The 243793-nt window shown below is 42.6% G+C and overlaps 1 protein-coding gene and 1 long non-coding RNA gene across 4 annotated transcripts; both read left to right on the top strand.

Annotated features, from left to right (window-relative positions):
- Positions 1-16997: 16997 nt before the first annotated feature.
- On the top strand, positions 16998-28643 carry LOC132250019 (uncharacterized). The gene is made up of 2 exons (XR_009461597.1): positions 16998-17333; positions 27840-28643. It is a non-coding gene; the product is annotated as an uncharacterized LOC132250019 (long non-coding RNA).
- A 3615-nt stretch (positions 28644-32258) lies between these two features.
- PLEKHG1 (pleckstrin homology and RhoGEF domain containing G1) lies at positions 32259-235331 on the top strand. 3 transcript variants are annotated; one of them, XM_014605490.3, is made up of 19 exons: positions 32259-32413; positions 82540-82610; positions 149446-149981; positions 187221-187321; positions 195584-195653; positions 205234-205280; positions 205731-205881; positions 206894-207025; positions 212675-212857; positions 212953-213048; positions 213247-213333; positions 216166-216199; positions 217265-217360; positions 221033-221071; positions 222288-222310; positions 223625-223843; positions 224221-224337; positions 226342-227998; positions 229366-235331. In XM_014605490.3, the coding sequence occupies exons 2-19, from the start codon at positions 82565-82567 to the stop codon at positions 230469-230471; spliced, it is 4740 nt and encodes a 1579-aa protein (XP_014460976.1). In that variant the 5' UTR covers positions 32259-32413; positions 82540-82564; the 3' UTR covers positions 230472-235331. The 3 variants fall into 3 exon arrangements, with proteins under 3 accessions (XP_014460976.1, XP_019343869.1, XP_019343871.1); XM_019488324.2 differs by lacking the exons at positions 32259-32413; positions 82540-82610 and adding an exon at positions 132128-132497; XM_019488326.2 differs by lacking the exons at positions 32259-32413; positions 82540-82610 and adding an exon at positions 143386-143671.
- Positions 235332-243793: the final 8462 nt, after the last annotated feature.

The raw sequence follows: 243793 nt of genomic DNA on the forward strand, positions 1-243793 counted from the left end.
GGGACCGCACCAAGGCCCCACCCCCGCCACAACTGAGCAACAGGTATGCACCTCTTGCTGCCCCAGCAGAGCCTGCTGAGTTGCCGGCCCCCACAGGCAACATGGGCCCAACTGCAACTCCCGGCCCTGCTCTCCCCAAGACAAAACGTAAGGTGTTTGTTGTGGGAGACTCCCTCCTGAGGGGGACGGAGGGGCCAATCTGCCACCCTGACCCCTTAGCCTGGCAAGTCTGCTGCTTCCCAGGGGCCCGCATCCGGGACATTGCAGAGAGGATCCCCAAGCTTCTCAAACCCACAGACCGCTATCCCATGCTCCTTATTCATGAGGGCACCAATGACACGGCTCGGAGCACTCCCAGCCAGGTCATGAGGCGCTACAGGGATTTGGGAGCGGGGCTTAAGGGTCTGGGGGCACAGGTGGTGTTCTCGTCGATCCTCCCAGTCTCAGGCTATGGGCTGAGAAGGGACAGGAGGATCTATGTGGTCAACCAAAGACTGTGGCGCTGGTGTCATCAGGAAGGCTTTGGCTTTCATGACCACAGCCCGCTCTTTGGTGAGAGAGGCAGCGAGCTGCTGGGAAGAGATGGTCTCCACCTCTCTCCCCTAGGGAGGAGGCTCTTCTCAGCCAGACTGGCTGACCTGCTCCACCGGGCTTTAAACTAAGCCCTCTGGAGGACGGGGGGACGACCGCCACTGCTGGCCCGCTGAACAATCCTTGCAAAGCCAGCGGATCATGGCACTCAAGGGAGCCCGCCCCAGCCCCAGCCCTGGTAAAATCTGTGGGCAAGGAAGGAGCCCCCCAGGGGGCGCTTGCCTGCCTGTACACAAATGCCAGGAGCTTGGGGAATAAGCAGGAGGAGCTCATCCTCCTGCTCAGTGCAAACAATTACGATGTCATAGGGATCATGGAGACCTGGTGGGACTCCACCCATGACTGGACCACGGGGATAGATGGCTATATCCTGTACAGGAGGGATCGTGTAGAGAAAAGGGGCGGGGGTGTAGCTCTCTATGTTAAGGAAACCTACGTGTCCCTGCAAGCCGATATTGGCAACCAGGGTGGACGGCCGGAGACCCTCTGGGTTAAAATCCGTGGGGAACACGGCACAGGGGACACAATGGTGGGAGTCTATTACAGACCTCCCACCCAAAGTCCTGAGCTAGACCAGGAGTTTGCCCAGGAACTGGCTGAGGCAGCTTGCTCCAGGACCACGGTTGTCATGGGTGACTTCAATTACCCAGACATCTCGTGGGAGGATCGCTCAGCAAAATCTGAGCGGTCGCAGAGCTTCCTCTCGTGCGTGGATGACCTCTACCTGACTCAAGAAGTCTATGGGCCAACGAGAGGCAAAGCGCTGCTCGACCTGGTGCTGGCTACTGGGGAGGACCTAGTCGGTGACCTAGTGATCGATGGGAAGCTGGGTGACAGCGACCATGAGCTGATCACCTTCACCATCCGCCGAAAAGCTGGCAAGTCGGTCAGCAACACGCAAGTCCTTGACTTCAGGAAAGCCGACTTTGACAAGCTCAGGAGGCTTGTCAGTGAGGCCCTAAGGGACTGTGACCGCAGGGAGAGGGGAGTTCAAGAAGAGTGGTTGCTCCTCAAGGGAGCGATCCTCAATGCACAAACTAAGTCTATTCCATCTTGGAGGAAAGGCAGCAAGAGGGGACAGCAGCCCCCCTGGCTCTCCAGGGACCTAGCAGACCTCCTGAGGCTAAAAAGAAAGGCCTACAAAGGATGGAGGATGGGAGTCACCTCCAAGGAGGATTATTCTGCACTGGTCCGGTCCTGTAGGGAACAGACCAGGAAAGCCAAGGCTGCAACTGAACTCCAGCTAGCTTTGAGCATCAAGGACAATAAAAAGTCCTTTTTCAGATATGTGGGGAGCTGGAGGAAAAGCAGGGGCAACGTTGGACCCCTGCTGAACCAGATGGGGCAACTGACAACTGACGCCCAGGAAAAAGCCAACCTATTAAATAGGTACTTTGCGTCGGTCTTTCATCAGCCCCATGGGACGCCTGTGCCTGCTACAGGGCCAGGAAGTCCAGGTGAGGGTGATCCCCTGCCCTCCATTAATGCTGACTTTGTGAAGGAACATCTTGAGAAGCTGGATACCTTCAAGTCAGCTGGCCCTGACAATCTTCACCCCAGGGTACTCAAGGAGCTGGCAAGCATCATAGCCCAGCCTCTAGCGCGGATCTTTGAAAACTCTTAGCGCTCTGGTGTAGTGCCCGAAGACTGGAAGAAGGCCAACATGGTGCCTATCTTCAAGAAAGGGAGGAAAGTGGATCTGGCTAACTATAGGCCCATCAGCCTGACTTCTATCCCGGGGAAGATCTTAGAAAAGTTTATTAAGGAGGCCATCCTTAATGGACTGGCCAACGCCAACATCTTAAGGGATAGCCAGCACGGGTTTGTTGCGGGTAGGTCTTGCTTGACCAATCTCATTTCCTTCTACGACCAGGTGACCTATCACCTGGACAAGGGAGATGAGATTGATGTCATATATCTTGACTTCAAAAAAGCCTTCGATCTGGTGTCCCATGATCGTCTCTTGGAGAAACTGGCCAATTGTCGCCTTGGGTCCCCCACGATCCACTGGCTGGAAAATTGGCTCCGGGGTCGGACCCAGAGGGTAGTAATTGATGGAAGTCACTCATCGTGGTGTCCTGTGACCAGTGGGGTCCCCCAGGGCTCTGTCCTTGGACCCATACTGTTCAACATCTTCATTAACGATGTGGACACTGGAGTCAGAAGCGGACTGGCCAAGTTCGCCGATGACACCAAACTTTGGGGCAAAGCATCCACGCCAGTAGACAGGCGGGTGATCCAGGCTGACCTAGACAGGCTCAGCAAGTGGGCGGATGAGAATCTGATGGTGTTCAACGCCGATAAATGCAAGGTTCTCCACCTTGGGAAGAAAAACCCGCAGCATCCTTATAGGCTCGGCAGTGCTATGTTGGTTAGCACTATGGAAGAAAGAGACTTGGGGGTCATCATTGACCACAAGATGAACATGAGCCTGCAATGCGATGCTGCGGCTAGTAAAGCGACCAAAACGCTGGCTTGCATCCATAGATGCTTCTCAAGCAAATCCCGGGACGTCATTCTCCCCCTGTACTCGGCCTTAGTGAGGCCGCAGCTGGAGTACTGCGTCCAGTTTTGGGCTCCACAATTCAAAAAGGATGTGGAGAAGCTTGAGAGAGTCCAGAGAAGAGCCACGCACATGATCAGGGGTCAGGGAAGCAGACCCTACGATGACAGGCTGAGAGCCCTGGGGCTCTTTAGCCTGGAAAAGCGCAGGCTCAGGGGTGATCTGATGGCCACCTACAAGTTTATCAGAGGTGATCACCAGTATCTAGGGGAACGTTTGTTCACCAGAGCGCCCCAAGGGATGACGAGGACGAATGGTCACAAACTACTACAAGATCGTTTCAGGCTGGACATAAGGAAGAATTTCTTTACTGTCCGAGCCCCCAAGGTCTGGAACAGCCTGCCGCCGGAGGTTGTTCAAGCGCCTTCATTGAACACCTTCAAGATGAAACTGGATGCTTATCTTGCTGGGATCCTATGACCCCAGCTGACGTCCTGCCCTTTGGGCGGGGGGCTGGACTCGATGATCTTCCGAGGTCCCTTCCAGCCCTAATGTCTATGAAATCTATGAAATCCCTGTCACCTGGCCACCCTACAGAGACCCTATTAGAGCCACAAGGGATTTCACTTCATGGTCTTGCAGGCCATTGTGGACCCCCATTGGGCCTTCACCCACGTGAGTGTCAGCTGGGCGGGCAGCACCCACAACACCCACATATTTCACAACTCCAGCCTGGCAGGACTCATACAGAGTAGGCACTTTGTGCCTGGGGTTCTGGACCTGCAGCTGGGCACCATTGTGGACCTGCAATTGGGCACCATTGGGGGTCCCAATCCTGCCCCAGCTGATCTGACCCTATACCAGCTACCTGGACCTGTTTCAGGCCCACTTTAACTGGTGTCTGGGCCAGACCCACACCCTGGTAGAGTGTGCTTTCAGATGCCTCAAGGGATGCTGACATGCCCTCACCACCCACCTCAAGATCATTGAGGACAAACTCCCCCAGTCATTGTTGCAGCCTGAGTGCTGCATAACAACTGTGAGGCTCAGGGAGAGTTGTTCCATGAGGCCCGGGTGGAGCAGATGTGGCATGCAGAGGATCCCTGGTGGTGGGAGCACCACCTGTGGTGGCAATGGCAGCAGTGGGCCCCCCCAGGAAAGCCCCAGGAAAGCCCTGCACCCACCAGCAGGGGCCACCCACCACCTTCTCTACCCTGCCTGTCCTGCCACCCATGGACCCCTCAGCCCCACTGCCCACCCCCAGCACTACACTCACTCCACACGTCAGAAGAATAGTCTTTATTTCCCTCACATCACACAGACCTCTCTCCCCACTCCCTCCCCAACAAACAGAGCCCCTCTACCACCCACCCCACCTACCAACAATAAAAAATCCTCTTCCCTGTGCAAACTATTTACAAAGTGATTTTTGTGGTGTCTCAGAGTGGGGGGCTTTAGGGTGGGGGTGCCTAGGGAGCAGAACCCAGAGCCAGGTGGCCGGCACCCCAGCTTCTGACCTTCCCCCATAGGTCCAGACATTACAACAAGTGCAGCAGGAGTGGGGCTCGCCCAGGGGCAATGGCAGCTAGTGCTCCTCTGGCATGGGTGGCTCCCCCTCCAGCAGGTGAAGTCCAGGCCCAGCAGGGCTGGCATGGAGTCCTGGCACCACTCCAGACAGCTCTGGCTCTGTGATCACATGGAACTGGGGCAAGCAGTGGGGCTGGCTCCAGGCACAGGGAGTGGGGGGAGGGGTTGTGGCAAGGCACCTGGAGCAGCTGCTAGTCTAGGGGCACCTGGTGGCTGGAGCTGGTGGAGGATCTCCTCCCTGACCCAGGTGGGGGCTTGCTGTGGGGTGGCAGGCAGCTGCCAGGGGGCAAGCAGGGCTAGGGACAGGGCCCAGGCAGCGGCAGGCACAAATGAGACCACCAGACCCAGAACAGTGTTCAACACACGACAATCATTATGTGTGGCCTGTATTGCCCAGCCCAGGATGACATTTTGCTCCTGCAGCACCTGGAGCCACTCACACTCCAGGGTCAGGAGCTTGACCCAGAACTCCTGGCTGGCCCAGTCCCCCATCTCCTCATGGGCAACATCCTCTGTCTGCCCCGTGTCCTGGTGGACCATGTCACCTGCCCACCCAGCCCATGCATTCTCCTTCTACTCCTCTGCAGCTGCCACCAGCTGCCACCAGCTGCTGGAAGAGGAGGATGCCATCCATGGTGTGCCTCTGGAGGAGCCGATGTATCTACAGGGCCTGGCGGTGGGCAGCAGTGACCCTGAGCTGGCATCTCCCCTGCCAACTGTGGCCTCTGCCCCGCATCCAGCTGCAGGACCTGCAAAGCCAGAAGCTTTTTGTGAGAGTTTGCAACATTTCTCAGATAAGATGCTCTGTACCAGGGGCATGTACTGCCCAGCCTCAGTTTGGGGGTTGGGCATGGATGGGTGCCCAGGGGCCATGGCAAGTCGGCTGGGCAGGCCAAGGCCCAGGCAGCCACCTGCCAAGACCCCATCACTATGCTGTCCCCTGGGGCTGGTGAGCCTCTGAGTGCTGGCCGCAGGCAGTCTGCCTCCCCAGCCCATTCCCAGGGCAGGATAGGCCAGATTCCTGGCAGCACCTGCTGCTGTGGCTTGAGACCTTGCTACCCACTCTCTCCTCCTGCAGGACACCACTCTGTTGCACTGCCACCCAGACCATGGCACCTATGCTTGGGAGGCATAGGGTCCCAGACAACTGGGACAAAGAGCTGCCCACACCCCAACCCTCCCTGCAGGGTGCCTCTCCAGGGTGGTGCCCCAGGGCCAGACCCCCACTGTGTCACTTCTGGGCCTTGTGTGTGCCCCTGCTGCATGTGCCCCAGGTGGTTCATGATGAGCTGCTTGCGTGAATTGAGGGGTGCCTGATCCACTATGCCCTGCTGATGATGATTCTTATGGTGCCCTGGGTGCACCTGCACTCCTGGTATGGGACCCTGAAATATGATGGCATGGGGACAGGCTCGGGGTGCCCCAAAACCTCTGCCACCACCTGGAGCTCTACCTGTGGCTGTGCTATACATCCTTGCTGACCACTGCTGTGGAGGACACCACCGCCAGCATCGATACATAACTTGACATGTGAGAGGCCAATGCCCATTTAGCTGTGGGGACATGGGTTGTTCAATAAAGTTTTGCACTGTCTCCCACCACCCAGGATCAGGGGAGCTCAGGCAGACCAGGTGGGGAAGTGGGACAGGGGCAAGGTTAAGGGCTTACCACAAGGCTGGGGCTGGCATGGCTGGCAGCTCAGTGTGGTCCTCCCAGTTGGTGATGGTGTGCAGCTGTGCCTGGTGTTCTCAGCCTGCAGGGCACACCTTTCAGGCCCCCAGCTGGGGGATCCCACCCCCAGGGAGGAGCTGATGCTGATGGGGGCTAGCAGTGTCATGGCTAGCCATGCCTCATGTCTGGCCATGGGGCTGTGCAGCTGGCGAGGCAGGTGCTGGCCAGGGGTCCCTGAGCTGCTGGTGGAAACTGCAGCCGGGGAGCTGGGTGGGATGGGGTACTGTATGCCCAAGGGTCCCTCCTCCGGTGATACATTACTGGAGGTTCCAGGCTGGGGCTGGGGCTGGGGCTGGGGCTGGGGCTGGCGCTGGGGCGGGGGCTCAGGCAGGCTGTCCATGCTGGTATTAACTGCATGGCTATGGCCTGGGTCCCAGGGCACCAGAATGCTGGTCAGTTGCTGCATATAGGTGCATGGCCAGACCAACTATTGTGGTCAATTACAGAGACCCACTGTGCCCACGAGGTCATGACCTTTATGCAGCACTGCTGTACCAACTAGTCATGCCCTCACTCCTGCATCTGGCCTGACAGGGCCTCATAAATGGAATGCCTGTCCTGCTCAAACTGGTGCAGCTTCTGTGCCTCACTCTACAGTACCACAAGGTCACCAGTCTCCTCCTGGCTCCAGTTGGGACACTGAGGCCCTGGGCATGCAGACATATGTGGTCCCAAGCCTGGGTGGGAAGGATGATGCCATGCTGGGTCCCACGCCATTTCTCTGGGCCCCCTGCATGGGTGTTCCGGTGTTCCCAGCCCTGAGAAGTTGCCAGCAGCACCCAGTGCAGGAGCACAGCAGGGGTCTGGCAGCTGCATGGAAGAGGCAATGCCCCACAGCATCTGCAGGTGCAGGGCAGGTTGCTAGGGGTGTGCTGCAGGGAGAAGGCACTGGCCCTGCTGCCCAGAATCTGCCTGCAGGCAGCCCTGGGAGGCTGACAGACCTGGTCAGGGGCTGCAGCAGCCTGAAGCCTGCTTCAGCTCTCTGCTGACCCCAATAGCACTGCTCTGGCAGCCACACACCAGTTCATTGCCAGGCAGCAATATTGGGGTGCTAGCAGGCAGGTACAGGTAGCCAGTGGCCTGCCCAGGGGAACACACGGGGCCTGCAGTGCCCTCAGGCTGCCTGGTGAGTGTACCCCAGGGCTCAAAATGCCTTCTGGCTTTTATAGCCTGCAGACAGAGGCTGCCATAGAGGCAGCCCAGCCCTGGAGCAGGAGAGGCTTCTAGTCTACGGCCCTGAGGCCAGCCTCTAGTGGCTAGGCAGACCCAGGAGCAAACTTGCTCCCAGGTCACATCTACACATGAACTACTGCATATTAACTAATCTCACTTAAATTTGCTACTTTCATTTGCCCAGGGATTAAGGGTTTTTACCATGCAATAAGTGTACACACATATACACACACATACTTACTGCACAGTAAACTGCACTGATGCACAGAAATATGTCTCGTATAGATGTCCCCAGTATAACAGAAAGCAGACACCAGTCTTATAGCTAGAAACCTTTTGTAGTGTGAGCGCATCTACATGAGAGTTTTATTACAGAGCTGACTAATTCATCGTTTCATAGTTGGTAGGGTCAGAAGTGACTTTACGATCTTTATGAGCACTTGTGGTGCTCTGGCCAGGTGCAGGACGACTGGAAGAGGGCCATTGTGTTCCCCATCTTTAAAAAAGGGAAGAGGGAGGACCCGGGCAACTATAGGCCCATTAGTCTTACTTCAATCCTGGGGAAGCTCTTTGAGAAGATTATGAAGGAGCACATCTGTGATAGACCAGCAGCGGGGATGATGCTCAAGGGCAACCAGCATGGTTTCATTAGGGGCAGGTCCTGTCAGACCAACCTGATTGCCTTCTACGATCAGGTCACAAAATCACTGGATACAGGTGTCGCGGTGGATGTGGTTTTTCTGGACTTCAGGAAGGTCTTTGACACTGTCTCCCACCCCATTCTCATTAAAAAGCTAGGTGACTGTGGCATCAATGCCTACACAGTCAGATGGACTGCAAATTGGCTGAGGGGTTGTACTCAGAGAGTGGTGGTGGATGGGTCATTTTTGACCTGGAGGGAAGTGGGCAGTGGGGTCCCCCAGGGCTCAGTCCTTGGGCCTGCACTGTTCAATTTCTTTATTAGCGACTTGGATGACGGGGTGAAGAGAAGCCTGTTTATATTAGCAGATGACACCAAGATTTGGGGTGAGGTGGGCATGCTAGAAAGGAAGGACAGATTACAGCAGGACCTGGACAGGTTACAGGGGTGGGCAAGTGAAAATAGGATGGGATTCAATACTGACAAGTGCAGGGTACTTGGGCAGTAGGAACCAGCAGCACACCTATAGGCCGGGGAACTCCCTTCTTGAAAGCACAGTAGCAGAAAGAGATCTTGGAATCATTATTGACTCCAAGATGAATATGGGCTGACAATGCGAGAACCCAGTCAGTAGGGCTAACCGTACCTTGCCCTGCATCCACAGATGCACCACAAGCAGGGCCAAGGAGGTGATCCTCCCCCTCTATGCAACACTGGTCAGGCCGCAGCTGGAGTATCGCATCCAGTTCTGGGCGCCGCACTTCAGGAGGGATGTGGACAGCATTGAAAGGGTCCAAAGGAGGGCCACATGCACAATCCGGGGACAGTAGGGCAGACCCTATGAGGAGAGGCTACGGGACCTGAACCTGTTCAGTCTTCCCAAGAGAAGGCTGAGGGGGGACCTGGTGGCCGTCTATAAATTTACTAGGGGGGACCAGCGGGGTTTGGGAGAGACCTTGTTCCCCCGAGCACCTCCCAGAGTAACAAGGAATAATGGCCATAAGTTGTTAGACAGTAGGTTCAGACTAGACATTAGAAGGCAATAATTCACCGTCAGGGTGGGTAGGATCTGGAACCAACTTCCAAGGGAAGTGATGCTGGCTCCTACCTTGGGAATCTTTAAGAGGAGGCTTGACGATTACCTGGCTGAGGTAATTTGAGCCCAGTTTTTCTCTCCTGTGCACAGCAGGGGGTCGGACTAGAAGATCTACAAGGTCTCTTCTGACCCTACATCTATGAATCTATGACCTGAACAGATCATCAAGTCCGACCCCCTGTCATGGGCAGGAAAGAATGCTGGGGTCAAATGACCCCGGCTAGGTGATTATCTAGCCTCCTTAGCCAAATTAGCTGTGCAGTAAATGTTGTATGTCTACATCTGCACCCCTATTAGGCTGCACTAAACTAATTTGCTCTGCAGCAGGATAGTACTTGTAAATATAAGTACTGTCCTGCTGTGAAGTAAAAAACTCTGCAGCAGCACATGTGTAGATGCTGCCCCAGCTGGTGGGAGCATGAGATTGTGCAGAAATTCCCCTTTTTCTGACTCTCACTTGAGTCATTACAGGTGAACCTCTCTCTCTCTCTCTCTCTCCCTCTCTCACTTTTTTTTTTGGCTCAGGCTGGTCAACTAGGTGACCTAGCCAAATAAATTCCTGAGGAGAGGGAGAAATGCTCTCTTCTTCCAGTGGGCATTTTGAAACGTCACAAGCAAAGTACCTCCAGGCAGCTGCCTGAAAGATTCTCTGTAAGTAAAGACTTAGAAATTAGCCAGGAGTTAGGATTTATGTCTAGGCCAGATGCATTCAAAAGGATGATTATGTCCAAGACTTTTTAAGACTCTGATTGATTGTTTGCTCAAAGTGTATTCTGACTTCCTTGTTCTACCTATGCCCCCTCCCCCTGATTGATAAAGGTATTGGGTTACAGGTGCCTTGCTGTTTTACTGTGGAGCGGGTAGAGGCAAGCCTTTTCGCTCTCAGCTTGGCCAGCGAAGCTTGTCACTTTATGTTCCCTCAGTAATACCTGAGGTTATCTTGGGATGCTCTGGACTGTAAGAGACACGCAGAAATATTAATGTGAGCAAAGCACCCCCAAGGGTCTCAGAGTTTATGTATCCTGGGCTGCACAGAGCCCTAACATAGACTGGTGCCCGGGTGGTGGCAGCATTACAGCAGGCTTGCGTCCAGGAAGCAGGACAGCCAGCTGTAGGCACCCCGTGGGAGACACAAGAAGTGAGGTTTTTGGGCCTGGCACAGTGAGGCAGGTGGCTCTGCATACTAGCAACCCCTACTGTGCCACCACACTCCAGTCTCTCTGGGGGCATGGCTTTGAATCCCACCATTGCCACCATGTGTGGTGGCACAGGAACCAGCACCACCTCACATCAGTGGCTGCCCTGCTAAACCTTTCCTTGGGTGGAAACACAACTGTCAGCAGTGATCATTGATTCCACTGATCTTGTGGAACCAGTGCACTGCCAATTCACTGTTTTTAAAAAAATATGTAAAATGAATCCTTCAGCATCAACACGTTAAACCGTGCGTCAAGTCAGCTTCACCTATGGTACTCCATCCTGACATCAGACGACCTATGTCTAGACACTGTGAGACCTGTGTTCAAGTCTCAGCTGTCACTGAAAATACTCCTTTTGCATTAGGAAAGCTGGATCATGAATGGTGCGCTTCCACCATTCATGGAGCACAGCCTGCATGAATGGTGGAAGCTGTTACACTAGATATGGCCCAAACAATAGTACTGCAGTCATTTACCTTTTGTGGAATAAAGTTAGACAAACATTCAGGACCTGTCCACAGTGCTGTCTACCAGTAGGTCTGCAACTGAGGCTTTAATTTGCCAGTTCAGGCTGCATTCATCCTGAAGAAGGGTACCATTACAGATCACCATTACCAGTTGTATTGGATCTGTGCTTGCTGAAGTCACACAGAAAATTCTGAGTAGGCATCATGATTTGGTTTCACAGAATCACAGAATCATAGAGACATAGGGCTGGACCTCCAGAGGTCATCTAGTCCAACCCCCTACCTGAAGCAGGATCATTCTTACCCAAACCATCCCAAACAAACAATAATCTAAACTCTTCATAAAGCTACTGTCAACCATGACACAACACTAGACATAACACCCCAACCTGCCACAGGTAAAGCAGAAGAACCACAGCAGCCAATGTCCTGCTTCTTTACAAGGTTGTTAATATATGCTCAAGAGATCCCAGATAGATTCCCCCCCCCCAATCCATATCAATCTGAGTATGAAATAAAATTCCTTCCTGACCCCAAATATGGAAATCTGTCTGGCCCTGAATAGAGGGGCATGGCCCTCTAGCCAGAAACCTCTGGCTTTAGTCCCAGCAGGAGTTTGTCACCTTTTTTGTGTTCAGATACCATGCACAAGAATTCCCACATTTTCAGGCTGTTATGTCCAGCATGGTTTCTTGCCTCAAGTACATAACATCTATGGTATGCACCTATTCACATTTTTATTTCGTTCCAGTGGATGATTTGAATAGCTCTGTCCTGCATAAGGAGCCATCTGTGACTATGCACTGCTATGCTTGCATTCTTGGACATACAATGGCAGAAAGTCACTGGACCAACTCTGGGAGTAGAAGACAAGAATTCATCCTAGTACTCCTCTCTTGTGTTTTACTCTAGGATTAAAAGACTGGCCTGGTCCATACCTGGACTTCCCTTCACACTGCCCAGCCAGAAGTACTCTCCTTCAGGATAACTAACCCTACAGGCTAGACTGCCTACACCCTGGTGTATAACAGGCAATGTCTTGCGACAGAGACACATCCTGAGTTAACTCAAATGAGAAATCAATTAACTATAGTTCCAATAGGGCTAAAACTAAGCTAAGCCAGGACCTTGAGAAGTTAGGCCACTGACAAACATGGGGGGAGCAGTGCTTTACTGGACAAGAAACATGTCAGTTTGACCTGGCTCCCCAGCATCTGTATAGATTCGGCACTTCAGTGGGGCTTTTTGGCACTTTTATTTAAAGCTGATTCAATCAGCTATTAGAAAAAAGCACCAAAAAGCTCTGCTGAAGTGCACAATTTATACAGACATTGGGTGAGCTGGGTCAAACTAACATGATGCCTCTTCTGCGTATAAACTGTGCTACGTGGGGGTGCACGGAGTTGAAAGTAAAGCACTGAGTTTGTTTGGGTTTTTTGTCCACGTCTATAAGCAGCCTTAGTGGCTTTCAGATCAGTAACTACAGGTAAGGGTTGAGAACCTGGACCACTCACCTAGATAGTGCCAGAACAATAAATCTAGAATCAGGTTTGTGCCAACCTCTCAAAATTGGTACGTACCCTGCACATAATGACTTTAGGCCTAGGGACAGACATTACACATAAACGGGCTTAAGTAATCAGAAACGGCTTTAAACCTGTAACAGAACAGAAGTTCAGTGCACATAAACCAGTTTCAAAATGGCTGAAACTGGTTTAAGATAAACCTGGTTGAATGTAGTTATCAAACTTAACTGATTTAGGTCAAACCAGCTTATGAGACTTCTGTCTGAGGCCCTGTCCTTGTTCAAGTTAAATCACAGTCCCTCAGCATCTCAGCATGCTTTCCATCCCTGGGCTGGGCTGAGCTGTGTGGTCTGCTCCAGCAGAGAAGGGTTGCAGGGCAGGGTAGGCAGGAACTGCCCCCCACCTCAGGCAAACCCTGGCTGGGGCCTGGGGCCAGGGAAGGGGGTTAAACTTCCCTTCCCCTGAGTACAGAGCTTTCCTGCCCTGCTAAAAACTTACTGATGACTGTAACTGTGGTCTACAAATCCCAGAGGCACTTGGAAGGAGGAAGAAGAAGGGATAAGCAACCCTGCAGAGTCCTTCTGTTGTGATTCTGGACTACAAATCCCAGAGACCTCAGGGACATCAGGAAGAGGAAGTGAACACACAGCTTATGCTGGCTACATGCCAGAGGGCAGTGCAGTAGCACCCTGGCTTCTGGCCTGAGCCACTGCAGGTAGGTGGCTGTATTTCCTGAATCAAAAGTGAATGTCCAGTTGTTTCTCAGTTTAATATCTGAAGCTTAAACTAACAAGCAAAGACTAAGTTAATTTAGCCTCAAGCTTTTTGACTCCCTGTACTCAAGTTCCCACCATTCTGTGTGAAAAATTTTGGGAAGGGACCTATGGTTCTATCAGAGTGCTGTGATGGCATTTTTATTACTAATCTCAAGGTATTTGTTGGGGTCTTTTTGCAAAGCCCCAGGTGTTAGACATATCAGACTGCTTTCAGCCAAAGGTTTTTAGCTGTCATAATTTTAGACAACATTTTTAGAAGTTTGTAGCAAGTGCATCATAAAAGGTCAAAATAGAACACAAAATGAATTAGTTGAAGACAAAATGTTATGGTTTTAAGTTAACCCCATGACTTGTGAGGAGAAGAGTGATTCATGACTTTCGAGGGTTTTCAGTGCGTGAGGTGTGTGCGGAAATTGTAAGGTGTAGCAACCAGTCCAGCCACATTCCCTGTGCATAAAGTGTGAGGGCCCATAAATAGTAAAGTGTCATCCACCCTAGCCTTGCTTAAGAGCCTCTATTATTCTAAAAACAAAACAAACTATTGCCCAGGCTTCAGCTAAAAGCTTAAATAACCCTCATAAATCAATTTTTACTGCATCTATGAAAGGAACGCCTCCTCTCTAAAGGATATCTCCATGCCAAACTTTAAACTTCTCCTATCCCTTGCATTGGAATTGACCATGGGCATTTTTTTAAAAATGGGAATAAGTATATTTTCTCCCTAGTCTACTCATATGTAATATGTTCTAATTTAGCATTGGTCTTTAATGGCAGACTCAAGCCATGTACAGGTGTTATGTTTCTATCAGGAGAATGCCACTTCTGGTAGAAACTAGGAGTAAACAAGCATTCATTCAATTTATCCTGGAAGAAACATGTCTCCTCTGGTGGCAAGATCTTCTAGGTCTGGAAGACCTGCCCTGGAAGAGTTTCTGCCACAAGAATGACCATCTATATGGTGTTCAACTCTCCTCTCAGCCACCTACTACTCCTCACCCTTTCTCCAGACTGGGCAGTGCCTGTCTGGGGAATAGGTGGGAGAGATTCCTCTGCTGATCATCTCCTCATATGGTCTGGTCTGGAGGGGAGTGGAGCCTCAAGGCAATGTTCCACACACTTTCCCAGGCTGGAGGCTTCCCAGGAGCAGGGAAGAGGGGGCAGCTTTAGGCTGAACATCAGTACTGTGCCCCCTCATAAAAATCATAGAAAATTAGCGTTGGATGGGACCTTAGGAGGTCATCTAGTTCAAACCTCTGCTCAAAGCAGGACCTTCCCCAACTAGATCATTCCAGCAAGGGCTTTGTCAAGCTGGGCCTTAAAAACCTCCAAGGATGGAGAGTCCACCACCTCTCTAGATAACCTATTCCACTGCTTCACTACCCTCCTAGTAAGAACGTTTTTCCTAATAACCAAACTAAACCTCCCTTGCTACAACTTGAAACCATTGCTCCTTGTTCTGTCATCTGTCACCACTGAGCATTCCAGCTCCCTTTTCTTTGGAACCCCCCTTCAAGTAGTTAAAGGCTGACCTCAAATCCCCTCTGTCTTCTCTTCTCCAAACTAAATAAACTCAGTTCTCTCAGCTTCTCCTCACAAACATAGGTAGAGGGAGAAAAAATTATTTGGAAGGGCTGAGCATGTGTGCTCATGGGCACATGCATGCATGCTGGCCCCCTTTCCTTCCCCACCCAGCAGATAAGTCTGTGGGAGAAGGGGCAGGTGAGGGGGAAGGGCCGTGGGCGGGGGCAGATCAAGGCCCCAGCAGTGAGGAAGGGAGTGGGGTAGAGGCAGGGGCAGGGGTTAGGGTGAATGGGGCCCTGGCAGGGCTGGGAGGGAGACAATTGGAGACTGGGAAGCTTGTACAGGGGTGTGTGGGGGGCAGGGCTCCCACCATTGTGTGACTGCCGCTGTGCACTGGACTCTGTGCCCTGCTGCCATTGCCTCTGGAGCCACATGACACCATGTGCATCCCACTGCTGGGCAGGCAGGGGGCACAGTGCAGCCCAGCAATGGCAGGTACATGGAATTGTGCTACTCCTGGGGCGGTGGCAGTTGGGTGCAGAGATCAGCACGCAGTGGCAGCCACCTCCACCCCGCACACAGATTGGGGGAGCGCACTCTGCCTGGGTGCATGCAGCAGCAGAGCCTCCCTGCACCTCTGGATGACCCTCCCAGGCTCTGATTGTCCCACAGCCCAGCCTGGCCAGGACCCATTCACCCCAGCCCCTGTCCCTGCCTCTGCCCCACTCCTTCCCTCACCATGGGAGCTTCAATGTGTACCCCCACAGCCCCTTCCCCTTCACAGAATTGACTGATACTTGCCTGCCACGCTGGGCAGCCAGAGATCCATACACCAGGCTGTGATCCTGCCTGCATGTGTGCCCCTCCCAACCCCTGCTGCAGTTGCCCAAAGCCTGCGGCTGGGCTGCCCAGTGGCCCAACCCGCTGCCCTGCATTTGCAAGGGCTGAGCCCTATTAGCACAGACCTTCCCCTGCCTATGCTCACAAGTCATGTGACCCAAACCCCTAAGCATTTTCATTGCTCTCTGCTGGACTCTCTTCAACTTGTCCACATCCTTTCTATAGTGGGAGGAAGGGGCCCAAAACTGGACACAGTACTCAAGAAGTGGCCTCATGAGTGCTGAATAGAGTGGAGTAATTACTTCCCTTGATCTACTGGCAACGCTTCTACTAATGCAGCCTAGAATGAGGTTAGCCTTCTTGGCAACAAGGGCAAACTGCTGACTCATATCCATCTTATTGTCCACTGTAACTCCCAGGTCCTTTTCTGCAGCGCTGCTGCTTAGCAAGTCAGTCCCCAGATTATAGCAGTGCATGTGATTTTTCCATCCTAAGTGCAGGACTTTGTGCTTGTCCTTGTTGAACCTGTGAGATTTCTTTGGACCCAGTTCTGCAGTTTGTCTAGGTCACTCTGAATCCTAGACCTACCCTCCAATGTATCTACAACATATCTCCTGGAAAGATTTCTAGCAGTGAAAATTTCATACCCTTAGAAAGCGTAGCTGTAATAGGGTTATAACCCCTTTAAGCTTAGTGTTGCTTAAAGTTAGAGCACAGAAAGAACCTGCATCATGTTGCTGATTGATGAGTGCTATATTAAAGAATGGTTTGGGCTCTTTTTAGGAACAAGAGGGTTGAGGCATCCTTTTAAAATAACGGTAGAAACTGCCTCAACTTGTAAAGAGCGATATCACTGCACTTTGTTGACAAGGACAGAATTCCTGTGATTGTGTAGTGATCAATTCAGCCTCACTGTAAAAGCTTACAAAATGGGGGAAAAGAGAAAATTAAGGAAAGGTTGGAAACTTGGCAGTGGAAGACAGTCGCTTTTCTTTGCAGGTTGTCTACTTAAGTTTACACCCAGATAGCTGACTATTAATTTGTAGGGGTCTACCCAACTCAGTGGAGCAAGTGGCTGATTTCACAGGTAGATCACAGGGCCAGACACCATTTTTGCAGGCTTATTGTGACAGGGAGCCCCGCAACACCTCTGATTGGCTGGGGGGCACCAGTGGCTCTATGCCCCTGCCACTGATTGGTTAAAAGATCTGTCCATCATGTGGCCCTGCCCCTCACTGCTTACTGGTGGAGAAGGATGAGGCCACAGGCAGCCCTCTCAGCCAATCAGCAGTGAGGGGAGGAGGCAGCAGCCATTTTGCTTGCCCCCCTTCATGCTGGCAGCCCTTCTTCCCACTTCCTCAAGAGTCACAGCAGCTATTAGGACTGTTAGCTCCTACTACAGAGCCAACATTTTATTTTAGTTTTTTTTTTCCCCTGCCAACTTTGCAGACATCACTTAATTTTGCAATTTCCGCAATTTTTGCAATTTCCCTATTAATTTGTTTTGTGGAAGCATCTACTGGGCCTATCGTATGGAGAAAAAAACAAACCACTGTTGTGGGTAAAGAGAAACTTCATACGAAGAAAGTGACTGGGAAATATTAGAAAGGAATGGATTTAAACAAAGGAGACTATAACTGTTAGGAAACGGAACTCCTGGCTTCACACTAGGGGCCCTGAAAGGTAAATGCCCCACTGGAGAGTGGGTGAAAAAAAGTCTTTATTTTTATTTTTTTAATTTCTTTTATCGTCCTTGCACAGAGGTGAATATTAGTATTTTCATTTTCAGGCACTACCTAGTTGTACTCTTTGCTTCATGGAAGCAACTGTAATAGTTTTAGTCTGTTAAAAGAACACAAAAAATTATTAATTGCATAAAGCTGGTCTTTATTCCATGGGTAAAACTTGTTTTAAATTTGTTCCAGATCCGATTTAACAGGGAAGAAGGCCAAGTGAGTCTAAGAAAACTTACTCCCTGGCTGTTCCTAAACTCTCAGACCTAGCTGTCCAAGGCCATCTTCAGCTTTCTATTAAATGAATTTTTGTCTGAAAGATGCCTGGACCAGAGAAAATCCACTGCCTCCTTTAATTTCCTGTTATCATCACATATAGTTGGAGGATTTTCCTCAGGAATGGGAAACTAGGCATTTAGAAATGCTGGTGGCATTTAGAAAGCTGGTGGTTATCTACTCCTTTTTTTGGCTAAAGCACACCTTACTGCCATGCCTGCAATCAGCTAGGAACAGGTTGCATACAGTTCATTATGGTGTTCTATATATTAAATAAGTTAGTGATGTCTGGGTCTGCATAACTGTTTGCACATTTTGTTGATAATCTCATAAAGACCATAGATTAAATTATGTGTACAGACTCAACCATTTTATCATCTCTATTAAGTGAAAAAACCTAAGTAACGTAATAAGGATTAAAGCAAAAAGTTTATTTGGAAACATTATGAAGCTTAATAGGAACTGAAGAGCTAAATAATTTAATAGAAGATGTTCTTAAGGTGTTTTTGAACCATTCTATTGAATTCTGTTGCATGGACATAATTCCATGAGATTGTTTAAAATTAAATCTAGAGAAGGGGGTTATGTTAAACTCAATAGATTTTGTTCCCTTAACAGTCCAGGACACACTGAATCACATTTATTTAGCGTGTAAGTCTTTTCCGACAGAGGCCGTCTTTCATTTTGTCTGTGTACAATCTCTGGTACAGGGGCAAGCAATTATTTTGCCTGGAGGGCCACTTTAGGAATTTTGATGAGCTGTTACAGGCTGGGAGGGGGGGCGATGTCTTGGCCCAGCCTGGTGAAGGTTGTGGGAGGCAATTGATTCTATCCAGCCCAGGCCAATCCACCTCACACACCACTGGGGGCACTGGATGGAGCCTGGGCCTCTGTAGAGACCAGCTGGGACCCCTGCGGGCAGGGTGGGATGGGACCTCAGGCAGGTGGGGAGCAGCGTCAGGGAGTGGGCAAGGACTGGAGTCAGGATCCCAGCGTAGTGACAGAGCGGGGTTGGGGCATGGGGCCTGGGGCAGAGCTGTGATCTGCTCCTCTCATGTGCCTGTCACGTGGGGAGTTTATCACAGCTCTGCCCCGGGTCCTGGCCCCATGAGGTCACTGCCCTGTGATCCTTGGCCCCAGCCCCTGCCCCCACCCACATCCACCTGTCCTGCTCCCAGATGCTGCTCCTCACCCACCCATGGCTCCATCCCATCTGCCTGGCCAAGTGTGCCCTGCCCATGGGGGTCCCAGGCCACTCTCTGTGGAGACTGCCTGCCTGCCCATCCACTCCATCCAGTGACCCTGGTGATGGGTGCCGGTCTGATGGGTCAGGGTGCCTCGGCAGTAGGGCTGGATCTGGTAGCAACAGAGATGGTGGTGTTGGAAGCAGCAAGGAGCTGCTGCTGTGGGGGCTGCCAGGAAGCAGAGTCTGGCCACTGCACCATGCTGCTCCTGCCCTGCCATGCACCCAGAGGTGGTGGGACCAGCCACATGCGTCACAGCCCCAGTTACCTCCTACACCTAGGATTGGTGGGATCAAGTGACCCACGGTGGGCCGAATAGAATTCCTTGGCAGGCCAGATCCAGCTTGCGGGCCAAATTGGGGTCCTGGTCTCTGAGGGATTTTTCTTATCCTGACTGGTAAAGTAAATGGGTTTCTCAGGTCCTTTAAAATTATTGCTTTGTGGGTAAAATCCTGAAGGATGAACAATGGTAGAACAAGCCAAGTTGGTGCCCAGAGCAAAAACAGTGGGAGAGTAGCAGTGAGAGCAGGGGGGCAGAGACACAGGTTCCGAGGGCCGGGGGATGTGGAGTGGGGAGCACAGGTTTCAAAAGCTGGGGTGAGAGGGTGGGGGAGCAGGGAGGATGGGCAATAGCCTTACTGAGGCTGGGGACTTTTAAGCAGTCCAGCTGAGCTGCTGCTTTTGCATGCTCTACCCACCCTGGCTGAGTTGCTTCTAAACCAGCAGCAGCTGGAAACTATTTTGGATTTCCCAGCATGACAATGCTGCAAGGGTGGACTCTGAAGGAGGGTGGGGGGCATTCCTGCACCCCTCCTAACTTGGTACCTAGGATGGGTGCCCCTTTTGCTCACCTCTTATTATACTACTGACTCTTCCTTGGGCTTCCTAGGCTAAAGACCTAGGAAACAAAATCTATGGAAATTTTTGGTAGCAATTATCCAGAGTTCCTGTACTTCACACTGAAGACATTCATTGGGGCTGAGTCAATAGCTAAATGTTATGCCTTCCCCATACCTGAAGTACTCTGTATGGCTGCACCCCAAATTGTATGGCTTGATCTGAGAAGAGATGAAGGGTTTCACAGACTGTGTGCTAATTCAGCTGAGTACAAATACAATTGTCTATTCAATTAGCAGGTCTTGAAATGACTCATAGTGCAGCTGTTAGATTTACGTGTGGTTAATGGATTTAAGTGTATGTTTGGCTTCTTTGTCAGGTCATATTAAATAAGTGGAACTGGCTTGACTGTATGACAACTTTGAAAGAACAAGTGAAGGATAGGAATGGAGGGATTGAGCCTCAATGCTAAGGAAATAAAGCAGACCTACTCTCTTCCTTATGTCTACCACAGTGTGAAGGCCTAGTATAAAAGAGTTCAAGAAACATTTAACCTGCAATTTCATAGCACAGTCAGTTCTCTCAATAAGCCAATACTAGTGTTAAGTAAAAAATGGGTGTCCTTGCTGCCAGCATATAATATCTCTTTGGAAACAGCAGACTAAGACTCCTGGGCCTTAATTCTTGGAAAACATTTTATTCTGAGTGTTTTGCTTATACAGCATACAATGTCAGCAACTAGTGGAATTCTTACTGCAAAATATTTTACGCATAGATAGAGAGAGAGAGAGAGAGAGAGAGAGAGAGCAGGCCGGGAACGGTCCGAGGCCCTTTTTCTGCATGGCAGGCTGTGGCCAGCAGCCCGGACACGCCGGGTCGGGGAAGGCAGGTGGCACGCTAGAATTAGGCACGGACGCTTAATGGTTGATTTAAGATTGTTTACTTACACCGTAGATGGTCGCGGTGTAGGCTGGAAAGACTTCCAGGAAAACTTCGCTTAAGTCCCAGTTTAAGGACTCAGACAGAGCTCTGGATTCACTCACACGAAGTTTGCTAGGCTCCGTGGAACTTTGCGTGCAGGGAAGAGGGATACGTCGAAGGATTGCGCTCGGCGACGGGGAGAGGCGAGAGGCTGATCAGACCCCTGTAGCCTTCTTGATATTCACGCTGGGTCCAATAGGCTCCGCAGCACTTAGAGATCTTCACAAGATGTGAAGTCTCCTCCTCCTGATGTTCGTGGAGTCCTCCAACTTGGGCAGAAACCGCTCAAGCCTCTTATACGGCTAGCAAGCCAATCGCTAGCCGCCACGTAGGAATAATTTAGAACTGACCAATAGTGGGGCACGAATCTGAATACAAATGGCAGGAACTCCTTGCAATGTGCATTTCTGTGTCGCAATGAAGAAATGCACCCTGCAAAGAAAGCTACAAGTGGCGGGAAATAATTCAGCAGTGCCGAAGCACACACAAAAAAAAAATCACACCCTTGGGTTGTGATAGATAGATAGATAGATAGATATGCGTTCCAATATACTTCAAAGGCTGGAAACTATGATCAGATAACCAGCATGCCCCAGCCCCAGGAGGGCACCAGCTACATGTTCAGTTCAAGATGCAAAGTAAACCAGCCCCAAAGTTATCACATGCATTTTGTGTAATAATTTTGTGGCTTATTCCCTGTTTTATCATACCATTAATTGCATGAACTGTAGCTGGATTCCTATTTAAGACATAATTAACTGGTTAATCATGTCTTAAGTGTAACATCTGCCCCCGGGGCCAGTGGGTCCACACAGAACAGTGCAGTACCATGTAGCAATACCTGGGCTGGCTCTGTATGGCATAACTGCATTGGCACAGGCATGCAGCTGGAGCTAAAATAACTTGCTTCTTGCAGAGCTATTTGTATGTCTGCAGTTTGTAGACATACCCTTGATGCAATCTGGAGCAGTTAGAGGACTACCCTAAATTATTCTAGCAGTCAGTGACCTGATGGGACATTAAAGCAATTGGGATTTACCAGGGCACAGGAAGGCCTGAAAGGGGGTGATAGGAAAATTCTGCTGCCTGTCACTGAATAGAAAATCACGCTCTGATGAGTGATGAGCAATCCTTCCATTCCATTATCTGTCACCTTGCAGCCTGAATACAGGAAAACATCCATGTGTATTCACAGAAAATAGACTGGAATTACACCGGGAATTAATTTGGCTCTGGGAATACATTAGAGTAAGACCTGGGTTGAATTTAATTTATTACTTTTTACCATGGTTGTTACTAATTACTCGGATGGTAGTTAAAAACAATTAGTCTAATTATATAGGCACATTGCAATTTAAAAGGCTCAGCTTAAAGTGCAGAACCACAAGCTTTTCATTTAAATGGTAAAAGTTTTTTTAATAGCTTAGAAGAACCAGGAGAAACCTGCGGTTATATATTTTAAGATGTTCCCTTTAAGTTACTATGGACCCCTATCATCAGACTTAATTGTTTAAACTACCATGTGAGCGATCTGTATTGGCACTGTTTGAAAAGTAACTCTAAATTCCATTTAAAGATACACTGTTTTTTATCATGTTCCTCAGGTTTACTTCTGCATCTTTTATTTGCGTGGGTTTTCCTACAAAGTCAATGGGACCATGGAATGGGCAACAGTGGCATGAGTGAGAAAGGTTATTAACTGTATTAGTGTGAAAAAAGGCAAAAGTTGGCTAGGTTTGCACTTTATAAATTAACTAAATCAGAGATTCATAAGCTTTCATAAGCAATAAAGGAAGCCAAATCTACCCTGCCTTATCCATGAGTGAGACCTGCCATAGGGCACAATTTTGCAACCTTTTAAAGAACAACATGAATAACAACTCTAGCATAAGGAGAGGTGGTAGAAGGGACACAGTTGTATGCCCAATACCCCATCTGAGTAGGGGAAAGTGGGCCTTGGTTCTGCTTTTCCCTACATACTGGAAAGTCTAGCTGGCCAGGCATGAAAGGGGAAGTGAACTGCATCCTGAAAAGGGGGGAAATAATTTAAACTTAGACCCTGACCCCAAGGTAGAAGATACAGGAGGAACAATGATTCATCTAGGGCAGTGCAGCTAAACACTTTCCTTTTCCTTTCAGTTAAGACTAAATGCTCAGTTTAGCCATATGACCCATTCTATGAATATTCTGTTGGAAAATACCTAAACACTTGTAGAGCTTTAAGATGCTTGGTGGATTTTTAGTATTTTTGGTTGTGGTTTGGTTGTTTTTAATAGCTTAGATGAGCCATATTTTGTTGTTGATTTGTTTTTTTGTGGTGTGTGTGAGAAAACATTTTCTGAAATAAGATATCTGACAATATTGTTTTCCTCTGTAGAAAATAAGGAAATTCTCAGAGTCCATTATTTATGGAGGTGTTGAGCATGACAACAATAATAAAATGGAGGCTGTACTTCAAGATCATGGCTCCTGGAGAATGATAGACTTCAGCAAATGGAAATTAGTGCCTGACTTTGATCTTACCCTGGATTATTTAAACCTCGGGCAGAAGTTCATTTTATGAAAACTGTAATAGGCCTGTTTTGTCAGGAAACACAAATGGTCTTTTTAGGGTTTCAAACAACATTATATATCGAAAAGCACAAGACAGTAAAAAAGATTTAAGTCTGTGAGGAAATATACTCTAGCAAAACAGGGTAAGGTCTTGATTCTGCGAAGACATAAGCACATTTGTAATTTCACTGGCATGAGTATCTCAGTTGCTTCCATGTGCTTAAGCCCTTGTGGGATTTGGGCACATACCAGTAATGATTGAATTTTCTAGTCAGGCTTAAATTGGTTCTAAAATCACTCTAATTACATTAAGTGGTCAGTGGAATAAATGAAGTGTTGACAAATGGTTTTGGTGGCTATCTTGCTACTTACCCTATTTCAGATCTCAAATGACTCATATATCTAACCAGAAGTTGCAAACAAACCTATTGAAACAACCAACAGAAAATGTTCAGAGGAAGCTGCCTATAGACAGCTTTACATTTTTAAACTAATGTCCCTTGGAAAGCTGGGATCACATTTTCTGCTACAGGTTAAAGAGACTTGGAGGAAAAGATTCATGGGTTTTGAATGTCCTTGTGCTAGACGAGGGGCAACTGCAGCCCCTGAAATGCAGTTTTATGACCACGTATACAAATGCAACCTACCAATCAACAACTACTTTTATAAGAATTTGCTATTCATTATTTCCCCATCTCCCTTGCCTACCATTGAACTGGGGATATTTAATCAACCTAAGAGAAACAGTAGCTGACATTTTACTTCACTGCTGACATTAGTTTGTAAATTCTAGAACTAAGAATGCCAAATATAAGCAGAATGATTAAATAGATACAGAAAAAGGTTCTGTTGTAGGATTGGTGTAGGATAGTTAATGTCTTATGCTGTGCAACAGTGTAGAAAACAACATCTATCTGGGACTTGATACAATGTTAAGGAGAACATGAATTCATTTTATTTTAAAACGTAAAGTCAAATTTCAATATGGATAATATGGTACTTTATCAATCCATTTATTTATTAGAAATGTTAAATCTTTAAGGACAGATTTTTTTTTTTTTCAAACAAGCTCACTTTTTGTGCAACATTTGACTAGATTAATCACAGGTGCAAATAATACCATTCTAACAGTCAGAGTCTGACTGTCCCCAACTATTTTATTCATAATATTTATGGCCACAAATAACTTCAGGCATGAACATATGAGTACAGTTTAGTCACAGGTACAAAATTATACCTTCAAAAAACCTCCTTCTGTTTACATTTTTCAGTTCAGTCTTAATCTGAAGGCACTTCAAGCTTCTGATTCTGACCCCATACTGTGCTTCATTTCTCTTACTTTTCTAGTTTTACTAGACTCAGAACTAAACCTGCGTGCAAATCTTTACAAGATTGAGGCCCTAATTATCTTTAAAAGGACATGAAATAAATTAATCTCTTTATTTTCAGAATCAGTAGTTTAAAACATGGTAGTAACTACAAAGCAATGATGGCAATGTCTACACAAGGTTTTCAACAGAGTTCAATTGCTTACATGAACAGGGTTTAAAATTTAGCCATGGCTGAAAATGACCTTACCTTGCTTTGACTGAGTGTGGACTGGTCCAATTTTTTTATAACCAATATCAAAACCAAAAAGGCTGGACAGCCAAAACCTGTTGGGACTTGTTTCAACTACAGCCATATTTTAAAATATACTACTCAAATTCCTTTCACAGTTCTTCACAGAGGAACAGCTTTCGTGTAGTCTTCTTACCAAGGCTAGCTTATTTATTTGTCCCCATGCAACAATAAAGAATAGAAACAGACCACGGGTAAAGGATAAGGAGGGGAAAAAGGGCGGTGGGAAGAAGTAGATTATGACACTACTTTTTTGTAATAAGGCTTCATTTTAGTATATCCACTCATCAAGCACTAGCTTGTATTCATTTCATTAACAGGGAAACAACTTTATGTAAGTATAGGCATGTAACATAAAAGTGTATTTTGTGCTTTCTGGCATTAGAATAAAACTGTGTGGGTAGACAATGACGTGGAGGTGTGGCTTCAAAAATCTGTTTATCCATTTGCTTCAGAAAGCAAACGTGTATCCATGTCCACCAATGAGTCTGTTATAAAATAAATGGAATACTTTATATTGATGCTACACAGAGAGCATGTTGCAGGATTTATCAATATAAGCAGGTTAATAACAGTGACCATAGATACAACAGATCTGTTTTCCTATGCCACACCTGACAAAATACGTGCAGCTGTTTGTTTCTAGTTCTTTTTTCTTTTGCTTTTTCGTGAAAAGTGATTTTATGCCATCATGAGATGGACTGTTTCTAGTTTTTGTGTGCCTAACATTATATTCATGTTGATGCCCTTAGAGAATTTTTCTAGCAGAACCCAATTCAGCAAAACACTTACACATGCCCTTAAAGGTAAAGTAGTTTTGCAGTGATGTTGTAGCCATGATGGTCTAGGAATTACCATTATGTGAGAGGCATAATTTTTGTGCGTAATATAATGGACCAACTGCATGGTTGGGATAAAGTTAGGAAAGCTTTGGGATAAAGTTCAGACAAGCTAGGTAAGCACACATTTAAGTTCATTACTGTTCAGCAAGGGTGAAATAGAATGGATTTCTATAAAGGTTAGCAGAGCATACTTGGATGCTTTGCTGAATCAGAGTCACATAGAGGAAGTAGCTACCATAATGGTCAGCAAAATGCAATAATGTTACTGTATGGAAATAATGGACATAAGAGCTCTAGTGAAGCTGAAATTATAGCGCAATATACTTTTGTAATGGTGCAGTTGACATGATGAAGAAAGAAAGCAAAAGCTTAATGAAATAAATAAAATACACCCACAAAATGCAGAGGGCTCCCTGCCCAGAAATCTTCCCTATCCCTACTCCTATTATTTGAAAGTTTTAATAACAGTGGTTTGGATTACAGTACAATTATACGGAAAGAGGGGTCAGGGGACTTGAAAAATTTTTCTGTACATCCAGCTTTTTCAAAATCCTGATAGATGCACTTAGTAAAATTTTCTATCATTTGTTTGCAACAATGATCATAATCAATCAATCGATCACTCGCTCATCACAAATGCTAGGTATTTTTGGCAAAAGCTAATGGAAAAATGAAGTAGACAAATGGGTAGTCAAAGTTCTGAATCTGAAGAAAACTCCACATGAAACAGATCACATAATATAAGCCTTTAATATGAATTTTTACAGAAATGATACAGTGTCCTATAGTTTAAAAAAACCCCAAGCATATAGGATGCTGTACTGTTTTTGTCTGTATATAGCCAGTATTTGAACATGTGTGGATTCTCACATTTATTTTAATTTGACCTAACTCATAAATTGCACATCAAATTAAAGTGTACCAAGTAGAGATCTGGTGCAAGGAACATAACTTCTGAAAAGAAGATAATTTTTGATAGCAGGAAAACACTACCTAATTCCACCTCTAATACAAGGATGGGTTTCTGATGGTAGGTGTTGAGATTTATTTTGTTTTTAGTGATTTCCCCCAGTCATTCAGTGATTTAAGGGGAAGATTCTGGTTTCCCCACAAAAAGCCGGAGTAAATAAACTTTGTGCGCAGGACTAAGGCAAGGATTATAAATATCTTTCTCTCAGTCTAAATACAGGACCAGAGCAGCCACACAGGGCAAGGATGTTTTGCCCAATGGGTCAGTGTTATCTGCAGACTCAAGAGTTACTTCCTGGCTTATCCCTGTACACTTCCAATGACTGCAGCAGAGAGAACCTGTATACAGCATTATTCTACAGCACTAAGTGCAGAAGCCAGCATCTCTTTGATATAACAGAGACAGAGCACTAGGAAGTGGGGGTGGACCGGAACTTACTCCTAAATGATAACTAATTGTAATACTGTTGTATAAATAAATGTTATTTATGGGAGTGATTATCGATCCTGGAAGAATGGGGGGGGGAGTTAGTTGAAAATTCAATGAGTCTTCATTTTGCGTCAAGTGGAAAACTTTGTTTTGAAACCAAACCTAAGTTGATCTATAGGAATCTACTGAGTCTTTTAACATAAAATTCAAAGCTGCCTGAGACAATATATGCCATATGTACTGGAATGTCTGGAGGGATATTTACACTTGAAAAATAAGAGCGAGTAAACAGATCTTGACAGATCTTTTTGTTATTTTAGGGATATAATAAGAACAATAAAGATGAGAATGAACACTAAAACTGAATGTCTTGTCAATTAACTGTTCTGTGTATATTTTAAGTCTTTAAATATTTAAAATAATTCATATTCCATATATCATATGTTTAGTCATGAGTGCAAGGAGAAACTATAGATTCCACTATCAGAATCTGGAGTGATGCATTGTATGAAAAAGGGATGTTAAGGGGTGACCATGAAAGTGTTGACAGCAGGAGAAGAAAAACTATTAAGAAGCATATCTTAATTGGTTAACTTTTAGTTTAATCAGAAATAAGTTTAATAATAGGCATTTGTATAGTATTTGTGCTTCCCACTGTATTTGCACTATTGAATTATTATTCTTTTTGTTTCCTTTTTTGATAGGAAGCAAGCAACCTATTTTGTACAGACCTGGGTGTAAGGAACAACCTGACTGTCTAATTCAAGAAGCATCCCTTTTCAGGTTGTGCTTAAGCACAAAGTTAATCATGTGTGTAAGTGATTTCTGACCTTAGACCAGAGAGATGGACCTAATGAAGCCTAGATCTGCAAACACTTGTGATTTCACAAAGTTACTCGCATGCCAAAAATTAAACATGTACAATTGTTGGACCAAAGAAGGCACAAAAAGATGCTTGTTAAAAGAAACTGGTATATCATTCTTTGATCAAGTTTATATTCTGTAAAAAGAAAGGATTACAAAACTTAAAATTAATAGGAATACTTACATGGATAAACAAACATTCCTATGCAGTATTTGTGGGATCCTTCAACATTTGGCTATTAACTCTGAGTTACCAACTCTTACAATTTTATAGCAAATATTTTAGCAAATTTAAATTTTGAAATAAATTCCAAAGTTTGTTTTTTCTTTTAAAAAAACAACCCTCACATTTTCAGAGGGTCTCACGAATTTTGCACCCTGGATGTTGGCAAGGAGGAGAAACTGAGAAAAAGGACAGTTGACAGGAGGTGTTAGAAAAAGTGAAAAAGACTAGGGTTATATTGTAAAGCACCAGGACAAAAATGGGAGACTGACTAATAGCTGTGCCAAAAGAAATACAAAAAGTAAGCAAATAATGTAAGATACAAAGGAGATAGTTTGTCCTGAAAACTATTTCTCTATTGGTATAATACCTAAGCTTCATATAACTAAAATATACTAAAATAAAGCGTTTTTTTACTTTGTGTATAGTCAGTTTTAATATTTCTTTCACAGTTAGGCCCTGGTTCAGTCAAGAGCTATTCTTGCACGCACAATCCTCTGTGACTATTGGCTTCTATGAAACTCTGCATCAGTCTATCATCTAACCCAGAAAGAGGACTGCTGCTGTTATTAGATACTTTCTTCTGTTTGCATTCACACAGCAACAGAAAAACTTTAAAAGCATGAAAATACCATTGTAAAGTAAAAAATCAGGGAGTTGTATAATACACAAAACAGCTTTGAACTAACTTTAAAAAAAATGCAGTACATTTCAAGTTGACCTGTCCCCTTTCCTTTTACAAAGCTAAGCTATGTCCAGAAGTGCCAGCTATTTAAGAACTATATGTCTGACTTTATACAGCTCAGTTTGTCCTGGCTGCTATATTGATAACTGTATTGACTGACTGCATTGATGAGTTGGTAACCTTTTATATCTGGAAGCTACTGAGATCATTGGTAGGTTCATTACACATTACACATGTAGAGGTAATGAAAGTTAGTAGAGAGACCAGTGCTGATTGCTTAAGTAGTGAAGACTTAATTTTGAGGTCTCAGCAGTATTGGGTTGGACATAGTATGACTGGATGGTATGTGAATGCCTAAGTAGCTACTGCAAAGAAAATTAGAGAGTGACAAGAGGAACAATGATTGGCCCAGGAACAGTTTCATGAATACTCTGAAGTGGTACCTGGTCCAATGCAATCTGTACCAGTTTACCTCTGAGAATCTCTGATTGCTGATGGTCATCAGTGGTGCATGTCAAACTGACAGCAAAGGGAGTGGAGCATGTTGAACTGACACCATGTCAAGGAGATAAAAATCTACAAGACAAAAGCAAGCACAGCAGCAGCAGAGCACACAGAAATGGGAGATTTGTGGAAAAGGCTTCTTGGTTGATACTGGTTTCCTCAGTCACCTGTGCACCCATCACACCTGACTTACACTCCTTAGGTCCTTACAGTCAGAGTCATAGAATCATAGAAAATTACAGTTGAAAGGGACCTCAGGAGGTCATCTAGTCCAACCCATGCTCAAAGCAGGAGCTTCTCCAACCAGATCACTTCAGCCAGGGCTTTGTCAAGCTGGACCTTAAAAACCTCCAAGGATGGAGATTCCACCACCCTCTAGGTACTTGTTCCAGTGCTTTACTACCCTCCTAGTGAAAGAGTTTTTCCTAATATCTAACCTAAACTTCCCTTGCTGCAACTTGAGACTATTGCTCCTTGTTCTGTCATCTGTAATCACTGTGAATAGTCTAACTTCATACTTTTTGGAACCCCCCTTCAGGTAGTTGAAGGCTGCTATTAAATCTCCTCTCAGTCTTTTCTTCTCCAAACTAAATAAGCTCAGTTCCCTCAGTCTTTCCTTAGCAGTCATGTCTCCCAGCCCCCTAAACATTTTTGTTGCTCTCTGCTGGACTATCTCCAGTTTGTTAACAAACTGTTGTCCTTTCTATAGCGTGGGGCCAAAAACTGGACACAGTACTCCAGATGTGGCCTCATCAGTGCAGAATAGAGGGGAATAATCATTTCCCTTGATCTGCTGGCAACGCTCCTAATAATGCAGCCCCGTATGCTGTTAGCCTTCTTGGCAACAAGGGCACACTGCTGACTCATATCCATTTTATTGTAATCCCCAGGTCCTTTTCTGCAGAGCTGCTGTTTAGCGAGTCAGTCCCCAGGTGGTAGCGGTGCTTGGGATTCTTCTGTCCTAAGTGCATGACTTTATACTGGTCCTTGAGTCATAGAGAAGTAGGGCCAGAGGTCATCTAGTCCAAGGCCCTGCCTGAGGCAGGATCATCCCTATCCAAACTATCCCATACAACCATAATCTAAACCGTATGTAAGACTACCCCCAACCCTGGCACAACACAAGACATAAAAGCCTAACTTGCCCTAAGTAAAGCAAGTGAAACCACAGCAGTCACTGTCCTGCTTCTATAAAATGTTATCAATATATGCAGCTCAAGAGGTCCCAGCTAGAGGGTGCTATTATAGGGGAAGAAAACCCTCAGTCTATACCAGCCTGACCCCAGATGAGGTAACATTCCTTCCTGACCCCAAATATGGTGATCGGTCTGACCCCGAGCAGAGGGGCAAGACCCTCTAGCCAGGAACCCCCTTGACTAAGAAAAAAAGATGCTCTAACTGCAGCATTGGAAAAGAAGGGATTTAAAAGGGCAGGTTGATCACTCTGTGCCATTAAGAAGCAATGGATAAGCCGGCTGGATCTTCTGTGCCAGACCCAGAAGCTGTTTCTCTGACAATTGGAATCAAAACTCCTAGAAGAGGTGATCTCTTCTATTAGACCAACTAGATATTTGCAAACAAATTATTGTATGTATTTGCAAGCTTTCAGGCACACTCGCCCTTCATCAGGCATAGGAGAAAGCAGAGGTTGCAAAAGTCCTCCTAGGTAGAAATGAAAATTCATATTTCACAGGAGAGCTGAAGGTGTGTGGTTAATTCTCCTGTTTGGAATAGCCAAACTCTACAACTCTTGGTTCAGAGATGATACCTTTCATTAGACCAACTAAGAAATTGCAACAACAACAAAAACCCCCAACCCCCACCAAAACCTTTTCTGCAAGCTTTTGGGCATACACACCGAAAGCATGCCAAAAAAAGTTTGCTGAAAAAGACAGGCATGAAAAAGATTTTTATTTTATTTATTTATTTTGCGATTTCTCAGTTGATCTAATAAAAGCTATCACCTCTGAACCAAGAGTTGTAGGGTTCTGCATTTCTTTTTGTCTCAGACCAACCTGGTTACTGACTGCATCCCTGTTTGTAATAGTTCATTTTGCCCAGGTTAGGTGCAGAGATTTTTTTTTTTTAATTTAATTTGTATCCAAGGCCAAATTGGACAAAACTAATTCCAAATCCAGCAGTCCAGAACCGTACGTGGCCCTACTACTGTCAAACATCCTCCACCTGCACCTGGGGCTTCAGATGTTTCCAAAACCTTTGGCGGGCATCCTACTTGGAGGCATCCTACTTTGGCAGGCATCCTACGTGGCTTGGGGTTCGGATGCCCCCTGAGTTTTGCTTGCCCTCAGCCATAAGGCCCTCAGAGCCAGCTAGGGAGGAGCCTCCCATTTCCCTAAAGTGGGCTTTAAGCCCCAACACCTTGGCAGGTACTAAATCATGCCAGAAGAACAGTTATCCCCAGGAGCGCTTAAGGAAACCTGCCCTCATGGACCCAGATACCTGGCAGGGGAAACACCACGTAAATGGCCGAGAAGCAAGAAAATTGCAGTTGAGATCCTAGATAACACGTTTGAGAGGCAGCAGCTCCTTTTTGGGCTAAGGCTGGGGTCCGCGGGGAGCGAAGAGAAGGCGGCAAAGGCGAGGCAGCCAGGGTTTCTAGGCTAGCAAGGAAGCCCCCAGACAGCGGAGGGCTTGCCGGGTGTGTGAAACCAGTAGCTGCCTCTCTAGCACCCCCCCGCCCTTCGCCGGGGGCTGTAATTTGACTGCTCTCTTTGGCTGGGCTCCAGAGCCAAGCCCGAGTGGTTAATCTGTCTCTCCTCCTTTCCCACCCCAGGGGGAGACCAGGAGGAGGAGGGACGTCAGCTGCAGCCTGAGGCCAAGCCAGGCCTCCCAGGGGAGGGGCCGAGCCGGAGCCGGAGCCGGAGCCGGGGCCGGGGAGGGAGCTGCGAGCCGCGCTGCCCGGGTGGGCCGGCGGAGGAAGGCAGCAGAGCGGCTGCGGCGCGGAGGAGGCGGAGGCTGCTGAGGAGCAGCGGCGGAGCCCGGTAAGCGCGCGGTTGCACTGCTGCCGCCCTTTCCCCCCGGGGCAGCCTGCAGGCATCAGGCTGCACCCCCTGCAGCCGAGGGGCCCCCATCCTGCAGCCCCGGGGCGGGGGACACGGACCTGCATCGCCCCTTCCCCTTCCCGGGAGGTCCCCCTTGCAAGGGGCACCCGGGAGAAGCGGCTCCCGCTCCTCGTCCTCCCCCTGGCCCGGGCTCCTGCAGCGCGTCCTCCTCTCCCCTCCCCCCAGCCCGCACGTCGGGGGGAAACCCGTGTCCCCGGGGCACCTGCCCTCTGTGGCTCCGCTGCTCCCAGGGTCTCCCGCCTGCGGCACTGTCTTCAGTCCTACCAAGTGCTTGGTTACTCCAGTTTAAGACCCGTCCTGTAATGTTTCTGCCTCAGGCAGTTGGAGCTGCCCCCTGGGATTTGGAGAGCTGTTTCAAGCCTCCTGCCCCCCCTTACATGCGTCCCGCTGTTCCCGGTGAACGGCGCTGGCACTGTACCTAGACTTATGGGAGCCCCGGTGAACTTTTGGTATTGGGCCCCACTTGGCCAGAGATAATGTTGAGAATCAAAAAATGACCATTTTGGGTCCCTGCCCCAGCCCTGGGTAGCCTCCCAGTTTGCCCGTGCCTAGTCCTGAATGGTGCCATAAATGGAGACTGGGCAAAGTAACGGGGATGCAGGTCACTGGTGAATGGCGTGATCGGCCGCACGTGCGGAGCAGCGATTTATGGTGCGATCCACTTGCGAACTGCACAAAGTGAGACCAGTCACGTGTGCAAAGCAACTTCCGCCATAAAAAGGACGGGCCAGCTAGAAAAAGAGCCAGTTGGCTGCCAAGTTAGTGCTCGGAAGTGTGTAACGGCGGTATAACTGGTTTCTGTCCAGCCTTCATTTGAATTTCTGGCAGGGCTCGTGTATCAAACTTAAGGCCTCTGCTATACATGAATGTGTGTTGCATCCTTCACTGGTGAATTGCATGATAAATTTAGACCAGCCACAGATGCAAAGTAACTATCGTGTCATTATAAAGAGTGGTCCAGCTAGAAAAAGAGCCAACCAGCTGCAAAGTTAGTGCTTGGAAAAGTGCAGCAACCCTACAGCTGGTTTCTATCTAGATTTAATTTAACCATGTGGCGGGGCTCGTGTATGAAATTTAAGGCCCCTGCTACAAGTTACCTACATTATGCAGTTAACTGGTTAATAGTGCAATAAATTTAGACCAGCCACCCGTGCAAAGAAAGACTTGGCACAAGTGCAAAGTAGTTATCTTACAATGAACTCATCAATCATAGAATAAATTTAGGCCAGCCACACCTGCACAGTAATTATTTCATGATAAAAATGACTCTGTGTGTGTGTGTGTGTGTGTGTGTGTGTGTGTGTGTATATATATATATATATATAAGGGCTTAGTCCATCTGTCTGTCTGTCCGTAACACTCTTGGGGTTGTGGCGCCCGGCGGGGTGTGGCTCCAGCCAGTGCTGCACATGGGGTGAATTGCCCGTCAAGAATGATGGTGGGGATGGAGCGCCTCCATGACGGTGGGGACTTAGCACGGGGAGGGATGGAGCGGGGCTGGACATAGAGCAGGACAGGATGGTGGGGATGGAGCGGGGGGGGCAAGGCCAGCAGTGCTGGCCTGACCCTCCCCCCCAGCCCTTCTCCTTGGAAGCGGTGGTAGCGCGGGGTGGTGGCAGTGCAGCACTGGCCTCGCCCCCCCCCTCCATCCCCGCCGTCATGGCGGCGCTCCATCCCTGCCATCCTTCTTGACAGGCAATTTGCTAGTCCAGCTATAAAGTTAGTGCTTGAAAAGGTGTAACAGCTCTATAGTTGGTTTCTATCCACCTTTAACTTGAATGTGTAGCAGGGCCCTTAGCAGTGGTCCATATGTTAAAATACAGATTGTTAGTGTTCTGCTGATTGTGACATAAGGGGTTTTAAAACTGTTACCCAATATCATTGATCAGTGGGGGATACAGAAGTTCTGGAGGGAGGGATCCTGTCTTCCTTCTGGAGATCTTGAAGACCTCCCTCCTTCTTTTTCTTGCTTTCTGTCCCTGACCCTGTAAGTCTTTTGTCACAGCCATTGTCCTTCCAGCTGAGTCAAGCTGAATGGGATGCCCTTCAGAACGCAGACTTGAGTCAGTCACAGAGTCATTGCTGAATAACATGAGGCACTTCATTTCCCCTTCTTCTCAGAAGGCCACATGGAAAACAAGGGACCTAGAACAAAACTTAGTTTCACCTTGTCCTGGCTGCTGGAATTTTTTTTCCTTAACTGTTAAACGGGAGACAGACAGACTTATGATTTCATTTATTTTTGCTCCTCCAGCTTTCATGTGATTTGCTCATCCTTTTGCTATCAATAATATCATAAAGAGAATCTGATGACTTCTCTCAATGATTAGGTATTTGTAATAAAAGCACATGAGTAGTAGTTCGCTTTGGCTTCTTTCCCTTGTTCTTGGAGGGAACTGTCTTTACTGCCTGGGACTTGTGGGTCAAATTTCCACAAGTGCTTCTTGCCCAAGCCCCTAGCTAAATTTAAAAAGGAATCCTGTTAGCTTGTACAAGGCTAAATCTGGCAGTAGTGACTTCTGGAGGTATAATTCATCGTGGTTAGAAAGGCACAGTGTAGGATGGCTTTATACTTTATTTTTATAACTTCTGATTTTTTTTTATTCATTTTTTGTAGAACAAAGTTACCTTAAATCCGAGAATTTTTTTGCCAATACATGTGGATGCTTTGGCTGACCATAAGACCTGCAATATTTATTAATATAGTTGTATATTTGGAGTTAAGGATGTTTTTCTTTTAGAAGATTAGGGGAATATGAAAATCTGCCTCTAAAGGAAACAAGTATTAAGTGACTCTCTAGTACATCCACATTTTCACTTTATTTTTTGATACTACCCCTGTAATCCCCGCTTCCCAAATTGGCAAGCTTGAAACTAGAAAACGTTCAGAGAAATATATCAATAACTTCAGTTTTGAATGATTATATCACAGTGGCATACTATTAGATACTTCTGAAGATCTTGGTAACCAATGTTGACTGGGGTGTGGAGGGTGTCTGTGTGTGTCTGTATGTCATGATACTTGTATAACTAGTGTCACTAACACAATGATGTTCTTACTTATAATTCATCATTGTCCCTTTGTCTTCTAATTCTACCACAATTTTCCTTTTTAAAGCATAGTGTACACTTTTAAAATCTGAGTTTTATGTCATGAGTTTCTCACTGCCTTTGAAAGGTTTCTCAGAATTGTTCTTATGTTAATAGATGATACATCCTAGTGTCTTTTTACAAGGAGGCCTTTGAGTAGTAAGAAAAGTTAGAAATGTAGTTTCTAAATGGTTTATTTAGAATGCTTTGATTTATAATGTTAGCCTTTGTGAAAGAGAGACTATTTGATTTGTTTTATTACATTCACCTTTGAAGTGAAGCCTAGGTTTAAGGTGATTCAGTGTCTGGTTTTTGAGTGATTTTTTCAGTAGGGGACTTCTGCTTCCATTAGAGCTTTTTGCTACAACTCTTTTACTATTTGTTGTTTTCCTTTGCATAGGATGCAAGAATTTGGAATTAACTGCTCAAATGTCTGCTTTAGGGCTATGTACTGATGGCTGGAAAGTCCTGATTACAACTGTATTGACTGAAGAAAATATGTGAGGAAACAAGTTGAACTTTTGGCTGCTAAAACTTTATCAAGGTTGGACTTTTGGGAAATCTACAGACTTCTCAACTCTTGAGGCTTTTTCATGTGCTTCTGCCCAGAGCAGGGGGGCTGGACCCAATATTCTCATGAGTTCTCTTCCAGCCCTAAACTTCTGTGAATCTCCTGATATCTCTTGCTTTAAAGCTCAGTTGCTCTTGTCCTGTAGCTATGTGAGAGTGTCATATTTTCACCTTTAAAATTGAGTTTCTAACCATTATGGTTGTGGAGAAAATCTTGAAAATGTGACCTTGCAACCTAAAGGCTAAGAACAGGAGGCAAGTATCAATTCCTCCACATTTATTTTTCTTAAAATTGTATGTTTAACCCAATCATGATTGTGGGAGTATGACTTTTGACTTCTAAGCCCTTGGGATTGGTAGTGCTAGATCGTCCTAGAGTTTGGAATTTCTTAATTGCCACATTCCCACTTTGGAGTTCATGATCCATCTTCTGGTCATGTGATCCTGTCTCCCATCTGATGCCTTCTGGGGCAATAGAATGTTTGTGAAACCTGCTCGCCCATGTACAGTCACAATTCCTAGTCTAGGAATTAATTGCTGTAAACCCTCCAATTCTAGCAGTGTTTCTTTTGTATAGTTGTATAGCACTCAGCCCACTGGGGACCTGATTCTGATTGTGGTCTTTGGCACACTATCATAAAATCAATAGGTTACAATAAATTAAGTAGAGTCAGTGAACAAAATGTTAAAAATTTGGTACCCTATCCGTAGTAGCACAGCCACTGTTAATATCTTAGTCAAGTCTGTGCCAATAGTATTAACACATCCTCTGTCTACATTTCGGAAGTGTACCCTGTATACTTTTGTTGTTTAGCCAAACAAATCCTACCTTAAAAAATACAATTCAGTTTGAAAGGATGTGGTTGTGAATTAGTCTTAGCACTCCAAAGTTAAAAGTGAAATAATTTTAAACAATATTTTCTCAGATACAGTGGGCCCTGGTATAAAATATGCACCTTGTCTTTTTTCCCAGAAGTTGTTTTGCTTTTTTGGGTAAAAAGGTGGGTTGTATGTGAGAGAATACAGTCAATTTCTCTTCATTTCTGCTGTTTATAGCTATTCCTGAAGACCTAAGAGTGCAGCACTGTATCTTGGGTCTTTGAAAAAAAATCCAAACCTCAGAATTAGTATTATAAAATGTATACTATACTCAAGTTGAGCACAGTTGAAGAAAGCAGAGGTAGGAATGTGGATTTCATTTAGAAATAAAGGTATTTTGTATCAAGAAAACATTTGCAGGGCTCCCATTAGAAGGATACAAGAACCAATCTTTAGATCCATGTTTACATGGATTTCATTTTCTGCACAGAAAGCACAATACTATATACAAGGAAATCTACATAAGAACAATTACTGCCACCTAATGTATAGTACTAATAGTACTGTACTAATGTATAGTACATGAATACATTTCATCTGCACATAGTTAAAACAATTAATCTATTGCTGTCATAGAAATGACATTGCCTTCCGGTTCCTGAAAACAAATATATGACATAAATGCCTTAATAAAAGAAATACATTAAAAGCATATAAAGTAGCAGCAATCACTAATGTATGGTACACATAGGATATGCTTTAAATATTAAAAGTAGTAATAAAGTATGGCAGTTTTCTTTTTCAATAGATTTGCTTTGTGTGATTCCAGAGTTGTCAGAGTTGCTGATTAGTAATTAAGGGCTGCCAATACATGTACTTGGGGGGAGGAGGGGCATTTTAATTAGAGTGGTTTCTGGAGAGCTGCTGTAATTAAAACACCACAGCGTCACATGTATTAAGCCCCCGCACATTTAAAAATGACCATGGGACACTTCAACAAGCTTTAAAGTGCCTCAGTGGCCATTTTTAAACCTGAGAGGGCTTATACATGTGATGCTAAAGCATTCTGATTAGAACACACAGCAGCCTCGATTTCCCGAGTTCTGATTCGAACATGTCGGAGCATGTGTATAGGCATCCATGATGTCCGACTGCACTTTTAGTTTCAGTTTTGTAATGTTAAGAGCAGATGAATTCCACCCCTCCACTAAAAAAAAGAAAGGGATTGTCTAGTTTTTCCTGGAGAACCTCTTGCTACTGGTGGTGATATACAAAAAACCCAAGGACACTAGGCTGAGTTTTGCAGGGCTGGGAATCAGAAAATCTTTATTTGAAAATGGATAATACAGAGAAGGCAAACATGGAAACTAATAATATTATTTATATAGTTTTAATTTTTAAAATGGCTTTCAGAGTACAACACACTCCTGTGGATCCAGTAAAATAGTCTAACTCTTTTGAGAAATCGCAATAGTTTTACTAACTTTCTACATTCAAATAATGCAACTCAGAGTCCCAAAACTTTGATTGGTCTAAGGAATTTTAATCTTGTGAGATTTTATTTTTAATTTCCTTTTGGTTTTCAACCCTTTGGGGGTCAGTTCTTCTCATTTTTTCCAGCCTCCGTGGTTACTTTTCTCAGAAACCACAGTGACTAGAAACTAAGATGCTCATGTGATACCATGACTCCAGGAGTTTGGCTGTCAAGAAGAGCATCAAATATCATGAGAACTGGCAGAGACGCAAAACTGTTGGGAATAAGGGAAGTGCAAGGCAATAAAATAACTAGGTTGAAAGGGTAGCTTTAGTAGTAGTTAGAATGAAATACTGGTAATTTGAACTAAAAAGTGCATTTGAACCTTGGCCATCTGAAGTGTGAAACGTGAAGCTAAATAACTTAAGCCATACCTAAACTGGACTTGTAAATTGTTATTTAAACCATGGTAATTCAACTTCAGCATTTGTCTAAATTTTGTTTTTTCAGAATGTTGAAACCATATACTTGATAAGGTCCTAGATCCTTTTTCAGATACAATTCTATAAAGATAGACCTTCACAGGTGGGCTTGCCAAGCAAAATTGAGAGCATTATTCTCAGTTACTTTGAAATCCTAACTTTTACATGAGTTCTCTTAAGCATGGTTAAAAATCTGGAGAGGGCTTGGTGGGGAGGGGAAAGAAACAGTTTATGGGGCAAAATAATACAACAATAAGGCTAACAGAAAACTCTAATACCAATTTATTTAAAGTCATGACAATTTCAGATATCGGTAACTCAGGCCTGAGTTGCCCACCTACATGCAATTGTCGTGGCACTTGTTATTTGGGAGAGTGAGAAATAGGAGGTGACAACATGTTTGGGATTGGTTTTTAATGATAGTCCAACCTTTAGATGTGTTAGTATCTCTTTGTGCTGGCAGTGAAGGCCAACCTTTTCAGCTGGTGTACCCTGAAGTAAGTCCTGCCTACTCTGAGTGCCTGTCTGAAACCCTTCCTCTGCCTGATCCATTGCTCTACTGTCTCTTTCCTGCCTTATCTGTGCTGTTCTCTCTGGGTCTGCTGTGTGCCAAAAGTGGCTGTGCATGCCACTGATTGGCACCCCAGCTGTATTGTTTTGCAGAAGACAATAAATATATGCTAGACTCTAGGTTATATGCTAGGAGCAAATGTTTTCTTGATACAAAATACCTTTATTTCTAAATGAAATCCGCGTTCCTAGCTCTGCTTTGTGTGAATTCTGATTTAAGGTTACATTTTTGTTCGTTATCTACCTGGCAAATCCTCTTGTTTTCAATATTGGGTTTCTTAAAATATTAATATGTACAACTTGTCTTAGGATGCATATTTGGTATTTTGTTTCATTATTTCTTTAAAAACATTGTAGTGGAGGTGTGATGTGGTGTGTTAAATATGGCGTTTTCTGGATGTGAGAGAAATATTTGAGGTTAGGGACCAGATGGGAATAACAGTTAATAGGCTGACTTAATGCACTGGTGTCCCAGTTGTAGGAGTGGTTTGGAACCTGATTAAATTGACATACACTTATATTGGACCAAAAGGGAGACAGTTGGGTGGTCTGGGCTTGGTTTCTCTTGTTAACCACAGCAGACATCCTCTAATTTGAAATCTCTGCTTTCTTAAAAGCGTATTTATTGTGTTAGGGTGGCTTTCCCTCAGAGTACATGTCTTCTGAGAACAGCCAGCGTTCTAGTCAGCACTGCATTCCAGCCCAGTAGTGCATGCTACCAATGGGTCAAGCACTACAGCAAAAAGTTGATTTGGCCAAATAATCACCCTTTCACCATTTCTTTGACTTCTGTGAGAATAATTCACAGCGCTTGCCATCTTATTAATAGGAATAATTTTGGCTGCCTCCCATACAGAGTATATTTTGAAAAGAAAGCGTTGGATTGACATATTTTAGAGGCGGAAATTAAAAGCTGAGTTTTGTTTTCTGTTTTATTGCACAGCGATGCCAAATTCTCAGGTGCCAAATGTTTTATATAGATTTTGATGACTGAATACTCTTAAGTTAAACATACCACTCCTCTGCCCGCCCCCCTCGCCTGTGTCTTAATTTAGTTTTTTGTAGGGGTTTTGTTTAACTTGGTCCTGTGTAAGTCTGCCTTTAGGTTTTTAATACTATAATTAGACTTTGGCTCGAAAGAACACTTGCACACATTCTGGAGATATCTGTTGCTAATGTGTTTAATACCTTTTAATCCTATTTATTTTTTAAGAGAGCAAGTTGAGAGTGCAGAGTCTTTTATTAATCATAGTTATTTTAGAAGTGAACTAACTATTTATAAAAGCACATAACAGTTTCTTTTACAAAAACATAAGTTACAGTACCAAGTTATACTGTGCAATAAATATGCTCCACAATAATGAACACAGGCTTTTATATTAGTGTGTATGAGAACAAAATTTTATATGGGAGCTGGGTGGAAACAGTTTTCCCATTTTGTGACACTTTCTGAGACTTCAGAAATGTTCCTTATCGCAATGAAATTGAGATTGTTGATGCTTTTCTTGGAGGGAGAAAAACAGATTGAGAGAGACCTACTCCAAATAGTCTGCAGCCTAGTGGAGGGTTCACTTGTAATATGGGTAGGGACCTACCAAACTCATGGTGGAAGTAGAGTGCGTGGTGGCTCCTTTAATCTTGTATGTTCCCCCGCACATACCTCGCCCCTTGTACCCCACCCCCACCAATGCTGATTAGCAGAGGGCCCCACCACTCCCTCCTGATTAGCAGGGAAGCTAAAACCACAGTTTTAAACATGGCACCGTTTTTGCCTCCCTGCCAGTCAGCAGCAAACACCAGGGCTGTTGGGGCCCCTGAGCCAATCAGTGGCATGAGAGAAAAATTGCACTGTATGTAAAACCACATTTTTCATCTCCCCACTGATCAGGTGCAAGCCATAAGTGGGTCCCCTGCACCAATCAGCAGGGGGGGAGCGCGTGCGGAGGGCAGCACAGAGGAATCTGCAAGATTAAAGGATCCACAGAGCACCCACTTCTGTCATGAATTTGGTAGTTCCCTAGATATGGGAGACCAGTGGTCTGAGCTGGGCAAAGGAAGGACTTGAACCTAGAGCTCCCAAATCCCAGCTGAGTGCCATGACCAGCAGGTTCTAGGCTCTTCTGGGGAGGCATGTCCCTTGTTTAGCCTGATATCCTCTTCTGAATCTGAGAAAAATTTGTTGATTAAGACTTTCATAGAAAAAGCTAAGGTTCCAACAAATTAACATTTTCTGATGGAAAAAAGAAAATAATAAGAAAGTTATTGAACGGTTCTATTTTATCCCCATTGGCAATCATTTTACCTCTAGGTTTTTTTGGTTGGTTGGTTTTTTAGAAGAAATTGATTCCTTTAACATTTAAATAGAGTCCTTTGCCTTTTGGAAGTCTTGGGAACAAGGAATATGATGGAGTAAATGGCACAATTAAATACAAAGCATACAAAACATTTAATATCATGGTTTGCTTTCATCACAGCCTAAAATATGTTATATACTTGAGGAACTGCACTGTTAAACTATAATCAAAGAAAACCTGCTAAAGTAGCTTTTAGATTTTTGCTTTCAAATTTAAAGAGAGGAACTTTACTGGTTAATTATTCATTATAAATATGAAGTTGGAAAATACACAAAGTCCATTTGAAGTCCACTCTTAGTTTCTTTAGGTAATTTTCATTGAGAAAACTATTGGAAGGAATGGTTGCTTCATACAGGGCACATCTACATGAGACAGTTACTGCGCAGTTGACTAATTAACTGTGCAGTAAATGTCTTGGTGTCTACATGTACATCCCTGTTAGGGTACAGAGAACTAATAAACTCCATGTGAAGTTTCTTTGGGTGCAGCAGCACACATGTAGACACTTCCCTGGCTGACTGGGGCACAGGGTTCTTCATTGTGGGGCTAATCAGCAGGCATCCCCCAAGCTAAAGCATCCTTGTGCTTCAGCCAGCCGCTCTGCAGCATGTGGAGCCTGGTTGGAACAGCCCCCAGGTCCCCAGCCAGCCTGCACTGCTGTGACTGGGCTCCACGTGCTGTGCATGAATAAACTCTGGAGCAATATGCTTTGGAGTTTTCTTGCTCCTGGGTTCATGTTCAAACGGCATGCCCTAGAGCAAGAAACTCCAAAGCAAGCCCCAGAATTTATTCATATGCATTAATTGGCCCTGGAAAAGGGCCAGTGTGGTTCCCATTTACAAAAAAAGGGAGGAAGGAGGACCCAGGAAACTTTTGGCTAGGTAGTCTTACCTCAATCCTGGGTAAGCTTTTTGAGAGAATTATCCTGGCGCATGTCCACGAGGGGCCAGCAGGGGAGGTTATGCTTAGGGGCAACCAACTTAGGTTCATTAGAGGCAGGTCCTGTCAGACCAACCTGGTGGCCTTCTATGACCAGGTCACAAAATCCTTAGACGCAGGGTTAGCAATGGACGTAGTCTTTCTGGACTTCAGGAAGGCCTTCAACACTGTCTCTCACCCCATTCTCATTTAAAAACTAGGGGACTGTGGTGTCGACACCTACACAGTCAAATGGGTTGCTAACTGGCTGGACGGCCGCACCCAGAAAGTGGTGGCGGATGGGTCATTTTCGACCTGGAGGGATGTGGGCAATGGGGTCCCCCAGGGGTCAGTCCTCGGACCCATGCTGTTCAATATCTTCATCGGTGACTTGGACGAGGGGGTAAAAAGCACCCTGTTCAAATTTGCTGACGACGCTAAGATGTGGGGGGATGTGGGCATGCTAGAAGGGAGGAATAGGCTGCAATTGGACCTAGATAGGTTACAGGGGTGGGCGGATGAGAACAGGATGAATTTCAACACCGACAGTGCAAGGTACTGCACCTGGGGAAGAAGAACCAGCAGCATACCTGCAGGCTGGGGAGCTCCCTTCTCGTCAGTGCAGAGGCAGAAAGGGATCTTGGAGTCATTATTGTCGGCCCATGTTTATTTTGGCATCAGTGTGGGGACGCGGTCAGGAAGGCCAACCACACCTTGTCATGCATCCACAGATGCATCTCGAGCAGGTCTAAGGAGGTGATCCTCCCCCTCTATGCGACACTGGTCAGGCCGCAGTTGAAATACTGCAGCCAGTTCTGGGCGCTGCACTTCAGGAGGGATGTGGACAACATGGAGAGGGTCCAGAGGAGGGCCACTCGCATGATCAGGGGGCAGCAGGGCAGGCCCTGTGAGGAGAGGCTAAGGGACCTGAACCTGTTCAGCCTTCACAAGAGAAGGTTGAGGGGGGATCTAGTGGCCATTTACAAACTAGTCAGAGGGGACCAGCAGGCACTGGGGGAGTCCCTGTTCCCCCGAGCACTACCAGGAGTGACTAGAAATAACAGTCACAAGCTGGCAGAGGGTAGATTCAGACTAGATATCAGGAGGCGCTACTTCACAGTCAGAGCAGCTGGGACCTGGAACCAACTTGCAAGTGAAGTGGTGCTGGCTTCTACCCTAGGGGTCTTTAAGAGGAGGTTAGACAAACACCTCTCTGGGGTCATTTGACCCCAGTGCTTTTTCCTGCCATGGCAGGGGGTTGGACTTGATGATCTGCTCAGGTCCCTTCCGACCTTGCCAACTATGAAACTGAAACTATGAATTGCGTATGTAGATGTACCCTGAGTGAGTTTTAAAATATTAAGTTATTTCTGAAAATCCTATAAATCAATGCTGAAAACTACTCCTTTAAACTTATTAAGTTGATTGTAGTTATTATATTAGCTCTTCATAACAACATCTCTTAAAGGCTGATGCATTGTGTTCGTACTTAAATCCACAAATGGACATCAGAGTTGCTTGGTAAGTGGGTACAGAAGGCAGTACTGTACATTGTTGTTTATGTCAAGAGGAGGGTAATATTTTTTGAAGATATACAACTTTGCCTGTTTATGGTTTGGTTTCTCCTAAACCAAGGCAGATTGGAAGCTCAGCAGGGTTTCTATTTGTTCTGGCCTAGGAACAAGCATCAGGCAAAGCTTCCTGGTCTCAAGAACTGGTAATGGCATAAGGCTTCCGTAATGTTCCTAGCCAGCTGAATGCCTGAGGTATTTTGCCGCACAGGAAATCAGTTGCAGCTAAATGTATACAGTTTCCAGTCCAAGTACATAAACATCTCTCTCGCATTTAAATCTCATTTATTCAAACCTTTCTCTCTCCCCTTAATCCAGAATCTTATTTTTAATAATTACTTCAAAGTTCCAAGCCAGACCACTTGATATTTTGTTTCTATGAAGCCTATACTCACAAGAGGATAGATGTTTTCTAGTGCCTTTGAGAGAGATCATCATGGCATAGAAGTAGGAAAGATGAATCCAGAAAGATGCAGTCAGTTGTAAAGGAGAAATGATATCTACAGCCCTGAAGTGCTGCAAAGTATGTAAATTTAAATCAGCAGTTCACCAAGACGAGGGACAGAAATTAAATGTAAACCTATATAAGGGTTCTGAAACTGGTTCAAATCTGTAACACAACAGAAGTTCGATGAACATAAACCACTTTCAAAATAACCAAAACCCGTTAAGATAAACCTGGATAGATGTAGTATCAGATTTAACTGATTTAGGTTAAATAGGTTTAATGAACTTCTGTCCCAGATCCCCTCCAGATTCAAATTAACTGATGGTCCCCCAGTATCTCATGATGCTTTGTACCTCCCCCAACTGCCACCACTCCCGAACTTGCAGGGTGGGCAGGCTAGCCTTGGTCTAAGCTGTCTGCCCTAGCTGAGCAGGGAAGTGTGCTCTAGCACCCCCCAGCTTCTGGCCTGATCTACTGCAGGCCTATGCCTGCATTTCAGGACTTGAAAGTGAATGTCTGTTCACTTGCTTATTGGTTCAGTCTACGCATTTTAGACTAATTTGTGAAGGTTAAATTCATTCAGCCTTCGGCTTATTGACTGTCTGTACTTAACCCAAAATTGCATTAATAAAACCTATTCTGTTCAGTCCCTGATTGTATGACTGTCTAGAATGTCATGCTCTAAAGATGAGCAAAGATCAAATGACTGGTGAATATGGATATACTTGGAGAACTGCTATTACTAGAAAATATATCTTCTTCTTAGGGATGTCAGCAAATCCATGATTTTTGGACTGCAGGGGGACATTAAGCAAAATTTGTTAGAATAAGTAGAAGCATCTCTCAATCCAAATAAACATCATACCTAGCTTCTTTACAGAAAGCAGGGGTGTTCTTGCTGTCCATATGTACTGAATGCTATCGGCAGTCTTAAACATAAAATATGGATAACCACTTGGAGCTGGTGTTGCCTTAGCAGGTTTGGGGCCCTGAACAAGTGTATTTCTATTTTATGCGGAATGCTTTCGATAGACTTTGTTCTGTACGTAATGGAAATGTCTAGCAGAAGAATGGTCCAGCAATTAAAATGATACTTTGGAGCTTGGGAAACCTGACTTGGTTTTCTGCCTCATCACTGACATTCTGTGGTAGGTTGTCATTATCGCCAAGCCCTCGCAGTTGAGGATGATTGTCTTCCATGATTGCCTATCTGTGAGTCTGAAGATGGTTGATAAGGCCAATCCAGGATCAACAGGTTCTCTGCTGGGTAGGGGTGTATTCAAAGATGGTGCCGTCTATCACACATTCAGAGCAGCCTGGTATAAGTATCCATTGCCTGGCGTACTCCATTTGTGTTGAGGACATGCCCCGTGTGACCCTTCATAAGTCACTTAGGGACAGATTTTTAAATGCCTATATAGGTGGCTGAATGTTTAGTGAGATTTGTAGATGCATACTGACACTTATTGGAAATCCCTGAAAACCTTGGAATGTTATCATGATCAATTTCTTCAGAAAATCTTCCATATCAATTGGAAGGACAGAAGAAGTACGTGCCAACACTTTGGCTCAAGGAAATACCACCAATATCAAAGATACATTTATATGGCACCAGCTCCATTGGACAGGACATGTCATAAGGGTGCCTGACAATTAACTCTCAAAACAGGTCCTATACTCATAACGCTAGAGGTGGCAAAAGAAGAAATTCAAGGACACATTGAAGGACAGCCTGAAGAAATGCCATATTAACATCAAGACGTGGGAGACTCAAGCACTGAATTGTCCCCAATGGTGTTGTGAAGTATGACAAGACATTGAAAATTTTGAGCAAAATTGCCTTATAATGGAAGCAGATAGGTGAGAGAGACAAAGGAAAGACACGTGACCTAACGTCACCAGGATCCACTCTTTCCTCCTGGAGCTTTTGCCATGTCTGCAGTCAACCATGCAAATTTCAGATTGGCCTCTTCAGTCACCTCTGCATTCACTGCTGACTTCCCTATGTACTGGAAGACAGTTATCATTGTATTGAGGGACTGTCGATGACAGTTCCTAACCCCCATTCAAACTCTGCCTCTCAGTCTCTCCACAAATGGACATGGGGTAGTGATGTTCACTATCCCCAAAATGAACTCACATCAAAGTTCCAGGAGAGCATCCACATCTCCTGTCAGAGCCCTGAGCAGGAGTGAGGTTTCACTGGGTTTTCAATTGCATAATTGTTAATTTAATAAGCAACTACTGTGATTTATAGCTGAGAAGAATTCTAGAGGTGTTGGGGTGTTTCTGGAGGATTTTTGGATGTTTTGATTCTTTGTCAATGTTTTGTTAATATATAACAATATTTAAATCATGCTGCATATTTGGATATAATTGGGGAAAAAACTTGGTCTGGTTCAGATTGAATACATTTGTTCCCTATAGCATTTGCCAAAAGTCAGATGCAAGCAGTTTAGTTGGCCAGGAATATTAAATGTACATAAACATATAAAATGGTCAGAGCAAAGCAATTTGTGTTTATTCTGAAGGTTACTTCAAATGCAAAAATCCACATTAAAGCCCAGATTAAATGATATTGTAAAACTAGTGACTTGAGTAAATTGTTCCATGACTAACTGTATTCATTTCAACTCAAAACATATACTTTGTTCCAAATTTAATGAATTTAACGTTTTCAACTGATGAGCGAAGAATACAGTTGGTTAGTGCATTTGAGTTTTAAAAATGCTTAAAAGTAAAGCATTTTCTAGAATTATTTGGGAATATGGCAGACAAACTTTGAAGTACAACAGCAAATCTACAGTTTAGAAATATATATGAAGAGACTAGGCAGATCATTAAAGCAGAGGTAGTAGGAAAATACTAAGAAAATACAGTAGGTAGTGTAAAGATCTAAAAAAAAAAAAAGAGTTAGTTGAGTGAATGGAAACAGAAAGCTGAGATAAGGTGCATGACCCTGCTTTTTCTGTAAAATGCCCAGCTTAGTGGTTAGATTTACCAAATAACCAAGAGCTATTTTAAAAAATTTCTGCTTGAGAATTTGTAAGTGAAATAATTGTATTTCTAATGATACTTCCACTAAAATATATTGAGGGATTAAAAAAATGAATATTGAATTTTTAGTGGATAAATATGAACTTCACACAGCTATTACATCAGCATTGTGATTTTTTTTTTCAAATTGGCTCCTAAGCTTGCTCCCTTCAAAAATAATGTTGACACTGCAAGCCTGAATTACTTGGAGCTACTGGTGCTCAGCATCTCAGGAAAATCATGTGGCCTCTGTAATGAAGAAGGAAATGTCAATCTGTGCAGTTGGTCCAGGAATTTAAAGCATGTATTTCATATGCAGCATCTTTATTCTTAAAAAGCCAATACACAATTTAAAAAAAGACTTTGTACATGTGTGCATTACTGTATGCTATATTTAGGCCAGCTCTATACTTTAGGGGTTTTTAGTTCACTTGACTTCAAATGTAAAAGACCTGGGATATTTGCATGATGTATACAAGTTTTGTTCTTTCAAGATCTGCACTGTTACTGGTTTGTGAGGGAGGGCGCAGACGGAGAAAGGGGGGTTTCAGTTGTAATATTGTGGTGGCCCCCCAGGGAGTCTTTGCCCCAGAGGAAGCAGCCATATGCTGTGGCATTAGCAGCTGGGCGTAGAACTCCAGAGCAGCAGCAGCTGGGGTCTTTGAGCCCCCAGGGCAGATAACATGCAAACAATGTTCTGTGAAGTCTATTACAAAATCTTTTCTTTTAAGGTACATCTACATTTATCATAAAGCTCTCTCTGCATCTTGTCAATTTAAATGAAATCTTTTATTTTTTTATTGTAAATAAGCTAAGTTCTGGAATTTACTGAACTCCACTGTATCTTCTTCTCTCCCAGAGGCCTGAGGATGGTTACTGTGATACCCAAAGGTTTGCCTTTGTCTATCCCAACCACCCACTAAAAGATCTCACCCACAGGATTTCTGGCCTCTTGCATAAATTCTGCAGTACATTAGTCTGGATGTGATCCTAACTTCCCTTAAGCCAGTGGGAGTAGGATTGGAGCCTTGAATAGTATATGGACAAAAGATATTTTACCAAGAAAATTCTTGCACTTCAGAATGTGAAATTAAAACTTTTTCTTTAATTAGGAAAAAACATGCCAGGGCACACACAGAACACGCTACTGGCTTTAATGTATGTGGGAAAATGGGACAGCACTTTCCCTCTGACATTTTCTATTGTTATGGTCAAATGATCAGGGAGAAGTATACACTTCCTTTTGTGTCCAGTAGATAGGAATTCTTAATTGGTGACAATTACTTTCTTTTTGACATAAAGGAAATGAATGGGCAGCAGTGATTATTGCACATCTGTTGTTTTGTGTCAAGCATCCTGTACAGCAGTGAAATTGTCTTGAAGATATTTTTCTGCTCAGAATTAGTGAGCACGCGGGAGGGGTATGGTTATATCTGACTGCATTGTTTCCTACACACAGGTGTAGGCAGAACACAAGAAAACAAATGATGAGCTAGAGTAGGGTGACGTGTTTATATTTTTCCAAATAACAATACTTAAAAAAACCCAAAACCCTCAAGGAGGTATTGAGTTAAGGCTGTGTGGTTATACATGGTAAGTCATGTTCCTTATGGCTAGGGACAGAAGTTGCACATAAACTGGTTTAAGTGATCAGAAACTGGTTTAAACCTGTAACAGAACAGAAGTTCAGTGCACTTAAACTGATTTTGGCCATTTTGTAAGTGGTTTAAGATAAACCTGCTTGAATGTAATATCAGACTTAACTGATTTAGGTCAAATGGTTTTATGGAACTTCTGTCCCAGACCCCCTCCTGGTTCAAGTTAACTGACAGTCCCCCCACATCCCAGGATGCTTTGCAGCCCTGGGCTGTGCTGGCTGCTCCAGAAGAGCAGGGTTGGCCCCACCCCTCTGCTCCCTACCCATAGCACTATCACTGTTCTGGCTGGCTGAAAAGTGGGTAGGGGTGGGAAACCTAGCTCCAAACCTCAGCTGCGGTCTGCCGGGGGGGGGGGGTGCACAGAGCAGCCCCTCAGTTGTTTCCCCTGCTCCATGTTCGAGTGGAGGGGTGGGGCATGACCAGACACTGGCCAGGCTGGCAGGCTGAGGCAGAGGGGAGGGATAGGGGTTTAAACCCCCTTCCCTACCCTCAAGGGACCCCAGCAGGGGTCTGCCTGGAAGGGGCGAGGCAGTCTCTGCCTGGATTTTCTCCTGCTCGAGCAGAGGGGCAGGGGGGTGCCCAGATGCTGTCCAGGCTGGCAAGTTGAAGCAGAGGCAGGGGAGAGGGTTTTAAACCCCCCTCACACCCTCCGCCTCAGCCTGCGGGCCTGGCCAGCAGCTGGCCATACCCCTTGAACCACTGCTCGAGCATGGAGCAGGGGAAAAGCCAGGCAGGGGCTGCTTTGCCCCTGCCAGACAGACCCCTGCTAGGGTCCCTTGGGAGTGGGGAGGGTTTAAACCCCTCTCTTTCTCTGCCTCAACCCGCTGGCCTGGCCGGCATCTGGCCAGGCCCCCCACTTCTCTGCTCATGTGGGGAGCAGAGGAAAAGCCAGGGAGGGGCTGTGAGCCCCCAGCTTGGGCGTAGCCATGTTCCCCCCATTCTCCACTGGAGGCAGGGGCTGCCCTGCTCCTCCCAAGGCAGACCCAGACTGTGGTCCCATGCAGCCAGGGAGAGCCTCCCCACCTCTGACTGTGAGACCCTGGCCAGGGTGTGGCCACCTCCACCCCCCCTTGCAACTTCTGCCCTGAGCCACTGCACGCATGTGACTACTTTTCCAGAATCAGAAGTGAATGTCTGCTCACTTGCTTCTCGGCTCAGTCTACAACGTTTAGATTAGCCTGCAAAGATTGAATCAATTCAGCCTATGACTTTTTGACTGTAAATACTTAGCCAATAGATGTGGTTCAAAAAAACCCCAAACCAGTGCTTTACTTTTAATTCTGCATGCTCCTGCACTGAGCCCAGCGCATGCCCTGAAGAGGAATTGCATTAGTTGGACCTGGCTCACCCAGTGTCCGTACGATCAGGTGCTTTAGTGGGGCTTTTTTGTCACTTTTATCTAATAACTGATTGAATCAGCTATTAGATAAAAGCACAAAAAACCCTGAGGAAGCACCCAATCTATACAGACGCTGCAGAGCCAGGTTGAAGTAATGTGCTGCTGCTTCTGGTAAAACACTTTTTTTTTTTTTTTTAACATCTGCAAGTAGCCTTTATTGTGGTAAAGGGAAGACCCAAGTTGCTATATTTCTGTTTAGTGTGTTAATACTGACTAAAGTTTCTCTGAAATCATTTTCAGACCCTGCTTGTAATGTGGAGCTTGTCTTTTGCTTGACATTTTTCAAATATGGTAACTTTTAAGGTTAGCAGCCAAATACTCCTGTGACTTGCTCACTTGAGTAGCCACTAATGAAACAAGTATCAAATTGTTCAGGACAGAACTTAAATAGAGTTAACTAGAACGGGCTTGATGATGATCCTGTCCTGTAAACAGTGCCAATAACAGTGTGGAACTGTGGTAGTGGCTTCCAATATACATAGAAAAATAGGTTTATAAAATTGTCATATACCAGTTTTCATACAGTTGACAGAATTGTCTTTACTGTGCCATAAAAACAGGGGTCAAATGTAATGTCAGGTAGGAAGACTAACGGCACCCCAAGAAGTTAGGAGCAGGCTGTACAGTCAGAGCTGAGAGAGGTTTAGTTCAGTGCAGGACAGACACTCCCTGTGCAATGTGCTTTTAAAGCACTTTGCTTCTTTAAAAGTCATGTAAAAATTTCAGCTTTTGAAAGAGAACACGATAATGGCATTGTGGATTTCTGTGTTCAAATGCTCATCCTTGGTCCTTGAATAAACATAAGTATTTGTGCTACGTGCTCTTAATGGTAAAGATTAACTTTACTTATTTCTGTTACAGATTTGTCCTCATATCTTGAGGGGCAGAGTAGTTGTGCATGTGAATGCACAAGTCTTTGCTCTGTCTGTAAATTTATGACCAAGTGTACTGATTCCATCAGCACTGCTCAAAACAATGGATTGATGCTAAGCAACCCTTTACCAGTGATGCTAGATAGTGGTGGTCTCTTTTCCTGTGTATTTGTGGCGAAAGTAACAAAAAAGGGGCAAGGAGGAGTTTATCCATCACTCCTAAACCTAGACCGATTTCTGTTCTTCAGTATTACCATTGATACTAAGTCATTAGCCTCAATTTACCATATTTATGAATACAAGACAAGTTTTTTTCCCCCCTAATACACATGGAAGAAATAGAAGTCTTATCCTAGGACCTTGTTACACATTAATTTTAGATGGCTTCTGGAGCTCTTAACCCCTGGATTGTCCACACATTAACACTTGAAACTAGTTTTAAGCATACTTTCTGTGGCTTAAAGTTATACCACTCCAGGTTAAGTTTATTTTTGATCCGTATCATTCAGCTCATGTTCCATTACTGTGTGGCCACCCCCCACAGATGGGCTGCCCAAGTTACAGTCCTCCAGCATCCTGGGATGCAATGTCCCCTTCCCCACCATCCTGTTCCATGTCTACAAACTTTCCACCCCCTGACCTCGACTGCCAGGGGTGGGAGGGGAGGGGGAGTTCTGGTGCCAAGGCAGAACCAAGGGAGTTCTGGTACCAAGCCCCTCTTGCCCCCCAGGAGTGCAATTCCATGCAAACAGCCTGTAGAGCACATGCCAGCTAGCCGTGTTGCAGGGCATGGATGAGTCTGGGAGTGGCGTCTAGGTGGTGTGGGAGGGAACAAAGTAGGGGGCCAGATCGGGGCTTCATTCTGGGGTAGTAACTCCCCAAAAAGCACCTTCCCTCACTGTTCCCCCCTCCCATCCTAGGAAACATGACCTGTACCCCTCATCTCAGTGCCAATTTATTGAAACACAAGACCTTCTTTAATTTACTTCCTCTTTATTTCTTTTTAAATTCTTTTTTTTAACTTTGTATCCTTCAGTGGCTGACTTCCTTCATTTCACCCCTCTTCTTCCACCTCCATTTTATTTCCACCTCCCATTTCATTACCTACCCCCATCCCATTACTTTTCCACTCTATCTTCATGTTCCTGCCGCCCCAACCCATCTCTCGCGCTCCCCCCACCCCCAGCAGGGATCGAAGCCTGTCCTGCCTCAGTAGCTTTGTAGTGGCAACTCACAGCTGTAGCTCCTAGTCAGAACCCTGCTCACAGCTCTCTAATGGCAAATCATAGCTGTGCAGGTGGGGGACAGTCAGACAAGGTTTTTAGCCTCAAGGTAAAACTCAAGCTGATCCACATCTGAGCAGCTCAAAGTGCAATGTGTAACAAGGCCTTTAGTTTTGAATATCAGCCCTGGGTTAAAGTCAGAGCTGAGCTGTCACGTGCCCTGGGCTAGGGAGGCTTGTGTGGAGTGAGAGGGGGCTTGTAGTGGGGCAAAGTGGAGACAGTGTAGTGGGTGGAGGCATGCAGGGGAGGTCTATGGTGTGCAGCTTTGGGGAGTGTGGGGAGCCCAAGCATCCTGTCCTACCTACCCCTTTCCCCTTGCACCTCCCCTCGCCCCTGATTCAGATGAACCCAGAGTAGCTACTACTGCTTCTACCTGGCTAGGCTAGGGCCAGGGGCACCACTGCCTGCCCTGGAGCTGGAGGTGGAACTGGAGCTGAAAGCTGAGCTGACCAGAAGGTAAGTGATACAGGGTGCTGGGGCCAGGCACAGACACAGGTACAGGGGCAGGGCAAGGGATGAGGTGGCAAGGGGCAAAGGCAGCAGGAGGGCAGGCACAGGCATGGTTGGAGGGTGGGGGGGTCAAGATGCAGGGGAACAAGCAAGGGGTGGGAGTCTGGCCTCTGGCCCCTCATCCCTTGCCACTGCTTTCCCTGCTACATCTGTGTGGGAAATGAAGGGGGCTGGAACACGAATTTAAGATGACCCTCCAATAATTAGATTCAATTCATGGAAAATTATAATAAATTTATAATTTTTCATGTATAGAATCCAATTACTGGGGATTTTCTTGGATCTGGGTAAAATGCATTGGTGTAAATGAGGCCAAATCATTGCCTTGACTACTGACATCTACTATTACTATTTCAGAAAGCATTGCTGTAGCATTTCCAGCTAAACATAAAGTTTGACGAAACATGTACATATAAGATCAAATTTCATAGAGTGGGGAAGTCCTCATATTTCTAGGGGAACAAAAGCAGCAAAGAAGTTTTTTTTTCTCATTTTAGTGATAAAGTTAGCTTCATTTTTTTTCTCTAAATGTGTCTAAGGGTAATTTTAAGCTATTAAATAAGCCCTTTTCTTTCTGAACGTGATATATAGACTGCCTATTCATGCTGCACAACTGTGTCAAGCCTTTTAAATATTTAGGATATCCCCATAGGATTTCAGACTTATCTTGCATCTGTTGGCAAGCATTATGCTGTAGCTAAATATTAGTCATGGCACCAACCCAGTAATACAGGATAAACCCACAGAATTAATTCAAATCTATTTGTACAAGTGTTTGTAAATTCCATTTTACAGGTCTTTTAAAGAGAGACAGTTATACAGTACCTTATATACGTTTATATGGCATCTTAAAACATACTGGAGATTTAAGACAAACTTCAGTGCTGCATCTGTGCATTTGTAGCTCAAATTTTAGATTGCTTAGTACTATATAACTTATACGTGTATGTGAATAATGGAATTAATAAGACTTTTTACTTTACATAGTCAAACTTTTGTACAGTTATTAGCTAAAATGTCTTTCTTTACTATTATGGTATCCTGACTTTGGAAACAAATGTGAACCGTGAATGCATTTATTGAATACATGAACAAAATAAAATACATCTTGCCCCCCAAAAATAGTATAGAAAGTATAAGCAGGCAATACAGTTAAATGGAAATGGATCTATAAGATAAAAGAAAGTGTAGAGAATATTTGAACTGCTTAAAAACAATAATTAATCTCTTTATCAGCAGGGCAATCATTTTGTGGGGAAAAAATTAAGCATCTGGTTACATTATTGGAAAACTGCATGTTGTTCCCTTAACCTTTAGTAAAAGTGAATAATCGTTACTGAACATAAGTTGCAGGAATTTACGGAAGTATTTAATACATGTGGGGGGAAAAAGAAGCCTCTCTCCATAACCGTCTGTACAGTCTCATAATTGCCATACATCAAGACCATATAAATATATAGTAAGAAGAATCCTGTATTTCATGGTCCATGGGTCCATTTCTGGGTCTCTGTTCAAATTTACTTTCTGTGCAGACAGAGTTTAACAATTGAAAGTTTTCCAAGTATGCGTCATGCTACAGTAGAGGCTTGTCATGAAAATTCTCTGTACTAAGGAAAGCAATTTTTAACATGCAAGCCACATCTGCAGTTGGCGTACCATGTTGGGCAATGCTGCCCTCAGACTTGTTGCAGTTCTCTGTGCAGCTGCCTCCTGAACTAGTAGTATAACAGCCGTCATGTGGGGTTGGTGATGGGTAGTTAGTACTGAGTCGCCAGTTTTAATTAGCCTAGGCACACTGTCACCTGAATGTAGATACACTACTCTCTCTTAGGAAGTTAGCCAGCATGAGTTTGTATGGTATGTTGAAAGGTGCCACTGCCTGGCACAGCAAATCTGTGGTGTAGTCATGTCTTAAGACTGCATTAGGGTTTGCGTGTGCATGTGCATGCGTGAGTACACACGTGCATTTGTAAAAAAACAAAAGCAAACAAACCCCAAAATATATTTAAATAATGAAATATGTTGGCTTTTGTGAAACGTTACCTCTGAGGAATGACAAGAACAGTAAAACTAGTGAAAAATGTTCTGATAAGAGTTTTGGTTTCTTTGTTTTTTCTGGACAATGCTGATTTATTGAAACAAACTCCATTCACAGTAATATATTACTTTTTGTTTATTCTTTTGTTGAAAATGTTCTCTGAGGTGTGGGCTGTAGTATCTGGTCAAATCTAGAGTGGGAGAGAGAGAGAGACAGATGGAGAGACATGGGTGGAGACCCCCAACACAAGTTAGATTCATGTCCTTCATTTGAATGAGGCAGAAGAAGGGTGTGACCATCAGTCTTTGCATCTCCGAGCCATTGGGACTTGTTACATGAAACGTTTTGACAGGTCTCTCTACTCTGACCTGGTATGGAGCATGAATATTTTTACGATTGCAACATTTTTCATAGGATAGTAAAACAATGTCATACTTTCCTCCCTCTACTAAACAATATCTATGGACAAAAATCAATGCAAAGAATTTTTTTTCTTGAGTTGTTTTATTGTAAATTATTCCAGTTCCCTCTTGCACTCTAATCACCTATTCTCTTTTCACTGACTTTTTCTTTTCTGTGCATAAGAGCTACCAGTGATGATTCATCTAGAAATAAAGGACCCTGGTCCTTTCCATTAAAGTTGATTTCGGCCCCAAAAGGTTTCTTTAAAAATTGTTGCATGGTCTAAATTGCATTGCCTACTAATGAGCACCATGTGTTCCTTAGGAGACAGATTGCCCCTCTTGCTTTCTGGCCAGTGCAGGCACCAGTGTTTAACAATTCATGGAAATCAATGTTCTGATACCTTTCAAATGAATATACCTTCGTTTGTGCTTTAGTAGGGTGAGAGTGGTGGTGTAGCTGTGGTGGTCCAGGGAATATGCAAGAATCAGGGTTTTGGGGTAATACCTTGTATTGGATGACCTGTATAAGTGGTAGAGATGCTAGACAAGCTTTTGGGCACAAAGGGCACTGCAAAAAAAACAACTCACAGCACTTCATTTCTAGCTCAGTGCGCCCCTATGCCAAGCACAGCTCAGGCCCAGAAGAGGCATCACATTAGTTTGACCTGGCTTGCCCAGTGTCTATATAGATTGGGCGCTTCAGCAGGGCTTTTTGGCACTTCTATCTAATAGCTGATTCAATCAGCTATTACATAAAAGTGCCAAAAACCCTTGCTGAAATGCCTGATCTAGACAGATGTTGCAGAGTGGACTCAAACTGATGTGCTTCCTCTTCCAGTAAGTGCTGGTTTTTGTTTTGTTGGCTTTTTTTCATGTCTGTCAGCAGCCAAAGTGTCCTTCCTCAGGTGTGGGAAAGAAGTAGGAACAGCTTAAGGTAAACACCAGATATTTAACTGATCTTGCTTTGTATGGTCGGGTAGTTGTTTTGGTTGAAGGATCAATGAAGAAATTATGCTAAGTCTGTTTAAAATGTGTAGCAAAAACCTGTTTAAATAAACTTTAATAATTTGTGTTGGAAACAGGTTTACATTTTTAAGGCTTGGTTTGTATAGCAGTAGTTACAGATAGCTGCATAGTGACTTTTACAAAAACGTGTTGTAATTTTAAATTCTAATGCATCTTTCAGGCACATCTGTTAACCCAGGATCTAAGGCTCTTCAAATAGGACAAAGCCTTCTTTATAAATTGAGTAGGATCGGTCCTTTAAAATTAGTGTGCTACTGAATTAATGATGAATAAGGGTAGGTTTTTTTGTAGTAATGGCCATCTGTTATGCCCACAAATGTCCAGCAGACTTCAAGAAATCCTATGATGACATTAATAACAAGTCTTAATGGAACATAATATGCATATTGTCACTGTGCATAGATCAGGAAATAAAAACTGAATGAATGCTGTTGAGATAATGAAAGTAATTGCCTTATGAAGTCATTATCTCCTCTAGTCCTTACTATTTTTTTCCTGAACCAGCAATTATTTTAGTTATTGAGACATACTTCTGAAGTTAAAAGTCCTGCTGCAGGGGGTAATTTCCTCCATTCCCAGTGGAGTGAAGCAGAAGGCGAGGGCATTCAGTCATTGTTTTGTGAAAGGAGATCAGAATATGACAGGATCAGGCCCATTATTCACATCATGTTTTTAAGCAAGCATTATTTTTCTATTACAAATCTTTTCTATAATTTTTACTGTGTTTTTCATACACTGCAGAACAGTGGAAGACTGACTTGTATAACCTCCGCTACCTCTTATCTTTTGTAAAAGAACTCTACTATGTTCCAGCTGCTGGTACAATAGGGAACTCGTAGTGACCAGGTGTGCCCTTCTATTCTTTCTTTCCATCACTGTCTACTCACAGGCTCTGGCCTGGTTGAAGCTGGTAGAGACTATCTAAGGTAGTGCACTGCTTCTTGCATTAAGGATTAGAGAAAGGTAGTTAGCAGTGTTTGTCTGAAGTCAGGCAGAAGGCAGGACAGGGTGGAACCTTAGGGCCCCTATACACAAGCATAGAGGCTGCTCTGATGCGCTTAAATTCCAACACGTCAGAGCAAACTCGATTAATGGAGTCTGCCAAAGCATGGCAATTTGTGCTCCAGCAGCTACCTGTGTCTCATGTATCAGCGTCCCTGCACTTAAAAATGGCGGTGGGGGTGCTTGAACTAAAGCTTTAGTTTAGTTTAAGCCCTCCCACTGCTATTTTTAAGTGTAAGGACACTAATACACGAGATACTGTGGTGCTTTAATTGGAGTGGCTCTCAGAGCCACCCCCCCCTTAGAGCATATGTAAAAGTGCCCTCTGAGACTAACTCATTCAGAAGGAAATAGGAGGTGAAGAGAAATAGGAGGTGAAGAGAAACAGGTATGACTGGTTAATGGTGCTTTTGGATTTGGGAAGAGTCGATTATTCATTTTCATTGGTCTTTAGTTCCTCTAGTCTTGCAGCTTTCTAGAACACTTCTAAGACATCTGATGTGTACAAATGGCTTGCTCATTTTCTTTATAAGTCTTTGCAGTATTGAATTCACTAGGCCAGGGGTTGTCAACATACAGCCTGCAGACTGGATCCGGCCTGCGGACCCACTAGATCTGACCCACGGAGCCAGAAAGCTCCGCCTGGGCCTGGGCCTGTGGTGGGACTGGGAACCTCAAATCCCGGTCCCAGGCTGCATGACTCTGAGACAGCATGTGTTGCAGATTCGCAGCATCATGCAGGGATCTGTGGGGAAAAGGCAGGTTTCCCCTTGCAGGCTAGCAGCGTTCCAATCTGCAAGGGGTTGCTTGGGGCTGCCAGGAGCAGGGCACAGGGGGTGCCATGTGCATGTGCACCCCCACACAACACTTGTGCACGTGACCAGGAATACAACCAGGAAACCTAGAGAGCAGTTCCCTGCAGGTAAGTCTATGTGGGGAGGGGCCTGGTGGGGGCAGATCAAAACCCCCATGGTGAGGGAAGGAGTGAGGCAGGGGCTGGGGACACTGCCCAGCCAGGGAGGTGCATGGGGCTTGGGCATAGAGTGGGATGGAGCCATGGACACCTCATCCAAGGGGTGGGGGGGATGGGGAACATGTGCCCCCCCAGCTTTGTGCGCAGGTGGGGGTGGATGTGGGCTCCTCACTAGTCTTGGGGCTCCCCATCCTGCTGCCCTTGCCCCAGGAGCCCTATGCTAACCGTGCCACCTTGGTGAGGCGCCCCCTTCCCACCCAGCAGCAAGGGGGTGGCAGGGCCAGTGGTGGCAGTGTGGACTTGTGCCCTCTGTTGCTGCTGGGTGGGCATGGGGCATGCGGCTGGTGTGGGGTTCCTGGAGGAAGAGCAGCAGGGCAGGAAGTCCTGAGCCCACAGTAGGCAGCCCACAGCCAACCTGTCTGCCTTGGCCAGGATGCTGGTGGAAGGGTGGGGGGAGAGGAAGGTGGGCATATATCCCACCTTTCCATTTTGACAAGGTGGTCACCCTAGTAACCAGCATTTGATTGTTGCAGACTGTTGGTGCAAGTACCTGAAAGTTGAGTCAAATACTTCTTACAAGGCTAAAAATGTTCGGCAGGAAGCAGTTGCATGGACTGATGTGGTGGAAAGTTATTTCTTTACTAACAAGCTTTGAGAGTTAAGGAGCAAGGTGGCAGATTAGTACGCATCAGAAAAAAATCAGGAAAAACAATCTTTGAGTTCCTCAAGATAAAATGTGAATTGCATGAAAATGTCTATTGGGGTGGAGGAGCAGAGCACTGTGTGTGGTTCTAGATTGCAAGGTTGACGTATCCTCTTTACCTTGAAAGGAAATCCTCTGCTTCCAGGGTCAGCAATATATGGTTTGTGGGCTGGATTTGGCCCATGAAGTGATTATGCTTATCTTGGGTACAGTGGAGGAGGGTGCTGAAAGGAGAGCAATGTCTTTGTGGGGGCGAAGGGGAGGAGAGGTTAGTGGCCAACAGAAGTAATTGATTTGTAAGCAGTGGCTCACCACTTGTAAAAGGTTGCCGATACTTGTTGTACTTTGTCCCCACTTTTTAACATCAGGTTTGAGGCATAATGCCAGGGTGGTATGTGTGGGAAGTATATCCTAATGGAGGTGAACAACTTCATTTGCTTGAGCCATAAAAACATTGTTGTTTATCAACATTAAATTCACACAGTGTTTCAGATGACCTCTACAGTTATTGCAAAAATAATAATTAACAGCATAATTTACAGACTGTCATATAGGGAACTACAGGAAGTTGGTAACTGCATAATATATACTTTTAGATAACTAATTCCAGATATGTTAGCCAATTGGAGTTTTGCAATCTATTTTCCGGCATGCTCTCTTCTTTATCATGGCTGTTGAGTCACCTGATCAGTGACAGAATAATTTCATTGAAAAGGTGGGGCTTTCTCCTTGTTTCTTAGTAAGCTGCTGCACATTAACGGCAAATTGGCATCCAAACTGTTGACCAGAATGAGATTCCTCCTATTAGACCTGATTCTGTGGCACAACACATGCCATTCCTTAAGACCTTGTTTGATCAGCTGTGCTTATGTTCATGAATCATGGTTAAAGGGCCCTACCCTGCTTTTAAAATTCTTTTTCGTCAGAAGCACATGAATATTTTCCGCATACAGTGTTGGTACTACAGCTGACACAATTGCATTTGTCATTATACAATATGGGAAGAACACACCCAGGGTAGTCCTGTTACCCTTCCTTCCCTCTTACCTTCTGGCTTCAGTACGAGGCAATGTGCCTGATGCTACTTGCTGCTGCTCCTGCAGTGCATGTCATGAAGCAGAGTTTCCAAAATACCTGGTAGTCCTATACAGTGGTAATGTAGTTTGCTGCTGTGGGCAGGGGGAAACTTGCACCCCTTTCTTCCTCTCTTTTTTGTTGTTGCCAAAGCCCATATCAAGAGGGCAAAAAACGCTGATTTTGGTGGCAAAAATGGGGTTGGTTCTTGATTTGACAAGCAAAGTCTCAACCAATCTTCCTTCTAAGTGTGATTCAAATCTTGGATAGAGATCTTTCCAAATGGAAAGTAACTAACGGTTCTATCAATGAGAATGCCAGCCTGGCTTGGCACCCTGTCATGGCTGTTTACTCTGCCTGACGCAGCAGGAGGAGTGGGAGGCTAGTTAGATGCCAGTTGATCCTGTCCAGCCCTGGGCCTGTCTGTCCTGCACTCATGGCCTGAGGCACTGGAATTGTGGAATGCCCTGGTCAAACCAGGATGTATGGTCACCCTACCCATAAGGCAACATGTGATATCAGTTAATATAATAGAAAGCACTACAATGGATGTGGGGACAGTAGCAGGGAGAAAGCTAAGGCTGGGCTATGGAAGAAATGAAAGAAGGATACACTCATTGTGCAGAGGTATCTATAATGTTTAATGTAGTGAAAGAAAATACCTTCCTTCTTTATCCTCTCCTCCACTTTTCCTTAAGGAAATCGCATCTTGGAAAGTTGTAACACTTCATTTCTGACTCTAGCCAGTGAGGCAAGATCTAATTGTGATAGTATCTTATAGTTAATTATAGTTGACTCTTATGTATTTGGAATGATTGTGAGCTTTTAAAACAAATGCTTATATGAATATACTGATGTCTTGTAATTGAGGTGTAACTTATGGTAATCTTATATAGAGCCTTCCACTGATTATATTTAATTGAAACTTGGTGATGGTAATAGAGACTCAGTGCCAAAATTTTTTAAAGTATGAACTGTGGAATAGGCAATGAGAATAGAAGTGATTAGCATTTCATATATATGAAGACTGAAATTACATAACTGGAAGCATTATTAAAATTCTTTTGTGGTTTTGCATTAGTAGTCAGTACTTGATATTAAAATAAACCAGGAAGACATAAATACGGTCACATAAAATGAATATTTATTTAATAACATGGTTTTGCTGCCTGGTTAATTTATTTATTGCTTAATTTTGATGGTGACTTTGTTTCATTTAAGTTACTCATAACCTAAAATGTGGAAGAAGAGATCTCATTTGAACTTACTGGTTTTAACTCTGGGACTCTAATTTATGCTTCTGGAAATTGTTCAGTTAAAGACTTTCATATGGAGTTGTGAAATATTTCCTATAAATATTTACTCTTCTCAACCCTATTCATAGTTCTGTTATTTTTTCCCACTTTTATTATATTTCCAACACCTAGATCAAATTACTTATAAAATCTAAAGCATGTTCTCCAAGGGAAAAGTGTTTCAAGTGCTGTTGAATCTTAACCTTGCAGTTTCATTATATATTTATAGGAAATAAAGAAAAAATCAAAAGGCTGAGTTTTGTTTAAGGCTCCATCATAGGCAGTTAGGCATTAGACCATTATGCAAGTGGAATATGGAGGGTTCCCATGAACTCTCATTATCTTTTGAACTGAGATTGTTGAAATGTATACATTGTGAAAAATAACCCATTTGGCCTTTGAAGGAAGTATGACAGATGATTGCTTATATAAGTTTAGCTCTAGAATTTCATATACAGTGGATTGATATTTTTAATTTTTTTGCTTTCACTTTGAGTTTCGTAAGTATACTTCTAATACACTAAACATGAAAACTCAAGATAATGTAAGTATTGATAGTAACTTTTTAGTTATGTGATTGGGAAAAATGAATTTCTTCCTGTTGTTTTGCTTACATCTTGAGAAATACAAGAGTAAGGATATTACCTAAAGCTTGATTTCCCTGCCCCCTCGCCCCCTCACCTACCACCCCCCATGTTGGCCTCAAGTTCATATACTTTAGAACAGGGGTAGGCAATGTTTTTTTGGCCGGAGTGCTGAAAAAACCACAATGTCTACCTTGGAAGGTGCCGGAGTGCCGGCATGCCAGAAAAACAAAATGAGGGCAGGGGGTATGTGGCAGGATGCACTGCATATTAGTATAGTTAATAATCATAAATGTTGATTTTTTTTTTTTTTTTACAGTAAATACCACATTTTCTAAAAATTGTAAATCTGGTGACTTCTGATCACAATAAAAACTTCTGATACTCCCTTTGATCTTGTGTATTTGTTTTGAGTGGGTCCCCCCACAACAGTCCCCCAGCCCTGCTCATGCCCCTTGCCCCCAACCAAAGCCCCTGCCCCTTCTCTGTGTGGCCTCTCTGCATGCTGCCGCTCTGGGTCGTGCACACTGTGCTCCCGGCCCTGCTGCCCTCCCCTGGGCCCTCCGGAGTGCAGGGTGTGTGACTCAGAGTGGCAACGCATAGAGGGGCCACACAGGGAAGCTGCCTGCCGCTGCAAGCTCCATACTACCCTGGTCACACTTCCCCTGTGTGCACAGGGACAGTGCAGGCAGCAGCACTGGTTTGTGCCCCTCACTGCTGCCCCCCACCTGAAGGGGAGGTGTGACCAGGGTAGCAGGGAGCTCAGAGCGGCAGGCAGCTTTCATGCACTTCCCTACTGTGCCCTTCCACTCCAGGTTCTACACACTGCTCTGCAGAGGCGGCAGGGAGGGCAGTACCTGTTGCCTCCCGGGGCCGGGTCTGGGTCTGGGAGGCAGCTGAGGCCAGGGCCCGGGCCAGGAGGCAGCAGCTGCTTGCAGCTTCCTGGCTGCAGCTGGTTCAGGCTCTAGATAGCTGCTGCCAGCCACAGATCCTGGGCTGCTTGCAGCAGGGCTTGCATCCTCCCAGCTGCCTGCTGGGAGCAGCCTGGGCTCTGTGGCTATTGGCAGTTACCCAGAACCTGGGCAGGCTGCAGCCAGAAGGCTGCAAAAAGCTGCTGCCTCCCTGCCTCAGTCCCAGCTGTCTCCTGGCCCTGGGCTCCAGGAAGGCAGCAGGTGCCAGCACTGTGCCTGCCAGGGCTGGGGCAGGGAGGCAGCAGTTGTTTGCAGCCTCCCAGCTGCAACTGACCCAGGCTCTGGGGTAGCTGCTGCCAGCCATGGTTGCAGCAGTAGGACTTGCAGCCTTCCAGCTGCCTGCTGGGAGCAGCCAGGGCTCCGGGGCTGGCAGCAGCTGCCTAGAGCTTAGGCTGGTGGTGGCATGCCAAGCAAAATGGCCTCGCTTGCCATGCTTGGCATGAGTGCTGGGGGTTGCTGACCCCTGCTTTAGAATAACTTCCACAATGCTTCATGCGGAAAACTGAAGATTTTGGCAACATATTTTTTAGTGGTACACAAGGAAAAAGGCAGAGTCCTTGTTTGAATGATAAGCAGTCATATCATCCCAAGCAGAGTAGCAAGAATATTCTTCAGTATAGTAACTTGGATAGTTTCTCAAGTTCTACTGAATTAAGTAAAAAGGTGATGATTGAGTGAAATCTCTGGAGTGTGAAAAGGAAATTGGAATAAAGCTGAGTTGTACAGGGTGATGCAGACATCTTTTTTCAGAGTGGGGGAATATAGAACAGAGAAAATTGATCTTGTTCTCTGCATACAAAGGGAAAAATATCTGTTAGCAAGTAACAATACATTCCAAATTTATGAGGCAAGGCAAGTAAAAACCTTTCCTTGACTAGCCTCAACCAACACACATGTAAAACATAATATTTTTTGGTAAATAATCAAATTGTTGTGAGAGAGGTTTCTTTGGCTTGGCCTTAAATACAGAAATCCAATACTGTTGGATTTTGAATGTTTTTTCTTCCCCCTGTTAAAAGCCACATAACCTTCCACATACAAAAATATTTTTAACTAAATGTTGTGAATTTTGTTGTCACTAAATGTATATAATTAAAGACTGACTTAAGAACCCTCAAAAGACTGTCCATACAGAAGGTGATAATAAATCTGGTCCACAAAGTAATCTCAATGAGAATGTGTAAAAGAGAGTTTTAGCTTGAACTCTGTTTTTCCTTGTTTCCGTGGTTTGAAACGTGGTGTAAATAACTTATGTGTTTTAGCTCTTAAAAAGTAAACTGAAACTGTAACCGACACACTGTGATTGATAGTTAATTTTAAACAACTGATATGTTCAAGCATGTTTTTGACTGATGTGGAAAGGAGGGGGAAAACATTCAGTTAAATGACCTTTCCAAATTTAACATTTCTAAGTGATGTAATTTTTTCCCCATATGTTTTTCTGAATGGAACTAGTGTTCTCATGTTGGGCCAGTGAAACGTCTCTCTTTGGCTATCCATTGTTCAGCAATAAATCCAGAGTTTTCTAAGCAAACATACTGGAGATAACAAACCTCATAAATTTGTGGAATTAAAAAGGCTGTGCCTTTTCCTTTGCTGGAGAATACTGTATCTTAAACTAAATTCCATTGTTGACTCGATTGCTTTTTTGCAATTGACTCAATTGCAGTCACCAAATTTTTCTTTCAAATCAGATGCCCAAACTCTGCTGAGATTCTGGGACTTACAAATGGATAGATATGTGTATCTATCATAAATATATATGTGGCTTTGCTATACATGCTTTTTTTATATTATTAATATAGCTCAAAATTTTGGAACTGTCTTTCTTGTCTTTGTGATCAATGGGAAGGACTGACATGCAGACATGTTAGTTGAGTATAACCATGACTCTGTAAATCACTTAAACATGTTCACAATTTTAAGCATGAGCAAAAATATCTTTGTGTTCAGTAAAATGCTTATACACGCTTAAGTACCAATGAAGTAAATGAGTTTAAGCACATGCTTAAGTTTTCTGCTGAACTGGAGGCTCCTCACATAAAGCTAATGTGTAGAAAGAAGCTTGGCTTCACAATAATAATCAATTGGTGAGAGATCTATAATGATAAACTTCAGCTTCAGGGAATATATTTATTTCCAAGCCACCCTTCAACAATTGTGCTCTTGTTGGAATAGTTCGATAAATAACATGATGCTTTTCCAGGAAATGTTCCAATCCAAGTTACGAAACCATTCATTCTGACAAATTAGAAGCTAGTATGCCGAGTGCCATTAGTCTGTTTTTAATTTCCGTCTTTTTTTTAATATATATCCAAAATAGAAGGAGGGTGGAGGAAGCATGAAGCAGTCCACCAGTGAACTGCTCAGATTAATTCTGGCTGCCTCCCAGATTCAGTTTTTGAATAACTGGAACTTGTTGCAAATTTGGAAGCTGTAACCCATGAGCATTTTGCATTCCCTGCTGTATAGGGTTTCTGAGGTTATACAGTTTGTGATTAACGCCTCCTTCCCCCCACCATAAGTTTGCATAAATCACACTGACTCTGATCATGACTTTTTTTCCCCTTTTTTATTGCTATGGAAAAAGTTGTTTTATTTGATGCATCTGCCAAGCATTAAGACTTGATTTTTCTTTCTTCGTTGTAATGAAGCAGTCTATTCTGTCTAGTTATAGTTTGGATAATTATTCAAATTTTTATTTCTCAAAAAGCCAAGTGACTACTACATGAGTTTAAGTAAGATAGCAGTGATTCTCAACCAGGGTTCCATGCCACATGGGTGCTGCCAGATCCTTTGAAGGGTGCCTTGAGGTGTGAGGCGATAACCAGGTAAGGGCAAGTTCAAGCTTACCCTAGCCTGACCAGTACCCCATCCCCACTGCCTGGCCCCTCTGCAAGGAGGTGTAAGCACTATAATACATAAATTAGGTTTTTTTTAATTGAGTGCTACTCAATTTACAAAAGTTGCAGAGGGGTGCCTCTAGCCCAAAAATTTAGAGAACCATTGTATCATAGGCTGTTACCTAAACAGATTGCCATAGTTTCCATCCTTAATAATATGAGCTAGTTGGTACCAGCAGTCTTGCAATACATTTATTGAATCAGAACTTTTTTATTTCCTAACTTGCAAAACCTTATGGAGTAGCCACTTGTTAGATGTCATGAGTGAATCGTGAAGGTCCAAAGTGTGAAATGATGGTTATCTATTCTTGGGGTTTTAAATCGGCTTTTATGCTCATGAATAATCATCAGCAATGCCAAACCAAACATTCCGCTGTATCCTTTTTCTCTTGCTTTCCAAAGCAATTTACAGTTAGAAAAGAAATCCCTCTGCTCTTTTGTGCACTATTGTTTAGTAAGTTATTTAGCAAATGCTCACGGAGTGCATGGGACTTCTACATGTTGCTGACTTAACTTTTTGTAACTCCTGGGTAGGATTTATTTTTGCTGCAGGTTCCATAATTGTTTCCTCATGTTGTAGCACAACTAAGGGGGGCAACTGGGGTAGCAGTCCTAGGCGTGGCCTTTGTGGGGGTCGGGAGGTGGAAAAATAGCTGCAGCCGCATCAGTGGCTTATTATACCACTGTGATGAGCACCACGGCAGCCAACACATTGCAGAGCACTTCCAAGCCTCAGAGCTGCCCTACTGTGCCTCTTTTCAGTCAATAACTATGATGTTAAAGCACCACTTAATAGGACAAGTGAATTCGACACATTGTACATAGAAGAGGTAATAATTAGATTATACTAAATAGTGATATCTCTTATTTTGGTTTGGTGTACAGCATTAATTTTATTACTAGCAAAGTTATGGTTTGAGTCAGAAAACAGAGCAGAAAATTTGAGGTTTTTCCTTTAAAGTGAGAGGTGCGCGTGTGTACGTGCATGTGTGTGTGTGCACACATAGTTTCATAGTTTTTAGGGTCAGAAGGGACCTGAACAGATCATCAAGTCTGACCCCCTGCCCTGGGCAGGAACGAGTGCTGGGATCATAATACCCCAGCCAGATATCTATCCAGCCTCCTCTTGAAGACCCCCAAAGTAGGAGAGATCACCACCTCCCTTGGGAGTCCATTCCAGAGCCTGGCAGCCCTAACCGTAAAGTAATGCCTTCTGATATCAAGCCTGAACCTGCTCAATTTGTGGCCATTATTCCTTGTTATCCCAGGTGGTGCTTGTGGAAACAGAGCCTCAACTATTTTCTGCTGGTCCCCCCGTTGGTGAGTTTATAGATCGTCACCAGATCCTCTTTCAGTCTTCTCTTGTGGAGGCTGAATAGATTCAGGCCCTTTAGTCTCTCTTTGTAGGGCCTGGCCTGCTGCCCCCTGACCATGGGAGTGGCCCTCCTCTGGACCCTCTCAATGCTGGCCACATCCCTCTTGAAGTGTGGTGCCCAGAACTGGACGCAGTACTCCAACTGCGGTCTGACCAGCGCTGCATAGAGGGGAAGGATCACCTCCCTGGACCTGGTTGTGATGCATCTGTAGATACACAACAAGGTGCGGTTAGCCTTACTGACCGCTTTCTCGCATTGGTGGCTCCTGTCCATCCTGGAGTCAACAATGACTCCAAGATCCCTTTCAGCTGCTGTGTTGTTGAGAAGGGTGTTCCCCAGCCTATAGGTGTGTTGCAGGTTCTTTCTCCCTAGATGCAGCACCCTGCATTTGTCTGCATTGAACTCCATCCTATTCTCATCCACCCACCTCTGTAACCTGTCTAGATCTAGTTAGATTCTGTCCCTCCCCTCCAGTGAGCCCACTTCTCCCCACATCTTTGTGTCATCAGCGAATTTGGATAGCGTGCTTTCCACACCCACCTCCAAGTCCCTGTAAAGGTGTTGAATAGCACAGGCCTGAGGACTGAGCCCTGGGGAACTCCACTGCCCGCATCCCTCCAGGTCAAAAACGACCCATCCACCACCACTCTCTGGGTGCGACCACCGAGCCAATTTGCCACCCATCTGACTGTGTAGGCATCAATGCCGCAGTCGCCTAGCTTTTTTATGAGAATGGGGTGAGAAACAGTGTCAAAGGCCATCTTGAAGTCCAGGTAGATGACAGCCACCTCAACGCCCACATCCAAGGAGTTTGTGACCTGGAAACAAGGTTAGTCAGGCAGCATTACATATTTTGGAAATACTGTTCAAATGAGCACATTAAGAAACTAATTCATTGTATAGCTGTTTCTTTTATGGGAGGATTTGAATTCATAAGGACTTACCTTGGTAAATACAGTGCATACAGCAGACAGAATGGTTCTGTTCTTGTCATTCTAAGATGATCCCTGGACTGCTTAAGCATAAGTGAAGGTCTCTGAAAGGCATCCTTACTACATCTCTCTAAAGCAGAAAGTTAGTGTGACTGAACCTGCCTGGTTCAGAGTGTCATGAGCTTTCATAGGCAACAGTGTACTTCATCAGATGGTAGAAATGGACATTGTAGGTGCTGATGACTTTAAAGCAAGGTGTGAGTTAAAACGCAATATATTTGATTTAGGAAGTCCACTAGTGCTATAAAAGGGGTTTCTTTCTTTCCTATTTCAGTGATGCCACTCCCAAGCATCCAAAAAGTGAAAAATCCATGAAATATACCATCGGTCTTGAATTTGTATTTGTCTTCTGGAGTTTGAACCTTTGTGTTAAGCTTGAAATGTGACTTTTGTTTCTCTTCAGTTACAACGGCTATAAACATTACTTTAAAAAGGAGAGAGCTCTTGTGATTCTTACCTAATCCCATGACTCCAGGAGCTTCAAGAAAAATCAGACATGCCACAAGATGCGACTAAACTCACAAAAACCTCTCTTTCTTTACACCAGATCAGTGTGTATTGATCTTAATATGCTACTGTGGACAGGCTAAGTTGGTGGTTTCCAACCTTTTTAGACTCAAAGCACCCCTCAGAAAATGCCAGCTCTCTTACCTTTTACTTGTTTCTTGTCTGTGGAAAAATAATAGAGCAATTCTGTTGCAAAGAACTCAGAAAGAGCACAGAATGTTTGTAACACCATGGGTTCCTGTTTTAAATCTCTGGATTTATCTTGTATAGGTGTCTGCGCACATAACGGTACTAATTTTTGGTGGCACCCTTAAAAGGTTCTCATGGCACCTTTGCTGGGAATTACTGGTCTAGGAACCAGCTGATACAGAAATGGAAATACGACATAGAAGCACCACCTTCAGTGTAAGCAAATGGAATGCACGCATGCAAAGCAAATATATTAGGGTTACCATACATCTGGGTTTTTCCAGACATGTCCTCTTTTTGGGTCCCCCCATCTCCATCCAGGGAGTTTTTAAAAAATATCAGCAAATGTCTGGGATTTTGCTCTACCTCTTCCTGGTACTTTCTGGCTTGCCCCAGCAAGGAGCTGTTTGCTGGCCTGAGGGAAGGGGAGGCAGAGCCATCATGTGTGTCTGCATTCGGGCCCTGGCAGCTGCAGGCAGATAAGTCCGTGTGTGTGTGTGTGACTGCGGACGCTGGAGCTGCAGCATGGTGGGGAGGCGGGGAGGTACCTGCCCCTCTAGTGTGGGAATGGGGTGGGGAGGTTTTTGGGAGGCAGCAGGGAGCGGTATGGGCCACAGGGCTGGGAGGGACAAGGTCTGTGGGTCAGGAATGGCAGGTATCAGCAGGGGTGGGAGACTGTGGGTTGGGAGTGAGGGGCACCAGCATGGTCTGGGGGTGGGGTACTGTGGCTTGGGAGTGAGGGGCAGGGGCAGGGCACAGGCATATCACTGCCCCCCTCCCCCAGTCATATACCCCCTGCCTCCTTACCCCCACAGGTGTCCTCTTTTTTTGAAACTGGAAATATGGTAACCCTAAATATATTATCTTAGAATGAGAAGTATTTAAATTATATTCTCCTTTTAGGATTTTGTGTCATTGCCAATCCAGCATCCAAACACCTACCTAGTGGACTCAGTTCCATTTAATGTCTGAATGTTCTGAATTACTCTTTGTCGCTACTTAGCAAAGTTCTTTGTGTTTGAACAAAGGCTTTGCTTCCTTGTGGCCTCTGTGGCTTTTTTTCCTGCTATATGATACTCTGGTGAGGTCATGCAGCTGAGTCTCTAATACTGCAGTCACTTTCAATACAATGTGTTTGATAGCTTAAGCAAAGGCTCAAGGAGGAGAAGCTTGGTTTGTTAAATGCACCCACACAGCTTTGGTAAGAGAAAAACAAAGCGAAACAAGTAATTGGCAGGCTTTTAATGCTTTATAAGTAAATATTGGGGTCATGGCATTCTTCCAAGCAGCTTATCATGAAGAACATTTGTACAGGATCCTTCTTCTGCCCTTGCTTATTCTTCTATCTTCTTAGTCTGCATCTGACTAGTCTGACCCAAACTCGCAGCTGGGATGCAGGCACTGACACTGTAGTAACAAAATTCTAAGTTTTGAAAAGTAGTTTTATGGCTCTAGGTTTTCTTTCCTTATGTGAGTGCCCAGTTAATGTATTCATTCTTTCTGAAAGGCTTACATATTGCAAGACTTTTGTTATAAACTAGCAGTATTGTTCCAGTCGTGGCGCTGAACTATACTAGTGAGATATTGTTAGTTAAAATGGAGTTATATACACTACACTTACTTTAATGTTACATTGCTTTGCAATGGAGATCAAATATATCTCTAATTCTTCTCCTTCTATTTTTCTGTCCATCTTATATGGGCAGTGCATCTTTTGTCAAAAAGAGGAGATATTGGAGGTCTTTAAAGATACTAACATTGCCTATTTAAGCTCGAGTCAAGAATCTGTTTGACGGGTATAGGTGGGTATGTGGCTTTCTGTGCAAGGGTGGTGGGAGAACTAATACTAGTCTGACTTGATGTGTATGTTTGATCACGACTCCCTCTAGTGACCAGATCCAGTTACAAGTGACTTACAATATTGTAGAACTGAACAAATACTGTGCTTTTGTGCTGAAAGTCACAGGTTCGATTCCAGTCAATTGTGTGCATGCATACCCACACAGTCACTGTTCTTTACAGCATAAGTAGAAAATTTATTCTAAATCACTTGTTCTTTCCTGCATTGTAGCTATTGCAGGTAAATAGCTTTCCACTTTCTGAATTAATAGGCAGTGTGTTATGCACATTTTTAAACAGTGGCAATCTATTTAGCTGAAAATAGATTGAAATGCTTTACAAAACTTCTTTGGTCCAAAAATATTAATAACTTTTGAAAATGTCAAACCATTGTGTGTTAATTCTTGTCGGAGACTTTTGAATAGACTTGATTCAAATTTTGTGTCCCTACCTCCAATTGCCCTGCTCCCCAGCCTTCCCCTTGCAAGCCCCAAGCAGCTCCTTTTTAGGGCAAGCCAGGAAATACCGAGAAAGCAGAGGCAGAGCAAAATCCGGGCATTTGTTGGTATTTTTAAAAACTGCCCGGATGGCAATGGGAGGACCCAAAAAGAGGACATGTCCAGGAAACCTGGACATATGATAGCCCTAATGTAGAATGTTATTTGTATGCTAAGCAGTCTAGTTGCAAGCAACATCAAGTAGCAACAGTGCTTTGTGATCCACATTGGCTGATTTTTGCTTTCCTGGTGGAGTTAGTATTGACTTTTTACCTCTAGATCCCTAAACAGCCTGGTACTAGCCTCCTTGGCAGGCTTCCTTTTCCCTTCTGTGTTACTGCCCCAAGATATAGTCCAGGAAGATTTTATGCTACCTTGTCCCTGTTCTGATATATTCCAGCTGTGTTGAACTTCAAGTCTGATTACAAAGCCCTTCTGTTTTCCCAAGCTTTGAGTCAGGAAAAGTGTATAAATAGTATGTAATGACTTGGGGTAATTTTCAGGTTTCCATTTTTCCTGATCAAGAGGGGTGTGAGAGAGAGAAAGAGAGAGAGAGAATATACACATGTAATGGGTGAGTGGGTGAATTTTAAAAAAGCACATAGGCTTGTGTTGTTACTTTGATCTAGCTATAACAACAATACCAGAATCATTTATTTAAGTACATTTAAACAGCTAGGGTTTATTTTTATGACTCTAAAGGTAATCAGAACACACTTCAAAAAGCCAAAAGCAAGATAGAATAGTACGACTTGTTTTGGGCTGATCAGCGAGAATAGCTTGGTGTTACTAAGTGGTACCACCCATGTTACAAAGGAGTACAATGTTGCATCCTAAAGAAGGAGCCGGTGCCACCTGCAGGATCCTTTTAGAACAGGTGTCCCAGATACAGCAACTTGAAAACTAAATAAAAAAGAGCTGTCACAAACTGGTTATAATCATATGAGATTTGGTTATGTTGTATTCCACTGATTGCTGCAGAGCATTGGGACATTACATGTTAGTTTGATGTTTAACTAACTTAACTCCCACCAGCACTAATAAAATTAAGGGGACTAGTACCAAAAATATTTGTTAGGAGTTTGCCCTTGTGTGCCAAAATTTCCTTTTTTCTGTAAATCATATTTAAAAAAATGTATGTAACATTCACAAGAATTACATAGACTATGGATTGCTCCTGGGCTGCTGTTGAGTTTATAAATTGTGAAAGTACTTTTGCAATGATTTGTCCATTTTACTACCTTAGCAATGTAGAGAGAAACATCTATTTATATTCGGAACTCGTATCTGTTTATTTGTTACTAGGGTTTTGTACTGATACCCATGCCAAGTATCAATAGATTCATGTAATGGAGTTCCTAGTTTGGCATGTGAATTTTCATTTTTCTCTCTGTCTCTGTTTTTTTCCATTCTGCTTAAAGAAAGCTCTGTTTGGGGTAGGTTTCCTTTTCCTCTTCGTTTTATTTTGTCACTGCTCCTTTTGAAATATTTCAAGCAGTTAAGTGGAAGAAGGTCTTGCAACATGATTGAAAGTTGGTCAAACACCAGATTAGTCTAATCTCCTCAAGCCAGCTCATTCTGCACCCCTTACTGGAGAATGTCTTTGTCATATATTTTATCTTGGACTTCATGATTTGCATTGCCTCAGGAAGGAAAATACAGTCCTAGTTCACAGACTGAAGTGCAATCAGTAATGTAATTGCAACCTGATCCACTAATTCGTTTGAAGAATGTAACCAAGGCCTTCAACTGGCACAAGAAATGGAATGGAAGTAAACAGAGGAACTGGGGCAGAATGATGATATACTCATAGAAACAGAATCAGGAAGAAGACAGGCAGCCACATTCTGTACATATTCATTTGTGTTGGTTTTTAGCTTCAACTAGAGAGAATTAGAGTAGCCTAAGACAGAAATGACACATGTTCTGATAGAGGTAGTTACCCATGTTAGTCTGAAGTCAGTCAGAAGGCAGAGTAGATTTGAAACCTTTATAGACTAACTAAATAAGATATATATATAGAACTTATAGTTAGAATAACTTGTATACAACTTGTGTGTGTGTGTATGTGTATATATATATATATATATATATATATATATATATATATATATATATAGAATAACTAAATAAGATATCTATCTAGATATAGATATATATCTCGATATAGGTATCTATCTATAATAGAGAGAAAGGGAGCACAAGTTTTCATGAACCCAAGTTCACCTCAGTATGCTGATCTGTGACTAGGTCTTCTTTTGAGGCTCTGATGCTATTTAACTCAGAGATAAAATAGTACAAGGCTTCAGGATTCCAACGAGGGTGTGGAGGGGGTTGCTGGTATGCCTTAAATTGACAGGGCAGCCAGTCTTAAAATAATCATCTTTTTTATTTTGCTGTTAATATTAGCCATGTTCTATCACAGCTAAACTATGAAACTGCTATTCATACGTGATAGTATTTTTGGGGACAGCACTAACTTGACATGATGTGACAGTGTTAGCAGAATTTCCAGTAAAGCAGTATTCGCTGAGAAGCTTTTGAGGAAAGAGTCTGTTGTTGAATTCAATCTGTTCAGGAGACATGGTATACAGGAGATGTTAATAGTTCAATATGGAGGAAGAGGTCAAAGGATAGAGTTGGGAACAGGGATGGCTGATGATGCTCCCTCCCACTCCCCACCTGCCCCAAAGCATAAGAGGGTGCCATTTTTGCATAGTGACAGCTACAAGTAATGTTGTCTTCAGTAGTGACATCACCATTTGTTTGATTCCTTGAATGCAGCATTTTAATAAAGCTTTATGGGGATGGAAATAATTGGCCTTTCCTACTTTATGAAGTTTTGAATTTTGTTTTGTTTTGAGCAAACAAAGAATTTCAAAATCATCTGTGAAAATGCAATTCCTGAAAAACATTGTTTTGGGTTAAACTTACCAATTTTATTTTGGTATTCTTAATATTATAATGGATTTCAAAATGAGAAATCACAATGTTCCATTCTGAAAATGTTAAAATGCAGAATTTGAGTCTTATGCATGTGTGTTCTCCATCTGTCTTGTTTTTTCCTTAAAATGAAATTTCATCCATGTCAGTATGATCCCATGAGAAATTTTGTTTTTGACAAAACAATATTTTCCTATAGGAAAAAACGCTAACAGAACATCTGAACAAGCTTTTATTTTTGTTAGTCATTTCCATCTGAAGAATGTATCCTAATTAAGTTTTCTAAAGAATAACATAGGGTTCATGACAGCTGAAGTGGTGGGGACAGCCCCGTGCTCAGGCAGAGGAAATGGGATCTGGTACAGCTGTCGGATAAAGCGCTCTAACAGAAAGCACCTTAGGTTAGTAATCATCCATCGAGGGTTAACTTAGAGCACGATCCACCATTTTTAAGTGCTCTAAGAGCCCTAAACTTCTGTTCAGTTTGCCTTTAGAGTGCTTTCTGCTGGTTTAACATGGATTATGTGTAACTTCTATATCTAACCTAGAGGGCAAATTGCTAGTACCCAGTTACTGATTCCAGTTTCGGGTGGTGAAGAAACTCAAATTGTACCGTTTTGTGAGGTTTTTCACACTGGATGATATCCAGTGTGGGAGCTGGGTATTATTTAAATAAATGGAGCAGGGAGGGGAGGGCTAAACCCAATTAGGGTAAAACAAAAAATACAATCTCAGTATTTGAAGTATATAATCTCTTTTGATTTTTACATAATTCTGTACCTACCATCATTTTGATCTAAAGACCTTGGGGAGAAAAGAAGGTTTCTTGGAATCTGTGCATTATTACTGAACTGAACAGAAGCAGGAAGAGCCAGAAATCTCATGAAGTGCTCCTGATGTATTATTTTTCAGACCTGTTTTGCAGACTCAAAATATTTGCTTAGTTCAAATGACAATCCAAACATTAAGATTTTTTTTTTTTTTTTTACTTTAAACTCCTGGCTCTTTCTGGAGTACCACTATTCAATTTTGTTTCTATCTAGAGAATAAAAATGGGAACTAATAAAAACATTTATAGTCACTGAGAGAGAATGACTGACCTGAAGCATCTTTAAAAAAGAGAGCTAAAATTTCAATTCATAGCTATTTAGAACAATTAAAAATATGTTCAGTAATGTTTATTTTTAATAAAGTATGAGTCATTTAAGAGATTACAAAGCCAACTATACTTTAGGACAGTTTGCTTACTATACTGTTGCCTATGTTGCACGAATGAATGGCATTTGAGTTATGTGGGGGTTTTTTAAGTTATAAACAAAAAAGATCTTTTAGTTGCTGATGTGCTCCTGTTTTTGCATGTTGTAACAAATGGAAGTTTAACAATTTCTCATTTTTGCTCTATTTGTTAGAGCGGGGGTTGTCAACTGGGGATACACATACTCATGGGGGTACATGGAAAGTACTAGGGGGTACGGGCAGGCAGGCAATATGAGCAGGGTTGGGGGAGGGGCGAGGGCAGCAGCTCCTCTCTGTGGGCTTCGCAGGTGCTGCCTAGCCGGCTGGATGGGGGAGGTGGCTTGCATGTGGCGGCCACCCTGTGCCACGACTGCCTGCCCCCTCACTCCATGTTTGGCTACCACCCCCCTCACCCCACCCCCGCTCTGCCAGCAGGGGTTGTCTACTGGGGGTACACATACCCCCAGAGGTACTTGGAAAGTACTAGGGGGTACAGGCAGGCGGGCAGTATGAGCAGGGTTGGGGGAGAGGGGAGGGCAGCAGCTCCCCTCTGTGGGCTTCGCAGGTGCTACAGACAACCTCTGCTTAAAAAAGGTTGAAAACCCCTGTGTTTGCAGCACTTCTGAGTTTTGAGGGGAAAATCAAATGATCCTGACAATGTTAAAGAAATTTTGGTCTAAGACCTACCACTGAGCCCTTTTGGGTGGTCCTGGCTGATTCTGGTATGTAAGAATGCATGCTTTTGGTTTCTGCTAGTCTCGCTTACTTTATTTGAGAAATATAAACAGTATCACTGTGTTTATTCATAAACTTATAGTTAAATACATATTGCATAGAAGTCTTTCTAATTGGAATGTTCCTGTGAAGAGTGCCTAAATACATATAAAGTACTTAGAATTACAAATACTGCAGCTTTTATACTCAGTCCTGGACCCAGGAAGTTTTAAGTTGGCATAATAATATAGTGTCAACTAATGCTCAAATAAAAGACATTCAGAGGTGTCCTGGAAGTTTTCATGAGGTTCCTATTGTAACTGAACTTGCAACTACTTTCTTAATTTAATGAGTAATGTTTATGTTGAAGCTGTTTGCAGCAGGCCATACTGAGAAACATTAAGAAGTCATAAGCGGGCCTCAACATCAAAAAATCATGAAGCTGCCTTAAAACTCATGGCATTGGGATGGTGGTACAGGGAAGGTGTTTTGATTTACTTCCTGGTTTTAGAGTCTTCAGCCTGTACCCACAATTGTCAAGCTTCACTGTGCAAATCTGAGAGCTAAGAACTTCCATTTTTTTTTTTTAATAAAAGCTAAGATTTTGCTATAGCCACCTGTTTCCAAGAGCTGGGTTTTGACTCAAATAGAATATGACTTGCAAAACAGCCATGAGACTTGGCAGTACCAAGTTCACTGAAAAAAAGCACATGAAATTAATATAATTTGAAAATAATATTAATTTATCTAGAAGATCAGACTGTTTGTTGATCATTTTTGTACGCTACTCTATTAAGCTTCTTTCCTGCTATCTGTTAATAGCTTTAGCTACATGACAAGATCCCAATGTGTAGGGCTGGGCGGGGGCAGTGCCAGCTCCACCAGACCCAGTCCCAACACGTGAGGGTGGTGCTTAATCCCCCTGGACTCCATCCCAGCGTGCAGGGCATAGGATGGGGCAGTGCCAGGCCCCAGAACCTTGTCTGACCTGCAGATGGATTCTGTGCCATTCATCTGACCCATGAGGCCAAAAGGTTGAGCACCACTGCTGTAGATCATAGGTCAGCAACTTACAGTGCCAGGGTCAGATCTGGTACGTGGAACCCTTAGATCTGGCCTGTGGAACTATGACTTTGGTGTCATCCAGCAGCAAGGTGACACTGCCGACACTGTCCCACAATCAGGTGCAGAGATGTAACATGCAAAGAGTGCACCCAGGGAAGTTGTTTTTCACCCTTTCCACCCACCCTTTGGCTTGTACCTTCTGGTTTCTTCAAGAGACAGCATATAGGAGTAATAGCAACCAGCAGCGCAGGTACTGTGTGAGACGGTGTATAAGGCCTTCTGGGAATTGCAGTTCTTTACAGTGGAGTTAGCTGTTGCTCAGGACAAGCTGTCACATTATTTTTGTTGCTGAAGGGACTTTAGCTATGCCCAAGGGACTTTAAAAAAAAAAAAAAAAGATGATTTTGGCATGGGATCAAACCTTCCCCCTGCAGCAGCAAACTCTACTGCTACTCTGCAAATTTCCCAGAGCAGTTTGTGCTCTGTGATATGCACTGCCTGTGCTGGTGCTTCCTGTAGCTAGGAAGTACAGGTGGATGGGAAGATGAGGTGTCCATCCTGAACCTTCTGGTGCCCCTCCCCTTAGTCAGGGGTGGGCAAAATGCGGCCCGTGGGCCAAATGCGGCCTACCAGGCCATTCTATCTGGCCTGCAGGGCCCTTAAAAAATTTAGAAAATTAATATTTATCTGCCCTTGGCTGCCTGTCATGTGGCCCTCGATGGCTTGCTAAAACTCAGTAAGCGGCCCTCCACCCAAAATAATTGCCTGCCCCTGCCTTATGTGGTGCTTGGAGCACATGCCCTACTTCTCCCTTTCCCCTCCTCCAAACAAGAAGTTTAAAACCATGTTTTAAAGATTTTCTAGAGAATATGATTGGCCCCTGTTATTTTGCATTTGCTTAAACACATATTTTATTTTAATATTATAGAAAGTAGCATCCATTATGATACAGCAGTTTAATGCAAAGCTGTCAAATTGGGATATTTGTGAAAAACCTTTAGTGGAATAGTAGTGTTTGTCTGGATTTTCAAAATTGTTTCTGGCAGCAGTTAAAGCTGTTGAAAGTCTCTCAATTAGTTCAGTAAACATTATATTTTTTGTGGAGTAATTGAATGACCCTGAATTCAATTTATGAGTGCATTATTAAAAAGCCCATGCATAGAACTACCAGCTTGAGTACTGTTTGTTATTTTTCAGCAAACACTGTCATGCCTGAAGAAGAGGCACATGTGCATAGACTCTTGAGAGGTGAATGTTGGCAGATGTCTCATTCTACATGTAATGTTCTCAGATTGTGATGTCACAAAAGCCAGGTTATGACTTCTTTATAAGCGCTAATAGAAAGGAATGCTTGTCTTTAATGAGCAGGGAAATTTACATGCAAAATAAAAATAGAATATTTCTGTCAAGAAAATAAATTCTTATGTGAATGTTCTCTTCTTGCTATTTAACTCCAGTACAAAACTCCCTTTTAAAAATATCCTAGTTATTTGTGAAAGAGATTAGCAATTTTAATCTTATGGGATCACTGGATTACCCTCAGTGTGTTTTCCTGGTTAATAACACTTAAATGTTTATCCTAATTCTGGGATGTTCAGACAGAAAGGATGTTGATAAAATAACCATGTTTTGAAGTGTTAATGTTGTTGTACTTTGCATTTTTAATTTAAAACTTTTTATTTAAATGCTTTGAATTTACAGAAGTAATTTTCTGGCATTCTAAAATAAATTAAAAAATGAAATACTATATTAATTCATGTGATTATTTTATTCCAATATATCCCATTGTTTACTAGTACCTATTGGCTTTACTGGTAAATTACTGAGTAGTAAGTAATTTATGCATTGGCTCAGTATTCAGAAACCATATGTATCACTTCATTGAATTCAAATTGATGGTAGTTAGCTTGCCAAGCCTTTGGAATTAGTGTCTGTGTATTTATTCTAACCAACTGTTTAACAGTGATAAGCACAGGTAATTAATTTGGAGTAATCTGTTTAAAAAACAGATGCAGATTCATTTTTAATCCCTGCTAGAGAGTGGCTACAATCCGTGTTTCTGTTTTATTATAGATTTTAATACTTAAAGGATTTCTAGGAAACTTTAAGCTATCAGGGCCTTGTTTGTTTAAATTGTGTGGAAAAGTGTGCAGCTTCTATCCCTACAGTCACATGGACAGTGATCTTTTTGAATAAATGCTTATAATAATTGAAATCATCTTAGTGACAGGAGGTGGAAAATCATCAGCAGTTTCAAGATGTATAGTAGTCACTATGTAGGTGACATTTAGCTAAGAAAAAAAATCAGGCAAGATTTGAAGTGACTGGGGTTTTTTAATTGAACAAAGATTGAAAGATTTGAGCCTGAGCTGCTGTGAACTAAATTATGTTATATAGTCTTAAGTAATGGAGATAAGTGAGCAGTACTTTATTTCCTATAGTATGACTTTGGATTTCACCCAGAGATATCTTAAAATCATGCCCAGTGCTCCTAAGTTTTGAATATATATTTAAAATTGTGAAATTTCAGCACAGGGATGGTATGCCTGGTATATATCCAATTAAAATTTCTAAGAAATCACAAATATATTGCATTGTTTACATTTTATATATACACAGACCTTTGTTGGAGATCTGTGCTGCATTCTTGTTTGGTAGATCTGGTAATAGGGATTTAGACAAATCCTATGAATCAGAGAAAGCCATAACAGTAAAAAAAATAAATCTTAACCCCCTCTCTTAGCTGTGCAATAAACTGAGTTTGGGAAGGTATGGAAGTCTCCCAGAACGTTGTATTCAGTGCCCTTGTAGCCCTTCCTCTGCTTTCTAGAGATTATCCATACAAATAAAGCAACTCGCCTTATGCAAGGAAGCTATTAGGGATAGAAAAATTGAGTGATTCTGGATGACTTTTTTCCCTTTCATTTAGTGCCAAAAAAATTAGGCTGCCTAGTTTATTACAAACATGTATGGTGGTATATATTGCATTGTGCTTCACAAATCATGATCAAAGACACACGTCCTGTCCCAAACAGATTTATACCTTTGTCTCCCAGGTGAAATACTAATGTTGCTCAAATTAGTGATAAGGAAATCTGTAACCAACTTCCCAGGGAAGTGGTCTTCGCCCCTACCTTGGGCAAATTCAAGAGGAGGTTGGATGATCACCTGTCTGGGGTCTTGTGAACCCAGCATTCATTCCTGCCTATGGCAGGGGGTCAGGCTAGATGATCTTGAATCATTCAAATGCTTAAAAGCGGGACTTGAAAAATGTTTCAGATTTAATTTAGCCATGGACTCATACAAAAGAGAAGGAGGACCAATTGATGCAGGGCTAGTCCGTGGGTTGGTGCCTAGCTGCCAATCCCTTCAATGCTTTTGCTGCTGTGGTGGCTGGGTTGGTTCCCCAGGCTTCCCCTCCCTCGTCCAGCTTCCACTTCATCCCCCAGCTCCTGGGGGCAGGGTGGTGCTGTGCAAGGGTTCAGGGCTGTCCATGCTGCATACATGATAGACATGGCAAAGAAATCAGCTGGGCTTTGCATGCTGTAAACAGAAGGGAAAATCTGGACAACATATGGTTGGGGGGAGAGGGGCGCTGCTCAGCCAGAGCTCCCTAGTATGGTATTTAAAGTTTGACAGCCAAAGCCTTCCCTCAGCCAATGCCAAGCAGCTCGGCCTGTGCTGTCTGGAGTGGTGTTTTGTCTGGTCTGACAGACCTGAGTGAACTGGACCTGGGATGCTGTGGGGTTGAGGCTGACAATCAGCTGATTGTCAGTCCCAGTTCCTGGAAGGCCCTGGGTCTCTAATGGGACCTGGGATTGTCCATCTGGGTCAACAATCAGCTAATTGTTGGTTCCACATAGGCACCCAGCTTTCAACTAGCCAATGCAGGGAGAACCAAAGGCAAGTAGTAATGGCACTATTGGGAAATGATCCCCAATACCAAAATCATGTCTCCAGCCATATACATGTGGCATGGCAAGGGATGTGATTATTAGGTTCATGGATTGGATCCAATTATGTCATTAAATCAATGTGTGCCAGTGGCCTTTGAAGGGTTGCCCATATTTAGGGAGAAGGGTAATCTAACAAATCTTGTCCCTCTCTAAATGTATAGTCCTATTGAAGAGTGAGATCACAAACCACAATCCAGTAGTATTTAAAATAAACAAATACTGTCTTACAAATAACTCATATAAAAACATTGTTTTAAAAACTCAGGATTGGTAGATGTTATAATATATGTTCTAAAACTTAGAGAATTCTATTATATTTTGTTAAGTGGATATGAATAGTTCCTCCATTGCATAGTAGGAAGACAGGTATTTGACTGAGAATTCACTTAAAAATGTAGAATTTGAAGGAAAAAAAGTCTTTCAGACCAATTGCTGATATGTCTTATTTATTAAAATGATCACAGGTATCTATCAGATTCCTTGTACTATCCATCTAGGTTAGTAAACCCTTACTGCTGTTTTAACACGTAAGTCCTGCTATCTTGTTAAAGACACTTGGAATGAGTGGCATTCTTCAATTTTTTTGAGGGGGTGGAGGTGACTGAAGCTGAAACTATAACCCTAACCTGCGGGAGGAAAGGTGTCTTTCACCTGGAATGTACTGACTGTGCCTGAGAATACTTTTCTTTCTCTATATCCCTCAGGTTTCAGTAACCTGGTCTTGTTGAGATGCCAGATAAAACAGGGGGTCCGGAACCTGTCCCCAGGAATGAAGGTTAGTATTGTTTTCTTGTTGAGAAACCTCTTTCTTATTTTCTCAGACTAAATATTGATGGTGGGGGGACATAACCCTTATATCTTTGGTGAATCTAACCTGGAAAAGATTTTAAAATGTTGATACTGTTACCAAATTTGCCCATTACTTTGGGGTGTGCTCATTTATTAGGGATAGTTCTAGGGTCTTGGTGATTCTGTCAGTGTGCTGCTTGTGTTACTATACGGAGCTGTATTTCTCCCTTCTGCAAGCCCTCACCCCCAGTGGAGCTATCTTGCAGGACTCAATCTCAATGGGACTGGGTTCCTCCAGTCACCAAATCAGTCATACACACAAACACACACAAATTAACGTGACACGCCTGATCTGGCCGGGCTGATCAGCATGGACAGGCTGACACCCTCATATGCCAAGAATCAGTTCATAAGAGCAACAATAAAATGCAGTCAGACACAAGCACACAGGTAAACAGAATCCCTCTGAATCCGGCTGGGTGTCCAGCTGACACCCTCATGGGCCAGCATTCAGTTCATAAGGGCACGTCTGAGTCAAACTGGGTCAATCAGCCTGTACAAGCTGATCCCCTTATGTGTTTCAAACTCAGCACGTCCCAATCTTTGGCCTCTTGATGAGCAGACCCCACAATAATTTAGGCTTCAGAGGGATCTTTAGCATAGGTAAAAGAAGCGTTGCTGCAGAGCACGGGAGGAAAGAGAAGCAGAGAAGGAAAAATATACTCAATTACTACCAGTTTGACTATAAAAGTTATTTATTGCTAAGCATATGAAATGTATAATAGTACTAGTAGTAATAGCCATGCAAAAGAAAAACAAACACAAACAATGACAATACTACCCTGGTTTCACTAAGTATTTGGGGAAACTTAGCTCAGGCTTAACTAATACAGTTCAGGTTCAGAAGTTTATGCCTAGACAGAAGAGACAAAACGCTGGGGTCTCACCTAGTCCACCTAGTTTTTTGTACTCAGGCTGCAAAGCTGACAGGCACAGTCCGTAGCACAATCCTTGAAGAGAGAGACGATCTGTTCTTCCAGCGTCCCAAGAATGAAAGGGGATGGTGTCAGCACAGGAGTTTTCTTCTTCTTTCCTTTTCTCCCTCTTTCCTCCTGCTTCTTTTTCTTTCTTTCTCTTCTTTAAGCACATACACTTACAGATTTTTATACCCTCAGTTCAGCTGCTTCGAAGCACCCTCAGTAGTGTAAATCATTGTCTTTTCTATTGACAAGGGGTTATCTGGTTTGGACCATCTCAGGAAACTGATTGATAATCAGGAAACACTTAAGATTAGGGAGTAACCCAAATACTTGGGAGCCAGTTTGAGATTCCTATGGATGGCAGATATACTGATGGGATATCTCATGGTTTCTTCAGGAACAATAGATAGCTTGCAGCATCAGGATTTGGGATTTTTACTTGTTGTGCACAAGCCTCAGTTTAGCATGACTTTTCCAGATTTAAAGCAATTATTGGTGTGCTCATAACCTTTTGTGGAGAGGACTTCCACCAGTCGTCTCGGGAAAGATATGACAACACCTGGGATTAGGGCTCCAGCAGGCTGGATGCTGTGATGAACCCTTAACCATTGTTCAAATGTTGCCCATACCCCCTCTGACTCGGTCTCTTGCCTCAGCATTCCCTAACCCGGCAACCGAGTTTTAGTCAATCAAGTTTAAATAGGCCTCCCATAGTGGGACTGGGGAATGTACGGCCCGAGATGCCTATTAAACTTAGAGCTGTGTGTGTGTGTCTTGGGGGGGGGAAGTCCTTAGTAAATCCAGATTAGAACTGGTCTGATAAATGCTGAGCTGGGTGTGTGTGAACATGGGTTGATTAACATTGGAAGCACAGATTCCCCATCATGCAGCGCTCTCCTGCTTCTCTGGTCCCAGAATTCACTGCAGTCTCTGCTTCAGGCTTTCTGTTTTCCATCTCTCATGTAAATGAATGGTCATCTGGTTCCATCTCGGATGTAAATGAGACCTAGGGCAGTTGTTTCACTCTTATCACCCTTATCTGGAGAGTTTTAGGTGCGTCTCTCACTGCATCTTAATCAGTTTCGTTTAGGTAGAGGAGGGGAGGGAGGGGGGTGAGTCCTTTGTGAGTCAGACAGACTGCATCCTGTGCCAGGGTTGCCCAGGAACACAGAGCTGAGATGTAACAATTCTCAGTTTTCATTGCATTTTTGACTTCCAGAAAAATTATGATAAAATCTTCCTATTTATGCATTTTTTTGATATTTGTCCAAATATTGCTTACTTTTCACTTATTAGTGAAAAGCCTCTTTCCTATAACATTTATTGCTTTAAGTAATTTAAATAAACAATATTTGCTAACATGTAGAGAGGCTCAGTGAGCTGCCTTTTTTTAAACCGTATAAAGATAGCGCCTAATATTTTGTTGGCAGTGAGAATATTTTTGTTTTCTGTGATCAATATTTCAATGTGAGAGAATGAAATTCAACTCCCAGATCTATATGCAAGCACCTAAATAAGTAATCTCAAAATTCAAAGGTGTGAACATCCTTGGTTCTTATTGAAATTAATTGAATCTTCAAATAGTATCAATTCTGAGAATCTGGATTCTGTGAATCTGGATAAGTTTCTATCATTTGAAAATTTTAGACTCGATTCCTAGTGAAAATGAGTTGTTACAAATCTACTGTATATTTAGTGTTCTTCTCTTAGAATAATTTGGGAGTAGAAGTAGAAGCCTTTTAGAGGTCATAGCTTGAGAAACTTCAGTATAGCCTTGTGGTGGGGGTTTTCACTTATACCTGTAGTCTGTTGCACAGCTGGCCATTTGTTCTGAAGCTGATTTACCAAGCTCTCCATCTCCACCCATTAAAAAATAAGCAATTTATAATTGAGAGATTTCTTTGGGAAAACTTCCTTAGCTTACCTACAAAGAGCCTGTCTACTAGTTTCTGTTGCTTTGGTTACTGTGTAGTTTTGCCAAGGACATTCTGAAAGCAGTAAGATACATACATACGTACATACATACATACATATATATATTTATATATATATAAAAACATACTTTTATGTCAAACCCTCCAGATGACTGCACTTTTAGGTACAAGCCACATATTTTTATATACTTCGCTTATGAATAAGCATTGTGCCATAAAAATGTGATTTTTAAGCACTGTACTACTTTAAGAAATTTGTGATTTGGAGCAGGTTATTCTCATGTACTTTAGCCTTATATTTCTTTAAGGAAGCTAGGTAAACATGTCTTTGGTTTTCCAATAGTAGCATAGCAGAGCAAATGCAGAGGACAGAGCAGTAAGAAGTAGGAGCTATTGTTGCACTTTTGATCTAGCAAAGTGAGGACAGTACGTACTCTGTGGGCAGGCTGTTTGGGATGTTGTGAAATGTGGATGTGCAAAAAAAATCCCCTTATTTCATTCAAAATAGAGATGGATCTAATGTACTAGAACATGTTGGATTGTTGTATCTTAAATTTGTAGGTTATTTTAAGTCCTGAATAGGATATCAACTGCTAGAATAATTTGCCCTTTAAGTATACAATTGTTTCTATGGAATTCTGGCTGGCTGGTGTCCATTTGGAGTTTGGTATCAGCTGTGGGCTAGCGTTTCTTCAGTCAAACCTGGAAAGCTTATCTGGCCTGAACTGTTTCAACACAAGGCCTGGAAAACTGAAGATTTTTTTCCTTCTTTTTTATCAATGAACCTAATGTGGCTTTTTAAATTGTATCTGTGTCTACTTCTACCTGAGATAAAGTTAATTTATTCCTAGCTCACAAGAAATTAGAGAGAAATAGGTGTGTTTTACCAAGTATAGCTCTTACATATGAAACATTTATTTTCTTTTATTTGAACAAATGATGCACGTAGTGAATTATAATGTATAATAATTAAATTAATAATAAAGGAACATTATAAAATAGGGAACTCCAAGGCATCTGTTGTGTAACAATAAGGTATGGTACAACTAATTAGAAAAAAATACCCCATTTCTAGTATGGACTTTAAGGCCCATTTGAATGATAGTCCTCCCTCTTCAAACTGATGCTGTATCCCCCAGCTAGAAATTAAAAAATTTCTGCCAACATTCAGGAATAAAATGGAAATGAAGATTTCTGGCAAAGAACAAAAAGTTAATAATGACTTTCTGACTCTGCATGTGTTTGATCAAATCATAATACCTCTTCCCCTTGTCCTGAGCTCTAGTTAACTGAGATATAGAAATGGTTACAGAAGGACCTCATGAGGCAATAGGAAAACAATGATCGTAAATCCACGTTTGGTTGTTTGGCATCTTTGGCTGCAGCTCAGCTTGTCTATCCAGGCTGAAAATTCCATTGAAAAATAACATGAAAGATTTTTTAAGTGAAACACAAGTTTGTAATCATTTATTCTTCAAAAGCCAAACCTTCAACCCAAACATGTTTGGAGTCCAAAATGAGAAGCTTGTTTTTCTGAAAGCAAAATGCAATGACACCATAATTAAGTTCTCAGAGCAAAATTCAGTCACTTAGTCCTAATATGGTAATAGATAGCAGGGAATTAGTGAAGTGATTTGTAAGGTTAAAGAAAGCCAGAAGGGATTCAGGATGCATCATCTCCAGGATCCTAGTTTTCTGTGGTAAAAAGTTGCAAATTCTCTAATAACCAAATCAATGATTAAAATTAAAGGGCCCCACAGACTCCCCAGCCCTGCTGGTGCCCCTCTTTGCCCCACAACAGCCCCCCCAGCCCTGTTTGTGCTTCTTGCCCCCCCCCACAGCCCCTACCCCCTTGCCTTTCTGGAGGGGTCTCCCAGCTGCCAGGGCTATGGGACCAGGGACCCAGGTCCATAGCTCCCTGCCCACAACAGCAGGCAGCTGCAGCAGGAGCACAGATCCGAATCCCCCACTGCTGCCTGCCTGCTGCTGACTCAGGCAGGGGCGAGGCTGGCTCCTGGTGGCCGTGCGCACTCCCATGGAGCAGGGGGGACCTACACCCCCAGATCTGTGCAGCAGGTAGGCTGCGGGCTTGAGCTTTTGCCCTGCTTCCCTCCCACAGGGCTGCTATAGACCTGCAAGCAAGACAGCTGGGGACAGTGGGGCAGTGCCAGGATCTCTTCACCCCCATGCTGCGCCTTATGCACCTGCTGTTGCTTTGAGTGGTGGAGCCCCATGCTGCTTCCCTCAGTGCAGCCCTGCGTGCAGGAGGTGCATCACTGGGGCAGCACGGAGTGAGCAGCCAGTACGATATCGCCGCATAGCTCTTTTGTCCAAGAGCCACTTTGGTTTCATGTGCCCCCAGCCTGGCACTCCACCCACAAGCGGGGAGATGTGGAGCCAGCCAGGCACTCTATGTATTTCCCCAACACCTCCCCGCTTGCAGCCGGAATGCCAGGCTGGGGGTACATGGAACCAAAGCGGCTCTTGGAACCCTTAAGGGAAGCCGCATGTGGGGGTGCCAGCCGGGCACTCTGTGCATTTCCCTAACGCCTGACCGCTCCCTCAGCCCCCAGCCAGCTTCTACCCTAGCCCTGCCCCGCACCCCCCCCAGCTCCCTGCAAGCCCCACTACCACTTCACAGGCTCCAGGAGGAAAGTGAGCCTGACCTAGGCCTTGTGACTGATTAAAAGCCACAGGCTCTGTCCCTCCCCCTGCCCCTTTGGGCAGGGTTGGCACTTTCCCACCCTTTTTGCAAAAAGCTCTTGCAGGCTGGAACTCAGCCAGCCTGCAGAGCTCTTTTCAAAAGGAGGAAATCCATGGGTTTCTCTGCTAAAAAGAGAAAATCCACGTTTTCTCTGATAAAACCAAGAACTCCATGGTTTTCTCCATTTTTCCATGAGAAACGGAAAACCTGGGTCCCTGGCATCTCCCTGTATTCTTTTCAGGCAAGCAGGTTCTGCCTTGCTTATGTGCTGAGCCTGCTTCTAATCTTAAGAGTATTTACAGGCATAACCATTGTATTGATGTCAAATGGTACTGATATAAATTGTTGCAGTGTAACTGTTATACCTGCCTCCTGTAGTGATATAAGTATAAAATAACTGTTGCATCTTTAACTTTGTTACATTCAAAGTGTAGGGATTTAACTTGTATCACCCACCCTGGGTGGCCAGGTAGCAGGAAGAAGCAGTTGCAGCAGCTGGGTCAGAAGCTCTGTAGGCTGGATCCAGATCTGGTCTGTGGACTGAATGCTGATGAAGCCTGCTCTAGTACTGTGTATTATAAAGTTGAATACTGGAAAAGTTCATGGCACAAAATGGATTCATGAACCAACATAAATGTAGGACGAAGGAATGCATTAACTCTTTCCCAATGACTAAGGTTTTTTTTTGAGTCCTTAGTGAAATATTGTTCCTTTTGTACATAAACATGATATGTGTAATGAGTAATAAATAATGGTGTAATATAAGAGCCTACAACAGTGGCTCTCAACCTTTTTGGACTTGAAGCACCTCTCCATAACTTTTTTGTGAATTGAGAGGCACCCAATTTCAAGAACTCTTTTATATGGCCCCTACTACATGTTACATATACTATGCAATTAACTGGTGAATCATGCAATACATTTAGACTATCCACACATGCAAAATAATTATCATACCATAAAAATTACTCTCCAGCTATAAAAAGAGCCAACCAGCTACAAAGTTAGTGCTTGAAAATGTGCAACAACTCTAGAGCTTGTCTGTCCAGCTTTCATTTGAACATGTAGCAGGGCCCTTAACTACAGTGCTTACCTGCTTGCAGAGGGATGGGCAATAGGAGTGGACAATAGCCAGTCAGAGACAAGACTGAGCCTGTGCTTATCTGCTTATTTCTTCATATCTTGAGGTACCCTTCAAAGGATCTCACGCAGAGATATGAGGCGGAAAATTTTCCAGTGCTCTATTTTTCCATGGGAAATTTTCCATTTCTAAAAATTCATTGTTTCATAAAATGTATTAGTTACAATGAATAGATGCCAATACAATATTAGGCAAGTTTGGCAGTTTGAAAGTTGTAATTAATGTTTTTCAGGTGATTTATTCCTAGGAAGTGTGTGAGAGAGTACCTCTATGTTTTATTGATTTATATACAGAAGGGTAAATACACTCACATAATCCAAACCAAAAATCAAGTTATGAATTCACCTAATTGGCTGTGCAGGTCAAAGCAAAACCAAATGAATACACTGCTAAGCTTGTTTCTATTTTTCAAAATCTCTTACTTCTGGAGAATCGGTCAGAAACACTATTAGTGAAGAAGGTTCAGTGTGATGATAAGTTGCCGTTGCCCATAGACTCATTGGTAAAACCATCCATAAGAGAATGTGGTTCAAGTAGTTCTGAATCAGATTTGCCTCATAGTGATTCTGAAGTGGAATTAATAAGTAGTGCAAGTGATTCTACAGATAGTGACAGTGAAATTGGAGGTGCCGCAATGACCTCAGTGGAAGAGAGTTAAACTCTGTTGAAGTAGATGAGTGGACAACCACGGCATAACATGCACAGTTCTTTAGGTGTGCTAAAATTAGTGTGTCACCAGTTTTCAGTGCCTTTGTTTTTTTTTCTTAAATTTAAACAAACAATGTAAGAGAAGTACATGCTATTGTATATTGTCTTTACATTTTTACAAGTATTCCAATAAAAATACTTTCTTTCCACATAAAGCTTTGAATTTGTTTGACTATAACATTTAAACCAAATTAAGTGTGCTGTATTTAATTTCTTTCCTAATCAAATATTTCAGTTAAAATACTTGTGGGTATTGGGATGTAAAATTTACATGGGAGTACTTGTTTAGTTTTGTTTACTAAATATATGTCATATAAACATGCTAAATCAGATTACACTCTATTTAGGGCATTGGAAAATTTTCCAATTAAAAATTTTCTGGAAAACCCACATCTCTGATCTCACAACACCCCATGGTGCACTGGTTGAGAATCACTGACCTAGATAAAGCAGATTTCAAGAAAAATTCTAATGCTGAAGCTTTAACCTTTGTTAAATTTGGGATGCAAACTACTTGGTTCATGCCTGTTTAGCCATTAAGATAGCCTGTTTGTCCTCTAGGTTAGCGACAGAAGTTAAACAAAAAACAATTTAAGTTATCAGAAACTAATTTAATCCTGTAACAGAAGAGAAGTTCAGTGCACATAAACCAGTTTCAAGATTGCTGAAACTGGTTTAAGATAAACCTGGTTGAATGTAGTATCAGACTTATCTGATTGTGTCAAACTGATTTATGAAACTTCTGTCCCAGACCCCTTCCTGGTTCAAGTGAAATCAGAGTCCCCCAGCATGCTTTGCAGCCCTGGCCTGGGCTGTGCTGTCTGCTCCAGCAGAGGAGGGGAAGGCAGGGACTGTCTCCCCTAGGCAAGCTCCAGCTGGAGTCAGGGAGGAGGGTTAAACCCCGCTTCCCCTGAGTACAGAACTGCCCTGCCCTGCTAAGCTTACTGCTGGCTATGACTGTGGACTACAAATCCCAGAGGCACCTGGAAGCAGGAGCAGGAAGTGATGAGCAACCCTGCAGAGTCCTGCTACTGTGATTCTGGACTGCAAATCCTAAAAACCTCAGGGGTAGCAGGAAGAGGAAGTGAACATACAGCCCATGCTGGCTATGTGCCCGCGATCCATGCCCTAGCACCTGTCTAACCCCCCATCCCCCCAGCTTCCGGCCTGAGCCACTGCAGGCATGCGGCTGCATTTCCTGAATCAAAACTAAATGTCTGCTCACTTGTTAGTCAGTTTAATCTCTGCAGTTTAGACTAGGCTACAAAACTGAGCTGATTCAGTCTCACGCTTTTTGAAAGTCTGTACTTAGCCCTGTTGTTCTAGGTTTGGTATAATTTTCAATATGTTAATTTCATCCTTTGAAATGTCTTTATAGGTTGATTTTCCTTTACCCCAACCAGGTTTGTTTGTGGTTGGAGGCAATTACTACTTCATATCTTATTTTAAATAAATTTTATCCACTGAGTTATTAAAATTAGCTTAGCTGGTGCATCTTTTCCCTGCCAATTTATGTTGTTTTACAATCAAATCTTCTTTTTTTCTTCTTTTTTAAAAGTTTTTGTTTCCCATATTACTGTATGAACATTTTAACACAAATGAGACAGAATGGGCTATTTTTGAAGTGCTGTCAACTGCAGTAAGTGCAATAAAAAATGAGAAAAAGTAGTATGTCCTTTAATCTTTCAGTCATGTTACTCTTAAATTTTAGTTGTGTTTAATAATATTTAAAACTTATTTAATTAAAGTCCTTTTTTAGAGTCAAGAATGTCCTTTAGATGCAATACAACTTTTGCTTTACACAACTTGTTCTAATTGATTTTATTTTGAAAAATTCCTTAGTATTTTAGTTTGCTTCCTTATTCAGATACCACGCTAAATGTTTTCTACCCAGGCTTATTGATTTTCTTTTCTAAAAAATAGCCATATTTCTTCCAAAGCAAGTCGAAGGACATAGTATGCAATCCATTTTTATCTTTTATCCTAGCTTTTTAAAGTGCATAATCACTTACAAGATAAATTAGGTTCTGAAGGCCAGTGTTAGAAATCTTCATTGGTTTTTTGGTGACAGATCCTTGATGGCAAGCTTGTTGTTTTCAAAATACTGAAAAACTAATAGAAATAGCAAGAAATTATGCGTGTAGCTCTTTAACAATTGGGAGACAGATGTTGCAGTCTGGGTTTTTGACTTCCCCTGAAATGCTATGTAGCTATGTCTTTTAATAGGTTGCAAATTCAGTCTTTTTCTCCTTCCTTATCATTATTATTTTGCAGTTGTTGCAGGCTTTTAAAAATGGCTTAAATTTCCTACCTATGCACCTTGCAGTTACTTCAGACTATTCCTATTGCATTAGAAAGGGCTGTGAAGCCCTGATAAGCCTTAAACTTAGAAATATTAATATTGAGCAAATTTTAGTTCCTGGTCTTTGGTTTGCGGGATTTGGGGGGTTTTTTGTTGTGTTTTTTGATTGGTTTTAATTGGCTCCCTGTGGTTAATTTAGCTTAGAAAGGGGGAAATTATTACATACCAGGAAGACAGTCAGCTTTTATTATTTTTTAGCAATGAAATATTAATTAAAAAGTTTGTGTTTTCTGTAGAGATGTTTCAAGTTCCTAAAATGTATATCCTGCAGAATCAGCAAATTAGAATCTTGAGGTAGAGACATTACAACATTATCAAAGTACTTTTTAACCACAGGAGGGGAAGGAGCTCTGGAGAAGGCAGCAAATGGGTCGTATCATGCTATATTCAGATACGCAAATGTTCTTGGCAAAAAGGTGCACAGTAAACTCATCTTCCACTAAGCCTTTTTCCTTTCATTTAAAGCCATGTTATTTTGTGATATCTCCTTAGAGTGGTTTTGCAAGACCATGCTGTTAAATTGATTTTTTTTTTTAAACATGAAAAAAATTACCAAAATATTAACTTTTTTATGGTGGGTTCTCTGAAGCCATATTTAATGTAGATTCCATTAAGCTTGTTTTTTGCAGTAATTACTACAAAATGTATCTCATGTTGCAATGCAAAAATGTTTATAACCTCAAGAAATAGTGCAAAGTAAAACCAATTATTTTTGCCCACTACCCCAACCATTCTAACTCATGTTATGAAAGGATTTAGGAATTGTTCAAGGTGACAAGTATCTGAATATAACTGCATTGTTTCCCTTTTTATGAACTTAATGCAATAATGTTTAGCGTAGATGCTTTATTTATTTAAAAAATAAATTCCCTTCTCCCTCCACCTTCACACCAGCAAATCTTTGAATATAATCAAATGGGGAAAAAATCTGTATTAACATGGCTTTATGGCTATAGTCTTACAATGAAGCTTTTATATAAATTGTTATTGCCATGGAGGACTCTGCTTCCATCTGTGTAGAATACATTGTAGGATTCAGGGCATAGTTGCACATGGTGACAATATTATGATATATAGAAGTTATTACTTGGCCAGATTATGTACCTTCTCTTTTACATTATGTTATGTTTAAATTATGCATTTCACAAGAAGAATGTGGAAGGAAAATAGTACTTCAGTATGGTCTATGGATGTGAAAAGTTAAACAATTAATCATTTAACTAATAAGTGCAGTGATAACTGGTTAGCTTACCAGTTAACCATTAGCTTGGGGTGGGAGCAGTCTGGCAGGGAAGGGAAAAGGGGAGCCCATAGTTCCCCAGCAGGAATCAGAACAGAGCAGGGCATGCAGGAGAGAGGGAGGGAGGAGGGTAGGGGAAGGGAGGGGGAGACTAGTACCCATAGACTGGGTGGAAACCAGCCAGCAGCCTAATGACTCATCAATTAAGCAATTAGCTGCTCTTCCCAGGTTTTGCCTCCCTCCCAGCTCAGGGCTTTGCCTGGGCTGTGTTGTCTAGCTGGGCTTGCCTCCTCCCCCTCCCCCAGTCAAAGGGCTCAGGAGCTGGGGGTGTCTCCCAGCAGCAGGTGCATTGGAGTTATCGGTTAATCGTTTAACCAATATAAGTAGAGGAGGTTAAACAAATATTTTTAAATGATAGTTACATCCCTAGTATGGCCATGCCTAGTGGCATTTTGGAATATTGGCTTCTTTTTTGTTTTTGCATAATTGTCACTGTGCATCCATGTTTCCATGTTACATTTTCCAGGTTTGCTTAAAGCTATGGACTTCATTTATTTGGAGAGGTAAGAATCAGAATATGGCTCCTCCCTCTCTGCTACACCATGGTCTTGAGGAAAGTCCCCTAAACTGGAGCCATGTGCTGAATTGTAGTCCCATCTCCTCTACAAATATGCTTGTACCTTTTAATTTGTCAAGCCTTTTTGTGCATTTGTTATGAGCGCTAGCCCATATGAAGATACTTAGGAGACTGCTACTACTTAAATACTGAGAGAATCAACTTAAGCTGAAATGATAAAGGATCATACCACTAGAATACAGCTAGGCATTTTTTAAGTAGTAAATAATTACCCTGAAAATGCAGTTTTGGGGAACTCATGTAATTGTGCAAGCAGACTCTTTTCAAGAGTATAGGGTGTTAGGCAGACTGAAGGTGTGTTTGAAGCTGACTGTAATGTAGGGGAGATTTTGCCTGCCTATCCCAAGAACAAAACACTTAATATGTACAAGTTCTATATGATCAGAACTGAATATAATAAATATATCTGTCTAGAAAGCATGTCTCATTATTGCACATGACAGGAGCAGTTGAAGGAACATGGTCACCATGACTAAATACAGACAGTCAAAAAGCCTGAGGCTGAATCTATTCAATTTTTGCAGGTTAGTCTAATCTGTGTAGATTGAACCAATAAGCAAGTGAACACACATTCGTTTTTGATTCCTGAAATGCAGCCACGTGCCTACAGTGGCTCAAGCCAGAAGCTGGAGGTGCTAGAGCACGCCTCCCTCCTTGGCTGGAGCAGAGAGCTTGGGCCAAGACTAGCCTACAGTACCTGCCATGTGTAGCAGGGTTTGCGAGGGAGGTGCAAAGCATTGTGGGATGCTGCGGGGACTAATTTAACATGAATCTGGAGGGGATCTGGGACAAAAGTTCAGTAAACCAATTTAACCTAAATCAGTTAAGCCTGATACTACAACCATCCAGGTTTATCTTAAACTGGTTTTGGCCATTTTGAAAGTGGTTTATGTTCATCATACTATTGTTGTGTTACAGATTTGAACCAGTTTCAGATGATTTATACAGGTTTATGTGTAATTTCTGTCCCTAGTCTTGGTGAACTGCTGATTTAAATTTACATACTTTGCAGCACTTCAGGGCTGTAGATATCATTTCTCTTTTATAACTGTCTGCATCTTTCTGGATTCATCTTTCTGTTGTGTTACAGATTTGAACTAGTTTCTGATCACTTTTACCAGTTTATGTGTAATGTCTTTCCCTAGATCTTGGGGCATTTTAGGTAAATCAGAACTTGTTACCTATAGGTCACCAGCTAGAATCCTCCCCAGCTATGTAGGAATTAAAGGTTATTGAAGGTTAGATCAGTGATGCTCAACCAGGGTGCCATGAGATCCTTTTAAGGGTGATGAGGGTTGCCATGCAGTATTATCACTGTTAGCTGTGCTAACACCTGCACATAATTCACAAGATAAACCCAGAAATTTCAAATAGGAATCCATAATGTTGGAAACATTTTGACCTGTTGTGGTCTTTCTGAGTTTTTTTGCAACAAAAGAATCATTTTTCAGTAGTCAAAAGTGACTGAAATCAATGAGCTGCCCTTTTCTGAAGGTGCTTTGAGTCTAAAAAGTTTGAAAGCCACTGGTCTAGATGGTTCATAGCCTTTTTCATGATCTTTTTTCACAAGCTCTGTGATGATTGTGGAGTTTTGTTTTGAGAAGCTGGCTATTGGTGCCAATTAACAATATGAGAAGCAAGGGATTTTTGATGATATCATACAAGCTGAATAGTGGGGAAAGATGCCATACAAACTTCTAAGCACAAAGGAATGGCACTTTAAGTCTGAAAGAAGGGCTGTGCAAAATTTCGTCAGGTGTTTTGCTTTGAAGCTATTTCGACATGTTTTGAGCTCAAAACAATGAAATCGAAATGAAACAAAAGGCTTTGAAACAGCTTCAAAATGAAGTGAGGGCACTCAAAATATATTGAAAGTTTTGAATCCTTGAAACTTGGCAGGCTTCATGCCTTCAGCAGAGGCTACTATCTCTGTAATGTTCATCCAAAACAGGCAAGAAATGACAAAGTTTTAGGCATTTTCATGATTCCCCATTATAGCCTATGGGAGAAATGTTGAAATGCATCGAAACGGCAAAACATTTTTAATGAAACGGGACACTGCTTCGAAATGAAACACTGTCCCTTCGAAATGGCAAAATGGACATTGAAATGAAATGATGGTGTTTTGCACAGCCCTACCTGAAAGCTCATCTAACATCTTTTCCCACTATACCATGGATCCAATAAAAGATATCACCAGGAAAGCACTTTGTTTTTTTTGCATATTTCCTGAAGCATCATGGCTACACCATCCAACCTTATTACAAGTAATTGTGTGAATGCTCCCAGTTGGCTTTTTTTTTTAATTGTGGAGGAAAGATTGGAACTAGTACCTTCTTTCCCCACCATGCATCCTAAATGCTCAAACATCTCCATGCAAAGAAAAATAGCCCAAATTTATAGTTCATAGTCTTTAATTCATTTTTAGGCCCAGATCTGTGATATTTTTTTAAATACCTGTAATTCACAAAAGCATGTATAGAATGACTTTGAGTTCCAGTACCAGTAGCAGAAACTCATCACTGCCTTGTATTAGATTATAGGCTCTTCTAATCAAAGTTTCTGATTACTGTGTTTTTATATAGTGTCTATCCCTGTTCTAAGTAGGTTTAGGTAGTAAGAACTCTTATACAGTATGAGCCAAAAGCATCTTCCTTACTGCACTGCTGATTATCATGCACAGATTGGAGGTTAGCAATTTAAAAATTAGAAGAGGAACCAAAATAGCTACAACTTAAACTTTCTTTCTAAACAAACAGACAAACAAAAAGTTACGGTTTGGGAAAATGTGATGCATTTTAACTCTTGGAATTGGTAGTACTTGAAGTATTTTCTCCCAAACAATTTTTCATCTATTCTGTACTACTTAATACATTCTGTTTTCTTACCCTCCTCTCTTTGAAGCTGTGGGGCCCCTATTTGGATTTCAGCATTCCTGAGAGACAGCATTTCATACATAGCCTTAGTGAGATGGAGAATTCAGAGCCATTGGTGGGGATTAAAAATTAGTGTTTAAGCCTTGAAGTCTGAAAATTTAAAAACATGGAATTATTGCTATGACCGAAGTGCATGATCCCCATAACAAACTTGCATGAAGAAGTTTGCATTTATCCCTCGTGGGAAAGTGTCACCGCTTTGTTGTTGCTTTCAGCTACAGACAAATAACCTCCCTTTCTAAAATCATCTCAATTTATTGGCTTATTTACTTTACAGCTACTTTTAAATCTATCACACCCTTTTCTTTGTGTGGATAAAAGAATTGGAAAGGGCACATTGATAATGCCATACCAGGAAATCTTTAATGTGGATTAAGAAAAAAAGGAAAGGCCTAAAATAAAATTAGTTTGAAGATAAGAAGTGGAAGGGCATGTTCATAGGCTGATTCTCTGTAAGTTTCTTATTATAATTTTTTCATCTTTTATGATCTGGGAGAACAATATGATGTGGGTTACCTTTGACATAGTACTTGTGAGGGCTAGTGTCAGTAGACTTCCTAGACAGTGCCTGTCCTAAAACTTCTGTCTTTTGATAATTTTAATTCCTCTAGGGATCCACATAAACAAAAACACCGAGCATCTGCTTGTCTATAATGTGAGGTGAATAGTTCAGCATCAGCTACTGACTATTGACTGTACTAGAAAGTGTTTATTTTTCTACTTAACTTGTACATTCCGGTGAGTTTCTTCCTTTCTAAATGTGTTTAATTATTGTATTTGGCAGTATTTGGCAGACTTAGTTTGTTTCACTGCATAAACCAGAATTCCATTTCAAAGATTTGAACCCAGTGGGGGTTTTTTTACAGTCTGCCAAGAAGCATAACTATTTGATGCTACAATTTTTATTGTGGATATCCTGTTTCTAACCATATATTGCACATCTGGAAGTAGGATCAGCCAACTTATTCCAAAGCTTGTATAGCATCAATACCTGCAATTTTGGTTACAGCTAGAGCATATTGTAACAGATTTGTCTTCTTTAAAATATGAGGAGTTAATTCAGTTTCAGACTTTTTTCTATCCTTCTTCAGGTTTAACCAGAATTGTTGACACCGTAGATTAAAATATCCTGTCATATTTTTAATATTGGGAGTTATGCATACAAAGAAAACAATACCCAGGTTATCTTAAATTGGATAAAAGTATAAAAACATTTCATCTGCACTCATGTGTATTTGAATGAGATCATCCTTCTGAATAAATATTTAAGGTTTTTGGTATAAAGTTGACTTTCAAGATTTTAAGAACAGAGTTGAATATCAATATCTGACCTTGACTGTGACCCTGTATCATGTTTTCTTTTTGCAGTATTAGGATATGTTAGATGTTGGGTTCCACAAGAAATAATCCTTCTACATAATAATACACTTGGTGTTTGAGGAAGGTTGAAAGAAAGGAGCAAATTCCCTAAAAAACATAAGTACCATTCTGTGTTAATTATTACTATGTTCATAACTTGGGAGGTCCTGACAAAGCCATTGTCACATTATTAGATTACATTCTGTTACATCTAGACTTCCTGTCTGAATTGATGTAAATGGCAGGATTTGTTTTGTGCAGACAAGTGATAAACTCTTATTCAGGTCAATCAATACCTTGTAATATATCCATATACTTGAAAAAAATTGGGAGCAAACTCTACTTGAAAGCTTTAAACTGATTTGTTATTTAAAGGTTCTGAATACAGGTTGGATTACAGGGTATGAGTATTAATGGCAAAGGCCAAACTGCAGCAGATGTTAATATGCAGCTGCTGAATGTTATCAATCCATTCCTTTCCTCTCCTATGCTATCCTGAAAGGTTTTTTAAAAAAAGATTTTGGTTTAAGAAAATCTGTTGTAGTAGTTCATCAGGAAATTGAATTTACTACATTATGAATTCAACTATAAAATCTGTAGGGATTAAAAAAAAACCCAACAGAATAATGAGGGACTTTATGTCTCATATTAGGCGCCTATACACGTGCTCCAACGTGTTCTAATTAGAACATGTTGGCTCACACTTGATTAATCGATTCTGCTCATTAATCCATGCCTCACAGTCATGTGTATTCATTGTCCCGCATTTCAAAATGATGGCGGGGGCACTTCAACTAAAACTTGTTAAAGAAGCTTTAGTTAAACCACCCCCATGGGCATTTTGAAATGCAGGATGCTGAATACACACGATGCTGCAGCATTTTAATTAGAGTTGCTGTCTGAGAGCTGCTCTAATTAACCACCTCCATCCCCACCCTTAGAACTTGTGTATAGACACCTACTCTGATTGTTGCCTTGAATTTAAACTGTGGCCCTGAAACTAACAGACATGGCCTTGAAACTAATGGATGTGGCCCTGAAACTAATGGACTTGGCTCTTCAGCTGATTCAGGTCAATACACTCTTCAATATTGTAAGACACTGTTACAGTTGTTAAAGGAGGTGAAATGCATCATGAAGTGGGACAAGTGAGAGTCAGAAAATATGGGGAAGTGGAATAGGAAACAGTGGTGTAAGTCTCTTCAATCTATATGCTATATGGCAGCAAAACTGAGTTAATGAGTACCTTTTTTCTTCAGTTTAATATCAGCCTTTCATTAGATGGATAATTGGTTTTAAGATATGCTGAAGTGTTTTTTTGAAAGAAAATATTGATATGAAATTGTCAGAAATGGATTTTATTGATAGTTCTTTAGCTTTTCCTGGAGATATAGCTACTCAGGACTTCACAGCGATAATGTAGGCACTTCAATTACAAAATTACAGGATCTTTCTGTGTGAACTAAAGAAAAATACCTTCCGCCGGTTTGTGGTTAAGGTTGTGACACTTGTTTGGGAAAGTTTTCCTCTCCCTGTAGCAGGGGAGTGGTGCCAACACAATAATCAATATGTTACAAACCCAAAAAAGAAATCATAAAACATGCTAGGTAAAAAAAAAAAATCCTTAAGTAGGTATTGCCATGATTAACTATGAAATAATTTACATCAGATTTTACTCTACTAAATTTACTCCATGGTAAGGAGTTTATACATGGTCAGATAGCTGCCCAGAATTATAGCTTCCAGAATATTAGGTGACGAGAAAGTCCATTTGCATTGAACAAATAATTACCTGGGGTTAAATTAACTAGAGGAGATTACACATGATACCTTCCAAGTAGGAAAGGCAAGGATTTTTACTGAAATCTTTTGTTGGACCAACTGTATAGTTGCAGAGCAGTTGGTTAAGCTTTAAGCCATTAAGTACCCTTTCTTGGGTTCTGAGAAACTGTCCGCCCAACTAAATGGCTGATTCAACAAAAGATGTCACAAAAAATCCTTGCCTCATACATTTCTTGGACCACCACAGCTATAACATACTACTAGGGCTGTGCGAAGCTTCGGTAGCCGATTCGATTTGAATGAGATTTAGTGACCGAATAACTGAATCAGAATTGAATAGGGAGACCAATTAAAAGCTCTGAATCAATTTGAAGCCTCTGAATCGATTCAGAAAAGCTTCAGAAAAGATTTGGCTGATTCGGAGATTTGGTCATAGACTAAACAGCTGGTAAGTCTGTTGGGGTGGGAGGGGAGAGAAGGGGCATGGAGGAGGGAGGGATAGGGGCTGGGACAAGCTGCCCAGCTGGGGCAGGGAGCGCAGGACTCGCGGAGGGGGGCAGGGCATGCGGGATGCAGACGCAGCAGCGCTGGGAGTGGGGACTCTGCCCTGCTGCTGCTTGCCCTGCCGGTGGTGGGGTGGGCGGGATGTGGGTGCAGCTTGCTCTGGGCAGAACAGTGCTTGCAGGAACAGGGCATAGCCCCCGTTCCCAACACTGCCCCACCTGCATCCTGCGTCTCCCCATCCCAGCTGGCCAGTGGCAACAGCGCCCCGCTCCACCCCAGCTCGCAAGCTACAGCAGGGCAGAACCCCCACTCCCAGTGCTGCTGCACCCTCATCCAATGCCCCTCCTCCCCCCCGCCCCAGCCTGCAAGCAGCGGCAGGGCAGAGCCTGTACTGAGTACTGCTGTGCCTGCATCCTGTGCCCTCCCACCCCGGTTGGAAAGCGGCAGCAGGACAGAGTCCTTGCTCCCAGTGTTGATGCGCCTATATCCTGCATCCCCCCCCCCATTCCAAGTGGCAAGCAGCGGCACTGTCTGCCCTGACTCCCAACCTGTGGTAGCACCCGCCCATCCACCCTGGCTGGCAAGTGGTGGCAACGACCTCCCCAGCTCACAAGCTGCAGCAGCACCTCCCTCCTCCCTGGATGGCAAGCAACAGCAGGGCAGAGCCCCTGCTCCCAGCACTGATGCACCCACATCCCATGCCTCCCAGCCCCAGCTTGCAAGCAGCGGCATCACCCACTCCCCTGCCCTGGCTCACAAGCGGCCCCATGGCAGAGCCCCCACTCCCAGTTCTGATGTGGGTGGAAGGGGGCAAACAGCAGCAGGGCATAGCCTCCACTCCCAGTGCTGCCGCACCAGCACTGGGAGCGGGGGCTCTGCTCTGCTGCTGCTTGCCAGCCAGCATGGACAGGCAGGCGCTGCCGCTGCTTGTGAGCCAGGGTGGGCGCCTCCGCCACTTGCGAGCTGGGTCATGGAATGCAGGTGCATCAGCGCTGGGAGCAGGGGCTCTCCCTGCCGCTGCTTACCAGCCGGGGTGGAGAGGACGGGGACGGGTGCTGCCACTGCTCGCCAGCTGGGAGACAGGGTGCAGGATGCAGGCACATCAGCACTGAGAACAGGGACTCTGCCCTGCTGACGCTTGCCAGCTGGGGTGGGGTGGGGGGGCAGCATGGGATGCAGGCACATCAGTGCTGGGAGCAGGAGCTCTGCCCTGCTGGAGGAGAGGGGGTGTGCACTGCCGCAGCTTTTGAACTGGAACGGACACTGCCGCCACTTGCCAGCTGGGGCAGGGGACGCAGGATGCGGGTGCATCAGTGCTGAGTGTGGGGGCTCTGCCCTGCCGCTGCTTGCCAGCTGGTGCAGGGGGTGTGGGGTGTGGGATGTGGGTGCGGCAGCTCTGGGAGTGGGGGCTATGCTCTGCTGCCATTTGTCCCCTTCCACCCAGACCGAGCCCTGCCTGCATCCCATACTCTATCCTCCCTAGCTGGGCAAGCAGCAGCAGGGCAGAGTCCCCTTCTGAGTGCTGCCGTACCTGCATTCTGTGCCCCCCAACCCACCTCCCTGAGTCCAATTTGCCCCTCCCCCAGCTGGGCAGCTTGTGCCAGCCCCAATCCCTCCCTCCCCCATGCCCCTTCCATTCCCAGTCCCCCCAACCCCAAGAGACTTACCAGCTGGAAGCAGCTGTCAGGTTCCTGTTCAGTCTACGGCTGAATTTTTCAGATCTGATTTGGCCAAATTGAATCAGACAGTGATCCCTATTTCCCAGTCGAATCACTGTCTTCTGAATCAGCCGAATCCAAAGTGAATACTTGCTGCTTCGCACAGGCCTACATACTACATCATTCCCACATAGTGAAGTTACTGTATGTTTTTTGTGGGGTAACTTTACCCTGGATTTGAGTAATTTATTATGTAGTGGGGCTGTGGGATAAAGGGTGGGTGAAATGTGTTGTTTTCAATATATTTTCTAGGATGTAACTGAGAGACTGACCCCATGTAATATTGATCCCATTTTTCTCAAGTCCCAGGTTAGTAGGTGACTATTACAGCCATCGATCCTCTATTATAACTTCTTGATTTATATTTAAGATACAGTCTAGAATAGTTTTCATTTTGTTTACACAACATGTTAAATAAAACCAATACCTATGATCTACACTTCCTAGACTTTCATTCTCTGAAAGATGACTAACTCTCTAAAACATAGCAGACAAACTCTCCAATATAGGGTGTGTTCCTTGGCTTTTTTCTGAGGTGAGGGAGGAAGGAAAGTGGGGGATGACTATTTAATAGTGTTTGCTCAGTGGTCACCATAATCCCATTAAAAAGTTTTTTGCTTACTTGGGCATGTTCCATCTAGCTGACATTGTTTTATCACTCATTCATAACAGAGGGACTTAATTATACTGAAATCCAACAAGTTTCTGAGTTTCAACTCAGACAAGTTTTCTTTGTCATTCTGTTTCACTCTGTGCAAACAGGTAGCACTTTTGACAGCTATTCTGCAGTTAACAATCATGCTGAAAGCATTTGAAGCCATTTTTTATACAAAGTAAACATTTTGTGGTTAGCAGGGCTTAATTACTTCAGATGCCATTACTGCCAGTATATGTCCTTATCTTAAAAGCAGTATCCACTGACTAATCCTTTATTTATATTGAGCTTTGGAATTTCCCTTGAAATGCCTTTTTGTAATCTTTTGCAATATAACTGATGAAATAACTAAACATAAAATAGACGGTGAGACTTTTAGGAAAACAAATTAATAAAATACATTATATAAGCTTGCATACATTAATTGTAAATACCTAGTGGCTCTGATTACCCTGGAAGAGAGCAGTAGTGTTGCATTTATTCCTATAGTGAAGTGCATTACCTCTGATTGATTGCTTTTCTTGGGTGTAGTGTATGACTGGACACAAGGACTGAATTGATTAATAGAATGTATAGGTTATGGCTTTACTGCTAAAAGAGGGGGGGATCGTAAACTGATACAGCTAACTTGCAAAAGCAATCCCAATGGCAATAAAAGTATGGTAGTTTATCTCTAAGGCTAGCTCAGGGGAATACTATGCTATACTATCCTTAGTTCTCCAAACCCTTGATTATCTGAACTGTGACCTTTTTTTACTAACTTGTAACTGTTGTTATAGTGTAACAAATTATTCTCTTTTTAAGCTTTATCTATTGCAGTTCTGTATCTCTGCTCTTAAGTTTGATACAGTAGTTTGTAACTGTTAGTATTATATAACAAACTTTTCAAGCTTTACTGTGTTTACTATTTGTAGTGTTGAACTTTGTATAGTTTTGCATTATGCATGTGTGAGCAGGTATCATTCTTCATAAGATGCCATCGTTTCACTTAGGTGAATGAATTTAGCTTTGTGCATAGCTTTTCAGCAGGTGCTTTATAAGGGGTTTTGAATAACCGAAGAGGTACTCTACCCTCCACCTGGGTTTTACCTTACAGTGAGCTTAAACAGTAGAACGGCTTATCTCTGCTAGAATCTTATGTTGAGAGAACCAATTCAAGTTTGCTCTCTTGATGTGATTTTATTTTAATTGAAGAAAGCGCCTTGTTTCAATCTGCCCTTTTTGGCTATAGTTATAAGGGGGGAAAAAAGAGAGACACTACACAGATGTGCAAGGCTATAGAGAATGAACGTCCTGCAATCCCAGGGAATGCCCCCTCAAGCTTCCTCATTCTGAATTGATGGGTGACCATCTTGGCCAGGCCCAGAAAGGGATTGGTGAAAAGGCCTTATGGAATGTTGAACTTTGTATAGTTTTGCATTATGCATGTGTGATAGGTGGAGAGTATACAGAAAGAGAGGTAGGGAAATTAAATGGGTTGGATTTGACTAGCTTTTCTCTGGAATCTGATGAGCTAACCTCAGGTGACAAATTATGATTCATTCCTTGCCTATACTACAGCAAGGTAGCATATGTAACTGCAGCACTGTTACCAAGGCAGTAATGAAAATGGCTCAAATACATTTGGCCGTCTTTGTGACAGACTGTTAGAGCTATTCACAAACTGAAGTTAAAGTATATCTATATTATAGACACTGCTCATGCTTCTTGGGTGAATTAGCCTGATCTAAATGTTGTGCTGCTATAGCCAGACTGCCTTGGTACTCACGCTAGATTGTTTAATGCTAGTTCAGCTTATTGGTCCATTACACTAGAAACTGCAGTGTAGATACAGATGAAAAGAAGGTAAGAAAATGGGTGAACCTAGTATGTTTCTGTTTCTGCTGTTCCGATTGATGGTCATTTGAACTGGTAAAGAATTATGGCTAGGAAATCTGCTGTTGTAGTTGTACCTATCAGTTATTTCTGCAGTGAGGAATTCTATTACTGATTTGGTTCTAACGCCCCTTCTGCTGAACCAGTGGTAAATGCAGTTGGTGTCTTGGGAATCATAGCACTGACAAGATTCCAGTCATTTGCACCATTTTGCCACCATGTTAGTTACTAGCTAGTCTATTAAAAAGCAAGTCTAATATAAACAGTAATAAGGCCCATCTTGGGTATAGCTCTCACCAGTTGTAATGCTTTAGGAAGTTTTTGACTAGGTACCTTAATCACTACCACTGTAGTGTCTCCCTTACTCACCTTTGCCCTTTTTTCCCCTGCTTCCCCCTGCCCTCCTTCCCTGCTTCACCTTTTGTTTTTCTGATTTCTACCTATTTACAGTCTCACTGACATCCTGTCGCACTTTTAGCTTCTTTCATTCTTTGGAGCCTCAGAACAGCAGAGACTCCCTAGACCAGAAGAAGGGTGATTGTGCCCAAAAGCTTTCTAAGAACTTTTTTTCCAACTACCCAGTTGGTCTAATAAAAGATATCACATCTACTCAAAGAACCTTGCCTGGCTAGGTACAGACATTAAAAAAGCCCGAGGTGGAACTGATCTAAGTTGCACAGTTTTCTGCAAGTGATGTAGTTAGATTGGTAGCAAACAGAACACGCATTTGCCCTTTGGTGGGGGAGGCAAAACTTAGACCAGATTCAGCCATTTTTAAACCAGTCTATGTGCACCGAACATCTCTTCTGTTACAGGTATAGGCCAGTTTCCAATCACTTATACTGGTAAAAGGTAGAGTGTTAGTACTTGGCCTTTGTTAACTTTCCCCAGTGTACACAAAACAGTAGCATCAGCAAAATTCTCCCATTGAAATCATTGGAAAGGACCTTCTCTGCAATCTTTTGGCAACCATGTATGAATCCCTCATTAGTTTTGCCGGTTTAGGTAACATTTTTGCTGTTTCCCACATGTCAGTATGCTCCTAGAATTAGATTACAATATATTTTAACTATTTTGCTCTTTGTTAAACAAACAAAAAAAAATATTTTTCTCTACTTGTCATTACTTAGAAGTAAATGTCTTAGGGTCCCATACAGTACTCATTGACCTCAAGCTCTCTGAAGTAGCTAATATGCACCTATTTTCAGTGATTTATGACAAATATTTAGTCTTTACTGAGAATTATAACTGTAGGAGGCGATCCTGTGGGTTTCACAGTTTAGATGGTGCATATAAAGTGAGACAGAAAAGCTGCTTTTAAAACCCATGTAAAGCAAATACTCATGGAAACATTAGTCTGTCATGAGATTAACCAGTAATAGTAATGACAGCTGCAACTAATGTAACTGAGGTTTTAAGTGAGTTTTGTTTGGAGCAGAGGGGGACCTGAGCCAACTTATTCAAGTTTGGAACATTACAAGGAACATTGCCTAGGTGCTAGGACCTAGAGTATAGGCAAAAAAACAAAAACAAACCCAGAAACAAAACAACAAAAAACCCTCTAAATCCAAGGGAAAACCATAAATGTCTGGTAATCATCAGATTCCGGTTCCCTCTGGAGTGGTCTTTGTTTTAAGCACTAAGCAGGTCATGACTTCATTCCAGATTTTTTCTCCTGTTTTAAAATGCAGTTCAGCTAATTGTTTTTGGCACATGGGGCCTAAAGGGGAGGAAGAATGAACTGATAACCTTTTATTTCACCATCTATCAGTAATCAGAACTATTTCTTAATTTAGTAATATGTGAACATTGGATTCTCTGAAGCAAGAAATATTTAATATTTACTTGTTCCCTCTTCTGGCTATATTTTACAAAAGACATGTTCTTAACTTAAGGACAATGATTTGTCCCAATGGAGTTGCTCATGTGCTTGAAATTATGTATATGTCTATGTAGTAGACAAAGTTCTTTAGAAAGTTTAGGTTTAACTCTGCAATTGTTAAATGAAAGAAGACAGTAATTACCAATCTATTAGAAGACTGCTCAGGATACAGATCATCTGTTATGAATATTTTAAGTGTTCTTAGATTACACTAGAACAGGGGCAGGCAAAATATAGCCTATGGGCTGGGCCCACCAGGCCAATCTATCGGGCCCTGAAAAAATTTAGAAAATTATTTATCTCCCCCTGGCTGCGTGTCAAAGATGACAAGGTGCCAGCAGCAGCAAGGCCCGCCTGGTCCTGTCCCACCCTCAGCCCCAGAGACTTCAGGCTTGGAACTGTATGGTTGTTCCCCTGTCCTCCCTCTGTCCAAGTGGGAAACTCAGATAAGAACAGGCGGAGGGAGCAAGGGGGATGATCCCTAATGCAGCAGGAGCCAGCCCAGCCCAGCTGGCACCACAAGGTTCCCAGCTGGCTGGCTCCTACTGCTCTGTGCGGTCCTGGCCATGTAGCCAGGAACTGCATGATGCAGGAGCCAGCCCAGCCCAGCAGGCATTGCGCAGTTCCCAGCTGCATGGCTGGGACTGCATGGTGCAGCAGAAGCCAGCTGGGAATTGTGGGGGCCAGGCTGGGCTGACTCCTGCTGTATTCTGCTGTCCTGACCATGCATCCAGGAACATGCACTGCTGGAGCAGCCAGTGGACTTGTGGAGAGGACTGGTGGCAGCAGGCAGAGAAGGAAGGGAAGTGGCGGGGAAGGGCAGCTGTGGCAGGCGAGCTGGAGGGAGGAGTGGCACTGAGCAGATGAGCAGGAGTGTGTTATCCCAGGGCCAGGGCTGGCAGCAGCAGGAGCCAGCTAGGAGCTGCAGAGCCTGGGCTGGCTGCTGCTGTGCTCAGAAACTGCTGCTCGGTGCAGGGGAAAGCGGCCCCTCCCCCTTGCTGCCAGCGGGCAGTTTTTGGTGCAGTTGCCCGGAGCCCGCACCTTGCCAGGCTGCCGTGCGTCTCCATCACCACCGCCTCTGGGCTGCCGAGCACGGCAGTGGTGAGAGTGTGGAGCAGACACCAGGCAGCTCATAGGTGGCAGTGACAGAACTTCAGGGCAGCCTGGCATGGCACGGGCTCTGCACAGCCGCACCAAAAACTGCCTGGTGAGGGAGAGGGGCTGCTTTTTCCTGCACTGAGCAGCAGTTACTGCCCAGCTGCTGCTACCGCTGCTGCTGCTGCTGCTCAGCCTGGACAGGCAAGCCCAAACCTGGCATAGGGCATGCAGGGTCGCAGCTGCACACACTGGTCCCCATTGCTACCCCTGCATTCCCAGGGGCAGCAGGACATGCAGAGTGGGTGTGACACATGCTGGGCAGTGGTGCCACTTAGGGGGTGCAACCCCTGATTGGTCGTGCTCCCCACTTAGGCAATGGGCGGGGGGCAGGCAGGAGCGCCAGTCTCCCCCCTCACGAGTGCCAGCTGGGGAGTGGAAGGAGTACAGCTGCTCACTGGTTGGTAAGTTTTGCCATGGGTGGACCTCCTCCCTCCCCTGGTTGGCAAGATTGCCTGCGGGGGGACCTCCCCACTGGTCGGCGAAATTGTCCAGTTACTGACTGGTCACTGGGGGGGCACGATGAGCCATGAACAAGGAATTCCCAGTAAGTGCGGGTCATTAAATTCAATTCAAATATATTATGAATGTTTGATTTTTAGTATATAATTTGGGTTTTTTTTCCCGTTCTAAGATGGCAAACCCTGTTCCCCATAGGAGTACTTCCAGGGGCAAGGGGAGGGGCTTCGTGGTAAAGGTCAGAAGTTAGGGGCAGGACTTCAGGTCCCAAGATGGCGACCAGGGTTTGGGGCACCTGTCAAGGGGCAGGGCTACCCATGTGGCCCTCGACAGCTTGCCAAAATTTGGTAAGCAGCCCTCTGCCTGAAATAATTGCCCGCCCCTGAGTTAGACTCTAGTTCTTCCACACCTCAGAACTATTTTTGTATTACTGTAGATAAAAACAAGTGTTATTAAATAAAATAACAGTTCTGCAAAAAAACAGATTTATTAATTTAAGAGATATGAACATATGGATTTCTTAATTTGAGATAGACTTGGCTACTATGGTCATAAAATTAGGTGCCATGCACAATATAGTGCCACGCAGAGATGTGAACTCTGAATGAATACATCCTGCTTCTCAGAAGAGTTTATTAGACTAGGTGGAAAGGAGTACTAATATGATTCATGCTGTTTCTGGTATTCAAGCTCGCTCAGGTATCGTGGTGTGGCACTGCACTGTGTTATTTAGCCAAACCATGATGTGTATGTATATTTTAAAAAAGTCATATTTTCTGTCATTTAAGATTAGCATGTGATTTAATAATTAAATTAGATCTTAATTACTGATCACCAGTCAGTAACAGTCACAAAGCCTTAACACTGACATTTTTCTACTCTTGAGAACTCATTGGTGCAATCTTGAAGATTTATTGTTGTCTCTTTTGGAATGCACACATTATCTGTCTTCAAAATACATTTTTGCGGCCTTTCTAGGTTTTTTTTCCTTTGTAAATGACCTCTAGAAAAATGTCATACACTTTTGAAAAGTCTTGGTTCTAAGTTGTACATTGCTTACCACAGTGAGGCCATGATACAACCATAATACATATAGATAAGAATGTATCTAATGCATCTGAACTATGAAAACATGGTGTGGTAAGAAGTATTGCTACTAACCCAGTGGGCTTTTAGCTTCTAACTTAAGGAAGTTTATGTGTAATACTGAAGCACAGGAGCTTATTTTTTTAACAAATATTGTGTGAGGCCTGATGTGTAAGCATTCTCTCACATGCTTACTTTGACCCATTATGAGCAACGTAAGTACATGCGTAAGTCTTTTTATATTTGGGACCATAGTCATTATTGCTGTTTGACACATTAGGACATATCTCAGACTTCTACAAAAGGGCACAACTCTATTGACTCTGTAGAGCTGGGCTAGGACTTAATGTAGCCTGTTATAGATCACTTTCTATTTCAACACACCATCTAAATTTGTGATAACGTGTGCAATGTATACAGAAGCTCTAGAAAATGTTTTAAATAAGTAACATATCTAAAACAATGTGATTGCAAATGTAATATGTAAAACAAGCACCAAACCATTGAAAATAAGTAAAAGCAATGCGAAGAAGAAAAAAATCTACTAATGGCTGCACAGCAGACTATCAGATGAAAGCACAGACCAGATATTTGCCACCTGGTTCAGGCTCAGGGATAGCTTAGCTCTACCTTGTGCCACATGCAGTACAACTGTTTTTGGAATTAAACTTCAGAACTGTAAAATAGTAGAACAATATAAACTAATTGGTACAAGTTTTCCATTTGTTTTTAGTATGGTGTAGGTTGACATGTGGTACTTTTGGTTTGTTGTTTTTTTCATTTTTGATCAAAGTAGTATACGATTGAAAAGAAGTCAAAAACTGGCCATCCTGGCAGTAGAAAGAAAACACTTCCCTTCTTCTTTCTTCTTTGTCTATCTCATCCTCAAAAAAAAAGTCTCAATGATTTCTCTGGAGTTTGAATTTATGGAAATACTGCCAGCAGTCCAGATCTGCCAATGCTAATTAAATTTCAGGGTTTGTCATTTTTCTAATTTAAAATTCAGCTTTGTAAATGGAAAACCTGGCTGTAGCTAAACTTATCTCTCTTGGGGCATTAGCTGACTTGATGTTTTTAATAATATTTCTGGGGAGTAAACTCATATTATTTTTAGTGGCTTACAGCTCCTAAATTTGGAATAGTAAATGAAATAAATATCCATACTAATTAACGTGTTGCCATTTCAAATTTTTATGTAGCAAGCTTTACTCACAGGCTAGGTACAGACATTACACATAAACCAGTATAGATCAGAGACCAGTCTAACGGAACAGAAGTTCAGCACACACAGATCACTTTAAAAATGGCAGAATCCAGTCTAAGATAGACCTGGAAGAACGTAGTATCAGACTTAATCTGTTTAGGTTAGATCATCTTTCAAACTTCTGGAACAGAACCAGAAGTTAGAACAGAACCAACTCAAGTTAGGTTGCAGCCCCCCAGCATCCCAGACTGCTTTGCAGGTCCCTGCTAATCCCCATCTCACAGGGCAGGTGGGCTAGGCTTGGCTTGCACTTGTCTGCTCCAGCTGAGCACTGGGCCAGCCCCACCACTGGGGTGTCCCAGAGCTGAGGCAACAAAGCCTCTGCTCCCCAGCCCTGTGACCTGCCTGTGTCTATCAGCCAGGCCAGGCAGCAGGGGTGGGGAGCAGAGGTCCCCACCACAGGCCCCTCCCAATCAGCACAGTTTGGGGGGATCCACATGGGGTCTTTCCTGCTGCCTGGCACAGCACAGTTTATCTCCCCAGCCCTGCCCTGCCCGCTGTCAGTGGTTGGGAGGAAAGAGGAGGAAAAAGTGGAGGCCCCCGTTGTGCAGCCCTCCCTCCCAGGTTGTTCTGGCTGAGTCTGGGGAGGCTGGGTCTGCATGGTGGGAGCCTCCACTTGCCCCCCACCCACCATTGCCAGCTGGTGGGAGGTGGGACTGAGGAGTCAGCTGGGCTAGGGGGGGCCAGTTCCATGCGGTGGGGACTCCGCTGCCCCCCCTCCCCCCGCAGCCCTGGGGTGGGGCTGAGGAGAGATGCTGTTCTGGTCCTCCACCCCTTGCTGCCCCCCCCCCAACTGACAGCAGAGGGTTGGGTGGGTGTGCTGGACAGCCAGTCAGAGATAGCCTGCTGTTTGGCTGCATTCAGCTGCCCTCAGCGATCTCTAATACTCTGGGAGGGGTGTGAGTGCACCCCCAGCCTGCTGCCCTCAGCCAATGTAGGCATCTGTGTGGCCCCGCCCCTGGGCAAATGTGTACTATTCGCTCCCGATCCAATTGACTCAGCTTAGAGAAACCCGTACAGGTTGGATTGATTCTACCTCAGGCTTTTTGAATATCTGCACTTATCCATAAAGTTTAAATGAGGTAAAAATCAGTGATTATTGTTTGAGATGAGTTTGATTATGTTGTGTGTCCCCCACCCTCCATCCCATTAGGAATTGATTCCTATCAGATTTACATGGTATGCTTTTTTTTTTTTTTTGCTTTTTTTTTTTAGGTAGAATTGTATATGTGGAAGCTCATGATTCAGAGCTTCAGTTACCTTGCTACTTACTAGCTTTACCTGCTGCTAGTGCTAATGCCCTTTTTCTCCCTTTGAGAAGGTGGGTGGTTGGAGTTGATGTTAGGTTTTAAGTGACAATCCTCAGTGCATTTCCCAAAAACCTTCTCTTGATCTTATTGTTTGACATGCACGCTGGGAGAACTGCTAACATTAACAAAGCATGAAGAGAATGGTAGTTTTCATTGTAATTGGAACTGAGTGCTGTGCTTAGCCAGTATACAGGCCTTTTAAAGAACATTTAATTTGTACGATCATGTTTTTCTTCAGTTAAAACAAGGAGTCTGTTTTATTACTAAGAACATAGGAAGTGCTGTAGTGAATCAGACTAGTGATCTAGGGAATATCAGGACATTCAAGACACCCTGCAATGAACAATTTATGGGCTAATCTGCCCTCAGGGAAACTTTCTTCCTAACTCTATTCGTTGCCTTAAGCTGTAAAACACAAAGGCTTATATCCTTAACTTAAAAAAAAATGTTTTATCCTAGCTAATTCAACCATGAATGGTGCGGCTCCTGGGGGATTAGAACAATACCTAGAAGTTGCAGCAGGGTGCAAGGTACTGTATGTATAAAAACAGAGTGCAAGATAACCCCAGAGCTATTACGATCCCATTATCCACTTGCATGTATAATCCTTTTGTTGACTTTACTAAGTTTTTAATTTTAATAGTGACTATTGGAACTTCCTGCTGCAAGGTAATTTTGCTGCCTAAAACTCTCTCCTAACAGCAATAATCATGTTGCTGTCAAGTTAATTAAGCATCGCTTAGGATCATTCAGTATTATGTGGTGCTTTTTTTACATCTTATTTATTCATATCCTGTCTATTTTATGCAAATGCAGTCTTTTCAATCTCTCTTCTTGTGGCAGTTCTCCCAGACTCTAATCATGTTTGTTAACTGCCTCTGAACTGATGTGCTCTTTCTCAGGTATTCTTTGCAGGATGAGAGAAAGTAATTGATATATGCAAATATATTATATTGCATTATTTTGTACCCATCCTTTAAACACCCCGACTTTTTGTTTTTCTACTGTCACTGAGCTGATGTCACTGAGCTAATGTTGTCCTGGTCTCTTGCAATTAATTTAGAAATCGGCTATAGGCGACCTCAAATAAACCCTTTAATGCTACCTCTTGTCCTTTACAGCAGTAATTTGTGTAGGCCATCATGCTCCCCATTCACCTTCCTTTGTTAGATCTCTCTTGAATTCCCCCCCACCTTCTCCCCCCCAGTGCAACATTGGGGAAAGTAGTAGCAGGGGGGACAAGTGGGGGGGTAAGCAACCTGCCCCACCAGTGGTGCTTACACCCCTGCTGCCTGCCCCCCTGAACCTACCTCTCTCAGCTTCCACCCCACTTTCTGGTGCTTTATACAGTTACAGATCTGGCTTTATTCCAACCTGGAGCATGAAGTACATGGTAGTTGCAGCCCCGACAGGGCCATGCACCAGTGCTTGCAATAGTGGCAGCTCTGGCCCCAGAGCTACTGCCACCACTTTTTTTACAAGGAAGAGGAACAGTTGGATAAAACATCTACTTTCTTTATGATTAATCTTCCCTCCCAGCTTCTAGGCTAAAATTAGAAAGTTAGATAACTGCTAACTTTCACCCTACAACCTGAGACAAATGGTTACTTCAAACATGAGCACTTCTCAGTGCCCACACATAGAGAATCTCATTTTCGCCTTAAAAAAAGATATGTACCTCAGGGTTTGGGGGTTTTTTTGTGTTGTATGTTTTTTTTAAAGTCTGACTCATGCCTACGTTGCTTGTTGCTACTGGACAGACAAATCCCAACAATACCTTCAGATTTCCATTAGTTTTAAACTTGTGTTTTGGCTTCAAAGCACCAATGTACATTGTTATGGTACTAACTAAGATATAGCTATGCAGGTAAAAAATAAGCTATGTAAAAGTAGCATCAACTTACTATCATTACTTGAAATACTTTTGTTATTTCTGTTTAAACCCTCATTTTTTTTCTGGGCTAGTAATTGATTTTGTTCCAGACTGAGGCTCAGAATTGTGTGTAGCTTCAGTTGAAAAGGATGCTTTTGTATAAAACTTTCTCCCTCTTTTTTTTTAAAGCTAGAATGTAGCTCATTCTATATTTGGCTAGAATCTACTTCTCTAGCTTTCTTCAGTTTTATATTCTTACCTCCAATTATATATATTTTAAACATCCATATTAGATCATTCTGCATTGTATTCTTGGCTCTTAATATATGTTTCTAAATTTGATATCAAAGTCATGTACTTTGTATGCATAGTAAGGTCCTAACACCCTAATGCCTCACTAATGCTAAATATCAAGATCCAGATTCTGATGGGGGTGCCTTTAATCATACATTTCTGTATAAGCTATGGGAAAAATAAATGGGGCATTTATTGCTCAGAATGAGTTAAAGGTACCAGAGAGTACTAAGGCTCTTGGGATTTGTCATGGTTTTTGTAAAAACTAGGCAGGGTAGGACAAACAGAATTGGTCTGCATATCTATCTGTAGGTATCTATCTTTAGCATTAACATGAGCCCTGTTCTTATGCTAAATAAATGTTTCACAGTCTTAATGAATTTATACTTAAATCATACCTGTGAGATAGGCATCTACTATCTATATTTTGGGTACTATAGTCTCTCTTCTTCTGATCAAGTTGTGACTTGTTCCTAGTCACATAAAAAGTCCGTGATGGTGCAGGGGATTGAGCCCTTATGTATCCTAAGTCGCAAGCTAGCCCCCTAACCAACAGACCATCCCTCCTTTCTTTCTCTCCTTGAGACCTCGAAACCCCAGAGGCAGGTAATCATGAAATACATGTAAAATTTGCATTTGGTGGCATATGTTGTATGAACCAAAGTCCAAGTCCCATTATTCTGCTTAATTATTGTGCTTATTTTTTCTAATACTCAGAGAGAAGGAAGAGGAAGGGATGTGAGGGAAGCAAATATGCACAAATAATCATAGGAATTCTGGCTTTCTTGCTTTTTTGTTTTAAATCCTAATGCATTTTTAATATGTAAGCATAAATAATTAATTAGTTCCTTCAGTACTTGTAGGAAGAAAATAAGATTTTATTTCAGCTTTTCTTTCCTCTTGTTTCCCACACCCCTACTTTGCCCCACATTATCTTTTATCCATATAGGACAGAGCTGGCAGTGTGCAAAATAGAAGAAATGAGATTTGTAGTTCATTTCTCAGTCAGTGTTTTAAGCAATCCCTCTTCCTTGGTCCCTCCTGATGTCTATGCAGTGAACTGAATTCAAACCTCGGGCAAATAATTTGGCAGTTTGCTGACAGAAAGATCATGAAAAGCCATTCTGGAGGATTCTTCAGTTTTAAATAATTGGAAGATACTGTTATGTATGCCTAAAGCTGTCTGCTGTTGGAATGTGAAACTGGCAGAGGAATAAACGCTTCTTCTCAGAACACTGAAGATGCTGCAGAGCTGCAGACTTGGAAGAATTTTCCCGAAAGACTTTCTTTCCCTTTTAAGCCTTATGCCACCTTGAGGCCTGCAGTGTTGGCATGCTGCCAGCTGTGGTATCAAAACTGCCGTTTTAAAATCGGAATCAGAGGATGGTTCTTAGCTACTTGTTAATCTGGTGTTAAACACCTCGGAGAGTAACCAGTTACACTGCTACTTGGAGAATGCATTAGTAATCACAGAGGTGTACTCTCTCATCTTTGCATGGTTAGCTCACTTTGCAGATGTATTTCTGGACTGCAGCATCTCTATATATAAACTACTTGAAGGCAGCCTTAAGACAATTATCATTTGGAAAATGGAAAAGTGATTTATTGGAGTAAGTATAATTGGTAGGATTTTGCATCCAGATGGTGAAAAATGAGTATTTTTTTGCAGTAGAAGGAACCTTTGTAGGGTAAGCATTTATTTAAAACACTTTTTCCCTCTAATCTGTTGGGGGGGGGGGGGGTTGCCACCTTTGCTTATTTTTTCTCTTTTAATCTAAACCATGCCTTCAACTTTTTATAAAAAATAAAACTTATACTGGAACATCTTTGAATGTTTTTTAAAAAAATGTAAAATGTGAGTTTCATCTTTTTACTGTGTTTTTAAATGGTTTTGGTTTGTCTATATTATCATACATGATGTAGGTAAATGGTAAATGCCATGAAATAAACATTTGACAAAAGTTTGGAGTCATGTAAAATATGAAATATGCTATGTTATCTTTTTGATGAGTTTCTGAAAGTTGTAGAATGAAGCAGCAAGAGAAAACACACAGCAATGTCCCTCTTGTTGACAGTTTTCTATAGCAGAATAATTTGGAATGATTATTATGCTCCTAGATTTTACTGCACCATGATCATTTAGGTACCCATTACATGGATATGCATTTTAATATCTCAGTTGTTTACCATGATTTCTTAATTTTATAGTCTATATTGAAATTATTAAATGTGGCGATATTTGTTTTGATCGTAACACTGACGCACTATTGTGGACTTGCACCTTTATGTTGAACTGTTTTGCATCTGTTTGCTTGGATCAAAGGGATTAATAAGAGTATTCCATACACACATTTTCCTGAAATGAGGAGGAAGTTGTAGTTTAGCCTGCATAATTCAATGACTTGTAGATGAATGCTTTTCCTCAAAAGAAAAGCATATTTTAATTGAGACAAAATAAAATACACAAGGCACATGAAAGCTGTAGATATTAAGTACTTATGATCTTTTTTGCATGGATGCAAAGTACATTTAATTCCTTTTGGAAATGCTGTGCATTTATGGGTGTTCCATTGCTGGAATATAGACAGGCATGTGGATAACCCCTCAAAGTTAAGATTGCACTCAGCTTTTACTATAAAACTCTATTGTGTTTTTCATTTCCAAAATTAGTTTGTTTTAAAATTGTATAATATATTCTAACAGCAAAGGGAGAACATTTCTGCTGATAATTAAGGCCATGGGTGCCTTCCTTTCATGTCCATTGTTTCAACATAAAGTTTGTGTTAATGGTGTTAGAGGGACTGCAGATCATAAGTCATTACATGGAATATCTCACAAGCATTCTTCCTCCATGGGTATAGACAGAAGTGCAGCTGCCTTCTGGAACTCATAACACTTTGCAAGAAGTGTTCTCAGTTGCAATGAGCCCCTGGACCAAATGGAAGTTCACTCTTGGATCCAGGGAGGAGAGGGGATTGGGGAATCCATCTGCAGGCTGGGAGTCTGCAGTCAGTTTCCCCTAGCATCACCCCCTCCCTCCCAACCCAGGCACTGTTTTCAGAATGGAAGAGGGAGAAAGAGAGCAGAAGGAGCTCATTCTAAGGGTTCCCCAGTTGGCAGATGGTGGGAGGGAAGGGTGGATTGAAGCTCCCCCACTTCAGGGAAGGGGGTGGGGGATGCTGAAAGAACCATACTGAACTCCCTTCTCTCCCTTTCTCTCCTCCCATTCTGAAAACAGCTCTGAGACTGGGAGGAAGGCAGACACATGTTACTGAAGACACTGTTTTGAAACCTTTTCATCTGAACCCTCATGTAATGAAGGTTAGATTTTAACAGGATTGGGCCCTTTTAAAGTGCCTTGCATCCATGCACTTCTGTTTGGTCATGGCTGTAGAGCGCTTTCAGGGGTCAGAGCTGGCGAAAATTGTCACTTCTGTCTGCTCATTGTGAGTTTCAGAGAGGAAGATTGAGTAACTTGCTCAAGGTCACACAGGATGTCAGTGGCAGGACATTGGTTCTTCCAGCAACCCTTGGTCTCCCAGAGCCATGGGAGACTCCTCCCTAGCTTGATTCTGCAGCTGTATGGCTGATGGCAAGCAAAACTCGGGGGCATCCAAACCCCAAGCCTCCGAGCTTGGGCCTGCATGTAGGATGCCTACCAAATGATTTGGAAACATCTAAAGCCTCAGGTGGGGGTGGAGGACCACATATGATTCTTGAATGACCCATGAATTTGGAATTGATTTGTCTGATTTGTCTTGGTACATGAAAAATGTTGCTTAAAAAAAAACAACCCCCTTGCCCCCACAAAAAAACAGACAAACAACCCTTGGTCTCCCAGAGCCAGGCAAGCCCCTTTACTATAAAGCCTGCCTGCCTTACAGATTATAGTTCGGTAATCACTTTTGAATCATGGGTCATTTACAAAATTGACCTTTTTTTGTTCAACAGTTCTTGATCTCCTTCTAGTTAAGAGATGGGTTGTCTATATATTTTTCATATTATGGCAACTCCTTACTTTGAAAATTTGTGCGCTGAACATATTTAGAGAAAATAGGCTGCAATTAAGCAAAGTTTTGGTGGTACCATTAGCCAGTCTTATCTCCATTGATTCAAGTGGAACTTATGGATCCAGTACAACTCCTATTGAAGTTACTAAGTTTTCTTGCAAGTGATTTTTTATAGGGACTGGTGGATATGCTGTAGCTCTGAGCCAGCAACTATGTATATGTATATGCATATGTATATGTATACTGTCCCAATGAGAAGGCTTGTTCATTAGTGTGCTGTTTTGTAGTGACTGGTAACAGCTTATTAAAAGTCAAGAGACCTTTGTTAACTACTGCATTACCTAAACAAGAAGTTCTTTCAGATCTAATGTTAGCTGCTTGTGATTTTGAACCTTTAAGGTCTGGGTTTTAGTGCCAGCTTTGGTGTACTGCTATAGTTGATCCATCTTGTAATTCCAAAGCAAAAGAATCCTCATGGAAAAAAACAATTTATAGTTCATAGATTCATAGATGTTAGGGTCGGAAGGGACCTCAACAGATCATCGAGTCCGAACCTCTGCATAGGCAGGAAAGAGTGCTGGGTCTAGATGACCCCAGCTAGATGCTTATCTAACCTCCTCTTGAAGGCCCCCAGGGTAGGGGAGAGCACCACCTCCCTTGGGAGCCCGTTCCAGACCTTGGCCACTCGAACTGTGAAGAAGTTCTTCCTAATGTCTAGTCTAAATCTGCTCTCTGCTAGCTTGTGGCCATTATTTCTTGTAACCCCCGGGGGCGCCTTGGTGAACAAAACCTCACCAATTCCCTTCTGTGCCCCCATGATGAACTTATAGGCAGCCACAAGGTCGCCTCTCAACCTTCTCTTGTGGAGGCTGAAGAGGTCCAGGTGCCCCAGTTTCTCCTCATAGGGCTTGGCCTGCAAGCCCTTAACCATACGAATGGCCCTTCTCTGGACCCTCTCCAGGTTATCCACAGCCCTCTTGAAGTGCGGTGCCCAAAATTGCACGCAGTATTCCAACTGCGGTCTGACCAGCGCCCAATAGAGGGGAAGTAGCACCTCCTTGGATCTGTTCATCATGCATCTGCTGATACACGATAAAGTGCCATTAGCTGTTCTGATGGTTTTGTCACACTGCCGACTCATGTTCATCTTGGAGTCCACTAGGATGGACTCCAAGATCCCTTTCCGCTTCTGTGCCACCAAGCAGGTCATTTCCTAGGAAGTAGGTATGCTGGACATTTTTCCTCCTTTGGTGCAGCACTTTGCGTTTCTCCTTGTTGAATTGCATTCTGTTGTTTTCTGCCCATTTGTCCAACCTGTCCAGGTCTGCTTGTAGTTGTTCCCTGCCCTCTAGTGTGTCCACTTCTCCCCACAGTTTTGTGTCATCCACAAACTTGGACAGAGTACACTTCACTCCCTCGTCCAAGTCGCTGATGAAGACATTGAAGAGTATCAGTCCTAGGACCAAGCCCTGCGGGACTCCACTGCCCACACCCTTCCAGGTCGATACCAACCCATCCACTACGACTCTCTGGGTGCGACCCTCTAGCCAATTCGCCACCCACCGGACTGTGTAGTCATCCAAGTCACAGCCTCTTAACTTGTTCACCAGTATGGTGTGGGATACCGTATCGAAGGCCTTCCTGAAGTCTAAGTAAACGACGTCAACCCCTACTCCTGCGTCCAGGCGTTTTGTAACCTGGTCATAAAAAGAGGGGGTGCGCAACTTGAGGTTGCCTTCTGTCTGCGACACGGTTCTGCCCCGGAGGTTTCTCTCGCCGCCCTTCTGGAACCAAAGATGGGCATTCAGGGTCCCAAAAAGTTAAGTCCCAAAAGAGTTAAGTCTTGGTAACATGTCATTTGTTTTTTAAATAAAATTAGTAAATTTGTTTAGGGACTAAATCAAATGTGTTTAAAATGGATCTTTTTACGTCTTAATAAAACCTTTTTATCTTTTGTATTCTTCATCTGCCAAATAAAATCACATGTATACAAAATTAAAGCAGAGGTATATTTCTCTCTGCCCCTGGCAGGCTTATGGGTATTTTTTAGTCCAACAAGTATTGTGATAAACACCTTAATAATGTTAATAGATAGATATAAATGCTAATAGATATAGATGCTGATCCATCCAAAATGAAGTCCTCATGTTTAAAAATTGCATAAAGTAAAGAAATAAATGGGAAACACTGAGGCTGCTGACAGACTTCGGGGGGGTGGGAGGTGGTATAGGAGGAGGGAGAACAGGCTTTACCAGAAGGAGCAACGTTTTAGTTCGACCTGGCTCTACAGCATCTGTATAGACCAGGTGCTTCAGCAGGGCTTTTTGGTGATCTGGCACTTTTATTTTTTGTTTTTTTTACATCTGTAAGCAGAGTGACTACTCCTGTTGCCAACAGATTGATTGACAAAGGTATAAATAGCGGGATCATAGATTGTTTATGTCTGGCATGCTCTTTTTGTCAAGCGCTTTTCACAATCCTTACACGTATACTGAAACGATATACTTTCTGTGTAGATGTTAGTTATCTGGCTATTATCCTGGCAAGGTCTGCTCACTCCTTTAATTTTAAAACCCAGTATCTTTCATATCATTTAACATTTACAGCAATGTAACTTAAAGAAAGAACAAATGAAATGAAAGAAACCTATAAAAAGAGAATAGACTCTTCGTTTTCCCAGACAAATAGCCTGAAGTCTTGAGTGACACAGATGTACTCAGGTATTGAATCATTTAAAACAACTCAAGTGATTGGAGGGCAAAAAGGAATGGTTGAGGGTACTAAGAATTTGCTTGCATAATAAATGAGTAGGCCAGTTACAGAAAAATACATGTATTGTCATAATACAACCTTGAACTCAGATTTTTATGTGGTGTTCTGTATTTGTTATTTCAGTGCCTGTAATAACGTTAACTATTTTTAGCGTTTCTTTTTTTATCGATGTATATTATATGGAGATATATTTTGAGATGCTTTTCCTTTCCAACTTTGAAGGTTTTCAACCATTTTTATGGATCCATGACTATTGACATAGTTTCATGTACCATTTTCTAGGCTAATTTTAATTCTAACCTCTCACCCCCTTTTAAAGCAATAAGAACATCTGATTTTAATATGTTTATTTCCTTGAATTGGGAAGATGAGATTATTAGCTGGACTTGTACAGCTGGAGGGAACCCATTTGTTCACTTCTTGACCTAATGACATGTTTGTTTAAACAGGCCTTGGTGTTTTAATGAAGACTTGAAGTTTATAATAATGACTACAGAAGGGAACATCTTCTGGAAATCATCCCACTGTAAATCTAACATAACATAATAAGAAATGGTATACTTACATAACATCTGCTTATGAGAGAACTTTTGTTTCCTAATTGATTTACCACAATAACAAAGTGCATCCTTTGCAGTTTGTTTGGAATATTGGACAGTTGATTGTCAAATAAATCAATATTAATTAATCCATTGATTCCTTCTCTTATGTTATTCTAAAAATGAAAACTACTTGAGAATATTTTCCAGTTTTGTTGAGGGCTGGGAAGGAGCGGTTAGTTTGGTAAAACCACTGACTTGTAAGGAGATATTGAAATGCCTTTACCTTTGTAATAAGCAATTAAATTCAACAGTTCAGACTCCTGCAAAGGAATCCATTACAGAAATTGTATCTTACTTGTATTCCAGTGGTGCAGTACCTTTAACCCTAAACTTCACAGTCAAAGCCATGCTTTCAAAGAGATTCCAAAATCACTGGTGCATGTAGTTCTTTGTTGCTAAAATAAAAAAGTAGCTTCATCTGTTCTCTGACACAGGGTTTTATATTCATCCAAGCAATTAAATCTTTCAGTAGGTTTCAGCAATTTAACACCAATCCCACTTTTATCGCACCTGGAGCCCTTTACCCTCAAAAGTATAACATTATATCAACATTACTTAACCTTTTCAGCATCTCCCATTATAAATGGAAGGTTTGTAACAGCTGGGTATGACAATAGATTTTTTTTTTATCCTGCACTCTTTAGCTATGAAGCAAGATGTCATCTTGTAAGAATACTCATATTTCATATCTGTGTGATAAATATATAAAATGATATTGAAAAATATTTCCTTTTGTAGTTATTTTCTTTGAGTGTCTTGACACTGCAGTCCTGAGTTGTGATTGCAGCCCCTGGAAACACACAGGCTTGCTGTAAAGTAGCTATTTTGAATAAAAATAATAGTATAGTAACATCAACATAAAACTCAGCACAGGAGATTGAGTAAATTCTTGGTGGCTGAAGCCTATGGCATTGCATAAGATGCTGTCATCCCTTTGGAGTGAAGTATTGGCATACCCAAAGAGAAATAAATAACAGGTTTCTGTACTGAGCCTTCCCTCAGAAGATATCAGTGTCTTAGAAAGATTAGCTTAGTCTTATACCCTACAGGGTTTACAGATGCTGTTACCCTTACTGCTGCAAGCTGGGAGTTGTGGCACCAAGAAGGTAAAGGAGTTTCTTTGGCTCTATTGAATAAATTGAGATAAAGTACTTGGTGTAAAATGTCATAGTCTACTGAAGTCTACTTTTGCTCCAACTGAAGGTCAGTGACCTCGGCCTTCCAAGTGCTTGAAGCTCCCTTTGACTTCATCTGGAGTTAAACATGCTGACTCGTCTTGTCTCAAACTGGACACCCAAAGGCAAAGGAGAGTGTTGAAAATGTGGACTTCAGGAGCTTGGCCAAGTTCCTATAGGAACTTTCTGACAGAGCAAGGAAATGATTTAGGAAGCTTCATTTCAGCCTTAAACTTAACTGTGCTTAGCATGTATCATTACTGCCATAGCGTCCCCCCAGTGGTTAGGTTTCCTTTACACAGTAATGTGGTATTTAACTAGAGATTCTATGTGGCTGCACTCAGTAAAAATGGTTTTGAGTCAACCGTGTCCATAATTATGTGAAGATCTCAGGTGATTCAGGTAGAAAAAATTACCAGGTTTCTTTCTCTTTTATGTGTTCTCTTACAGTTTTTGCTCCCTCAAACAAAATTGGCTGCTTGCAGATGTGAAGAAAAAATACAACAACCAAAAAGGCACTGTACATTCAGCGCATTCCTGTGTCGAGCCCAGCACATGCTCAGAAGAGGCAACCTGTTACTTTGACCTGGCTCTGCAGCATCTGTATGGATCGGGCATTTTAGTGGGGCTTTTTGCTGCTTTTATCTAATAGCTGATTGAATCTGCTTTAGAAAAAAGCACCGAAAAGCCCTGTACAGATACTGGGTCGAACTAACATGCTGCTACTCCCAGTAAAGCACTTTTTTTTTGTTTGTTTTGGGGTTTTTTTTTTTACCTCCATGTCTGCAAGCAGCCAATATATTCATGGGGTGGACTCCAAAGTACCTTAACTTCATTTTGAATCTGATCAAATCCCCTTAATGTAGCTAAGGAATAAATAGTGAGCAAACATTGTTTGGAAAAGACTCAACAGATCAAGTTCATTTTTATGACAGTGTACAATATAGTTCCCTTGCCAGACTTTTTTTCTTATTGTTTAATTTTATTTATTTCAACTTACATTATAATACGATGTTGAGGCTGAAGGCTGCACTAAAGTCTTCATGAATTGCACAGTGAAATTCCAGCAGGAAAATAGTTTATTGTTAAAAGAATACAAAAGAATGTCTTGGACTGCTGTCTATTTTAATGAATCATCCAAAGCATGGTTTCCCATCATTAGTAGGCTGGGTTTCCAGAAAATTTTTCTAGTTTCTGGTCAAATATGTTGGCATATTTCCCTAGACCAATTTTGGAAAAAGCCTATGACGAGAACATATGCCATGTTAGAAATCTGGACTAATGGATTTCTGGCATGTTCTGTGGATATATCCCCTTCCTACCCTACCCTGCTTCCCTGCCACCAAATGGAAGTAAAATTCCATTTTACTTATTTACAGTATTTCTGCGGTGCTCATCTCTCTCTACTGCCACTGAGTGGAATTTAGGAATACATATAAGCACTTTCATGCAAGTGCTTATGCAGGCATTTGGAGGGTATAAATCAGTCAAAAACTAGTGCACACAATCTTAATTAGTGCACCTCAGTAGGTGCACTAAGGATACTTACAGATATTTGGAGAGGTTAAGGGGAGGTTAAAAATGACCACCCAATCTAAGCTAAGTTGGGGAATGAGCAAGTGGCTTGAGGGGAAGGGGGGGATCAGAGGGTTAGTGGGCTTCCACCCTGACTTATTTTTTCATTGGTTTGCAGCACCACTGAATGCTGGTAAAACCAGCACTGAGAGTGGCTTGTGGGATTGGGGGGTGTGCCAGGCTCAGTTTGGAGGAGAGTACTGGCTGGCCTGCGCTGGGAAAGTATACAGAAATTCAGTTAGATGGGTCTTTCTGTAACTGATCTAACATAGACTGCCTTCAAGGTAGGGTTAAATTTGATCAGGTCGGCCATTTCTGATTGATTTAACCTTCCTGGAACTTCTGTATGGTTCACACTTAGATCAAGCTAACTAGGAACATAAGTGTAAGGTTTGTACTTGGGCCAACAAAATTAGATAAGGTGGCCATTTTTAATGTGATCTAACCCCCCCAAACATCCCTAAATGTCTGTAGGTATCCTAACTTAGAGGGTTAACCTGATTTAGGAAGAGGTTAACCAATCTAGCAAACTCTTGCACATGTTTGCAACACAGCTGTGGGGCTGGGAAAGCCCAGCCACTTGCCCCAGTCCGGGGCTGTGTTGTTCCTGTCCTCCCCCTGGACCCTGACCAGGCTATTTTTAGTTCCCCAGCTCCTCTCTCCTTTCCCACCTGGATCAGACAGACCTCTGCAGACCTTGCAGCACCCCTCCCCCCTGATCCCACCAATCCTTGTCCCCACTGCAAGTTGCCCGCATCCTCAGTTTGCTCGCACCATCCCTGGCAGCGGTGAATGACTACACATACCACTTCCAGTCTAGATTTAGGTGGCAAACTCATGTTTGCACTCTAGGAGAATAGATAAAGCCATGCCTTCACCTTCTGAGGGGATCCCTAGTTGTATCATTGAATGCACAACTTATAGAAATATTTTAATTTTATAGCAGATCATTAGAGTATGAGACATGATGTTTGGTGATATGTTGCTGCACAGTTGCATACACTGATTTAAAAAGAAGAGTTAAAAAAGAGGTGGGAGAACACGACTTCCTAATATAATAGGATTTGTACATACTTTATAAATCTTCTGGTGTTAATGAAGTTGCTTATCTCAGAAATAAATCTTGCTATAGTTTGATGAGGAAAGAAAGGTACATGGTGACATACCTATTATCCCTAGGACCACTTCCATACATGGTATGGATATTTGGTTTCCTGGATACAACTAGCAGTGGTACACCTTGCACTGCTGCTAGTTGTCCCTGGGGAATGCCTGTACCACATGCACTCTGGGGTGTGGCAAATTACCCTGGGAGCAGTAGGGGAGGGTGGGGCCAGCACTGGGCTGGCCCCAGTAACTTTATTTGGGGTCGTGGGGGCCTCCTGGGGCTGCAGCAGTGGCAATTCTGCCATGCGGAGCCTGGCAAGCAGCTGCATCATGATTCTGGGCAGCCCAGCTCTGCTTTTGAGCAGCTCACACTGCCCATACACGCACCACTCCACTTTTTTTCTCCATGGTTTTTTTTTGGAGCCCTGGATATGCTTGTGCTTGTAGGGAGGCAGTTAGATGGGCCAAAGCTACCATGGAGCTGAGGATGGCATCCCAAGTAAAGGACAACAAGAAATTGTTTTTTAGATATATAGGGAGTAAAAGGAAGGCCCAGGGAGGAATAGGACCCCTGCTAAATGGACAGAAACAATTGGTGACGGACAGGGGGGACAAGGCTGAACTCCTCAACGAGTTCTTTGCTTCAGTGTTCCTAAGCGAGGGGCACGACAAGTCTCTCACTGGGGTTGTAGAGAGGCAGCAGCAAGGCGCCAGACTTCCATGCGTAGATCCTGAGATGGTGCAGAGTCACTTGGAAGAACTGGATGCCTTTAAGTTGGCAGGCCCGGATGAGCTCCATCCAAGGGTGCTGAAGGCACTGGCCGACATCATTGCAGAGCCACTGGCGGGAATATTCGAATGCTCGTGGCGCACGGACCAAGTCCCGGAGGACTGGAAAAGGGCCAACGTGGTCCCCATTTTCAAGAAGGGGAGGAAGGAGGACCCGGGCAACTATAGGCCAGTCATTCTCACCTCCATCCTTGGCAAAGTCTTTGAAAAAATTATCAAGGCTCACATATGCGAGAGCTCAGCAGGACAAATTATGCTGAGGGGAAACCAGCACGGGTTCGTGGAAGGCAGATTGTGCCTGACCAATCTAGTCTCTTTTTATGACCAGGTTATGAAACACCTGGACACAGGAGGAGGGGTGGATGTCGTATACTTAGAGTTCAGGAAGGCCTTCGATACGGTATCCCACCCCATACTGGTGAACAAGTTAAGAGGCTGTGACTTGGATGACTACGCAGGCCGGTGGGTGGTGAATTGGCTGGAGGGTCGCACCCAGATAGTCATGGTGGATGGATCAGTTTCGACCTGGAAGGGTGTGGGCAGTGGGGTCCCGCAGGGCTCGGTCCTTGGACTGATACTCTTTAATGTCTTCATCAGCGACTTGGATGAGGGAGTGAAATGTACTCTGTCCAAGTTAGCAGATGACACAAAGCTATGGGGAGATGTGGACACGCCGGAGGGCAGGGAACAGCTGCAAGCAGACCTGGATAGGTTGGACAAGTGGGCAGAAAACAACAGGATGCAATTCAACAGGAGAAATGCAAAGTGCTGCACCTAGGGAGGAAAAATGTCCAGCACACCTACAGCCTAGGGAATGACCTGCTGGGTGGCACGGAAGTGGAAAGGGATCTTGGAGTCCATCCTAGTGGACTCCAAGATGAACATGAGTCGGCAGTGTGACGAAGCCATCAGAAAAGCCAATGGCACTTTATCGTGCATCAGCAGATGCATGACGAATAGGTCCAAGCAGGTGATACTTCCCCTCTATCGGGCGCTGGTCAGACCGCAGTTGGAGTACTGCGTGCAATTCTGGGCACCGCAATTCAAGAAGGATGCGGATAACCTGGAGAGGGTCCAGAGAAGGGCAACTCGTATGGTTAAGGGCCTGCAGACCAAGCCCTAGGACGAGAGACTAGAGAAACTGGATCTTTTCAGCCTCCGCAAGAGAAGGTTGAGAGGCGACCTTGTGGCTGCCTATAAGTTCATCACAGGGGCACAGAAGGGAATTGGTGAGGATTTATTCACCAAGGCGCCCCCGGGGGTTACAAGAAATAATGGCCACAAGCTAGCAGAGAGCAGATTTAGATTGGACATTAGGAGGAACTTCTTCACAGTTCGAGTGGCCAAGGTCTGGAACGGGCTCCCAAGGGAGGTGGTGCTCTCCCCTACCCTGGGGGTCTTCAAGAGGAGGTTAGATAGGCATCTAGCTGGGGTCATCTAGACCCAGCACTCTTTCCTGCCTATGCAGGGGGTCGGACTCGAGTTGAGGTCCCTTCTGACCCTAACATCTATGAATCTATGTATATCCAGGGGTCAAAAAACCTCTCCGTGCTGCTCCCTTGTAGCATGGGGAACAACAGAACATGCACACGGACATGCTCGTCTGGACGCGGCCTGTATTTTTTCAGGATTCAGAGAAAATTCTAATAAAAAAGGCAAATAGTTACTATATTAAGAGCTCTGATAAATCGTTTTGATTTTTTTATTTTGCTTCTGTTCCTGGATGGCTGTTATGCCAGCATAAAAACAAAACCTATGCATAGAAAATCAAAACTCAAAGCTCTGAAGATTAGTAAGAGTACCAGTTTGACTAGGGACAGTTTCATTGCCAACATAATTTTTCAGGTCCTTTATACTCTGATGTATTTGTATTCTTTCCAATTCTGAACTATTAGCAGAGGTAGAAATACTAGCAACAAATTATCCTCCCTGTGGTTTTAAGAATTTACCTTAAACACTTTGATGTTTTCAGTACCACAGTATAAGCAAGAGTTGACACATGCTTGCGGTAATAATTAAATCTAGAGTGGTGAGTGTTTTGTGTTCCGGGAAAAAAAGAATAAAACTGATTATTTTTAGGGAAAAAGCTTGTTTTACCACCTTTCCTTTAACTCCAAAAATGTATTCATATAATTAACCTGATGGTGATTATGTATTGTTCAAGTAAATAAATAAGAACAATAATGGAGAAATACTGCCTATGCTTGTAGGGCCAAATCTGATTCCATCACCCTACGTGAATATCTGAGGATGGGGATCGTCCACCAAGGCAGCAATGCCACTTGATGAGGGATGTTTTCTCTAGCCCTACTGCAGAGCCCTGTCCTAAAAGCATCCAGGAAGCAGTAGCTTCTTCACTGGTTTACAATCAGTACTGTTGTACAGGCCAAGTACAGACATTTGGGGGCGTTAGGGGGAGGTCAAATCAGTTCAAAATGGCTGGCCGATATCAGGTAAGTCAGGATGAGGGGGCTAGTGGAGGGGTGTGGGGTCCAGCACATTGGAGGGGATTGGGGGTCCACTGTGGGATGGGGGGCAGGCATGACCCATGGGGAGGGCAGCATGACCTGTGGGGGTGAGGGGGTGCAGGCATGACCTGCGAGTGAGGTGGATTCCCCCCACAGTGAACCTGTACCACCATCCCACCCAGCCCTCCCCACACCAGGATTTACTGGTTTGGCTTCAGCAAGGCAAATGCTGGTAAAGTGGCTGCATCCAGAGTAGCTTGTGGGATATGGGGCTGGCTGGTTAGGGGAGGGGAGAGCAAGGGACCAGAGGGCAAAAAAATAGTATAGTGCAGGTGGGGGTGAAAAGACCACCCCCCTGGTTTTTCCAGGCCTGGGCCTGTGGAGGGAAAGTGTACAGAAGTTCCATGCACTGGTTTTATCTAAATCAAATAAGTTTGATACTACATAGGTCCAGGTTTATCTTAAAACAGGTTCTGCAATTTTTAGACTGGTTTGTGTGCATGAAACTTTGTACAGTTGCGGGTTTAGACTGATTGCTGGTCACCGAGACCAGGTCTGTAAGTATAAGGCCAGCACCGGGACAAGCTGAGTTTAAATTGGGTGGCCATTTTGAACCTGATTTAACCTCCCCAAATGTCTGTACTTAGCCACTGTGGCCTCACATGGTACAGGAAACCTGCAATCTTCACAAGTCCTTCACTCTCCTAAAGCACCAGCCTGGTGTCCTGGAGGCCATCTGTATTAGGCCTGTGCAAAGCGGCAAGTATTCACTTCGGATTCGGCCGATTCAGAGGGGCAGTGATTCAGAGATTCGAACCACTGTTGCAATTGGATTCGGCCGAATCATGAAGATTTGGCGCCACTTTGGAGATTTGGCCATAGACTAAACAGGCAGGTGACAAGTCTGTTGTAGGCAGAGGTGGGAGGGAAGGGACATGCGGAAGGAAGGGGCTGGGGCTGGGACAAGCTGCCCAGCTGGGGTGGGGTGCGCAGGACTCGGGGAGAGGGGCGGGGAGGGTGTGGAATGCAGGCGTGGCAGCTCTGAGAGCAGGGGCTATGCCCTGCTGCTGCTTGCCCAGTCGGGGGGGGGAGGGGGCATGATGCAGGCATGGCTTGCTCCAGGCAGAAGAGGGCAATCAGCAGCAGGGCATAGCTCCTGCTCCCAGTGCTGCTGTGCCCACATCCTGTGCGCCCCTCCACCCTAGCTGGGCAAGCAGTGGCAGCCCATGCCCCCCGCAGTGGCTGGGCAAATGGTGGCAGCCTGTGTCCCCCCGCCGTGGCTGGGAAAATGGTGGCAGCGCCTGCATCCCACACATCCCCACCCCGGCTGGGCAAGTGGCGGCAGCACCTGCATCTCGCGTGTCCCTGCCTAGCTGGGCAAGTGGCGGCAGCACTTGCATCCCACGTGTCCCCACCCCAGATAGGCAAGTGGTGACAGTGCCTGCATCCCATGCGCCCCCACCCCAGCTGGGGCCCCTCCTCCCATCACTGCCACATCCGCATCCCCCCACCCCCCTCCCTGAGTCCCATGCCCTCCCCTGCTGCAACTGGGCAGCTTGTCCCAGCCCCAGTCCCTCCCTCCCCCACGCCCTTCCCTCCCCCAACCCCAACAGACTTACCAGTTAGAGGCAGCTGTGTCCAGCGTGGTGAGAACTGCTGCCTATTTAGTCTATGGCCAAATCTCCAAAGCTTTGCACAGCCCTAATCTGTATGGCAGTTACAGGGGGATATTTCCTTGGTAATGTTTGTGATGTAAGTATAATAATCCTATTTACCAGTTATTTCACTCTTATAGGAATAACTTTGCTGTGTCTAGTAGCAGGTTTTGGATATACAGCATTTGTGTGTTCAGTTCTCCCTTGTAAAGTATGCATATTACTGTCTAGCCATGAAGCTCCTAGGCTTTTTATGTTGTATCTGAACACAGCTCAAAGCAGTGCAACAGTTACCATGGGAGCAGCAACAATATGACTGTGGTCAGCTTGGCTCTCCTTGTTGTATGATGTCCAAGCTTTTAGTGCTGGAAGCCTTTGTTGTTGTTTAGAAAGAATTCTGCTCTAGTTCCACTAGGAGTGGAATGCTACCCAAAAATATTTCACTAGTCTTGAAAGTGTCCTGTAATTAATTTATAGTTGGCATGTTCAGTGCATAGTTTTAAAGATGTTAACATATTTTGAGTCTGATTTTTAATTAGTAGGCATTTTAATTTATTGTTTAGATAGCTGAAAGAACTTCATAGTTGAAACTACAGTAACTCAATCCTGTATCCAAAGGCAGCGACTAGCAAAATGAACCAGTTTTGCTTTCTTTTGGAATAATTGTGTTACGGGAAAACATGGCTAGTGCTGTGATTGATAGTATTCAGTACTTATTGGTGTTTGCAGAAATACCATTTTGAAATGGATTGGTATCCTCACTGGCTACGGTGGAATTTTAATAGAAAGACGACTATGCAGGGAAAAATGCTTGCTTATATTTTTAATTAAAAATACAGGTTCTGCCAAATGGGATATGACTTCCTTGAAAAGAAAGGAATAAATCTATGAACAGGTTGTATAAACCACTACTTCCAAGCAAGACCATGTATTTAGATGTTTATTTAACATAAATGGTTTTTCTTTCTGCCACTGATTTTAATGTTAGGATTAAAAAACCTTTTCCAATAAAATTTTTGGTATATAGAAAATAAAGTTTAAATGCTTTCTATGCATGTATTGTAAAAGAAAGGAGATTTTCAAAGAGACCCTGCATAGATAATACAGAGATAAGTGTATTATTTTTAAAGCAAAAGAACATAAAAAGGGGAAAGCCCAACTACTCCTTTTAACATGTGGCTCTTTGTAATAAAATAATGGTAGCCCAGGGTTTCCAGAGAGATTGAGATTTGAAAAGTGAGCATGCCAGCTAATAGCTGTGGTAACAGGCTGTACTCAGTGAAATAATACCAACATAGTGGCCTCCCAGAGTTTCACTGTGCTTCAGAGCTCAATAGTGAATGTGCAGCATTGTTCAGAAATGAAAAGTCTGATAGCTCTAAGTATGTCTGGACAGAATGAGAGAATCTGATTTTAAACTTGTAGTCTCCTAACTGTGCATTTTGAGGGAGTGTGGGAGTAGTAAGTAGAGGAAGAAGAGGATTTTTCTGTTCTTGGTACACAATCTGCAACAAGTTGTTTTTACCCGTCTTAGTTGTAGGTGGTGTATGCCCTAGGGAGGTTTTGCAGCTCCGCACTCTTACTGCAGAAGACAAGAGAAAGTGGAAGGACTGTTTTTCTTTCTTTTCTAGTATGCAAGCTTCACGCTGGGATGTCTGTCTCAGACAAGAAGCCTGACTCAGGGCAAGATAGAAAACTCCATTTGAAATGAAGGAAAGATGTTGTCAAGACACGGAGGAGCTTAAATGAGGATTTACAATTTTGCATTTTCTCTTAAGCTGAGGTCTGAAAGAAAATGTTGCTTTTATTGAGTTGGTTTTTATTTTTTATTTTTTTTGTTTTTTAAGGAACAATGCTCATAGGTAAGTAATGGGAGCACTTCTTAAATACCAGTGGTAGGTTGAATTAGCTAATAGTTTGTATTTGAGTAGGATGTCATTGCGTAACCTTTGACTTTTATTTAAGAATGCAACTGACAAAAAAGATTGAACCATCTGGTTGCTGGACAGCAGATCCTGAAGTTGAAACAGCAAAGGCTAAAGTACATCCTTTTCATATTTTTTTCAGAGATTAGCCTGGACCATGATACTTATGCTCCCAGCTGAGCTTCTCCACATTTTAGAGTTATGGATATTGGATCTGGGATTTTGGTTTGGGTACAGTCTATTAAAAATGACAGATTTGCACCTTCCAAACCACAAAAAACAAGACGCTAAACCAAGCCAGCAAAACTTCTGAATAGTGTTAAACTTTGTTTGGGAAGGTCAATTAAGAATCTTTCATGTGAAAGGGGGAAACTTTAACAAATAAATGCACCTTGAGGAATCTATTAAGAAGAAGGTTTTTAATTGGCACTTAAACAGAAGCTGTTTTTTATCTGTCTGCTCAAAACAGAATTTGGGGATGCCTATCTCCAAGTTATTTACTGAGTATAATTATAAATGCAATCAGAGTGCATTGGTAGGCATGAGTATTATTTACTATTTACATATACAGTGATGGCTGGGGTATTTGGACTTTCCAATTAAAAAAAAAATGTTTTTACAATGTTTAAAGAGTGTGATAATAAAACACACTCTTGTACCTGAAAGCTTGCAAAGAACAATTTTTCCAACTATTTAATTGGCCTAATAAAAGTTATCACATTTATCCAACGAAACTTGCCTGACAATAAAACACAAACACTATCATTAATGGTGAAATAAAAGAAGCAGAGAGAAGATGGTTTAGGAATTTCATAACATCTTTTCTTCAATATTTTATCTTTCTCTTTAAAACTTCTTACAAATTGTAGCAATGCATTTTCTTGAATAAGATCTTTTAAAAGTTTCCTGATCCTTTTCCTCTTTCCTAGTTCTGTGTTTTTGTTGTCTGTTCTGATTGCCCCTAGAACTTTCAAGAACCAGGACCATTTTATTAACTTTCCAAATAGAAGGGTCAGGGGGGAAAGTGTTTTTTATGCCATTAAAGTTCTACTAAAACATCTGCCCATTTTCCCCATTAATGCTAGAAAATGAAAGCTTTTAAGACCTTAACACTTGTAGCTTTCTACGAAGGAGGGACATTGTCCCCACATAGAAGATATACCAGGTATTTTTTTTACAGAAATGGGATGATTACTGTTTTGTCAGAAGAAAGTGCAGAAGAAGACATGTGACAGAATGAGTTCCTGAGTTTTACATTCAGTGCTCAGTTTAGGATCCCTGATCTGGGATTTTTATCTTTTAACTTGTTGCCTTTGAAGCATGAATTTTAGAGCTTTTCATCTTAGAAATTAAAAGGTTGATTTGGAAACTGTTGATTCAGTGCTGTAAATATTAATTTCACCTGCTATAGGGATCTTCTGAGACTATTTTCTTTCTTGCTCTTGTTTTTTTGCTAGAATATATGAGTGCAGAGCTGTGAGAAGATGGTGTGGTTTCTCCATAAGAAACGTTCTCAAAGACTTGCTTGCAAACAATAATAGTAGTAGTAAAACAATAATAGTATGCTCTGTGGTATTACGTGTAGTTATAGATTCTTTCAAAGCAACTTCTTTAGAGTGAGCCTGTGGATGTTTCCTTCACTTCATCTCTCTGAGTACGCCTCTGTGATGCTGAGTGACACCTTAAAGCTCAGCAACAACGACAGTGGAAGAATGTGAGTGGCTTTAAGGAGCAAGCCAAGGTGTTTAAAGAGATGTTCCAGAACCAACGTGGACAAAAGGTTGATGGTTCGCCTCTGACTGAAAGGCACAGGGCAAAGTTAGACTGTTGGATGGTGCCATGGAGTAGAGCTGTGAAAACAGGCTCCACTTGCTTGCTCCTACACAGTGCAAGCCAAAGAAAATCACCCACTCACCATTGAAATGACATTGCTCTCATTGCATGCCAAAGACTGGGAGCCTGAAAGTAGTGCTGGGCACAGGCCAGAAAGCAACGACAAGCTGTTTTTTTCAGCATTGGGCATGTACTGAGTGGAAGCGAGTGGGTGGGGCATGTTTTCATGGCAGTGCTGGCTAGTGCAACCGGAGGCAGGGTAGATACAGCAGATGATTAACGAGCTGCTGTTTTTGTGTAACTAATACTGAGATCAGCTTGGCCCTCTGCTCTGGCCAGCTACTTTGTTGCTATTTGGCTGTTAGTTTTCTGGATGAAGCTTGTATAAAGTACCCACCTACGGGTTGTGGAAGGAGCAGAATGAGAAGAACACAAGTCCATTGTGTTCTTTTGAACTTGCTCCTTTAAATTTTTGTAATGGCTTGCAAACTAACTGCCCAGACATATCTGCTGTTTAAAATTATGTGTCATCCACTGGAACACTGCATGATCTTACTCTACATTTTTCTTATTGGCAAAAGCTTGACAATTTTTGTTAATTTTTTGCTATAGAAATGTACCACTTTGACCTTCCCTAGCATCCATTATTCCAAAACTCCCATGGTTATTTGCAAACATTAATGGCATTTATCAGTCATTGACTTAAGTGGTTCATTTATCAGTTATTGACTCAAGTGGCTTATGCTCATAACACCCCCATGAAAAACATCGTTGCCTTTCAGTTGATTAGGTATAGGGAAGGTATAATGGACTAACCCCAGGTAATGGAGCTAGTGTGTCACAAGGATGGAACAGAATCCATATTTCTGGGCTTTTTTGTTTGTGATTTAATAATTCCTTTCCAAAAAATAAGTGAATATTGTTGTTTTTTGGTTCAAGTTAGAATTAGACAGGAAGTTCAGAGGAAAGGTGTGGTGGTTTGTGTGTTAATTATTTTAAATGTAAACAACTGTTAGTACAAGTCCAGTTGTATTACCTTAACTTCCAGTGCCACCAGTTCAAGAACAAATATGTGAAATAATTTATCTGGAAACTAAGGCCATCTTTAATATTCTGTATTCTTCCTCTGAACATTGCCTTTGCTCTCAGTCCAGGTTTTTGATCAGAATGGTAGCTCTTTCAATGAACTGCATGTTGGACAGTGTGCTTGTTTAGGTATGAATGCCTTTTTTTGGGTGGAAAAGCTTGACATGAACAGTATTAAACACAATGCTTATAATGCTGGTAACAAATTTTGTTGTCATACTGGATATTTATACTTGTGAATTCCTTCAGTGTAGAATGTCGGAGGGGAGTTTTAGATGAATACTGTATTTACTTGAATATAATATGACCCTAAATATCAGACAGTCCCCCCCCCATAATTAGATTCTATATATGGAAAATATGTAATTTTGTTATAATTTTCCAGGCATAGAATCTAATAACTGGAGGTTTATCTTGAATATGTCCCTCTCCCTCTGCTATAGCAAGGTAAATAAATCAGGAGAGGAGGAGGTCAGGTAGCCCCCTTACCCTCTGCCCCTACCAACTTCTTCCCCCTACAGCTCCTTGCCCTGCTCCCCTTTACTGACAGACCCTGCTTTACCTGAGCATATGGAAGTGAGGGACAAATTTGAAAAAACTGTCCTTTATATAAATATACCTGTAGTTACTTGTATATAAGAAAATTATAACAGGTACCCATAGAATAAACTTAGTTCATCCAGCATTGATGCAGTTTACCTTTTGTGAACTGCTGCAAGTTTTACCACAGGTATTCCATAAACACACTTTCAGGCAGCACTTTTGTACCAATTTACATAGAGTACAAACTACGTATGGTGGGGGTGCACCAATAGAGATTATTGGGGCCCATACCAGTATCCGATTTTTTAAGGAGGCATATCAGCTGATATAGATCCAATTTCCGATACAGCATGGAAAGCTGCCTCCAGCTGGTAAGTCCGTTGTGGTGGAAGGGGAGCAGGGAGAGAAGGGGCGTGGAGGAGCAGATCAGCCCCTCCCCGTGGTGAGGGAGGGGACAGGTGCAGGTGCTGCCCAGCCCAGGTGGGTTGGGGCAGCGCATGGAATGGACCCACAGCTCATCAGGGGGGCGGCTCCTGCCACTGCATACACCCCAGGAGGGCAAGGTCAATGTGTGCCTCCAAATCTGCGTGGGGCAGGGTGAGGTGGGTTACAGCTGCGGGCTGGAATTGTGGCTGTGCCGGGGGTCGCTGGGCTTGGGGTAGAGGCTATGAAGGGGCTGCCGCTACCCCAAATTTTGCTCTAGCTCCCTCCCAGCACCACCTCCGCCATGCATCCAGCGCAGCCCTGGCTCTGACCAGCTTAACCCTCACTTCCCCCAATGTACCATGAAGTGCCCCAGGGCTGCACCAGGTACACGGCAGTGGTGGTGCTAGGAGGCAGCTACAATGAAATCTGGGGTGGCTACAACTCCCTCCATAGCCCCTGTCTCAAGCCCAGCCCCTGGCAAGAAGAGTCCTTTACGGCCCCAGCTCTACCCTGCAGCTGCAACTCGCCTGCCCTGCCCTGCCCCATGCAGATCCAGGGGTACACACCCCCTGTGCCCTCCTGGGGTGTGTGTAGCAGGGGTAGCTCCCTCCAATGAGCTGTGCATCTGTCCTGTGCTCTACGTCCCCCATGCACTTTCCCTCCCCACTCCCCTTTCACCACAATGGACTCACAAGCTGGAGGCAGCTCTCCATGCTGCCAGGCTGTGCTCCTTGCTGCCTGAGTACTGCACTGCACCTGCATGCACACACGGGCATTTATCAGCCAAATTATCAGCCCCATTGGGCCAATTTCCAATACAACCAATTTTCTTTGTAGCGGTACCGATCTGATATCATACTCATGTATCGGTGCATCTCTAATGCATGGTATTAGTCCAAAGCCAAAAGGAGAGACAGAGAGAAAGACAGAACTCCTGATACCCCCCACAAAGGATCCATGTGCCAATTAGCCCCCACTCAGGACTGGAACTGGGTGTTCTTGTCATGAGTCCTGGGATCCTTCAACTTTATATGCAGATGAGGCACAGGGCCACCTGATCTGGCTCCGCCTCATGGAAGGTAGGGCCATAATAATCATAAGTGACAGGCTTAGTGAGGCCGACAGGGATTCCAGGTGAACTGTTTTGGGCCCTGTTTGGTGATGTTTGCCAGACATTTAAGGCTAGTGAAGAAACCGGACTCCTTGGAAATGGGATAGAAAGGTGCAGCTCAGCTGTGGGAGTGAAGAGGAAGTAAAAATATATTAAATGTGGTGACTCACGATGACTTCAAAAAGAGTTGGTGCTAAGTGGGACTGCATACAGTGGGCACTACCATATATCTTATTCAAATGGGCTACACTAGCCTATCCTTTTGGTAGGTCCCCATCAGTATGTTTGTCGCATGTGCTCTCTGTGGTTTATAGTTATGCTCAGGTGTTGGCTGCATTTAATCAACATCATAGTTGGCTTCTATTACTGAGCCCATGCTGCTTCTAGACAGTGATAGACAATGTATTTAATGAGGCTTCCTTTTATGCACATGTAAGATAACGGGCTTTTTTCCCTATGATGATTATGTGCCCCCACATATTTTCTTGATTCAAGTAAATATGATAGCATTTTCATAGTGGCATGTTTGGATGACTTTTACGAAGTGTAACTGTTCTGCTTAAGTATTATTTTAAAGCTGCTGAATGTAGTTATTGAAAAGGTGCATGTCTTTATAGAAATGGTTAATTATTCTACACCTAAAACTCTCAAATTTCTCTTTGTAGCCAAGAATTAATTTAATCTAAGAAAACACGTAGAATAGTCCTGTTAGAGGACCAAATGCATTGTGTTATATTTAGAGTGACAACAGGCAGAATTCCAATTTGCTAGCACTACAGTAGTTGAGCCTAAGAGGTTATGAACTTTAGCAGCATTTTAGCCTGTTTGGAATGAGATTGAACATCCAGACTAGGCATAGAAATTAAACATAAACTGGTATAAGTGATTGGAAACTGGTTCAAATCTGTAATACAACAGAAGTTCAGTGCCCATAAACCACTTTCAAAATGGCCAAAACCAGTTTAAGATAAACCTGGATGTATGTAGTATTGAACTTAACAGATTTAGGTTAAATCGTTTTATTGAACTTTGGTCCCAGATCCCCTCAAGATTCAAGTTAACTCACAGTCCCCCAGCATCCCAGGATTCTTTGCACTTCCACAAGCTCCTCTTGTAGGGTGGGCCAAGCTGCTCCAGCCAAGCAGGTAAGCATGCTGTAGTGCCTCCCAGCTTCTGGCCTGAGCCGCTGCAGGCATCTGCCTTCATTTGCAGAATCAAAAATGAATCTCTGTTTACCTGTTTATTGGTTCAATCTACACAGCTTAGATTAACCTGCAAAATCTGAATCAATTTAGCATTGAGCTTTTTGACTTTGTACTTAGCCGCAGAAAACCAATGGTTTATTGGCATGACAGAACTGTTGCTTAGAGCAGCCAACTGATCAAGGGAGGAACAAATGGAAGAAAGGAACAATGTCCACACATAGTTAAGATGATGATGTAATGTGATTTAGGATGGTGTTAACAGTTCCTTTCCCTGTTTTGTGTTGAGCACCAGGAATAGGATTGTGAATAAAGGAGAATAACCATTAATTCTGTTAGATAAAACACGTGGCATATACATATTTATTAAGAATTCAAGCAGCATGCTATCAGGCATCTTGCTGTTACTCTTCCTTTGCACTAAATGCCAGTCTAGGAAGAAAGAAATGTCAAATCTTTCCTAACTGTATTGTTATCCCATCTAGAAAGAAGAATGATGTGTTTATTCCTACATTTGTATCTCTATCAAAATGGTTTTGTGTAATCTGGGTTGCAGATGTGATGATAACGAGCTATTTTTTCTTTTTTTTTCTTTTTTCTATTTTGCAAATCCAAAATAAATTTCACAGGGAAAATGAACCATACTTTGAAAGGCCTGTAAATGGAGCTTTAGAGACATATACTTTACTTGTGTTGCAGTGCATCAGCAGCATGTGATAGGTTGTTTCTTTTGCTAGGACTCTGCAGTACTGTATACAGATTAAATAGCTACTGCATTGCAGAGAGTTATTAATACATTACACTGCACTTTCAGTAAAGATGTCAGAATGTCCTCCAGAAGAACTTGAGCCTGAGTGTACGCTTTGGTTGCATTATGTGCATTTTTAATATTGCTAAAGGGAACATCTTTCTTAAGTAACTTCTTAGCTAATCATGACTTACAGTATGACATCAGCTCTCAACTATAAATGTAGTTTACTAAGTTTATAAAACCTAGCTTTTGATTTGAAACAAATTATGTAATATTGTTACAATGCAATGATTTATTAATAAACAGTCTTTATAGCAATAGAACCCAAAAGTCTGAATGCTTTGCAGAAAACAAAACAAAACAACCAGGTTACCCCTCTGAGACAATGCAGATTAAAGGAGGGAAGAGAGGAAAACAATGAAGTATTCCAGCTTTCTTCATTTTCTGCCATTTCTATGGACCTATGGATTTTATTAAGATAAATATTTAAGGGTCATGTTGACTGAGTGCAAAGTGACTTTAAAGTAGCCAAAGATCTTATACTGGAGAAACCTGCTATATAGGATGATTCTCAACTGGTTGGCAAGGAAAAAGGAGATTTGGGAAATAGTAAAAATGAACAGGTATGTGCAGAGGGAAAGGAGAGAGAGAGAGAGAGACATGCGCAATAGAAAAAAGATTGGCTGCACCCTATTCCTTGCTGTTTCCAGGTCCCTTATGTCTTCTGTCAGTTATTTCAATAACAGAAATTCAAGTCTGCTCCCTTACAGCTTTTACCCTTTTTTGCCCTTATGGAATGACTCAGAATCAGGGAGCTTTCATTATCAGCTTGCCAGGTCCCTACCCTCCTTTCTCCCCCAACTCATTACTTCTGAACTGGGCCCTAATATCAGAATCTTAGTAAAGTTGGTGGAGGATTAGAAGCCTTTTCACTTTTATTGAGTTCAGTATTATTAATTAGTATAACAGTGGCTCATAGAAGCCCCGAGCAAGGCTGGACACTGCATGCATATACGGCAAGAGATAACCCGAGCCCCAAAATATTTACCACCGAGTTAGACAAGAAAAGCAAAGGGTGCAAGAGGAAACCAAGGTACAGAGATATGTGCAGTACCTTGTTTCTTATCCCAAGCATCTAAAACTCACGAGATCATCATAATCATTAGAATTGTATGTTTTGAGGTTCTCCTTTTCAGCCTGCTATTTTTTCAGAATTTGAGTTCACAGTTTTCTAGTACTGATTCAGTTTAGTTGGTATCCACATGGCTCACAAGCAATTGATCTATAAGGTTAGACTTAAAGGACCTTTATCCTGGCAGCAAAGAAGGTCCAGATGAAACTGATTCATGGCAATGACTCATAGCCATGTGTTTTCACTTTGTTTCTTTAACTCAGTATTGCTATGAAAGAATTTATTTTTAGGACGTGTTGTTTAGGAAAGATCAAAATGGAGGCAAGGTCATTTGATGAAGGAGAATGAGTAAATTATAAGCATAAGGATGGTTTTAAAGCTCCACTTTATGCAGACCAGTGATGGATCTGCTGTCATAAGAACCTTCTTAATTGTCCATGCAAAGAATTGGTGGTGCTGTCCGGAAACCCATTTGCCTTCTCTTCACCCCATTACAATATGCCATCTCTTTTAGCATGTGGCTGGAAGATCATCATTATGACCAGCAATCCAGGTTTTCTCTGTTTTACAATCCCAAATTCTCAGATAAAGAATTCAAAAGTCTTTGATGAAAAAAACCCCCAAATCTGCATTTTTCCATGATTAAAATGAAACACTGATATATAGGTATCAGTTGAGCACAATGTTTTATTGATATATTTACAATTTTAAAACACTTTGGAAATTTAACAGTACCTCAATCAATATAATAAAATAAATTCTAAATACCTATATATTTTGACGTTTGATTTTGTTTTTTTTATTATAGAAAATCAGAGTTCCCCCTGCTGCCTTCATTCACTAGGAAGCGGGTCCATCTGTGTCTGTCCCTCCTTCACTGTTTTGCGGCATTGAGCAGCCCTGATATGCTGGTGCCCTGCCCCTGCCCATGCTGTTGTCCCTCACTCCCAAGCCATGGCTCCCCCTGCCAGTGCCCCTCACTCCCAATGCCCTCAGCCCCAGTCGCCAGCCCTTCCCCACTCCATCCCTCACTATGGCTGCCTCAGTGTGTCCTCCCCCCCATCACATGTCACCTATATCCTTCTCTGCCACAAAGACTTACCTGCAGGTAGTGGGGGAGCTGCTTTCCACCGCTGCCTGGCTGTACTGCTGACCACATGCATCCCACTCCCCAAGCAGCCTGAACTGAACTCTGCCAGCCTCCAACAGAAAACCTGTGGTTTCCCACATTTTTTCCCCTTTAAATGAGAAAATCCTCTTTTTCCTCCTTTAAAAGAGAAAATCCATGTTTTGCCACATTTTTATGTGGCAAACAGAAAACCCAGATCACTGATTATGACGTACCCATCTTTGCAGCTTTCCTCTGCTTTCCCATCTGGAAGAGTGTCTGCAACCCTAGTAGACCAGTGTAAGGTCAACCTGTTAGCATGTCATTCACTTTGAAGTGTTCATTAACTAGTGCAGGTAGAATCAGAGAAAGAGTTGTGCTGTAGATCTCACAGGCAATCTAGGGAAAGGCAAAGCAGGCATTGACTGTAAAGAAAGGAAGAGTCAAGACTAGAGTAACCAGACTGTCAGACTGAGACTGGGTCAAAGTGGAGAATGGAATTAAGGCAGAAGACCATTCTGGTCATGGGCAATGTGCATAGGAGAGAAAAACAATGCACCGTTTCTTTTCCTAGAAGTGTTTGGACGTTTATCTTGCTGGGATCCTATGACCCCAGGTGACTTCCTGCCCCTGGGGCAGGGTGCTGGCTCGATGATCTTCCGAGGTCCCTTCCAGCCCTAATGTCTATGAAATCTATGAAATTCTTCATTTCTTCTCCCTTTTCAAAATAAAAGTCAAACAAGTCACATCAAAGGGCAGCAATGGAGATGCAACAGAACATACCTGGCTATATTCTCCATAGTGTTTTGTCTCATTCTCCCCTCACTCATGGTGTCTTTTATATTTTCTTTGTGACTTGTAAGTTTGCTTCTTTTCCTGCTTTGATGTTTCTGCATTTATAATTTCTAGCCCTTGATCTTTATCTTACTTCCTACTCTTTGCTTTTTCTTCTCTGTCTTTCCTACCCCTTTTCACCTTTCTTCACCCTGCTACAGAATGTGGACCAGTTTGTATTGTGCTAGGCCATCAAAGAGATGCTCTGGTGGAGGAGCAGGGAAGGGGTTTCAAACTTTCACTCTCTAGTGAGAAGGGATGCCCAGCACCTAGTAGGGCTATGCCCTTTTGGCTCTATAAAAATGTTAGGAGCAAGTTTAATAAAGATCTAATCTTTCTTTTCTTTCTTCCTGTACCTTTCCTATAAACATGCTCCTTTTTGTTCTACTTTGTCTCACCACAGTTCATCAATGAGTAGTTGTTTCTGGTTTTAATCTTGATTTTCTAAAAAAGCTCTGTTGTTTTTTTTTTTTACTTTAAAATTGGCAACATTTTACCAACTAACTTGGAACGTTTCCCTAGACTTGCTGTATAAAAGCATTATAAGATGTAATTTTAGTTAGTGTCACAGATTTACAGGAGATCTTTTACATGTACTGTATTTCACAATACCATTCATTAAATGATTGGTTCATTTTGCATGCTTATCAACATTGTCTAGCAAATCAAGAGATGAAAAATAAGAAATGCGGTGGAGGTGTGCAGTATGTGATATTTTTACAGCTTGGTGCTTGAAAGAATGGAAGTTGTAGGGTGTTGCTCAGTGAAGTGTGCATTTTAAAGGCACCCACAGTGGTGCCTATTGTCCTGTTCCTGAATTGAATGATGTCATGTTTCATTTAAGGCTCTTAGCGATGCTGAAGACTGTGGCTGGTGCACTGGGAAAAAGCAGTGAGAAAGTTGTGAATCAGGTTTCTGTGAAGCCTTTGTGTTTAGGGGTTTGGTAGATAAAAGCTGACTCATGCAATATTTCTACCTAAGGAGCTGTGCAAACTAGCAAGAGCGTCTCATTTTACCTGAGTGCCCAATGAGGTAATTGTGGAACAGCTGAAGGGAGAAGGTGTGTTTAATCCTCTTTTACACAGGTAGGCTGCGAGTTGTTTGGGGAGTGTTTATGGGATAGAGAGCAACTTGTTCATTCTCTGTGCAAGGAGCCAGAGACATTCCACAGTGGTGAGATACTGTCGCAGAGGATTTTCCCTTGCAACAATGTTCTGGGACATTAGCATGCTTTGATATGACAGAATGCTATTCTATGTTAAATATGGCATAGTGGGGAGATTAATTGGACAAACAGAGGCATGCTAGTTGATAGATTTTGTTTTTTCTTGTCTTACGATCTCTAATAGATGGGATTTTTTTTTCTCAAAGTTCAGTTAAAGTACAGGGTAGCTACTGTACATAAGGGTTGAGACTGAATCCATAATATCAAGGGTGCTTTTTTGTTGTGTTTGTTGTTTTTTTGCTGCAAATGCTGTCTTTGTCTAATGTGATGATATTTACCAAGTATACTCGTTGCAGGCTTTGCTGTGTTCATGTGCATGTGTATTTCTGTTCAGCAATCAGTAATGTAATCAAAGCTAAAAGTTTAGTTGACTTGAATATTTAAAAAAAAATCAAGTGGTCATTCTATAAAGCAGTGGTTTTCAATGTACTAATGTTTAAAGAAGGAAATATAATTGGGGGAATGATTTTTAATAATAACATGGAAGCATCTTTGCAGACTGTTTGTTTTAATTGTGCTTGTTTTTCAAACATGCAATTGGACCGCATCTATGTTTTTTAATTCTGAGTTATTCTCTTTGAATTTTCATTTGTAAGCAGAAGTTTTACTAACCAATCCTGCCAACTGCACATTCAGCCTGAACAAGTTTCATTTATTATGAAAAACTTTAAAATAAAATTATGACTAAGAATTGAAGGAATTACCGCAATCTTGACATTTTTTCAGCTAAATTTTCAGAACATGTGAAGACTTTTTTTTTGGTAAATGTTGATTATGTGGATTTTAACTTTAATTTTCATATCAACAGAAAGAAAACAGTACCAATTCCAAGTAGCACATTGACTTTCAAGTTGCTGATCATAGAGTATGCCTGCATGCATCAAATGTAATAAGCAATATGGAGGAATAAAGTCATTATATAAAGGTTTACCTTTTAAAGAAATCTTAAACTGCCTTATACTACTGCATATTTTGATAAACAACCTTTTCTAGACTATAAAGTTTTAAGCAAAAATGAAAAGACTTTTACAGTTACTGTAAATACAACTGTAGAAACCCAGAGAAAATTGTGTATTTATTAAAAAAATTATTGAAGGTGCTTGACACATTTGAGGGACAAATGATTGCTATGTGCATATAGAAAACATCAGTATAGGTAAAATATTTGTTTTACATGCGGTCTTAATATATCTTTTACCCTTGCAGAAGATGTACGTCATTGTTTTTATTAGTTACTTCTCCCCTGTTAAGTGCCAATGTCCTGCTTGTTGTTTCACAGGGAGTAAGCCAGGCAAAAGAGGAAGTCCAAATTCCTCTCTCTGTTTTAAATGCTTTCTTTCTTCAAGTCCATTCATAGCATTTGATGAAGTAGACTGTTTCCTACATAACCTCATGCATCTCTGAACCAGTTAGTATCTAAGGTGCCACCTGGCCTACCTTTTGCTTAAATTCATGGAAAGACACAAACAAGAAAAATCTTGTTCCTGCAGCACATTTTCTTGCGAGCATTGACAAATTTGTAATTATAGTCTCTGGTGCCAAACTAACAAATAATTACTGTTATTTCTAAATTAAAGCATGCAAATCTCAAGGTGTGTATATTTTCATATTGTGAATTAAGTACTTTTGTTTGAACCTTGAATTGTTATTGCAAATGATTCAATAAAGAAAACATCTAATAAAATAACAAGTAATGCCTGGGCCAAATATACGTTTTAACATTACAACACTTATTAGTATATGCTTGTTAGAGGACCTTACAGGACCTGCTTATTGTGTAAACTGTAAGATTAGAGCCTGATTTTTCAGAGGTAGGGATTGTTCTGGCCTCCTAATGTTGTCACTGAAATCTGTACGGGGCTAAGCAGCTCTGTAAATGAGGCTTTCAAGGTGCTTGAGTAATGAATTTGCTCGTTATGCAGATTCCGTTCTACCCAGGAGAGCGCACAAACACCAAAAGACTCTTCCTATGCCTGAAGAAGGGTGACCGAAAGCTTGCAAATAAGAATTTTTTTCCAACTGTTAAATTGGTCTAATAAAAGATATCCCATCTATCCAAAGAAACTTGTCTGCCTTGCAATACAGAGAAATTCACAGGGCGAACAGGATTTTGAAGAAGTCCCAGTGTTCTCTAAGGCATAGTCAATAAAAGGAAGTCATTGTGGTTATGATGATATTAGCCAAAATTGTTTTTAAGGGATGGTAATATTTTACCATTGTTAACAACAATTGGTAGGTGTACTATTTAGGCTGCCAAGGAAGAAATAGAAGAGGTATTTACAGTGGAATTGCACCTAAGCCACAGAACCCAAATCTAAACTCTACCAAAAGAAGGTTGAATGGATCATAGCATTGGACTTGATTCAATTCCTACCTTTTCTGGCAAACATTCTTGTTTAGTCTCTCTCTTCCTTGGTTCCAGAAAGAAGATAATACTTTCTTAACCCAGGATGATCTTGTGAAGGTAAATTTATAAGCGCTTAATAAGGTGTTGTGGTGCTAAGACTCTTAGATGTACATATAGAATAGATAGAAGTTTAGAGACATTCGGATCCAAGTTTTGATTAAGGCTTAGATTCAGGTTTATATTAAAGCAAAATTTAAAAGGAGTTGGCACTGCGTGGAATGTTTATAACAGTACATGAAAACACAGGAAGATAATCTGCTTCCTGGTTTTCACAGCAAATTGAGAGTTTGTGAACCTACAGAAGCTCATAGACTATGCAAACCTAGAGCCAGTTTCAAGCATGTCTGGGTTGGCTTATTGACTTCTGTATGGTGCAATACATGTCTAGGTTGGCTATACAACTTTAGTATACCTATAACATCTTGTGTGAAGATAAATGAACTGTTGTCAAGTGGTGCTACATAAAACTTGGGTAGCTTTCCAGTGCCCTGGTATTTGCAAGGTCATACTTATGTTAGCTTCTAAGGGCAAATACGTTTGAACTACTGTAAACAGTGCTTTTTTTTTCGGGGGGGGGGGGGATAGTAGGCTATGGAAGTGTTGAATAGCAAGAAAAGAGAATGCTGTGGAAATTTAAAAAGGAAATGTTAACATTTTCCTACAGCTTCTAGCTATGAATACTTAAAAAAAAAAATTACGACTTCAGTTTTATTGATCCAAATGGTGCTTTGTTTTTTAATAAATGAACTGCCTTCAAGTTATCAGAAAACCAGCCAACGTATCAGTGAAACAGGAAGAAAGACTATAAAGTGAATGAATGTAGCAGGAACCTTTTGTTCTCTAACTAAGTGCAGTTAATCAGGTGTTCTTTGCTGTGTATTATTAGTAATATATCTTCTGAAAAGTCAGCAGAAGGGTATCCCTGTTATCTTATTTATCCTGTCCATTTTTCAAGAGGGTCTAGGTCTGTACAGCTATGCTCTGCTTTTTGACTCAGCCTGAAAAGTGATCCAGGGCTGATAACAAAAAGGCATACTTTGTTTGCTATCCAGAGCATTAAGGAAGCATACATTTTTCTATCTCCTTCTGAAATAAGGAGCATCAACTTTACTATAATCTTCATTTTAAACAGTTCCATGCAGAAAATGTCTTATGCTTCATAGAAATATAAAGCAAAACCTTATTCAAGAAACTATGTTCAGGAAAAGTTATATATGATACCCCTAAAAAGAGCAAAAAGTAAAATAGCATTATCTTGGGGTCTGGTCCTCCTCTTGCTTATAAGAATACATTTGGGGACACATTTGGGTATATGTACACTAGGAGAGCTAAACTCAGTCTTTCTAGGGAAAAACATACTTTCTATTGCATAAGCAAATTATTAATCAGTGTTACTATTCATGCACATTAGAGAGCAGAATTTGACTTTAAACCTGTATTGCCTTACAGTGGCAATGCTGATATTTATGACAATATTAGCATATGTTATTAAGCATGTTTTATACACATGAATGTGTGTGTGTGTGTGTGTGTGTGTGTGTGTAGTATGCAGACAAGATAATAGAGATAAAGCAAACCTCTTCCTTCTTTATGTACCATATTTTCTTGCATAGAGCACAGCTCCTTGTATAACCCACACCTTTTTTTTCAAGGGAGGCCTGAAGAGGGGAAAAAAAAAATTTCCTTTTGGAGAGCGAGTAGCAGCAGCTATGGTGCTGAGCCTGCTCCCAAACCTGTTGCCGCCCTTACATAGCAGATGGGGCCTGTGGACCAACCCAGTGTGCCAGGTTCAAGGCTACACTCTGAGTCTGACCTGTGCTCTGGCTCCTGAGTCAGGTCAAACTCAATGTGGCAGGTCCAAAGCCATGGACCAACCCAACATGGCAGTCTAACCTAGCATACAGACCCATGTCATCTTGTTGTGGGGCTCCCTGCAGGTCCAGAATTTTGACAGCAGGAGAGTGGTGGCAGCATTAGCTGCTGTGTTTCACACTCCAATTTTCACCAGCTGGTTTTGGGGGGAAAGATGCAAATTATATGTAAGAAAATATGATATTTTTAAATTAGTGAAATGCACCTGTTCATGCAAGGGGTCCATGAAACTGGCATTCTCTTATGTTTTGTGGCATAAGTGGCACCAACGTTAAATTTTTCCCATACTACGTGGCCAGTTTGCCTCACTCATGACCTGGAGAGGACATTTTACAAGTGCATTTGTTTCTTGGCTTGTCCAATGAAGTTGCCACCTAGTATCCCAGTTGCCAACATGGTTTATGAAATGTAGCCAGCTGAGATTCTGACTAGAGCAGACCAAACTGTTGATTTTCTATCGTGCAGGAAAGGAACATTTTCTGTCAGAACAGCAAAATGAAATATTTCAATTTAGGTTAAACTGACCCCAATAAAATATTTTATTTTGATTTCTTATTCCCCAAACTCATGACCTCTGCATGACTTCATGCAAACTACATTTCCATTTGAAAGCCATTCAGATTCCCAATGAGAGGTGATTAGTACCATCAGAATGTTTTCAGGCAGACCCCCAAACCACCAATTGATGGTAATTTTTTTTCAGCTTCTACTAGACTGTTGAAATAATTGACCTAATGGTGGAATACATCGCAGTTGTACTATAATAGTAATCCTTGAGCCTTCCAAATCCCCAGACCATGAGTTTTTTTTGTCTTCTGCCTTAAGATAGTTTTGCTGCTATTTTTTGTGCTTAATTGTACACATGCCTAAGGACTGTCTTCTCCCTTATGCCCCACTGCAATTCCTAAGGTCAGCTGAGAGCAGCCTCTTGCAAGGACCATTAGTGCACCAAGCTTGTTTGGTGAAAACACATAGGAGGTCATTCTAGGCAATCCCCACTCAGCTCTGGATCTCCTTCACCCTGGAGGCCCACCAGAGCCTGAGCTTCTTTCGGAAGCACTGTTTGACCTTCCTATTTGGGCAGCTGTCTAGTAAGCAAGGCTTAAGCTGGAATATTGTTTGGGAATTGCTGTGGGGGAGAGTTCTTTAGATTTTAGTTTAATAACCTGAGTTGTTTTATTCTCTTGTTCGCTCATTCTATAAGTTGTTTTATGCTCTTACTGTAAGCTGCCCTGAGCCAAAGTTGGGAAGAAGGGCATATAAATCAAATAAATACCTAAATAAATAAATAAAATGTTTTGAAGATGCCTATGCCTACACTGAATGAGTGACAATGACAATATTTTCTTTTCTAGATGACTATCATTTGCCTCTTGATGTCTTACCAGTTATGACAGAGAGTCCTGGTCCCAAGACAGCAAGGGAAGAGTTACACGAGGAGAACAGACCTTTCCGCTACTGTGGAGTAAAGACCATGGAGCTGTCAGACAGCGACCGCCCTGTCAGCTTTAGTTCCACGTCCTCATCTGCCTCCTCCAGGGATAGCCACTGTTCCTTTGGCAGTAGAATGACCTTAGTTTCAAACAGCCATTTGGGGTTGTTTAATCAGGATAAAGAAGCTGGGGCTATAAAATTAGAGCTGATTCCAGCCAGGCGATTTTCCAGTGAGTTACACAGAAATAAGCCCATGGAGCAAGAGGACACACAAGAAAGTCTTGAAAAAAGGCCAACTATGCCAAGGAAAGCTGAACCAAAAGGAATGAGCAAAAACTGTGCCATATCCCTGGTTACGGAACCCACGAGTCCAAAGCTCCTGTACGTCGACAGAGTTGTCCAAGAAATTCTGGAGACGGAGAGGACTTACGTGCAGGATTTAAAAAGCATTGTGAAGGTAAGAGACCCGGGTAGAATGGGCTAGTTGCATGACATAAGGGAGTTGTGCAGAGTGTGCCCAAGTATATGATTTTATTACACTAATGACTGGCTAGAAGCCAAAGGCCTGCATAAAAACTCACTCAGAGATTTTTATTTAAATGAGCACATCCAGTCCCACAGTTCTTGCTTGTATTTGTAGTTTATTTAGCAAATTAATATAAATGGCAGCTTACTAATTAACACTCTCTCTCCACATAATATAACCCCTTTTGGCACGAGGCAAAATTTGGTATCCTAGCAGGAGATATTGATGATAGTCAGGTGTTTCTTTGCAGTCCTGTTTATTTACAAAGAATGCACAATATCCCGTTTCACAGAACACTGGTGGAATCTAACAGCAGGAGACAATTTCCATGTTCACAGTCCAAGCTTCTTTCCTGGCAACACATTACCTAAATGCTCAGAATCACACTGCAGGTCCCTCTCCAGTTCTCTTTCCCTTTCTGTTGTTTGCCTCTTACAGATACAGATACTGTAGAGAAATAACTGTAGTTCCATCAGTTCCCCCATCCTTGAGTTTTATTAAGAGTAACAGTTTTTTCAGCTTAGCATACATTTTGGATGGAGAACCCTATTACATTAAAGGAATTCACTGATTTTTTACATTTACCTTGAATAAAAGGTGACTGTCACACCCACTGGGTTCCTTGACATTTTTCCCAAGTCGTGCAGCAGAACAATATGATCTGACCTCCATTTCTGATTATATGTAAAAAATGGATGTAGCCTCCTTTTTTTAAGGCTCTGTGTCTAATTTTATGTTTGTTCTTGCCCATCATGATAGTATCTGAGAAGCTTGCTTTAAAATGACCAGTGTAGTACTTACGCCATTCTTTGACCTCTTGCCCTGTGTATATACATTTACATCACCAATAAAACATTCACAGAAGGTGTCTGTGAAGCACAGTGACTTTATAGTCTGTAGCTTTATGCCACTCTATATATTAAGTACATAGCTAAGCAGGAAAAAAAAATCCTGGTTTGATACTGAGAGAAAGTAGGCAGGGTTTAAAAGTGTGAGAAGAGAAATAGTGACGGGGGCTTTGATAATACAAATGCATGTCTGAAAAATTAATCCTCGCAAGCAAGTCTTTTCCTGTAAAATTAAATTAGTGTAATACCAGTAGTTAGAGGACCTATGATCAATTTTAGAGGTTTCATTTTTGCAAGGTTTTAAAGCCAAATTGTTATTCAGTAAATGCAGGCTTGATGTACCTTTGGAAAAACTCAGTTCTGTGTCCTTCCTCTTCACTTTCACCCTGCTTTCTCTGCATCCAGTAAATTACACAATTTAAGAAATGGAAATATCTTAAGCATCATTACATGCTAAGTAAATGATATGCATCATATTGGAATTATAAAGGTACTATCATTTGAATTTGCTCTACAGAAGAATATGTGTGAAACTGCCAAACCATTCAAAGTATCCAATAAAAACAGTCTTCAAAGCTTCCTGTGGTTCTGGATGATTGATTAAAATTAAAATTTGAAATACTAAGCAGTAGGATGTTTAGGTTAGCTGTCAAGGATAGAGTCGCATCAGGGTGAAGTCATAAAGGCAAGCCTCCTTCCTTGTGTATATTCTGGTATTCAGTTTTTTGGTGGGTGTTTTTTTTTGGGGGGGGGGTTGGGGGCGGAGGGAGGGAGGGCGGCTCAGGGTGTTGGAGGGATTTCCTTTTCCTCTTCCACAAGAACTCAGTGGTGCTTCAGTAATTTCCCCCAAATGAAGGTCCTTAGCCTCAGGAAGAGAAAAATCAGCATAATCTATTTGTATGAGCACATTACCCTCTGAAGCATTCAGTGTGGAGCACTTGATTTAGTGCAGAGTCAAATTAAAATGAGAGGATGCTAACACTTCATCATAGGCAACTGGTGGGGGGGCACATGCCCCCTCGAGATTGGCCCCAACTTGGCACCACTCAGGACAGGGCAGTCTTTTTGCCTTGTTGGAGGGGAGGAGGGGCACTAAGCTGAGGCACAGAAGGATAGGAGTGGATATGGGGCTTTTGGCCCGCCCAAAGATTGTACCCCCCCAGACTCTGGAGACACCAGTCACTCCTGTACCTCATAGTACCAGAAAAACATGGGTCATGTTTTTTTAGTTAAGAAACTAGGAGAGAAGGTAAAAGGAACCCTGGGGGCAGGTTAAAGGATATTTGGAATGCGAAAGTTGCGTGGGAACTAGTATGAGTTGTGATGGTATTGCTGGAAGGAAGAAGGTCTCAGAAACGGAAACAGGCTATCCCATTTTTAGTTGAAGAAAGCCATGGGAAATAAATAAGACAAAGAGATGGAGGGGAGAGTCCAGGAGGAGGAAGATAGGAGGGCAATAAGAGATAAGAAATGAATTGCAGTACAGTTTTTTCTGGCAAACAGAGTTCAAAGGAACAGGGAACCTCTGTGAAAATAGGAGTGGGTTAGAAAAGAGCATCCAGAATATAGTGGGACAGAAACTACAGAACTATGGGATGTATAAGCAGGAGAAAACAGTATTTTACCAATTTAAAAATATGGTCCTCCTGCTAAGAACCATCAGTGTGTGTACAAATCTGGTCTCTATTGCTTTTTGTCTATAGGTGTGCATTTCCTTACTGTATTCTTTTGTACATCGTGGAAAGAAATGCTCTTTCTACTTTCCTTGTTTTTGTGTTTGAAGCATACGTTAGATTCAGAGCTGTGAATGTTTAATTGATACCTGTGACTACAGTGTTTGAATCTCTAATGTTAACCTGTGAGACGGCTTTTTAAGTATCTTTCTAATATATGCCAATCTCTAAACAGCTGAGATATTCTTCACAGAAAATCACAGAAAGGCATGGTTGTCTGTTGCATCTAAGAATGACACTGAGCTGCAAAGGAAAAAGCAAGATAATCTGAAAGCTTTAGAGCTCTTTTATTAACATGGATGAACTGAAATGTTCTGTAGGAGTATGGCAATGTTAGTCTTATTCCAAGTACGTTTGCTAAAGTTGAGCCCAGTGTAATATTTCAGGCAGTGCTTTTTCTGCCCCCTTTGTCCTTAGAGCGTTTAAGAGACTTGCTGTTAGTGTGTCTTGGATACAGAAATGATAGTATGGATGGAAAAGAATATCATTTGATCCATTTTGGGGTTTGGCTTGACTTAAACTAGTACAACTTGTGCATCATTGCCTTAGCTTTTGAGAAGCAGGGTGGTCTAAATGCTAACAGCTCAAAGTTCTTGGTAAAAAGCAAGCAAGGATTTCATAGTAAATGGCTGCTGTGATTTTTAACTGATATTGGAGACCTGCTGAGGTTGCCCAGCTTTCTTTTCACTTGTCATGCAGAAGTATTCAGGCAGCTGGAATGAATGACAAGAGTTAGCATAGGGGTTTCTCTACAAAGCTTCTTTTGCCTCAGGACAAACTTTAACAAAGGAAGACAGCCTAGTCAGTATAGCCATTTTGTACATTGTCTAAAAACTGTCTTTGATTATTGTTTTGAGGAATGACTCTGTGATTCTAATGCAAGCAGTCATTGTAACAGGACTAGAGCAGACTTTTCTGTTCTTGGATATGTTTAATCAGCTGACACTTTTGAAGTAATTTTAATTTTGAATTAGTCAAGTTCAAAGCCTGTTTTGGGCAAATCTACTGATATCAAATCAGACAGTTGGGCTTCATGCTTGCCTCACTGTGCTGTGGTCAGTTAAAAGACTTTCTGCAGGCCTACGCTTCAATGACTCTGTGCACACACATAATACTTAGCCCCATTTAAATGTGGTTTAAATCTGGTATGTACAGATATAAAAGCCAGTTCAATTGGTTTAAAGCTGCCAGGAATGGTTCAAAAATGTACCTAGAAAATCAGGCAAGGTTCTTTGGGTAAATCCGATATCTTTTATTAGACTGACTAAAATAGTTGGAAAAATCCTTCTTTGCAAGCTTTCAGGTACAAGTGTCTGCAGTTGGTCTGTGTTCTTCCTGGATGGAATAGAATAGAAACCAGAAGCCAGTATGCGAGAATGCATTTTCATTGGCGGGCATTCTCCTGTACCTGAAAGCTTGCACAGAAGAATTTTCCGGACTATTTTAGCTGGTCTAATAAAAGATATCGGATTTACCCAAAGAACTTTGCCTGCCAACACGTCTTAGACCAACACGTCTACAACCTTTACCCCTAGAAAATCAGGTAATCTTTGGAACTGGCTCACAGTGCGCCCGTTCACTGTTACATGTAGACACCAAGTGTTCTGTGATGAGACAGGTCTGGTTGGTCCTGTTTACATCTCATTCTGCATTGCCCCTCACTTTTCTCCCTTTCCCAGCAGCTGGAACTCTGGTGCGCAGCCAGAACTCTGCTGTCCCACCTTTTAAAGAAAATAATTGGCTCTTTTAAAGCAATGAGCTCCCTTGTCATTGGCAATCCTTTGCAGTCGTGGTTGATTGTCTTCCATATGATTGCTCTATCTGTGAGTCTAAAGATAGCAGAAGAGGCTGATTCGAGATCAACAGATTCTGCTGCAACTTGGGCACGTATTTGTCTGTGCAGGATGGGTGGCTCTGGATTCCTGATTTGCTCAGCAACACACTATTTTCTGCTGTTCCTGCTTTTCTGTCTCCCATTGTCATCATAAGGTTTCAAAGTACTGAGATTCTTGCAGCAAAGTCTTCCTCCATTTGGGTCAGTCCTGGGGAAGAGTCTCCTACAATTTGATGTCAATGCTGCAATTTTTCAAGTTGGCTTTGAGGATGTCCTTGAAACACTTTCTCTGCCTTCCTCTTGAAGATGCACTTTGACTGAGCTGGTAGAATAAAACTTGCTTTGGGAGTCTGGAGTCAGACATCCGGATGACATGGCTGGCTCAGCAAAGTTGATATTGGATGATCATTACTTCGATGCTCGTGGTACTTGCTTGTGAGAGGACGCTAACATTGGCACATCTGTTTTTCCATTGGATTCAAAGGATCTTTTGCAGGCAGCGCTCGTGGAACTGCTTCAGCGACTTGAGGTGTCTCCTTGTACATTGTCCAGTGTCTCGGCTCCATACAGTAAGGTGGGGACCATGACTACTTGATAAACCATGAGCTTGGTTTTGGATCCAACATAATGATCTTTGAATACCCCTTTCCTCAGGTGTCTGAAGGCTGCACTTGCACTTTTAAGGCAACGTTGGATTTCTTTGTTGATGTCAGCCTTCTGAGAAAGAGAGCTTCCGAGGTACAGGAAATGCCCACTGTAAATCTGAATTATTGGAACTGGGGACTGCTCATTAAGAGCTTGCTGATGGACTTCTGAATGTTAAGCATCAATCTCATTTTCTTGTATGCCTCGGTAAAGATGTCAATGATTAGCTGAAGGTCTGCTCCCTTGTACTGCTTGTTCTAACAACCAGCTGTGTCTTCACTCCCTACACAGCTGTGAAATGAAGAAGTTGCTTCTCCACCTAGCATAGGGTTATAGAGAGATAGGAAAGGTAGGCTGCCCACTGTCATTTAAGCTGAGCATATCTGGACCTGGTATATAGCCCGTAGCATTTGAAGGCTACAGTTGGGCAGATAAGCCTTCTCAGAGAGGCGAATGTATTTTTCCCTCTTCAGCACCTTAAACAGAATTTCTCAAATTTTATTCAATTCTATAAGACAAAATAAAGATTCCCTCATAACCAATAATGAACACAATGAAAATATTTTGAAAAATAAAGAATTTGAAGTCTCTTACTGTGCAAGGAGCTTCCACTGACTTTGTAATTAATAAAGCATTTTTGCTACCTGAGTCCCTGCTCCCCTTTTGCCCTGCTTCTTTTTTCTTGCCTCAATCTCCACTCCTAAAGCTTTTTGTCCCCTTCTCCTTGCCCATAATGTCTGTCTTACCCCTCCAAACTTAAAATTTTCCTTGTTCCAATCCCCTCCCTGATTCCTTACCTAGTCGCTCCCCCCGCCACACACGCACACATACACGGGCGCATGGACGCACACGCATGCAAGCTCTGTGTCTCCAGCCAGTTCTGTTTTTCTGATCTTGATTCCATGTTGACTCTCTCTCTCTCCTGTGCTTCCCTCCCTCCTTTAGTTGTCTCATGTCTCCATGGGCTCCCAGTTGTAATTTTCTCCACTCTTCTTGTCCAATTTCAGTACACCCACCCCAATTTTTCTCCAGTCTTTTCCAACCAGTCCTAGGTTTCATTGTATAGTTCAGGTCCTCTTCAGATCTTTCTTCTCTTGCTACATTTCCTTTCTGCAGCCCCACTGATTCCAAGTCCCAGTCTCCCATTCTAGTCACTTCACATCTCCTTGATTATTGATCTAATCTATATACCTCTCCTTTCCTGCCAGACACCCACACACCTGTTTCCCTCCCAGGGTTCTAGTCACCAGTTTGTTTCCCACTCAGTTACAGCTACACTTCCTAGTTTTTCCTCTTCCCTTTTTACCAGCTTTGAGGTCCAGTCTTCCGCCTGCCTATATGCATCACTGAACTGTTTTATGTCCCATCTTCAGGGAGGTTTAACTTGGGACATCCCTGACACAAAGACTGCCTGGTCCCTCTTCTCCCACCTCCAAAGTTTCAAGGAATGCTTTCAAAGCATGAGGGTCCTAGAGTTCATCAAAGAAAAGGTCACCAAAATTCTCAACATTGGCAAAAACCTCAAATGTTTCCAGCCTCATCCTGAAAAATAATTGAAAAGTTTGGCTGAAGTTATTCCAAACAATTTGTTCTGGTGGCATGGAAAATTTCATCCCATGTGGTAGAAATTTGGCAAAGTTACAAACCACTAAGAACAGAGCCTCATAATGGAAAGTGTTGGGCAGCATTGTGCTAGCCCCAGCTGTAATTAATGGAAACCCCTTTGCTGGCAAATTTTTAGTTTAAAATCTTGACTTCCTCAAGGTCATGGGGGACCTGTGTCTGAAATGGATTTAGGACTCATTACTTCCAGGCCTCTGGCTCTGTGCTTAGAACATGCCTCTTTCTGTCATTAAAATTATATCAGCTTTTGAAAAATATGCCTTACCTGCATTATTTTGCATCTTTTCCATGGTGTGCTTGCTGTAGCTTAGCTCAGTTGGGCACTTGGTAATGGAACACTAGACTTTAAAAAAGAAAGATGATGAACTTCATTTTTAAAGTTTGGCAATTATTTTCTCCTTAATGCATAAGAGACCTTTGGCTGCCACATTTATACAGATTTAAAGATGGGTGCATAATTTCCCTTCTGTTCCTCTATCACTTTGTTTACTGCCTTATAAGCAGGGATCCTAGTTTTCTCTTCACCATGGAAACACATGATAAAACCCGTATTTTCTCATTTTAAGGAGAAAAACCCAGATTTTCTTCTTTAAAGGAGAAAAATGCAGAAAACGGTGGGTTTCCCCATGGAAGCGGGCAGAGTTCCAGCCTGGAAGAGGCTGGGAGGGAGTGGGAGGAGGGCGGTGAGGCAGGAGGCACTTTGTGCATATCACACATGCAGATGATGGCCAGGCACCCTGGCGAGCAGCTCCCCACAGGTAAGTCTGGTGGCGGGGGAGGGGAATTGAGGTATCCATAGTGAAGGAGGGAGGGAGTTGGGCAGGGCTTTGGGGCCCTGGGCCGGAAAGCGTGGCTGCCAGGCCTGGGCAGGAAGTGGGGTGGGGCCATGGGCAGTGCATCCAGGTGGGCTGGCTCCCCACCACTGCGCACACTTCCAGGAGGGAGGGCATGGGGGGCATGTCCTCCCCAGATTTGTGCAGAGGGTGAGGCTGGGCTGCCCACTGCGGGCTGCAGGCTCCCTGCCCTGCTGCCCTCCCTCCAGGGCCTCTGTGGCCCAGCAGGTGAGACCTAGTGCAGCCAGGCAGAGCAGGAGCGGGCAGGGAAGCTCATTGCCACCACTGGGAGTTGTGTCTCACCATGGCAAAGCATTCCATGCCCACTCAACAGCAGTGGGGGTGGCGGTGCAGAGTTGTGCCCCTTGCTGCTGCCAGGCAGGCAGCTGGACCCGCATCCTGGCGAGGAAAGGGGGTAGGGTTAGCTCTGATTTTCCATGATAAAAAGACCAAAATCAAGCACCGATAGTTATAGGTATTTAGAATTTATTTTATTATAGTGATTGAGGTACTGGTAGGTTTCCAAGTTGCTTTAAAATTGTAAATATATCAATAAAACATCATGTTAAACTGATACGTATCTATTTATATAGAGAGAGATATCTATATCTATATAGTGGTTTTTAATTTTAATTATGAAAAAATGCTGATTTGGGGGTTTTAATCAGAGAATTTGTGATTTTTAAACAGAGAAAACCAGGATCCCTGCTCATGAGTTACCTTTAGGTTGACAGTACAATTGTGTGTGAAAATGATGTTGTAAACTGGAATAAAGGGTAGCTTTCACCTTTCAGGAAATACATTTCTGGCACCTGTTAAAAATGGCTCTTCTATTTAAAATTTGGCCTACTTGAACACTGTTGCGAAGTCAAGATGTTGACATGATTGACGTTACTTTCCTGTAGACAGAACTAATTGCATTGAGCTTTATGGTAGTGCAAATAGTAATAATTATAATGGTTATGGAATTTTGTGGCGTGTTTACAGCATTTCATATTGCCTGGTATAAACTTACCAGTCTCACGATTCAGATTTTTCTTGAGCACATTAAACTGAAAAAACTAGGTGTGCAGTCGTATAATGATGTTTTTAAAGCCTCAGAGCAATACCACAGCTTCAGGGTTTGGCATTACTGCTTTGCAGGCGAATGAGCCTCAAAGAGATTGCTGACAGGGTTCATTTATTTGTCTTAAATCTCCAGCACAGAAGAGAGAATGCAGGTGATAGGTGTGCGTCCTTCAAGCAGTTCACTTTAATTTACTCCATGACAGTGTGACACTTTAGAAACAGGCTTTCCTCCCCCTCAGGAGGCCAACTAAAACTACATTGTCTACCCCATACTGAGAGAAAAGACATTCAGTTTAGATTTAAAGCAGAATAATAACATTCATAATGAGAGATCTTGGTTCTTAGTGCTACTTTCACCTTTCAGCAAGATGTAGCCCTAAGTAAAGGCAAGACTTTAAAAAGTGGTTAAAAGCAGATTAGTTTTCTATTAGCTCACATGCCTTTCATACTAACCAAAAACAGATCTGCATGTCTTTAAAAGATTTGGACAAACAACTTAACCTACCTGAAAATACACATTGTTCTTGTCTTTATGATATGAGATGTTCTAATGGTGAGTGTTGGCACACATCCAGCTCTTTCGTGCTGATGAACTTTCTCATTGCATCTCACATGGGTCAGAGGAAGGAATTGTGTCAAACTGTGTCCATTTATATCTCTTCAAATCTACTAGGGAAGACTTCAGATGATGAGATGGTGAGATTCAGATGTTAAAGTTAAGACAATATTGTGCTGTATTACCCCAGCATAAATCCTGTCTGACTTCCTGAATTTACTGGAAATAATCCAGTTTTATACCAGTAGAACTGAAAGAAAAATTATGCTATATTAACTATGGAAATGGTTGCCTCATGGAAGCTGATCAGAAGATAGATGCTTCCACTGTTTAAATAGGTAGGTATATATTTGAACACTATAAATAATTGAGATGTTCATTTCTGTTTCTGTAGTTTTAAAAATGTTATTGTGACCCCAATATAAGATTTTTGGGGGAGACGTGTAGTTACAAAACAAGGTAGGTTTCTGAACATGTGTAACCAGTTGTTCAGTCTTCCTATAAGGAACAGCTAATGTAACTGAAACCTCCATCACCCGAGGCAAAATCTTATTGCTTTAATGGGTCCATTCAGTTTTCCACATGGTATTTTTTTTCTTTTTGGACATGTGCCATATTAAATAGCCTAAAACTAAAGAAAAGGAGTGGGTGTGTTCGAACTGTTTTCCATGATCTGTTTGTGTCTTAAGTAGTTTCAGATTAAGATGATTCTCATATTCAAAAATACCTTATAAAACCAAAAGCTTATGCCAGCTATGTACACTTACATGTCTCCTATCCTCTGCTCTCTATTCAAAAGAATCGTTTATGCTGTATTCTTTGCTGGCCAGCAAAGAGGTTTCATACAGCTTTCCAGTATGAACAAAGTATATTTTAAAACAGCAACAAATTAGAATAAAACTTAATATGGAGATGCTTGGTGCATTTTAAACCATACATTAGGCAAAAGGTCTAAACACACATGAGGCTGAAGTAACATCACATGAATTACACAAAGCTTTGACTAAAGTGTCCTGACTCTGTTATAGTTTCTGACCCACAACATCATCACCTGTTCCAGTTTCTGATCTATCCCTAACCTATCTCTTCCTCAGCATGTTCCTGATAGCCTTAAAAAAATGAAGTAAAAAAGAACTTCCATGTATGTCCCTCATCTGACTTGCATCTGTTGTCTTTCATCTTTTACTTGGATTATAAACTTGTTGGGGCAAGGATCATCTCTTTATGTGATCCTACAGGATCCAAATACATGACCGGGACCCTAAACAGTCTGACAGTGTTCTTATAATAACAGTAACACAAGTCGACTTTGGTCAGCATGAAATGGTAAACTACACTGCAGTAGTAAATGAGGTGTCTACAAATGCACTGTTAATCTTTTTAAAACTTTCACTGGAAGATAAGTGGCAGGGGTAGCTGCTACTGTTGTTGCAGTGAACTATACAATTGTTGAAAAGACTGAGTGCTATTGTACTCTTTTTTTTTTTTTTGCAGCCATGGGTAAATCGCTCAACCATGCTGTCTGTTTACAGCCTAGTAAATGCTGTTCTAAATGCAAATCAACCTAGATAAAAGGGTGAGAGTTAATCTTCTGTTCTGGAAAGCTTTGAGTCTTTTCTTTTGAAGGGAGGAGGGGGAAATGTAGTTAAATGTGGAATGTACCATTTAAAAGTGCTTGTTATCCGCAAGAGGATAAAACTTTGTCCCTAGCTACATCCAAACTGAGATTGGATGGTAAGGGTGTGTTACCATTTAGTGAGATGCATAGAACCCCTTTGCCATTTAGAAAGGAGAACACAATACAGCTGCTAACCCCTGCCCCCTGGCTCTAATTGATTCAGGGTAGGCGATGGGTACCTCTTGGAGTTACTTTGTTCTTTGGAAGCTCAACAATACTGAGAAAGTAAGTGTACATCCAGGAGCGGAAAGAATAAAGTGCCAGCTTTATGCATAGAAATTTCTAGTGAATAATTTTTAGGTTGCAGTAGTTATTGAATAAAACAATAGATCTCAGTAAGTTAAGTCCTAAGTACCTCTTCCCAAAAACACTTATGAGATAAGTCCTTAGTACCTCTCCCCAAAAAACCTCCAAATTTCCATTAAGGCAATTATTTGAAACTCAAGAAGGTTTGAGAGTTCCCAATCTTTGCAGCCCTGGGCTGTGCTGTCAGCTCCAGCAGAGCAGGGTTGGCCCCATGCCTCTGCACCAATAGCCAGAGCACTATCACTACTCCAGCTGGCTGAGAATAGGGTAGGCAGTGGGAAACCTGGCACCAGACCCCAGCTGAGGTCTGCCTGGCAGGAGGAGAAAACCCCTTCTAGGCTTTTCCCCCCATTTGAGCAGACAGCAGAGGGGGCATGGCTGGGCCCCAGCCCAGTCTGGCCCAACAAGCTGAGGTGGGGCAGGGGGGACTGGCTTAAACCCTCCCCCTGACCTGCACCAACCCTAGCTGGGCTCTCCCTGGCCATGTAGGGAAGCCCTCAGAGCTTTTCCACCCCATACTCCCTGCCCAAGCAGAGAGCTGCGGGGGTGGCCAGGCCCCAGCCTGGTTCTGCAGGCTGAGTGGGAGGAGGGAAGGTGATTTAAACGCCCTCCGTGACCTATGCTGAACCCCAGCTGTGGTCTGCCTGGCAAGGGAAGGCAATCCCTACCAGGCTTTTCCCCCTGGTCCTCACCTGAGCGTCGGGGGGGGGGGGGGGGGGGAGGCCCTGGTCCAGCACCACACACTGAAACCAAAGGGGCCAGCAGGAGAAGCTTCCAAGAGCAGGGAGAGGAAGTCTCTGAGGAATTCCTTTCAGGCCCCTCCCTGGCCAGGCAGACTGGCTGGGGTCAGTGCATGCAAGGGATGGGATTTCATAGATTTCATAGACATTAGGGCTGGAAGGGACCTCGGAAGATCATCGAGTCCAGCCCCCCGCCCAAAGGGCAGGACGTCAGCTGGGGTCATAGGATCCCAGCAAGATAAGCATCCAGTTTCATCTTGAAGGTGTTCAATGAAGGCGCTTGAACAACCTCCGGTGGCAGGCTGTTCCAGACCTTGGGGGCTCGGACAGTAAAGAAATTCTTCCTTATGTCCAGCCTGAAACGATCTTGTAGTAGTTTGTGACCATTCGTCCTCGTCATCCCTTGGGGCGCTCTGGTGAACAAACGTTCCCCTAGATACTGGTGGTCACCCCTGATAAACTTGTAGGTGGCCATCAGATCACCCCTGAGCCTGCGCTTTTCCAGGCTAAAGAGCCCCAGGGCTCTCAGCCTGTCATCGTAGGGTCTGCTTCCCTGACCTCTGATCATGCGCGTGGCTCTTCTCTGGACTCTCTCAAGCTTCTCCACATCCTTTTTGAATTGTGGAGCCCAAAACTGGACGCAGTACTCCAGCTGCGGCCTCACTAAGGCCGAGTACAGGGGGAGAATGATGTCCCGGGATTTGCTTGAGAAGCATCTATGGATGCAAGCCAGCGTTTTGGTCGCTTTACTAGCCGCAGCATTGCATTGCAGGCTCATGTTCATCTTGTGGTCAATGATGACCCCCAAGTCTCTTTCTTCCATAGTGCTAACCAACATAGCACTGCCGAGCCTATAAGGATGCTGCGGGTTTTTTTTCCCAAGGTGGAGAACCTTGCATTTATCGGCGTTGAACACCATCAGATTCTCATCCGCCCACTTGCTGAGCCTGTCCAGGTCAGCCTGGATCATCCGCCTGTCTTCTGGTGTGGATGCTTTGCCCCAAAGTTTGGTGTCATCGGCGAACTTGGCCAGTCCGCTTCTGACTCCAGTGTCCACATCATTAATGAAGATGTTGAACAGTATGGGTCCAAGGACAGAGCCCTGGGGGACCCCACTGGTCACAGGACACCACGATGAGTGACTTCCATCAATTACTACCCTCTGGGTCCGACCCTGGAGCCAATTTTCCAGCCAGTGGATCGTGGGGGACCCAAGGCGACAATTGGCCAGTTTCTCCAAGAGACGATCATGGGACACCAGATCGAAGGCTTTTTTGAAGTCAAGATATATGACATTTAAACCTCCTCCTCCTGCCTCAGCCTGCTGGGCTGGGCTGGGGTCTGGCCATTCCTCCCATTCTCCACTCAGGTCAGGGGGTAAAGCCTCTGAGGGCTTCCCCTCTCATCTCACCTCCCACCCCAGCCATGCAGCCCTTGGCTGTGGTCAGTGTGGGCCAGGGTGGCGGTTTAAACCCCCCAATCATGATAGTCAGCCATGCCAAGCTAGTGCCTGGCCATGCCCCTCCTTTGCTCGAGCCGAAAGGGGGTTCAAAAGCCTCAGAGGGCTTCCCTCCCTTCCCTTTGGCAGTGGCTGGCAGGCTGAGAGGCATGCTTTAGCACCCCCTAACTTCTAGCAGGCATGTGGCTGCATTTTGGGAATCAAAAGTGAATGTCTGTTCACTTGCTTATCAGTTCAATCTACACAGTTTAGACTAACTTGCAAAGATTGAATTGATTCAGCCTCAGGCTCTTTGTCTGTAGTTAGCTTGTGGGCCCTTTCACTGGTTGTGCTCTTTGGTCAGTGTATGACTTTAAGGAACTCTCTTAACTTTTCTTTACCATGTTATAAATAGGCTATAAATTAGACCTTCCAATTCCTGTCCTGAGGAATTTATTAGGCTTGTAAAATCTGTGATTATTCAAAACAAATGTGCTTTATAAATACAAAGTAGTATTGGTACTTATTTAAATAGCTTTATGTATGTGCACAAAAGCATAATGGAATACAGCATAAATCTGTGGTCTGCCTAGAGCAGGAGTGGCCAAAATTTGGCTCATGGGCCAGATGTGGCTCACAGAAGGACTTTTTCTGGCCCATATGAGGTCCCTGGGTCTCACCTGGCCCAGGCGCTGTCCAGCCTATGGCATGTGCCACCACCCCCAGCCTCACAGCAGGGTTGGCACAACTCCATGGCCAGACTCCATTTCCCAGCAGTCCCAGCAGTGGCAGCTCCTTCTGTCTGCTGCCACCGCTGGCCCCCATCCTGGTTCCATGGAGACCAACCAGGACCTATGTGGCCAGGGCCTGAGCCCTGGGCCAAGCACATGGCTCTAGCCCTGGTCCACATGGGAGGTTGGGGTCTCTGCAGCGCCCACTCTGGACCCATCCACCCAAGCCATGGCAGTAGCAGGAAAAGTGGGACCTGGAGCCCATGTCGGGGCTGCCCTGTGGCTCCTCCCCACTGCCCCACTGGGCGAAGAGACTCAGGACAGAACAGAAGCAGTGCTGGGGGCTGCAGGGCAGCCCTTGCATGGGAAAAGCTGCAGGGCAGCCCTTGCATGGAAAAAGCATTGGCTTTTTCTCGCCAATGCTGCTTATTATGGCCAGGGTGGGCGGGTACGAACCAGGCACTGCAGGGGCCCTGACACCCTGCGTGGAGTGGGCTGGGGCCAGGGCTCTGTGCTTAGCTCAGGGTTCAGGTCCTGGTAGGTCTCCATGAGGCTGGGGCTGGCAGCAGCAGCAGCCAGAAGGAATTGCCACAACCACCTCTGTGCTTGGGCCACCACTGCCAAAGCCAGGCAGCAGCTCCAACCTCACCTCAGGGACTGTGCAGACAGGGCCCGAGTCCCAGGCTGAGTGCACAGCCCCAGCCCCAGCCCAACCGGCAAGGGGAATTGGGGTCCCTGCAATACCCACTCCAGACCTGCCCATTTGGTGGTGGCAGCAGTGGGAAAAAGTGGGACCTAAGGCCTGTGCTGGAGCTACCCTGTGGCTCCTCCCCACCGCTCCCACCACAAGCGCCCAGCTCCCTGCCCATGCACCCATGACACCATCCTACATAGGGAGGTTTGGAGAGCTGTTGCAGGGGTGGGGAGGGGGGAAAAGGTGCTAATATAAGCTAACTCAGTAGAAGCCTTCTTCTGTCAGCCTAGCTGAGTCCTCATCTGAAGTTTTGTGGTGTACAGGGGAGGGGATGGTGAAGATCTTGTGGGGCTCTTGCTGTCACTCAGTGGTGGTAGAGTGGAAACCAGCATTGCTGCTGTAGTAGGGGTGTCAAACTTGATCACCCCTGCAGGCTGGATCTGGACCATGGAACCCCTTGCAGGCCAGATCCAGGCTGCGAGGAGTTTTCTGGGTCAGATCTAGCCTAGTGGGGCAAGCTGTGGCGGCATGGAGGTAAGTACCGCTGTCACTCCTGCCTTATGACATGGGAGGGCAGGCAATCACCTGACCAAATATTTAAATTACTAGCCAATTGCCCATCAAGAATGATGGGGGAGGGGGCTGGGATGTAGTGCCGCCACTTAACACCCCATGCTGCTGCTGTTCTGCCTCTTGCAGGGAGCAGGGTGGGGCAGCCGAGGCCAGCATTGGTTCCCCGACCCCCTGTCTGGTCCTCAGCGCCGCTTGCACGGAGCAGCGCTGCTGGCCTCAGCTCCCCCACCCTCTGTCCGGTCTTCCATGCGGCTTCAGAATCATGGTGGCACTCCCCCATGCTTGGAGTGCTCTGATCAGCTGTTTGTCAGCCAATCAGAGTGTGAATACAGTGTTATGGACAGACAGACAGATGTAGACTTCTATAATATTAGAATTAAGCAGGGAATTCTGAGCCAGTCAGCACTCTTCTCCCTTCTGCTGGCCTATGGAAGGAGGAGGCCCTTTGCATAGGGATGCGACTGCCTTATGTTCCTGTGTATGGTCTCCTGCCCCTTCTCCAGTTGGTTGTTCTTTACTGGTCAGTTGATCATATCTGATGTATGGCTTGGTAGTGTATTAGTAATGGCTTGTACCAGCCATCCAGTACAAGCAGGAGGAAGGTCATAGTAATGACCTGGTCTGAGTGTCCAAATAATTTGTCAGTGTTTTATCTGAAGTCTGTTTGGTGCTCTCTGTTCTTTAGGGCAGGGGTATTAAAGTAATTTGTCTCCATGCAAGACTGGTCTGCAGGCTGGATGAATGATGCATGGTGGCCCTGTGGGCCAGATTGAGCCAATGGACACGTCCCCCTTCCCATGCCAGATCCAGCATATGTGGTGCCCACTCTGGCCAATCCAGGACCAGATGGAAAGAAACTTGGTAGCTTGGGTGCTTGGTTGGTGCCATGGGAACAAGCTGCAGCACCAGGCTTCTTCCTGCAGTGCTGCCACAGCTCAAGCATCACTGTTCTCACCTGGGTGATTGGCAGCCAAGCCAACAAGAACCATGGCACTGGAGTCAGCCCCACCAGTGTTGTGGCTTCTTCCTGAAGGTGCAGCCAAGTGCCTGGGTGAAATCTGCAGTGCTGGGCTTCTTCCCATGGTGCTGCTGGGGCTTCAGCACCATGGCTCTCCCCACTGCGCTTGGCTGCAGCTTCAGGAATGTTCCTTGCATCAAGGCTGCAGTCCAGATGACCCAGCTCTGCAGGCTAGTTCTGTCCTATAGGCTCTGTGGTTGACACCCTTGACTTAGTGGAGACCCCATCATTGGTGTGGCGCAGACCTGATTAACAAGTAGAATGAATAGTTCAATATAAAATTGGTTTAACTTGATGTTAGTGTGGACAGGAGGTTAGGGTTTTGTTAACATTTCTCCTACATGATCCTCGGTCAGATCTGTACCTTCTTGGGCCTGCTACCTTATAATTCTCCTGATCTGATTGTTTCTAGTGATCTGACAATATTGCAGTAGACACCATAGCAGTGATTTTCAACCAGGGTTTTGGTGCACCCTGAGATGCCATAAGATCTTTTGAAGGGTGCCTTGAGGTGTGAGGAGAGAGCTGAAGGTGTAGGCTCAGGCTCATGGATGCCTGTCCACTGTTGCACCCCTGCTGCCTGGCCCCTCTGCAAGGGGTTAAGAGTAAACAAGTTAGTTTTTTAAATGGGATGCTACTTAATTCACAAAAGTTATGAAGGGTACCTTGAGTCCAGTGAGGGGTATCTCAAGTCCAGTGAAGGGGGCCTTGAATCTAAAAGTGTTGAGGACTACTACACTGTAGCACTCACTTGTGGAGCCACAGAATAATCTCTGTGCAGGCAAAAAACACACAAGTCTTGTTCTAAGGCCCTGAAAGGGGCTACCATATTTCCCTGAATCCAGGATGATTTTGAATTTAAGATGCCCCCCCCTGCAATTAAATTTGTTATAGTTTTCTATATATAGAACCTAATTATGGAAGGTCATCTTAAATTGGTCTCCCACACAGCTGTGATGGGGAAAGCAGCAGCAGGGAAACCAGCAGTGGTGGGGGGCGGGTGTTGGCCTGGCCTCCATTCCTTGCCCTCCCTTGGTGCCTGTGCCCCCTGACGCCTGCTCCTCTTCTCCCTCCATCACTTGGCCCTCTAGTACCTGTCCCCCTCATTGCCTGCCCCACCCTGCTATGAGCTCTGCCTGCCCCCCACTATTCAGTGGTTCTGGCTCCAGCCCTGGCCAGGTGGCAGCAGTGGACTTAGCCCCAGAACTGGCATGAGCTTCAGCCCCAGGCTGAGGAAGATGGCTGATGCTCCAGCTCTGGCCCTGGACCCCAGGTCAGGGCTGGAGCCAGAGCCACAGCTACCTCCTGCCCTGGGCTGGTACTTGGATCCAAGATGTGTTTTTTTACCTTCCTGAATAAGGGGAAAAATTAATCTTAGATTTGCATAAATGATACCTTTAAGTGGAACATGCTGTATCTTTCCACATTTAGTGCTAGGCTATTTGGCACTGGTATACTAGCATTCATGCCATTTGAAAAAAATCTTTATAGAGGTCAGTAGTGTGTATATGCCCTTGTATATAGGAAATAAATCTATTGCCTTACTGAATTATAACTTGTATGTGAAAGGGCTTTGCTTTCAAACTTATAGCTATCTAATCTTACAGTGTAAATCTTAGTATGTGACCTTTTGACAAATCTGTGTTAATTGTTCAGTACATTCTTTTGGAAATGTTTTAAAAAACACATTCTTGCAAATCCCAGTTCTTTCAGTTATAGTTGCGGGTAAAGACAAAATTGCACTATGTTTGGGCTGTTTCAGCGTACTGGTCTGATACTTTTTAAATAAGTAGGTTCAAAGATAGCCATGAACTAATATTCAGCAGCAAGAGGTATAGATAAATCAGAATTAGCCTTTTCTGCTTTATTTCTGTCATTTTTTAAAACCTGTTTGAGAGAAAAGAGCTTTTGTTCCTTAGCATTTGGTGCATATTGTTATATACACAAGTGAAGATAATTTGGGGTTCCAGTTTCAGGTAGTGACTTGTCTCTCAATATACACCGTATTTAATTGAATGTAAGGTGACCCTGAATATAAGATGACCCCCTAAAAATTAGATTCTATATAAGGAAAATTTAGAGATTTGTTATAATTTTCCAGTTATTGAATCTAAATATTGGGGGTTTGCCATGAATTTGTCCCCTTCCCACTGCTACAGCAAGGAAAATAAATCTGGGGGGCTCAGGGCCTCATTGCCCCCTATCCCTGCCCCACCCCCAGTTCTTTCCTCTGTAGTCCTTCCTCTCCCCACCCCTCCCCACCTTGCTGTCAGATACTGCTGTGGCTGAGAACATGGCAATGAGGGGCAATTTTGGAAACATTGACTTGGAAATGAGCATTCCTGTAGTATTTTGCTTATAGGTAAATTACTACAGGCATCCATAGACTTAGCTCATCCAGAATTGACACATTTTGCCTTTTTTTTTTTTGCAAACTGCTGCAAGGCTTAGCACAGGAACTCCATAAAAACACTTTCAGGCAGCATCTTTGTACCTACTTGAGTATAATCTATTTTTTTTTAATTAATATATTTCCAGGTCAAACCAGCCAAATCCATTCCAAATCATATTGATTGAGCAGAACTCAATTGTTCCAAAAACTATATCAATTGAGCAGGCAAAACTCAATTGTTCTAAACACCATTGTGTGGCGCTACAACCAACGAGCATCCTCCATCCAAGGCTGGGACTTCAGATACTCCCAAATCAACTGGCAGGCATCATACATGCAGGCCCAAGTCCAGAGGTCTTGGGATTTGGATGCCCCCAGATACCACTTGATCTTAGTCCACAAGAGACCACGAAGCAACTTGAGTATGATCTATGCATGATATTAATCCAAAGGCTCATGATTTGCCATAGAGTTAATTGGGCTTAGCCCCAGCAGAGGTGACAGTGTTTCAAGCCATGCTGACACCACAGCCCAGCACTGCTCAATATATGTATGTACTCCAGATACACCCCACAAAGGATCCATGTGCTAATTAGCCCCCCGCTTACAACTGGAACCAGGTGTTCTTGCCACAAGTACTGGGAACCACCAAAGCTGTATATGCAGATGAGGTGGGGGCCATCTGGTCTAGCTCTACCTCATGGAGGGTGAGGCTACACTAATCACATGCAACAGACAGAGAGGGCATGACAGAGCCTCTCACCTACATAGACATTTGGTAATGTTTGCCAGACATTTAAAGCTGGTGAAGAAGAAGGAATATTTGGAAATGGGAAAGAGAGGTTCTGCTCAGCTGAAGGAATGAAAAGGAAGTCATGGTCGTTCACCAGGAGTTGAAAAACAGTCAGTGCTGAGGGGGCTGAGGGCAATGGACATTATATCTTATTCAGATGGGTTGCACTAACCTAGCCTTGTGGTAGGTTCCCATCAGCATTTTTGGTGCCAGGGGAGGGTGTTGGAGCATACTCTGGTCTCTCTGAGTGCTGGCCTGGTATTGCAGTACCTTATTCTATCCTGGGGGAACAACTACCCATTTTTTTTAAAGGGTCACAGTGGAAAAAATAAAAAGGTTCAGATTAATAGCTGGCCAATATGGGCCATGCATTTTCCAGACATGCTCAGTGTTGGCTGCGCTTAACAGTGTCTATCATTAAACTGCTGCCAGAAGCAGCTTCATAACTGGTTTCCATTACTGAGCACATGCTGCTTCTGGCAGCAGTTTAATGATAGACACTGTATTTAATTAGGTTTACTTGTTTGCAAATATAAGACAAGGGGCTTTTTCCCCCCATGCTGATCGGAGGGAAGGGAGAAGGGACCTCATCTTATATTTGAGTAAACACAGTATTTATCGAATTGAAACTACATTTGGATTGTAAGGCACGTCTGCCTTCCTGTTACATCTTACCTTTAGTTGAGGGTAAACTTCCAAGGGTGGTGTCAGAAAGTTAGCAAGGGAGAATCATTTAAAACCTCAATGGTTTTGTATTCAGGTGGAAGTTCTTTAGACAGAAGGTAATTTGACAAGGTCTACTTGAGTAGATTGCATCTAAGCAATGGATAACCTGGTGGGGTCTTTGAACATTTAAGATAATCAGGAGGTCAGCTGATAAAAGGGATTGCAACTTTATAAAAGGAAAATTTTCCCATGAGCCAATTTGGAGAGGGAGAAGGGACCAGAAGTGAAAAGGAAGGCCATGCAGGAAGAGAAGGAAGAAGCCCCTGAACATCCCATAGGATCCTCATCTAAGCTCCAAAGTAGTAATAAAACTGAGGGAGGAAGGAGGCATGTAGGTAATCCCATCTTCTCTCTGCACATTCTTGTGCTATCTAAGGTAAAAGAGTACTTGGGCTAGAATACCTCTTGCAGAATCTGTGGTGTTTGCTTCAACTATCATGTATTTACTGGGCTTGTACATTGTACAACAGTGGCCACAAGTTTGGAGCCCTTAGAAAAAGCATGTTTAAACAACTGGAGTCTCCTGGAAGGGGGGAAGGATCACACTGGTCCTGGGGACTGTGGAAATTTTACTGCTATTTTCATTTCCGTGGAGGAATAATGCACAGGTTGTACAGGCAGTCCGTGACTTGCAACGTTTCGAGTTACAACGTTTTGCACTTACAACGTTTATAAATTGACACCCTGTTTCAACTTTCTAACATCAGTTTCGACTTTACAACACTTGATCCAATGTGACGCTATGCCAGCGAACAAGTTTGCTGCATTGCTCATCAACCTGGAGAACATCTGTCCAAACTTCCTTGGACACTTTCTTTAAAAAAGCAGACAAGACTCCACAAAAACCTGCAGCCAAGACTCCTGAGAAGACTGCAGCCAAGAACCCTTCAAAAAGTCCAACCAGAAGCTTTTCAAAAACAACAGCAAAGTCACCTCAAATAAGTCCTTCCAAATCAATATGATTGCTATTTACAATATAAATACATTAATGTAGCTATATTACTCATCTATAATTGATCAAGTACAAAATTCTGGGGTATTTTTGGTGAAAATAGGGCATTGAGCCCTGGTTCAGGAACCAATCCCCCATTAATAACATAATTTCTTATGAGAAAATTGGTTCCGAGTTGCAACGTTTCGACTTAAGACGAGGTTTCAGGAACCAATTGTGTTGTAAGTCCGAGGACTGCCTCTACTCAAGAAGCATGGTGTCTGGGAGGCCAAAGAAAGTGCTACTGCTAATGCTTACCCCAGAGAAAGAGAAATTTTAAAAGCTCACCAGTTCTGCATGTGGAACTCAGATACAGTGGCCTGGTGACTGTCCAGTAGGGGGAACTCAGCTAGGACTATGGGAAGAAGCAATACTATATGAATGATACAGTTTAAATTCTGGCTTTACTCCGAAAACTTGCTATCCCACAACCTGATTATACCCTAATGTTGCCATTGCATGCCATAGAAGAATTCTGATTGGCATGCATACTATTAACTGGGGCATGAGTTTTTAAAGACTGTATTTAAGATGAAGGGAAAGGCCTGATGCAGTGGTCTAAGGACAGGGCTGGGAGCCAAGTATTCCTGACCACTAATCTTTGCTCAGATAGACTCCCTCTGTGGCCTTTTTAAAGTACAGATGAAGTCAGTGGAAGCTGCCAATTCTCAACCCTTCTTGGCCCCATTTCCCAGTCTATAAAATGGGAGTATTGTTACCTACCTCACATGAGTGTTGTGAGGCAGTTGCTGTGGGCATGGGGGAATCAGTCATTTGGTTAGTTCTGTATAGATGTGAAACCCAAGAATATCTTTTTCTGGGGTAATTGAAAGGGAAAAAAATCCAGGTAGTTTTCAGAGGCCATAATTAGGAAAATGTCTGGGCTGTCATGACCACCATGCTCTGAAATGTTGACCTGTGAAAAAAGAACTTTAGAAAAATATCCTTCTCTATTCTTGGCCAATCTTGCTCCTATGGTGTCATGAAATGCTTTCACTATCACTCTTTGCCCTTTCTCCCTACAGTAAGTAGAGGATCCTCTTACAGTACTGTATCACAATGCCCATGTTATGGCTTCATTAGATATGGTAATCAATTCTGTTGACACTGATCATAGGTGCAATAAGATTGACTGCCAGCTAATATTAATTATTCCCACAAACCCAAGTGGTGTAGTAAATAAGAAAAGATGAGATTTGAGGATTGTTCTGCACCTAAATCACATGTTAAAGTTGTTGATTACAAATCAAATGTAATAGAAGATATAAGGTATTAGAATAAATGTAATTGACCCTATATAGGATGAAGCTACAAGAATGATGGAAGGGATAGAGGAGCACCCTGTAACAGAAGACTAATTTGTTTACCAGGACTGCTGGAAACTAAAATACACAAATACCAGGACAGATAAAAATGATAATTCAAAGAAATGAACAAATACATTTTATTTTAAATACATTTTTCTTTTTAAAAATAAATGCCATTAAAATTTAATTTAAAACTATGACTACCTATGTTAAGGCTACAGGATAGCAAAATAATTTAATAAAATATCCTATCAAAGTGAGACCTCTGCATATTTGAGTTAAAAAGGGTGTTGCTACATTTCTTCATAAACATAAACATAACCAGGTAGAAAATACCTGAACTCAAATAAAGATTTGTAGGTGCATCACAATATCGTTTAATGCATTAAGTGAATCATTTTTTTTTTTAAGAATAGAACAAATGCTGATATTTCCACTCTTCTAAATATGAGGACTTTCCATCTCTGTTATGGTGAAAAGGTTTGTCTTAAGTTGGTTTCATTTTAGCTAATGGGTACAGGAAAATATTATCTTTGGATTAGTTCATTCAAAGTTGAAAAATGAATTGGGATTTGAAAAAGCAGGACATTTTGTTTACCGTTTTCTTTCTGTGGAAAAAAAAAACAGATGGGAAAGAATGAGAGCTATTATTCTAAAATACTGTGATAGGGTCAGATTCTCAAGAAATGAAGGATTCTATAGATCCTAATAAGTACTGATAACATTTTCCAAGATTATCTAAGCAAATCATTCAGTGTAGCTGTAGATGGCGAAATATCTTTAAAAATTTGGACCATAGCAACCAGAAGCTATCAGTCAATTTGCTAAGATAGCTAATGCTTCTTATTTATCTCCCAGTTGGTTTTGCATGCAGAAAATGTTCAAGTAGCATGTTTTGGGGGTCTCCCTCAATTTAAAACTGTACCTGCAGCCAAATGCTGAGGACCACATATTTAGGAGGCAATGTGTACCCAGAGTACACTTCATTCTCTGGTATCACAGCTGCTATTTAGGTGGAAGCCCCAGAAGTGTGTAAGAGTACGCACAGGCATTACTTTTAGATTGCCCTAACCAAGTTTGGAGTGATCTAAATGCCTTGGTGTGCCAGCATTCTCAGGGCTTAGGTTGCTCTAAAATGGTGTGGCTTATCAAAAGTTAGTTTTGATCAGAAAAGAATCAACTTTAGACTGGCAAGGAGTTAACCTGACCTAATGAACACTTCCACACATTCACCGAAATCTACACATTCCCTCACTACCCTGCTGGGACTCGCTAGCCCCTTCCCACACCAACTTACTTGGCTTCTGCTGCCTACATCTCTTTCTGGCAAGCAACTAATGCTTGCATATGCTGCTCCCAATTCATGTTTATGTGGCTTAACTAAACCACCTAAACCCAATCTGGGTCCCGTGAGCACTTGTACTTGAGTGCAGATTTGCCTCAATCAGATTTCCCTTCCCTGAATATCTGTTAGTTCTATAATTATCCATGGAGACTATGAAAAATGGTAGATGTGGGGAGAGAAGGACTTTACTTTGGCTTAGATGACTTATAAAAAGTCAGAAAGGCCAAGGTGGAGATGGAACTGGGACTAGCTACCTGGATCAAGAACAACAAGAAGTCCTTTTTTAAATACATAGCGGGTAAAAAGAAGGTACCAGGTAATGTGGGGCTTCTGCAGGACACGCTAGGAAATCTGGTCGTCGCACAAGACAGCAAAGCTAACCTATATAACAATTTCTTTTCCTCCATTTGTCTGAGCAGGGAGCGGGTCACCCCCCCACTGGGACCCCCATAGGACCCAGGGGAGGCGCACCCAGGCCTAGGGTTGGTGAGGACCTAGTCAGGGAACTTCTAGAGGGACTGGATGTATTTAAATCAGCAGGTCCTGATGATCTCCACCCCAGAGTGCTGAGGGAATTAGCAGAGGTCATTGAAGGCCCCTGGCACGGCTCTACGAGCACTCATGGTGCTCTGGCATGGTGCCAGAGGATTGAAAAAGGGCCAGTGCAGTTCCCATTTTCAAAAAAGGGAGGAAGAAGGACCCAGGAAACTGTAGGTCAGTCAGTTTTACCTCAATCCTGGGTAAGCTTTTTGAGAGAATTATGTCTGCGAGGGGATAGCAGGGGAGATTATGCTTAGGGGTAATCAACACGGGTTCATTAGAGGCAGGTCCTGTCAGACCAACCTGGTGGCCTTCTATGACCAGGTCACAAAATCCTTAGATGCAAAGTCTTTCTGGACTTTAGGAAGGCCTTCGACGCTGTCTCTCACCCCATTCTCATTAAAAAACTAGGGGACTGTGGCATCAACACCTACACAGTCAAATGGGTCACTAGTTGGCTAGAGGGCCGCACCCAGAGAGTGGTGGTGGACGGGTCTTATTCGACTTGGAGGGATGTGGGCAGTGGGGTCCCCCAGGCCTCGGTCCTTGGTCCCGCACTGTTCAACATCTTCATCAGCGACTTGGACGAGGGGATAAAAAGCACCCTGTTCAAATTCGCAGATGACACTAAGATGTGGAGAGAAGTGGGCACGGTAGAAGGGAGGAATAGGCTACAATCGGACTTAGACGGGTTACAGGAGTGGGCGGATGAGAACAGGATGGGTTTCAACACTGACAAGTGCAAGGTGCTGCACCTGGGGAGGAAGAACCAGCAGCAGACCTACAGGCTGGGGAACTCCCTTCTCATCAGTGCAGAGACAGAAAAGGATCTTGGAGTCATTATTGATGCCACAATGAACATGGGCCGACAGTGTGGGGAAGCGGTCAGGAAGGCCAACCACACCTTGTCATACATCCACAGATGCATCTCAAGCAGGTCCAAGGAGGTGATCCTCCCCTTCTATGCGACACTGGTCAGGCCGCAGTTGGAGTACTGCGTCCAGTTCTGGGTGCCGCACTTCAGGAGGGATGTGGACAACATGGAGAGGGTCCAGAGGAGTGCCACCCGCATGATCAGGGCAGGCCCTACGAGGAAAGGCTAAGGGACCTGAACCTGTTCAGCCTCCACAAGAGAAGGCTGAGGGGGGATCTAGTGGCTGTTTACAAACTAGTCAGGGGGGACCAAAAGGCATTGGGGGAGTCCCTGTTCCCCCAAGCACTCCCAGGAGTGACAAGAAATAATGGTCAAAAGCTGGCAGAGAGTAGATTTAGACTAGATATCGGGAGGCACTACTTCACTATCAGGGTGGCTAGGATCTGGAACCAACTTCCAAAAGAAGTGGTGCTGGCTCCTACCCTGGTGGTCTTTAAGAGGAGGCTAGATGAACGCCTTGCTGGGGTTGTTTGACCCCAGTACTCTTTCCTGCCATGGCAGGGGGTCGGACTTGATGATCTGCTCAGATCCCTTCCAAACCTACCAACTATGAAACTATAATATTCTGTAGACTATGAACTCTTTCATCTTTCTTCCTAGTCTAGGTCAAGATGATATTGAAATCATATAACCTTTCTTTTAAAACTTTATTTAAAAAAATTGACATCAACTAGTATGTGAGGGAATGCTGTTTGATTGAATTACTGCTTTATAAAAGTGCACCAGAAAAAGATAAGTCACCTACAATCCAATGTTGTGGTTTTTTGGAAAATGAGCACACTAAATATTTAATTATCTTACGATTAGCAATACTTCTTTGTATAGATCCTAATACTGTTTGGAAATAATGTTCTCAGGCTCATTGTTTAGTTGTAAAACAATTATTTGTTGTTGGAAATTATTTGCTTTGACTTCCCTTATGCTGCATTTAGATTTCTGATTTTTATATGCGACTAAAGAGATCATCTTTATTGAGAGTGGAAAGTGCTAGGAATTTTTAAACATTAGATTTATTAGCATCTTCAGGGAATGTGTATTAATTATATATGTATGTAACAGAAGTAAAATATGGCTCAGACTTACACAATCACAGAATGTACACACTATAAAATAACTACACACAAATATTTACTTTGTAAAATATGTAAATATTTGACAGTTTACTATATAACATAAAGAATGTGTATATGTATCTTACTCATGCACACACTTAGTATGAAGGTAAATATTAATCAGAGTTATTATGACATGATTAAATTGTTTAGTCAAAATTACCGTTACTTCTAACAAACAAAATTTCCTCCAGCCTTTATGCAAGACTCTGGGTTTTTTGGGGTATATTAAACAAATTATAGATCAGGAGACCTCCCTTAAATAATTGTGCACTGGTATTAAACACCATTTAGCACATTGAAGGTGGCTTTGAAAAACGAATCATTGCTAGTGCCATATTCATAGACCTGTCAGCAGCTTAATAACACTAAACCACTGGAGTCTCATTGCAAAAATATATGATATGATGAAAGGTTACCAACTACAACAAATAATACTATTCTTGCTAGAAATCTGACAATTTTACATTAAATTATATAAGAAGCAGAGCCAATGGCAAAAACAAAGGAATGGCCTATCCTAAGGGAGTGTACTTGCACATATACTATCTAATATCTATACCAACAACCAATCAATTCTCCTAGGTGTGTGAAGTTTTATTTATCAAGACAATTTTTGTACCGCTGCCCAAGCTAAGAACTTCATCAAGGTCAAGGCCACATTGGCATCAGCACTCAATGAGTTGTCAAACTATTGCATCAAAAATTAGCTGTGTGCCAATCTAAATAAAACATGGGTTAGTCTCTTCCACAAAAATACTAGTAATCTACTCAACATGACCTACAAAGGAATTGCTCTCACCCACTGCCTGAATCCTTTCTACTTGGGAGGGACACTAGACTGCATGCATTCATATAAAGCACATGTAGAACGGATGAAATGCAAAGTTAGTTTTTAAAACCGCATATTAAAGAAGCTCATCATCTCCAAATGTGAGGCCAGTCCAACAATATTGCAAACTACTGCTTTGCACTTTATTATTCAGCAGCTGAATACACTTCTGGTTTGGGAAAGATTGGCACATGCAAAGAAGCTAGGCAAAAGTTGCATGTGCATTACTGGATACCTTAAACCAGTAATTCTCAAGCAGGGTGCCAGGGCACCCTGGGATATTGTGAAATCTTTTGAAGGGTGTCATGAGATGTGAGGAGATAAGTTAAGGCTCAGGCTTTTCTCTGCTTGGCCACTGCCATGACCCCTCTGCAAGCAGGTAAACACTATAAGATATAATTTTTTTTTTAAATGAAGAACTGCTCCATTCACAGAAGTTATGGTGGCATGCCACCAGTGAATTGAGCAGCAAGTTAGACTTCACAAGTCTAAAATTTTGAGAACCACTGCCTGAAACCAACAAATGTCAATAGTCTCTGCCTGCTCGACAGAATCACCCCACCAGGCATTGTTGGATTGGCCTCACATTTGGAAATGTGTTAAGCATAAGTAAGGCTAAGTACAGACAGTCAAAAAGCCCAAAGTGCATCAATTCAGTCTTTTCAGGTTAGTCTAAACTGCAGAGATTAAATTGAAAAACAACTGAACACACATTCTTTTGATTCAGGAAATTAAGCCACATGCCTGCAGTGGCTCAGACCAAAGCCTGGGGGTAGGGGTGCTAAAGCATGTCTCTCTGGCACATAGGCAGCCTGGGCTGTGTATTCACCTCCTCTTCCTGCTGCCTCTGAGGACTCTGGGATTTATGGTCCAGAATCACAGAAGCAGGACTCTGTAGGGTTGCTCATCATTACTACTTCTTCCTGTTTCCAGGTGCCTCTGGGATTTGTAGTCAACAGTCACAGCCTGCAATAGCTTTCAGTAAGTTTAGCAGGGCAAGGCAGCTGTGAACTTGGGGGAAGGAGAGGGGGTTAATCCCCCTCCCTGGCCCCAGACCCCAGCCAGGGTTTGCCAGGGGGTCCCTGCCTTCCCCGCCTTCCCCCCGCCCTCCCCACTCCCCTCCCAACCCTTCTCTGCTAGAGCAGACAGCCCAGCCCAGCTCAGGGCTGGAAAGCATGCTGGGAGGCTGTGATTTAACTTGAACCAGGAAGGGGTCTGGGACAGAAGTTTCATAAACCAGTTTGACTCAAATCAGTTAAGTCTGATACTACAGTCAACCAGGTTGATCTTAAACCAGTGTCAGCCATTTTGAAACTGGTTTATGTGCACTGAACTTCTGTTCTGTTACAGGTTTACACTAGTTCCTGATGACTTAAATCAGTTTATGTGTAACATCTGTCCCTAGCCCAGGAGAGCAGTAGTTAGCAAAACAGAATGTACTCTGGTGGATCATAGACAAGAGGCACCCATTACACTGACACATTATTTGTATGGCTCTCTCTTTCAGCCAGTGGCTGCATAGTAAAGGAAATTGTTCTGTGATTTTAGTCTACTGGGAGCTGCCACATGGCCATCTGGACTAGAGATGACCCAGGAGTGAATTGAGATGAATATCAAAACTGCCAAACACCTCACTGCAGGAACTGAGTTTGATTGGCCGTCATGGAGAAGCTTGAATTACCTCCAAGCAGTGTTTGGTAAAACTAAAGTTAACATGCGACTGTGGGGATACTCTAACAATGCACACACTGTATGTGAATGTGGAGAAAACTGTCAGATAATAGAACGCCTATTGGCCTGTCCACATATGGAAGAAGTATGCACCAATGAGGAAATTGCTAAGGCTACAGATTGAGCAATAGTATGTGCCCATTTTGTATTCAAATTTAAACATGGTCACACAAGAAGAAGAAAGGTATTGAAAATAGGAAGAAAATAAAATTGGAAATTTTGAGAACACACTGAAAGTAAGAGAAAATAGCATATATTTTCGGAGGGTATTTTAGCCTCATCATCTCTTTCTGCAAAGTTGTCACTGAAATGGGAGACTGTTGAATCAGCTAGAGGAACTCGTGTATCTAACTCTTGCATTTTTCTCTTCAGATAGCATTTAGATTGAACATCATGATAAACTTCAGAATCAATTTCTGACTTTTTTCACCCAGTTCCTCAATAGAACAGAAATATACAGATTAAATTAATGTATTATCTGTGGGAGAAATAACCCAAACTTTAAATCAGTCCTTTTTTCCCCATCTATATTAGAAAAAAGCAGAAGAGGTTCAGAATGACATTTTTAATTTGAGGGAAAGGCTGGTATAAAATATTTGGCTTGTAAAGACTATATTAAATTAACGTGGACATTTTTTTGCTATTCTTAAGCACCATACAATTAACTCTGTTTTAAGTCATTTACTAATTAACAACAAATTGACTGCAGCCCAGGTCACTGACATGGTATGTGTTTATCCAGTACCAGGAGGGGTGGGGGGCTGTGTGGGATGGGGAGTGAGAGGCAGGAGCAGGCCTGGGAGGTTGCGGGGGGTGAGGAGTACCAGCAGGGCCAGGGGGCTGTAGGGGATGGGGAGTGAGGGGCACCAGCAGGACTGGGGGGTGCTGGGGAGGGGGGAGGGAAGCGAGGAGCACCAGGAGGGCCAGGGAGGCTGGGGGTGGGAAGGGGGACTTTCATTTTAATTATGGATTTTGGGTATTTATCAGAGAATTTGCAATCTCTTATCAGGGAAATCCGCGATCCCTGATGATGGTGTAATTCCTAACCTTTATATCAAGGTTATTATTAAAATTCAGTTTGAAATCTAAACAAACTTTTTAAAGCATATTTTAAAGTGTAATGTTTAATAAGTGGAATTAATAGATTCATGTGTAGGAGATGCATAGCTACTGGTGGGATGAAAGTCTCACAAATTAATTTTAATTTCATTTCCCAGGTGTCTGGCCTTTAAAGGCTTAGTTAGGCAATATGTCAATCTACAAAAAGATTTATTGTACAGTTTTGGAGGTTCTGGGGCTTTTTTCTTCCAAATTGATGATTTCATAGATTGTTAGGGGCTGGAAGGGACCAGGTCCAGTTCCCCCTCCCCCCATGCCTCCCCTTCTAGGCAGGAACACAACTGGGGTTAGGTGACCCCAGCAAAGTGACTGTCTAGTTTCTTCTTGAAAACCTCCTGGGTAGGTGACTGCACCACCTCTGGAGGGAGTTTATTCCACAGTCGGGACACTGACTGTGAAGGAGTTTTTCCTGATATTAAGCCTGAAGTGGCCTTCCAGGAGTCTATATCCATTGGTCCTGGTCTTCCCCAGACGTGCCCTAGTGAACAGTTGTTCACCAAGCTCCTGATGCACTCCTCTGATATAGTGGTAAGTCACTATTAAGGCCCCTCTCAACCTTCTCTTCTTTAGGCTAAAGAGGCCCAGGTCCCTCAGCCTTTCCTTGTATGGCTTGCCTTGCAAATCCCTGATCATACGAGTAGCTCTTTCCTGGACCCTCTCAAGTTTTTCCACATCCTTACTGAAGTGCAGAGCCCAGAACTGGATGCAGTGCTCCAAGTGCAGTCTCACTAGTGCTGAGTACAGTGGGAGTATCACTTCCTTAGTTTTACATGAGATGCATTGGTTGATGCATGCCAGCGTGTCATTTGCCCTGCTGACTACCGGCTCGCACTAATGACTCATATTCATACGATGGTCGGTCATTACCCCTAGGCCCCTTTTGGTCGTGGTGCAAGTCAAACTGTCGCCACCGAGCCTATAGGTATGCTGAGGGTTGTTTGCCCCCAGATGGAACACCTTACACTTGGAAGTGTTAAACTTTATCTGGTTCTGGTTTGCCCAACTCTCGAGCCTGTCCAGGTCTGCCTCTATCTGCAACCTATCATCTGGCATGACCACACTGCCCCATAACTTGGTGTCGTCCGCAAACTTGGCCAGCAAGCTTTTCGTTCCCCCATCCAAATCATTGATAAAGATGTTGAAAAGCACCGGTCCAAGCACAGACCCCTGAGGGACACCGCTGGCCACTTCGCACCAGGACAACACAGGTCTGTTCATTAGAACTCTCTGGGTCCTACTGTATGGCCAGTTTTCCACCCACCGAACCATCGAGCAGCTGAGCCCACAATCATCCAGTTTTCCCACAAGGATATCATGGGATACTAGATCAAATGCCTTTTGGAAGTCTAGGTGTATAATGTCTACTATGTCTCCTGTGTCAAGGTGGCGAGAGACCTGATCATAAAAGAAGATGAGATCGGTAAGACAAGACATACCTGTGACAAAGCCATGCTGGCTGTCATTCAGAATCTTACCTTCCATGAGCGTATCACACATAGTTTCTTTAATGAGCTTTTCCAGGATTTTCCCTGAGATGGAAGTGAGGCTGATTGGCCAATGGTTGCCCCGGGTCCTCCATCTTCCCCTTGTTGAAGATGGGCACAGTGTTGGCCCCCTTCCAGTTGTCAGGGATTTCCCTGGTGCACCACGAATTCTGAAAGCTTTGTCAGAGGTTCTGCGATGACCTCAGCCAGCTCCTTCAGCACTCTCGGATGGAGTCCTTTTGGTCCTGCTAACTTATAAACGTCTAGCTTTTCTAACTGGTATTGCACCCGGTCAGCATCCACAGCGGGAGGCTGTCAGTCCCGGCATGTTCCCCTATGAGCCTTATCTTGCTTGACTCTCCCCATGGTCTGGTGAAATACTGATTTGTTGCAGAGGTGCTCAGCCCTAGGCTTGTGGGCCAGATCTGGCCTGCAGAGCCATGTCATCTGGTCCATGGGGGCTCCCCATGGATCTGGGAATTTGGCAGCAGGGGAGTGGTGGCAATTAACACTGCCACTGCTCCCTCGCTACCAGAATTCCAAGCACCGTGTGGCTGGATCAGGTCCCAACTGGGCCAAGATTGCACACCAGATTGGGCCCACAGACTAGATCCAGTCCATGGACCAATCTAGCACCGTTTATGTGGCTATCAGTGCAAAAAAGTTTAGACACTGCTAATTTATTCCATTTTCTAATTGTAGAAAACTGTATTTCATCATTTACTGGATAGACTGAGTTTAATTTCCTGCATGATCATGGAGAAGGAGAAGGAAGTCTGTAATAAAGCTTTCCTTCCAGTGAAATCTAAGTGTGATGAAAGATAAATGGAGAAAATGTCAAACTCATCAAAAAGAAGGCATAGCAGTCCTTCTGGGGAGTTTGATGTGATTCTTGTAGTTGTTGGAAGGTTTGAAGAAAAAAAAAAGGTAGGGAAAGTATGTGACATCATTAAAACAATCCTTGATCCATAAATCAAACCAAGGAACCTTCTCTTTCATAAGGTGAACCGAATGCTTTGCTGACAAGTAACTGCTGACAGGCAATAAAACAGTAACAAAGGCAAAGGTTATAAACAAATCATTCAATGCCGACAGTGGAAGCCATGACTGCTGACAAGAAACAAATAAAATTAATGCACCTCATGCTTTGTTCTAATAAATTTCATTGGTTTCTGCACCATGTCATTATGTCTGCAGCCCTACTTGTTATCAGGTAGCTTCGGTCCTTTCATTATGGATTCAGATGATAACAGCTTTTGATACACTGTATGTGGCAGTACTTTTCAGTGGGTGACTTGGGGTTAAAGTATCATATTCTAAAGAGGATAATTAAATTAGAAAAAATATATGGCTGCACAGCTTTGATCTACTTTCATCACTAGCCCATTGAAGGTTTATTGTCTATTATCATATCTGTTTCCTGGATGAGTTTATAAAGCCTTTAAGATAACACATATGCTGTATATAAGCCCATATAAATGAGAAGGGTAGGCTATACCAAAGGCCAGTTTTGTCTGCTGGTGCAAGTGTTCTACCTAATGACATCTTGCTTAGTCTTTACCAAAGCTACTGTGGCAAAACTGCACAAAATTCCCCTCTTTCATATGATGGCAGAAACCTGCAGTATGGACTAGGCAGGTGCAGTGAGCTGTGATTTTTGCTGCTGATTGGCTAGCTTCCTTTCCTTGCTACCATTATCGACCCACTCTAGGCTTCCTATTTATCTCCTTCACCTGTAACGTCTTGTTCTTTTTAGATCGCAAGAACTTTGGGACAGGATCTAACATTTACTAAATGCTTGCGCAGCCTCTAGCACAAAGGGTTGCTGATCTGGGCTCCACTGCTATATATTATTACATCCTGTTAAGAAGATTAGTAAATTTTCTCCAAATAAGCCATGTGCATCCTTAATGTTTTCCTGTCCTGTCCTGTGTCCTCTTGAGCTTTTCTTTGCCTAGTGAAAAAAGATCTTGTGTTGGGATTTAAGTTGGAGGTGTGTGGAGGAAAGATTTAATTCCTCAGGTTTAAAAGAATCTGGATGATTTGCATTAAAACCCGTCCTCTTTAGTGACTTCTCTGTCTCCCTTTCTCTTCCCCTCCTTTGCCTCCTTTTTTGGCATCCCTTTCAGAAGTTGCATCTATACTACAACACTGCAGTCGCGCACACGCGCACGCGCATGTGTGTGTGTGTGTGTGTGTGTGTGTGTGTGTGTCCAAGCTAGCTAATTCAGGTGATAGTCATGCAGCTGCTTGGAGCTCAGTGCAGACTGCATAACCAGCCCATGAAGCTGCGTAAATAATCAGGTGGCTAGCTAATGATAGTTCTTTGGTAATGTTATTATCATTACCCAAGCTAACTAGTTTAAAACTGGCTTGCATAGGTCTAAACAAACTGCAGTCACACCTTTGAACTTGTACCTGTGGCTGCAGCAACAACAACAAAAGATGAGCCAGCACAGTTCCCTGAAGACCTGAGAATGAGATACATGTTTTATGCAGATGTCTCCCTCACTGAAAACAAGTAGTAATGTTTAAGCAACATACTGTTCACTCTAACCTCGGAAAGAAAAACTATTACCATGTTCCCTGACAGACGTTCAGCTATAGGTGCAATGGGATCGGATGCACAATCCCAACAATTGTGCTTCCTGCCCAGCTATATGTGCATAGTGGGAGGCGTGATTGTGGGATTAGGAATCAGAGCCCCATCATGCCATATTGATGGTGCAGGGGGAGCCCGTCAACTGATCCCTGCTCCCAGTCTTGGGAGCGTATTGGAATCAAGGGCTCTGATGTCAGATCAGTTCTGCTCTTGACTGAGTGGGGATGGGCATTGGAGTCAAGGGCTCTGATGAGTCTGCAACTGGGAGCAGCAGCTGATTGGGGCTCCCAGCCTCAGGGGCACATTGGAGCCCTTGACTCCCATGTACAGTGGATATGGTGTGGCAATCAGCTGATCAGTGCTCCCAGCCTGGGGAGTGCCTGGAAGTCAAGGGATGAGTTTCAGATGTTTCTCTAAGGTACTTCTAGTTTGAGAAGGAATGATGAAATATAGTTCCAAGGAAAAAACTCCCTAAAGAGAACAGTTGTGTCTATGTAATTTAAGCCAATATCAATGTATCTTTGGACAGTTTCCAATACACCAGCTCATGTGGAGCTTTCTTTGATTTTGGAAAAAGTAAGGTCTGATTCTTCATTCCTTCTTAAGAATTGATATGGGACACCCAAGAATGAGTACATGAAATAAAACTGGTTGAGATGACAATATCAGAAAACTCTGATAGTTTTCTATACACTGGCTTTAAAAACAAAAGTAAAAATTAGTAGCCTCTTGCTCTTGGAAAAATGGAACCCCCATGAAAGGGTGACATGAATGAAAAAAGGGAGGTTTTTCTTTATATGGTAAAACACATTGTATGTTTTTTTCATTAAAGCTTGGTGTTTTTCTCAAGCATGTTCTGTCATGTAATGCCATAATTCTGCTGCAATTCATCCTGCAGTACTAAAAATAGCAATAAAACTTTTTAGAGATACATATTCCGTTTGAGCTTTCATATTCATTTGGCTACTTTTTGCTGCTTTTCTTTTCTTTTCTTTTTTTTTTTTTTGCTGGTCCAGAGAAGGTTAATTTATTCCATTCATTCTTTCTTTAAGGTTCTGTTGAAAAAAAGTACAATTTTTATAGCTGCAGCTGGAAGAGTCCCAGATCAACTTTGTATTTGCTTCTGGCTCTTTGACCTACAGCAATCCTTTCTGCCTCCCCAAACTTCTCAAACTGCCTACACTTAGACAGCTTCTGAGGAAAAACAGAAGGTCAGTTACAGGGTTGAGGAAGCCCTAGGGACTCTGTTCCAATAACTTATTACACAAATATATTTCAACAGGCTTGAACTACTAGGTCACAGGATGCTAGTAGGGGAGTTGGCTTACAGATGTGCAATGCAAAAGTAACACCTAGGCTTTTTGGAGAGAGTAGAGGCTTATTTGTCACCAGCCACTTGTTCGTCTTTCTAAAGACAATGAAGCTACTTTTCCTGCATTGCTGGTAAGGGAGAAGATGCTGGTTTCTGAGAATGGTTGGTAGCAAGAAAAATGTTTGATTGGGGAGGAGGGATGAAGAAGGGGGAAGGGTGTTGGAATTTTAAATGAAGAAATGAATGGGATAATAAGCAAGTGGAGCAATGACTAAACCTGATTTTTTATCACACCTGTGGTTGTCCTGAAGCCAGTTTGGTTATACCAGTGTGAACAGGGATAAGTGAATGGAAGCCCCTGTCATTCAAAACTTTCCTCCTGAATGCATCTAAATACCAAAGATCAAATTCATACCCAATTAAATACTTTGTCTGGTCCTAATTCTGTTTTGTGTGTGTGTGTGTGTGTGTGTGTGTGTGTGTGTGTGTGTGTGTGTGTGTGTACACATAATTTTTTTCTTTAAGACTCTGGAATGCAGTTTTATTGTAAAGATTTTCATGGTCTAGCTGACATTTTGCAGGGTTCCTTCCCTCTAGTGTTGTGGAATGTTGTGTTGCTTTTGGTAGGTTGCCACACCACATTGTCTAACCCCAGGGTAAAAGATTTTATTTATTTTTATTTCACGTTGTTTCATCTGTTTCCACTTTTCCTTTATTGTTTTTTTTCCTCCTACAGAGTTGCTCTTATAAATGTGGCAATGTACTGGGTTTCTTGTTTTATAACTTGCGTTCTCCTAAACACTGTGGATTTGTTTGCCCTTATCTGAAGAGCCCGAATACACACTGAACGATAAGGAAAGGTGCACTATAATGCAAGTTGACACATTAGGGATTAGAGCCCTTATCGAGAACAGTAGATGATGTGGAACAGCAGTGATCCTGCAAGAACAATACTCTCTAGGTTTTTTCTCTTGTTTATATGCTATTAAATTCATGTACCATAATTCTAGACATGAAAATAAATCTTTTATAGATTATGTGCCAAAGTCATAGTCAATTTAGAAGTATACATGATACAGTTATGTGCTAACAGATACATATATTGAAGTTCTGTCCTGTATGGACTGGCAGCAATTATGCTTTATCCCTTTTGGGATTAAAAGCAAATGCTTTTTATAGCTTTTTGAAATAGTTACATTTTCCAAGCCTCTGCTCATTGTATCCTCTGTACTGTTCAAATCCAGGTGTCTTATTAATGTAACTCACTTAAAAAAACGTGAAAGAATGTCATTGACCTTACTGAGACAATAAAATAAGACAATTAAGCTGTCATTGTGAGTGAAATCTGAATACATTTGTATGTATTGTAGTTAGAAAAATGTACACTCTCCAGTCTAAGCAGCATAAATTAGCATTCAGTCTCAAGCCCTGTTCATGGTTTTGCTGAACAGGTAAGTATTGTTATCTTTCATAATAGAATGACTGTTCAGGGGAGAGCTACTGAGGGGATTACTGTAATAATAATGTGAAACTGATATGAAGGGGACTCATCTTGCACTATTAAAGATAGCTCCATTTACTGATCTAGAAAGGATGAGAGTGTTTAAGGTATCCTTTTCATTTATCTTGCAGGATTACCTTGATTGTATCACTGACCAATCCAAGCTCTCCCTTGGGACAGAAGAGCGATCAGCCCTGTTTGGAAACATACGAGATATCTACCATTTCAACAGGTAAGTTAATATTTGAATGAATGAAAACAAGATAAGAGCCTGCATTAAGGGACAAAACTACTCAAAGAAATACTCTTCTATCAGGTCAATACAACCAATGAATATAAATAAGGAAAAGGGTATTCTTTGATTCTCTACAAGGTTATTTTGTGCTTTTGGTTAGACAGTCTTTGTCCAGAATGCTGATTTTCAGCTGTGAATTTTAGGACTAAGACATTCCCTCAATTTATTTTAATATCTTCTATGTGCTGAGTGTTTGTAGATTTTCAAGCATGCTTTTGCTGTAGCTCAGTGGTGTTAAAGTCATCAGGTCCCAGATGAGGCAGATAAGTCCCACATGCTGGAGTGGCCCGTGCTGGCAGTGTGTGTCTGGAACCAGTCCCAAGCGCAACTGGTAGTGTGCGCCTGGGACTGATGCATGCAACCGCAGTGTGTGGGTCCAATCGGAGACCCACGGGCAGAACTGCAAGCAAAATGATAGGGCTCCATGAGCCAAATCAAGTGTATGGCTTATACCTTTGACACCACTGCCATAACTGACCCTACTGTAACAAACACCTTGAAATGGAGTTCTTGTTTTACCCAAGAAACATCATTATATTTCTACTAAATCATGACCTCCTGAATGTGGCTGAACCTACACTACCTTTGGCTCCTGTAGTGTTCTAAACTGTTCAAGCTTCTTGAGTTAATGCACTGGAAGTACAAACAAGCATTCATGGGACCCAGCTCAGGTTTAGGTGGCTTAGTTTAAGCCACCTAAACCTGAATTGGGATTGTTGCATACAAGCATTCACCGCTTGACAGGAGGTGTGGGCAGCTGGAGGTAGGGAAGCTGACAAGTCTCCTGGGGGGTTGGTGGGTCTGTGGTGGGGGAGGGGAGGTGTTGCCTGGTTCATGGGGGCTAGATAGGTTTGGAAGGTAAGAAATACCTTAGAGCTGTGCTGGGAATAAGTGCAAGTGTTCATTGGGTTGGGTTAGCCCATTTTAGATGTGGTTAACCCATGCTGATCTAAAGTTATTTCTGTGTGATAGACACCATTTTTATGGAAAGCCCTGAAAACTCATGTGCATATAGCCATTTAGATCACCCTAAGCTCAGTTAGGGCAATCTAAATGTGATGTTTATATGCACCCTCAGATTCTTCATACAAGAGAAACCCTCTGCATCTTTTACTCATCTACACTGCAGTCCCCAAAACTCCCCACATCCTATCCCAGCATATACTGGTGACTTAAAGAAAATCTTTTCTCACCTCTACAGGTATTGGATTATGCAGGTCTTCCAACATCTGTAAGTTTAGGACCATGCCTCTTTCAGTTTTGACAGAATTTTTAGAAGGAAATGCTATATGTCAAAACTCACTGGATTTACTGTCTCATATAGGCTTTCTCCCACCAAAGGAGGATAAGGCCACTATGAATATTGCATTTTGCAAATGACTACAGTTTTCTTGGGAAAAAATTGCTAAGTGAATGTGACACTTGAGAGAGATTGAGTTTCGTTCATCAAAATTTCAAACTGAAAAAAGCTCATAACAGTACATCTTAGTTTAAAACTAAGGTATTTAAGAATCAGTTCCTGTTTGAGTGCTAGCTTTTATTTACTTATTTATCTAGGTTTGTAGAACAAGAATTCAAATGCACAACTGATATAGTATAAGAAATCTAGCATCATAACTCCCATTAAATCCAGTTCAGCCAGAAAAAAACCTTAAGCCCTATTCATTGTTTATGCCCTATATCCCTTTAAATAACCATCAGAAGGCTTGCCCATTCCTTATCCCTGAAAAATCTTTTCCCCCAAGAAGAATGAGCTTTGCTTCATGTCCTGCAGGTCAGGAGATTGGTTCTTTCTAAGACCAAAAGTGAATTCTGTAGTTGCAAATTAATCTCAGAGTCCACCTTTGCTGGTATCCTCCATCTCGGTGATGCTGGATTAAAATGTATCTATTGATTACTGCTGAGAAGAATCAGAGGGGGAGGGGTACATTTTGGTCAGGTAAAGTCCCTTTAGGGTTTTACTGAATCAGTACCTTAAATTTCACCTGGAAACCCAATGAACCCAATGCAGATCATAGAATGCTTATGAAGGGAGTTGCCACATCCAGCTTCTGTCTGGGCATAGGTTGTAATTTGATGGAAAGCTAGTAGCAGTATCTTAAATGTGATGTGACAGAGCCATAAGGAGATCACAACTTAATAAGATATAGATTTTTAAAAATAGTTTGTCCCGTGCTCAAACTGTATAAGGAGCATCGGTCAGGAATAAGAGAAGTAATTCCTGACCAACTTTACTTTGCTGGCAAAATCCTCTAGAGTAGGAACAGTTATACCACCAAAACTCCAAATAGACATTAAAGTAAATACTGATTAATAGAACACCAGTTTTTGTATGAGAATACAAGGATCTTCAGAAGTTAAAAAGCTTTTCAGAACATTTTTTTCAGGAGAAATAGTTCTGCTAGAATTGTTGGGGCCTGTCATATACCTTATATTTGAAATTCTTCCAAAGTTCTAGTAATTATCTTTAATATCTTCCAGGCCTCCTAATTTAAAATTCTATGTGGAAATTGTGAGCTTTTAGCCTTATGAGCTTTTTCATTATAGATTCCAATATAGATCCAGGGATTTATTTCTCTTCTGTAAAAATTCACTCCTGTTTGAAACTTGGCATGCAGCTTTTGGGTTCTCAGTGCACTCTCAAGTCTGTTTATTTATTTATTTTACATTTGAAAAAAGTTTAACTTGACTGGTATGAATTACTGCTTTCAATTCCCTTTTTTAAATGTGTGATTTTTACAGTTTCAAAACTACTTTGTTTTTCTAAATGGGAATTTGGCCATTAATCTGAAATGTGGATTTTGGTGCCTACAGGTATTCATAGAAATGGGGAACAGTTGCTTAACTCTGAAAGGTGCTTATTGTGCACAGATGGTAGGAGTTATTGACCATGGTTTCATAAGTGATTTTAGCCCTGGGATTTTGTGGCTCTTCCACAGAAGTGATAGAGGCTGATTCAATTCATGGAAGCTTCCTGGAGTTGAACAGTTCTTGGTTTTTAGAAGGCATTGACAGGCAGTGTTAGGGATTGCATCTCTAGCTACCAGTGCTTGCATCCTGTTCCTGACTTTGGAAGCTGCATCTCCAAAGACTAAATGAACCTGTTCCCACTGTCTTTCTCTGTGTGTTGGAGGAAGTTCCCTTACTGTGCCCCCTTCCAAATAGAGAAGGAAAATTCTCTCTCAGTCTGATCCCAGAGGAGTCTTTACAAATTGTTTGCAGTATAAAAGATGTTTTAAAACAAACTCTCCAGCTCTAAGTGCTGTATTTGCAACCTAAAATAAGTCCTACAAATACAGAAAACGGAGGCTGGAAAGGACCTTAGGAGATCATCCCATCCTGCCAGTCCCCTGCTCAAAGCAGAATCATCCCCATCTGTACAATCCCAGACAAATATTTTTCTAATCTGCACTTAAAAATGTTCAGTGAGAGAGACTTGCACAACATGTCTAGGTCAGGGGTCCTAGATCCAAATGGCAGGCCAGATCCAGATCTGGCAGTGACAGTAGCATAAACAGGGAGCCAAGTGGCACTGTGTCAGCATGGCTGTTGTTTATCCCCTTCTCACTGAAGGCTATCCCTAGTGAGGCCCTTAATCCCAAGATTTGCAGTAGGCTCTATCCCTGAATTCACAGGCCCACTGAGAACCCCATGGGTCAAAGCAAATCGGTTCAAGGGCCATATACAGCCCACAGGCTGTATGTTCGAAATCTTGGTCTAGGTAACCCATTCTAGTGCTCTTGAATTCAGTCCTGCAACAACACGTAGGGCGCTTACACAAGTTATGTTTTTTGTGCAGTCGGCCCCCTAGAAGTGTTCTACAGCTGTGGCATAACACATGTATGGCTGCAGGGTGCTTTTAAAATGGCCAATCACGTGAAAAATTAACCCTTGATAAACCAGGTATTAGCTGAAGGCACTCTAGAGCAGAGCGCCTTAGGGAACTTGTGTTCCCTTGGGTTAATTTTTCACACCTTTGTATGAGCAAGCACCAGCTCAGGCCAGCCATACCCCTGCAGCTGTCAGCAAGGGAGGGAGGGGACGGGGCGGACAGGGAGCATCATGCAGTTGCTGTCTGGGCTTCGCCTGCTTGGAGCTGGAGGGGGTGTGTGGAATGGAGCCCCCTTGCCTCATGGCCTCCCCTCCCTCCCCCTTCCCTCCACCCCTGCTACCCTAGCTGGGGTACTGGGGGGAGCCTGGCTGGGCCCACAAGGTGAGGAGGCTGATTCCACCCTGCCCTCCCCACCCAACTCCAGCCATGGCAAAGCTGAGCCAGTGGCTGCTGCTGCTGCTGTCAAGAGGCCTGGGTGGGGGAAGGGAGCCCCCTCACCTCCCAGGCCTGGCCTGGCTCCCCCCAGTACCCCAGCCAGGGTAGCTGAGGGGGCCCATGAGGCAACGGGGCTCCATTCCACCCTCCTCTAGCCCCAGCTAGGCAAAGTCCAGCCAGCAACTGTGTACTGCTCTCTCCCTATCCCCCTTCCTCTCCTGCTGACAGCCCTGGAAGGAGCCAGAGCTAGGGGGAGGGGTGGTTCAGCAGCCTCCTTGGAGGCTGCTGGAGCACTGGCCGGGACCAGTGCAAGCAGGCTGAAGTCTCCCCAACCCAACCATCCAAACATCTATTGGGTCGGGGAGGGGGAGGACTCTAACTCATGGTGCTTTGTGTAAAGTGCCATGAGTTAAAGCATGGCCCCTAAACATCTGTAGGCACCCTTAGGTGAACCTGTCCTAAGAATGGTTGTAGGGGGCCAGCAAATGAGCATTTACCGAATCTGGGCTGGCAGCTGGGGCATCTGCTGACATGCATTTCCCACTGCCCTATGTCTACTACTTGACAGTACCCTTCTAATGCCTTTACTCAATTATACAATTATTGGGGTAGGACCAGCCTTTACAAATATATCATGTTGGGTGAATCCTGCTTTTATTTTAATAGTGACATAATTTGGATGATTGTCAAGAGAAACATTTTTTTTTAAATAACTCTAATGCTATGCTTTAAAAAATAGCATTTAATTAAAATAGAACAAAATGGAGAAAGTATTTGCTCCCTTAAAGTTTTGGCTGCATGAGCTTTGCCACATAATTATGCTGGTGCTATATTTTTCTTGATTTTCTGTTTTATTGGAGGCATGACATTTTGAGACTTCGTTATAAACATGTCAAAACACAGAGTAGATGAAAATCAGTATTAAAATAACTACTTGCCTACACTTGACATTTCTTGTTTTGCTGATCAAATGATGATTGTAATTTTAGTTGCAATCAAAAGAAATGTGCAGATAAGATTTTTTCAAAGGGACAAGAAGGAGATTGGGTATCCAGCTCACTACTGTTGACTTCTGATAACACTTAGATGGCTTATGGTACTTTGAGACTTTGAAAATATGCCTTCAGGTAGACCATTAACTGTATTTTGCCTTGAAAACAGTATACCCTCCAAGGCACTTAAAGAGCTCTCAGTGGGCAGGGGAGGGGAGGGAGCAGTGGATTATGGCAAAACTTTGACTCAACCTAATCAAGATAAAAATGAAAAAATGGGGTGCAAATTCCTGGTATTGTTTTCCTCCCCCTCTCTTGACCTCTGAATATTAGTCCTATTTGTTAGCCCTTCCAACCCACAATAACACTGGTTCTACTGCCCTGTATGTAGTCCAGTTGAGTCTGGAACCCATAGTATACGCTAGTGTGATTTCTCCCAGTAACTGAGATGGAGAAATGTTAGGATTCTTTCAAATGCAAGCTTTGTGTGCACTCATTCATTGTGCATCTACACTGCAGTTTTGTTGCTGTGATATTGCAAAACTCCAAGAAGCTAGTTGATGCTGCATCTCAGGGGGCACGTCTCCGTGTGATGGTATGCTTCCATAGCAATGTGCTATGGCAACATAGCATCCATGGGCATCTACATGTGACCAGCAGGTACTTTGCTGTAGTGACGCACTGCCCCAGTATAGTGTGCCACTATGGCAAAATAGCTGCTAAAAATAACTGTGCCACATGTATGGTGCAGTATGGGCCATTACTGCACTGTGATTTAGTACTTCCAAGAGGAAGTACTAAATCACAGTGCAGTAACAACATTGCCATAGCAACACGCGTAGACACTCCCAGGGTATAGTAGCCTGCACAGAGCTCTGTGCAACCATAGCTAAATTGTTTCTGGCATCAAACTAATTTATTTAAAGCAAACCAAAGTTTCTGGCATGGCACTGCATTGTGCAATGTTGACATTTTTAGTTTATGGCCAATAAGCCTGATAAGTATAGCATAAATACTGAAGGCTATGCTATTTGTCTGTTGTCTGTAAGAAATGAAAGACTAAACTAAGGGAGCAACTGTTTTATCACTGCCTTTGAACTCCTAAACAAAAATATAGCAAATTTTACAAGGTGGTATTTCTTCACTGTTTGGTATCAGCAAATAGTAGTCTGGTTATCCCCATTTTGCAGATGGTGAAATTGGAGTACAGAGGTTAAATTACTTCCTCAGAGTTATAGAGTGATTTATTTTCTTGCAAGTTTGAAGAATAAGGGCAAGTCAGGTGTCCTTGTTTTGTTACATTTTGGGTTCCCAAATAGGAAATCATGTCCCTGTGAAAAGAAAGAAGAAGTCTTCTAGATACAGCTTTGTATCCTGAGCATACAGTACTGTAATGCAAGAAACTAGCTATCCCTTAGTAAAGAAATGGCACCTAAGGAAAATGGAAAAAGCTTTTGTTAGGGAGTCCATTTGACAGGAAATCAGGATTACTGTTCCATAATATTGTCTCAATAGGACTTTTGCTAGAGGTCTAGCAAACTAGACCTCTGGGACCAGAGGGTCATCACAGACGTTTTCCTCCTCTGCCTGAATTATCTCCCTTTTGATTTTCTGTGCATCTTGCACCATAAAATGAAAAATGAGAATGTTCTCATACATTCCCCCAAGAATAGATGAATCTTGGACAATACTAAGCATAAGACTTAAGACTTTCCTCCTGTTGTAAGGAATTCATCTCCTGTTTGACATGGTAGAATTATTGAAGTTTATACTTAGGGTTTTATTTTCTCCTGCATTTCTTTCAAGCATCCTTTGTCTACTTTGTCTTTCCTTCAAGAAAACTCTTTCCAAGTCTGCTACTTTCCCTCCAGTCAAAATGGCAGGTTTTCTTATTAGTGAAGTGATTACAATCCTTCCTCTTTGTAATGTATCTCTGCTTCTCAAACTAGCTAAGGTAGAGCCTGTCATGCAAAACCCCTAGTATTGGAAGCTGGAAAACAATTTTCTTATAACAGGACACTTGCTTCATTGCATTTTAAATTTCACTCCATTCCATTTGACCATGACTACAGATGAACAGAAGCAGAGTCTCCTCCTTGATTTTGAAATATGCTGCTGTAACATTCCCATTCTACTCACCTTGATGAAGCTGGTTAGCAGCAAAACTTGTCTAAGTCATCTAAGAAGGTCAGCTGTGTTGTGTTGTGACGTGGCGATTATGAATGGTATATGCTGGAATGGCATTTCCAAGAGCCTGTTCCACAAAGACACAAAGCAACAGTTTTTCTCAACCAGAGCAAGAAAGAAGAGTAGAAGACCCTAGCAGGTCTAGCAGCCACCTCACTTTACCAAACTAGTTAAAAGTCATAGACCCTCCAACCCTTTTCTGATAATGGGGTCTAGTAAAAAATCCTAAAAGATACTGAGGAGTGTGAAATGAGTTTCAGATGACTTGGGGCAGTAAGGTCGAGATGCAACATTCTGTATTGACCACCTGAAGTTGAGTCAGAATGGACTCCTTGTATCAGGATCATGTAATTCTATGCGTACATTTGCAGGTGTGCCTATTTTATGAATGTGTGTTAATTGGCCACATGCACTTGCAGATCTCTAGTCTGCTTAATTGACTGCACATCTGAACAGATACATATGTGGTACGCACATCATCTATATATTCATATAACTGTACATGATTAAGGTTGAAGATCTTGTCCCTAATGATAGGTTAATAAAGTTAATAACACAGAAGACAGGTAAATACAGTTGTGTTTTCTATGGGAAGAAACAATAAAATTCTAGGTTTGAATATTGGTCTAGTTTTAACTTACGTTTAAACTGCAGCGATTATTATGATGTGAAGAAAGACAAAGCTATGTCAAGTACATGGGTATAAAATGGATCATAAAAAATAATGTTCCTTGTTCCATCTTTTTTTATTAGTGAACTTTTGCAAGACTTGGAAAACTGTGAAAATGACCCTGTAGCAATAGCAGAATGTTTTGTTTCCAAGGTAAGTTACTGCTGCTAAAAATGTATAGTTTAACACCTCTTTGCTTCACTACATGCAAGATTAAGGTGAATGTCTTAATTCCAAAATGTCCAAACTTGGTAGGTGGTATAATGTGATCCACAAGAAAACCTAGCAGATCACAACAAAAAGGAAAGACTCAATGGTATTAGGTGGCAGTGAAATAGTTGCTATGTAAAATAGCTATTTACATTTTTAAAAATGGGGTTTTTTCCTCATGGGATGGTTCAGGCATGATGGAAAATTATTTTTGTTTTTAACTGAATATGTACTTTCTCCATTAGAAAATTAAGCAGATTTAATAAATTTAGACACATGTTCTCTGTTGGTGTATGTGCATAGATCTAATTTAGTCTACAGCATACATCAGGTCCCCCACACCTTCCCCATCCAGCTGCCCAAATCAAGAGATCTCAAAGGTATCGCAAAACTACCCCATTTGCTGCCCTGTGCTTTCTATACTGCACCTCTAAAGGAGTGCATCTGGTATCTAGCCCTCTTTAATGTAGATCATTCTCCCCCTTCATAACAGGGCAGATATACTCCCTGGGCCAGATTAAATTTGGTAGCTGAATAACTAGGACTGAGGCAGAAGAGGGACATTTTTGAGGAGCAGTTCAGGTTGGCCTGGCACCAGTATCCTACACATTAATGTAGATGTCTAAATGAAGTGTCTACTTCCATTTTAGAGTTCAGTAGTTCTACCCAGGCTTGTAGGCTTGTAAGCCAACCCAGGGCAGTCTCTCTCCTTGCCTAAGTTTCTGTGTAGTTTGAATGGGTCACTGAAAGTGCACAACATCTGCATGCGTCTCCAGAGAGACCCTGCTAGTTACCTGGACACAATCCACAACTTTTAATTCATATCTACAACTCAGAATGGTTGGTGGAGGTGCTGCTGCTTCTGTCCAGCTTTGGCCTGGTAACCTCCTGATTAGAAACGTCATGCCCAACTTTCTGGTGGGCCTGTGGGGTAGAAAAGTAGCAAAAGTTCAGTCCGCAGGCCAGATCTCAGGTAAAGTCAGTCTGTGAGCATGATTCAGCATGCCTCCCTGACCCCATGCCTGAGATTTGACCATGTGCCGTGCTGACTCCACATTCCAGCTCCAACTGCAAGCCAGCGCGATTTAGCATGCAGAGCCACGTTATCAGGCCTGCAAGGCTTTTCACAGGTCTGGAAATTTGGCAGCAGGGGAACAGCCATTAATGCTGCTGCTATTCCCCTGTCTCCAAATTTCTGGCTGCCAAATAAGTGAGGTGAGGTCTCTCTCTACCTGTCCTGTTGGGCTACTGAGCAGCTAAGAATGCAAGGCTTATGGGACTAGAAGGAGAACAAGGGAAAAGGAATTTTCCCCTGTAGCCCGTGGAAAAGGGAGTCCTGCGTGATTGTCTCTGCTTCCCAGGACTGTGTGTATGTTTTACATTAGACACTTCCTCTGTAGCAGGGGAGCATGGCCCTCTTTCATCTCTCTAGCGCATTTTAACAACACTTGCAGTGGTAGGAAACTGATAGCTCTCATCTCCTTACTTTACCTGTGGCAGGCTCTTGGTGTTTTAGGGCCATGTGCCTTGTAGCTGTGCAACAGATTTGATTGGGTAGTTTTAGGAATAGGTTAGATAAACACATACATAGCAGATATAGATGATCCTCTCACAAGCACGGGGGTTGGATTGGACGATTTCTTGAAGTCCCTTCCAGCCCTACTTCTCTATGACTCGACGATGTAGGTGTGATTCATTCTTGTTTCCACAAGGTCCCTCCATTGACTCTGTGGAAAGGCTAGACATCTAGCTGGGTCATTTTAAATCTCTCTACTGAGGCAGATTCTTGAAAGTTAGGTCAGACAATGCTTAGTATAGGAATATACTGAGAAAAATTGAAACTTGTTCTCCGAAATAAAATTATGCCCATGTCTTTTTATTAAGAATAACTTGTGTGGTGTTGCACATTTTGTCTAATACTCACTATTGCCAAAACCCAAGCATTCAGAAAATCTCTGCTAACTGAAACTTGCCACATAACAACTTATATTTTATTTATGCACAGGAGGAATCACATTCATACATTATTTGATAATTTGAATTTCCCATTGAAGTCATTTCCTCTTTAATAAGTGCTGTACTTATCCATGATTTGCATTGCAGAGAAGATTCAGCTGCTCCAAGATTGTGAAATGCTGTTAGTACGTCTTGAGCAAAGACTGTAAAATGTGGAGTGAAATCTCTATCTTAGTTTCTGTTTTGTTTACTGCCCACAGCAAATACATATTAAAACAGCAGCTTGTATTTGTTGGCTTTAGCAGGATATCCTTGATGGTAAACCAGATGGTAACCTAAAATTCAGTAACAGACAAAGGAACCATGCAAAGCGATGATACTACATAAATATTTAATAACAACTTGCAACATTGTTTAAATAAAAAATCCATTCATACCATCTTGCATAGCTAATGGCAGTCAGTGGTTTGACAAGAGATGAAAGAAAACTTTTCAGTGTTTTTGTATTCATTTTACAATTTGCCTATGGGTCACTTGTCTACAGGTCATGGATAGAAATTGAGAAGTCTTGAAGTATGGATACTGACAATATTTCAGTACACTGTGGGCAAGATCCTCAACTGGTATGAATGAGTGTAGTCCCATTGAAGTCAGTGGAGCTACACCAGCTGTGGCTTCTGTTTGTGTACATGGAAGGAGAAGTATGTTAAGTTCAGTCCAGTTAAAGTTCTCTGAAATGTTTTGGCTTTTGCTTATAACTGTAATCAGAGGCTGATAAAAGGGTTCCAGTGCGAGCTCAACTGTGGCTTAATTATTCATATAAAAGTTTGCTTGTATCTTTTCTTGCCATCTCCCAGTTTTTCATTTTTCTTGTAATAATGCCAGTGCTAATTAGAAGACTGATTTCAGTATTCCACACATTTACATTTAAATGAGGAGTTGTACAGGAGTGTTTAATTCTGGCACTCCACACTTCTCACTCAGCACCCAGAAATTTAGAACATGCATTTTCTGAAACCCAATCAGCAGCTAAGCAACACAACGGAGACTTGCTTCTAATCTAGCAGCTCATTAAAGTAAAAAGATAGGCAGGGCATTGGCTTCAGTTTACACTCTGACATCTATTACATTTATTTTCTTTAAGTGCTTTTTGTGCATCTATAAAACTGTAGTGCAGCAAGTGCTGACAGATGCTCAGGGAGGTAGTATAACCTTGCTATTTTTGACTGAATTCAAGCCAGTTCCAAAATAATATTCATTTAAGAGTACTTGCATTGCTTGTTTATCTTGGGATTGAATATGGATAAGAAAGATAGATCTTGGGTATATGGGGTGCCCCGGTGCATCAGTGAGATCCCTGTGGAATTGGTTATAAAGTTTTTTCGGAGTTGGCATGAGATAGTCAAAGCCCATTGTTCAGGGTGACTTCATGACACAGGCAGACAAGAGGTCTTTGGGGGTTGTATGAGATGCTATACCCCCATAACAAGTACTGGCTACATCACATGCAAAGTGATTTTTCCAGTCAGAGCTGACTACAAATGTGAATGTGATAGGTTTGGAATGGTTATATGGTTTCCTTTTTAGGGCTTTTCCCTGCTGCTTCTGCACAAAGGTACTGTTAGACCCAAGTGAATTTGAGAACTCAGGGATGATAATCTAGTTCATGGGTTGGCAGTATGCAGTAGCCTGTAGATCCAGGGGGTTTTGCCTATGTTATGGCCAGGCACGGGGAGGGGAGGGAGGGAGTTGTGCATGTGCCATAGTTGGGGGGCTCTGTACCACCAAGCCATTACAGTGCTGCAGCCAAGCAGGAGCTTGGCACACAATGTGGCTGCATGAGATAGCAGGTGCTGCAATGACGGGGGGGTGAGGAATTGTTTCACCAGCTTACCTGGGACCTGACCCTAATTAATCCAGCCTGTGGCCCTAAACCAGGGGTGGGCAATTATTTGGGGCAGAGGGCCACTTACTGAGTTTTGGCAAGTCATCAAGGGCCACATGACAGGCAGCCCAGGGCCGATGTATATTATTTTTTAAATTTTTTAGGGGCACCATGGGCCGGATAGAATGGCCTGGTGGGCTGCATCCGGCACCCGGGCCGTATTTTGCCCATCCCTGCCCTAAACCCTTGCCAACTGATGATCTACGGTAGTTAGTCATCTCTGCTGTAGTATCAGAATACCTGGTGTTAAAGTTTCAAAATATTGACAGAAAAGTTTTACTTCAACTACTGTGTGAGTGTAATTTGAAGTGTTCACTTTCATGTGTACAACCCTAGCTGTCTGGTGGAACAATCGTCTTCCTAGGATCTGTTGCGAAGCAGATAAGATCAGCTGAGCATTTGAGCAAAAACTGCCTTATCTTAAGTGTAGAAAGGCAGGTGGCCAGGCAGTTTTACTGGCAGAATATTGAGGTTTGGGATTCTCATCCTAAACTGGTCAAATGGAGTTTGATTATTTTGGATTAAGTACAGTACAGAGCCCCCACAATTTCTCATAAGCATTTTAGAGGGACAAGTAAAAGGGCATAACATACATAAATAGGAGCAGGGTTGGTTATTTGTAAGTCATGATCTTTTTTTCTTTTACCTCTGAGGGGTAGATTTTTCTTACTGAATTCTGTATGCATGCTGTGAGCCATATTGGAAAGTACATACGCATAAAAAAAATAATATTAAGGAAAGCTTCTACCTCATGATTTACTATAGTATTAAAAAACAAAAAAAGCTGGTAATGCTTCTAAGAATTCCTGATTGTTGTATACCATAAATTGCAGATTTATGAGCATACATTGGCCTTCATCCATTTGCTCAGCTAACATCAAAAAGAATTCTTCTAAGGACTGAGGGCAGTATCTGATGTTGATGGATGCTAGATTTATTGGGCTGATTGAGTCTAAACCTATCATTCTGGAGACAGAATTTGCATGACTTTTGCATGATCTTTTGTGGTAAATGTTTACCTGACTCATTAAAAATAGAGAGAGGTAGTTAGCTGTATTAGTGTGAAGCAGGACATAAGTTCTATTATTTGTGCTGAAATGTGTTTGCAACTGATTTTAAAAGACTTAAAAGCTTGAAAGCAAATATATTTTCTGTTGACTGCTTGCCTAGCAAGATTTTTTTTTAATTTTCAATTGATTAGTTTTTCAGTGTTTATAGCAACACTAAAATGTATTTAAAAACCAAGAAACCAAATCCTTGGCGAGTTTTAATCCCCAAAGGAAGGAAGTGTGCTAGAAGACTTGCCTCTTTATATTAATTTTATATGGAGAGCAGATAGTTACTATGGCAATGGGCACCAGTGTAAAACCTTGAGATAGGTAGTTGGACAAAGAATGTTTCCATTAAAATTTCACAGTATACCCTTTTTATGAGCTGAAAAGCAGGACAGTTATATGCCCTATGCTAAAGAACATATATTATAAAATATTGGTTACAGGAAATTCTATGTTGTCTATCTCATTCACATTGTGGTGTTTATACATTATAGCTTATTGTAATTGAGTGATCAGAACATACTCTATTTAACAAAAAATAGTCTTATGAGCATATACCCTGCCTTTTTCCATCATATTGGGTATCATATTTATTGTCTTTGTAGCGCTCCTGATTTAATATTTGTGATAACTAGATTAATAATGATTGCTTGAGAAAATTACACTGTGTAATGTCTGCACCAGATTGAGGTTTGCTTAATTCATAGTTGTAGCTGAGATGCTTTTCAGCTGCAGCTGTTATTTCCAAGTACATACATTAATAGCTTATGACACAAGCTCATTGTCTCTGGGTGTGGACAACAGGGTGTATGTAACCCACCAGAAGAACTAGCAGTAACAGCAAAATGAGTCAAGCATGAAAGATTAAGAAAAGTCATTTTATGAGGTGTATGTTAAGACTAAACTGAAGTATTTAATACCACAGATGTAGGGTATTCTGAGGGCAGTGCCAGAACATTGTACATGAATGCACGAAGAAAACTTTGCTGAGGACTGTATTACTTTAGAGGAATGTAATTAGAACTAGGAAGATTTATCTGGCAGTGGTAGATACTACAATCAAATAATCAACTTGAAATAAGCTGGTGTACCATCCACAGAACTGACTTCACATAGAGGGTCAAATTATTCCACTCATATACTTACTGATCTGTGGAAGCTCAGGAATAAGTACTGTGAGTGAGGTGTCATATCTTAGTCTTACAGGCTAGAGACAGACATTACACACAAACCATTTAAGTGATCAGAAACTGGTTTAAACCTGTAACAGAACATAAGTTCAGTGCACATAAACCAGTTTCAAAATGGCTGAAACTGGTTTGATAAACCTGGTTGAATGTAATATCAGACTTAACTGATTTGGGTCAAACTGGTTTATACAGTGTCTGCCCAGACCCCTTCCTGGTTTAAGTTAAACCAGAGTCCCCCAGCATCCCAGATGCTTTGCAGCCCTGGGTTATGCTATCTGCTCCAGAGAGCAGGGCTGGCCTGCCCCTCTGCTCCCTAGCCAGAGCTCTGGCTTAGATTGCAGGCACAGCAAGGTCTCCCCACTTCCCCCAGCTCCCCATCCTCCCACCACTCACAGCTCAAGCAGGAATCCCCCCCTCCCTCCCTCCCATCTCCCACAGCATGGACCCCAGCCCCATGGACCCTAGGCATGTGGTATGCTAGCTAATGCTGAGAGGTGTCTGTGTGTGTGCCTCCAATTTCACTGGGATGGGCAGACAAAACAGTGTCTGCTTAGGGCTTTTTGGAGCTAATCAATAGGTCAGCTTGTAATGTCACTCTGTTCCTTCCTTGGAAAAAGCTGTCTAAGAAGAGCTTGAACTAATGTGTTTTCAGCTCCGTGCTGGCTCCTTCGCCTATCAGAAGCAGGGAGAGGGAGATTAAAAAGCTCAGTATCATCAACAGATGTGTGCACTGCACACCCCACCTTTGCCTTAGAGTCCTAGCATGAGGCTGGGGGCTGGCAACATTCCTGCACCTTGAGCAGTGAGCGGGAAAAAGCCTGGGATGGTGCAGGGAGGGTGGGGGTTTAAACCCCTCCCTAATCAGAGGTCCTGCTGGGGCTTAACCATGCCCTCCCTCAGCTCAGCACTATAGAAGGGAAGGGAGGGCTGCTGTAGTGCCCCCCGGCTTCTAGCCTGAGCTACTGCAGGCATATGCCTATATTTCTTCAGTCCAGAGGGAATGTCTGTGCAATTGCAAATCAGTTCAACCTAGACTGGCTAAACTAACCTGTAAAGATTGAATGAATTCAGGCTCAGGTTTTTTTGAATGTCTGTCCCTAGCCACAGTGAAGAGGCTGGAAAAGCTATGGGAGGAAAAGAAAAGTAATTGACTGATGGAAATGTGGAGGCAACGAGAGGCAGCTGAGTGAGCCTGCTCTAGCTGAAGGCGTACCACAAAAACCATCTTCTGAAGCTCTTCAGGGTAGTAAATGATACCATTGTCACTTTCTGTCAAAATAAACTATTAGTATTGAGAAAACGTTACTCCTGGAGTGTGTTTATTGTGTTGCTTTGTGTCAGAACAGCTAATAAAGATACCTGAAATGGAACCTGGAGGTCTTGTTTATAAGAGGGCTATGTTCAGGAATATCAAGGCTGCAAAATGGGGAAAGTAATTGCTTCAAAAATACTTTACAGTTGCATAATCCTTCCCCTCATGCCCCATCCTCAGGATAGAAGTACTGTATAAATTGCAAACTTGTAAAATACATCTGCTATGGGGGAAGAGAGAGACAGACATCATAAAACAGTAAGGAATGTTGTTATTGAAAGGATGAGGAAGGGTGGGAGGGCAAAATTTGGCCCTGAGGAAAAGCCTAGTTTACCCCGGGGAATCTAATTAGCACAAAAGCTATTATAAAACTACCATTATTGCAGTGAGTGACTGGTACCCCCACTAAATCTAGTTACAAAACAGTCTAAGTGGAACTTTCTTGTTTTTAAACGATCATAGCTTTCTAAAGCATTCACCTTTGTGGCTAATATTTTATTCCTTAAGCTGCTCAAACGTGAAATTACTGATGACAGTTAGAAAATTACATGCCTAATGCTTAATAGAAAATGTCCTTAACTGTGCAGGTGTATACTAAAATATAGGCATAACTAGTGAAGTGTACAGTAGTTGTTTTCAAATTGTGTAAGATAAACAGCTGCACAGAAAGGAACTTAAAAGTTCCAATAGAAAAAGCAGTTTCTTTCCGCATTTGCTTGCTTGTGTTTTTCTACCCTTTTTCAGGCATTGTCTCTTTGCATAGAAGTAAAGTAGGAAAAATATTTCACTGTAACATTAAGGATATCTAGGTAAAGATAGTCTCCCTCCTTCCTGTGACCCTCCAGAGCCCATGTCTGGACATCTTTTGGAAGTCTTGCAAGGCCTTTCTATTTGGGCTGGCATTTAGCAACCATAACTAGGCAGAGATGTTCACTGAATCTCTTATTTAATTATATTTATGCTACTTGCCCTTTTAAGTTGTTTTATTTCTCTTATTGTAAGCTACCCTGTGCTTTTATTGGGAAGGGTGGCATACAAACTGCATAATTAAATAAATAAAATGAAGAATTCAGTAATCAAGAAATTGAAAAAGTAATTATTTGACTATAATATCATTGATTATCTGCAAATATATAGATACTTTTGATCTTGCTAAGTGTAATTTCTCTTTTTTATGCAAAGTTAGTAAAACACTGGCTCTGCAATATGGTTGAATTATTGCAGTCCTAAGTTATGGTCTTCACCATTTCACCTGTAATTTTGTATTCTGTTGCATTGTATTTTGTATTTCCTGGTTTTATATTAAGTTATAGTGTACAGTAGTGAATTATAACTAATACACAACATCTAGGATAATTCCTACAGTACTATGATGTGTTAGTAGTATTTTGTGATGTATAAATATGCCAAAAGTATAAGTCTAGTGTACGTATCCCAAATTTAGTCTAAAGTCCTGATCTGTAAGGTGCTGAGGACCTGAGGGCACTGAACACCCCTTGTGAACATCCCTTGAGAACACTGAACCCCCCTTGTGAAGGCATTCAGTACTTTTCAGGATTGGGACTTTAATGTGAAAGTCAGTAAATAAAGAACAGTGAACACAGAAAACAGTGTAATATTTCTTTTCACTTGAAAGCTTATACAAGAGTTGAATTTAAGAGCTTTTTCAGAAAGGGGAGGGAAGATGAGCAATATTGCATTAGACCTTGATCCAGGTGTGTGGAACAATGTGAATTCAGGCTAACCTGGGACTCCGTGGAAGGGAGGGGATAATGAATAGGATGAGTGAGAACAATATCAAATGAAAAAGCTGTGTTGGTCTTACTCAGCGGTGGATCCAAGGGTCATGCAGTTGCATTCCCCTTCCCCTCTGTGCACATGCACAGGAAGTGCTCCACTGTAAACTCTCACCCACCCTCTCCACTGTCAATCCCCCTGCCCCTGAACCAGTGAGCTCTCAGCCTTGCACCATTTTTCTAAATGCTAGGATCAGGAGGGGATCTAGGATCTGTAAATTAGTTTTGACAAAATCCGAATGTTATTTTTTCCCCCCCTCAACACACAGAGTGAAGATTTCCATATATATACACAGTACTGCACCAATTATCCAAGGTAAGCCCTTTTTGTCCTCTCTTTACCTTTTCCTTCTTGCTTTGTCCAGTTTTAGAGGATGTAACTTGATATGAATAAGTGAAGGACACAGTTGCAGTCCTATCAGAAATATGTTTTCCACATGCAGAAAAAACATTATTTCTGTGCTTTTTCTTTCAAATCATAATATTAAACAGGAGGGAAGTACTTATCTGAAGCTTTTCTGCTTTTAATTGTTTTATTGTTGTTTTTCTTAGTAATTCTTGTTTGCCTTCACTAAAAATTAGGGCTATGTTCTGTGATGCACCAAAATACCTAATATCCCAAGATAAGAATTCTCTTTCTGAAGAAAAAGCACAAGCTTTGGAATTTGATACCCCACTACAGGGAATGAAAGGAACAGTTCCTGACTGTGTGTCCTGATTTGTAGAAGCAGCATTTATTTTTAAGAAATGTATTTTATGTTGCCAGGTCAGTAGCTGTCCTAACAGAGTGCATGAGGAACAAGACATTGGCCAAGTTCTTCAGAGAACGGCAAGAAGCTTTACATCACTCCCTGCCCTTGGGCTCCTATCTTCTAAAACCTGTCCAGCGAATCCTCAAGTATCACCTGCTTTTACACGTATGTGCATATTATAAACACTTCTGTCTCGAGGGCTGTACCTCCATATTCCAGAGCTTTCACTGTGCTGGACAGTTGGAACAGTTTTAAGTTGTTTTAGAGGTGTGTAGTGTTTTGCTGATTTTTTTTTTTTTTTTTTTTGTACATATGGAAACATTTTTTCATCCCTTAAAAGTGTATAAATACATTTGGCTTAGGAAGTGTATGGTAATTGTTTTGGGCGCATTGACTCAGTTTGTGCATGCAAATATTCAGATTTTTTCCGGTCTATAATTCCAGTGTATTTTTGGGAGGGCCTTGCTGTCAGGTATGAGCAATTTCATACAACATTTATCATTCAAATGAAAAGCACTTGTTTTTCCATATATCCAAGTGGTGAGGTGATGACTATTAGGAGGGTTAAATAATTATAAACACCATTGATTTATCTGAATTTCATTTGCTGGAAAGACTGGGGCAGTTGGGAATTATTTCCATACCCTGTGGATAGAGTTAAGGAACATTTTCAGAAATTCCTGCTTTATTGTTAACATTTTCCACATATGTTTCCTGTTACAATGTCACATTTTAATTAAATGTAAAGAGACAGAGATCATGATTTAAAGTGTTTAGTGCATCCTTCCCTTCCCAGTCAAAACTTGAATGTAATCGGGTCTGGTTTTGGTAGGCATGTAGATGCATTCTGTGCTTCCAGAAATCATAAGCAGTCTTCACCTAGAAAGGTCTGTCTTCTGTATATTAGTGTGATGCACTGGTGGCTCCTCCCTTTTTCTTTTAATGTGTCTTCTCAGCAGCAGTTTGAGTAGTACTCAGCTGACTGTAAAACTTTGTTTTGCCAGACTTGTTTAGTCTAAACTGGTGACAAAATATACAAAAATATCAGAGTACACATCACCGCAGTCAGGTAATTTTGATTCTAAGACAAAAGAGTAACAATAAAGGCCTTGCCAACATTTCAAACTCTTTTCATCTAGATGTAAATAATTGTTTTTCTTACTGGATTCTTTAATAGGAAATAGAAAACCACCTTGACAAGGACACTGAAGGGTATGATGTTGTACTAGATGCTATAGATACAATGCAGAGAGTGGCATGGCACATTAATGATATGAAGAGGAAACATGAACACGCCATCAGGCTGCAAGTGAGTTGCATGGAAATGTAATGGATTATATAGCATTTCTTGTATCTATGTAGATTGCTTTTGATTTTTAATGCATGTGTTATATTTGCTATAATCTTGACTCACTTGATGAATTCAGTGATTAAATTTACTAGGTCTTGGACATTATGGTCATAGGTGCTAGAGAAAACCTCAGAAAGATCTCTTTATGAGCAACATCCTATAAAGCATTTACTTGCAATGATACAGAACATCAGATAACTTCTCTTTCTTCTTTCCTCTTGAAAGCTAAAGCCTCCATTGTACATTAAATCATAGGGCATACTTTGTTGAAAGCTTCTGAGGCTCTTTCTCTTTTTACTTTTTTTACCCTTTTGTCCTGATTGATTTTGTTTTGTTATGAGACATTTCTTGTTTTGCTCCTTATTTTATCTTTTCTCTTAAAGCCTATTGAAACCTACGCCTGCTATGAGTTGTTTTGTAAAACCAATAGAGAAGTGGCCAGAGACACAGATAAGCCTTACCAAAAGTCCAATTAAGTTGTATTGGATTTGAGCATTTACAGCTGCAGCCTAGAGGAGATTCTCCTATGCCAGGGGTGGGCAATTATTTTGGGCAGAGGGCCGCTTACTGAGTTTTGGCAAGCCATCGAGGGCCGCATAACAGGCAGCCCAGGACAGATTAATATTAATTTTCTAAATTTTTTAGGGGCCCTGCAGGCTGGATAGAATGGCCTAGCAGGCCGCATCCGGCCTCTGAGCCGCATTTTGCCCACCCCTGTCCTATGTAGACTATATTATAGAGTCACCATTCCCAGGCTGGTAACCCTAGAGTGTTATCATCAAAAATCTAATGGGATTTCTGTTCTAAGGAAAGTGTCAGAGATAAAAGGAAAAGAAAAATTAGATTTAAGCCATTCACATGACCTATGAGTTATTCATTGCCCAGTATAGTTTTAAACAGAGATGATGCTCAAGAAACCCCTTATGGCCATGTCCAGATGAGCACAGATCTTTGGTTCCCCAGGGAGAAGTAACAGGGCATTTATCACTGCTGCGGTTTATCTGTATTGCTACTGCTGCTTTTGGGGGCCTACAGCACCATCTCATTTATTACTTAAGTCAAAATAAATACACGGTTTAGTGAAGTGAAATCCTTATAAAAGTGCAGCTGTATAGCACCATGTGTTCATCTAAAAATACACTAATGTCTGTATGGCACCTAAACCAGATATTAAAAAAATTACATTTTTGAATATGCAGAGTGATTGGGATTAAAAAACACAATTAATAAAAAGGCTCTAATTGTACCTGTTTGCTCTAGTGCAGAGGTCCTCAAGCTTTTAAACAGAGATGATGCTCAAGAAACCCCTTACAGCCATGTCCAGATGAGCACAGATCTTTGGTTCCCCAAGGAGAAGTAACAGTGATGCACCTTGTGCCATAGCTACTTGTCCCTGGGGAATGCCCATACCATGTGCACTTTGGTGGTATGCAGCAAGTTACCCCAGGGGTGATGGACCTAAGAAATATCAGATACAGGCAACCTGGATAATAGAAAGTTCATTAAAATGAACGCCAAAATATATGTTGCCCCTAAATCCATGTCTGAAATAATCCAACTTTGTTGATTAGGGCATAATGCAAAAGGCATCTCTCTCAAAGGGTTTTCAGGATTGGGTTGAGGTTTACTTCAAGAGGATGAAAGGGCATTTATCACTGCTGTGGTTTATCTGGTAAGGGAAAGTGGGGCAGCCCAGTGCTGGCCCCAGCAGCCTTACCTGGGGGTCCTGGGGGCCTCCCAGGGCTGCAGCAGCGGTGACCCTGCCAGGTGGAGCCTGGCTGCCAGCCACGGTGCAGCTCTGGGCGCCCTGGCTTCGCTTTTCAGTGGTGCATGTTGCCCATGCATGCACTGCTCCATTTTTTTTCTTCGAGGTTTTTTTCACCCCTGGATATCCAGGGGTTAAAAAAACCCACAGAAAAAACCCCACAGCAGCGTACGCATGGGCGGCCTGCCTTTGCAGTGCAGAGAACGCCTGACTGCACGGTATGTGGTGCTGCAGACATGTTTCATAGAATCATAGAAAGATAGAAGTAGGGTTGGAAGGGACCTTGTAGATCTTCAAGTCCGACCCCCTGCCCTGGACAGGAGGGAAACTGGGTTCAAGTGACCACATCTAGGTAGGCATCAAGCCGCTTCTTAAAGACCCCCAGGGTAGGAGTCAGCACCACTTCCCTTGGAAGTTGGTTCCAGATCCTAGCCGCCCTAACTGTGAAGTAGTTCCTACAGATGTCTAATCTAAACCTACTCTCCAACAACTTGTGGCCGTTATTCCTTGTTATCCTGGGGGGGGCGCTAGGGGAAACAAGGTCTCCCCCAAACCCTTCTGGTCCCCCCTAGTGAGTTTATAGACAGTCACCAGGTCCCCCCTCAGCCTTCTCTTGTGAAGGCTGAACAGGTTCAGGTCCTGTAGCCTCTCATTGTAGGGTCTGCCCTGCTGTCCCTGGATCATGCGGGTGGCCCTCCTCCCTACCCTCTCAATGTTGTCCACATCCCTCTTGAAGTGGGGTGCCCAGAACTGGACACAGTACTCCAGCTGCGGCCTGACCAGTGTCGCGTAGAGGGGGAGGATCACCTCCTTGGCCCTACTTGAGATGCACCTGTGGATGCACGATAGGGTCCGGTTAGCGCTACCGACCGTGACCTCGCATTGTTGGCCCGTGTTCATCTTGGAGTCAATGATGACTCCAAGATCCCTTTCTGCCTCCATGCTCTCAAGAAGGGAGTTTCCCATCTTATAAGTGTGCTGCCGGTTACTATTGCCCAAGTGCAGCACCCTACACTTGTCTGTATTGAAATGCATCCTGTTTTTGTTAGTCCACCCCTGCAACCTATCCAGGTCTTTCTGCAGTCTTTCCCTCCCTACTAGCATGCCCACCTCACCCCAAATTTTGGTATCATCAGCAAATTTGAACAGGTTGCTTTTCACCCCATTGTCCAAATCGCTGATAAAGAAATTGAACAGTGCGGGCCCAAGGACCGAGCCCTGGGGGACTCCGCTGCCCACTTCCCCCCAGGTCGAATATGACCTCTCCACCATCACCCTCTGAGTATGACTCTTCAGCCAATTCACAATCCATCTGACTGTGTAGGCATTGATGCCACAGTCACCTAGTTTTTTAATGAGGATGGGGTGGGAGACAGTGTCAAAGACCTTGCTGAAGTCCAGAAAGACTACATCCACAGCGACACTTGCATCCAGTGCTTTCGTGACCTGATCATAAAAGGCAATCAGTCTGGTCTGACATGACCTGCCCCTAATGAAACCGTGCTGGTTGCCCTTGAGCATCATCCCCAATGCCGGCCCATCACAGATGTGCTCCTTGATGATCTTCTCAAAGAGTTTCCCCAGGATTGAGGTAAGACTGACGGGCCTATAGTTGCCCAGGTCCTCCCTCCTCCCTTTCTTAAAGATGGGGACCACATTGGCTATCTTCCAATCATCTGGCACCTGGCCCAAGAACCACGAGAGCTTGTAAAGCCATGTCAAGGGCCCAGCAATAACCCCTGCTAGCTCCCTCAACACCCTGGGGTGGAGAGCATCTGGACCTGCTGACTTGAACACATCCAGCCTCTCCAGAAGCACTCTAACCCGGTCCTCCTCAACCTTAGGTCTTGAGGCATTCCCCTTGAGTCCGTCTTGAAACACGGTGGGGGAGTCCCGGTCCCTGCACAAGAAAATGGAGGTGAATAATTTGTTAAAGAGGTCTGCCTTCTCCTCTGGCGCAACCACCAGATTGCCCAGCACATCCTGCAGGGGCCCCACATTTCCCGGTGCCTTCTTCATCCTCCCTATATATTTGAAAAAGGACTTTTTTGTGGTGCCACATACCACACAGCCACACTCATCTTGTCTACTGACCCTACTTGTCTGTTTATTAGAGAAAATAGATACAGCAATGGACTATTTTATAATAACTACAGAAGGCAGGATAGAGTTGCACCTTATAAACTAACTAAATCTGAGATGTATAACATAAGCTTTCATGAGCAGTGGGCTTACTTTAGAGGCTGTAAAAGGCCTGCAGGAAGCAAAGCTTCTAAATAGAAAGCAGTGATTAGAAAACAAAGGGAAGGGAATTAGGAGGGAAAAAGAGGGGCACTACTGAAAGAGGCAAGATGGACAGGAGAGAAAAAAAGCAAGCTGACTCACTGAGGGACATAGGGGTCACAAAAGCTAATACAGGTAATGGGTTAAGAATCCATAGTCCAGGTTTAGATGAGGGATGTCAAAATTACAGCTCATGGGCTGGACCTGGCACACAGTGCCCTATCATCTGGCTTACTGTACTGTCTGTGGGTTGTGAACCGATGTGCCACATAAAACACGTGCTGACCCCAGCCCTGCATGCCCAACATGGAGCCTGTCTGAGGCAGGCTGTACACAGCGCAGGGGCTGGAGCCAGTGCTTGCTGCATGCAGTGTGTAGGGCCAGTCTAAGGTGCGTGCTGCATGCAGTGCCTGTGCCAGACCAGCCCTGCACCCTGGATCCAGAGTTAGTCTGGATTGGGCCCACAGCTTGGGGGCATGCTGGATCCAGTGCACGGGGCCTGTGTTGCATGGGCGTCACATGCGGCTTATGTCTTGAATTGGCCCTGCGCACCACATACTGCAGGAGGCTGGGGCTGGTACATGCCACACACAATGTGGGCTAATCTGGGACATGCACTGCATGCAACACTGTCACCAAACTATCCCTGTGTGCTGGATCTGGGGCTGGTCTGGATTGGGCTCATAGACCAGCTCTGCGTGCCAGAGCCAGGATCCAGTGCCAGTCTGACATATGCCACATTTAGCACATGCTCCATATTGGCCCTGTGTGCTATGTGCAGTACACACCCCAGACCTTTCATCCTCTTGAAGTAAACCTCAACCCATTCCTGAAAACCCTTTGAGAGAGATGCCTTTTGCATTATGCCCTAATCAACAAAGTTGGATTATTTCAAGCATGGATTTAGAGACAACATATATTTTGGCATTCATTTTTGTGAACTTTCTATTCTCCAGGTTGCATGTATCTGACATTTCTTAGGTCCATCACCAGTAACAACCAAGGGGAAACATATGTTAAGAGAATTTGGGCATTGATGTGGGTAGAGGAAGAAGGGTTTATGAGGTCAGAGAGAGAGTAAGGTGACTAAAATCCGAGATTGGAGTAAAAGAAAACATTTAAAACACTTGTTGACATGTTTGGTCCCAACAAAAGGTACTAGACTGACTGTACTTGAAATGGAAATGTTATAGTTTTCCTTAGGTTGAGTGAGGCTGCAGTGTAGCAGCAAAACTGACAAAGTGTTTAGCCCAAAATAGGACTAAGTGTTGGGGTGAAGGTATAGTTCAGTACTTGTGCTATTCCACTGTCATTACTGACATAAGCACTAGTTAGAGATCATCATGATGTTTGTACGATATGAAAAACTGTCATCCACTACAAAGGCTACTAAACATGAGCCCATAAACAGCCATTGCATAGGAATTAGCTGTACACTGTTACACACTGATCATCAGAGAACAGTTCTAGTGGACTCAATATACAATATTGTACTTTGAATTTGAAACTTTTCACTAAAATATTGTTTTGAATGTGATTCTGTTTTTTATTTATTGCAGGAGATACAGAGTTTACTCACTAACTGGAAAGGGCCAGACCTCACTAGTTATGGGGAGCTGGTTTTGGAAGGAACATTCCGCATTCAGCGCGCAAAAAATGAGCGCACTTTGTTCCTGTTTGACAAACTGCTGCTTATTACAAAGAAGAGAGAAGAAATGTATACATATAAGGCTCACATATTGGTATGTCATGGCTTCAGTTGCAATATGCTGACTAAACACATTTCAGACTATGGTTTAGCTCTCCTCTCATTCACCACTTTCTTTCTCTGCTGTAGTGTGGCAATCTCATGCTTGTCGAAGTTATACCAAAGGAACCGCTCAGCTTCAGTGTCTTCCACTATAAAAATCCCAAGATGCAGCACACCGTGCAGGTATGAAAGTAATCTCCATGCTCTGAAAATTATCTTGCTATTTCTTTCAAGGCCGCAAATAAAAGTAATCGAGTCCCCTTTATTTTATAGCCAGTAGTAAAAGTGAGTCACTTTTGGCCATACGTATTCCATGGATGACTATAAGTGCTGAGTGGCTACAGAAATAAATTAGCTGACTATCTCAAAATTTTGTAACAGGCAAAATCGCAACAAGATAAACGACTTTGGATCCTTCACTTGAAGAGATTGATTCTGGAAAATCACCCAGCTAAAATACCTGCTAAGGTAATAAATAAATAGAATCTCTAACCTAAGCATTTGTATTATTTAAAGCATTTTTATTAGCAGTAAAAGGCTACATGGCAATTTGGAAGCAGCTTTTATACCCCAATACCCCTCATTAATCATTAAACATGAATAATTAATATGTTGATTTCTAGGTCAATTTTTTTAAAAGATTCACAACATTGAAGAGGAATGGCTCCAGTAAAAGTAGCAGCTGGACTTGGCAAAAGAAACGAAGTATTGCATTGGGTTATCTGCGCTGACCTTTTGCCCTTTTTGTACTTACATCAATGTCACTATACCCATGCAAGGTAACTTGCAGCTGTGTCACTTACCCTGACTGGAAACAGAGGGTACCTCAGCAATGGCAGGGAAGGTACACCAGCCTACCCAGGACTCCTGGTACTTAGCAGTTGACACCCATGATGCTAGGGCTCCCATGCAACAAGAAACATGCTGGCAACATACCGCAGTCACACCTAGATCGCAGTGTAAATGTAGTCTGAGGTAAGTTGGACTGGTGTATGTCACTTTTACACCAGCACCATGCACTTCTGCCTTTAAGGGTTGCCTCAGTGCAGCTGCCTTGACAGCAGCTGGTTTCTGGAACTGTCAGATGTTGACAAGGACTGAGTAAAACAGCTGTGGGCTTTGTCCATATCTGTGATATTACAAACATTGTAACACAGAAAATGGGACACAAAGCTAAGTTTCAGAACAGCTGTCAGTGATGTCATGCCCATATCTGCTATGTCTAGGCAATGCACAAAGCTGGCTCTTTCCCTTGATTTATAAACCCTCTTTTATAACTCGAGGTGGTGGTTTGCAATATGATTTACTGCATTTCTCAGTAATTAGTCACACTGGTTGAAATCTTGGTCCCCTGAAGCCATTGACAAAACTCCCATTGACCGCACTAAAGGCAGGATTTTACTCTATGCTTCTGGCTTTCTCCTGCATAACGATGCTCTTAAATTATGCCTGTAATAACCAAAAGTGTGGTCCTTGTGGTATATAGAATTTAGCAGGCAAATACAAGGCCATATTAATTGTAAAGCTAGAACCTGGAAAAAAATACTATGTTTTCAATAACAGTAGTAATTATAATTCTGTGGGCATTTTTTTCCTGCTGACAACATAGAGAATTTGAACGGAAAGGGGGAATAACTTCATTAATGTATGAAATTTATCTTAAAATTGACCATTAAGAATAAATTCTACTCACCGTTGTTTAACAAGTTGTAAAAAGATGCTGGTGAGTGAACTCCAATTTCATACCAAGATGCTACTTAGATCTTTAGTTCTCATTAATGGATTAATTAATTGCAATATTTTACATTCACATATTATATGTTGCTTGTACGACAAAGAGAAACTCTTGATCACCCTGTGAGAAATCATTTAAACCTATGCCAAAAGAGAAAAGTCAAATTAAGTAAATATGCTGTGCAGCAGTGTACGTAGAGTGGGAAGATGGGGGCAACTGCCTCTGGAGTGGATGGAAATGGGGGTGAAAAAAGACGGCTTTTGCCACAGCTGCTCAGTTGCAGTCGTGGTGGCAGCAGCAACCAGAAATCACTGTTGCCCCTGTGTGTGGCAGCCACCCTGGACACCCAGCCGCGTTCCTATGCTATTGAAGTTGTGTTGTCTGCACATGCTTTAACAGGAGTAGTAACTACCACATTGTGTAAATGTCCTGCTTCCATCCACCCCACGTTTCATATTTAGCAGTAGGACATGTCTGACACCTAGTGGAAAATAGGTTAACTACACCTTTACAGATGCAAACATTATAAGCTATTTTGGTTTTTTTGGACTTCTAAGCTATGTTGTTGTTGCTGCTGCTGATGTTTAGTCCTATCCAGAAAGACTAAGAGTAAGTTACAATAAATGACAAATAACCTATAGGTAAGAAATAACAGTAAACCCCAAACAACACTGCAAATTTGTGAACTCTGCCCCCTCACCCTGTTTCCCTGCCTTAAAAGCAGACTCTCTGTCTGATCCAAACCATGCTTCCCAACCTCCATTCATATCTAGGTATAAGAAACCTCTCCCCTCGCACTTACCTTCACCACTCCCACTCCTCTTCCTCACGCTGCCTTCCTTTTTGGGGATCTGCTTTGCTTTTTTCATGGCACACTACTATTTTTTTCACCTGTAAAATGAGCGGATTTCCAAATTATCTCTTTGATCTTGTTATTGTAATTTCAGAGTAGCTAGAAAGTGTTTGCATTCAGTTGTACATATATTTAAAATATTCTGTGCATAGCAAAGGTAGTCATAGGAGGCAGGGCTGTGAGATTATGAGGTTTGGTTCCATGATGTTGAGGTGAGTTTTGTGTCAGTCTTGGCAGAATTAGGCAAAACCTAATTTCCACCCATCCTGTCTGTCAAAATTCAGCATTTTTTCATCATGTTCCTCTACTGGGGACTGTTGTAGCACTGGTGCGGAGGGCTATGCCAACTCTAAACCTGGAAATTCCCTGAAACCAACACTGACATAGATACAATTCCCAGTTAATTAAATGTAGACAAGTCACTGCTCCCTTTGCCGTGTTGGAATGGCAGGTGGCCGGGCAAAATAGAGCAGGAGCTGTACAGTACACAGTTGTTACTTCTTTGAAAATGAACGATATTAAATTTGATAGAATAAAATGCCAGTTCAGGTATGTAAGTCATGTTGTGTGAAATAGTCTATGCTATGTGTAAAGTACAGTGCTTCTTAGATAGAAACAATTTAGATTTTTTGAACTGCTGTTCAGTGCCAAATTACATTGTTTAGTATGCTTGTATATTTTAACCTGTTAATGCACAATTTGTCTTTTTCAGGCCAAGCAGGCAATTTTAGAGATGGATGCCATACGTAAGTTTTTCTCTTTTGCCATAAAATTTGTTCAGTCTCTCCACTTTGCTTGTCTACTCTGTGGGCTTTATCCAGAATGAAAGAGAACAATGTTTATATTAGTATGAAGTAGCTGAAAAAATAAATATAAGGCTTGGTCCTGTGGAGGTCAGTAGGAGGCGAGACCACTCAGCAGCTAACATGAAATGGTTCCTAGTAAGATGAATGGAGGGGACAGTCTTGTCCCCTTCCTACTCTCGAAGAAAGGTAGGATACAGGAGGTCAGTGACCTCTGCAATATTATCTCCTTCTGCCTAGAAACTATTGAAAAACTTCAGGGAATAAACACATATAGCTTGATGCTCCATTGACACTTCCATTAATGTTTTCATTCTGCTAACCCATATTGACAAGAATCCTAGACTACCTGACTACTAAGGAGCCTCTGGTGGCATGGCTGCCTGGAAGCTAGTCCCAGAGTCACCATAGGCATGGCCCATTCCCTCTTACAGCCTAGAATGGGGGTGGGCAAAATGCAGCTCAAGGGCCGAATGTGGCCTGCCAGGCCATTCTATCCAGTCTGCGGGGCCCCTAAAAAATTTAGAAAATTAATATTTATCTGCCCCTGGATGCCTGTCATGCGGCCCTCGATGGCTTGCCAAAACTCAGTAAGTGGCCCTCTGCCTGAAATAATTGCCCACCCCTGGTCTAGAAAGATCTTGAGGTGGGTCTGATTTCTGTAGGCTGTTCTATAGGAGGCAACCACACCCAAAGAATTAACCACAAGAAAACTTCATAAGGGGAATCTGACAGGATCTCCCTTTTCCCTGAATCCTCTTTCCCAACTATTTTTGAATGGTGTGTGCATGCGTGTGCTAGGCCAGGATTGGGGAAAAAGTCATGCTTGGATGATCTTCTGATGTGGCCCCTGAGCTCTCTGTGGGTAGGTCTTCATCTTCTTGTCCTATAAGTGAATCACATGGCACATCTCCTAGTCCTATAAGTCAATCCTACAAGTGAATCACATAACACTGAATCACAGTGTTTTTATTAACACTTGATTTTATTGACGTAATTATTTTACAGATCATCCAGGATTCCATTACAGTCCAGAGGGAGAAATGAAAGCAACCTATCCTTTTAAGGAAGGCATCACTCCACGGAGAGTGAGAAGGAAGTCAGGTGATTAAAAAGCTCTGCTGACAAAAGACAATGAAAGAAAAATGTGTAAACATTGGTTTCAAGTGATGCATGGGGTTAGAAGAAAGGCAGGGAGTAAGTTACTGAAAGAGGTTTCATGTGAAAAGAAAACTACCTCCACTAATTTGCTGCTTTAATGATAGAAGCCGCTTACTTGCCAGAATTTTGTTCATTTGTCTTTATTGCTAGTCTAAGATTCTCCACATGGAAGTAAAATAGTGTGATCAGTAGACCTGGCCAGAAAATGTGATAAAATCCTAGAAAAGTAGAGCTGGAAGGGAAATCGGGAAGTCATCTAGTCCACCCCCATTACTCAAGCCAAGATCATCCCTGTCCAGAACATCTCATTCAAGTGTTTCTCTGACCAGTTTCCCTAAAACCTTGCAGCGATGGAGTTTCCACAACCTCTCTAGATAGTTTGTTCTAGTGCTTAACCATCATGATGTCTCCCTCTCTACTGGGACTGATGCTGATGCTGTTCCTGGGGTAAAAGAGGAAGAAGGGACAAGGGGGAACTCCTAGGCAGATGCCAAGGGGAAGATGAGGAATATCTGGACTGTTTTTCAGAGGCAGTGAGGGATCTGGGAAGCTTGCCAAGTTGTTTATTGGGGAAGAAGAAAATCCTGGGTGATATAGCTTCCCTCCTGGGCATGCTGTACCAGAGCCTGGGACTCAGGGTTGCCTGGGAGTTCAGGAGATGGGGTTCTAGTCAGACTCCCCAAGCTCAAGGTGAGAATACTAGCAGAAAACCTGGCAGGTTTCAGAACCTGTTTGGTAGGCAGGGCCCTATTGGAAACCTGCCAGTGCTCTGCTGAAATGTTCCTTAAAATCAGCATGTTCTCATGGAGTGGGTCAGTGTCCTCAAATTAGCATCTTCCAGTGCAAAAACATTCCATTGGATAATTCTGACTGGCATTATCAATTTGCCGTTTCAATAGTGGAATTGGAAAATGTATGTGCTTACACAAGCACTAGGAACTCTTTTTCTCCATACAAGCTATCTATCAGCCTACTTTAATGTGCTTTTAGGGGTCAGGGAGGAACAAGTTCTATGGCTTTATGCAGCACAAGATCAGGCATCAGCAGTCTTGGGTTATTTTGCCTGTACCAGAGTGACCTTGTACATTTTACATAGGCTGAACCTGCACCGCAGTCTTAATGTGTACAGTTTTAATGTGCACTCCTATCTGTATTTTTTCTTGAGCCCCCTACTGCATCCACAGAGCCAGTCCTCAGACATGTGCTTGTTGGTGATTTGAGACTGCTTGTTTGCATGGCTGGAGGTGCGGGTCAAAACCTGAGCTACCCTTGAGCTCACACTATAATCCCAAGACGTACCTGTGAGGGTTTATGCTCTGGGCAGCTACAGGCTCTGGCTGGTGCGCAGAACCAAGGGGGTGAAGCTAGGGGAGCTCTAGGGCCCTGGAAGTTTCAGGCTCTGGCTGCATGGAGAGGTGGAAGAAACCAGTGGGCAGAGCAGAGGCAGGTCTAGGATCCCAGCAGCTACAGGAAAAATCTTAATTTAATGGCAGAGGGCACCCTCCTGCCTTCATCGCCTGGCACATTCCCCTTTCTATACAGCTGGAGCTGGTTGTTGCCAGAATAGCAGCATAGCTGCATCCTTTCTAGTGCCCCTCTGCCTCTGATCTGGCACTCCCTCTCCTCTTAATCACTCCCAGGGCTCATGCCCCCTGTCCCACTGCTGGTTCCACTACCCCTGGGACCTGCCTACTTTGCTGTAAAGATGGAAGCAAAATCATTTTGGCTCTTATAGTCTTCCAGTCCCTTCCTACAGTCCCCCCGCAGGACAGGCAAAATTAGTTCAGAGTTAACTAGAAAAAATTTTTAGTGTATGTGTTATCACCAGGGATCCTGGTTTTCTGTTTCCCACGGAAAAACAGAGAAAACCATGGATTTCCCATTTTTATCAGAGAAAACACAGATTTTCCCTTTTAGAAGAGAAACCAAAGGATTTCCACTTTTTGCAAAGAGCTGTGCAGGTTGGCTGAGTTCCAGCCTACAAGAGCTGTTTGGCCAGGAGCAGGCAGGCTGCAAACTCTCCCCCAGCCGAACTGCCCAGCCAGCTGCAAACCCTGGGTTGCAAATGCTGTGCTCCCTGCCCTGCTGCCCTCCCCCAGGCTCTCCAGAGCGGAGCATGTGTGACTGGCACAGCGGGGCCACGCACAAAAGCTGCCTGCTGCTGCAAGCTCTATGCTGCCCTGGCCACACTTCCTCTGTGTGCACAGGGGCAGTGCACACCCACCCTGCCCCCACCCTCCACACAGATCTGGGGGGCATGGATCCCCCCCCATCCCCCAGGAGTGCTTGCTGCCACTGGGAGCTGGCCTCACCCAAGCCTGCAGCAGGCAGCAGCAGAGGGGGAGCCGGCTTGTGCTCCTGCTGTAGCAGCCACTGCCTTCTGTTGGGGGCAAGGGGCTGCGGACCTGGGTCCCTGGCCCCATAGCCCTGGCAGCTGGGGGCCCCCTGCAGCAGGGCTGGGGGGCAGAGGCTGTGGCTGGGGGGCAAGGGTAACAAGCAGGGCTGGAGGTGGGAGTGAGGGACACCAGCAGGGCTGTGTTGGGCATTTAATTTTAACCACAGATTTTTATCAGAGAATTTGCAATTTTTTATCAGAGAATTTGTGATTTTTTTATCACAGAAAGCCAGGATCACACCCCCAGAAGTATGGGCAAGTAAGAAATAATGAGGATATTTTTGTTCAGAGAGGGATTGGATTTAGGTAGAGAAACAATACAGACCTCTTTTAACAATTTGTGTTTTATTACATTAGCCTAAAATCCAAATGGTGCATGTTAAAACAGTTTGTGTTTTGATGGATAAAGGATAATTTGTATACTGGCTTGCCTGTGTTATTTTTGTACAGCTATGACATGCTTCTTATTTAAAAAAACAACTATTAAAATTGATACCTTGGAAATCTGGTTCAATCCAGATTTGATTGAATTTGCTATCTTAAACCAGATTACGTCTACTTACTTACTACAACCTTCTGGAAACTAGAAATTCAACACATAGTGATTGGAATAGTAAGATTTTCTTTAGCGCTAATAACCTTTCCTGAATTTTCTTGCAATAAATAAAATGTTTATATCATTTGGATGCCTTTACATTCCACATTTTCATTATGCAGTTGTAGTTTACACTAAATGCTTTAAATTTACATTAGTTAATAAATGCTGTAAGTAGAGCTTAAGAGTGCTTGATGGTAATGGTTTTAATATAAACCAACTTTTGGCACTGATAAACAATAAAGTCCTTGGGTTTTCAAGTGTCTTTCAAGTATTATCTGTAAATACAAAATGATTATATAACATTGATACTATTGTGCATCTAAAAGAGACGAAGTAAAATATAGACTGAATGTTCATGTTTGTAACATTCATCTGTTTCTATTTTCAGTCAACATAAAGCTACAAATGCCATCAAAATAAATATTTATAATCAGAGCTGCTGTGGGCTTGGCCCTTAAGAAAATCAAAATATTTTTTTAGAGGGTGCTTTTTCTAAAGGCAGCTAAATCTCACTATTCTGAACAAGATGCCTAAATTCAGGAGTATACATTTTGGCTTCTGTTTTTAAAACATTGGTCAAGATGCCAGTGATTATTATTACATACTTGTTTCTCTTTTTCAGAACCTTCATCCAGAGTCCATAAAGTTATGAAGTCAAGTGGTAAGTTATATTGCAACTGAAGCCGCTTTTATTAACTCTTTTGGGTGTGTTGGTTATAGCCATGTTGGTCTAAGGACGTAGGCAGATAAGGTTCTTTGGGTAAATGTGATATCTTTTATTAGACCAACTAAATAGTTGGAAAAATTGTTCTTTACAAGCTTTCGGGCACAAACACCCTTCTTCAGACCTAAGGAGAGTTTTCTGGTGTTTGTGTACTCTCCTGGGTGAATAGAAGCTTAAGCCAATATGCCAAATGCAGGCCTGTGAAAATGCAAATGTGTGGCAGGGAAGATCAGAGGGGATGGGAGTTAATAGGTGCAAGACGGGTAGTTGGGGAGGAGGAAGAGGGCAATTTTAACCAGTGATAAAATGTAGCTGGTAAAATCTTCTTTGCCATCTATTTGCATTTTCACAAATCTTCATTTTGCATATGGGCTTAAGCTTCTATTTCACACAAGAGAGCACACAAACACCAGGAGGCTGAAGAAGGAAGTTTGTGCCTGAAAGAAGCTTGTAAAGAATAATTTTTCTAAGTAGTTAGTTGGTCTAATAAAAGATATCACATTTACCCAAAGAACGTGTCCTACTATTAATTGTAGCATTAAATCAATATTAACCCATCAAGCAAATTAGATGAGGCAGCCTGACTTAAAATTCAAGTCTGGGCTAAAATTCTGTTCATGATTGTTCCCACTGTACATGCAGTTCATGATACAGGTAGGAGTGGATCATCAGGTGATATTAAGTGATATAGCTCTAGTGAAGTTAGTAGAGTTGTAATGATTTTATGTCAGCTGAATAGTTTGCCCAAAGAGTGTAGCCTCAAGCACCACCTTTAAAAATCTGCAGCACAGAGAAAACAGATTAAATTAATTTTTTACTTCTGAATTTCCATGTGTAGGCTATGATCCTGCAAGCTCTTTTCAAGTACTACTTTAGTAGTCTTATCTGGACTATTCCCATACATAAAGTTATTCCATTTCATAAGTATTTAAAAGAGCAAGATAGAATCTTTCATAAAATTAATGTCTTACTGTCATTACCACCTATTTAAATCTTTCTGGGAAAATAAGGTTTCAGCAAGAAAAAACTGAGTCGTAAATCTTAGAAAATGTGGTTTGTGATTGAAATATTAATGTAATACATACAATGGTACAGACAGATACTGCCATGATTACTTACTAATAATGAAGTACATATTTTTATTTCTTTTCAGTAATAAATTCAGATATGCAGAAGGTAAGACATGTCTGTATTTCATATTTCAGTAGATCCCATAACCTGTTGCTTTGTTTGAATCCAAAATATTTAAGTATGCAAACCTTCAGAATTGTATGCCATTTTTAAAAGAAGGACAAAACATGTTATAGTGTACCCAGTATCATTACAAAGTACAACAAACTTTATTTCAGTAATAGCTGATAAAAAAATTGGTTGATGCACTTTTTCCTAGCTAGCTTTTATGATATTACAAAAGTACTTTTAAATATATGTTTAGATCATAAAATATGTTATGCAAAATTTCTATTCCTAATATGCAATTTATAATCTCATCATTACTATTAGAGTCTTTTATTACTATTATTTTTATTGGTCTAGCAGATTCAGTAAAGCTATGGAACAGTAAGATAGACTCTCTTCTAGCTTGTATCTTTTCTTTTTTAATAAAGTTCCTCTTGTACCTGAGAGAAGAGTTCTTGGATGTGTCCCCGTGAGTGGGAATGTGTGTTTCCCTGGGGACAAAGAGCAGCGGCACATGCTACTTGTCTTCAGGGAACCCCCCATGCACGCACGCTCTGGAGCATGGCAAATTGCCCTAGTAGGGTAGTGGGATGCTGGGACCAGCACCTGGACTGGCTCCAGCAGCCTTACCTGAGGTCCTAGAGGCCTCCAGGGGCTGCAGTCACAGCAGTCCTACAGCAGGGAGCCTGATCAGCAGCCATAGTATGGCTTCTTCTGGCTAGGCTCTGGTTTTGGGCAGTGCGCACTGCTGCCAAGCGCACCACCCCATTTTTTTTTAGGTGCAGGGTCTTTTGACACCGGGATCTCCCAATGGTAACCCAGTCCCCCCCCCTCCCCGGTGCAGCAAACTAGCAGTGTGGGGAACACCTGCATGTGCAGCGCATGTGGTGTGCAATGCTGCAGATGGGTCTGCGGTGCTGCATACCCCATGTGTGTGCTTGTCTGGATGCATTCCTTGAGCACTAGATTCTAGGCCAAGTTTTCATAGCTGGTACTTTGGAAATAGTTTTATTCCCAAGTAGTGCACATTTTATCTGGCATTAAAACATTTAAACCATTGAGTCTCTCCCCCAATTCCTTTTTCTCCCCGTGGTCATTTTTCAGTATATCATCTGAGATAATCTTAGAAAGATTTATCAATCCATTTACATTTCTGCTTTACTTAAGTACAGCCAACTACATGCAGACCAAAGCTGTGATGCATTTGGGAATGTTGCATTTGTGTTTTTTTAATCTTAAAGCATAAATTAGTGATAATTGTGACATATTAAAGTATACATAAAATATTAATGCTTTTTTTTTTTTTTAAAGCGGATCAGTATTGAAGGAGCCCTGCTTTCTCAGGCTGCCAAACCAGGATCAAATGAAACTCTGCTCAGTTCTAGAAAAAAAGTGTCATTAGACCACAGTGGGCTAGCAAATCAGTTTCAAGAGCCCATTGAACAAGCTTACAGCAGTGATCAAGATGAGAGTCTCCAAATATGTGCTACAGATCAGATAGATGCTGATGACGAGGAAGAGTCTGAACAGGTAACCTCTTTGGTTTGTTTGACTTTATAGTAGGTGATTTGAATTTACCCACAAAAATTGTAAAATGTAAGTAGTAGCCATTTAAGTTGGTGTGTGCAGGTGTAGTTTGTTGAGCTATGGGATGGCTCCCCACTATACGATAGTAACATCCAAAAATACAAGTGTTTTGTTTATACATCAATGGTTCTCTGTTGCAGCCTTAGAAAAGAAGGATCTGAATTTAAACCCTCTTTTGAACTCTCTCAAGTATTTTCCCATTCTTTTTGTATTGTGAAAACTGGACCTGGGACACAGCTTTCCAGAACCTAGTAATTTTCACCAACATTGCTGTTCAAAGGACTATAGAATATAGTATACCTGTTCTTTTTTATTCACAGGGCACACAACAAAATTCACAGCAAAAACCAAAGGGAGGTAGAAAAAGACTCAATAGCCAAGCTGCTGAAAATGTTGAAAAACGAAGAAGTGTCAATCTCAACAAATGTGCAGTCCAGGTATTTAAAACTAAAATTCTCTGTCTCCCTTTTTATCTCCCTCTCTCTCCTCTTTTTCTTACATATCCTTTCATATCACAGACCTGTTTGTGTGTATCTTCTAGATGCACAGATGCAGATATAAATAAAATCACATAATAATAACTATGCTCAAGAATTTTTTCATTGATATTTAAATAAACTTAAAAAGAAAGCTAGAAAAAATCCTTGAAAATAATCAAAAGGTGTTTAATTATAACTTTAAAATCATGTAAGAAACTAGTGCAATCTAAGAAGCAATTGTGTTTGCATATTATTTAGGATACTAACTTTATTACAATATTCGTATACTGTACAGTAAGACTAAATAAAGGTTCATTTGTTTTGAAACCATATATTCTGGAATTGTTGGAGACGTGGGTGGGTATTCAACTATCATTTGAAACCATCCATGTCTCTTCAACTATTCCAGAACATATGAACCTTTATTTAGCCTTAGTTTGTGCAATCATTGTAATAAAGTTAGCATCCAAAATCATTTGCTACACATTACACAGCTGCTTCGTAGTTTGCACTAGTCTCTCACATGATCATTTTAAAATAATCAAGATAATCATATCATTTTACTTTAAATTAAGTAACTATTTACCAAACATTTAATGCACAAACTTCTTTCCATGATAATGATTATTACCAGTGATCTGATGCTATTGCATAGCACCATGTTACACTAATGAGAAGAGAAGCACTAAGCAAATAATGTTGCATTTTCTTTCTTGGGATTTAATCTTGCAAAGTATTGAATGTCCTAAATTTCTATCAAAGGCCTGATTCAGCAAAACACTTAAGCACATGTTTAATTTCTCAAGCAGGAGGTTAGTACTGTTAAAATTAATGGGAGTTAAAGGTACCTGCATCTCTGCATGTTCCATAACATGAAGAATCAAGCCTATGCACCCTTAGGTATCCAGCCCCTTAAGTTTCACATTTGTCATGAGAATTAATTAATTGATAGATTGGAAGGAATCCAATGCAAAGCTGTAAATAAAATTATCAAAGCATATAAGAAAAAAATAGCTTTCCTTCTGTAATGGATCAACAGTGATTCTGAAAATGTATCTAATCTATATCTACCTAGCTAACCACATTCAGGAACATACCCTACAAACTAGATGTAGATTTATCTGCATTTCCCAAGATATAGTGTAGGCTAGGGAACAAGATGAAAATGGAAGAAGGAAATGGTTTCTTTCTGGTAGAGGACAATGTTCTAAAACAAGTAGTAATGATTCAAAACTTCAGATTCACTATTTTAAAAATGTAGATATTAGGATTGTTTTAAGTGGTAAGGATGCAGTGGAGATATCCTCTTTTGTTTGGATAAGTACTTTAAGGCAACGAAAATGGAGGTTTGTGCCAGCTTTATGAGAAGGAAGAGCAAAGCTATTTAGCAGTAAGAAAGAGTTAAAGTCATGTAGATGAGCTACTTGTGCCTTCCTTTTTTATAGTACATGTTGCGAGTGGCTATGTTGATTGCAGAGTCCCAGGGAAAGGAGAACACAGTATATTCCCAAAACTGGTGTTGATTCTACTGGGTCAAGACTGGTTTTTTTGACCTGACATGGCTCTCACTCCATCTCTGGCTAGCAGATTTTTAAAAGTAAGCTAATCCCTGTTAAATTTGTACTGTCCATTCCAAGTGTCCAGCTCCTAGTCTTCCAAAAAAAGAACTTGCAGAGTTATTTGCAGTCACCCATCAATTTCTAATATGCCCAGTGGGTAGAGGAATGCTGTATAGGTTCAGCTTCTGAGCAGTAGCAAGGACTAGGAGCCACACAAATCTGGCCTCAGGGTGAGAAGAGTAATAAGTGGTCTGCAGCAATGGAAACTAATGCTATCACATGTCACCACCGAGTTCCACATTGCAGAGCTTGTGGGTCAGTGTTATAGCCCTCAGAATAGCAGAAATTCCTAATCAGTTTTAAAAATAAACTAATAATATTGCACTGTTTCAAATTTCCACAGAGCTCCAAGGACCCTTCAGATGAAGAATCAACCCAGTTGAATACAGATCTTCCATTTTCTTGTTCTGCCAGGCAGTCATCTAGGCAGTTCAGCACACCACAGAACAGTTCGCTAATCATGAATATCCTGGGGGGAGGTACAACGGCCAGAAACATCTGGACAGATCATCAAATTCGACAAGCTTTATTCCCCAGCAGACGAGCGCATCATGAAAATGATGAAGATGAAGATGATTATCAGATGTTTGTACCATCAGTATCTACATCCAACTCAAGTTCAACTGTCTGTGAAGAGAGGGGCACTTCTGGTCGCCCATGCAGCTGGCATTTGGGACTAGTTCATCAGAATGATGCTGCCAGTTCCAATCATCACAAAATTGTTAGACGAGCCAGTAGTGCTGGTGAAAGTAATATTGGCCCAAATGGTGCAAGGTACAGAGCCAGTGAACTTAGCCAGCACAGTTCTCGAAGGGAGGTAAAAAGTGGTTCTAGAACTGGCATGAATGCTTATCCAGAATATTCAGAAGAGCTGACCATTGATGATATAGAACATGTCTATGATAACATAAGCTATGAAGATTTAAAACTGATGGGTCTCACAAGGAGGGAAGAGTCTGATCGTGGTCCCCAAAGATCTGCTAGAGACTCTCTGTATGAGAGTCAAAACAAAATTAGTTTGGAATTGACTTCCAAAAAGAGGCAGGCAGATCAAAATAGGACCTCTATTTTTGAAACTAGAGATGAGAGCCTACACAGGAGAGAGGCACCTACTTCAAGTTCAGATGAGCTCAGGATTGTTGAGGATAACATCTATGACACCATAGTGCTTCCAGATCCACCACTGTTGACTTTTAAATGTGACCGCCTTAAATGCTCTAAAAGGAGGAGTTTTTTGGGCCTGGAAACAGATTTTGCTTGTTGTGATAGTCTACGGCAGTTTGTTTCTGAAGAGAGTCTTCAATTCAGTGAAGATGAAAGTCCTTACCATCATGTTCCATTAGATAATGATTATTTGAGCTTAGTAGATAGTTCCTCCAACTCTGATTCACACTCTCACAAGTCTGTAGCAGATAAACTTTCAGAGGAAGTAGATGAAATTTGGAATGATCTGGAGAATTATATCAAGAAAAATGAAGAAAAGACAAGAGACCGCCTCCTTGCAGCCTTTCCTGTTTGCAAAGATGACATACAGGAAAGGCTGCATGTGGGAAGTACACCTGAATTGAGTAAGGATGTGGAATATTCTCTTTCTACCCTCTCCCTGCCTGAAACCCCTGTTTTCCCTAAGACTTTGAAGCACAAAGCAAACGTCAAATGTGAAGAAACATCACCATGTAAAGAGAGTTCATTTATGAGCCTAAGCAGATCTTCCTTCTGCAGTGAGCTGCCTTTCATGGATAGCCCTTATGAATTTGCAAATAGTATTCTATCCAATGCACATACAGAAAGCACTGACAATGAATTAGATGTTGTGGACAAAACAAAAAACAGGGTCTTTTTGATGGCAAGGCAATACAGCCAAAAAATTAAGAAGGCTAACCAGCTTTTGAAGGTAAAAAGTCCAGAGCAGGAACAGCCAGCCAGCCGTCAACCTAAACTGAAGCACAAAGACCTTGCAGCCATTTTGGAGGAGAATAAACAAGGCGGACCTGCCATTGGTATGTTAAACTGTAGCAACTGGTAAACTATAGCAACTGTTTTAATAACTTTTCAGTGAAATCTGCATATTGGTTTAAACTGCTCCTAACCTGTCACTTCTTGATTAATCACTGGGATGATATTAGTATTATCTTCCTAAAAGAGATTTTTATTTTTATTTTAGTGTAAGTGGGAATAAAAATTATAAGGAATGAAGAAATGGAGATTCCATATTCAGGGAAAAATCCTACCATTACTTGATAGATGGAAGAGGAAAAATGTATAGTGTTGTCAGCTGACTTGCTTTCATGGGCAGGATGGTTTAGGATAGGCTGGAAAGTAGAAAGCATGCTTCTGGGCATCTAGTGATTGTTTTTTTTGACTAGGGAGATTTGCAGGTTTTACTGGACATAATGCCAAGTCACATCTTCTAGCCCACTGGCTCTCTTGATACCTGGAAGACCAACCATTACAGAAGCCAGGTCCAGTTCCTTTATAGAAACGTCCTTGTCTTTCCCCTTGCTTGAGCATCTGTACAGCAGAGAGCATACTTTAGCCATAGACATTTCCTGTCCATGAGACTCTTTTTCCACAGAAAATTTAAAAACAAGTTGAAGCCCTAGAGCTAACAAGGCCACAGTTACTGGATAGCCATTTGTGCATGTTCAGGATAGTTAAGGACTTTTAAAAATATAGGTACAGGTGTTCAAAACTTAAGGCAGTTTTCTGAGTGCCCTTTAGCAGCTTTTCTACTGTACAGACATTATCCACCAATGTTCTTTGCTCCCTGGATAACATTGTCATATAAGGTATAGCCAGTGGTGCCTCATCAGAATTGCAAATAAATATAAAAACAGCAAAACTGGCTATCAGTATAGCAAAAAATGTGTAGGAATCCATCAGAAGGAGACCTCAAAGTTCAGAGTTGGAATAAAGATCCCTAACTGTAGATGGTTAAGAGATTCTTAGAGATTCCCACTAGTTCCCTGTGACCCTACAACCAGCCCTTCTTAAGAACAGGCCCTTCTTTAAAAAACAAATCTGGTTTCCTAGTTATCTTCTTTGGGAGGCCCCAGTGGCCATTTTTTTCTTATGCATTCTGTCTGATGGTCTGGTCAACTGGGATCCAGAAAACACGGAGAAGATGAAAGGTGAGAGCATTTGCTACCCTGTGTGGATGTTGACAAATCAGACTCAGCAGCTCCAAGCTGACAAAGAAGGGCCCAGGCTTTGTGGCTGGACTTAAAGGCTAAACATATTGATGCTGTTTTAAACTTTTATCCTGACTGCTGTACAGTGTTCTGCTTTCTGAACTTTAATTTTCATGTTGCTTGTTAAAGTTTACCACCATCATATGAAATACAAGTTAAATACTTCTCTTTTGCAGGTGCCAGAATTGCTGAATATTCCCAGCTTTATGACCAGATTGTTTTTAGAGAGACTTCACCCAGAATCCAAAAGGATACCTGGGCCAGTTCTCAGGAGCCATCAACCTTAAGGTATTCCTCACCAGAATCAACATCTCCTTCTCATTCTCAGTTAGCTAGTGAATGTTTAAGGGAAGAAGACTGGTTTTTACATTCTACATACAGTAATGGAGAACTAGCTGATTTCTCTCCTTGGCCGGAAGTCCAGGAACCAAAGTCAAAGAGTTCTCCTGCAGAGACTGGCACAAAAAGCAATCTAAGACAGTTGCCATCAGCTTGTTCAGTGCCTTCCCTTCAGATTTCTACACATCTGCATGTTCCAGCACAAAGGTGGAGTGCTATTATAAGTCAGCCTAACAAAGAGAATTTACATCAAGATAACATGTATAACTCTCTTGGAAGAAGAGCACACATTACAAAATCACAAGCGTACAGCAGGTCACAGTCCTCTTCCTCAGTTGTGGTCAACAGGTCTGGGGAGGCAATTATCTACCCCAATGAAATGGACAAGAAAAAGTTACATTCAAATAGACATTTTAGATCTGATACTTACCAAGAGTCTCTGTCAACTGCTGCTTCAGGATTCTTGGTATCCAGTGTAAGAAAGCAGCACCCTGAAAGCTGTTCAGACATGATTCTGCAAGACTCTCAGAAAGTCCTGAGAGTAAACAGGAACTCGCCACTAAATGCACAAATAGCGACGCAGAACTATTTTTGTAATTTCAAAGATACTGAAGAAGAAGGGGATGACGATGACTATGTTGAGATAAAATCTGATGATGAGGGGTCTGACTTAGAGACTACGCAGAACCAAACAAAGAAATCAGACCCAAAGTTGAATAATGCAGATGGTGATTCTTCTGACACTCCCTCAAGCAAAAACATGTCTTGTACTTCTCCAAAATCAGTGAACAGCAAACACGCACTTACCCCTTATCTGACTGCATACAGTGATTCAGATAAATTAAATGACTACTTGTGGAGAGTACCATCTCCTAATCAGCAGAATATAGTCCAGTCTTTAAGGGAAAAGTTTCAGTGTCTTAGTTCAAGTAGCTTCGCTTGACACTTTCACTGATGTCTAATTGTACTACTGCCTTAACACATCAGAGTATACATCAGAACAGCCAGTACTGTCATCATATATTTTAATATTTTTAAGACATCAAGCACTATATCTCAGTAATATTGTAAATAGATGTGTAAAATATCTTTTTTACAATACAGAATATTGAGAAAGCCAGTGGTCCTGTGAGCACTCTCTGATACTAAGATCGATTTGTGTCTTTATAATATAGACTGTTTTTTCCTAATCTCACTGTCTTAACTTGAATATACTTTACCACCCCGCTTTTCTCTCCTCCATAGCTCACTTTATTTTTAGCCACGATAATGTAATTGATAAAGCCACTATGCCATGTGGAAACCTTTGTATTCAGGCTTTTAAGAACAGGCGCCTAGTGCTGTGTCCAAAAAATACATTTTCCGTTACACTAATTGCATGTGATTGTTCAGCTGAACATCTAATCATCTGAATGTGCAAATACCAGGTTCTGAACACAGTTGGACAAGCTAACTGTGCAATTGCCTGCACATTTTTGCACATCAGACTGTAAGTCTGTGGGACCAATGCACATAATACCAAATATACAGTAGTATTTAGAACAGGACTTTTATGTTTTAAAATAAATCTAGTCCCAGTGTTTTGTGAATAGTGCCTGATTGATAACTGTGTATCTGAAGCCATTGTATTTAATATTCCTACATAATAGCTAAAGAACAGGAACTGGCAGCTTTCCTTATACCATGCTGTGAATATGCCTCCAACCTGTTCTGGATGCTTTTAGCTTTCGAGAGCTGGAGGGTAATTAATTGTCTTAGGCTCATTCAACCCTTGGTCTTGTAGAAATAGCTACTCTGGCTGCTGATTTACCATCAATTTTAAATGTAGCATTTGCAAGCTGGGCACCTTTCTTTTAAGAGTGAAGCTATTAATAACCGATAAATTGAAATGACTGATGAAAACTCTCGCAAGAATAACGGTGTCCTATGGATACGTTTTTAAGTAGATAATCTTGTCAATCAAAGCCAAATGCTTGTGAATGTGTTTGGGCTGTCTGCAATTTAACATAACTTTAATTTTGAACATTCTATAGTACTCAAAATGTAGGAGTCCATTAGCCAAAACAATGTAATACTAAAAAATGAAATTGGTTGTATTGCCGATGCATTATTACCAAAACAGAGCTGGAGCTGAGATTTGAAAATAAATCCCCTGAAAAAGCATGCTTTTCTTTAGATGGTTCAGTTTTCAACATCAGAAGTGTTAAAGGAAGCAAAATATCATAGAAAATGCGTTATGTCAAACATGCTTTGCCCATATCAGCTTGAAATGAGAACTACTTTCCTTAAAATTCACTGCATACACATTGGCTTTTAAAGGCATGGTTCAACTTTCTTTGGAATGACAATTCTCTTTCATAACAGCTTAAGCTTTTGATTAGCGGCCATTTGTAAGGGTACAAACCAGAACAATAAAACTTTTAAGACCAAAGATTCTATTCTCATACAAGTGCTCTGAATAATAAATAAAAGATGGAAGAAAAATTGAGTGCATGATGCTCAGCAATTTTTCTTCTTAAAGAGAGACAAGTTTTCAATCTTGTCAGTGATGTATCAGTGTCTTCTTCAAGGAAGAGTATAGCGAATTGACCTCTCAGTAGCAGAGTTTATACTTTAAAATAGTCTCTGATACCTAGTCCTGTTTTTGGAGCCAGCTTTTCTATTAGCTTCGAAAAAGGAACTGCTTTATAAACTGTTGGGGAGGGAGGAGGGATAAAAAAAATTCGTTTTTATCATGCTGACTGACTAAGATATCTGAAATGAAATAGGAGATGAGGATGGCACCTTAACATCTTGTAAGTATCTTTCTCAACATAGGATCTGTTTCTGAAAGATTCCTCTCCCATTCCCCCCATGCAAATCTCAGTACTCAGTCTTAGTTCATCTTCCCTGCCAGTTAGTGTTTGGTACAATTTCAAGGACTAATCCTTACTTTCTTCATGCATGTTAGCTTTTGCTCTTTCGTTCTCTCTCTTGCTTCTCTCAGCTTTTTAACTTATTCATTTTTCTTTCTTTCCAATTAATTTTTAAAAAGGCAGTGCATTATTTTAGTGGCTAGAAATACTAATGAACCATTCCTTTTCAGCTGGTGCACCTGAAAACAGTGACCATGGCACTTCTGAAAGCGCTGATCTGTGCTATTTGGGGAAGAGAGCCTGGTCTTGACCGCTAAGAATCAAACTGAATTTTGCCTGGAAAAATTGCCACTAGCACATGAACATCTAAAAAAAAATTTAAACATCAGTCCACATGTTTGCGATCCTGCCTTTGGCAAAGCAAGAACTGATTACACTTCTGGGTCAGGTTCGCTTAAAGATCTGTGTGGGGAGAGGTTGAATGTAACCATTAGCTTAGAGTCTCTAGCAGTGGGAATTATGTGCTAAATGTGTGGTAGTATGCAAAGGATCGGCTGTGGCCTACAGGAAATTTGTGTAACCATAAAACAGGGACACCAGCTGTTGAAAGCGGCTTGGCCAGGTTGACTGGTTATGTGCTAATTTAACTCAGCTATGTTGCAGTTTTGGTCAGTAGGGAGTTTCTTGTGGGTGAATTTCAAGATCTCCTTTTTAAGAGAATGAATTTCTTCTAAAAGGAAATGACCCTTGCTTGCATAGGGAGGCAAAATTTGGGGAGGGACTGAATCTGGTCCAGTAGGTATAATAGGTCTAATAAAGTAGTAGCTTCCACACACACACCCCTGCCCCCTGAATACATTCCATTTTTTCCAAATGACACGTACAATGAATTAATACTCCCATTTACTGCAAGTATGGTTGTTTCAATATGATATACATTTAGCTCTCCCATTTTCTCTGTTGCATGACTTGGGCTTTTATTACTTGAAACCACTGTATACAAATAGAGCCTAAATGTGTTTGCTGTATAGCCACTGAGATATCTTGTACAAGTGTTGTTGTGGTGCATACATTTTCCAGATTAAGCAGGAAAACAGTAATAGAAATCAAATGTATTATACTAAACAAAGTTATTAGTTAAAGTACTGTTTCCATACTACTTTCCTCAAGCACAGTAGCCCACCTGGTAATTTTAGAACTGTTAACTAATACTGTGTATGTTGTTCTGAGCAAAATCTGATGTTGAGACGTATTCAATGACTTCTGTTTTTCTGAGAAGCATATTTAAGGAATTTCTGCTTGTTGCATTGTGTTGAACTACCTACTACACAATTCCTTGTATTGCTTAGGAATAGCTTTGGGGTTTTATTTGATCATTATCCTATAAGCTCATGTGCTAACTGTGGATAGATGTGCTAAATAGAACTGCATCTAGTAAAACAATTGAAAAATAACATTGTACATATTTAAGATACCAAAAATGTAGCGGTTCTCATATTTATATAGGTTGTAAAGTAATGTAAATATGAATAGAAATTTAAAATGTGTGCTTTTTAACTATAGCACACCTAGATTTGTCTGAACTATTCAAGGAATTGTGTCTTAACTTTTAGAAGTCAATGACATCTCATGCAGTAAGTGGAGTAAAATGGAAGGGAGTTATAAAATGCATAACTCTTACCAGGAACCATTTCATACCATTTTAAATAAATTTGGTGTGCTTTAAATTATTTTGGTGTGTGATTCTGGCAGATAGGCAGCTGGAGCTGATACAAAGCTAAGCACTGGATACTCTGTATTGGTAAAAAAGGATTAACAGCTTTCATTTTTTTTTCAGTGGATGTAAAAAGTTATAAAAATACTAGGTTATACTAACAAGTAGTTTGAGTTATGTCATTGGTGATCCCTGTTACGTTCTACAAATGAAATAAAAATAAAAGGGCCAGTAAAGCCATAATGAAAGTCAATGCTAACTGAGAAGTGTTGCTTATTAGGCTTAAATGGGGTATACAATTGTTCTTGTTGGCAATTCCCATCCAAAAACATGTGAAGTAATGCTGACCAGTAACCTTTATTTAGTTATAAATGAGCATTTAAATAAATTAGAAGAGTTGGGAACACTGTACATTTCTTTAGGGAAAAGATTTCCACATATTTTCTGAGACTTTCTGATGTCATCACTCCACCAGACTCGGTTAGCTTGGCGCTAGCTTGCTTTGATGCAGGGGAGAGAAAGTACAAAAAATAAGTAGTTTCAATGGCAAAGGTTAAAAGTTAATTTTCTAAATGGAACAAAGATGATGGTAAGATTTTAATTTTCAAAAAGGCAGCATATGATTATCTGAAGCCTCAGGGTACTGAAAAATGTGAATGGAATAAATATATAGCAGCCACAGTTTTGTACTGAACTCTGAGTCCAGGTGGTAAAAATTGTTGTTTTAAAAGCAGTTGTGTTTTTCCATTTCTTGCCATTTCATAGGCAGCTTGTCCCTGTGGTAATGAACCCAACTTTTTAAAAGCAATGTTTTGTTTGAAAGAGCTATTTTTAAATCATGTAATACTGGAAAAATTCTCATATTTTACTGTATAGTTTAAGCTTCTGTGTCATCTGGTAGTAATTGCACTATGCTACCAGAAGGGGTTGAAAAATGAAGTTAATTGTTCTGAGTTTGTTTTAATTGTATATTTCTTTGTTTCTGCATACATGTATAACATCTTGTCCTATGGATAAGAAATGCATTTTTTTTAATATTGCACTTTTTTCATGACTTGTTTTGTAAAGAATATGTAAAAAATATATGTACATGTAGGAAGCTTCTTAAGTCAAAGCTTTTTTTGCCCTTTTGTTTTGCTTAAAAGCTGAGTTTAAAGCATGCCAAAACTAAGGAAAACATGTAAGTACATGCTGTTTAGACAAAAAAGTAATAAATGCTAAATTTGTGTTCAAAGATCAGACTATTAGTAAACTGGCAGTATTGAAATGCAATGCTTATAGGACAATACTATCTCAGAACATAGCTGCATCCTTTTGAACAGGTACAGCAACTTGCTGCTTTGTTTTTGTATTATTTCCATTCATAAACATTGCCAGGATGAACCAAACTGGATCTTTGTTTGTGATCCTTCAGATATTGGGAGCATGGATTAATTTGAATTTCTAAATAAGTGAGAAAACTCCTTTATAGTTCTAGTTCTAATTTGGCTCCAAAATCAAAACTGCTGTATTTTCATTCAACCAGCCCACCATTCACAAGAACAGTTTGTGAGACTACATATGGCCAGTGAATCAAAAAAAAATGGTAGTCCTGTGTAATTCATTTTTTGTTCTCTAGTAGCTATGCCCGACCTGGAAGCTGAATTGAACCTGCTACAGTTTTGGCTGAGGGGAAGGCACATCTACACTGCACATCAGAGGTGTGATTACAGCTTGTGTCAATGTATCCAAGCTAGCTTCAAATGAACTCTGACACCAGTAGCAGTGTAGCTGCTGTGCCATGGACTTTGGTCGCTGAGTACTTACAAGGATCCCAGGAAGGCCTCTGAAATCAGTGCTGAAACCTGTGCTGTCATGGCTAGGCCACTACCTGTACTGAAGTGTCTAAGTAAAAGCTAACTTGAATATGTCTATATAAGATGCAGTCATAATTCTGGATTACAATGTAGACATGTGCCAAGAGAGCCAGGGCTTTTAAAATCAGGTAGTAGCATGTCTTACTTTTAAATCCATGGTGTGCCCAAAGGTTCAATCCCTACTACAGATAACCACCTACCACACTGTGTACCCTACCCTTACATAAGTCTGGACTGAGACTATCATTTATATTTAATACAGTTCTGAACAGCCTCTCCTTCACCTTTTTTTTTTCCCTTTATAAGGTTTATCCATCCCCACAACGAAAAAACTCAGATAAATTGTGTGTGCAGGATTTAGTTGATTTGAACTTTATCTTTTAAAGTGACCTACTGAATAGAAAAATAATGTGTGATGGGATTTATTGACTACCAACATAAATATAAATAGCATTCCAAACTACAGAAGACTCTATAAACAGTAAACCAAATGTGCTGGATTTTTTTTAAAGAAATACCTGTTTTCACCAGGTCAAGCTATAACACACCATGATGGCTCCCAGTTATAAAAATGAAAGAAAATGTATAAATACACATCATGATGGCTCCCAGTTATAAAAATGAAAGAAAATATATAAACGTTATAGTGAATAAAACATGAAGGAGCAATAAATATAAGAAAATCTAAAAATCATCACCATAAATATGGGGAAAGATCAATTTGGGTGAGAAAAGTTTACTTAACTCTCCTAGTTTTACATCATGAAGTTTTGCAGGCACCTGTTGCATCTGTCCCTGAAATAAATAGATCAAGTACAGGTTTTTACAAAAGGTACAGACAAAGGTCCTCCAAGTGTAGCTGTGCTTTGTCTCTGCTGGCCATCCTCTGGATCCAACCATAGGGGAGGAAAACCTTGGTTCTACCCCAACAATGTTTGTCAAGGGAAGGCATATTAAATGCAACCAGGATTTCAGAGACTGCCTGAATAGACTGCTACTGACAGTCTGTCCAAGTTTGCATGCTTGCGGATTTGCGGATGGTTTGTGCTGTCGGACCCAGCTCTCTACACTGCTTTAGGCACTGAAGCTTCCCAGCCTGAGTTCTATCTGGGTAACACAGGATTTGTAAATTGCCATTTCCTGCATAAAGGAAATGGTTACATTCACAAGAAATACCATCCTAGAATGAGACCTCTGTTTAAAAAGGCGTTTACTATTAGCTTAACGACAATGTTTTGTTGCAAATGACAGCCTGCCTTGTTCTCCCTCCCAGTATAAAGTCATTCGTCTCTTAACATCCTTTTCTTTTATTGCATTCCCTGTGAAACTGTTCCGTTACCATCTCCTTCAAAATGCCTGCAGCTCTGCTCCAATGGAAGAATGGGTCACCAGTCCTAAACCTTACCCGAGATCTCTGGTAGTAGACACTTATAAAATCACAGAAATGTAGGGCTGGAAGGGACCTCAAGACATCACTTAGTGTTTCATTCCCTCCAAAACATTGGTGTCTGACACTAACCAAGCATACAATTACCCCATTGGGATATGGGGAAACAGAACCCCTTTAAACTATATAAAAGGGCTGTCATCTTTGCTGGGCCTCAAGCCAATATCTGCATATGGCTCTCCTGTGCACTGTGGCTTTCATTGCAATCATTTTGCACATTCTGAGGCACCTCTAACATAAAAAACCTGTTGTGTCCCATTGGTGATCTGTGCTAGCTCCCATGGGTGTTTTGAAGGACAGGACAGAACATTTTGTGAGGCTTAGAAAAGGATAAAGACTACCAGAATATGGTGAAGCAGTCATGTGATTATGGTCTGTCAACAACTAGCATGCAAGTTCCCCCGGTTTCCAACTGAAGGAAACAGAGCAGGTAAAATGGCAGCTAGAATGGAAAGTAGACAAGTATATTTAAAATATTTTCAGAACCACTTATTGCACTGAAGAGAGTTGCAATAAACTTCATGTAATATTTTCTTTATATTCTCATCTAAGCAACTGAAATAGTAGTCACACATACTGTTTGGATTATACAGGAGGAGAGCTATTATTGAATAGAAGGTGGTCACAAACATCACTTATTATGTGATTTACGCTAATAAAATTTGAGGACTCCTTGTTTAAATGATTATCCAGTATCCTTATAAATAATAAGTGAAATGCTACAATGACATTTTAATGGATATTTGAGAATAAAACAAGTGTGGGATAGTTTATAATTAGGGCACATTATTTTATTAGTGTTGGTATTAGGAATACTTTTACTACTACAGTGACTGATTGTAGTTGGACTACCACAAGTTTTAATGTTGGTAAAACCCCTCAATTTTGGGTGGCCTGCCAGTTATAGATATAAATTAAACATTTTGAATACAAAGATTAGGCATAGCTCAAGAATTCCTTGCCTAATGCATGCTTGTTCCTTGTATCTTAGTAACAAAATCTATAAAAAGTATTGCATCATGTAAGATTCATTTTTATACCATTTTCCCCATGCCATTATGTACTTTAGTCCATTAACTGTTTATGCTTTCATTATATTTAACTTTCTATAAATGTTTCTATAAATGCATCTTTTTAGATGCATTAAAAAGGACATATATAGATGTAGAGAAGCAAATCATTGAAAGATGTGATAAAATGAAAAAGACTTAAATTTTAATAAGTACTAGTACACACAAAACTGGTCCTCCTACTCCTCCAAAGTAATAAATATGTAGATGAGGAATGTGGCTGTCTTAAAAGTCTAGCTAATAGAATACATCCTAGTTATAGTGACCTTTTTCTGTAGTGACTAAGTCTTAATTTTTCTTACTTCTTCTAGGAAAGTGTGCTATATAAAACAAATAGATGACTTCTACAAACCTTTCAGTCCCTTATACATTCTTCTTCCCAGATGTTCCCTATCTGACTCGTATATTTGTAAACAGTTTGTTGCCATGATATTCTTAGTCTTCCTTGACATCTCTTCCCTAGGGGTTTCCAGTGAAAGGCTTGCTTCTAAAATTTTTGTGTGCTCCTGGTGTTGCTACATTTCCAAACCATATTCATTGTCTTTATGTTAGGGGTGTGGAAAGTGGGCCGTATTTGATTCGGATTTGGCCCAAAGTGAGGGCAGTGATTTGATTCATTGATTCGGATCACTGTCCCCGATTCGATTCAGCTGAATCCGAATCTGAACATTTGATGCTGATACAGAGAATCAGTGATTCAGCCATAGGCACAGCTTTAAATGTTTTTTCCACATACCTTAAGGTACCAGGTGTGGCTCATGAATGCTTCGATGGTGGGGTGAATGGAGCATCCCACAGGGGGGGGCATGTGCTCGGCGGCAAACCTGGAAGTGGACCAGAAGTTCTTCCGGGTTCAGCGCCGAGCGCACTGGGAACCACCCCCTCCCCCTCTGTTGGACGTTCCATCCGCCCCACCATCTCAGTGTTCATGAGCCGCCTGGTACCTAGAGGTATGTAGAAAAAACATTTAAAGCTGTGTCTATGTCCGAATCATCGAATCTTTCCAAATCTCTATGAATCTGTTTGCTGGGTTCCGATTCAATTCAGAGACATTAAAGGGTCTCCTGATTCAATTCAGATTCAGAGATTCAGCCACTGAATTGGGCCAAATCTCTGCCGAATTAAATCAGCGACCAAACCTTTGCACAGCTCTACTTTATGTAGGAACCTACCGGTACTTGCTAGTATCTATCTCCAGATTTACCTTATCCATTCATTTAACTCTTAATATTCTTCATGGTTTTCAATTTGTGGTCTACTGACCTCTGGGTATCCACAGACTATGTCTAAGGGGTCCATGAAAGATGAATATGATTAATAAAAAGTATATGAATACCCACACTTAAAAGTCAAAGGGGCACCTCCACTTGAAATTTCCAAAGGGGTCCACACCTCCATTTGAAAATGTTTAGGGGTCTGCAACATGGGTATTTCTACAGGAGATGCGGTCATACCTGAAACTGCAGGGTAGACAAATCCTGAGTGTCCTTTTGAGTTTGTTAGCAAAAGTTGGGTCCTTATATTAGTTGCCAGCAGACCTAAATGTAGGTTAGATTGTTTAAAGCAGGGATGCTCAACCTCTAGCCCCCAGGCCAAATCTGGCCTGCAGAGCCATGGCATTTGGCCCACAGAGCTCCCTGTGGGTCAAGAAATTTGGCAGGGGGGGAGCAGTAGCAATGAACACCCAATGCCCAAGACCCATGTGGCTCGGTTGAGGCCAGGCCTCCCTCTCCTCTCCCATGCTGCCGTGGGCAATAGCCCCTCACCCTATGTGGCAAGGTTGGGGTTGGGGCTGGGCCCTTCACCCCTGCCCCACCTCCATGTGGGTGGGTTGGGTCCTTGCCCACCCTATGCACCAAATCAGGCACCTGGTCAGATCCAGCCCACAAATGGACCAGGTATTGCCCATCCAGCCCACAGGGCAAAAAGTTAGGCACCGCTAGTTTACAGCTTTGTAAGTCAAATGCGTCTTCCTAAAAGCCAGTAGTTCTCAACCTTTCTAGACTCAAGGCTTCCCTCGAAAAGTGCCAGCTTTTACTTTTAACTTGTCTTTTGACTACAGAAAAACAATAAAGCAATTCTTCTGTGGCAAAGAAATTAGAAAGACCACAACAGGTCAGAAAGTTTTTAGTATCTTGTTTGAAATCTCTGGGATTATCTTTGTTAACACTGTGTAGCACCCTTGTAAGAACCTCCAGTACCCCAAGATGCCACAGTACCCTAACTGATGTCTGAACCAGGTTGCTGTTCTCAGCAAACCTTTAAAAAACTAGTTGAATGGGGAATTTGCAGAAGAAAAAAAATCATCCATAGACTAAATTAAGTATGGTTTAAATTGGGACTATGGGTACTTATCCCATTACCTGCGTTAGCTTTTGTGACTCTGTTGTTCCTATGGGTTCTTTGCTTGTTTGCTTCTCTCAGCGTTGACCCCACTTCCTTCCCGCCCTTGTATTCAAACTGCTGTCTTATACACTGCTCCCATTACACTGCAGCTGATGAAGTGAACTCTAACCCATGGTTGCTTGTGCTGGATGGATGGATAGAGAAAGAAGGGTAAATTTGCACCATATAAACTAACTAAAGTAGATCTATACATGCCAGCTCACTCATGGGGGGGGGGGGGGGGGTGTCCTTCCTTTCTTCCTTAAGGCCCCAACGCCAAAGCAGCCTCACAATACCCTGTGACACTGCAGCTCACTGCACCTGGTTGTGACACAGTCCTGTTAGACTGAAGTCAAGTAGAAAGCAGGGTAAAATTGCACTTGATAGACCAGCTGGTAGATAGCTTGATAGTATTTTTATATAATATATATATATAAATAATAATACTATATACTACAATGTATATTATTATATACATTGATATATTTTGTATGTATGTATGTAAATAAAAGCTAGTCTATCAGGTGTGTGTGTATGCATGTGTAATTAGCTAGTCTATCAGGTGGGGGTGTGTGTACATGTATACACATTGGTGTGTGTGTATGTGTGTGTGCACATGTGTGAGGCTAGTCTAGCAGGTAGGGGATGTGTGCATATATACATATACAACGTGGTGTTCTGTTGTGTGTATATGTATATATGCACACATCCCCTACCTGCTAGACTAGCCTCACACATGTGTACACACACATACACACACACCAATGTGTAAGGTAAGAAACAATGGGCCCCATGGGACTTGGAGCGGTGGGGCAGCAAAGGCACCAGTCGAAGGGCTCAAGTGCCTATATACTAATGCTAGGAGCATGGGGAACAAACAGGATGAACTAGCGCTCCTGCTTGCACTAAACACCTATGACTTAGTGGGGCTAACAGAAACCTGGTGGGATTCATCCCACGACTGGGCAGTACATATTGAGGGCTATAGATTGTACAGAAAGGACAGGTCGGGGAAGAAAGGGGGGGGGGGGGTTGCACTTTATGTCAGTGAGCAATACACATCAACCCTCATCAAGGCAGAATCCGAGGTTGAGGAAGTAGAAGGATTGTGGGTTAGGCTACATGGGGGGCAAGGAGAAAGGGATTTGGTGGTAGGGGTCTGCTACAGACCCCCACACCAAGGGGAAGAAATAGATGCGGGGCTCCTGAGGCAACTCTCGGAGACCATAAAAGCTAAAGAGGCGGTAGTCATGGGGGACCTAAACTACCCAGACATCTGCTGGGAGACGCAGATAGCAAGGTCCCATCGCTCACGCAGGTTTCTAACTTGTGTACAGGACCTCCACCTGACACAGGAGGTGCATGGTCCCACTAGGGGGAATGCCATACTGGATCTGGTATTGGCAACGGGAGATGACATGATAGGGGACCTCCAGATCGGTAGCTATCTGGGAGACAGTGATCACCTTATAATAGAATTCAACATAAGACGGCAAGTGGGTAAGGTAACTAGTAGGGTGAAAGTGCTAGACTTTAGGAAAGCTGATCTCAGTGCACTCAGGCGATTAGTCAAGGAAGCACTGCAGAGTAGGAGTTTTGATGGGATGGGTGCCCAAGAAGGGTGGCTGTGCCTAAAGGAAACGATCCTTCGGGCACAAAGCAAGACGATCCCCGAGCGAGGCAAAAGAGGGAAAGGGGCCAGGAGGCTTCCATGGCTGACCAGAGAAATCCAGGGCAGCCTAAGGGCCAAAAGGGGAGCACATAAAAAGTGGAAACAGGGTGAGATCACTAAAGATGAATATACCTCCTCTGCTCGTGCTTGTAGGGAGGCAGTTAGATGGGCCAAAGCTACCATGGAGCTGAGGATGGCAACCCAAGTAAAGGACAACAAGAAATTGTTTTTTAGATATATTGGGAGTAAAAGGAAGGCCCAGGGAGGAATAGGACCGCTGCTAAATGGGCAGAAACAATTGGTGACAGATAGGGGGGACAAGGCTGAACTCCTCAACGAGTTCTTTGCCTCAGTGTTCCTAAGCGAGGGGCACAACAAGTCTCTCACTGGGGTTGTAGAGAGGCAGCAGCAAGGCGCCAGACTTCCATGTGTAGATCCTGAGGTGGTGCAGAGTCACTTGGAAGAACTGGATGCCTTTAAGTCGGCAGGCCCGGATGGGCTCCATCCGAGGGTGCTGAAGGCACTGGCCGACATCATTGCAGAGCCACTGGCGGGAATATTCGAATGCTCGTGGCGCACGGGCCAAGTCCCGGAGGACTGGAAAAGGGCTAACGTGGTCCCCATTTTCAAAAAGGGGAGGAAGGAGGACCCGGGCAACTATAGGCCGGTCAGTGGCAGGCAGATCGTGCCTGACCAACCTAGTCTCTTTCTATGACCAGGTTATGAAACGCCTGGACACAGGAGGAGGGGTGGATGTCGTATACTTAGACTTCAGGAAGGCCTTCGATACGGTATCCCACCCCATACTGGTGAACAAGTTAAGAGGCTGTGATGTGGATGACTGCACAGTCCGGTGGGTGGCGAATTGGCTAGAGGGTCGCACCCAAAGAGTCGTGGTAGATGGGTCAGTCTCGACCTGGAAGGGTGTGGGCAGTGGGGTCCCGCAGTGTTCGGTCCTTGGACCGATACTCTTTAATGTCTTCATCAGCGACTTGGACGTGGGAGTGAAATGTACTCTGTCCAAGTTTGCAGATGACACAAAGCTATGGGGAGAAGTGGACACGCCGGAGGGCAGGGAACAGCTGCAGGCAGACCTGGATAGGTTGGACAAGTGGGCAGAAAACAACAGGATGCAGTTCAACAAGGAGAAATGCAAAGTGCTGCACCTAGGGAGGAAAAATGTCCAGCACACCTACAGCCTAGGGAATGACCTGCTGGGTAGCACAGAGGTGGAAAGGGATCTTGGAGTCCTAGTGGACTCCAAGA

This window comes from Alligator mississippiensis, chromosome 1 (genome assembly GCF_030867095.1).
Source record: "Alligator mississippiensis isolate rAllMis1 chromosome 1, rAllMis1, whole genome shotgun sequence".
NCBI classification, from domain to species: Eukaryota; Metazoa; Chordata; order Crocodylia; family Alligatoridae; genus Alligator; species Alligator mississippiensis.

What these genes read in the sequence shown, in the direction of transcription:
- PLEKHG1 (XM_014605490.3), top strand. Translation starts at nt 82,565, where the DNA reads ATGCCAGATAAAACAGGGGGTCCGGAACCTGTCCCCAGGAATGAAG. An exon ending in GAGAGTGAGAAGGAAGTCAG is followed by an intron (nt 217,361 to 221,032) that starts GTGATTAAAAAG and finishes TCTCTTTTTCAG; the next exon opens with AACCTTCATCCAGAGTCCAT. An exon ending in TAAATTCAGATATGCAGAAG is followed by an intron (nt 222,311 to 223,624) that starts GTAAGACATGTC and finishes TTTTTTTTAAAG; the next exon opens with CGGATCAGTATTGAAGGAGC.